This window comes from Tetrao urogallus, assembly GCF_951394365.1.
Source record: "Tetrao urogallus genome assembly, chromosome: 4".
NCBI classification, from domain to species: Eukaryota; Metazoa; Chordata; class Aves; order Galliformes; family Phasianidae; genus Tetrao; species Tetrao urogallus.
The window spans coordinates 44,473,298-44,761,655 of record NC_136817.1 but is presented as its reverse complement, the minus strand read 5'-3'; the positions used below and the strand labels follow the sequence as shown (position 1 = coordinate 44,761,655).

The 288,358-nt window shown below is 37.4% G+C and overlaps 2 protein-coding genes across 2 annotated transcripts; one reads left to right on the top strand and one right to left on the bottom strand.

Moving 5' to 3' along the window:
- Positions 1-21,651: 21,651 nt before the first annotated feature.
- TRMT9B (tRNA methyltransferase 9B (putative)) lies at positions 21,652-38,999 on the top strand (the record flags this gene model as incomplete). The annotated part of the gene is made up of 4 exons (XM_079534294.1): positions 21,652-21,680; positions 31,901-32,055; positions 34,863-35,036; positions 37,963-38,999. The coding sequence occupies 4 exons, from the start codon at positions 21,652-21,654 to the stop codon at positions 38,997-38,999; spliced, it is 1,395 nt and encodes a 464-aa protein (XP_079390420.1).
- Positions 39,000-62,607: 23,608 nt separating this feature from the next.
- On the bottom strand, positions 62,608-262,462 carry DLC1 (DLC1 Rho GTPase activating protein; the record flags this gene model as incomplete). The annotated part of the gene is made up of 17 exons (XM_079534612.1): positions 62,608-62,728; positions 63,233-63,406; positions 63,561-63,778; positions 64,461-64,682; positions 65,743-65,857; positions 66,209-66,422; positions 68,761-68,959; positions 69,198-69,357; positions 71,103-71,279; positions 72,300-73,729; positions 76,597-76,660; positions 82,601-82,682; positions 86,051-86,122; positions 188,658-188,691; positions 226,850-226,981; positions 229,159-229,308; positions 261,419-262,462. 17 exons carry the CDS (start codon positions 262,460-262,462, stop codon positions 62,608-62,610), a joined length of 4,608 nt encoding a protein of 1,535 aa, XP_079390738.1.
- Between the last annotated feature and the right edge of the window lie 25,896 nt (positions 262,463-288,358).

The following is a 288,358-nucleotide window of genomic DNA, read 5'->3' as shown; positions in this document are numbered from 1 at the left end:
CTCTGCATTACAATCCAGTAGAATCAGTGTGAAGTTTTTAACAATTTATTTTTCAAGTAGAAAAACAGGGAAAGTACTTACAGTATTTCCACTGGCCTTAGTTCAAGATGGAAATAAAGAGAATTAGCATTACCTACTCTGTCAGGTCACTGCAGAAGGCTCTTTGGCACTCTAGCGAAGTGCAGTTTGGTTGCCAGGAAACGATAAGTTAATTTTGGAAGGTAATGCCCTCTGAGCAAGTAATGCCATCGTTCTAGATCAGAGTAAAATCTAATGCTCCATAGCCACATGCTTATCTTTTAAAAGGATTTGCCCCTCTACCTCACTGGAATAAACAAAGCATGCTGCTGAGTTGTCTATTGCTGACAAAATCCAAAAGAGTAAAGTTTTAGGGCATTGTTAAAAACAGCATAGAAATAATTTTCCAGCAGGCTCTTTCAGGTTAGACCATCTGCTAGTTATGCTGGTACATATGTCAAAAGGCAGATTGCCAAAACAGTTTTCCCTGATCTTAAAATTAGTGATACTAGTGAAATATTATAAGGACATATTCAAGACAAGTCTTCAACTGTGCACCATTTATTTCACAATTAATATCACAACTGAAGCACAGAATAGTTTTCATAAGTTGACAAGTTACCTAGCTTCCTTTGCGAAGTATGAAGCCAGTGTTTCTACTGATATTTTCTCTAGATACTACATACGTAAAAAACAAGATGTGGAAGGATTTCTGAAATTAAAATATTCCCAGCCCTAAGAAAACTGCAGAGTCCAACACGCAGGCAATGAATCTGGAACATTTTGCAGTAAAGCAGCTGAGAATCACACAGCTTCCATTCACCATTTCAGATAAGCCTGGAAAGGCTTTTGCTGAGTTAAACCCTAACTCTAAGCAAGCAGAGACAATCACAAGAGTTCAAGTTCTTCAGAAACTGACCTTTGAGGAGGCAGTGGGGAAAGGCAATAATAGGAGGATGTAATCAGATGCTTGGTTGATGGGTATTGGTGACTGTTTTTTGGTATCTTTCCAGTTGTCTTGCCATGTAATGTGTAAGTCAAGCCTCGCCATTGTCATGAATTAGAAAGGAAGGGAAGGATGATGTTCAGTCCCTGCTTGCTTTGCTATATGGAACTGTACAATATAGGAGAAGGACATGGAAGAATCAAAGAGTGTGAGGATAATGGGAGAAGAAGAGAGCTTCAGAAAATAAAAAGGAAATAGAAACATGAAAAGTGTTTAAAAAGCAGGAAGGAAAAGATAATGAATGTGGAGGTTAGTGGAACAAGGAAAAACTATCTTTTGAAATGGAATTTTAAGTCCAAAAACATTACTTTCCTCAATTACCTATGCGCATTGCAGGAAGACAAGGCTAACTTCTTCCTCCTGCTTATCTGCACTCCATATTTTCCATTTTGCATACTGATACTCTTTGCGAAGAAACAACACCTTGTACTTTAGCCTTATTTTCTGCTTACCTCATTTTATTAAGGTTACTAAAAGCCTAGGGGAACGAAATGTATATCACAGTCTGCCTTTCATGTGTTTTCTGCTTTTGTACAATGAGGCAAAGCTGTACATTTGAAAAATAGCGCTCAGAATACATTTTCAAAGCTACTTTACCCAACCTTATTAGTCAATCTTGATACAATTTTTGTTCAAAATAGAAGGGTTTTGGATTTCATTGTCAGCATATAATTTCAGATAATTTCATACTGTCTTTTCAGTCTGATGTGTAGGACCGAAATGGATCCACTGTGACTTGTAAATCAACACATTCTCAGCTGTGACAAGTTCATAAATTGGTAGAAAAGACTGAAATGTAATTCCATAGGATGGAGAAGCATCTTATTTATTTTCATAAGTTCCAGTTATTGCTGTGTTTTTCTGATGGGACCAGTTTGACAGGAAATCAGTAACCTGGGAGGTCACTGATTGGATAAAAAAAGTACAGGCATTTCCTAGAGCATGGCAGCGTGAGAAATAGCAACTCTTAAAAAGATATAGTAGAAAAGCAATGCAATGTATGCTTTTGTTCTGACACTGTATAAAAGGACTACTGATAGTTTTGGAGTGTTAAACTAGTGGGTAGGAATAGGAAGTTGATCTGGCTTCTGTATGTGACATTTGTTACCTTCCACAAAGGAAAGAGGGATTTGAATTCTGTGTAAGCGCTGTTGGTCATGAATGCTTCTTCCTGAAGAGTATTCATAATGAAGAACTTCTGTCCAGCCTAACTTCCACCAACTCAGTGTTACTGAGTTATGTTATCTTAATATTCCTTTGGATTTGATCAGTTGCACGTATATTGTTTTGTTTATTTGCAACACATTTTTATTATTTCAGAGTAGTTCATTACAGTTGCTCAGTCAGAGATTCATGCAGTAGCTGAGAAAATTCACGTAGAAAAGTCTGCCTGTCAGGCAAAACAATTATAAACTGATAACGGAATTACTGTGTTTCCATGGAAAAAATAGTGAAGCCCTAGGGAAGATCTACGAAAGTTATTTGAAAATTAGAGAAAATGCCTTATAATGGAGTAATTAAAGAACTTAAGATAATGGAAAGGTGACTTGATTATGGCATGTAAGTGCCAGGAAAACATCATCAGTTAGTTATGCTCTTTCAGCCTAAAAAAACAGCATCCAAAAAAACATTTGGGAATGAAAAGTAAGCAAAACTGCAATCAGATGTAAAAGCACATTTTTATTTTTTACAGTGTGGTTAATTAACTGTTGGAACAAGAGCTGGATGCTTTATGAAGTGTGAGTTTTGTGAAACACAAGAAAATGAGCTTCTGAGAAAGACAGAGTCAGAATTATTTAGCCTGTGATGGATACAAGAGTAAGATCAGATTATTTCTAGTGATGTCTAAACATTATGTCACAAAAGATTTCTGAAGGTTTTCATGCTTCAGATGAAACACTGTAAGGATCCATACACCCAGGGAGGATGAAAACTGTCTGTCAGGATGTTGAAGGGAGACAAGTTCATAGTGAGTTAATATCTTTTATTAAAAATAGGAAAGTGTTGTGTTTATTTATCATAATTTTACTGTATAGTGTAAAATATTTGTTTTACCTTCAAAATCTCAAAGTCTGAGTAACTAAATTTTCCCACTTAAAAATTGATAGAAATTTTCATTAAAATTACCATATCTTGGCAGGTTATGACAGGTGACAACTTTAGGCATTAAGCCTTACACAATTACTCAAAATTCTTCTGAGGTGGATCTGTATTTCAAAAACATTAAAATAAGCAAGAAAACATCAAATCTAATGTTTTTCATTGTTTCATGGTTTTTCTGCTTGTGATTTTTAAGCCAACATAACCACGATGATTATTCCTAAATGAAAAAGGACAAGTTTGTGATTCTGGCTATTAAAATGTTCTCCTCTAGCTGAGGTTTTTTGCCTAGAAATATCCCATTCAAGAGGAAGCTTATTTCAGCAGCTAAACTGAGAACTTCAAAAGAATAGATAGATATGGGCATGAAACTATTGTAACGATGTCATTTGGTTGGTTGGATAAAACGGAATTTAGGACTAAATTATTTCCTTTTTGAATAGAGGATACTTCCATATCCTGAAAGGTGGAAAAAAATCCAGTTATGTAGATGGACTGGAACCCAAAGTGTTATGTGATTACTATACTGCATTCCTTTATGGTGAAAAGAATCTGAGAGCATTTCCACTAGTGGACCTGGACAGATGTTTTACCTCAACCACCCAAGCAGAGTGTCACCATGTTAGTCCCAGGGCATAACAACAAGCATTGCTAAGATACTCTGTTTTAGTCGAATGTACGTTTTGTGTGGTCTCTTACACAAGAGCTGCAAACCCAGGAGATTTTTTGAAGACATAAGGAGTTTTACATCTGTTATTCTCCAAATCAAATTAAAAACCATCAATTTCAGAGTCTTCCCATAATAAAGCTTACAGAAAAATCACTGCTGAATATACAAGCATCTGTTTGTCCCTGTTCTTCCAGAATGGAGAGAAATTGTTTAGGAGAGGTGATAGGAGAACTAAGATTATATGAAAGTCCAACAAGAGTTCGTGATGGACATAAATGTAGCTTGCAGTGGATTTTGTTTTAAAATTGAGTGTGTCTCTTTCTTGCTGGAGTGCTTTTAAGTTGAGAAGGGGCAATCATATGATAAATGGTGTTACAGACCGTGCTTTTTGTGAATCAGTGTAATCCTAGGTTGCTGGTACATTCTCAGCTAATGCAGATATCATCAGTTCTCACACTTAAACACGCTCTCACACTTGACTTGTGATACTACAGCAAAATGCCCATGATGTTCTGACGTCTAAAGGATTTTGGCTAAATCTCTCTCTCTCTGTCTCTCCAGTTTTTCAGCTCTTTACTTTCAACATTTGTATCTTAATTATTCCTTCAACTGTTATGGCAACTGTTATGGTTCTTAAAGGCTGAACATGTCTTGCAATTTCAATGCCAAAGGCAAGTCCCCCTATGTTTTTAATCACCTTTTCATAATGTTAAATAGAACCAATCATGCATAATTTCATCTTCATTTTGAATTCACTCTAAGGTATGTAAATGTGATATTTATTTGGTCTTCTCTTTTTTGATTGTCATGCCCACAGTAATTTGAGGTATCTCTTTCTCACTTCTTACAAGCTGCTGCAGAGCAGAAAAAAATAGTTGAATGTTCAGAATATATTATTTGTGATCTGTGAATATTTTAAATGATAAATTGATGTATAAAACCGTATAAGTCAAAGGCCAAAGTGATTTTGAGTGTAAGCATTCTCTAGTATGTAGGTGTGTAATTATATTAGAGAGGAATTACTATGATTTTACTTGCCATGCCCTGCATGTTGGGCTAAGGTCAGCGGACTTTAAAATCAAATTACAGTTTACTCCAATGCAGGCAGGAACTCAACCATTATTTACAGAAAATTTAATATTAAATGTAAGATTTTCCATAGGCATCTGGGGCACCTCAAAAATCTGCAATGGACAGGAATTGACAGAATTATTTCAGAATTTAAATGAGTTGCTGGTACTAGCATTTGGAAGCCCAAATTATCTCCTCGACTTAGGTATGACATTATCTAAACTAAAAGGAGAAATTAAATTCTTCTTGGCAGCATGTGCATTTCTCATGAAAAGCTATGTTAAATAATTAGAAGATATGTAGAATCTTGAATATATAAAGCAGCTTCCTTTTTGGTAGTCATCCCACATGATTTGCGACATGAAAGTAGTTTTGTGATGGAAAAGGATAGTTTCAGGAATTTTTTGATCAGCAGAATTTTCCAGTAGAACAGTAAAGTTAGAAGGTATTATTTCATTATGATTTGCTTGATCTTCATTCTTCAACTTGCCTGTATTTAAGTATATTTAAGTGAATGTAAACTGAAGCCTATCAGAAGAAAATAAATGCCATTAGGTACAGTCACTAAGAGCCTCGCTGTTTAAGGAGGAAGGAGCTTTCCTCAGCCAGAATGAAATAATGCTAGATTAGCACTGCCGTGAGCTCATTCTTTAAGCTCTTTGCAAAAACTGTATGTTATTCTGAGTTCTACTTGACTATTACTGTATTTACAGATACGTCAATATTATCACATATAAAAACTAAAAACAGAAGCACCTTGAGGGTTTCAAGTATTTGTAACGATTATCAAAAATTCTTAGATACATCAATAAAAATAATCGAATAATATACCAGAAGAAGAACTGAAAGCAGCTTTCTTTCTGTCAGCTTCAGTATAGAAATTGCTGTGCACTGGGTGCCTCTTGACATTTTCTTCTTTTGGATTTCAGGGCATTTTAAGTTGACAGTGGCTGATAAATAGAAGCATTTACTCATCTACCATTCAAAAAATATATTTGTGCAAATCTTATTAGGTAGTTTGACAAAGGCAAAATACCTGGGGAGCAAATATTGGTTTTTTTTTTTTGTTTGTCTTCTGTATTTTTTGTTTTGTTTTGTTTTTTGTTGTTGTTTTTTCCAGAAGGTAAATTCTTACTTACCCTTACAGTTATGGAAATTCTTATTCTTATTCTAGCCCCACTGGTCTCAGTGCAGTTCCCTCCGGTTTACAGTGAGATGGGTAGAGATTCAGGTGCTATACACACAGGAGCAATTTACAGGAATATGAGACATTAGTCTTTATTTCGGAGTATTTGGAGACCTAAGGTAATGATGAGGGTATAATGAGATCAAAGACCCCAGATGATTTTGAGGTGCTTGAATACTTCCATTCCAAAATGTTTATTTGTCTTTATTAAAGGAGATGCAACATACAGTTTTGTTGATAATAACAGCACTGAGCCCTGTGAGAAATTAAGCATCGTGGCTAAGGCAAAACATTTTTCAGGCCTGTAAGTAGACATTGGAAACTCCCTCTTACCTTGAAATCTCGTAAGTATTGCCATCTAAATTGAAATCTTGTATAACTGAGTAGAATACTGTGTATTTTCAAAACTTGCGTGGGAGAATTGCTGTAATTTAAGAACTAGTAACTTCAAGATACTTGTAGTTATTGTGCAAGACTCACCTTTTCCCCTGTGCAAGCAGAGTAATCATCATGCAGCCCTTAGAAACATATTAAAATGTTTCTTAGCAAATATCACCTGCAGCTCTTGGTCTCATGACTCATTTTTATAATACTTTTACTATCTTCCTGTAATATCATTTATGTTTTCCAGAACACTGAAGATAAAGTCATGGAGGAATAGTCTGCTAATCATGCGAATAACCATTCACACAGCTGCTTAACAAAGATTTTAACAGGAGATACTTCTTCAATATGGTGTCTCAGTAAATTGGAATTTTGCAAAATGTACAGACATGAAAATCTTTATGCACATCATTTGCTTCACTGGAACAGTAATTATTATTCAACAGTTAGCTCTATTTCTTTAAAGTTGGTAGTTATTTCTCCCGCTTTGGTAGTTACGACTTCAGGGGCTTTTGAAGAGGAACAGAGAGTATGTGTAGACTTTCAAAGTTTAATTGTACTTCTTAAATACTTTCAAATACAAAAACAGTGAAGTTTCTGTTGATGTATTTTGACTTTGGAATGTTCCTCTTATCTCTAAATGTGGCTTTCAATCCATACTGTAGGACTGCAATATACGTATCAGGAGCACAGGCTAATGTCTCAGAGAAGTAGTGGGAAGGAAGTTGATGCCTCCTGCCCACTTTTGAATGAAGGCATTCTGAAGCCTGAAATAGTATTTCATTTCAGTTTGTGAGTTTCCTCTTTTTGACTGGGAAGCTTTTCTTAGATCAGTGGGAGGAAGCAGTACTCTGTGATATGCACATTTCTGAGAGGTCATAAGAGTCTACTGTATGTATATGAGTGAGTCTAGATACAATCCCTGAAATCCCTGAATCCTATAAGGTAGCCTGAGGCCAATTTTTTTTTTTTTTTTTTTTTTTTTGGTAAAGAACATATAGGTCAGAAGCACGTGACAGTAAGTAATCAAGGTGGCATGATTCATTACAGTTGAATCTGTTATTCACTGGCTTTCTGTATATCTGTGCAAGTGGTTTAGCTAAGATGCCTGTCACAGGAGTCCAGCTGTTCTTCAAAGCACAGCTCATCTTCAGGAGAGTAGACTAATTCCACTTGCAAGAGTGGCTGAGCAGTGAGGTGTGGCTCTATGGTTTTCAAATACCTATTCAAAGACAGATAAACTGGGAGATACAGCACAGAGACACAAAGATGCTTTTGAACAAAAGAAGCCTAGCTTCAGCTTAGCTTATTGTTAGAGCTGGTCTTCACAAGCATGCCTATATGGTTTTGGACAGTGACAGCCTGGAAGATGAGAGAGGGACAGGGCCAAAATTGTGGTTCTTCCCACACCTTCAGAGAGAAAGAAAATGGCAATCTATTTTTTCTGTTCTTTGTGTTTTAGCTTAAAATGTGACACACAGAGCAGGCTTGAAGAAGCACTGTGGTCCAGTCAGGGAGCATGCTGGGAAATGCAATGGTTGCACAGTGACTCTACAGCTCTGACTTCGTATGTCACTCATGCACATCTTTCCCATATCCCGAGCTCCAGAAAGCACTGAGGCACTTTCCTACATAGATAAGGAATAGAAGGTGATTTAAGAGGCAATAATACTACAGCAACTAGGAAAAACTGTTTGCTGGTTATGTTGTTTGTGGAACAGGATAAAACATAAATTTCATTCTTTTTAAGCACAGTATACTCGGTTTGAGAAAGTAAAACTTTCTTCTGTGTAATGGTTGTGTGGGAGAACTTTTCTTCTCGTGGATCTAGCTACCAAAATTGATGGCATTAGAAAGCATGGTAAGAACATTGTTCTTGAGTTTCCTTACATTTTCAGGGTCTGGAAAAGTACAAATGACCACGGAAGATCTAACACATAGCTGTTACGTGTTCTTCTTGCTACTTAGCTTGGGCACTGCCAAAGTTTCCTTCAGGACTTCCACTAAACCTCTAGGGCATGTTATAAAAAAAAGCAAAAAAAATTATAAAAACCCATTAGTAATTTTCGGCCAACTTCCAAAGAGAACCATAGGATTTCTTAAAATCAAAGTAGTGCACAGAGGATGAAATACTGTAAAATGTCTTTGAAATACCACCAAGAACATTAAGATTTAAAAAAATCTAACATCTGAGCCAAACTGACCTCCTTCTTTCTTTGTGTGACATATTTTCATACAAGAATTGACTTGTAGTCTTCACTGCTAGCAAGACTACGCAGATCATCAGTTGCCAAGAAACAGGAATGTATAACTCATACCCGAGATATGACATAGATACTAGACCTTGCTCCTCTTTTCCTGCTAAATTTATAGCCTTCTTTACATCCTTGCTCTCTAACTCATATTCAGAGGACTTCAGGGACATAGCCTCTGAGTCTCTGCCCCTCCATTTCAGAAGCAGCTGCTGCATTTATTTAGTAAACGTCATACTTGTTATCAAGAAGTTTTTGAATGTCTATAAAGGAAGCTGTTCTCATTGCTGGTATACAAAAGCATAGTGTATTGCTATTAACATTTTCCTCACTGCTTCTCTTGTATGAAAAATGTTGTGTATGCAGTAGGTAAATTATAAACAAAAATTAGTCAGATTAAGAATTCTATCTGCTTTGGTTAAGACTAAGCAAAGAAAATTCTGGCTTGAGTGATGGATGATGAATAAGATATGATTTTTTTCTTTTGTTTAAGGAAAATAAATCACAGTCCCATTAGCCAATCCATTCCAGATAGTCTCATAAAAAATCTAAAGGATTTAAATTCTTTTGCAGTGAATTACATATTTAAGTTAAAATCTGTTGGAAATTAAGAAAAACAAAACAAAAAAGCAAGAGGATCTATCAAGAATGTTGAATTCTGTTCAAAACTTCATCACAGTAGTAACAATTAGATTACTCTCTTGCATGCCAAATCAATCAGAAAAGCCTGAAAAACAATGAAACGCATTTTAAAAAAGATTTTTCTTTGCTGAATTTAGAAAGATTCTTTAAATAGAAAACTCTACATAAGAGTTTTTCTAAACTTCTTTTCATACAGCCTAGCTACATTAAATAGACAACATACAATAGCTATTTATTTTTGTAAAGTACTACCAGAGCACTCAGTGCCAGATGATATAATTATCATTTCTTATTCCCTGGACACTTAGTAAGGCTGTTTCTAACTTTGATAATATAATGAAGAATGAGTCAGGTACACTGTCAGATAATTTTCCATTGTAATTATATGCCTAATTTCTAGCATAAAATAAGGCAGATAATAAATGCTTCCTATTCTATTTAAAATATTTTAATCTTATTATCCCTTTCAATACTTTTACAGAAATGACTAAATGAGACTGAAATATACAACTGATTTCTGGATATAAATTATAGAAAGATGTATCTTTATCTAAGAAACTGAAGTAAGCTTTAAGTCAGAGGAAGCTTATATAACAGGGAAAGACAGGAAATTTAGACTAATCCTCTTGCAAAGAGTGCTATGAAATCAAGACAGAAGGCAATGTCCCTTAACAAATTGACTTTGGCTAAGAATACAGATGGATCACTTCCTTGAGGCAGATGTAGGTGTTGCAGTACTCACCACTGAAAGTCCCGCTCCTTCAGACACTCATCTGTCTGTTGGCATTAACAGCGTGGCCTCTGCCAAAGCTCATCCATATGGTAAGATTTAAGCACATAAGGACGGTCTTTGTAGCATGTATATCTTGTCTTCAGCTAACTGTTAGGAAACTTGAGTTGTGTTTCAGAGAAACATTTACCTTTCCATAGGAGTTACTTCACTAAGTCTGAACTGTTTAGCTCTTTATCCATGTAAAATTCCTGGAATTGTAGCTTAGTCCCTTCGTTTCAAAACTTTAGCCTCATATTCAGTAAAGCTAATTTTCAGTGCTCTCCTTGGCCACTGAGAGCTGGAAAGAAACCATTGTGGCTATGTCTATAAAGCCATCTGAAGATTAGTGCAAAATTATCCAGACTAGGATTTGTCTGAACTAACCCAAGTGTTGACTGTGGTATACCTGTGAATGTGAATCTTTGGAAGGTAAATTAAGACCCTTGTGCTGAAATTCTGCTGAAGATGATTAACAAAGATATCAGAGCCATTAGGGAACTGCAAATGTATTTACAGGCAAGCAAAACAAAAATAAATATATCTCAACAGCAGTAAGTGATCCTGAAAATGCAACCTCATGCATTTGTGGTAGGAGGCAGGGGTTGAAGAAAGCAGCCTGAGAATATAGAACGAGATTGTCCCTCAGTAGCCAGGAAAGAGAGGGGAAGTTAGAACAGAGCTGTCCGAGTCTAAACTGAGATGTTTTTACCTACAACTGCAATTGTTCCTGTTTCTAGAAACACTGCTGAAAACTCCTAGAAAACTCCTAGAGAATTTTGAGAAACTGATAAAAGATGAAAACTCACAGTTTTCTTGTTGTCTATCACTGGTTGCTTTTATACTTAATGAACATGGCTGTCTAGATTGAAATTGCTCTTGTATTTTTATATAGCTTTACAGGTAACATCTTTCTCTCTCACTAAGCTGCTTTGAATAATGATGACCAAATAAAGTGAAACTTCTGCATATACTTTTTCTTTATAAACAGAAAAATCTGTTGGTTGCATTCTTTCCTTTCCAGCAAAGGAATGTGGTAAACTTGCGTGCAGACAGCAAGGACAGCAAAGACTGGTATTTGAGTCAGGCAACAGCATTATTCTTACTGTGTATAGAAAGAACCTCTGTCTAGCTGATATGGTTGGTAGATTTTCTGTTTTAAAATTATCCTTCCTAAAAAGTGTGCATGTAAAACCATAAGTTTTTTTGAAAGAGCAGAGCCAGCTTTCCGGATCTTTAAAGAGACTTAGTTTACAAAGGCACACAGTTTAGCTTATCTCAAGGTTCTGAAAATTTCTTATTGATCTTAAGGACAAATCAGTCAGAGATGACAGAACTCCTGTCATGTGTTATTGTAAATGGTGAACAAACCCCAGGTTTTAATGGCACATTAAAAATTCATTTGAACATTACATTTAAATTACATAAAATTAAAACTAGTTGAAACACTTGTTAAGGCTTTCAAACAGGCGTCTATATAGCTCTGTATAGAGCAAGGAAGACTGGGGACTTGTGTCCAGATAATCAGATGTTATACATTGCCAACTCAGAGTCTAAATTTGGTCCTTGGATAAATACTTTTATCTCTCCCCTTAATCATCCAAAGACAAAGAATGCCAGTAATTTATGTTCACTCTCAAACAGCTTGATTTTGCTTAACTTACACTGAATTTCTTCAGGCAGGTTTGAGCTGGTAACCAATAACTAGTTAGTCAACAGAAAGCGCTGCTGAATAGTAGTGGTAGTGAAATCAGGCTGCATTTGCTCTTTGCTGTCTTTCATGTTCAGGAAGAAGTATAACGCAGTAGTCTTGCTCTTCATAATTTCTTTTAGTTGAATCACACTGCTTTATTGGGGCTGTATTCCTCTTAGATGATCAAAGCTGCCAAGCATCATATATGTACTCCAATTTAGTCTGATAAATTAGTCTATTAGCAGTAGGCAATTATGAAATGCAAATCATTCCAGCTTTTTTAGAACAGGACACATTTCCCCGTGGAATTAGCTGTCTATCTCTCTGTCTCTTTTCTCTATGTATTGTGAGGCTGGGGTTCTAGGTAGGAAACACTACCCAGTCTGACAAGTAGCTTTAGGTACCAAGTGAATGCAGCCAGAACCATCAGAGACACTAGCATTTTCTCTGAGAAATAAAATAGGAATGAATAGATCCTACTGATATAATAATAATATATTTTGACAAATAAACAGCTAAGGAAATAATTTGCTGGTATTCAGTTAAAATCATAGTAAGTTAAAATTATTGACAGAATAAACAGAAGATGCTATTAATCAATTAAAAATTATCAAGATGTCAAATCAAATATCTTTTGATGTGTTCTTGTTGGATTTAATTTGCTGAAATCACTTCTCTGAGTTTCCTGGAATGAGAAGGCTAAGAAACATTATGTTTTGATGTTGCTGAAAGGAATGGTCTTTTAATATTAGGCTTGAAAATTGGTGTGGTATGGATAGAGAAAAACATGAAGGGTTACGTTTTCTTCATTATTTTTAATTTGGGATTCTAAGGAGCGAGTCTTCAAATGTAGAGATGTTATAGTTTCGAAAAACTGAGAAAGAAAAAATTATTTGCAAACAAGGCTTTCTTACAAATGAGAGAGAAAGCAGTGTGTAATGTATGTGTAATGTATATGTGCATATATATATATATATTTTGCCAGACTTCGTACAAAATGTGAAATATTCAGAGATTTTTAAATTAATTGTTTAGCTGATTTCAGGTGGTAAGGAGTTGCTCCTTGTTGTAGAAGTGAACATAATCATCACAAGTATATGCGTTACAAGTAGAAAGGAATGAACTCAGTTCTGTAGTATAATTTTATACTTCACTTGTCCTTGACTGCATGCTGATTTAAGGCATCCCATGCTAAAAAGTGGCTGTTTCTGTAAGATGAAGATGCATACAGATGCAGGTGTCAGAAATTGCATCTTGGAGAAGATGCTGTGGATATTTTGGGAACAGTAGTTGTCCTCCTAGCTGATGATCTCGTGCTTTTCTTCTGTCATCTTCCTCTCTGTGGAGTCCAGTTATCTCCGACAGGAGGCTTAGCACTTTCACCTGGATTTCCTTTATGGAAGCAAAGGTAATCAGTAAAGGCAAGCAGCACAGCAGTGATATACTGATAGCTAAAGAATGACTAGATGGATAAAACTTCCCAATGTCTAGAATTAAAATTTGTTAACTGCAGCATCCTTTATGAGGATATTATAAAGGCTACAGTGTTGATTAGAAGGGTTGCTCTGTGATTCAGATGGTTAATCAATAAGTACAGGTTGAAAATCTGCTGAATAGAAAAACAAAGTGAAATGAACAAGGAAGCCACACATAAAAATCAAAAATATTTATTTGCAACAAAACCAAACAGAAACTAGGCAAAATGCCATGATGTGGGGAGAAAAGCACTGAAAATTTCTGATGAGTGTGTGTTCCTATTATAAATTAACAAATGGTATAAAGCAAACTGTGCAGTAACACAACTGAAATAATAATGCTGTAGTAGAGATGGCTACGATTGTACTCATACCCAACAAATTACATGCTTCCACAAGTATTTAAATTTAATCTATATGTAGTACAGTGAAGAAAGCAAGTCAAGTTTCTAGCTGGGATTCTTATGTTTGTTACAGCAGTGTAAAAATCTCAGTGAATACCTCACATTAGTAACATGTGCAAACTTGGGGACTGTGTCTAGTCTTGAGATTCTTAGCATACCTATGTTTTTCATTTGATCTGCACTCTGAACTCCAGTTGAATAGGTCTGAATAGATCTCTTACTGATTAAGAAGATTCTAAAATACTCAAATGAAGACCTTAGGGCTCAGCTGAAAGGTCTAAATTTAGTGTCATAAAGTTAATGCCATGTGCAGTGATCATGGGGAACCTGCTGGACCTCCACAGGCTGCTACAGGTGGACAAAAATCTTGTATGGTTCCTGCACTGTATTTTACAGTGTTCTGGGGATACTTCAGGTGTAGAGGCTTTTGGGGACTGCATTCTAACCACTTACTTTTACCTCTAATTTTAGGCGCTTTTCATGCTAGTGATTGCTCTGTCAAGGCCTAAATGCTCCAAGCGTGACCCACAGAGAATAATGTCGACTTCTCCTGTGTGATGACATTGAGCAGAACAACATTTTGCTTCAAAAGAGATGTCTGAAAGTCTTCAGAAAGTGAGTTGCATGGGTAAGTTTCAAATGGCTGACAACTTCAAAGTCGAAATTTTGTTATGCATTTTGGGAGGTCATGCTGGTATTATGATCTAACTTCAGACATGTAAGGGAAGTGAAACTGCAGGTTTAGTAAACTAATGAATGTAAATTTTCAAGATCCCTATCTGAAACCGAGACTATCACAGTGCTTCCACTCAGAATATACACATATGCAATTAACACAAGACTCATTTCCTACTTGTCATGCAGTTGGGATAGGAGGGTCTAACTGGGGTGTGTTGCATATATTTTCTACTTCTTGATGGCCAGGAGGAATTCAGTGAGACTATCCCCACTCCCATCACTAAAATATGCTGATGGCTGGAAATCAGAGCCCATGTTTTGGGTTAGGATCAGCATTTTTGTTTTTATTTCTGATAGCTGCAAGGTGTGGGTACATACGGGAAGGAGTCCCAGGGAGTAAGAAGAAAAGAAGGAAGACAACGCTCCTAGGAAAATGGTTTCACTGGGAGCTCAGGGCACCAGAAGTAGCTAAGGAGTCTGTCACGTTTACAATACTTCTGGTGGATAGTTCAGCCCAGCATGTATATTCTGAACTTCCTCTCCCACAGAATTTTTCAGTCTATATGAAAAATCCTTCAGAATTTAGAAAAAGTCTCATATTCATATATGGAAATCCACTCTCAAAATATATGTACAGTATAGGAAAAGACATCTAAGTTTAAGAAGAAAAGTAGCATAAATTATTGCTCTGTTCTTACTTTGTACCTTGTTTCCCCTGAACTAACATTAAGAAGGTTCACAGCTTCTTTCTATAAGAAAATTTAAATAGTTGGTAGCGAAAAGTTATCTGACTTCTATCAAGAATTTCTTATATTTTCCTGTTGGGGTGGTCCTGTGAAGATAGAATTACACCCTTAGCAATAAGAAGGCAAGTTTTTTTGGATGGGAATAGCAAGAGATGACTTGATGTACCAGGCTTGAATGTAGTGATCCATCATACCTAATTTTATTCTGATAATCACCACAATTTTCTAAATGAAGCAAGACTAGTAATGCAGCTACAGTAAGTGTGATTTCATAAACATTATAGAAAACCTGCTTTAGTTTAATCTTAGGAATTTGTTTACCTTTTCTGGTCAGTTGTTTACCTTTTCTGGGCAAAGATTTATTCATAATTTTCATTTAAAAACTCCAGTGTTTGCTAACAAATAGTTTTAAAAACAAGCATTCGTTTTTGTTTTTTTTTTTTTTTTTTTTTTTGGCTTAGTGGATGGTAAAATGAGAACAGACAAATTACTAAGCAGACAAAACACCATACTTATTCCTGTAGCATATCTGAACAGTAAAATTCTTCATAAATGCCAGCTTACCAGAAATGACTTCATTTCTGTATACTATGTACTATATACTATATACTATGTACTAGATATTAGATACTAAATACTAGATACTGGTTTTAAGCAGCATTCAAAATCACTTGTTTATGGTTCTGTTTTTGCAGTGTTTCAGTATTGCTCAGTATACTAAAATCACGTGAAAACTGCACTGTATATTAAATTGATAGCAGTCATTCTGTCTTTCAAACCCAGTAGCTCAGGCATCAAAAGACCCATCTGTATTTTGTTCTAATTCTAACTAGATTTGTAATGCACCTGGTAAATTCCTGCCCATTCAGAAACACACCAATTTCAATTCTGCCAAAATGAGCATTAAGAATACTAATATAGGTCAAGCAGTTTGCTATTAGTGTGAGCAACAGCATAAATAACCCATAATTTGCATCCAAAATGGCTGAATAGCTGCCATTGTATGATTTAAAACTCTATAAATAAAGGAGAAGGCAATAAGGAAATCCAAGGAAAAGGTTCTTGAGAGACAAAAGAAAGTACAGCTGAGTTGCTTATATTGCCTCAGGCGTGACAATGAGGTTGAAAAATAACTGTGGAAGTGAGTAGAGGACTGGAAAGAACAGGAAAGAAGGACATAGAGGACTGGAAAACTGAGTCTGAATCAGAACAAAGAACCCCTAAAACTCTTGGGATTCTTTTGAGTTTCAGGAGCTGAGTCTGAATAAGGTTTATAATCTCTGTTTTCCCTCATCACCTGGGATATCTGGACAAAGGACTGATAAGATCCTGGTAACAAAGCATGCAGAGTGAAATTTGCCATCCTACATAGCCAGTTTTTTCAGTGAACAATGTACACCTACACTTCAAGTCTACTCTAAGCTATTTCTAAATGGAATGTCTAAAGGGGGTCAGGACTGGTGTCTAGAAAGTTAAGATGATCTCTGGCTTTTTCATGGACTTTTTATGTGTTTGGGGACAAATAATTTAACTCCTGTGACACAAAGACTGTAAATATCTAAATACAGGTAGCAAAGTTTGTTTTTCAAAGAGAAGTAGATGCATTAGTGGCCTGCAACTTCCTCCACTCAGGAAAGGGCAAGAATCATAGAATCACCAAGGCTGGAAAAGACCTACATCCAGTCCAACTGTCCATCTATCACCAATAGTTCTCACTAAACCATATTCCTCAAGGATATGCATCTGCTTTAGTAGTACACTTTTCACTCTCTTTTTGTACCTTCTCACCTTTACTTCTCTCCGATACTGAATTTCAGTTAATACTTGAACATTCACTGAAATGAATTTTTATTATATGCCTCAATTCAGATCAAAATGTCAAAATGCTGCAGGAAAGTAATCTTTATTCTTAGCCACAGAGAGTAAATGCAAATGCTTGAAAATCATGTCCTTGTGGAATGCCTGCGTCATTTTTTGCAGAGGCAAGAAATTTAAGTAGTGAGGGCTTTGTCCTGCATGGAGACTGCCAATGAATAGTAATTAGTCTTTATAAGATAAATAAATCCAACTCTCCTTCCTCGCATGCCAAATAGGGTTTTATTGCTTCAGGATATTGGGACGCTGCTCAGGGGCTGACAATATGCCACCCTAACATCTACAGTGCATTGATGCCAGCAGTCCTGAAATAATTGTGTTCATCTGCGTTCAAGGTAGTTAGGTACCAAATTTGTTCGTGTTAATGCTTGACGTTATCTTATTAAGAAACGCTCTGTCCCTCTGATATGGCAAAAACAAAAGGAAACTCAACAAACAAACCAAACCTACCAACAAAACAAATGAAAAGAACCCTCCACAACAAGCAGACAACCAAGTAACAACCTTAAAATCCATCCAAGTATGTATTTCTTTAACTTCTGCCTTTGAAATCTGACACTGTAAAACAAGGAAGAGGAAAGATGACACGGAAAAAAAAGTTAACGAAAAAACTGTCAAAGAAGGTGTTCTCAACCTGATTGATAGACAAGTTTTTCTGTGTTCATCTTTCTTTCAAAACTTTTACTTAACTAGTTTTTACGTGATTAAGTCAAACCTAAAATATGCCTGAAGTACAACTTATCAGTGCATAGATTTTGCCCATTCTTACTGTCATTTGGAAACATTTCAGCTGATATCAGTGTTGTATTCGATCCATTTATGCATTTGGGGTCTGAATTGTGTTTCCTGGAAAACAGAGTCAGTAGGTTTACTTGGTTAAGACGTTATACAGAATAAGTAAGGAACTGGCACTTTAAGGAGTACTATATTCTTACGTGGATTTATATACTATTGCTTTTCACATTTATTTTTCAGTTAGTCTCTCTTTAACACCTTTAGAGTTGTGTTTCACATCAATCTCTGACAGTGAATTAAGAAAGAAATTTCTTTCTCCTGTGATCAGTTCTGCTTGCCTTACCTCTTGCAACATCCATACTGACCTCACAAAGACTTGTACTAGTAAGGTGAAGGCCTGTAAGGCTTGGTTCTAATATTTAAGTATTAAATAATAGTGCTTAGACTTACACAACTTGAAGTTTTATAATTTTCAAAGCACTTTACAAATTTTAACTAGTAAATCCCCACAGCAAATCTCTGAGGTAGGTTGTGAAGGCCACACACTGAATTTCTCCCACAAGATGAGCTTGCTTGCATACTAAGCATATGTGAAAAAATATCTGTGCAGTTATGTCACTGGAGTTATGAGTGTTTAATTTCACTGGACCATAGCACTGCCACTTGTTGTGCTTTTACTAAATTAGCTTTGATTTCTTATACTCTGTATTGTGACCCAACATGGAATATTAGCATGATTTTAAGGATATTTATTATTACTAAAACACCAGGAAACAAATAAGAAGCAGAGAATGTTATCTTTCATTCAAGAAATCAAGTTTCTAGTGCTAATGATTGCAAAGGAAACAAAGGAAGCCTCTCAATACTGAAGCTCTCAGGAGAGTAAGTACCAATTTTGAGAACACGAGTTTTATGTTATTGAGATGGACTATCAAGCCAAAGCATGATTATACTTAAGGGAACTTAAGGCTTCAGAGACTGCACTTCATTTAGGAAATTGTATACTTTCCTAGCTCATATTTTCTTTGAATTTTCATATCCCAGGAAAAAGAAAATTGGATCGTTACTGCTTTAATTGCTTTAAGGCTAAAAATTTCCTATGAAGTGAAAATACCACTTTAACTTCACAGTAATATTGTTAACTTTGTACTTCTGATAACGTCACAAATGCCATTGGTTCCTTTTTTTGTTAGCTCTACTGGAAAACTTTTAAAAACCATTATAATTTGAATGTAACATTACAATCACATGAAGACCTAATTACCAAGCAAAGGTGTAAGTTATTAACTCATGACTGCACCATTAAAAAGAATCTTCTGCAAACTGAAAAGTCTTTCTAATATCTGGCTCAGATAAGAAAGTGGTTCTGATTGGCAAGGCATAAATACAAGAGAACCAGAAAGCAACTACAGTTTTCATCACAAATTAGAACAAAAGTTCCTCAATTTTCCAGAATGTCTATAGAGTCAACGCAGAATTATTTATATTCCCTTCAAGACATCAGGGAAATGAATGCCTTCCTTTTGCTTTCATCTCCAACTGTCTTCTCTGTAAAGCTGGCAATTTGAGAGCTGGTCCTTTGTAAGAAAGCTCTATGACTTGTGAAGACTGACCTCAATTTCTTATTTCCTTTCTGCTTCAGTGTGGAAACTTTTATTTCCCTACTTTTTACTGTTTTCTCCTGTCTTTGTTTTCCTTCCTTTTGTCTTTTTCTTTTTCTTCTTCTTTTTTTTTTTCTTTTTTTTTTTTTTTTCCATCTTTGGAGGAAAATGACAACCTTGGAAGGAATAATTAGAATTCTCTGTGACCTTAAGGTAAAAATTGTTGCATGATTCACCATTAAATTTGTTATCGAAGGGTGCGAGTTTCAGGCAGATCTGGCAAAGAGGAGTTTCCACATGAGAAATGACAAGGGATAAGCAGAAAAGAGACCCTAGAAAGCAAAGGAATAAAGGGATGAAACACAGGAGGAGACCTAATTAGCCAGTCTCACATGCTTACCACTACATAATTTCAAATTCTCCAAGTGGAGCCTGGTATTCTGCAGACAAGCTCATAATTAAGTACAGAGTTGCAAAGCGCACACAAAAGAGGGCTGAATTAAGGTTTCATGGGTAGCCTTCTGGCTTTCCCAACCTTTGGCCACTTAATTTAGTGACCTAAATCTTTTTTAATACAGAAACACTGTTTTTGATAAGGTCTTTTAATTGTTTAGAGAGGATGAGTTGTTAAGGAGTGCAATTTATTATACAATTACAGATGCCTAGCACTTCAAAGGAAAAAGTATTCTATTTTTATTCTGCATAAATTTGTAAATCGTGTTCAGCCCATAATACCTGTGTGGATGAGGTTTTTTTTCTTTTTTTCTTTTTTCTTTTTTCTTCTTTCTTCCCCCCCCCCCCCCCCCCCCCCCGAAGCCCATTAGTAGATTATCATCTACTTCAAATGCATCCAAAGGACAAAGTTGCCAGAGTTTATAGGACTGTCAATCTTGGCTGTAGAGTGCCCAAAAAAGATTAGATTCTAAGGGAAAGACTGAGTGAATTCACTATGGAGTTTTAGGAGAGCCTACGTCAGAATCTTTTTCTAAGAGGCAGTGTTTTCAGGCTGAAGAGATTTTAAAACAAACCAATAATGGTGTCAATACATAAATTGGACCAGATGGTATTCACACTTTAGTGATTTTTTAGGAAACTTGGGTATGAAGTTCCTAGGGGGTGCTGCACTATGCAGCCTTTTCCTGGAATCAACTTTGGTACCTGAGGACAGAAATACAGCAGATTTAATGGCATCTTGCAAAAAAAAGAAAAAAAAAAAAGTTTCTGAGAGCACTGGGAAGTATCAGACCCTAGTTTGTACCAGACAATTACCTAACATTGCCTTACAGAACAAAATTAGCAGATGCATGTGGAAGAATGGAATAACAGGATACATGTCAATCTTTGTAAAGCTCAGTTGTGTCTTATAAATCAGTCAAAGCTCTTTGAGGAAGCTAAGAAGGTTAATTGTGAGTTAGCCAATAGCTCTGACTGTTGGATGTCTTCATAATAAAGATCAAGGGCTTCAGCTTTTCTCCAGGGCTTTGATATATTTAACAGGATATTAGCTTCATATGTCTCCAGTGTAGTTTTTCTCATCCTGTTCTTCTTCTCTTCCAGTATTACTGTTGTTTTTTGCTTTAGGTGGGCTTGTCAGACTAAAAGCAATGTATGTTTTTGAGTCACTTCAGCAATTTTGAAAACCTTATTGATACACATTCATGTTCCCACTATTCCCTTTTAATCCTGTCTCCAGGTACCTTTAAGGTTGATTTGAGGCCACACAGAACATTTAATACTTCAGCACCTCCAGAGCCATCAGTGCAATGCTGTGCTGAGTTCTGTGCCTGTAACATGAGCTTGTGTTGCTTTTTCATGCTTCTCTCTGTATTTATCGGTAACCTCATATGTAAACGATGAGCTCCTGGAACAGGACAAACTATGTTCTGTGTTTATGCAGCCCTAAAACTCTTGGGGTCCCCGCTCACTATTCTGACAAATATGGCTAAACATGTGAAAGTATACAAACAACCTGCCATTTTCCAGCTCCCATTGCAAGCACTGGGAGGACGCTCGTGCTGCAAAACCTGGCAGGCACCCACAAAGGTCAGTGCGAGCTTAACCTTTACATGAGGGCTAATCCCCCCTCCTCCCTGGAAGCTTCCCCCTCTTCCCATCAGCAGCTCCAGCAGCGTTCATCCTTCCCTTTTTCCTTTGCAGGATGCGACGGGGGTAAGGAAAAGAGTTACATTTGGCATTCCGGGGGGCGGTGAAGGGGAGATCGGGGCCGTGCCAAGGGGGGGGGGGGTGCCCTCAGCAGAGGGCCAAGCCCTCCTCTCTCCCCTCCGCCAAGGGCCCCCCCTTGGCACGGCCCGGCACGGCACGGCCAAGCGCCGCCTCCGCGCCGGGATGCAGCCGCCGCCGCCCCGCTGGTGCAGGTAAGGAGCGGGGCGGGCCGCCGGGTGGGATGCTCGGAGCACGGAAATCCCCGCTGCCATCCCCCCCGCAGCCCTCCGCCCCGAGGGCTGGCTTTTGGGGGAAGGGAAGGGAGGATGGAGGAAAAAAATAATAATAATAGAAAAGCCGAAAAATTAGAAATGAAAAATAGCAAAATAGCGTCCTGATTGCTGGCAGCTTGATGTCAGAGAACGGAGGTGACCCTCTGCCGCCGAGCTGCTGACCCTCCCCGGGACGAAAGGATTTCGAGATTTCGAGATCTAACTTCTCCCCCACCCTCCATGCTCCCCGTGTAACGGAGCGGGGCCGCGGTGCAGGCAGCCCTAGCATCAAGCAGCGTTGCTGGCGCTGGGCTTGGCAGCAGCGCTTGGCAAGGGTAGTTTTTAGGAGACGTGCGGGGAATTTACAACAGAAATAACAAGTTTCTCTGTGATGGCATGGCTAATTAAAAATGAAGTATGCACTCTGAATTGGCAAACGGTCCTAAGCAATGATCTCGACAAATTCTGAGTCTTAATAGTTTAACATATTTTACTCTCCCAGAATATTCAAAATACCTAAACGTTGCCTTTGTGAATGCACGCAGAGGTCTACTGTTACTGAGTGTTCCCTGTTCACTGAATGTTTGTAAAGGGATTTCATTCCCACTGAGTGCTGGTGGGAGCAGCGGGTGCTCAGAGAGTCGGGGTCATCCACTCCTGCTCTTTGGGAAAGACATAAGGAGCCCAATTCTTACAGCAATACTGCTGTGTGGTTGTGGTGCACAGGATGACATTCGCTGCTGATGGAACTGCTTGGGTGATGTGTGCTTCTGGAGTTTGTGATTTTGAGCATAAAACTTGAGAAAGAGATAAGGAAAATATGCATCAATCTCTGCATGACCAACCAACAGGGTCCTTTCAGGACTTTTTAATGCCCTGTAATAGAGCCAGTGGGGGGATTGGGTTTCATTTTGGTAGTTTATTTTCAATCCAGTGTATTACTATATTTATGTCTGTCTATATGCTATTTATAAAGTGCCTGCCTCTCTGAAGGAGTGCGTTTTTGTTTACTGTGTTCTCTCTCACACTGTGTTCTTGTAATGGACTGTGCACTGAGATGTTTCTGTGGTGCTGCTATTGTGTAGCTTACAGAGATGTGTGTTTTGGGAAAAACAGACACATGCAGGTAGCTGTGGCTCTGCATTTTAATACTGCCTTTGGCAAGGAGATGTTCAAAGGGGTAAAACATTGTTAAACGTACATATAATGCTAAACTGAATTTTGTGTGAAGAAAAGTCACTCTTCAGCATTTTCTGAGATAAAACAAACATAAATCCATACCTGAAGTTATAAAGTCTGTCCAAAGATTGAAATCAGCCCTGAGCCAAGAGACAGATGACAAACACTTCCCATACAAACATTCTGGTATGTGGGTATTCTGCCATCCATTCTGGATGGATGACCCAGAAGAATAATATGGGACGGCACAAACAGCATGAGGCTCAGTTCTGCAGAAAGTTATTTGCACATTCTTACCTTCAGCCATTGTTAATAACATACCTGAGGCCAGCGAGATGACTGTGGTGCACAAAGTTAAGCAGTTATCTGTGTCTTTGTAGTACTAGGATCTGTGTTGGCATGTTTATAGCTTATAAACTGAAGCTACTATAGCTACTAGTAGTTACAAAATAATCCCATGTGGCAGAAAACCATGGCTGGAGGTCTGCATGGCTCCCTAATTTGTAGAGATTTAAGACATTGAAAAAATACTTGTGACTTTTATATGCTTACCTAGTTAATTTTAATCATTTTTTAAAATGAAAAATGAACTTCTTTTGTTTAAAAATACTTAGGAGTGAAGACACTAGCTTTTCATAAAACTTATGTATGTGCCTTCATAAGAGGAGACAAAAGTATTAAGTGAATTACTGGGAGAAAAGAAGTCTAATTACTGCAAAACTGAGTAAATATTCATGTCATAGCTAGGCCTTATGTAACTGACTGAAATGAATGGACAGAATCCTGCATGTTTGTTTTTTTTCCCCTGGAAAACTTCAGACATAATTTATTTGGGCCAGGCATTGTACATTTTGGTTTGTGCTTTGTTCCTGAAAAGTATTTATTTTTGAATATTTGTATATTAATATACACATGTAGTCATTTCAGAAGAATAATTTATTTGAAGACTGAAGTTCTTATAGGAAAATATTTCTAATGGTGTTACACTGTTTTTTGTAGATATTAAAACTCTTGTTCTCCACCATAGAATAGTTTCCTAAAAAAATATTAAAAAAAAAAATCATCTGCATCTATAAACACAATGGTATTCAAATATTTTCCTAATGGAAAACTTTACAGTCTGTGTAGGGAATTGCAGCTCCCTCAGGGTCACCACAGCATTTCCTTTCCTTGCTGAATAGGAAAAAATTCTCAGTGTAAAGGCCTTTCCTTGCATTCGAATAGTAGGCTTAGAAACACCAAGCTGGGTAAAACAGTACCATTACAACATAAAGCCTTTAAAATGGAAAAATACTGCAGAAGAAACTCTGGGGAGTTATGAAAAGGAAGGCTCTTGTCTAGGGAATTTGGTGGTGGGACGCTAAGCCTTCACACTGCCCAGCCCACTATGGCTATTAGTGGAAGAGCCCGTGTCTGCAACAGTGTGCAGGCACATTGTGGGAGGGTGCACAAAGCAATCATCAGTTGGATTTTTGAGCATTATGGTAAAAAAAAAAGAAGTGTGGTGCTGTCTTTGCTCTCATTCTGATGGTCATGAACTAGGAATAACTTAAAAACTAAAACTCTTTCTGCCACAAGACCTGTTCTTTTGAAGCTTTATTTAGACAGCATAGTGAACACTGAATGCATGTATGTGGTGAATATGAACATTCAAAAATATGAAATCATATTTTCAGCTGTAATAAACTAGCAATTATCAGGAGTAGTTTATACAAAAAATAGTGAAAGAATCCACATAGCAATTCTGTAATTACTGTAATTGATTTTGCAATATTTTATGTTTAATTTTAGGATCAAAGGTAACCATTACTGGCCTTAGCTGGGGATCCAGTTTGGCAGTGTGCTGCTTATCTTTCTGTCACTAAGATATTAAGATTCAGCAAAAGATGTATCTCCAAGTAACTGAATGTCTTACTTAAATTGGTTTGTAAAATTGTTTTAATTGAGAGGCTTTGTATGTAGCACCAAGAACAATTTAAATACCAACAGTGATGAGCATTATGAATGGGAGAAAAAGGAGAATTATACTGAATAAATTAAAACTAATCTATCTGGAAATAGTACTCTAAATACCAACCCAAATCCCGTGGAAGCATAAGGAATTTAAAAAGCTACAATTCTAGAACTATAGGATGACATTAGGGAATCTATTGTTATAAATATAGCTTGGCATGAAGAATAGGGATGTATGGATAGGAGGAGACAGAGGATGACAACAGTACTCATAAAAGACCACTGAGATTGATTCATCACAAAGGGTGAAAAGTATTAAATATTTAACACTTGTTTAATTGCTGGTAAATAAGGGACAGAAGACAAGATAATTTTAGAAATACACGAGGTGTTACACTGACCAAGAAGAAAATTTAACTACACTTAGAAGCTTGTAAGTAGTGTAGTACAAGGACCTTGAGGTATTGATGCAGAGCTCTTAAAAAACAAACAAACCACCTGTAACTGTAGCTGTTCTCAAGGGGAAATTAATTCATCATCTTCAGTAATTTAGCTTCAAAATTAACCTCCATGTTAAAGAGCAGTAAATACAGGTGAAACATACTTTCAGCTTTTAATTATTGTTGTTTTTTTTTGTTTGTTTGTTTCTATATCAGTTAACTGAAATCTTGCTTATAAAGTGAAAAATTCAAGTTTTATTCTTACACTCATAGACAGACTCACAAATCTTAATGTTGGGGCATCTATGTGTCTCCTCCAAAGCTGCATCTACTACATCAATATGTTTCCTGACAGATGTCTGGGTAACTTATATTTTTCAGAATTTGTTGATGGACCCACTTACTCCAGAATAATTTTCAGTGCTTTTTTATCCTTCTCATTGCTTTTTAAATGTCTCTATTGTATCTTCCTTGCTGTAGTTTAAGGCTACTATTTTTTGTCTGCTCTTTGCTGTGGAAAACAGCTTTTTTTTTACTGCTTTCCTAGTCCTTTTTTATTGATGAATCAGTATGAAAAGGCTAAGGAGCAATAGAAGATTTGCCTAGAAAAGTCCACTGGCACCTAGCTTTTGCAACCTATGTGTTTTGCAGTTCATTAATGTAAACAGCGATCAACAGACTTAACAAGTGTGGATCATGCAGATTATTGTATTAGTTATTTGTAAAAATGTTCTTCGGTCCATAGTATTTGTTACTACAGGAGAGATAGCTGATGTACTTCTGTTTCATAGCTAATTGTGGACAGAGATACATCCATAGGCAAAGAAAGTTTGCAAGGAGATTGGCGCTCAACCTCACGGTAAAATAGTACAGGCTTGGTACATCATACACTCTTCTGCACAATTACAATTCTGTGAACTGAAAATGATTCCAAGATTCACTTTCCAAGCTACAATTCTTTTATCAGCTGTTTTCCCTCCAATTTAACCCTTTTCTTCATACTATTCTCATTACTTTGGTCTGTGGCTGTTGAAAAGCTGGATTGACATAGGCAAGAGGGACTATGCTCTCCAGATGGGGAGCATGTTGTGCATTGATGTGCCCTGGAAGGTCTGAAGATTACATCAGTACAAGTCTAGCATCAGGGATTTTTGACTTTCGAGAACTTTGTAGGAAGGTACCTTCTTTGCCTGGAGATGGGTTGTGTATTTTCCTGTAGTAGGAAAGATGAACTGGCATTTAGTAGGACTTCTACATGGTTATGCACCTTCTTTCACTGTTATAAATAGCAAAGGATTTGTGTTTGTGCATTCTGTCTTTGCTGTATGTTACTTATCTACAGAACAGCATTTGTACTTAATAAAATAAATCTGCTTGCAATACAACCTTTCAGCTGTCTACATTATGACCCTAGATGCAAAAGTTCAAGGGAAATATTAAATGATTGACTCGTCAAAGAATAGGATGTGAACAGTACTAGTTGTTGACTGGTGAATAAAACTAACAGAAAATAAATGTGATGGTGAATGGTTGCCACTTGGAATAATGGGAATTTGAGTCATAAACTTTATCGTTAGTTCAGGACCTTGAAAGAACAGTCTCTCTGCTTTCAGTCTTCCATGAGAGCAAGATTCTATTTATCAGTAAAAAAAAAAAAAAGTATGATTATAGTGATTTTATTTCAATTAATGAAGTTATTTTAAATTTCTAGCTTCACACTGAACGTTTTGAGTAACAGTGATTCTAAACTTGTCTCAAATCTTTGTTTTTCACTTCAGTTTGCCAAATTTTACTGGAACAATGCTACTGAATCAGGAGTTCAGTTCAGTAAGGTTTTAAACACACTGCATGGCCTTCCTCTTGCTCTGATTTCACACTGTGCATTTTCATGGAATTGTTGCTGTTCATGCGTGGGTGAACTTAATTACCAGAGTTGTTAGCCTTAAGAAAACTGTCTTCTCCTGTAACCTTTTGCTTAACATGGATTGCATCTCGTTTAACAATTCACAGTAGGATTCCTTTTATTCTGTTTCATTATCCTTTATTTACTTGTAAGCCTGTTTTATGCAATGATTCATATCTAAAATCACACTCGTATTTGTCGCCTTTATTAATGAAATAAAACACTGTAAATCAGAATGGACATTATTACTGTGCTTTATAAAATCAGTCAGTCTTAAGCATGGGCAAAGCTCTGACAAAGAAAACTGGTCAGGTTTTGAGAAGAAGTGTTATGATGTTTTGCAGTTGCTTCTTACCATTGGCTGTGCATGTAGCTTTTCCACCGGTACATATATTTGAATGAAAAGACTGGTAAGTTGTAAGCAACTTACTTGGTGGTTAACTGGAAGCACTGCTCACCATTATAGACAGTTCTCCCTGTCCTGTAGGTGGGGGGACAGAATCAGTAGGACTTTCTCACTCTTTATCCAGTTAGTATTGGCTATAGCTGCTCTTGTTATTGCTGGAGAGCAGAGTAGTGTGGGAAATAGATCTGCCCTTGTGGTTATATTGTTCTATATTTAAAGTTATTTAAATTATTACATCCATAGCTGCAGTTGCATGCGTAACCAAGATTTGTGTTGCTGTAGCAACACGAAGAGACAACTGTGCTGAATTTCACAGATCTTTGAAGTAGGAGGTCTCATAATCCAAAATGGGATTGAGAATTCCCATCAGTGTGTGAAGAGCTTAGATAAGAGAAGCCCTCATTAAGAGATGAAATATTTCATATCTGACACTCAGGCTGAATTGAGTAAGTTCCTGCTGTTCATCAAAGGAATAGAGAAAACAGGCAGCTACAAGAGAGAGAAGTAAGGGAAAGCCTGTGGATCAAATTAATCAAGAGCAATTGATTTGAAGTGAAATAGAAGGGATACAGGATTTGATGTCTAGCATGAAAATCACAGGGTGTTTCCTTGAGGCCACTGACAAGAAGTCTGTAGCACGTTCTGGATATTGTGACTGGCCTGGCCAAAGAGGCAGTCACAGGGAGAACTGAGCATGAGCCAGTTGAAGACATCAAGTGTTATGCATCAATTTTAAACAGTGGTGGTGAAATAATATGTGGGAAGGTAGACAGAGGATGATGTGAAAATCTTTGGCTTAAATGGAACTTGAAGTGAATGGCGGAGTTTTTGGACTGAACACTACTGCCTGCATTTTAATGTTAGGGCACCCCTTGTGTTTGAGGGGCAACAGCTGTTTTGACCTCTTGAGGCAAAGGTATTTAATACAATTAGCCAAATCACTTCCAAATTCCCTCACCCCCCAAAAAAAGAAAAAAAAAAAAAGGCTAGGAAAAGAAAATCCTGACTTTTTAAAATGTTGTAAACTGGGATTATTAATTTTCTCTGTTTTCATTTCAAGGTCACGTAGTTAAATGCTTCAGCAGTGATAGAATAAGACCGAGCAACATGACTTTCCTTAAAGGCATACCCTTGAAAAGTCAATTGTTTAAACAGTTTCAAAATGTTAATGGGAAAGGAAGAAAGTAGATTCCCTTGGACTCAGAAAACTTTTAGAGAGATGTGTAGCTATAAAATATATATGGAATGTTAGTACAATTATTTCTACACCTTGTGAAGCTGTCATTTTTAGGTGTTTTTTTTTTTTTTTTTTTTTTTTTTTTTTTAAACTTATTTTGCTTTTACTTGTTTTAATAAAGAAAAACAAACCAGCTCTGTAGGACAGTCAAAGAACCTGTTTAATTTCTGTCATTTTTATTCATATGCCACAGTTTCATGTGATGGACTGATGATCCATTTACCCACAAGATCAACAAGGACTACACTGCAGCTTCCATCTATTATTTTCATTTCATAGATCATGCACAACAAGGGCCTGTTGTAGTCTTGTGAGTGAACATAGATGAACCAGGAGGCACTGGCAGAGGAGAAAATCCTATTCTTCATCTGTTATGCAAACAGTTTGTTGGAGTCCCATGTTTCTAGAGCTGCCTCCCTATTTTGGGGACTTCCTGCAGTCACTAAGCAACTGGCTGCCAGTTCGTAGTGCCCTTCATGCTCTTGCACCTAGTCTCTTGGCAGCTGTATGAGCTACCACACAAGAAAATAAAGAATTGAGAGGGTGAGGAAAGCATACACATTAATCGCCACCTTCTGCTCTTCTTTTCTCTGGCTAATTGGATAGCTTCCATGTAACCTGAGCAGAGCAGATGCTGAAGCAGTGGGATTTCTGGAAATCTTACATTTTCATTACCTCCTATGCAAAACAGACGTTCCCATCATCCTGGAAGTCACAAGATAGGATTTGGATGAACTGAACACTTTCTACAGTTTAGGTGCAGCAGAGACTTTGTCTGATATTTTTAAGGCAAAAGGGTTGCAATGATTGGTTTTGTTTACAAAGAAAAATTGAGGTACTGTCTCTGGCTTGCATAATTAGATAGTTCTAAGCTTTACGTCTTCACTGACATCAGGCTTGTGTAGTACTGATACAGCTGTAGGTCAAGTCTGTCTCCACAGGTTTCTTGCCTTCTGTAAACAGTGAAATGAAGAGGTTTGTTGCTAGGGCATTTCCCTGCCGTGCTGCAAAACGAAGCCTGACAGAGTTAAGGCCTTTGACTGGAAAGTCAAACTGGCAAGTCTGATTTCATCATGTGACTTAATTGCCTGCAAAATATATGTAATCAGCAGGAACGGAAGTCGTAATAAAATGGTACATGAAATTATTTGCATTTTGGTAGAATATTGTTATTCTAACATTATAGCCAAGTCGTTATCTTGATAGTGTTTATAAAATGTATCCAAAAATAATAACCTCTAAAATAGTGCTGTGGTACTCTCCCACATGTCCAGTATAGAAGAATCAGTAGCAGCCTCAGTGAATGAAAAAGTTAAGGCAAAAATTTAATGGGCTTGTGATTCATTAGAAAACAAATCTGATTTTCAGCCTATATTTAGATTAAATAAAGACATTTCATGAAAAATGTAGTAGAATATTGCATCAATAGGGAACTTAACATCTTCTGTGTCATGTCCAAGTTGGCTTTTGTGTTTAACAAATTAATTTGTGTTAACCAAATTAAGCTTCGGTTCAGGAAGCTATTTCTGTAGTTGTCATAAACTGAAATTTCTGTAGCATGTGGAAATTACTATGAATTGTTGAAAATATTCTCCATTTCTTTCTTTTTTTTTTTTTTTAAAGAACTGCGAAGATTGAGCAAACAACTTCAAGTAGAAAGACAAAAACACTTGTAAACACTGAACCACATAGTAACCAAACATGAAATAGAAACTAGAACAAGAAACCTACAAAATGACAAAAGAAGATAAATAACTGTTAGTCTTTGGAATTTCTACGTATAAATAGAAGATTTCTGGGCAACTGAGCAACGAAATAGAGTATGTTTCAAGGTAGAGAAGAAAGATAATTGCAAACATGAAACACAATCTGTTCTATTTAAGAGTCAAATAAAAAAAAAAAAAAAGAGCTTTAGATTTTTATTTGAAATTGCTGCAACTAACCCATTCTATTTGACAACATAGCTTGAAATAGAACTCTGAGAAAAATTCTGAGTTACTTCTGTCATGTGATATCATTTCAAGTCTGTATTTCCAATAGTATCTGCTTTTGTTGTTCAGTCTGTTATAGTTTTATGCTCCTCAGGGTAACACTGAAGTTTTGGATACTGGGAATTTGCTAGTCTGTTACTGATTTTTTTCTCACATGTATTTATATATACATATATAAAAACAAACACATACATATATATATTTAGCTAGTAAAACCTCAGCTAACGTATCATAAAAGAAAACTGTAGATCAGGCCAGAAAAATGAAAATAGGTGTTGTAAAGACATTGGCATAAATGTTTTGAAGAGAACTATTAAATAGGTATGATTTATAGGTACAGTCTGAATAGACCACTGGGACAATTTGGTCTGACGTAGCAGAGCACATAAAACCAGCAAGATGGATAAATACTATTCTTATAAGTGTTCACATACACTTAATGTAAAGCACATAAATACTTTCTTTGTGGTCACTGGAATTAATTCCCATTTTAAAAATTAAGAAGATAGTGTTTGTACAATAGGGGTTTTGAATGAAATGAAAATGGTTAAGCAAAGGTAGAGAAATCCTGATTTTTTTTTTCCTGTGTAAGTCTCAGCCATTTCATCACTGAAGCCAAAGTCTATGGACCCTCTTTCAGGGTCCAGGCTATATTTGAAAAACACCATAATAAGAGCTTGCCTATCTACTTGCTGGAGAGTCTATTCTTAACTTCCTGGTTCTCTTCTCCTGCTGAATACATGCTCTGTTTTGGCAGCAGATAAGCCTTTACTGCACTGGTCAAATTACTGAAGAATATGCATATTGTTGAACAGTACATGCAGCTATATAATGCTTCTGAAGGAAGATGATAAATTCAAAATTTTTCTTAAAGTTTCTGGAAAAAAACCAGATCCCTTGGTTAAAAAACATATTATAAGTATGATGGATATTAGATCTTTGCAATGATTTTATAAAAATAAGCTTACAAGTTCAGGAATTATACATGTCTATAAAATATAGTCTACAACAGTTCATGCGTCATTGCATATAATCTTCATTATGTTTTCAGGATGGAACATGAGGCTACCCAGCTAGAAAAGCAGCATGTGCATAGTGTGTATGAAAATACAGCTGCCTACTTTAATGATCTGCAGAGCAAAGCATGGCCTCGTGTGAGAAACTTTCTGTTGGAGCAAAAGCCTGGCAGTCTCGTTGCTGACATAGGTAAGCCATTCCCTGGGACAGCATGAAATATTGTTCATAAACTTTAGCAGTTTATACATTAATCACATATATTTGCTAGAGAAAAAAAAAAAAACTTTTAAATTTATTTAGAGATTGCTTTAAAAATTTTTTAAAACCATATTAGATGCCATATGCCATTTATTTTATTTCTTTGATGGTGTACCAGGCAGCAAGTAAGTACAGTTTTTACCTTATTTTGATGGACCTAAGCTTGAATCTACTGGTTTCCTCACTTAGTGGTCAGTCACTTCCCTTTTTTTATTATTATTTTTTTAATTGTATCAATATAGCTCAATTATTTCGTGTTTCAGTTTCTTTCAGACTCTTTGTTTAAATACTGCTGGTCTGCAATTTGTTACTTTTCATTTGTTCCAAAACTCCTCCTATCATGTCTTCATATTTATATTTTGACATGTTCATTGTTAAAAAACAACAACTACAAAAAGTCATGAGAATCCCCCTATGCTCCTAAATATGGATATTGAAATCTCAATTCTCTCCTATGGCCTTGTCTTTCTTACTTGTTTAGTTTGTATCTTCATTTTCTGTTGCACCTACAGATATTGTAAGGTTTACCAGGTCCTCAAGTTTGCTTTGTGTTTGTGTTATAAATTCAGTCCTATACACCACATCACTGCAAACTAGTTGCTCCTTTGTATCATTGGATTTTTCTCATTTCTTAGACTGTAAAATGCATTTACACTGCACGGTGCAATAATTGTACAGAATAAATTCTATATCTGCCTGATCCTGTCAGAGAAAAATATCTTTGAAGATTTTGTCTACCATAATCAAAAGATCAGTTCTGCTGATGTCAAGCAGTCCTCTGGAAAAAAAAAAAAAAAAAAAAAAAAAAAAGCTAGGCTTGTAACATTTTGGATATGTATATTTGTATCTTTTATACATCTGCACCATTTTCTCTAATCATCTCAGGAAATATCGTATGGCATCCACCCATTTGACAGTTGGCTAAACATGGTATTTCTTAGCCAAAATTTTTTGTCATGTCAGTAAAAGTCATTGAAACCTTTGCTGAAGTTCTTTGAGGCTTTATCAGCAAGTGTCACAACTGCAGCTGAAACCTTAATATCACCCTATTACAGTTTCAGCTGAAATAATTTAAATGCAGGTGAAGCATCTGGTCAGAAGGCAAATGCTTACAGTTGCCAATGGAAGTATTCCCATCAAGGCACACAAGGTACCTCCTCTTAAGGGATTTAATAAGACCTATGGAAATCTGACAGCAGTGTTTATTTTTAGCATGCATTTTGAGAGGAGGGCTATACAGTAGCACCAACATTTTCAAAATAAGGTGTTCAACTGTTATTTTTTTTTTCTGTTTAGCACCACCTTTTATTAAAATATTTTTGTTTGCCATGAAGAATGATAACAGTAGCAGAATGAAATATCATTTTGTATAATTGCCTTATTATTGTTCATTCATCAGAATAAATGGCAATAGCGTGGATGTTGTTAACAGCTTCATGAAGGAATCCACCCTCCTGATGACTCATTTAAAAGTGAATCTCCTGCAAATGTAGATTTTGAGAGTACTGGCAGTGTTACCACTCTATGGCTTCATTCCAGAGCAGACCTTGTACTTCAGAAAACACTGTGATTAGAAAGCACTCCACCAAAAAGCATGTATGTGACAACTGAATCTTCGAAATGAATACAAATTTGACTTAATGTGTTCCTTCTACAAAAACGCTTGATTTTGCTCTTTTTTGGGATGGAAGCATTGTGCTCTTCTCCAGCAGTTTCTGTGCTGTCTCTCCAGATAATGGTGCACATTAACATCAATGACAGCAGCAGTGCTGCAAGAAGCAGTGACGTTTCTAAAGATAGCTCCAGGCCTTTAAATTGAATTACCAGTACAGAGATAGGTCTCTTTGCCAAGCTGCTACCCTGTTGCTTGGCTGTCAACTTCCAGAAATTATTTTTCACTACTGACCTGTAACTGCAGTGAATGTTTTCTAATCTAATTTTGAAAAATGCCTGTTATGCATATGGTAGTGGAGAACACTCTGAAAAATTTCAACTTAGTATAGCACAGTCTTTTAGTTGACACACTTGTATGTGGAAAATATTCTAGGACTGTTCATTACATTTACATGTATTACCAATACAACAGAACAAAGACAGAAAGAACATGCCCTCAGCTTGTCAAGAATTGTTAAGAATCAAGTATTGTCAAGACTTTATCTCAAGTTGACATGCTTCTCCCTGCCTTGTGCTAGTTACAGATATGGTTTCAGATTTCTTGCAAATAAATCCTTTCTTCTGCCATGCAGTCAGAGACCTTTCTGGCTGAGTCTGGGCCAATGAGTTCCTCCTTCTGCCTGGCTCCCTTTGAGTGAGACGTGCTGGAGAGGTACTGGGTGGGATTTAGCAGAGTCTATGGAAGTATTTGGCAGAGAGATTTATTGTAGGTCACTGAAAAGACATTGCTCTGAGATACGCAGCAGTGGCTGCAGAGGTGGCTGTACTCTCCAGGCATGCATTGCCTCATGTAGCGTAGTATAGCACAGGGCTATGCAATGAGTATTTTTATTTGTGATACTTGTACCGTTACATTCCTAATGATGTGAACAAATAATTTCAAACAGTCCAAATGAATCTTGCAGGAGTTAGGCTAGTAGAAGCAAACATGCATTTTCAGGAAATCTTAGAACAGAAGATAAAACAGAGAAGGAAACTCACCCCCAGCCTCACTCCCCATTATTTTCACTGTTTTGGGAGGAACAGACAGCTTCTGATCTACTAAAGAGTATTCTTTTCTTTAGGTTGTGGAACTGGAAAATATCTCAGTGTCAACAGTCAGGTGTACAATCTTGGCTGTGATTACTGTGGACCATTGGTAGAAATCGCAAGGAAGAGAGGTGAAGAAGTTCTGGTTTGTGACAACCTTAACCTTCCCTTTAGGGACCAGTGCTTCAATGCAGTCATTTCCATTGGAGGTAAGACAGCATACAGTCATTCTGTCTCACTGCAAATACATATTTCTTTTGGTCATTTTCTTTCCGAGTGTCTTTACTTCAGTTAAATGTCTTTTCATAAAGTTCCCTAAGAATCACAGCATGTATCACTGAAATAAATGCAGTAAAAGTTAAACAAAGTTTGGTCCATTAGAAAGATGTGCTGTTGACCAGGGAAATATGTAAATCATTTTTTTTAATATTCGGTCTTGGTGACTCTGAAGAAAAGATTTCCTTCCATCATGCACTTTAAGCAAGTAAAAATTAATATAGAATCATAGAATGAATCATACAATGGCTTGGATTGGAAGAACCTTTATGATCATCTAGTTCCAACACCCCTGCTATAGGCAGGGACACCTCACTCTAGACCAGGTTGCTCAAAGTTCCAGTTTTCCTGCAGGTACCCTTGAGGTACTGGAAGGCAACATATAAACATGGCTATTTGTAGTTTAAATACATTACATGGTCAAGATACACTTTTGTTTCTTCCTTAAGATCCATTTTAACTGGCAAACACATTGAAATGGAAAAAACTTGTAAGAAAGCAAGAACTTGACACTTATATTAACTACTATGTATTAGGAATACAGATTTCTCTTTGAATAGACACAAAATTAAAATTCAGAACTATTCAAACACCTGTTGTCTGAAGAATCTTAACATCTTATCTCCTCTGACTTCTATTTTCGGAAATATTGCTTGTAATTTGAGAAACAAAACCTGGAAAAGGATGGATGAAGAGGAATAGTCAGAGTACCCAGTTACAGTCTAGGTTTTTCAGTTCAGTGCTAGCTTGAACTTCCTTCAGGCTGTTTCACAGCATGAGCAAAAATATAAAATGGGAAAATTATTATTGGTAGTAATCAACAGTACTTGGTCTATTAATGAAAAGTATTTTTAAATATATAGTATATGTAAGCATGACATTTTAAAGGGAAGAAACGTTTGACTGATATGTATATTTATTTGGTTTTGTATTAACTATTCAGTACAGTTGTCAGGTCTATCCAAATATCAGGTCTTGTGGCATAATTTCAAGCTACCAGATCAGCTGACTTTGTAGGGTAGCCTATCTATTTAATATTTATACCAGTAAAAGGCCTGACAATATTAAAAGTTCATGTGGTATTTTTGTACTTTCAGCAGTAATGGATTTTAATCCCTCCTGAACAGAGACATGATATGTCTGTGTCCACCTAATTATAAATAAAGTGTTTTTTTATCCCATTCCAGATAATGGAAAGTGTTTGTGTGCAGAATCAAATACTCTACTTCGCTTTGCTGGAATTCTCCTCTTTATAGGATTTCTATTTCTGCAGAAGTACCAGAATGATTATGTAATTCTAACCACAAAGAATATTTAATCTGTTGAATGAATTGCTTAGATAGAACTTGCTGATTAGCCCTTTATTCTGGTGAACTATGCTCACATGCTTATGCTGTCAGTTTGATACCATTTTACATGAGGTTCAGTGGTGATGTATAACTTAACCTCCATTATGAGAGAAAATATCAGTTTCTTTCTCCCCATCTTATTTAATAGTGTTCTTTTTTTTTTTTTTCCAGTTAGGAGGAGCTGGAAAAAAACATTGACCATATGGAAAACTCTTCTCAGAGTTTTCTGACAGATGCTTCTGAGGGCCTAGTTAATATCAACTGCCAAGAAAGTTTTCTTTGGCCTATGGTAAAAAAAGTTCATTTTTCCCCTTGGTAACGTAATCATCGTTTAGAATTAAATCAGGGCTATCTGGACACAGTTTTCATAACTGCAATATTGAAATAATCTTTCTACAAGAATTGGCTGTGTCAAGCAGCACACAATCTAATTTTTCTGAAGATATGAAAATGACTTAAGCTGAGAACATACATATTTTGATATATGGGTAGAACATATATATTTTGATATATGGGTAGATTGAATGGTTGTGTGAAGTAGCTGCTTACAGGCCCATCTGAACTGAACTGTGGAATCAGTCCATATGTCGTTGATTTGAATCACATATTGCAATCTGATGATATAAAGAAAAACCTCACCAACACGACTGATCTCAGTCCAAGTTAATGTTTTTGGGCGTTTATAGAGCTGACTTAGCTATTCTCTGGCTGTTAAAATGGTTCCTTCAGGTGAGCCGGAATCTATAAACAATGCAGAAATCTTGAAACACAGTTCATTTCATGTTATAGTGAAATTTGGAAATTATCCTGGAAAGAAAATTCAACCATAGTGATCAGAAGTTTTATTTTGACTTTGATTTTTTTTTTTTTTTCAATACCTTTCTCAGGAATGAAAATGGAGACTGAGACACTTCTCATCTTTCTTCCTCCAAAATAAACATTCAAAAAGGAAATACTTTGTTACAGAATTAATGCACTGGAAAATATTTCTGTTTAATTTTTCTGACTAGCTCTCTTGAAAGCACACTGACGTGAAAAACTTTTTCTTTTCACCAATATTACTTTTCGCTGTATTTGTTTCATGATAGAAAGAATTTGTGTTTCCTATTAAGATAAATCTCAAGTGTGTCCCAAACCCTAAAGCTGAACTTAATATTACTTAGCTGAACCAATGGCCAGGTATTTTAGTGAAAGCTAGTCATACTGTTTTCTTTTATGGGCGATGCAGAGAAACAGAAACTCTGTCTTATGTGCCTGACTTATCTCAAAACTCTATTTTGTGATCGGATGAATGTCCTCCTTTGTGATTTGCCTATTTTTATCCATTGAATGTGAACATAAAAGAGGTAAACTTGTGCTGCAGTACCAATAAATTCTGCAGCATTGCTGACTTGCATGAGTGATGATTGTGATATGGCAACAAAAATGATTTAACACATAGAACAAGTTGAAAAAGAAAATGTTCTGCCCTTACTCATATTCAATACATAATGTCTTTCCTTTTTCATAGTGATCCATCATTTCTCAACTAAACAAAGAAGAATCAAAGCAATAAAGGAAATGGCGAGAGTACTGATGCCTGGGGGCCAGATGATGGTTTATGTTTGGGCTATGGAACAAAAGAATCGCCACTTTGAGAAACAAGATGTATTTGTTCCCTGGAACAAGGCCTTGTGCTCACGGCATTTTTCAGAATCGAATCAATCTGGAGATAAGGGAGAGTTTGTGCATGCAGTAAAAAGCCAAGATATATACCCTGCAGAGGTACTGAGCTCTGATTACAGCTACCAAACCAATCTACAACCAGAAACTGATTCAAAACATCCCCACAGTACGGACCATTGCTTATCCAGAGCCTGCTGCATGAAAATTTCTGAAGAGGAAAATAGATTTTACAGTGCTCTTGGAAGATCTTTCCGCTCATGGTTTTTCTCCAGATCCCTTGATGAATCAGCCCTCAGAAAGCAAACTGAAAAGTTGAAGCCTCTGAAGAATGAAGGAGAATGGACAAACAGTACCGTGCCTATTCAGCAGTCACGACACTGCAGTTTGGATTTAGGTCATCACAGGGCACTGCTAAAAGAACAATGTGTAGATGATGATGATGTGTTTGTAGAAAGCTCACCTGTCAAAAAACTGCCATGGTCACAAGCCATACATGCACTGAAGGATTTGAGTTTAAATGGAGGACACCAAAGTGCAGCTCGGAGCAAAGATGAAGAAGCTACATTTATAAATGGCCCAGTGGAAGAAAAGGACCACAGCTGCAGCTGTAATAAAGATGATGCTGTTAAGTCTAATGCCAGCAAGTTTTTCAAAAGAACTTCAACAACTGACTCCACTGACTCTGCTTTGGATTCAGCAGTGTCTGTTGGGGACCAAAGTGATGACACACTGGATACAAAAGCCTTCATGCGCTATTATCATGTTTTTCGGGAAGGGGAGCTTTGCTCTCTGATAGAAGAGAATGTGCCTGAGCTTCTGATACTTTCTTCCTGCTATGACCATGGAAACTGGTGCATTATTGCAGAGAAAAGAGGACAATAGCTGTAAACAGGACAAAACAATGTAGTGACTGAGGATTTTAAGCTGCTCCTTGTGTTCCTGTGACTGTACAGTGTGACGTGGAATTTCAATCCCTTGTAGTCATGTGCCATTCATTCCCGAGTTTATGACATATGTAAATATTTAATGCAAAGCCTGTATATAGGAATGTAAGTGGCAAACAATATTTATGTTTTGTTAAACTTTTATGGAGTTAAAAATGAAGAGTTTTATATTGCTTTTAGCAAACAATTGTGTTTTTAAATATACTTTTCTATTGAAAAATAAAACTTTTTTATAAGACAAGGAAAGGATCAGGACATCTTTTATGAGAAATATAATCTCAGTAGTACATTCAGGTTTTGTTCTTGAAAATGCTGAAAGTAGATTATTCCCTGTTCTTGAAATCATATGAATAGAGACAGACACATTTTGAAAAACACTTGAGTATATGCTGCTTGAGTGCATGCTGCAGAACTGGGAGCAAGCATGGTCCTATTGCTACATAGTTTGGAGTAGAGTTGTTAGTGGGCAATACTATGTACAGAACAAGCTCGGCAGCTTCTGTCATTTGTGACTGATATTTCAGAATAAATGGCAGAATGAATTTTGAACATTAGTTTGGATTTTTGTTTTGAAAATAATTTAATTTGTGCCTCAGTCGTAAGTTTGGTTCTGCATGTTGGCTCTCACTAATTTCCTGTGCTGCAGGTTTTCACTGATTTTATGTATATACAAGTCAGAGGGATTAGTGAGAGTATCAGTACTAGGTAAACGTTACCAAATCTCAAATATTTGAGCTGCATATCTCTATTTTATAAACTTGAGTAGCTAAGATAAATAACACTTGGTATAATTAATATCAGTGCACATCCAGTCAGCTCTCATATTAACTCTTGTCATTCACTTATATGAGAAAATATACTAAATGGTGTGTTAAACAATGTAGATAGGAAGAGGATACAAGTCAAATTTTGTATCTAAAATACAACTTTTCCAGTCCATGTTAAGTAAGTAGATGAGTTTTGGATTGGATTTTGACTTGGATGGATTTTGAACTGGGCGGATTTTGAGTTGATCAATAGAAATCCCTGGTGGTACCCTGGTGGTCCCTGGCTATTTTTAGGTGTAGCTGCCCAGGACTAATTACTGCATGGTAATGTATTTTATATATATCTATTTACTGAAGTAATGCCTGTAGAAGAATCATCTTTGTCTTCCTCTTAGTTTAGGATCCTCGTACTTTATATTTCCCAGGTCTGTACCAAGTGCCAGAGGCAAATCCCTTACATTCCCTACTGCTTTTTGAAAATAAAAACTATCCATCTGAAATTTCTGAAACATTATTCCACTGCGTCTGAGCCTTACCTCTATGCATAGGCAATATTCCCTATGTGACTGGGTCCAGGTGCTCTCTGCTCAGGGGCTGCTCCAACTGCATCTTCCATCTCCAGTTTCTGAAGCACAGTGCATAGAAGCCTATAGTGGTAAATTTCAAAGTCGATGGGGGGTCATGGTCAGCTCCACACCTCATCTGCAATGTTGTCATGTCTGACCAGAAAGGCTTACCTCATTTCCTGAGAATTTCTGGAGAAGCCTGTGGAGTTAGAACCAAACTCAGTTTCTTCCAGACAAATATGTTAGGGTATATTCACCACCCTTAGGATTTGGGCCCTGTGTAGGAATGAGATTGTTTATCTATCATCCTATATCCAGTCTTGAAAATGTGTTCCTAAAGTCCAGCCTGCAGCAACTCCATTGTGCATACATTAAAATATTCATTAACAGGACGAATCTCTTGAAAACTTTATAACAAATAATGAAAAAAAAAAATCAATTTTCTCACTCATGCTCAGTCTACAGGATCTGGTTGCTGTAAGGTTAAAGGCAAATATGTTGTACTCTTGTCTGACTTAGAGGCAAAATTGTCACCTTGGTTTTGCCAGTATCAAATTTGATACTGACCTCAGTACATCTGCTCATAAGTGGCACATGGAGATGTCTTGATTGCGCAAGAAAACATGCCTCGTTTTTAACAATTTAATTTACTGGAATCGTTGTTCTGAACTGGATGAACAAATGCTGCTACTGTGTTAACTCTTACTAACTGTAATCAGAAGGCAAAACTGTGATAAAATGGATGCAATTGAACAGATCTATTTCTGAAAGACTAATACAATTGTAACCTTTGATAAATGGCATTTTGTCTTTTTATTTTTTTAACACAAAGAATATTTCTATTAGAAGTGCAGAAAAATCTTTTTTTTCTGCTAATGGTGACTAATTTATCTTCTTCCAAACTCGTGCAGGAACTTGAAAGCACAGGTGAGGTATGAAAGCTGTAAGTAAGCCAACAAATCTTTTTCTGGCACATATTTATATATGAGTTACTTATGTGTGCGCTATGAAATCATGCTGAATAGAGAGCTGTGTATTCCACACCAACAGAACTTTTTAAGCAAACTACCTTGATGGACTATGAAGAGAGATGGTGGCTCTAAGCCTGTAACATTCCTGCTATATCAAGCTGCATTCGTGCCTCTGTGGGGCTCTGTTGGTGTTGACACTGTGCTGAACCCATTGGCCTACCCTTTTCCTTGCTCAGCTTTGTGACAGGAGTTGTGGCTATTTTAGCACTCCATGAAAATGAAGTGTGTCAATGTTAAATACATACAGTTTTGTATCTATCCTGTGCGTTCAGCATTTTCTATTCTTATAATATTTTAATTCTGGCAGCTATCCATGATTTTATCTTCCATTCTGCTGATCACAGCCATGCTTAGGTACTGCTCTGTAATCAGTTCTTCGTCTGTACGTAGAATCTATTATCTAGTATTTGACAGAAAATAAATCTTACTTGGATAAAACATGATTTCACACAGAACTTCTGTGCTTTAGGATTAGTTAATAAATACATTAGCCACTGGAAACTGTGTATGGGTAAGTTCTTGATGAGTGTTTTTGAGAAGACTGTTAGTGCTATTTGCTCAGTGTGACCACATAGCACAATGCAGAGCAGGTGAGCAGCCTGATTTTCTATGAAGCCAGAAAGTCTATCTTTACTTTAGACTCGCTATAAATGTGTTCATTTGAACTAGGTAAATAAAGGTGATGACAAGTGATTTTCAACCACATCAGTACTATGTGTCACGCTGATGATAGGAAAGGGTGTAGCTGATGGTCCAGCAGGATTATCTGCTACTGAGCTTCATTTCTGGGCCCCTTCTGGATTATTTACTATGTTCCAGGATTGAATGAAATTTGATGCAGAGTTGAGAAGGGCTAAGGATAAATAGCAAAGACAGGAAGTATACAGGGAAATGAAGGGGAATTGCAAAGGTGAGAGCAATCACATATTTATAATTTCCAGAGGATCTAATTGATGTCGTCCTGCTCTCTTCATTGCACATGCAGAGGGAGGAATGCACCTTTTTAAGTTTGTACTTTCCTGTGCACTTCCAAGGCCTAGGCATATACAGATGAAGATTGATAGGATTAACTATTTTTCCTTCCTTTTTACTTCATTGTATCTTGTTGTGTTTTGATTCCTTTTATTCTTGTTGAGTACTTCAGTTTATCCTGGTCAACATGACCTTACACAGAGGAGCTTCCTCTTTTACCAGTATAGTGAAACTGGTACAAGGTTTGCTTGTAGAAAGGGTTTTGGGAACAGATTAAGAGTATTAAGGCACAAAAAGGTGCATATTTTCAGCTGTGAAGAGATACTATTTCTTGCTCTTACTTTCTGTATAGTTACAGAATGTTATCCAGAGTGGAGAAAATACTGCTCTGAGACGCTCCCTTAGTGCAATGTGTATGAGTGTGCTGTAGAAAAGTATACCAAACATGTGGGCAACTTGGACACTTAGTTTTTGAAATGTGCTATGAATGAATGTGGGGCTGTTCAGCTGGAGAAGAGAAGGCACCAGGGAGATCTGATGGAGGTCTTTCAATATCTTAAGGGGGACAGTAAGAAAGAAGGGGACAGACTCCTCAGCAGGGTCTGTTGTGACAGGACAAGGGGAAATGGTTTCAAACGGAAAGAGGGAAAATTAGAATGGATATAAGGAAGAAGTTTTTTCAATCAGGGTGGTAAAGCACTGAAACAGGCTGCCTACAGAGGTGGTGGATGTCCCATCCCTGAAAACATCCAAAGTCAGGCTGGACTGGGCTCTGAGCAACCTGTTCTAGCTGCAGGTGTCCCTGTTCATTGCAGGGCAGTTGGACTAGATGACCTTTAAGGGCCTTTTTCAACTCCAAAGATTCTATGATGATTCTACAATGAATTCCTAGATGCTTGGTTTGCTACTACAGTTGTAAATATATTTAGTGTTTTGCATTCAGATGCAAGTGATTGTGTAGCCCCCCTTGACAGAATAATTATGAAAGACTCCATTACTTCTAATAATTTCATTTCTATTTCTTTCTAACCTCATTCGTTTTCTTCTTTCTGAGCATTTCCTTCCATGTATTTCTCATTGTTTACCCTTTAACCTGCATTTATCATGACACTTTCAGGGTATTCCATAATTCTACCTCTAAGAGTTGAAGATCAAACTGAGACAGTAACTTCTTAAGTCCTGAAAGCAGCGTAGCAAACCTTACTGCAATGACTAACTTACAGAATTAAGGACATTTAACATCTGCAGTAGTGCAACAAATAATGGTATCACCTATACATCAGTCTCTCTCTTTGTTGTTTTGTTTTTTTTTTTGTCAGTTGTTTTTTATTCATCATTGTCTATTTTTGGGTGCTTTTTGAGCCCATTAGGTCTTCCTAGAGCTTGGCATCTCTGAAGACAGCAGGTGTCTACAATACTGTGTGTCAATTCTAGGCAAACAAGCAGCACCTGCACCCATCCTGGCTGTCTCCTTTAAACTCATCAGCTCTCCTCCAGAGAAAGGTTATCTTAAATCAAAGTCAAATCATCTGATGAAACAACAGCAAAGCTAGTAGGAGGGACCTCAGCAGTTATGATCAAACTGAACTAGAAACACTGAAGAAAAAACGGGTAAGGAGGACTCCTGACTTTAGAAATATTTTTAGATATAATTTCTTTGCCCTATTTGTCTCTGTTGATGGGATGCAATGCTCAGTTTTGCAAATAGATGGATAAGGAGTATGAGAATAGTGAGATGGTGTTAGGTTGCCCTCTTCTGTTACAATGAAGTATGTTGATTTCTGTACAACATTGCTTTTTACTGCTTTTTACTGTTTATTTAACATCTGAAATGCTATTTTCTAAATGAAGAAAAGAGTGCTCCATGACTCTCAATTACTTCGAATTTTTCATGAGTAAAAGAAAGAAGTAAGAAGGGACAGAAGCAAGCAGATACTTCCTATCTAGCTGAAAACATCACCTTGATATCAATATGCTAAAAAACTATATGTGTGCAGTCAGGTTAAAAACTGATGTCTTCTCCCATAAGATAACAAGTCTCCCATTCATGGGAATCTTTACAGTAAAGCAGCAGCAAGTCTTTTCTCTGTCTCTTCCCACATCTTTATGGAAGAGACTATACCATGTCAGAACTACAGGGAACACAATGAGCCATTACTGGTCTGTTTCCTTACCATAATGCTGACAGGAACAGACAGATTTAATTATGAACATCTGGGGAGGGCAAATCAATGTTTCCTCTGAAAGGAGGAGTTAGCCTCCTGATCAGAACGAATGCTTTACTGCAGAAAAAGTACAGTCTTTCAATATTGCATTAAACTTTTCTATTTAGAAGGCAAAGCAGAGTGTTTTCTGAATCACTGGTCAAAATCACTTTCCAACATACATAAGAGAATGCTAGAAGTGAGGTGGTGATAACATTAATAGAGGTCAGGTCTTACAGCGTCCCTAGGCTGTTTTAAATTGATGCTCTAGTCAGTGACATGGCCTTGAGAAGGCACTGCCTGTACTGAGCAGTAGCAGATCTTATCAATATTAATAATGGTCAGAGTGCTCACAGCACTCTGGCAATTCCTGGGAATTGCCCTATCCATTTTAAGAAGATCAGCTGTCTCACCAGTGACTTTTGGACTACTTAAAAAGTCACTCTAACTCCTGATGACACGCCTAATACTTCCATGTATTCTCTTTTTTTTGGGGGGTGTAGGGGAGATTTAATGCTAATGGGGATGTGGAAATGTTTTGCCTACACTACAGTGAAACTAGTGTGTGGTGCAGTTTCTGAGAGCTAAACAAACCATTTGAAAACAAGGAAGAAAGAACTATACACCATGGTGTATGGGAACTGCTCAATCAAGGCCTGAACCTCTGATTGATCACCTGAGGCAAGCAATGAGTCAGTCAAGGGAGCACAGGTGAAGGCAATTCACCTGTGCTGCCTCCTAGACCTATTTAAGAGCTGGCTACCAGTGGGGAAGGATCACTTCTGGAGATCTGCTCTGCTGCACTTTTGTAAGTGAGCCCAGGATAGAGGTAAGCTTTCTATCTATTCTCTTTTTGTTATCATAATCTGCTTTGCTGAAATCTCTTGTTTATTTTGTAATTATAGCATCTAAATATTCATTGATTTTACACATGGGCACAGATGAGTGCTCAGCCAGGTCTCTTTAGATGGAAGTAGAAGGAAAGAGGGCCCTGGGAAAGCCACATGAATAAAAAAGAAGATTGCTTGAGCCTGAAAAGTCTGATCTGGGAGTAATTGTACTAAAATCTGGCTCAGATGCTTCTGGTGGCTTCCCTGATCTGGAACAACCTTGGCTGTTCTCAGAAGTAACTATTTACCCTGGAACTTTTCTTTCATTGAATTTGGAGGTTTAATTAATGCTTAAATATCTGGTCAGCCTAAGACAAGAGCAAACATCTGAATGAGGTTGTGCAGGTGTCATTGGCTATAGCTGGAAGATCCAGGTGGTGTGTCCAAGGGTGTTCAAGGTTGTGCAGCTTGCACCCAGCTCCTGGGTCCCCTTGAGAAGGGAGCCACTGGCTCTCCCAGCTCTGTTTCTCCTTGCAGCCTTTGTATGAGACCAACCATGCTGGGGCTGTGACATATTCTGGTTTTCTTTCATTTTGTTTGTTTCATTTCGTCTGTTTGAAAGACAAGCACCTTGCATTCATAGTTTAGTTACCATGAAAAGTTTCAAAGTTCAGCCGGAGATGCCAAATCAAAGAATTTCTTTTTCTTTTTTTTTTTTTTTTTTTTTTTGTGTGTGTGTGTGTGTGTGTGTGTGTGTGTGTGTGTGTGTCTGAATTTGCTTTAAGTTACATCCATTGGCTTTGCTGATGTTGGGTAAAGTCCTAAATGGGGAATTCTGAGACAGAGATCATGTGGCTGTTGTTGAGGTCCAGGGATTTTTCTGGCCAGTACAGGGTAAGTTATGTATGCAACTCTGTGTCCCAGATTCACATTTTGCTTTTCAGTTCACATAGAGACTTCACTGGAAACATGAAGTGATTTAGTCCTTTGTGAAGAAATCTTTCAAATATGAACTGAATTTATAATTCATGTCTTCATGAAATATTAAACAAAGCACTAGTCTGTCTGGGCAGTTCACCCACATGAGCACACAAATCTGTGTTGGCTCATGTCTCTGTGATAACTTATTAGGCTTTTGCTTATTGAAAGAAAAGAAGCATAAATGAGAGCTCACTGAAGACGGGCTATGAAAAAAATATTTAAGCGAAAAAATTTCCAGAAAGAAATCTAATAATGAAGTTGCATAAACAGTTCTAACGCTCCTACAATGAAGTTTGAAAAAAGATGAAGTCATGTGCAGCAATACCCACCTGATATAGTTAACATTGAGATGTCAAAGGGGATTGCAGATCACTGGTAGGTAGAATAGTTGTATGGGGAGGTTGTGCCTCTATGCATGGGTCAGAAGAGTTGTTCCCCATTTGGAACAGGCTACAGGAGATATGAGATGGAAGGAGGGTCAAGCATGGGGAGGGAAGACATGTACCTTCCCAAACACAAGCAATTGCAAGGGACGCTGTTCAGGAGCTGTGTGACAGCCTCAAAGACCAACAGATGTTCTCTCTGAAACAAGGAAGTAGTTCATGAAAAAACTTCACGAAAAAGATAAAGAGGTGTCAATGACTTTTACTATATATTTTCTCTGTAATTATTGTTTTAAATAACCAGTAGTATACTCAGGAAAAATGTCTTTGAGTTGTGGTTAATTTTGCTGTTGTCCTTAGCAGAAGATCAACCTGTGGGTTTTGGTTTCAATGCAGCACTGTGGGATGTTGGCAGTGAATTGTAGCAGGGCAGCAGCCTGGAGTCCTGGGCAGGTTGTGTGGGCATTCACTGTGAGATGCTTGGCCTCTGGCTCTCAGACTATGGCACTGCATGAAGTAAGCTCTGCTGCTGGGCACTTTGGGGGACTGCTCTTCTTAGGTGCCTGAGCTGGGCTGCCCACTGGTCAGCCCTCCCTATGCCTTATGACAGTTAAGACTCATTTCCAATGTAAGTGAACCAAAAAACCCCAAGTAAACAATGGCCTCTCCCAAGCATGGCTCACTAGGCGTACCTAGAGAGATGTCACTCTCTAGATGGCATGGATCTGAGGCACTTGCAGTCCCCTTCTTGTTTCCAGAGGAATTAAGTAGTTAATGATGATGTCTGTGCTCAATCATTGGCATGGTCCAAAGCTGAGTTGCGTCCTTGCAAGTGATATTTGGTAATCTGGGCTTTTTCAGGGTGTTAGCTCACTGAAGGACCACGTTGGCTAGCTTTGGTTCACTGTAAAAGCCATTCTTGTGGCCTCTATTATCTGCAGACCTGTGTGGTTGATTGTTGTTTTTCTTTTCCTAAATACAAGCAGATTATAAAGCTTACATTCAGTGAATGAATTCAGCACACAGTCTGGGATAAGTTTCAGCTGGTGTGATCCCTTCAGTTTGCATGGACCAAAGCTGGCTTTCCCTGTGCTGGCTGGATGTGCATAGAGAACCGCATGATGTTACATTTTCTTGCTGATGCTGAAGTCATTGTGAGCAACTTCCTGGAGAGCAAATGCAAAAGGTTGAATGAATGTGTCAGAAGAATTCAGAAACTGAAAACTGAGTGAGAAGAGATAGCAAAACAACAAATAGCAATATTTGTAACAGTTCTGGAAAACCTCACAACTGAGGGAAAAAAACATAAAATGGAGCCAGTTTTTAAAAAGGAGTTAAGGGAGAGGAATAAAAAGTATGAATATGGAATATAAGACAGTGTGCTTCCAGTATGAACTGGCCAAAAGGCTGTACAAGGGACCACAGGAAGTTTTTCAAGATTCTTTTTTTCTTAAATTGAGAACTAAAAGCTCAACAAATAGATGTAGTTTTACTGAAGCCTGGACTAAAGACACTATGCTGCCTAAGGGGATCAAGTGGATAATCAAAAACATTCTGTGGTCTCTGCTGTTCCCAGAGAACAAAACTAGGGACAGAGGAAAATCAGTTCATAAATGAGCCAAACTGAAAAAATCCCATAATCCTGTAGAAAAAGATGACTTTCCCATATCCAGCTAGAAGCCAACTTAAAAGTAGCTAAGTATTATGAAAAACAGAATACAAACACAGGATCTACAGCTATGTTCTAAAGTCCTTGGTTTCATTTGTAGGAGCAGAGATATTTGGAAATGCTTAATGCTTATTAAAAATGTAAGTTACTTAATACATTCAAAGACATGTAGAGTTATATTTATCTCAAATTGGAATGAGAATGTAAAATTGATTCTGTAATGTGATTAATTATTTTAACAGGCAAAATTAGAAGATCTAGGTCACTGTTGTTGTAGAGCAGAAGGTTTTGAGGATCTGTAGGACTTTTTTGAGGGGGTTAGGTAGCAAATCAGCTTTTTTGGGTAGTAGTGGCATAAAAAGGATTGGCTTGTAAATCAGATCTCAGAACTTAACTATATATTAATATATGATTATTCAAATCAGTTTGTATAGTTTCGTGTGTTGGTTCCCTCAAGATCACTGTACCAAACCTAATATTCACACCTCTGGGATTTGAGTGGCATTACTGGTAGTTATCAAGCTGTATTCTCAGCTACTTACAGTAAGGTCTGGGCTTCTTCAACAATTGCATGGAAGATTATGTCTAAACACACTCATCCCCCTTGGCTGAGACAGAGGGATCAAGTCATAGGAATGTGGATTTTCTATGCCAGGAGCTGACAGTTTAGATAAGTTTGAATCGTGCGGGCAGAGGTGCTAGAAGAATGAAAGTGCTGTTCTAAGGAAGTGAATACAGAAGTCTCCCAGTACCGTGGAATTATATTTAGAGATCTTGTCTGTGAAAGAATCCCCACTATTTAATTCTAGTCCAGCTGGACCTTGTAAAGAATTGCTCAGCAGGGCTTGTAGAGCACAGCACTGCACCAATCAAATCTATTAGTCACGAGAACATAGGGGTGATGCTACCTACATCAGCCTGTGGGAACTCTGCAGTCAGCTCAGCTGCATTTGGCATTTGTCTTCTATTGCAAAATCCCTTCACAGATGCTGAACATTAAGCAACTACTGAGATGGAATTCTGAAGCATGTATAAACCTAAGGACAAGGCAAAATCATCTTTGCATATTTATCATTAGTTGTAATAAATGATACCATATGGTGAACTTAAAACAAAACAAAAGCTTCCAAAATTTTGGAAGAAAACGCTTCTCAGTTCTTAAATATTTACATATAAGACATTAACTGGGGAATCAATAATTCTGGTTTACTAGGAGCAACAACTCCAGAAGATCGACTGTTTTAAGGATAAATTTGTTTGTAAGCACTTCAGGGGCTCCCAGATCTCCCATTTCCATAATAATAGTAATGTGGATGCAGTCTATGTAAATACTGCCTTAAAAAGTGCTGCTCAACAGAATATAGGGAAGGAAAGCCTCAATTTTCCACTAGGTGTCAGTTAATCTCTGTCTTTGGTAAAGTCGGATCTGTCTGCAAACAAAAACTGAGAGCAAAATGCAGAAGCGATCCAAAAATAGTTATTTCTGTGTGCGCCAACAAGAAGTATTTTGAAAGACAGACTGAATAAACAGTTTTGTATTCAACTTTGGCCTCTGTTTTCTTATTTGCTTTACATTTTCCATTTACCAGACGTTGAGCAGAAACTCCACGCGCTCCAAGCCTGGTACAGTCCATCCATGAGCAAGTAGTTCTGGAGAAAGCTGGGAGCAAGGGCAGGCAGGGCTGGTCTGCTGAGCCACCATTTTGTAATTTAATGTCAGTCCTGGGCCAGTGTTTCAGATCAGTAAGGGGAAGGTACCTCAGCTACTGTTTGCTGCAATGGAAAGCTGAATCCAGCATGTTTCAAACAAGCTTGAAGCGTGGAGCCTTTGAATTGCTATCCTATTTAAAATAAAGTGATGCTTTTTCACTCAGTGAAAGGCAGGGAGAGGTCCTTGGGAAAAAATGAGAGTGCAGCAGCATAAACCAGGAAATTATTGCCAAAAGGAGGAGAGAAGAAAAGATGGATGCAGAGAGAGGAGTGTATCAATATGGATTTGAAAAGGCACAGCTTTCCCTGATGGTGTCCTTGGCTCTGTGTCACTGCATGTAATGGTTGTTGTATGTGATCAATCTGCTACTCTGTGCACCAGATCTCCCAGTTCAATGGCCTGACAAAATCTGGTGAAGGGACACAATGCAAAACCAGAGGTGTCTTTTAAGAGAGAGGTTATATAGATGTATTTTACTATAAACCCTCTGAAACCCTGAATAATTAACTTATTATATTTGTTACTACATTGCATATTGCTGATGTCATCAAGTGTTGTTGTCCGGCCTGCCTATGTACGACAGAGAAATAACAATATTTTTTTTGGTGGGTCTGTTGGCATGGCTTTGCAAGATGCACAGAACAGACAAACTCAAGAGCAGCTGATCTCCCCAAAACACCTGCAGAATTCTTGCTTTGATCTTTCTTCTGAAATACCTCCAGCTGTATCTCCCTCACACAGTGTGTGTGATACTGTCTTCACTAATCTTCATTCTCAGTTTTCCAACCTGTAAAATGAGACTAAAACTAGCTCCTATCTTTGCAGTGGGCTTTCAACCCCTGAAACTAGGAGCCTCGCAAAGTAACTTCAAGGAGCTGATGATGGTATCACTGATGCGTTGGAGGCCACTGGGAACTGGCTTCTGCCAGTTAAGTCTCAGGTAGTGATGTGAATAGCTCAGCTGTGAACTGCTCTCTGGAACCGAGTGGTGTGTGCTAGGGAAAACTCTTCTGTATGTGCCATAGACTCTAGTTCAGCGCTACCTTTCCATACAGCCCCCAGTAATTTAGTTATGTGGAGCTGAACTACTTAGTTAAACACCTCTCATTCAAGTCTTAGGATTCTCTTCCTGCAGTCTGATGTGTTTAAAAGCACACCCAGACAGGTATTTCACCGGAAAGTTCCTAGAGCTCATTTATATAGGGAAGTTGCTTTGTGGCTGGAGGACTGGAGGATGTGGTTGATGTTCTCAGTTTGAGCCAGGAGAGCTCACGGGGGCATCATGACTACCTTCTCACATGCAGCTTTAATCTATGGCAAACCAATGTGAACCAAAACTCAACAAAACTGGTGGTGCTAAAACTTGAGTTCCAATCAAGACCGATATCTTTGGTGCTGGATTCTGCACTGTTCTTAGGTTTTGCTCTCCTTCCACTGTTCGCAAACATCCATGGTTTCTAGTTAAGCTATTTTCTTTCTAGCTGACAGAAACCTTGATTGTTTTATATGTGAATAAAACTTAGGAACTACTGAAGTCAGTTTTGATTTGCTGTTTAAATTCCTACCCCTTTGTAATAATTTCAGAAAAATGCTTGTATTTATGATATTTTAGTTATTTGGTATTTCTATAACATACTTCAGAGATTCAAAAACCCTCCTTTGTTTTCTTGCGTGTATCCAGCTTGTTATCAAGAAATGGAGTGTACTCCTCTGAAATGGAGGCATGAGGGAAGTGATGGTTCCTGCTGCATGCCCTTGTTTTAAGCAGATGGAATCAGTGTCTTTCTATTAGTGAATTAGTGACTGTGGAGCTGTGTAAGTAAAACTATTTCCTATCGAGATCTTCAGGGCAACCACTTTCCCCTGTTGAGATGCTGAAATGGAATTGCTTGCTGGCTGTTCTCCTTTGACAGCTTTCTAGTAGCTGATTTCCAGTGGGCATCTGAAATGCCAAGTGGCTGAAAACCAACCCCATGTCTCATTCTGTAGGGAGTATTGGCCACAGAACTGAATTCCCAATCCTTAATTACTATGTCTGTATAGATGATGACCTGCCTAGAGCTATAAACAGGTAGAAAAAGGCTCTAAAACAGATCTGTAGAGCAAGTTCTATATATATGTATAGCCCTGATGATTATTCAGACGTATTAGTACAAGTTGTTAATACCACCATACTTTTATCGTATGAATATGACTGTGTTAGTGATTATTGGGTTTTCTGGATATGGCCTTAGAGCTTCAGAAACAAGAAGTTATTTCAGCTGGCTGGTTGCATTTAACAGTGAATTTTAGACTTGCAGTTCTGTGGTGAAAAGAACTCGGTGTACTTAAAGAGAAAGAAGGTTTTGGTTTGCTTGTTTGTTTGTTTTAAAAAAAAACTGCAGTGATTTAGAATCTGTAATCCCCTGAGGAATCATGTGTCAGCTATAAATACCCTCTGAGGCAGCACAGTGGGTTATCTGCACTGGGATTATCTTATAGGTGTTGCATTTGATTCTCTTGGGGACATTTTTATTATTTTCTGTGGAATAACAATGAGGAAAAATGACCAAAGGGGAGAGTTTGAGATATCTTTAATGAGAAATTTCCTTCATGGCTAATTCTGCTCTCCAGGGTGAGCCTGGAGCTGGCAGCCCAAGGACAGCTGGCCTTGTGGGGCAAAGTATCACCTGGGAGCTGCAGGGAGAGCTGGAGTGAAAGCAACACCTAAGCTTATCTCATAGAATCTTCTTTTGAGTTGAAAGGGATTGTTAAAGATCTAGCTCAAATCTTCTGCAATGATCAGGGGCTCCTACAGCTAGATCAGGTTGCTCGAAGCCTGGTCCAGCCTGATCCTGAATGCCTCCAAGGATGTGGGGTATCCAGCACATCTCTGGGCAAGCTATGCCAGGACTTCACCACTCTGATTGTATTAAAAATAAATAAATCGTGCATGTGTGTGTGTGTGTGTATACATGTATATATAATTTCCCCTCTTTTAGTTTGAAACCATTTCCCTTAGTCCATCACAACAGACTCTGCTCAGGAATACGATTTAGAGGAGGGTTGTTAGAGTTAGGGTAGTATGGTTAGGTTGCAGATGGACTTGATGATCTTTAAGGTCTTTTCCAACTGTGCAATTCTATGATTCCATGAAAGAATGTGCTCTAACAGGTCCACATCTCTTTTGTACCAAGGACTCCACACCTTGATGCAATACTCAAGGTGAGGCTTCACTAGTGCAGGGGAAGGATCACCTCCCTTACCTGCTGGTCATGCTTCTTTTGATGCAACCCAAGATAAGGTTGGCTCTCTGTACCGTGAGGGACGTTGCTGGCTCATATCCAGCTTGCCATCCACCAGTACCTCCAAGTCCTTTCCACCTGGGCCATGCTCTATCCTTGTATCCCTCAGTCTGTATTAGTGGGGGTTTCCCTCAATCCAGGTGTAAGACTTTGCACTTGAATTTATTGAGCCTCATGGTGTTCATATGAGCCCATTGCTTGAGCCTGTGTAGGTCTCTCTGGATGGCATCCTGTCCCTTGGGCATGTCTACCACATCACACAGTCTGGTGTCATCTGCAAACTTCCCAAGGAATGACAGTGCTTTGCCTGAGTGGGTCTCAGTTAACTAGGAGCAGCTGAGACTTGGTGTAGGGCACATCAGCTAAAAGTTTTATTTGCTTTTGGACAAAAATAGTCAAACACTTTTGATGATCCTGAGCTTGTGGGTGCCTTGTTTGGTGATTTAAATGTCTGTGTTTAAAAACAACTAGCAAGGCTAAGTTACTTCTGATCTTGTCACGGAAAGGAAAATTGCTGGACAATCCTCCCTTCATAGAAACACATGCATTTCTTGAGAAAGATGGTTATTCAGAATTCAGCTTTCCAAGAGGCTGATGACAAGCCCCTTACCTCTAAGTACTACTAAAGATGATGTAATCTATAAGCAAATGAGGCCACCTAGCCTGTGCTGCCTGTGGAAGGTTTTTCTTCCAATCAATGCAGAAGAAGGCAGTAAGGTGTCAGGGCTGAGCCTGGAGTAGCTGCAGTTCTGGCCCTGTGAGGATGGAGTGACCACTGTCATCAGGTAGAGCACAAAAGCAGTGGGAAAGTGCCCTACAAGACAGCCTGCTGGCTCTAATGGGGGGTTTGCAGAACAAAAAGTGTAAGAGACAGCAGGGCTACAGCAGGAAATGATTCCTAGAACTGCTGCTTCTCAGCCTCCTGTCTGCTGCTACAGTGTTTCAGAGAGTAACCAGAGAATCTTTCTCGCACTTGAAAAGCATTTATGGAGTTTTGGTGCTTTAGTGAAGCATTCATGTCTAAATCACACTAAATATGCTTGATCAATAATTGACCGAAGAAAGAGAATAGTATTTATAGGCTGGTGAGCTGTAAGGAATGGCAGCCTAGGAAATATTTCCTTACAAAGGTTATCTTGTAGTCATGAAACCAACAGACTTGAAGCAGTTGTGAGCTGTCTGTATCTTCATTTTATGCCAGTTGATGAACTCCTGGAACATAATGATAGGTATAAAACAAAAACAAAAGAAAATCTGATTTGCTTAAAAACATTTTTTTTCTTTTTTTTCCCCCCCCCCCAGTAATACTGATTGGGGAACAACTGATAACAAATTACTGAGTGTTATCTCCTCCAGGAGCTGGCTGGATGTGGTGCTATCCATCAGCTGTGGTTGATGGATGCTGCTCAGGCAGAAGCACAAATAGTGCTGTCGGTCGTGACACCCAGCAGGCTCCATCCTGCATTCTGTCTGCTGTGCTGTGCAGTGCTATCAGAGTGATGAGCAGAACAGGGCAAGGCTCTCAAAAAAATCCTTGTAAATGCTTGGGCTGCTTTTCTGTGTGTTCCTTCAACAAACTTTAAGAAAAGTTGAGAAGTCTGTGAGACTGCAGGCAGGACAGCGCTTTTGCAGAAAGGCGTTTGCAGTGAGGTTTCCCTTCCTTTGTCCAGGCTGGGGCCAAAGGCTGTTGATGAGCAGCTTTGATGGTCAATGTGCTGTTGGTGAGCAGGGGGAACCCAATAGTGCTGGACACCCTGGTTCTGCTTCTGCTGTGGCCTCAGGATAGTAACTACACTGAGGTTACTCTCATTGCTGGGGTTTCAGCAAGCTGAGACTACAGTCAATGGAATTTACCAGAGAAATGTAGAAATATTTCAAAAATAATTCTTGTAATCTTTTAAATTACTGTTATTTTTATGTGTTTGTTTTCTTCTTTGCCCCAGTTAAAGCATTATTTAAGCAAAGCTTGTCAGTTCTGATGTGTTACAACCCGTTCCCATGATCACCTTGCAGTACTGAGTCTGGTTTTCAAACACTGTAGTAGCATCCCTGGTTCCGAAATCTTTATCTTTATGCTCTCTTCCATAAAGTGGGGTTAGTAACACATCTGTTTCATCTCTTGTCTATCAAAAGTAATTTGATTTGGAATTCCTTTGGAGCTGTGGGTAAAAAAGAAGCAGCTCAAACAGGAACTTGTTCTCAGCTTGGCTTTAAAACCTTTATATATCTATAGGAGAAACTTGGGGAATGGGCTTAGCCAGGCTGTTGGGCATGGTTTCTGAAGGAATCGGGCAGCAGAGCAGGATAGAGGAGAGTGAGCCTGTTTGTTTAGCCACACAGTGTTGGCCTTTATTTCCCTGCATCTTTTCTAAGGGCCATGACAACACTTCCTTCCTAGTGCATTTGTGTCACTGCCTGAAAGGGATGTGCCTAAATACAGGTCAGAGCGGCTGCGGGCGGGTTTCTTGTTTGTTAAACAATATGGGAAGAAAACAGAGGCCATGAAGGATACTTCCCGCCCCTCTGTGCCCCGGGGAACATTCTTTATAAAACTTGGCAGCAGCTCTTTCATCAGAAGTCAGTAAATGGCTGCACAGAGCTGCTGGGTTTGGAAAATGTTTTGACCATTTAGCAGTGGAGGAAGAGGAGGCACAGGAAAAGAACTTAAAGGAGATAGTGCAAAGTCTCATATAAAAACTCCAAATAGGTGGTTAACTCTAAAAACAAAAAATAAAAACCAAAACACCACACACAACTTATATATATAAAATATATATTTATGTATGAATATAATATTATATATATGTTGTTAGCAAGTGATTACAAGGATAAGTGCATTACACATCAAGCAGGAGCACCGCTGCAGAGATCTTTGGAGCACAGCTCAGGGAACATCCTGTGGCCTCTTTTGAAAAATATATTCACAGTTAAGCCCAGCAAATCAGTGACTTGTGTAGAAATCAAAGCACGCAAAAATAGTAGTTCTGTAAGCATGCTTCTCTCCAAGCTCATAAAGAAAAAAGACACAATAAAAAACACTTCTGAAGACTTAAATAATGAATTGCAAGTGTTAATGATATACTGAAAACAGTTACTACTTTTATAGAGCTGATGGCTGACCTTTCCAGAAGTCACGGTGTGTTGTCTTTGTTCCTGAGGCATCTTTGTGCAGCTCTCTGCGCTGCTCTGCTCCAAGCACTAACCCAGATGCAGCTCTATCCAAACCTGGAACTCTAGCTCCCTAAGGCCTCCCTGTGTCTGGAGTTTCTAGCAGAGAAACACCTAAAAGCCTGGTAGCCATTGCTGGCCTGCTGAGATCTCTGTAAACCTAAGCTGTGGGGCCTCTAAACCCAATTGCCATCAATGGATCATTCATTCCTTCTTTGGGTGCCTTGCCTTACCAGGGGAGATATTTGGGGCACAGCACTTCCCCTATCCCCAGTCCAATAACTGAACTTACTTTAGTCTGGTAACTCCTCTGCCTGGTCTGGTCTGTAACTAATGCTGGGAGGTCTGTGTTCTGCCTCAATGTTTGGATGCTATTACTATATAGAAGTATTAGTTCTTGATGCAGGTTGGAAGGGGGAAGAGATCAAGCTCAATTTTATTTATTTAGTCTATGACTCAGTCATTCAGCTAGAAGCTAGAAAATCTCTACTTTATTTGCTTGCTTAATGTCATTCTTAAAAGGCCTTTAGGTACAGTTCTTTGTGTTTGCTGAGGCCTCCAAACCCAAATCAGGGAGACAGAAGAGCAAGCAGAGTGTAACATCAATGCTGCTGAGCGCTGTGACAGTTCTGGAATCCATGCATAAGTGGTTATGTTCCCCTCTAAATGTAGTTTATTTCCATTTTAATCAAATGCTATGCCAAAGTTAATAGGACTACGTTTCTATGCTGCATGTGGCATTTGATCTGATAAGGAGCATGGAACAGAAAAGGAATGCCCTTGAGGATGATAATTGCAGTTCTTGCTGTGTATGACTGAGCATCCTCAGCTTTGGTTTGCTTCTCTCCTTTCTGGAAGGTGGATACCTCACCACTGCTGTAGTCACAGAACTAGAATTCTGCATTTTTGGCACCTGCTATCTGTTCTTCCCAGGCTTCAGGTACTAGAACACAGTGCCTATGTAGAGGAAGAGCAAGTGCTGTCTTCCAGACAGGGTAACATAATGGAGCACCTTTTCTTTTTAAAAAGACTAACAAGGAAGGCCTTCAAAACTGTTTTTCTGTTTATCCTTTTTGACAATAAGGACAGAGACTGCAAAATTGTTCTGACGGAAAAAAAAAACAACCCACCAACATTTTTACACACCAGTGAAATCCTCATGGGTGCTCTGTAGAGATTCAGTTGTACTGCTGTGGTGCTGGCAAATACTTGGAGAAATGAAATGAGAAAAGTAAATACTGCTGGAGATGACTGACATAAAATGAGGATTTTTTGGTGTCTCTGTTCCTTTTCAAATGTGTAAATGGAGTACTTAAAATATGCTCAATCATACAGATGTCTCAAGTAGGGAATAAGGTGGCCTACAAGGGACATTGCTAGCTGTGCAGTGAGGGTTAGTTAAACTATATTTTAGGTGAAGATTATATGTTTAATCAGATGACAACTGTACCCTGACCTTAATATATTTTCTTTGAACTGTTTACTTGACACAATAGAGAATTCTGAAGAAGTGACCTTTTGGTTTGTTGTGAATAAATATTCCAGAACGCTCTGAAGCTTACTGGGATACTAGAAGTGTCAGAAATGTTTGGCCAGCTGGCTCTTCGTCGTCTTTCCAGAAGAACCCCTCTGCAGTTGCTGACACCCTGCACTCCATCTTATTCTAAGCTGTGCTGTGAACACAATCTATTTCTGCTTCTAGCTGGTGTATTTAAAAGATAACAGTTGTCTAAAGTGACATTCAAATGATTTAACTGGAACCAAGCTTTTTTGAATTTACCCTTTCATTTACTGGAAGCCTTCCAGCAGTTCTAATGATGAGGCACAAGACCCCCAAACCTTGTCCCTCACTTCTATGCTGTCCTGAATTTATGCTTAAAATGGGCTTATCTCAACAAATTGTGGTCAGTCATACTGTGGAAAATGTTATTTAATCTAGCTCCCTGGAATGTGTGTAATGTAATTCAATTGCACTAGCACTTCTAGCATTCTACTTTTTGATATTCTATATATATTCTATATATATATATATATATATAGAATATATTTGAATAGTAATATTCTTTCACCACAGGCATTGCACGAACAAAACATGCTAACAGATCTTCCTAATTGGGATAGGCTTTGAGTGAATGTTAGAAAACCAAAAGATAGTCCCACTGCTCAGGTAATGTGCCTATAGAATAATCTAGGATGAAAAAGACCTTGAAAAAGTCATCAAGTCCAACCATCAACCTGACTGACTGAGTCCTGCGGTGATCGTTATGTTCCTGGCATGTAGAACGGAGGCACTCTATCTTCATTCTTAAACAAAAATCCACTTCTGCAAAACATAAGCTGCAAGAAAGATGTGCTCATTAGCAACTTCCAGAATAAATGTTACATCAAAGTGACTTTATTATTGACACTGTTATTTCTTACTTGGGGAATAGTGTTACTCAACGCTTACAGATGAAAACTGGTGGTCTGCAAATCCTGTAATCGTGTCAAATAATGGTCAGATGATCTCTCTTAGGCCTTCATAATACTTTATGGAAGTCAGTAAAGGAATGATTCCAGAGTTTTAGACTGCACAGTTTTAGATGACTTATGCTCTTGCCTCTCAGGGAGAGATTGTCCCACAGCCTCAAAGACCTCTTGCTGTGTGGAAAATGTCTTTTCCTTTTCTCCTGCTTCAGATTTTCCATTAACAATTTTTTTTTTATCCCAACTTATACACCCACTCAGGCAGTCTGAACTCTTCTTCTGTGTTTTTTATGACCTTCCAGTGCTAGTAGACATTTACTACCTCTTGTCTAGTGGCTGGATTATGTATATTGAATCTTTCTGCGTAAACGTACCCTTTCAGTGTCCTAATTTCTTTTCATGGGATCTTTTTCTGCTTAGATTTCTTTCCCACCCTACATTGCATTTTAGAGTTCCTGGCCTCAGCTTGGAAATTCATTTCTTACAAGAACTCAGGAAGCCTCCGGCAATCAGGGTAATGGGGAGGGGGAAGTGAGCAAGCCTCCAGGCTTGGATAGTGCACTTATGCAAAAGAAGAATAGTTGCAAGTTTTCTATTATCATCAGTAATAACAGTACTTCACTTTCAGTGCTATACTAGTTAGGATTTTGGATGTTTATTAATACTTTTTCTTCTCCTAGAGAAATGAAATAATTCTGCACTGACAGATGAGAAACGAGTATTTTGTCTTTGCAAATTAAATGCATTGGTAAATTAAACCATTATCTTTATTTCATTCTCAATGATTGGGAACCTGTGCTTCTGGCACTGAGGAAGAACATCTATGTATAACATTTAATTTTCAGATATATTAAGCAGAAAGTATCTTAGCCTGAGCTATGGATACTACATGCAGGCTAACAATCCCCTTGCATAAACTGGTGTGAAGGTATAGCAGGTCCTGCTCTACCCAGGGATTGGTTGGTACTGTTCTGTATCATCTACCAGTCTTACTTTGGTGCCCTGACTATGTGTCAGTGACATGGCTTTCTGTATGTAAGATGAAGGCCAGTGATTATTTATGTAATTGAAGAATGATAGTTTAAAAACAAAACAAAACAAAAACCTTCTACTCTCCTACTTAAATTTTTTAGAAGGCAGTACTGAATTTCAACATTGTGAAGCACATCAAACTGGCTCTATGCAGCATGGGGTTGCCATTAACAAGGGATGGAGATGGCTATTGTGTACCTCAAATTGATTTGATGTTGAATGAACATAGACAATAATTTGAATTGTATGATGTCAATTACTACACAGTACTGCATGTCATCATCACTATGGTCATTAGATGCCTTGGTCGCAGCATTACAGTAAGATCCATTCAGCTTAAAAAAACAAACAAACAAAAAAAAAAACAACCAACAACACAATGTTCTGATACTAGAATTAGCTTCAGCATGCAGTAAACCAACACTGAATCATCCCTCCCATACCGAATGGTAATAGTGCATGTATTTGTAGACAAGAAAGATAGGTGATGGTGATTAGTTGGGACTTTGAAAGCTGGGGAACTGGAAGGAGGAAAGGAGGACTTCCAGCTGATCCCATACCCCATAAAGCAGGAATTCAAAGGGCTGGAGAAATCAGTGAGGGTATTGATTCAGCTTGCAGAAATAGGCTCAAGGCAGGAGGAGAAAAAAGGATGTGGAAAAAAATATAAATGTTACAACGATCTTTTTTCAAACATTTAATAGTGCACTTATTGGATATATTCTGTACAGACATCTATAGCAAGTTAAACATCTTCCTTTCTCTCACTTACATCATAGTTGTGTAAAGCACATTTACAATAGAAAACATATTGAGGTACAAAAACCCAAAAAGAATATCTGAGGTATAAATACAGGTATATTTTAAATAATCTTTACCATGCTTTATCTATGTTTGACAGTACGCTGTGGGCAAGTATACATGTTTACAATAGAATGGTATGTACAACATACAATTTTACAAATTCAGAAGTGTTTGTTGTAGAAGAATATACAAGGTTTTCCTACTCATGAGGAACACTATTACTGGAAGTACTACATTATTTGCCATAATTAATTAAAAAAATCTTCATCAGAAAGCTTAAAATAATACTGACAATGGTAACAAAGTCTCAGTCAAAATTCCATCTTTCCACTCATTCATACTCTTGCCACAAAATACATGTGTCACTTAATACTGCACCTCACCTTTACAGTAGCACCTACTGAACAACATCTTTCTGTAGGACCTCAATACTTCTTACAGTTCATATACTTTGTTAGGGCTGTGGGGGGGGGATATCCCAAAGGAATTAAAAGCAAATAAAACCCAAGACAAAATCCCCCCCCTTCCCTCTGCCCCCAACCGAACCCCTCTAAATTGCTCACGTTCAGGTTCTGTTCATGTTAGTGTGCAGCTTTTAAGAAAACAGGCAAAGGAGAGAGAGAGAGAGAAAGGGAGCAAACTCTTACAAGTCTTCTACCCAACTCACTCCATCTGCTGCTGCAAGAGTCCTGTGACTCCAGTGTTTAATTTTTCCTCTTGAGCTATTAGAAGATGGTAAAATATTTAACGGCTCATTAAAACGCATACATATACTTAATGAGGGTAAAAATCTACAAATATTTTTTGGCAATATAACAATTGACACTACCAGCTCTCTTGCTTGTTAAGTAGGCATTTCATTTCTAAGCTGCTATGTTGTTTCAAAGTATATTTATTTACTTAAAGTTAATATAGAATTGCCTTCACTCCCAAAAGATCATTTGGATAAGGAGTGAACAGTAGCCAGAGCAAGCCTACTGTAACATCTGTATAAGGGTTTTAACAGTGTTAGAGCTCAGCAGAATGCAGAATGGACAAATGGGAAGGATGGCTACTCCTGGTCCACAGGAGAGGCAACTGTATCCAGTATACTAAAATCCATCCTGGCTGCCTATCAGTGTACCAGACACATTTCAAGTTCAACTTCTACTGTCCTTTCAACCATCAATACACTCATTCACTCTTTAATCTCTGTGCAGACCTTTCTCTGCTTATCTCAGTGAGAACACATTGAAGAGTACCAACTATTCCAGTGGATACATAAGTCCCTCAACACACTAGAAATAAAATGACATGGGTATGTACATAAAGCCAAGCATTTCACATGGGAATGATGAGCCTTCACCATATTTCATAATATATTTTGCATCTAAAGAATTTTGCTTCTCAGAAGCAATTCAAACCACCTAATAGTACAATACTTTTTTTTTTTTTTTTTTTTTTTTTTTTTTTTGTACAGTCCTCCTATGTATTCCAGTCAAGGCCTACACTATAGACCTTAAACAGACAGGAAGCAGCTTTAAAGTGTATGGTATGGCCACAGTCAATGCTCACAGTCTCATGCTGTCATCCCTTCATGACATGACTTACAGATGATCTGCAGCAGATGAGCCTCTGTTTTGTGTAACATCTATGTTGCTGAGGTCTGGAGTGCACAGCCGTTCCTCTTCTTCAGTAGTCACCTGCATTTTATTTCCCTGTTCTCAAGACTCTGATGAGTGAAAGAGTCTCGTATCTTAACTACTTCAGATGCACACAAGTGTCCAAAACACTTGGTGTACCAGTCTGGCACGTGACCCCTAATGGATGGGGAAAAAAACAATGAAGAAAGTATCAGCAACACTGCACACATTTTTCTTTTCAAATACCGAAGGAGCTGGTTTAACACCTGACTGTGAAATCTCTATATTACTGCTTACTTGCTCAGCTCAGCCTTGCTAATACACAGATTTGCTCTAAAATGAATTTGCTGCAGTGAGCAAAAAGTTAATTGAAGTTTTGTGAGAATTTGGTCTGCTTCATTAATTGACTTAACATTAACATGTACTTGCATTCAAATAAATACAACCGGCAGATAAAGTGGTGGGATTATATACCAACAGCTATGTTGGAACACAGACTGGGGGTTTGTAATGTAACAAACCCTCCTTGCTATTAGACATGTACAAAGGATAATCTTCTGTGACCTCTCAGAGTTCTACGTGCATGCACTATAGACTAAGCTGCAGCCTGCTGCACTGCCTAAATTTGGCACTATACAATACACGTTAGCAGCACAAAAGGACAAAAATAGAAATCCATACCTTAAATCAATTCTGCACATGTAGGTAAGTTTAGATTTTCCTGACCCGCAGGGCTCAATCAGATACCTAGACAGGAGCACATTGACTCTGACACCCGCCACTGGAGCACGGTCATGATCCACTGAAGTTGCTAAAAGCACACAAGCTCCTTTGGGAAAGTTTGTCCTCCACGTTCTATGAAAAAGGAAGAAAAAACATCTTGTCTTTGACAGACATTTAACAAACATACTTCAAACTGAACATAAACAGGTTTTTTTTAATTACATAACATGCTTTCTACAGAGATTCTGTTGACACGGTTTGTGGCTACAGCATAAAAATCTCTTACCTTAAGATGACAAAGTCCCTGGCTGGGTGAGGAGCCATGCTGTTCTGGACATATTGGTATATATCTGTCTGACTATCCAAAGGTTCAATTACTTTTGAGTCTATAAGATCTTCATCCCAAAGATGCTGCTCTTTAAGTAAACGATTTAAAACTTCTTCTGGTGTAGCAGCAATTTCAATGGTAGTTTTCCATAATCGGAGTGGGGGACCTTCACATGCCTAGGGAAAATGAGCATAGTCCTCAGTTTTACATTTTCTTTTTATTTTATACTGTTGGATAAATACAGCAAATTAAATATACACACACAAATGCACACATATACTGTACTAAGGTTGTTGGAATTTCAGACTGAGGTTGTTTTCCTACGAGCAAAAGGCATTTGCAAGCTGACTTCCAAAGTATTTTTAAGTTATAGTTATGTCCTCTCCTATGAACTACTGTTCAATTGTGGTACTACAAAAAAAAAATACCCTAACTTTCCCAGTTCATTTTTCTTAAAATATCCTAGTTCAAATCTGATTGAAACATATCTCCATCTGCTAGTTCTGAGCTGTGCAAGATCAGAGCAGAGAAACTTTGTTCCCACTGCCTGCATAACAAAAGTTGGCCTGTCAAGGCTTTGCGCAAGTGAGTGAGGGTGTGTAAATGCAATGCAGTGAACATTCCTGGGCTATATAAACACAAGAACTCCATTCAATGCATGTTCGCTGACTGCTGCTGAAAGACAAGTTGTTTATAGATGGTGTGCAATTGTGTCAAAAGATTATTATTTTTTCTCAAATCTATCCCCACTAAATAAAGATGTGCACTGAACCGAGTGTTATATCTACACCAAAAGCTAGCTTATATTAGAGATGATGCACTAAAAAGCAGAGTGGTGGAGCGAGTTAGTGTGCGTACCTTCTTGTAGGCCAGGTCTGCTTGCTCTGAGGTGGAACAGCTGACCCAGCCCTTAAACTTCTCCTTCATTTCCTTCAGCAAGTCATCCATGCAGTCCTGGAGGTAGCAGTGGTAGTCAGAGGGCTCCATGGTGCTGCTGCTGCCCCGGAGCTCTTCCAGGCTGAGGGGACGGAGGTCCTGCTCTGTGTACGAATTCCGGCCCTGGCTCATTTCTTCAGGTATCTGAAGGATGAGAAGGACAAATCATCTTCTTGCAGCTCTCTCCATAAATCCCAGAGTTAGTATTGCAGTTTCACAGTCACCAAAGGATGGCTATGCATCATGTTCTGTTGATAAGATGCTCACTGTTCCCTTCACTCTAAAGTTGGCAGTAGTCACACACTGTGGTTGAGAATGAGATGCCTAGAGAGGTTTTTGTGTAAGTATGTGTACGTAATTATATCTGCTAATTACCTGAGCTAGCATACCAACTGTATTCTAAAAGATATATTTGTCAGGTCTAGAACTCAATGTGAAGCAATACTGAAGTTAAGTTTGTGTCTCTGTGACCTTGATTTGATGCAAATTAGTCTCTCAATTACAGGATGCCTCTTCCCCCTCTCCCCCCCATGGAGTATCCCTTCTTTGCTACACAACTCAGACTCAATCCCACAGCAAAGTTTACCCTGCAGACTGGCTGAAGGAGGGGCAATAGTCAGCTATAAGAGGAGAGACAGGCATGCCTTCAGTTGTGGGCTTTGAAAAGGTTTGATGACAGTGAGGAAAACCAGAACGCAGACTTGTCTAGTTCTCCATGCTGGGCCCCAGAGGGAGCATGCCTTAGTTGTTACAGACCTTCCAACCGGTGGTCTGAGAGTATTACAGTTTAGAATGCTTTTGTGGCCTAGACTTGCTCTCTCTTGGGAATTTAAATATAAAGCAAACACTGGAACTCTTGGAAACAGCTTTGTGCTTTGTAATTAGAGCCGAAGCTCACAGATCCTCATGGCCACACAATAAAAACTGGAAGACCTGGTTCAAACGAAGCCTTCATGTAACAAAAATGTCCTGGACCCCAAAACTGTCTTGAGTTTATTAAGCACCCATGTCAGCAAAACAACCTTCTTGGCACTCCTTCAGATTCACGTGTGCGCTCAGACCAGGATGCAAAGTTTTTTAAAAGGTTATTTATCACATACTAATCCTTATTAAAATAAAGAGACATTTGAAACTTTCTATTATATTTCAGACCTAAGCCATATTGCCCAATATTGCACCCATTGATTTTGCAGATGTATTTTACCTGGAAGAGCTTCTTGCATTCAGCAATCATATGGGCTAGCCCTTGGGTTGCAGCCAAATTTTCATTTAGGTCTTTCTGGTCAGGTTTTCCCAGACTTGGTTTTCTTTGCATCACCCTTCACAGGAAGAAGAATACACACACACACAAATCCAGTTATTTAATGCAGAGCAAGAGAGATATTTGGTAAGAAAACAGCCACATTCCAGAATGTCCTGGTAGTGTAGAGCAGTGCTGCTTGGGACCAGATTTTGGCATGCTGTTATCGACTTCTCTTGCTATTCCCATTAAACTTTGCTTTTGGCATTCCCCAGTTACTACCCTTTTGTGAAATTGCTAGTATTTCACCACACCTGTAAAAAAGTAGGGTCACAGGACTGTTCTACATTTGATGCCTTCTGAGGCGTTCAAGGTGATCAAAAGGGTCAACAGGACTGGAAGCAACAAGCTGTGCTCTCCAGAGACATACCTTGGGGAAGAATTCTCTCTTTTGAGGGTGTTTAAATGGAAGAGGGAAGGTGCTAAGCACACCGCCAGGTTTGTTGGTGTCATCTGGTTCTCCTTCACAGCAGCTGTGACATCACTCAGGAAATAGAGAAGAATCTGTAGGACCTCCCTGTTCTCGTCAGGTAAAAGCATAATGGCAGCCTTGATAGCCTGGAGACGCTGATCCTTTGGCACATCTGCAGAATATTAGTATTTCTCTCATCAGCCCATTGATTTTCCACACACACAGCATGAATATATCCCAAAGCAAACTCCAGCTTCAAATATTTAACTCAAGTTTGAAGCGATTTCCTTCAGGATGCATACCATTCATAGGAAACACGAAGGAATTTTTTTTAACCCACTAGTTTAACTACCCTCAGTAATTTCCTGCCTCACAAGAAATGCAAGCAAGAAGAAGTTGTGCCTAGGCCAGAGTTAATTTTAGATTTAATTTCCACAGCTACTTGCTCCCACAGATGCACTAAAATGACAGAATCCTGGACTCGGGCAGTGAACAAGCAAACAGTCCAGCCGATTTAGAAATTCTTTGGCTTTTAAAGAAATTAAAAACATTAATGCATTTTAGAAAAAGTGAATTAATTGAATAAATTGGCTAGCAAACCTTTCTAACAATGATGTCATGAAATAGACAGAAAGTGCTTTACCAAACACACTGTGTTGCTTTATCAGGCAAATCATTCAAAGTCATGCAGTGGAAAAAGAAAGTCAATGCTGTGGAGCCCCATACCATTAAACAGCTCCTTGGTTACTAAAAACAAACACCCATTGGAAAAATTTGATGTGTGTCTTTATATAAGGCCTTCTCCTCCAAACTTGAAGGGAACAAATAATGAAATAACCCAGACAAGATCTGCTTCTTATAAAGGGATTTCCAACAAGCCATCCATTCCCGAAGACAACATGAGAGTCTAAGTCCTGAAGCACTTGTATCATTAGCTCCACACTGCCCTGACTGCACGCCCCATAATACATGCATTGCTAACCAGATATTTAATTGAAAATTTGCTTTGGGCTTCAGCAATTTCATAAGGCCAGCACTGAGTTTAGAAAGCAATTGACTGTTCTTCATGCTGTCTCCTAAATCAGCTCAAAACACATTTAAGCCATGTATGGGCAATTCCAGAGTGCAGCCTGGTGCGTAACTCTAAAGCAAAGAGAAAATTTGTCCTTTGTAGGGAAGCAAAATTTACAGTTGCTTTAAGGCTTTTTGCTCAGAGAGAATACTTCCCGACCACCTCTGGGGATTGCTCAGACATACTGTGAAAGGAAAGGAACAGATACTTCTGTGATTCTGTGTCAAGCTTTTTCTGGCACTAACCAGAAAGAGTTGCTGCTTAATATGCAAGGAAGTGGAGAGTCTGATTCGATTTTTCCATAAGCTTTCCTGGGAATTGAAACAACACCAACACAAAAGTGTGCTCTGAAATAACAGTATGTATGTGTATGTTTTTATTTTAAACTGTCACCTCCACCTCCGGAGGTCTGAGGGAAGTTCCTGGATGATATAAACCATTTGCACCATAATCATAGGGGAAGGCACAAAATACTGTAGTGGCTCAAGGAAAGTGTTTTTGCAGTGAGCTGTGTTGTAGCTAGGCTACCATGGGAAGAATACATGAGGAGAGAGCTGGATTGGCCTTAGAAAAAGAAACAGGATCAGCAAAGTGCCTGCATTGCATCAGTTTGGATCTCCATGAATAATTCAAGAAGCTTTGGGGTCCTGGTCACCAAACATTAATTCATCTTTGGCCATTTTATAAAATGCTTTTTAAAAAGCATTTAAAGTATTCCTATAATGTAACAACTTTGAAATAGCATTTGAAGGGCAATATGTTGTTTGGAAAGCACAAAACAGTCATCTATGCAGAACTTGATTTATTTCACTCACAATAAAGAATGTCTCCCTTGCTGGAAGTGGATCTGTCACCCCAGAAAGATAATAATTTCAGGTGTGTTGATAAATACATGTTTTGATGCCATTTATTCTAAGAACATTCTGGTTTTGGTACCCATTGGTAAGGTAGCTAAAAATTAGTAATGGAAAAGCTTTCAACTTAAAAGATTGTTTTAAAAAATGATGGTGAAGAACAAATACGAATTAAAAGAAAGCAGACTATTATGGCAATCTTGCTTTTAGAAAAATAACAAAAAACAACTCAAAAGCTCCAGATTGTTAATGTACTCTTTGCACATCTCCTCTACTTAGACACATCAGATCTAACTTGAAAATATACTGTAATATGAAGGAAACTCAAAAAAGAAAGGAAACTCTACAGCAAGCAATGGAGAATTTATTTGTTCACCAGAGAAAGGTGAAATGAAAAGAACTTCTCCAGTAAATCATTACGCAAACAGAATATGAAATTAGTTCCTTATGTGGTAGCCTGTAATACAATAGCTACTACAAAAAGACAAAGATCAGCATACACAACATGTGTAGTGCCCAGAAATTTCTGCCTTTTCTACACAAATGACAATTTGTCATCTAGCTTTAGAAATCTCAGTACTTACACTGATATATCTGTAAGAAGGTCTCAGAGAGCTTGTTGGTCATGAGAGGCTCGGGCAGGTCACGGAAGAATTGCTTTAACATGTCTGCTACATCGTAGGCAGACTGGCCTTCATAGTTGACACTGTCCGTTGAACTCTCATTCATCTGACGCAAAGCCTGAATTCTTGATTTTACTCCAGATTTCCTAAATAGTCCAACCTAAACATATTTGTATATGGAAAAGTAAATACATTTACATTGAGTCTAGCAAATTTGAAATTTAAGTATGTTCTTCAACCTCTTACGTATGCATTGTCATTTCATGGAAAGCTTTTTCTTGAATTGCTCATTTTATTCTGAGTCTACTTTTTCAGTCTAACCAAAGAACAAGAAAAAACTAACAGAACACTAGGAATAGGTGCTGAATGTATAGAGGAGAGAGCAGAGCAAAACCCACCTGATCCAGGCAGTGGTTACGGAGGTACCGCATGGCTTGCTGAATGCTCTGTGGAAGGGGCTGCCCGGTGCGCTGGACGTTGACTTGCAGTGGTACTCCAAATACATTTCGGTCCCTATAGTCTGGCACCTTTATCCTTTTCATAAATTTTGGTACTGCCCTATTAAGTAAAAGAAATTACAAAATTGAATTAAACCTCTGTCAACCATTTATCTCATGGATTTCCGGTAATGCAAAAAGTAAGTGAAATAAATGAAACATTTTAGTATGATGAATAATATGAAAAGTATTGAGAATATAAACAAGCTAATTCATTCAGGTACTGGAATAGGGAAAGAACAGTTTCTCTAAGAGAAAAGCTTGAAATTCAGGGCAATATTCTGCCTGTAAGTATTAATGTGGTTCTATTCTACCAATATTAGTAGGACAAAAGCTACAGGGTAAAACTGCAGGGGCCAGACTGAACTGCAAAGGAGTCAAAATAAATCCTGTGGTCAGTGACCCCTTATAACACTGCTTCTTTAGGTTTCAAGAAAGATGGACATTTGTACAATGAGCTTTTGTATGTCAACTACTTGTTCTGCAAAGTCCTCTAACTGGGTCCATCACCCACCAGAGTGCATAACAGCAGAAACTGATGTAATATATTTGAGTTCATTAGCTAAAAACTTCAGCTCTATAAACAACCCCTTTGAGGGACCTCTCTCCTTGTCAGGGAGTAGTAACTGTTGTTACTCCTACTTCCTACTCCAGTTTCAATGACAGGTCTTTCCATTTGCTTTTGACTCCAAGGAAAAAGTTACTAAGTACAAAAGAATGATTTATCCCTAAGTTCCCAAGTGTTATTTTCATGAAGGAAAAAACCCCAAAACTATTAAAACGTGAGAATATTGAGTTCATTTTCCTAAACAAGAAGAAAACTTAATATATGGTACAACACCTAATAGGACATGGTAGCCATAGTGAACAGGGAGACCTATTTAATATTTCAAAACACAGTACAGCTATACAAACACTGCATTATATTTACAGCTGACTAATCTGTTAAATAGGAAAATAGAACCAATTTGTATTGCCATACAGTTAAGTTTAGGGCATTATTGATATATGTATGAATAATACTTGCTTTGTCAAAAAACATGCCAAAGGAATGTGAAAAAACACATTGCGATCTCCACTGAGAATCTGAAGCATGCAGGGATAACTGGTCAATACTTATTTCTGTCTTTCAGAACAAACAACTTCTGTATTTAGAAAGGCTGACATAATAACAGCCTTTGAACAGGAGGTACTTTGATGCTGAAGCTAAATACTCTCTATGACTCCTGGGGAAGGGAGGAGGCTGGCCTGTGGTAGGGAGAAGAAAAATTTTATTGCGTCTTTTGCAGCCTGAAGGTTACACGGGCTACACTACAGATAGAATAATAAAAGAGCTTTCTATTTCATTCTTTCAACACACAAAAACCAAAAACCCACACTCAACTTGGTTACAAACACCTGGACACAGCAGAAATGGCTTGCTACAAAAAAAAATAGATAGTTGTTGGATAATAAGATAACAAGGCACTCAATAAGTGTCTCTATATGCCATCAGGCCTTCTTTTGCTATGGAAAGCAGACATCTTCCTGCATAGAAAGCTGGCCTCTGCCTCACTGCTATTATTCTTCTATATGTTCTTATGAGCATGCTTCTCAATCCTAACGAGATTTGCCCTACCTAAAGGGTTAATGATGTTAGCACTGTCTAAGGAAACCAGAAATACTGTCAGCATAGGCTGAAGGAAGACAGGCAAATATGGAAAAAGTGGGACAGAGGGACTTGTATGTTTCCAGAAGTTGCCTAGGACTAGTGAAACTGTTGTGCTCAGACAGATGGCCTGTCTACACATGGCACTGTGCCCTTACCAGCTGAAGCCGTGCTTGTTGGAAGGCGTGTATTTCTCCAGGAGAGCAGTTAACTTCAGCAGTGAGTACTTCTGCAGCAGGTTCATCTGTGCCACAGACTGGCAATTGATCTGCAGTGAGGCTGAACTGAGGCTGGGCCGATGAGAGCTCTGGAAGCTGTGCCACCTCAGCCTGTGCCTGTGGAGATGATGGAGAACAGAGTAAGGACTAGTCATCAGGATGTCTGCCTCACCCACTGCAACGTCTGTGGATGGGAACACGTTAAGCTATCCTACATAAACTGATATCCTGATATCAGATATCCTTAAAGGCCTCAAATAATATTGATTTTTTTTTCCCCTCAGAAGACCTTTCAGCAGTAAGAAAGTCAGAATCAAACAACTCTGTAAGAATAAAAGGCTCCAGATTTCAAGACACGTCAAATGGAAAACTAAAAGCTCTTCTGAAAGTCTCATTAAATTTATACGTGCAACTGTAGGCGACTAAATGACAGCAGAAACCATGACCTAAATTATTTGCACCAGTTTTAAAGAAAAACTGGAAACAAAGCTAGAAAGAGTTCAGCCCCTTGCTCTATTCACAATACAGACTTCCATGCCATGGTGAAAATCCCAACGTGAGCTTGGGGGCCTCTGGAGCTTCCTCAAACCCCCACAGTGCTGCAGCAATCAAAGGAAACTAAACACTCTCCATCTTCCTCACAAATTTAATGCCCAGACATGTTATTAGGAAACAGTCTGCTACTGAAAAGTGCAATTTTTTAGTCAGTCTAAAGGTTTTTACTACATGCTGACAAGAAACAGATCATACTTCCACTGGTTCTCCTACCCCATTTAAAAAGCGAATAATCCTACTTGAGATCCCTCACCTTCCCACACACCATTTCAGCTTGAAGAATTACCATTCCCCCCAAGTGCCTTAACACTGACTTGCTGAGCAAGCCGTTTTTCAAGGACGACTCAAGTTGAACATATAAACATACAGCTATGAAGTGTCAGAATCACTTTTCTAGAAGTGTTGTACAAATAATTTCCATGGTTCTAATTGTTTTTGGAGGCAATGGGATGAGCATGTGTATGTTTCAGTGGCCTCAGATGGTATTGCATGAAGGCCTTAAATAAGCACAGTACAGCTACTACAAAGGCATCTGGTCCAACAGGGACCTCACTGGGGCCACCCTAAGTCCCACAAGCTCACCTGCTGGACCGTGTCAGTGATGCGCCCACTCCAGAGTCCCTTCTGTCCTGCATCCCTGAGGGCTCTTCTGTTTCATTAAGTGAATTCCCTGTGCTGTCAAGGTCACTTGGTGTTGTTCGATCATTATCTACATCAAGATGGATCTGCTTTGGGGAGGAAGGACATGGGGAGATGGAGTCGAGCGCTGAGTCAGAGTCCCCTTCATCCGAGAACTTCTCGGACCACTGATTTACTATTCTTTGCATCCCTTTTACATGGTACAAGATGTCATCTAGTTCTGGGAATATGTCTTCATTTTCCAGATCAGCCAGGTCACTCGTACTGGAATACAGGATTGAGCCTGGCACATTGTCGTAAATGCTCAGGCGGCTGCTCAGTGAGCTAGCAGAGTTGCGCCTTTTCCCCATGCTCAGCTCTTTAGAGCTATCTCCACTGTTTTCCCTCTGAAGAGTGAGATGGCCATGCCCATGGAAACTCCCTGTCCTCCAGTTCACAGAAGCATTGCTTTCTGTTGGGGAGAAGTTGCCATTGGAGAGCGCTTTGGGAAAAGTGCCAGGCTTATGATCTTCTGGAATAAAAAAAACAGTGTCTTCTGCAAAGTTTCCCCTATTCTTGAAATTCTGCTCCATCACATCGCTGAATGTTGACTGGTTGAAGGGATCAAAGCCTTCCAGGTACATGCCCACCCTTTTATTGTATGCGCTGAGGCTGCGTGTGCGCGTGACAGGGCTGGGTGTGCTGACAGCGCTGCTCGTCTCCGACTGACTGCTGCTGCTACTTGTCTGGGTAGAATTGGAGACGCTCCTTTTTCGTACCATGGGAAGGCTGATGTGATTGCCATTGAGGGCAGAAATCTCCACGCAGTTAAGTTGTTTCAGTTTATCTTCATCCATGCCCTCCTGCAGGATGGGCCCACTAATAATAAGGCCAAGCTTTGAAGGAGCTTTGTTCTTGCCATGGTGAGAGCTCTTGATTTTCAGACTCTCCATCCTCTTGAGCAGGCTCTTAGTTTTAGATTTAGTGTTCTTCTCATTTGCTTTTGTGTTGAAGCTGAAGCTATTCAACTCCCTGGGCAAAGGCAGGCTGCTGAATGAATCATCATTTGCTACGAAATTGCTGGATGAACAAATGCTCACAACTGAGTTTGTTCTGGTGCTAGAGGCCTCACTCTGCAGGGTTGGATGGTGGCTGCTGGTGCTGCTGGTGCTCAGAATAGAGGCCACCTCCTGCCGCTCGCTGAGATCGGTGAGCACGCTCTCACAGCTGGCCGCATTTGGGAGGAGAGGAGCCTCTGGGGAGGAGGAGGTGTTAACATCCGGCTTTGGAGGGAACACATCAAACTCTTCAAGCCTTGACCACCTCTTGCTGTCCCTCTGAAAAGTCCATTTGCCGCTTATTGCACATGGTTCGTCTTCATCTGAATCTTCACTCTGCAAAGAAGAACAGCCCTGAAAGTGCTGCTTGCAAACTTACAAACAGAGAATTGCATTTAAATACAGTGCACACTAAACTGATTTAAGCATGACCTTGTTCTCACCAAATTTAAAGCAAAAACAGTCTCTTGCTTCAGGGAGAAGAAGATTAAACCATAAAGCCCATTACAGGAAAAAATTGCATGAGACAGACAATTTATTTTAACAGTTTTTAAAATACAAAGGATTTATGCTTTGTAAAAAGAAACAAACAAGGCAATCTGCTTTAACTTGCTCTTTTCTTAAAACTTTAGTATCCACAGGCTTTTAATTAATTGGTCACAGTGGATAGCCTTCAGATCAGTGGAAATTCCTGGCATGCATAAAATTTTAAACTGGAGTCAGTCCGGGGTTGGGGTCCCCCTGGACTCTCTCCAGTTACACTCTGTTGATAGCGGCTCTATGTTTATACTCCTTTTTGCAATTAAGAGATGTTTCTCATATGTTGTGAATTGTAGCAGCTTAATTCTTTACCTATTCGGGAAGTTTAAAGCCTCCACACTGTGACTGATGAGACAGCAAAAGAAACTCTTGCTCTGCTACAGTTTGATGCCTCCAGGCTCCTACCTGGTCCACTCTTCCTCCCACAGGCTAGCGGCTAACATTTTAAGAATGTCTTGCAAAGTTTCTTTCTACTTCAGTCTTGCTCCGGGCAGACTTTAACACTCACAGATAGCAAGCAGCAAAAGCTTGCTTGCTGCATAGCACGTAAGTAAATTGTAAATAGCATCTCCACTGATTATGTTTGATGTACGAGTAATGCCTGAGGGCACACTTACACGCACATCACTTATGCCTCAATCTTTTCATCTAAATCCTGAAAGGGAGTGATCCTGGGATTGACATATTTGGTCTTCCAAGTGCCTGGAAAATTTTAAGTTGCATGCAGTCAGGAGAATAAAACCAATGTGAGATATTTTAATGTGACACCATGAAACCACAAAATAACCTTTGGTGTAAAGAGTAGGCACAACTAATTGCCACACAGCTCCACGACTGCTGAAGCTTCACATCATTTGTTTAGACTGTTTTAATTTAAAAACAAATATTCAAGCATGGCCCAAACTGTAACTATTTGTGTATCAGGAATGTAAACATTTATAGTCTGACAAACAAGTAAATTATTCATATTTCTAGTATTTTACTTCTGAATACTTCAGCTCCTGATTCTCTCCTGTTGTTTTTTTTTTATTATTATTTATTTCCTTTCATTGCACATTTCATCAGCTCAGGAAAGTAAGTGAAACACCATTTTTATTTCTTTATAACCAAAAACATAAGGAAACAGAGAAGTGTCATTCTCTTTGCTTCCCAAGTACTACAACCAGTGTTTCTGTCCATGACTCAAGACAAAAACCAAAGAAGACTGGATTGCTTATTTAAAGTTTTCAAGAGGAAAAATGTCACCAAAAACAGTCAATGGATAATTATTTAGATACAAACAGAATCACAGAATCGTATTTATTTGACAGGAGTTAAAATCATTAGAAATCCTAGTGTATAATTATGATGGTTTGATGGTGAATGTGGTTTGGCTGGAAAAAAGGAACAGTAAAGCAATCATAATTTTCAAAGAGGCCAGTGCAAACATAAGGAATCATGTATTTTTGTTGACACAATTTTTCCCTTAGTTTTAAAAAGTTTTAATGAAAGCAACAAGAGGGAAGAGAATCTAAGACCATCTGCCAGAACACAAGAGGTGAATGAAAATCAGGAGCACTCAGACTCCGGAAGATCTGGGGTCTGGACCTGAATCAGGTCTGGTCTGACCTCTAACAGCAATACTGATCATTCCATAGTTAACGACATTCAGAAAGAAGAATTCTTCTGGTGGTTATGAAGAGCAAGCCAGTGGCCTACCCCTTCTTTTGAGGAGTTCCTATATATGCTGCCTCAGAGTGTTATCTTCTGGAGCTTGGGTGCTGTTTCCAGCATACCACAGATAGGGAAAGAGGGGATTAATTCCTGGTAAACAATCCCAGAGCATTTGTATGCATTCTTGTTAAGGGCAGGGCAGCATTGTATAGCCTTAGTTTAGTCATCTTTATCTGCAGTCTGAATATCCCAGGGAATGGTATCAACTACTGATTCATCCTAGGAACACACAGTTTTAAGACAGCTCTCAAGTGGTACCTTACTAACAAAATCTGGCAACTCAGCTTTCTGTCAGCACTGACTTGCTCAAGTTACAGGAGGTGCTCCCTTCTTTCTCATGCTCCAAAGGATCATGAAGATCCACGAAACCCTTTAAACTCCTGCTAAACTCCCTGGAGATGTGCAAACTTCTAAAATAGGTATTCAATGCATTTTGTAAAAAAATTGCTTTAATTCTGAGCTATAATTCTGTGCAGCCCAAGCACAGTCAAACTGATTCTGTCTGTAAGAAAAGAATACAATTCCAATGTGATGGCAAAGAACCAGAACTGTGAAGATTACATCAAGGACGATGTTCTAACATTCAGGCCAGCTCATTGTGGCTGATCAGGATCCCATCCATCATGCCTACTCCACAATCCTGCCTGGTAATAAGCTACAACACAGCCTTGCTGGCAGGCAGAGAAGCCCAGTGCTTTACAGAGTGAGAACAGCATCTCATGGAAGAGCTAGCTAGACCTTTATCTGTGGCCAAGCCCTTCAGTTCTCACTAAGTAACAACACAAAATGAAATGTAAGCAGAGTTTTGACAACGTGTTATTGGCAGGTTCTACTCAGTTATCATTCTACACTACAGCTAAACAATCCTCTAGCTTTTGTTGTTGTTTTTTAAAAAAAATTAAGTTTTATTAATACACAATAATGTAACAGAAAATGTCAAAGGTACTTACCCTTTTCCTGTGAGGACTGATTTCTAGCTTCATCACTGCACATTTGTTTAAAGTATTCAAGCGCCTGCAAAGCAAAGGAAACCATATTAAGAGAAAACTCCAGAGTTTTGGCACAAGCTATTGCAGTTCAAAAGCTTTTGTGAAGGCTATCCCTAAACTGCTTTGCATACAAATAGCCAACAGCAGGATTTCACTTAGAGCCCTAATTATACTTAACCATTAACCCATTACATTTGGCTGTATTCTAACTTCAGAGGGAGGGAGGAACTGATGACTATTTGTCACTATTACCTCAATCAAAGTCAATGGAATTAAACAGAAACTTAGAGTACTTCGAAGTGCACTGTGACTGATGAATTGTAATAATTACATTTATGTAAATATGAAAGATTCAAACCCTGAAACAATCAATCTCGACAGACTGCAAATACAGGAAAAGGCTTCTTACTGACCCTGCACATACGTGACTATGTGAAACAGTGTGTCATTTTAAAATTGCACTGAAAGCCCACACAGGAAAACTTAATTTTCCACTTACCAGGGGTCCATTTTGATTGTGAGAAGTGTGTAATTATTTTCACTATAGTCCTGGGACCACAGTTTTTAAAAAGCTTTGTACCTGACTTTTCTTTCCTAAACTGAAAGTTTATTTTATATGTAAGAATATTTTACTCTAAGTCTAAAATTAAATCAACAAAAATAAACTGCTGCAGCAGCAAGAGTTAACCACCCTCCCTGTGAGCAGTCTGCATGCACATCTTAAAGTGCTGCATGAATGTACATAGCATCCCTTTATTCTCTGTTGAGCTAACAATCCAACATCCCCCAAACAAAATAAGCTCTCTTTCTTATCCAGTCCCCCAGAACACCAGTGTGGCTTGGCAGTCGTGAGAGGCATCACGTCCTCCTTGCCCTCCTCCTGCCTCCCTCATGGTAAGCCTCTGCTTGCAAAGCTGCACCATGAATTAGGAGAGCTGCAAACTCATCTTTCACTCCTCAGTGGGTTGAATTTCACCCATAATAGCATGTGAAGAAGGGAGGCAGAGGAGCAGAACTGCCTCATTCATGCCACTTCAACAGGGGTAAGGCTGAGCTTTAAAAAGCCTGCTTCATTCTGAAGGAAGTGGTAGAATTTACACCTAATTCCTTCCAGCAAAATGTAAAGAAGAACCTTTATTGGAAGCTTTGCAAAATTTGAAAAAAAAAATTTAAAATGCTGACTTGTCTTGTTGCTTCAGATGAGTCTTTTCAGATTCCTGAAACTTGTAACTTGAATCTAGAAAATGTGTGCACAGGAAGGATTACTAGTTTCCTCTTTCCTCTCCCCTTTTATGCGCAGGATTGGTTGCAGATGGTATTTACACAGGGCTTGATCCTGAGGCCATCAAAGAAAATGGAAAAGCTCCTACTGGTGCTTTTGCTGCAGTCATGGGGTAAAAAAGGACAGTTTGATCTATAATTAGACCCAGCCACAACACAGCAGAAAAGAAGAGAAACAGGAAGAATTGCCACGGGTCAGATGCTAGGCCAGTGGCAGATTAGGAAAGTTGTCCAGATCTCTCAATTTCCATCTTCGCTCTGACCTAACCCAGCAGGCACAGCTCTTCCCACTGTGGAGTGGGTATGTGACCTTACAGCAGTTGTGTTTATGGTATGGATGCCTGTCCCACCTACACGTGCGCATGGATTTTGTTTCTCTTCTCTTGCTTTATAATTGTTTTCTTTCCAAACTCCAGGACCTCAATGCCAGGGAGTACTAAGTTGGTTTCAGTCCTATACTGTGTAATAATTTACAAATTTCACAGTGTGACAACCATTGCCTTCGGTGGGAAGAGACTACTACTGAATCCACACATCAGGCTTTATCTAATTCTAGCCTGTCTAATAGCTGATAAAGACTATCTTCGATTTCACAAAGATTACATCCACAGATTTCTCTCCTACTCAAATTAAAATCCTGAAATAGGTTAAAATAAATAAATAAATAAATAAATAAATAATTAAAAAAAAAGAGGATAGATCTCCGTTTCCAGAGGAGTATTTAAAAAAATATATAAAATACCCCAGTGCACACCTCACAAAAATGACTATGGGGGCAAGATAAGGTAACCCCCAGTGAGCAGAGTTAAACACAAAAGCAGTTGAGGCAAACAAAGGCTCTGTTACACACCTGACATGATTTTATCACAAAAACACTTTCCCTTTTAAAACCTAAATGATCTGCAGTGATTGCCTCAGGTCTGTGAGTTTCGTTATATACATCCCACAAACTACTTTAGCCGGAATCACAGAACCACAGAATCAGAATCACAGAATTGGAAGGGACCTCAAAGATCATCCAGTTCTAGCATGTCTGCTACTGGCAACAAGCCACTGAGCAGGCAAGGTCCAGGCTTTGTCTGGATGAGAGTTATCTATAACTTCTATTAACATTCACTGTGCATACTGAAATACTTCTTACGCCCATAAGAGCACACATTCATTTTCTGCAGATTTTCTCATCAAATTGTTGCTGGATAATGAACCTCAATTTTTTCTCTTCTGACTCTGGACACTCTCTCTCACTAAGTCCACTCCTGGGTATAAATCTTATCACTTCTTCATTGACAGGCAACAGGTCATGTTTCATTCTTTAGATCCATCTTATTTTGCCCTAATCTATCTCAGTGGCATCTTCATATGGACTCTGTGGAGACAGCGGGACAGAGCAGGACTGATGCAGACAGTGGCTGCAGCCAGTTACACCATCTTGCTATCTCAACCTCAATCACTACAAGGCCTCCTACCCCCAACTTCTGTCTCTCTGGATGACAAGATAATATTCTTTCCCATTCTTTAGGTAATTGCCTTTGGGTCAGCCTTTTCTCTGCAGGACTTCATTTCCAGAGAGACTTCACTACAGGAGACAGCTCCGTATCTACCTGGTCCCTTCTCATCCAACAGAATTCAGAACCCTTACCTGGGCTTGCAGCCTCCTTCACCTTTGCTTTGTAAAGCCCTTCTTCCTAACCAAGACCATTGTAACAGTATCTGCCTTTCAGTCCCAGTCCTTGTACTGGCTGGCCCCAAAACACAAGGTATTGGAGCTTCTCTAGGAAATGATACACGCAATCTACTCTTCCCAGTCATCCTATCAAAAATAGCCAAACTAGCTTAGCTTGAACTTCTTTTAAGAAAGGCATCCCAAATCAGGCACACACTATCAAAAACGTCAACTTGCATGACTAACTTCAGCTAACTTATACATTAAAATACGGCCTCATGATACAAAGTCTTTGTTAATCTAAATACCAGTTAGTTCTACATCAGCCCTAATCACTGCCACTTCATTCTGCTTTTCTCAAAAGGAGAAAATTCTCATCCCACAAAGTCAAGAAAAGTGAAAGCAACACACTGTAGGAGATACAAGCATTTTAAACTAGAATTTTCCATCTCAATAAATGTACGATCTAACTGTAAGCTTCAGTTTAAAATATTTTCTTAATAGATTTAAATACTTTGTTCCTCATTGCAGGGCAAATTCCAGCTCCATTATACCTGCAGCTAACTGATGACACAGGAGCTTCATTGGACAGTCCATACCTTGTTCCCAGAGCTCATCTGCATGTTATAACCTGCAGTAGATGCCAGCTCTCCACCAATCAGACTGCACAAGCAGCAAATGCTGTTCACTTTAATCCATTGCAATCAATTTCTTGGATGAGAAATCGGGGTGGTAAAAGATTTACAAAACCTCTTGCGCAGATAGTGTGGCAGTTTTCTGGTTACGTGTAAGGAGATTAAATAGGATTTTCATCACAGCTTGCTATGTAATTCGTGCTTAGCAACCACAGCCTTTAGGACAAGCGCGTTTCAGTGCTTAGTTTCATGAGTGCATTATGTGGGCAGTTACCCTCTGAAGATAAATTCCTGATCATTAATCTTAGAGTCTTATAAAACCACGGCCAGCAGCACAATCACTACATAAAGCAACCTAGCAAATTAAAGCAGAATCATGACTCCTAGGTTTTTAACCCTACATTTCATGAAGTACCATATACTATCTCTGAAATTCAAATCTCAACTCACTTTTCACTTAGAGATTTTCAAGAAAATCATTAATGGAGTGTGGCTATTGAAACCTTTCCCATTTATAAAGGAATTTTACAAAATATTAGGAAAACTGTTATTGAAGTTATATTATTTTTCATGCTTAAATTAATAAGGTTATTAAACAGCAATTGACAGTACAGTTTAGATGTAAACTATAATTTAAAATGCTTCAAGCTTAAAAAGTATACAGCATTTATTTATCTCTGTGCTGAAAATGCAAATAATTCCAGAACTACTCTGATTTTCAGTAAAGAAACAACGATGGCTTATGGCTATAAAACAAGTCTGAATTCTTTACTGAGTAAGATCCTTTACTTTTTATACACCGACCATGGCATGAGTCAAAATAAAACTGGGTTTGAGGAAGAAACAGCATTCCAAATGATGTACCCTCTCCATGCTTTACAAAATTAAGCAGGGAGATGTCAAAAAAAAAAAAAAAAAAAAAAGAAAAGAAAAAAAAGAACAACACACAGACACACACAAAAAAAACCCCAAAATCTAAAGGTAGAAATGCTGTGATAATGTACTGCTTTTGTCTAACACACATTACAAAGGGTCAAATTCAGTTGTCCAATATGTTTAACTGAATTACTTCTGTTTTATTTTAAATTGGGATTTGAAAGTTTCAGTTTTAAAGCTATTTTGTAAGAGATAACTGTGGCTTCAGAGGCTTCAGAATGATGTAGCTCAGCCTTTAAAATCAGGCTCAAGCTGCAGAAACACCTGTAGTCTCTTATGCCCATTATACAGAAAACAGTTTGAAGATGGAAGCAAACAGACTACTTTACAAGTAGCAGATTTGTGAAAGACTGCCTAGTTTCACAAGATATATGTTTAGTCACATCATTCTGGCTCAAAAAATAAGATTTCATTCATAAGACAGTGAACTTCTGCTGGTCTCTAAATTCGGAAAAAGTGGCAATTGCTTTTATCGCTTACATTTGCAGCAAGTCTCAAAGAGATAAAGAAGATACATTCTTACTTTTAACAGTGAGAAACAACCTGCTGCCTTTTCCTTTCCATCTAAATAAATAAGTCCAGGTTTAAAAGTATTCTTGCAGGAGAACTGTAGATCCAAAATATGCTGGCTTGACTATATTTTGTTTTCCTGGCAAGGGAAGACCATGCTTCTGGGAAACAGCATTTATTCACATTGCTGTACTTTCTGTTCAATCATTTCGAAAGTTTCAGAGCATACAAATAAACAGACTGATGTATCACATTTTAATTTTGATAAATTTGGTGCCTTCCCCTGCATCCACAGTGTGAATTTAACATTAGTGAAATTTTTCCCTTCCCGATGACTGGACAAATCTGTTTTCTCAGTTGGAAAATCCTGCAGATATTTCTGAGCAACTTCAAAACTCCAGTTTCTCTTCCCCTTCTAAGTATGGCACTGATGGCAAAAGAACACTATAAATGAAACCCTTTCTTAAAAGGGTTTTGTAATTCATTAGAGTTACTGACATTTAGAGCTGTGGCCATCATGCATGCAGAATCAAAAAGTATTCATTCTGAAGACAATTTGGAAAGCTGCCAGAAGCAATGCAATAGCTGCACTCACAGATGGCTGTTGCCTGCACAGTTCTGCTTCCCACCGGCTTGCTAACTTGAGAATAATAAGAGCAAGTAAAGAATAACAGTAAAAGATACACCTATGAAATAGGTACAAAGACTCTTATCACAAATACTCCTGCCATATTTCTCCCCACTTGGTTTTAAACAAGATCCCCAAGCATTTCTTAGCCCAATATACTATTTCAACTAAAAATGCATACAGATATTTGATAACAAAAAATGGCTGTGCCAATAATAAATATTTGTGGTTATGCGTTTTCCAGATTATACCTCTTCCTGTTATACAGGAAGAGTTTAGTTTCAAGATGCAGTGTGATTTCTTTCCACTTACCTGCATAGGGCCTCAATGGCATCTCTGTCCAGGAAGTCATGCTCTCGCTTGACAAGAGCAATGTCAATCGGAAAGAGGAGATCTGTAGGAATAGAGACAGATGAAGAACCACAAAATCTCTTTTTTTCTAGTGGTATTTCAAGCCCACCAGCTGCCTCCAGATGAGCTAACCAAGATGCGATTGATTCTCAGATAAAGAAAAATCAGCTCAAATGCCAGAGACATTCACTGTCCATATACTAACTTTTATGTGCAGCTTTGATAACTGAAAGCTGATAATTACAGAAGGAAAAAATGAGCAAAGCAAAGATGAAACAACAGGAAAAGAAAGGAGGCAAACATGAGCTCCCTATCTGATACCAGAAGCTGAAACTAGTTCAGGCTAGATTCATTTAAAATAAATATACAAGTGATGCTCCAAAAGTAATGCCTCCTATTTTGTTATCTTGGCCCATAACATCAGAGGTGGATGGTATGTAGAGGTTGTATGGCAGTAGAGGCTGACTGTTCTGGCTAATATTCCATTACATTTTGTTGCCATATGGCAGGTGGCAGCAAAGGGACAGTGACAAAATTGCATCTGACATGGAAGTGCATATGAAGCAGAGATGTACCACTGAATTCCTCCCTGGAAAAAAAATTTGCACCAATGTTCATCAACACTTGTTGAACACTTATGAGATCAACCAGTGGATGCAAGCTGAGTGAGGTGGTGGGTGGTGTGTTTCAGCAGTGGCAACAGCGACATGAACGACAAGCCATGTTCTGGATGGTCATGCATATGCAGAGCTAAATAACATCTTCAGTGCACTGGGAATGACGGTAGCAACACTGAAATATTGCAAAGTTTGTGTCAGATGCGTTCCACAGGGTCACACAGGAGCCAGGTCCAGATGGCTCAAACAGGAACAGAAAGAGAACATATGCAAGCTTGTCAGGGCCTGTAGAACCAAAAAGAGGTTGAGAGTGACAGTTTCCTGGATTGTATTATTATGGGTGATGAGATGTGGCATCACTATTATGAGCCACAGCCAAAATAGCAGTCCATAGAGTGGTATTGTGAATTTCCTATTAAAAAAATATATTTAAGATGCAGCCCTCAGCAGGTAAAGCAATATGTACTGTCTTTTGGGATAGGAAAGGGGTGATTCTTCTGAATTTTCTGGAACCTGGAGGAACTATCAACTCTCACCACTACAATGTGATGCTGACTAAGCTGAAGGCTCAAACTTCCAATATTATGCTGGAGAAGAAAGAAAACAGTCTTTCTCTTGCAACACAATAACACCAAATCCAATAACAGTCTGAAGATTGCGGAGCACACTGCTAATCTTGGCTGGAGTGTCCTACCACATCCACCACATAGTCCAGATTTGGCACCTTCTGACTTCCATTTGTTCAGGTCGACGAAAGATGGACTGTATGGGAAATGTTTTCCTAGAAGTAATGCTGTCACAGTGGGTTGCTTCCACTGGTGCAGATTTTGAGAAGTGTGGTGTGCAGGCTCTCATTCATCACTGGTGAAAATGCAGTTAATGGTGGTGATAATGTTGAGAAATAGTTTTCTAGCTGAGAACATGCTCTGTGAAACAGTGTTACTGTGCTCTTTGTATGTGTTGTAGTTTCCATGGAAATAAAGAGGAGGCATTGCTTTTGGAGCAACCTCCATCTAAGTACTAGTATCTCAGAATATAGGAAAAAGATCAGTAAAAACCAAATCGCTGGAATGAAAAACAGAATCTCCTTGGCTGTACATCAAGCAGTTTAAGTGCTTGTTACATTAATGAGATAGAGGCTAAAAAGAAAGAATGCCAAGCTTCTAGAGCCCACACTATCCTTTCCTTACAAGATTATTTAGGTAAATAACTGGGACAGTGAGGGGGAGGAGACAGTGCTGTCAGAAAGCTGTAAATTTACTACAGCTCTGAAGCAACAAGAAGATATATATTATTTACTGTCCTCCACAGATTCCTGACTGTCATTTAGGTCCTGATTCAGCATTCTTTGCACAGCCATACCTTCCACCAAAACCACTCAGTGTTAAATACATGCAATAATACAAGGACTATGCGATAATACAAAGACTAAGGTACTGCTGCAGTTGCATACAACTTTGTGTGCCCACACGAAAATATATGGCAGAACAAAAGATAGAGGGGGGACTAGAAGTTGATGGTCTTCACAAGTCCTTTTTTTGTTACACTTAACTTTGCTGATGCTGTTTTTGTTGGTGTTGCTCCTACCAAAGAGGCCTGCAAAGGACAATGGCATATTGTTTTCACATATCCTTTCAACGGGTATTGTTGGCCTTGCTTTCACATCTCGATCTCACTCTCTGCAGTCCCTTTGATGTTGGACAAGAAACTGATCCTCAACTGGAAACTGCATATAAGCTTGAAGTCTCTAAATTTGACAACTGCAGCCATGGGTAAGTCATGTTTTCCAAATGCTAGTAATTTTTTAGATTTACAGCTTATTACAGCATGAAACCCACAAGACCGTATATTCAGCTTGGAGTCCCGTCCCCACTTTTAACAAAGATTGGAATTAAAATCTCAGGTCTGCATCCCAAGAAAATCCTGGTATCACCAACAATAAATAAATAAATAGATAGATAGATAGATAGATAGATAGATAGATAGATAGATAGATAAATGGAAGAGTAGTAACAAAAGGAAATTTAACTTCTGAAGTAGCAAAGGAAATTTTTGGTACGCGCTGCTTTTGAAAGTACTATTATCATCTCATATTGCTAATACAACTGCAAATGAAAGTTCAGCCAGATCATTTTTCAAGGTCAGCTCAGCTTTTGCTGTAATTTCCAAGTTATCTGCTATATATCTGCTATGAATAATGGGCTTTCTAAGGTCATTCTTACAAGCTGGAATTTTCTTCATAAAATGGAGATGGATAAGAAAGTGCAGAACAGTTCTGCAACAATGCAAGCAATTTCATGGGATGGGGCAGGGAAGGAAACAACTCTGATCAATAATACACATTAAGAAGGATATTTAGGATGTCCCTCTTTAAATCAGACTTCTGTAAGTCATTCTGCATCAGAGCAGGAGAGGTTAAACAGTTGGGTAAATCTGCAAGTTTCTACCATGTCAGCACGTCAGAGAGAGAATAAAGACATGAGAGCTCTACTTGAGAAAAACCTTTGCAAAAATGGTAAATAACAATAATAATAAGGAGAAGATAAAAGCAGAAATTTGAAGCATTCAATTTAAAACTCCAAGAGCGTTTCAGAGTCACACCAGTTTTGGCATGCCTGTGTGCGTGGAGTGCAGCAGAAAGCAACCTGGTCTTTAAGATTTCTACAGATTAGCATTTCAGTCGTACACATGACCCTTCTGTAATGGATATTACAATACACTGTCCCAAAACAAAGCTACATGCTTGCTCTATATCAGTGCCACAAAGAGTTACCCTGCAAGCCTAGCTTCCTACCTTCATAAAGCTGTGCATATTGAGGGAAGCCAGCAGCTCGCAGCCAGTCACAAGCTTCCTTGGCTTCAATTTCTGAAAGAGGACAGAAACAGAGCACACTCGCATTAGTTACAGAATCACAGAGCCATTAAAGTTGGAAAAGACCATTAAGATAATCTAGTCCAACCATCAATCCATCGTCACCACACCCACTAAACCATGTCATCTGCAGAGCAAAAACCTCCTCCCTAGCACTTTCGTTGCTCCTGTCATGAAGTAAGCGTAAAGATGCATTCACCATTCAGTAACTTTGAACTGAAACTCAAGTCTGCTTATATGAGCTTCCTTCTCTTCACAATACCAAACATATTCCAGAATTCACCTCTGATTTATCAAAAGGTCATCATTTTAGCAATTAGAGAAACAGGAACAGATGAAAACTACAGGAATCACAGATTATTCTGCACAGGTTTTGTAAACACTAGAGACAGCAGCATTACAGTGAACATGTGGTTTTATTCCACAAATCTTATGATCCTCTTGGTGTAATTATTCTGTCTTGATAGAAATTCCTCATAGAGCCTTGTGCTTTAACATCCTATAGATAGTACTGGCAGTCCAGGAACAACTGACTCACTGTATTGCAGCAGGCATTTACTGCTCAACAAGAACTCAGTTTCACTGGAGGTCTTCAAGGTATTTATGAGTGCCTTGGTCTATTATAGGAAATTCAGTGAAAGTTTCCCTCTCACTTCCCAAAACAGCATGCTTCAAAATGAAACTATTCACATACATAACACCAAAAGAAACATTCTGAATATAGGCTATATAAGGCTACAAACAAATTGTACATGAATTTGTTACCTAATAGACACATAAATAAAGAAAATATTATCTCATTAGCTCACAAACCAGGAAAACATACAGGGCATTTAGGGTATCTGCCATATGTTGAGGAAAGTGCTTGGGTTAATTCTGTTCTAAAAATTCAAGAAAGTGCTCCTGGGAATTTAGTTCCCTGCTTAGATCTAGCAGACAGCGAACAATCAGAAACTCTTTATGTTCATCTGGCTTTGATTATATTCACTCTTCCTGATGAGCCAAGAAAGAAAAGCTTCATTATGTCCAACTGAGTAGACAATTTTGCCACCTACTTGGAGAGGTTATCATCGCTACCTGCTGCAGAAACTTTGCAGAGTTCAGTACAATTACTCAGAATATGAGCTACTGCATATAGGTAAAGAGCCAAACACAACATAAGCAAAACAACTTAACTTCTTGGCACATTATGAAATATTCCCTGTGAGATACAGGTATACAAAATTAAAATCAGATGAAAGAACAAACACATTTAAGGGTCTTCAAAAATACTGCCATGCCCCCCTGAGTTTTCAAACAGCTACAACAGGATTAAAATATTTGTGCTTTGCCAGATTGCTTTGCTAAAACACATATCCAAATCAAGGGGTTAAAGTGAGCCAAGGCATCACATTCCATATAAATAAACAGTTAAAAACCTACTCTCGCTGGAGTCAGGACAAGCAGGTATTTGTGTAACTTGTTTTTGCTTCAACTTTGGGTTATGGAACCACACGAGAACAAGCACGTACAGACATATTGACTTAGCTACTCATTAAGAAAAGGCATTCTTCAACTCCAGTTGCAAGGAATTGTAAAGCTTTGCTTGGAGTTGTATTTTAATTTTAGTGTCTTTGGGAAGTACATGGGAAATATAGCAAAGGTAAAAAAAAAATCTAAAATGTATTTAAAACGTACACCAAGTGCAGGTAACAGAATATTGCTGTATCAGATGAAATGAAAACATTAAAGTAAAAAAAAGATTAATTTTTAAGACTGTCTAGAATAAAACATAGTATTTTACAGGTCACATCTTGCAGAAGTGACTAGATTGAAAGAGAATTTCACTTGATTAAAAATGCAGCTATATGTTCATAGCACAAATGAAAGAAGTGTCAGATTCCTTACTACTACAGCAGCTCTTTCATGTGTTTAAATATTTGTTCATAGGTCATTTAACAAGCACTCACAAATATGATTTGGAAAGTATGTTTAAAGTTAAAAAGTTAAGAATATGCATTTATCAGACTTTTTTTTTTTTTTTTTTTTTTTTTTTAAACTTATCTTTGTAGAAACTCATCTTTTCTCCAAATACAAATGCAAGTTAGGTGGAAGTCATATTTAATGGCTGCCCGGGTATCAGGTGTCTTTAGAATTTTCAAGGTATATTTGCATCCAAATGCCTTTGAGAACGCCTCAAGAAGTCCATCTAGGCAACACAGGTTCCCCCTATCTGGCCAAAAGAGTTGCAAAGTAATAAAGCACCAGTGCGTCTGTCCGTTAGCTAGGCTAAGTAAACATAATTTCCCATGACAAGCATATTTCTTGAGCACCTATCACTGTCTGATAGTGATAGGACAAAGGGGAATGTTCTTAAACTAAAAGACGGGAGAATCTGCTTAGATGTTAGGAGGAAAATCTTCACGCAGAAGCTGGTGTGGCATAGGCTTCCCAGAGATGATGTGGAGTCCCATTCCTGGAGCTGCTCAAGGCCAGGTTGGAAGGGGCCCTGGGCAGCCCAATCTAAGTGGACATCAACCCTAACCATGCCAGGGGAGTTGGAATTAGTCTGTCGTGAACCTAAGCCATTCTATGATTCAGATGAAGACATGAAAGTTTTCATCTGAAGGTGCAAGATGATATAGCTTGCTTTGGGCAAGGGCCTGGTCTCACTCCCTCCTCTCCAGCCCAGCAGGGCCACTTCCCATCTACTGCTGGCCATGACAATAAAATCAAACACCCACATCATTTAAAACCTTTACAATAACCAACAATTCAGTATACAATCCACACAAGAAATGTCCACGCAGCTTTTCAGACGTATGTCCTGTCCTGCCTCCTGTCTTCAACAAGAGGTTCTTGTACAAAGAAATGCTGTCAAGAAAGAAACTGCACTATTTCTAAACGTTCTGATACACAAGAAATTCTCTTAGAAAGTAAAACAAAACAACAAAAAGAGGAATACAATGAAGTCTTTATTCTCGGTGTTGTGTAAGCAAACAGCAGCCAAACGTGTTAAAGAGGAAACAGGAAATTTTTATTGGAAACAGCTTTATTTGCTAGTCCACTTCACAAAGCTGACCTCCATGTTCAAATCAAGGGACGGAGTTCCTTTTGTGTGTGCTTGGGAACCATCAGTCCTTATTTACCCACTTCCTGGGTATTTAAGATGATCCAATTCTTCCCCAAAGAGTGAAAATGGGAACATCAAGCTTATTTTGGTTAATTTTGGTTTCTGACACTGCAAATGTGCAGATTCAAAGTTTTATAGCAAAAGTAACTCAATTCACAGCTGGTTTTACACAGCAACAGTAGAAGAGAAAAATCTAAGATGTGTATCATCTTATTGGATGATATCTCCCTTGTCACTGAAAACAAAAAAAGCATAGTTTGATGGTATCATGTCCTTTCGGGAGAAAAAACAAAACAAAACAAAAAAATCACAACAGTATAACTTGCACTAGGAAGATCGAGACAAGTTAGAAGGGTGTTTTATTTTCCTGTTCTTACTTGTTTTTTTGCTTCCATGAAACAACATGCAACTTAAGCAACAGTTCTTTCAGGGTCTTGAAGAAAAGGTGCAAACCAGATGCACCTTTGTACAGTCGTGAAGGGGCTTTCATTTTCACCCAGGTGCTAAACATCACATGAACAGTTCTTTCAAGCAGATGGTTTCCTCTTGCCTCAACCCAGACACCTTTATGGCTATACTGACACTTCCACAAATCAGTTCTACTCATCTCACCTTTTGGCTCTTTTAAGAGAGTGGATTGTAAAAGTCTGTAGTTAGATTGGTCAAATCAATACTGTTAAAATAAAATCTAAGCTAAAATGGACTTCCACTGCTGAAGGTCCCTCTCCAATGCCATACCTAAGAACCAGTTTGTCTGGGATTCTTCTTGGTCTTAAATTTTGACCAGGCTATTCTAACTGATATTAACTTCTTAATATTTTCTTCAGAAGGAAATAAAAAAGAAGGCAAAATTTGAATACAAAAACATTTTCTTGTACTATCTTGCATGAGTGATTCTCTCCTATGCAGTGCAGACAGTTTGATTTCTTACTACAAATGATAGAGATGAAACCACTTGTCCTTGCAATGCAAAAATCTCCAACTGCACGCTTGTTTCCCAGTGCTCCCATTTAATGGCTGCAAAAAGGCTTGTACTCTTTTTTCTGTTCATATCAGAAATTGTCCCTGCATATTGTGTCCCTCTGAAATTTCTGGTGATACACAAAATTGATGGTCAACTCTGAAACACTACCTTGAGTGAGCTATCAAGAAGCCCAAGGCTACCCAGTATCATATTTAAGGCCAGCTGTAGCTCAGATATGAGAAATTTTCTTATTTGGGTAGAACTCACTCTACTGCTCAAGTACAAGCAATCATTTTTCTAAGTGCTTGAATTGCATCCCTGACATGCAAACTAATTTCCAGCACCAGACTTGATCAAACTATTCCAATCACTCAGTTAACGTGACTGAGCGATACACGAAAACGAACTTGGATGCAAAATCTGAGACAAACCTGGAACAAACACTGTGTCAACTGTCCACAAACAAAAGCGGTTTAATTTGTCATATGCCTGCAGCTCTCTAAATGAGGACAGTACGACTTCTGAAGACTTAACCTGTTATGAATCCATGACCCCAGATGACTTTCATTTTGAAGATGCACTACTGTAGCTTGATAATAGTTAAATGCCTTTTCACAAGAGATTCTTCTCAGAGCTATGCAGTTAAATATTCCTTAGGCAGTATTATTAAGTTTTTGCTCCACATCTATCAAGAAACCAGCACTTCACTGAAGAAAGCAAACATTTAATTAAAGAAAGACAGCATTTTATAAGGATAATGCCCTCAAACACTGTAATTTGGTAAGTTATTCAATAAATATTCCACATCTGAAAGGTAGAGAATTCTGAGAATCGCATTAAAAGTTTTTGCCAAGTTTCTAACACATTTGGAATCTCCTTATTCTACGTGATTACTTACATCACTATTCTAAAATATTATTCAGACACATTCAATCCGTGAAGGACTAATCTCTTGAAGAACCAGCGAGTCATAGAAAATATATGAGGCATGCATTTTGGAGTGATGACGACCTTGCAGGTTTTGAATTACAAGCTAACCACCGTCCTAAGAGGGTGTCTTTCTTCTTTTCACCTTTAAAGCTCAAAAGGCCCCTTTGCAGTAGTGGCCAACTATTGTGGTATGCTCCTGTACATCTTCATGCTTCAGTTTATCTTCTATAGCCGAATGACATGTGCTGTACTCTCCACTTTACCTCAATAATCAATTCAAGTGAATATGGACGCACGCAATTTAAATAAAATATTTCTTACCAAGAAGTTTCTGGGAGGAAAAAAAAAAACTTCTTGAAAGAAACCATACATGTCACCAAGTGTATGTACTGCTTTCCAGTCACAGAAGCCCTGGAAAGAAGTGGTGGTGGGGAATGTTACTCAAATATCTCTCAGCTATGTGATGATCATCGAAGAAACACTCTCCTTGTGCTACTGCTGGCTTTGGGTTAAACATGGGAATTACTTTTTCAAGTTAGAGAGCCTTGCAGCAAAACAGTAACTATGCTGCTGATGTTATGTATAAACCACAGGACACTGGGAGAAGAAACAGAATATGTTTGGAATTTGTGTGGGAACAGATGAAGAAGGAGTAAGGAAACAGATGTTTAAGATCATATATTGATATTTGCTTTGAAAAAAAATCAGGAAGCTTGAACAATTTTTTTCAGCTAAGCCTTCTGAAAGAGCAAATATCTTAACTCTACTTATGGAGTTTAAAGTTTGTTTACTCTCTTAAACTAACTTAAAAATTTTTTTTTTTTTTGTATATCTGTGTGACTGGTTTACAAAATATCTGCATAGGTGTCTGTTGGCTGCATTTAATTTTCCTTCCTACCAACTGCAGCAGTTTACATAACATAGTAGCTTTTATTGCGCATCAATCTTCTCAGCAAGCCCAGGATACACAATGCTGCTTTTGTGAGTCAAAACCTAATTAACATGAATCTCCTTTTCATAGTCTTCAGCATACTGAAATCAGGTTCACGGTCCTTTTAATTATTTTCAACAATAACTAAATATCTAAAATGAGACTTCTTTCTCAAAGTCTCATCAGTTACACCCCCAGGCCAAGGAGGTCTTTATTGCAATCAGAGGAATTGCAGTGCCTCATGGCACTTACCATCAAGTACACTATAAACCAGGATCACCATTTATTTTTAATATTTCTTTATATGCCAAAATCATTTAAAATTAACTTTGTTTAACAAAACAAAAGCTTTCCTGCCAAAGAACAATTCTTTTTATAAATTAAAGGTGGTCCTTCTTCATTCATCTTTAAAAGATTCAGAAATGAAGAGGAATAAGATGTTAAGTGACTTAAAAAAATCTCCTAAGAAATAATTAGGCACGTGGGTTATTTATCTGGCCTGATTAACACAGGGTGGTCTTGGAGGAGGATTATTTGGGGCAGAGAAAGCATTTAGCCAAATCCTCCAAAGGAGGTCATGTTGACAGATTCCAGAGTGAGAAAAGAATCCTCCTCCAAAGATTGGGAAACAGTAGATGACTTTAACCTCCCATTCCCTCAGAGATGACTTGGTGAGAATGGCCTTTGAACAGGGATAGAAGGGTAGACATTAACCACTGTGACTCCCAAGCACAGCACCTGCACCCTCCTGGAGTCTGGGCCACCTCTCCAGATCTAAGAAAAAATAGTCGATACGAGAGCAGATACGAGCTGCCCGATGGCTCACAGTAGGCTTTCTTCAGTTATTTTTGGATTGATAAGGCTCAATCTCAAAATCATCAGCATGCATAAGAAGGACAGTCTGAGAAAAGGACATCTTTTGCACCATAAGCATTCAGTGCTCATTCCAACGAGGACCCCTTATGAGCTCTGTGTGGATGGTACTGTATTAGATATAAAGGTCAGAAGCTACAGTGGCAGTGATACAGACAAGCTTAAAGCTCGTAGGACCCCAGCTGAACACTCATACACCTTAATCAACACAAAAGGTGCAAAACTGGATTTTCCCAAAACAATTGTAACTGTTACAATTATAATCTGACACTTACAAGCACCTAGACCTGTTGGTTCACAGGGTCACAGAAAGAACTTTCCCAAAACACAGGAATGCGGAGAATATATTTTTCTTAACTTCTAGTCTTCCAAAAGGAACAAGAATGGGTTTGGGAAGGTCAAACCATGCCCATCTCTGGCTTAAGTGAATATCCTTCATGCATCTCCTCAGGAAGTTCTTTGCACAGACTGAGAAGTGCATGTGAATTGAGAGGTTTTTATATATATATATAATATATATAATATAATATATATAATATAATATATAATATAATAATATAATGAATATATAATATATATATGACAGATATATATATATATAATATATAATTTATATATAAATATATATAAATATATTTAAATATAAATTAAAATAAATTAATTTATATTTAAAATTAAATATATTAAATATATATTAAATATAAATATATTTAAAACCAAGCTTAAGGAATTCTGTACCATTTTGGACTTAAAAAAAAAAAAATCACCACCAGGAATAAGTGGGCCATCACATTATGTCATTATTAAGAGAAAGGCTGGATAATATCATTCCTGATCCTGTCCAATCTAGCACAGCACTTCTCAAGGGTAAACAAATGCCGGTATTTGAAAAAATTTCCCCCTCAGCATGCTCTCTCAAAGAAGAAAAGAAGAAAAGCTGCTTCAGAACAGTGCATAGTATTATCAGTAACTGCCAGATAATGAAAACCAGAGAATTACAGCTAACTGGTCAACTCAAGAATGGCTTTACTGCTGCCAGTTATGTCAAGTAGCATCATACTGTGTTAACAAACCTATGGATTTCAAAGGTTTGCTCTGCAGGAAAGGGTATCACTCAGTATCAGCAAGCATGACCAAGTAAGAGAACTGTGAAAAGAACCAGAAAGTTCCAACCATGCTCCTTTAATGGACTTACTTATGGTGGCTATTTTTTTCCTTTAAACCAGGAGAAAGGGGAGGAGGGAAACAAAAGAAAAAGTAAAAAGGAAAGAAAGAAAAATTTAGAAATACACCTGGAATTGCTGAAATTATCAGAATTACTGAAGATCGGCACACACTGAACAGCAAGAGATGATGCAGTGTTCTGTAATTCATGAAACACTGAGAACTGTAAAATATGCCTAACAGTATGATACCCAGTAAAGGTGTATGAATTATATGGGGATATCATCTCCTAACTTAGTGGAGATCAAACCAGCAAGTTTTCCACAGACTGCAGATCATTAGATTGCTGTATTTCTGTAATATGCACAGGAAGGAAAGGGAAACATCTGAAGTTATTTTTATTTCCCCAAGTCTTCTGGTTATACTGTATGAATGTGAGGGTGGGTCTGGCATTGTCTGAAACATGTCAGGGTCCTTTTGCATAGCCTCATTTCCTTCTTCCTGTTGCTAGGAAGGATAGTTAAGCATGAAAAGTGCTTGTTTACAGTACAGGACCATCCTGTTAAGCACATGAGCTCTCCTCCTCCATCTCCTTTTCACCAGACAAGGGTGCAGTTGTGTTTATACTGAAACCAATAGCAAAATTCCAAACTAAGGGGATTTATAAAAGTAATTTGAATCTCTGAAGAAACCCAAATATAACACACTGGGGTATTCTGACTAGAAAAGGAAAAAAAAAAACAAAAAACAACCAAACCACCAGAACAACAAAAAATGTTATCATGCAAACTGCATCTCTAAATATTTGCAAAACTCAAATTCTCACGCCTGAAACAAATCATTGCCTAGAATGTAATGGATTAGAAAAACCAGAACAGTAAAACCAAATCACCTCTCATCCCCTAAGAACCCCAACATAAACAGACAAGATTAGTCCATAAGGACAACCTCCGGTTTTTTCTTCCCACCCTCACAAAGCACACAAGGTCCTTGGGGGGGCTCTGTGCCCAGCATTTGCCCTTCCTTGGACCCAGCAGCATGGGCTGGGGAGATCCTGGCTTGAGAATTAACAAGTCCTAGACTGGATCTACACAACAAATTCAGAAAAACAAAGGATGGCAAGATATTCTTGCTTTTAACTACTATTTAGAAATTGAATTTAACAAAAACTCCATTCAGTTAAAAAAAAAAAAAGTAGCTGCATTTCCCTTTCATAATAACTTGATTAACAAACCAAGTAACTTTAAAGGAAGATAAAGAGATCAGAGGTCCCAGAGGTTACAAAGGTAGTGCCAAATGCTTTGATTCCTTGACCTTGTAGATGAAAGGAGTTCTCCCAAACAGCATCTACATCTTCCTTTGACTCTGCTCTGCTCCACAATCAAAGAGCCTCAGCCCTAATCAGGATTTCACAGGCAAACTGGAGCAGTAACACGAACCTATAAGTTACAGACACACAGCCCTGCTTCCCAGCCACTTGGATCACTTTGGGCACAGCAGGATGCTGCCAAGGGTACATGGAGGGGAGGCAGTGTGGCAGAAACACCATGTGCCCAATGGGTGCTTCATCATCTGACACAGACCTGATCCATACTCAAGGGCTCATGGGGACTGTGCCTGGACATTGCCTGCCTCCCTGCAGATCACTAGGAAAACCATTAAAATATAACCTGACCAGAGTAGTGCCATTGGTCTGATCCTGAGACCTTCTTCAAACATATCACACTTAATCCTGGAAAAACTAAAAGCATCTTTGACTGATGAGTAAGAGAAATACATTCCTTGGTCTTTTAATTCACATTTCCTATGACACATCAGACAGACACTTCAGACCCAGCCACAGACATCGCTCCCATGCAATTATTTCTTCAATACTTGTATTTTCCCAAGGAGAACCGAGGGGAGGGGGAATGGCAGGGAGGGAATTAACTGTAGTACCATGTACACATCTATAGGTAAGTGCCCTTGACTGGAGAAAGCGCTTAGTGGCCTAATGGCAACCCATCACTCAACAGCTTCACAGCGGCAGTGAAAATCAAATGCCAGCTGAAATGGGGGTGAGGCTGCAGCCGCCCCCGGCTAGGGCCTTCTGCTGCCCGGGTGGCCTGGGGTGATGCTCCCCGTGGTTCGAAGACCCAGCTGACCGTGGGACGGGCTGTGGGCGGCCACCGGGCTCCAGCGGCCAGGAGACCCGTGTGACGCACGGCTTCAAAGGCAGTGCAGCGCTTGCCGGCTCGTAAGCAAGTCCGGAAAGAAAAGTTAAAAAAAAAAAAAAATGTAAAGAAAAAAAAAAAAGAGAGAAAGAAAGAAAAGAAAAAGAAAATAAAAGGAAAGGAAAAGAAAAAGCATCAAAGGGGAGAGAGAAGCATGGAAAGCGAGACTTCGGTACCGCTCTGCTGCCTCGAGAGGGGACGCCCCTCACCTTCAAACCCCACCGCATTGCCCCAGCCCAGCCCCATCGCGACAGCACCCCATCACCCCTCCGAGCTTACGAGTGAGGATCATGGTGTCCCGCCCGCCGCAGAACCTCCACGGGCACCAAGCTCCCTCGCTGCTGCCTCCGCGGCGGCTGGCAGCTGGCACCGCCGCCCGGCCCAGCACCGCCCCCGCCCCCGCCCCGCTCCGCCCCGTCCCGTCCCTCTCCTCGGAGGCTGCTCCACCGCTTCTGTCGTGATCGGTGCTTGCGGCAGAAAGAAAAAGCAAACGTGCACGGCGATTCTGAGCGTCTGCGAAACGATCAGCGTGGAGAAGAGATTTTTGGGAATAGCGGAGTCCCTTTGAAGATTACGGCTGGTTCATTTTCCCCCAAGACAACTGCATATTTTACACTCTGCTGTTAATCCAAGTTTCAGTTATTGTTTCTGTGCTATAATCTGTCAGATACAGAGTATGTATGGTGTGGTGCCTTAGCAGACAATTTTCCTGAGAATAACCATCTCCCCCTCCTATGGGTTGCTAGCAGCGGCCAGTCGGCCATAGCAGTGTTGTTTCTGGAAACCCCTACGTGGCTCCAGGTCATTAATTTACTTCAATAACCCTGAAGAAGATGGAGCTGCACTATATCTTCAGGTCTGACTTGACATACTTTACCCACTCAATCCATCACCTCTTCATATCTGAGCTTCAGCTCCTTTTGGCACTGCCAGGCTTACCTGAGTGCCTGTTGTAGGCAACGGTTATGTGCTGACAAGGTTGGTGGGGTCCGTGCAACGGGAGTTCTTGGCTAACAGGGAGGGCGGGCACGTGCTGAGCTCCAGCTGTCTAACAGACAGGGTAATCCCACCTAATTGGCTTTGAGGCTGCACTCATTGTATCTGCTCTTAGGCACTCGGTAGACTGGGAAGTGACAGAATAGTAATGCGAGGGATGGAGAAGGCTGGTTGTGGATTGTGTGTGGAGTCTGAACTTCAGGAAAGAGAGAAATTCACATTCCTCCTATAATCATCCTCAAAAGGAAGAAAAACCAGAACACCACCAAACTGCCCAGAACATGGGAAAGCAATGCAGGTGCAGAGGTGCTTCCATCACAGTGATGGTGCTAGATGCAGAAGCCCACAACACATCGACTTAATACCCATGGTAAAAAGCTGAGCTGTTGCTGTAAACACTGCTTCCTGGCCCAAGTCTGCATCCCTGCACAGGACCCACAGGAAGCTTCTGCAGGAGAAAATGGACATTTACTCTGCAGCAAAAACAATGGGAAGGGTTTAAAGGACTTGGCAGTGTGCAAGAGACCTGAAAACTGAAAGCAGGAGAGTGTGAGGATGAGCACACAGATTGTGAGTACAGGCAAATGTGGTGCAGGCACTGGGAGAAGGGAAGCTGTGAAGAGTTCAGCCCAGGGTTATCAGCCTCAACTCCACCATTTTGTGAAGTTGCAAATGAATGGTGATGATGCCAGAACACCATGTGCTCTCCTGCTCTGCATGTAGAGCTAAGCAGCTCCCCCAGCCAAAGGGGAACATACATCCTTGTGTGGAGTCTGTGGATGTTCTCAGCACTGCTGGAGCTGGGGAGCCCTCTGATGGAGTGGTGTCTGTGGGATATGGCTCGATAGACGCCGGAGGATTATCACTGACCTGGATTAGATTCTTGCTGCTAATCTGAAAGAGAAATGCTTTGATTCTAGTTCGTTATCAACCCCTGAAGACATGCAGTCTCTCTGGCTTGCATTTTAACTCGGAATTCTATGGGGCTGCTTAAGCAGGCATGTTCTCAACTGAGAAGCAAGGCACCACTCTGGCATTCACTGTAAAATGTACTCAGAGTAGCATTCCACCTGAGGCATGGGTGTCAGCGGGTGGCAGCCACCCCAATCACTCACTGGACTGCAAGGAGCGTTGTGAAATCAACACGGCTTTGGTCTGTAATTTCTTTAGTTCTTAAACTCTTCAGTCAGCAGGCAGCTTCCTGACAGAGACGGACCCCGTAGGCAGCCTGCCTAGGAGGACTGTTTCTGTGCAGCATTGTTATCCTTAATACAGTCAATGAGCTTGTGCTGGATGCTAAAGCAATTGTAAAGGCTTGCCCAACAGGCGCAATTATTCACTGTAAAAGGTGGAATTCTCCTTCTGTTGTAACGGTGTAAGGGAATGATTGGTAGGACAGCATCTCATAAGAAGGGCCTGATTGTCCGTTTTTTCCCTTCAAGGCCCAGATGCCTCAATAGCTGACTGTGCCCTCCTCCCAGTGCTCCCCAGCAGCTGGCACACAGCGGGCAGCCCTGGTACAAGTGTGGGATTGTCAGACAAGCGGTGGCCATTCCGAGCTGCTGTGAATGTCCTCTGAGCAGCAGCGTGATGGATTACAGCACGTTCTGGTTTCCAGGCCCCTGGCTCTGGACTGGGACTCACTAGGGTGTTTGTGTGCAGCGTTTCCACAGCCCCAAGGATGTCCCTGTTTCAGCTATTGTCTAGGAAATAATTAAGTTTGCATTTTGTAGCACATGACTTTACTGAAAAGTAATTATTTAAAGGAGTCTTTAATTGTTTAGACCTCTTGACAAAGAGTGTTTACACTTATCACTTCTTAGAGATAAGCAGTGTTACTGCTCCTTGCTCTTCATGGAAGAAAGCTATTGTTTCACACAGGAGTGAATCACAAATGAAAGAAAGCATCTTCCCAAAGTACTTGTTAACAAAGTACTCAGGAAACTGCACATTACATACATGGGGCTTAAACATAGGTGCAGCTCTACTGCCTGCAACAGGTGGGCTCTCTGTTCCAGAAATCTTTCTCTAGAAATAACCAGAATTAGAATTATTTCCAGTTCATCATGTATGGGGAGCTGTTACTTGTACTGATCCCAGAAAACACTTCTTTTTTTCTTTATTTTACCAGTAAATAATAAAGAAATAACCTTTTCCTACCCTCTGTAATACATGTAACTGACCATTTAAAGGGAGTGATCAGTGAGCTCTGTAGTTTTATCTCTTCTGAATGCTCTAGAATAACGCAAGCTCAACAATTCAGGCTGAAAATGAAATCGGCAGGTTCACACTTTACTGAAGAAAGGCTCTATTATATGGATGCACAAAAGGATAAGAAATAAAAATTACACCAATTATGTAGTTCAACAAAGAACTACAATTTGGTAAAGTATAAATACAGAGAAAGTGAAAAATGAGGAATAGCAAAAATAAATACTTTTATTTCATTTAAAATATGGAGGGTAAGCTCCTGAGCTTACATGGAATACTGCTGGTTTACGGGAATTAGTAGAGATAAGGGATATCTTTTCTATATTGTTTTCAAGACATGTTAGTGATTATTTTTTGAAGTCTAAAGGATTTTCTAGTGCTGAAGAGTCTGCCTTCAATTAAAGATTAGTTTAAAAGTATAAGACTGTTATGAAAACAATGATGTATGATGCAAGCTTCCCACTAAAATAGATGAAAACAGAAAGACCATTGCCTTAAATATGTCAAATTTTTTAAAAAATTTGTTTATAAAGCAGCTGTGTTGTTACAATACAAGTGAGATGTCTGACTTTTCAGCAGAACCCCCTGAACAGGTCATGTCAGCCACTCAGTGCCCAACGGGGGCTGCAAGGAGCAGAAGGAATGAATTTTTTCTTTTTTTGTTTTTTCTTCCCCCCTCCCCTCCCTCCCCCCCTCCCCTCCCTCCCCCCCTCCCCCCCCTCCCCCCTCCCCCCCCTCCCCCCCTCCCCCCCTCCCCCCCTCCCCCCCTCCCCTCCCTCCCCCCCTCCCCCCCCTCCCTCCCCCCCTCCCCCCCCCTCCCTCCCCCCCCCCCCTCCCTCCCTCCCTTCCTTCCTTCCTTCCTTCCTTCCTTCCTTCCTTCCTTCCTTCCTTCCTTCCTTCCTTCCTTCCTTCCTTCCTTCCTTCCTTCCTTCCTTCCACACAGTAACTAAAAACATTATCCAAGGCTTTTTAGCTAAATGAACTTAATATTAATTAAACTTGTTTCCTTTGGAGGAAATAGTCACATGCATCCACCTGGACCAGTTGACCCATTATGTGGAAGACTGCTGCTGTTTTAGCCTGGGGGAATCTCCAGGAGTCAGGAAATCATTTTAAACCCATGACTCAATAAAGCACGATAACTATGGCAACTGGAACACATACACTGTGATGCCTAATTGCTCCTTGGTGTTCATCAGGGGAGGTACTGGGTTGATACTATAGCCTAGAGAGTGGCTATTGTTAATGTAATGTGAAGCTACTGAGACAGGGAAGAGAGAAAAAACGTGTTACAAAGACCAATAAACAACCTCGTGCCTGGTGTAAGTCAGGGCAGATCATAATCCTTCTCAGTCCTGCTTGTGAGAGCATGCTAGACTGCAGTCTTGTCCTGTTTCAACTTCTGGGGCAAGCTTGATCTCTCCATTTGCTTTCTCATACTCAATTTTTCCTGTAGACAAATTGGGAGAATAATACGTACTTCTTTTACAAAGTCCTTGAGTTGCACTGTGGAAACTGCTGTATGAAATTATTATGCTGATACTGTGCTTAATAAAAATTGTCTTGCAGATTGCCAGTTTGATGGCTTCTTTTACTGCATGCACTCAAGTTCTTGCTTATTGTAACTGAAAAACAGCTTACAGCAGCAATTACCTTGAGTTTTACTGGGAGTGAGGTGGATGCACACATGCAGCCAGTTATTTAAGGGCACCTTAAGTAACTCACTGGAGTGTCAACACCCATAATGATATCTGAGGAAAGACGAGAGAAGTGGAGGGGGAAGCTAGCTGTCTTGCCAGTAAGAACAAACTGAGTTGGACAAGATTTATTAGGTGTATATTACCCAGATGAATGTGATCCTGACTTGAATAAGAGCCAGCAATAGCAAGGGGAGAGGGTCAGACAGAAAGAAGTGGCTGTTTGGCCTTCATCAACAGATTGGAGACCTGGCAGGGATTAGGAGGAGGAGTAGAATTGGGTGCTCATTCTTCACTCAAAAATTTAGCATTATGAACTCTAAATGGATGGCCAGGTCAGCTGAAAAATGCTTCTTCCCTCTCCATGCTATATTTCTCTTTCTATGCTGATGTGTTACAGAGACTGAGAATATGATATTATTTGTGCACGTTATATGATGCATAAAAGTGACAGGCTAATAGGAGCTTGCATGTTTCAAAAAATAAAGAGACATTCTGTTACATGACCACAAGAAAAAGAAACATGGAAGGCAGTTAGTTTGCTTTAAAATTTCAGCAATATCAAGGTACAAAGGGCTACATTTTTTAGCTTGCTTATTTTTGAGGTTTTAGTTTTGCCTTCATATCATTTTATAAAGAGACATGGTAAATGAGTTTGTTCCTGAGAGAGCAATCTCTTTATATCTAACCCTACGAAGAACAAATTTGAGATATCTGATGTCCAAAAGAGTCTTAAAAAAAAAAAAAGATTTTTACCAGGAAGATACTGCAGAGCTTAATTTTTACTAAAACAAAACAAAACAAAAGTTAGTCCTCTAGTACTCTGAAATGCTGTATTTTTTCCATCGGTCTTCAAATTGCAAAAAGAGGTAGTAGTGACTGGGGGATGCTTTCACTCTTTGCCCAGTACATCTGACAATTTGAGTTCACCTGTTTTGTTTTGGTTTTTAAACTTTACAGCAGTTATGTCACTAAAGCAACAATGAACTTCCTATTATTTTAAACTCAAAATGCAATGAAGAACATTCTCTGCTGCTGCTGTAGGTGGACATTTTTAAAACTCGTGTTTGCACAGCAATATGGAAGAGCCAAGAATCTGATTTGCAACTCTTTGAAACACAATTTATTCCAGACTGCAGGCTTACTCATACTGTGGCAAGCTATTCAGCTTCATATACAACCTTCAAGAAATGCTCTCTAAAGAAAAGAAAGAAACTTCTCTTTCCATCACTAAGTGTCCAGCTGCCCTGTGAATGGGAAGTGACCCCTTGGGATCTGACACCTGGCACACAGGGAAGAGATACAGCTCTGATGTTTTCCAAACCAATATGCAATTGGATTCTTTGAATCTTTTGTTTCTGACAGTTTGACTGAAGTTTTATTAACATATATGATGCATAGTATAAAACAGAGTGTGCCTTATGGTCAGCATTAAATTGATATAGAACTTCATTATTTCTTCATGAATCCCACCTAAGTGTATGAACAGCTTTATTTATATGATGTGGTGCCAACAAGGGTATGAATCCTTTCTGGTCATGTGCTTTTCTAACATGACAAAGTTCTCAAATTAACACAAGAAAAAAAATCAGTCTGATTCAGCTAACCTGCTTTTTGTTTGATCACAGCTTCAGAGAGGTCAAGGCAGCTGGGGCATACCTGCACTACGATCAATGAGGCAAGTGATTAACAGTGAAAGGACACTGCACCTTTCATGCTTAAACCAGGACTTTCTCTCCTTTGAAACAAGAACCTTTACATCACTCAGTAGAATTACAGTTCATGTCTGCCGCACTAGAGTATGGAAATATTGAAGTTCTTTGTGACAAATCTTTATTTTGACAAATCTTTTTTTCCAGATACAGAAGTTCTATTAAATCTCAAGATTAACAGTGCTGTTTGTGTCTGATTTTTAATAAGGAAGTATAAACAATGACTTGAAAGGTGTATGTGCAGAATTTTCCATCTGATTTACCAGTAGCTCATTAGAACCTGTCATGCATGTCATATTGACCTTATAAACTTAATTACCTAAGCTCTAAGAATCTATACGCTTGCCTCTCAGCTCCTTAATGTAAATCAGTAACAGCACTAAGAAGAAACCCTACAAGATAACACAAAACATCCAGAAAACTTAGGTTCCAACAGGTCAGAATGTGGAACTTTTCTGCTGATGAAACGTCTAGGATTAATTGCAAACAGTTTAGAAGTAAAAGCCTTATTCCACTTGACCCAGGATGCAAATAACATCTGGATATTGTGAATCTCATGTTGAAAACTATAAGCCAGGTACTCCAAACGCATATGGGCTATACCTTGAAAACAATAAGTTCTGAGCATTTTTTATTCCTTAGTTTTGAATCAAATTCATGAATTTTATGTGATTGCCAATATGAAAAAACTGAGTGAAACCCAAAAACTGCTGTTCTTAGACAGGTATCTGAGGAGTTCAGTTGCTCTTACTGCTATTTCCACCACTTTTCAGGAAGTTACCTGACATTATTATTGGATTTGGGCCACACGGGAAACTTCCCACCTACTGTCCAGATTGAGAGCAAGGATAATTCAGCTGCAACCTTGTTCCGGAGGAAGGAAGATATTGCCCACTAAGGCAGGCTTTTAGTTAACCAGGGTTCTAGGGTGCTCCCTCTGTTCCTTCTGATAACTCCTATTTTTCCTGTAAGCCATGTAAAGAGCCATGCACATGTAATAATTGGAGCTTCTAATCTTCGTAGCACCTGTGTTGGGTATTTATTTCAGTTTCTTCCATTCATTTTTCCTTCTTTCTTTTCCATGTAACTGGGTGCTACCATTAGCAATTACAAGGGATAGAAATGCCCTCCTTAATTTCTTTTTCTCATCTTCTCTTCCTTTGCCCAGTGTATGTAAAGAACAGGTGGAACATTAGATCAAGAGTGGTTGAACAGTGATCTCCAAAGAAAGAAGGAAAAGCGCACAGACCAGAAGAAAACCATAGGTAGTTCTTAGGGGGAGCTGGAAATATATGACTTAAAAGAGAAATACCAGAAAATACTGAGAGATGTGAGGTCAGTGGTAGACTAAGTGAACTGGGACTCAGTCATTCGTGTCTGCATTTGTACAGCTAAGAAGAACTTAACAATTAATTTAATTGTTCCGTGGAGCTAGTTGATACCCAGAACTCAGAATCTTTGGATATGAGCAGACATTGAAACAGGAAAGAGAGTGGGCTGCTAGCATCCTGCTGAATCTCTGCAAGAACTGCTTTATAAAACAATTAGTTGTTTTAGTGGAAATTGTCACATGGAGCACACTATAAAGAAATTTGAGAGCCATTTTGTAGCTAGTACATAATATAATGCAGAGCATAATGGAAAGGTCAGGCAATTAAGGTGCTTACTTGTCTTAAAATAGTATTTCTCATCTTGCATGATCTTGTTTCTAGATTAGAAAGGGTTTTGTTTACTTCAGGATAAAATGGAATGTAACCCTTGTTCCTATGAATTAACATATGCAATTCTTTTAGGGTTGAAGGGTACACAGAAATTTGAGTACATAAATGCTTTCAGGAACATGGTCTTATTTTCTTGATGATGGAATTTCAGGCTCTTTCACAGATCATTTTTATGTCCTCAACCACACTCCATTTGAAACTTTTATACCTATTCCATTAAGAATAGCTTCCCAAGAATGAAAAACTGGTACTTCATCCTCTGCCCACTTGTACCTACTATTTCTGATGCGGCTGACAATGCCAGAAATCAAAGTACAGATTCTCAGAACAGCAAGGCTTTTCATTATAGTCTCTGCATGAAAAGTCCATGTGTCAGCTAAGAAAATTAATTTCTAATAATACTTGGCACTGAATGACTGGCTTGTCTCAAAGGAGTACACCAAGCACTGTTTACTTGATCGTTGTAAGACTGAAATAGGCTTAACCTATTTGTATTATCTTTGTCTTAGCCATCCTCATATCAAGAAGCTTATACTGGATACAGTAATCTGAAAAATTATTCTTTTTAATTAAAGAAATAAAAACACTAGTGAAATTGGAATTGGTGTTCTAAATAGTTTCTCTTTGTTATACAGTGAACAGAATCTTCAAACTTATTTTCAACATTTTCAAAATTAAGAATTGCTCTCTTTAAACAGGTAAATATTACTGAACTTTGCACAAAGTTAGTGTATGTTTGTAAAGATATTATCTAAATGCATGATTTCCATTCCAATCTAAATTTAATTACCTGGTATCATTTTCTGAACATGCTACTATGCAAACTGTATGTGATCTTACAAATTCAGTGTGAATATTGCTTTGCAATTTGCAATATTAACAAATAAAGGGTCTCAGATTTCATTGTAGTAGTAAGACATAGAGTGTAAAGAAACAAATATATACAATAAGATCAATTTAGAAATGAGTATCTGTGTTTTGTTTTAGATTTGAAATTATAATCTTAAAAAATACATGCATGCATTGAAAGGCTAATTCATTTTTCTTGGTTCATATGGCAGCAGTTTTAGAAGTCAAGCATTCCTTTACAGGCTGAAGATGAATCAAAGTTCCCTGATTCCTGTAAAAATGTGTGCCTCTACGCTCATAGTTTGTTCTGGATCAAATCCAGTGCATTGTGACTGTGGGAGCTAGAAAGGAAAACTCAAGGGAGTATTTTTAATCACTTTTACCTCTATTAACAATGTGATGCTATTTCCATTGTTCCTGTTATAAAAATAAGTAGCTGACATGTTCCCCAGAATTGATTACTGTATTTCAGTCAACAGATCACCCGGCAAGAAATTGTAGCCTATCAGGAAAGGGAGTGGAAAGGAGCAGACAGAGAAACCTCAAAGGAAAGGACAAGACACTGTGTCTTTTGTCCTTTGTTCCAAGATAGAAATAAACTGTCTCCACTTTTGATAAGCTTGTCTTTTGATCTTTGCTTGCAATAATTAGGGTTAGACACTAAGCTATTTTTTGAACTCTTTAAGATTTAGGCCTTTCTAAGTTAACATGAATATAGAATCATAGTTATGAGTTATTTGTCCTCTGCAAACAATTTAAGAGGATTATAACTAATATGCAAATGAACTAAATATGGATGGACTTGGAGATGAGAGGTAATTTCTTCCTGTAGAATTCATTTTGCTTCATTTTATAAATATGTGAATACATAAAAATAAATACATACAAAAATATATAGGTTAATACATCTGTGACCATGTCAGAAACAGACCATGTCACTCTGTGCAACAGCTACCCTTTTCTTAAAAGGCCCACCCCCACCTTGCTACAACCCCTATCTAGATCCCTCTGGAGGGCCTTTATATCCTCAAGTAGATCAACACTTCCTCCCAACTTGGTGCCATCTGCAAAGTTACTGAGGATGCACTCAATCCCCTCATTCATGTCATGAACAAAGATATTGAAATGGGACAGGCCCTAATACCAACCCTTGGGTAATATCATCCATGACCAGTTGCTAGCTGGATTTAACTCCATTCACCACCAATTCCTGGGACCAGCCATCCAACCTGTTCTTTACCCAGCAAAGAGTACCTGTCCAAGCCACAGGCTGCTAGCTTCCCCAGGAAGATGTTGTGGGAGACAGTGCCAAAGGCTTTGCTGAAGTGTAGTTAGACTACATCAACAGCCTTTCCCTCATCTATCAGTAAGGTCACTAGATCATAGAAGGAGATCAGATTGGTCAATCAGGACCTGCCTTTAATGAACCCATGCTGGTTGGGCCTGATGCCCTGGATGGCCTATGTATACTATACGATCTCATTCAAGATGATCTGTCCCATAGCCTTTCCTGGTACTGAGGTCAGGCTGACTGGCCTCTAGTTCCCTGGATCCTCCTTAAAACCATTCCTTTAGATGGGAATCACTGAATCATACATTCACAGAATTACTGAATGGCTTAGGTTGGAAAGGACTTTAAAGACCATCTAGTCCCAGCTAGATCAACTGTTCCAACTAGTTCAAGCTGTGACCCAGCTTGAAAGAGCAGGAGCTGATGTCAGTTCTCCAGTTTTATCATACTTGGTAGCCACTTCCTGATGTCCTGAATGCAGGTCCCAACCAGGCAGCAAAAAATCTCTCTCGTGAGAGATTATCTGGGCAGCAAAAGTGTGCCTCAGTGCCCCTTTTGATATTTTCATGCTATTGTCTGACAACTCAGTATCCTTAAGATCACAATGAAACTGGCATTGTAATAAGAATTACAAGATTTAGAGCTTCAACAGACATCCTACTGCAAGGACAAGATATTACCTTTGATTTGTTGAGATGTATCTTTGTAGTGGCTTTTTTTTTTTTTTTTTTACCTGTAGATTTGAAAAACTTAGTAACTTCCTGAAGAATGTAAACAGAAGTTTACATTTTTTTTTTTTTAAACTTCTGTTTACATTCTGTTTACATTCTGTTAAATTCTGTTTACATTCTGAATGTAACTTCTTAGTAAGTTCCTGAAGAATGTAAAGGTATAATCATTTATTTGAAAACACAGAATTCTCTTTAAGTGATCTAATTGCAGAATTCTTGTATCTCCAATGGAATATATTCTGCTCTTATCAGCTGAATAAGTGATGCAGTCTAAACAGAGGGTAATAATGTTCAACTGGAATTCCAGGAAAGGAAGCTTAATGAGAACTTCCTGATTTAATCTTACAAAAATAGAAAGGTTGATAGGATAAATGAATCACTCAGAAGAACAGATTTTGCTTCAGTTAATTAAAACAGAACATAAAAATGTCAAAGTAACCCTTTGTTATATTTAACAGCAAAACACACAAAACTATTTAGAGCATCATTTTCACACATAAGATTGAGAAGGATCTAAGAAACAACTCAATTTTCTGAAAACTTATATGAAGCTTCTTCTCATTTTCTGGCCTAGAAATCACAGTGATACCTACATGGACATTTCTCATGCAATTTCCTGTAGCTTCTGCTTTTGGTGGACCAGGAAAAGAGTATTTTCAGAAGTAAATTTGGAACTTCTGCTCCTGGAAGATATCAGCAAGTCAGAGATGCATGGAAATTAAAGAAAACAAAACAAATGAACTATTTTGAGTACTAAGAAAACATTTGGTTCAATTTAAGTTCACTTTGACTTCCTGACAGGCATAGTCACTTAAGCGTGAATAAAACCATGGAAAAAGTGGAACTTCTTGTGTAAGGTACCTGGTAAGTTAGTTGTAAGTGAGCAAGAGAGATGGCCCTGTGCCACTGAGAGAATGGAAAGGAAAACATCAGAAGTCTTTCCTATATCTAGTTTCCACAAATTTGTCACCCATAAACACTTTTGCATTTAGGGTACTTTTCATATTGGCTATATTCAGGTCAGGCAAGTGACACATTGTGACTGCCTCCTTCTTGCCTCCTAATAAGAGAGAAGAAAAATAAGTTAAAAAACGTGCGTGTGCTACCATAGCCCTCATAGCAGCAGCAAGCAGAATATCCAAAGGGCTGCCAGAGGCCATCCACCAGAAGAACAACTGCTATGCATTTTCCAAAGGCCTAGCCTATGCTCCATCCATTAGCTATTGTTGCCTTGAGTACAATATGTTTATTTTGCATTTGAACATAGACATTTCATCTTCAAATCAACTTTTTCGCACCATCTGATAATGGTGATAATAAACTTTTTTTTTGCATCTGATAATTTGCATCTTCTGATTATTTCCAGAATAGAGCTCTGATCCATGATAAACTGGTGGATGGGAGCCTTTTTGCTCTCATGCTATGGTTTGGCATAATTGCTGGTATTTTTTTCCTGATTTTTTTTATCCCAGGGTTTTGGTTTTAGCTTTTAGTTTTTTAGTTTATTTTTACCAGTTTTTACTATCTTCTGGTTTTTTAGTTTCTTTTATTTTGTTTGTGCAGCTGCAGGTTTTTCAACTTTTCTTTATGAGGATGTGAAGCTGCTAACAATGGGAGAGAAGATAGACACTTCAGGGAATAGGACTGCTTTGTGCTTTTATGATTGAACTGAGTGATGCCAGAGGAAAATAAGAGGCAGAGCTGGTGAAGTATTGCATCTGTACATGTAAAAGCTTCAGTTATGAAACTGTCTAGGAGTGGTTACAAATAATTGATAGCATCTGCAGCTAGAATACAATCAGCTCCAGATAATATTTAATTAACTAACTTTCACCTCTATTTTATTCATTGCTGATTCTACAGACAATTCCAAGACAGAATTAACCAGCTTATTGTAAAAATTTGATTTTTCACAATACCAAGAATTAATGCATAATGTAGTGATGATGGAAGAAATGAAAAGTAGCACAAAAATTCCAAACCATGTGGATGATCTTCCCTTGTTTGGGTACGGATTCTGAGATAGTAAATGTGAGAGATTTCCTCTCACATTTAAAAGGCAATAATCCTGAATAACACTAGAAATCGGGTCAGTACAAGTGAAGATAGGAAACAGACATCAACAGAAGTAAACTTATAGTGATCAGCAAAGAACGTGATGTTATCACTCCCCAGTGTGCCTGAAATATCTGGGTGTTTTTTACAGCTGTAAGAGATGAAGCACTTGTCTGTGATGAGCTAAGGATGAGATGAGAGCCTTACAGTTGAAATGGAATTGCCTACTTTGGACCAAAAGTGTACTTTATGGGAGGGTGTGCTTTGACTGCCAACTATCTGTTTTGTTTTGGTACTTGAAATTGTTCTCAGATAACTCCCTTTGGAGGTTTAGCTACAACTACAGATACGTTTCAGAAGATTCTTCCATTTCAGAAAAAAATAAAAATAAAAGGAACGTGTTCATTATGTACAGCTTTGCAAGATATATTTATATATTTTATATTTATATAAATATATATTATTTATATATAAATTATTATATAAATATTTATATTTTTATTATATAAATATTTATATATTTATTATATAAATATTTATAATTTTTATTATATAAATATTTATAATTTTTATTATATAAATATTTATAATTTTTATTATATATTTATATATAAATATATATTATTTATATATTTATATATTTATATTTTTTGCAAGATATATTTTTCCTACATAGTAGTTTGGGTAACTATTTTCCTAATGAAGAGACTTGTTACATTATACATTATACATTATGTTGTTTCCACATCACCTCTGTTTTTCCCAGAAGTTTTTGATTACTGATTAAAAGTGAATGTTTTCCAACATCTTATAATTATTGTAAGTAATTTCTCAAAGGTCATTAACTGTCAAACCACTATAGTCTACCTAAGTATTTTACAGCTTTCCTAGGAAAAAGAAAAATTCAAACCAAAAACCTATTTTGGTTTATAGCTATAATTTGAGATTAAAAAAAAAAAAAAAAAAAAAGTAGCTCTGTATTTGAGTGTAAATTATGAATTCAAAGCTAAACAATAAAAAAGGCCATGTCTATCTGTGCAATTACTAAATTACAGAGCCTATGAATCTGCTATGAAGAAACACATTTGGTTGCATTACTGTGATACCTTTCAGTGGAGGTTTGCAAAGCATGCCACAAACAATGTATTTAGTCTCCAAGTAATGTTAATGCGTAGGCTTTCACTTCACAGTAAGAGAAACTGAAGCAAAACGGAGAGAATAGGCATTTCCACAGCTACATTCTGAACTGGTTGAGAAAACCATGAACAAAACCCGGAAACCATTTTCCCTGTCTTGGAATTTACCGTTAGGCACCACTCACAGGGACCTATAACTCCAAGACATACCTGGTTCATACCTTTTTTCATTCAATTGTCACAGAAGGAAAAATAACAAAAAGCCTCAGCACATATTGCATTTGATTTTGTATTTGGTGTATGGTACGTACTCAGGTATGCATCCCATGTAGTTTACTTTTGCCTGATCAGTTATCACCTTATTCATAGTCTTATTATCTGAAAATAACTTCTGCAGTTATGTTATTTGAAGGTCTTGGTGCAGGATGTAATCTTGCCAGTGTAGGTATACCATTCTGTACCACCTTACCAAAGTAATTAAGTATTGAAGGATGCTTATTTCTTTGTCATTCTAATACTATAGTTATCTGCAGCTTGCATGCACTGCTAACAGATGTTTTGTTCCTCGTGTCCAACATTATGCAATAAGACAGTGAGTCCCCAGAACTCCACGTGTTAGGAACAGAAAGAACTCTAAGATAGTTCACTTTCATATTTTCTGGCATTTAGTGATGAGTAAACTTCCAAATGGTTTATAGGTCCATTTAGATTAGGCTAACTATCCAAAAATCTGATTCCTAGAACTCAGTTTGCTCAAACTACAAAACCAGGCTAGTTACATAATTAGAGTAGTTGGTACCACTGATCAAGTGAGAGAGACAAAAGTTCTTCATCTTTTCCAGAGCCATCTTGGTTCAGTTTGAAATCAACAGAAAATTTCCTTTATTTTTCCTTGCCCTTTCTCTAACTAGTATTTCACCCCTCGTATTTGCTACTGTCTTCATATTTGGGATGAAGTTTTTATCTCAGCTAATTCCACATAATTATTCTGACTACAGCTGAAAGATGCTTCTTTTATTTATATATACTTGCTTGAGTACTTCCATGTAAAAGCTTGTTTGGAAATAAAATAAGGATTGTCTGAGACATACAGATTTCAAATTCACCCTGATCATAATATTTCTTGAGATGGCAATTGAATAGGAGGGACTTCATTTGAAATCTGCTTAAAGAACCATTTGAAGTCACAAAAAAACTTCCTGTGATGTACTGTTTACTGATATCAGTTGAGAGAAACACAGGCTGCAAAAGCAGATTTTTTTGTCACAACTCCAGCAGTATCAAATATTAGGAAAATTCAGTTTTGCAAGAGTGGGACAACAAAACAATTTAATCTGTTTTAAATGACGATCTCCTTTGCACATTATAATGCACCTTTTTGAAGGACTAAGCATAGATAAGTTGGTACTTCAGCACAGGTGTATGAATGTACAATTAACATTTTGATGCTCAGAAAAAATCCTTATTGAGGCAATTATATTTGAAATGCTGCATAGCAGATTTTTTTCCCTCCTAATGGGATATAATTGAACACTATTAAATCACTATTTCTTCATAATTTTGCAATGGTAATATTTTGCAGCCAGAGTCATTTGCTTTTTGCAGCTGTTATTTTGTTCAGGAAGTCTATGTATGACTCGATTTTCTGTAAGGTTTCCAGAGAGAACTACTTTTATTTCCTTCGGTGTTCCAAGATTTGGCAGAGCCAGACTCATGAGAATAAATCAGTGAAGAAATTGCATAAACTTCAGTGAAGTCACAAATAATTATTTTTTCTTGGACCTGAACTCATACAAAAAAAAAGCATCAAGAAGCACAGAAAAACAAATGAAAGTAACAGCCTAACATGGTGATGAAACAAATACGCGAATCAGAGCAAAAACTGCAGAAACTCTGCAGGCTAAAGACATGATGGAAACAACACGGGTTTTTAGATGGGTGTTCATAGGATGTTAGGAAGCTCACATAGCACTTCCTGTAGCATGAGCAGAGGCTTTCAATCTCAGCTGCACTGCCTGTGGAGACTGCTTATGAGGGGCATCCATGAGATCAGTCACACACATCGCCTGCACAGTACTTTCTTGGGGCAGATGCCTGCACCAAAAACCTTTAGGTAGTTTGTAGAAGAAAAAGCCACTAGGGAGGTTACAAGCAGTGTCCGTTTTCACTTGTTATTGTTAGGTGTACCACAGACACACGTAGGGTAAGCTCAGATAGAGAGGAGTTTCTTCGCTAACGCTTCCACTCTACCTTCAGATTCTGGAATGGCCACGCTTGCCATCTGCTTAGAAAATTTTCTCTCTTTCTTTCTTTCTTTCTTGACTTCTCCTTAGTCAGAGGAAGAGTGACTAACTCACACTTTCCCAAGCAGGTTTATTGACAACCTACAGTTCCCACAGAGGGGCCTCTAACATTGCTGTGAGTTCTGTGAGCCATACAGCTGGCTAAGTGCTCCAGTAACAACACTGTGGCCAAAAGTCTGCAGACCGAGGGAGAGATGCTGCACAGCTGACTGATTTACTAAGCCTGGCATTAATAATATCTTGGAGCCATACCTTCTAACCTTCTGTTACAGTTGGTGTTACAGCTGGAAAGATTATCATGGTGAAAGCAGGAAAAGAAACAAACAGGGAAGGAATGCTCACCTGTATCTGAAGATCTAGGTTTACAGGAAAGAGGCCACAGAGGAGGGATCTCCAGAAAGAGATCCTTCCCCAGGGGCAGTCAGCCCCCTTAAATGGAGTGAATTGCCTTCACCTGTGCTCCCACAGCTGATTCAGTCCTTTCCTCAAGTGATCAATCAGTGGTTCAGACCCTGACTCAACAGTTCCTATACACCTTCACTCTCCATCCTCCCAAAACTTGGTTTGTAGAAAGAATACTTTTCTTCCCTGCTGTGTCTGTGCTCAAGGTTATATTTGAGGCCATGCAGTTTCCATGAAGTCATTTCATGGAATGTAGCTAAATGCTTTTTTAAAATGCTGCCTTCTGCTTAAGGAGAGAACAAAATTAACAACTCTCTCCCGGGACTGGTGCACAGCTGGGCTTGTGTGGAAGCTGATCCATGAAAATCAATACATCTGCATCTGTTCTCCAATTGGATTTAGCAGGAGAGGGCATATGCATAACAGCTAGAAAAGGCAGAGTGAATATAATACATGCTGCTATTATTCAGCTGTTCAGTGCAGCACTACTTGTTCTGCCTCTGAATGTTTCTATTCCACTCGCTCCTAAGCACAATTGAAATTAGAGGGGAGCGAGGAAGGGCTACTGAACCCTTGTCACAGGGAGGGAGATGGCCAAAAGCTAGGAACTGAATGGCAATGGATTAGGGAAGGAGAAAAAATCCCCTGCAACCAGTTTTGTTGCTGAATCACGCTGCTGTGGGTGTCTGGTGGCTAAAGCAAAATGCATGTGGGCTTGTTAATAGTTGTAATTTATCTTAATAAATCCAGAAGTAAGGGATTTAGATTTACTTCCCTTTATTTTTCATTGATTTGGAAGAGGATCGAGCCCATGCTGTTTTTACTTGCCTCAGAAAGAGAAATTCATGATTGCTAATGGAAAAGGTTGACCTTAATATTATGCTGTAGCCTATGCTCAGTTTTACTATTTTTACAAGACCAAACTGAAATATTTAGCAAGAACAGACAAACAAACATGAATTTATTTTTCTGGAATAAAGATTCCAGAGAGAAAACAAGGAACTGTTGTAATGAAGAACTGAGATGGGAAGTGCTTCAGCACATATCCTTTTTCCACAGCACTGCTTTCTTATCTTATGAAATAGACAGACGCTGGAAAAAGTGAAATGAAAATGAGTTACTGAAGAGATGTGCCAGCCTATTCCTTGCTGATGTATTGGCAAGCACTCCAGAGAAAAGCAGAGCCCAATTCTCCTGTTTTTACAGCCAAATTATTACAGAAAATCCAACGACTCTCTCCTTTTATTTACTGGGAAAAATAAGTAGGCCATGAGTATTTTCCAGACAAGCTTTCTCCATGAACACATATAATTTAGAGAAGCTGAAAAGAGGACGCTTGCAAATGAATATGCAAGTTGTCAATATACCCTCTGGAAAATCTGCTGCAGCTGGCTGATATTCTTACAAATAAGTGTGGGCTTATTATTTCACTGTGTTTAAGTCACTTTTGGACACAACGTACTGAAGAGGCAAACATTAGCCATATTATATTAAGCAATGAACTTTCCATGTGTTGGAAATAGTGTCATGAAAAGAAAGAGGGAGTGCATAGATCATCACCAGTGATCCTGCCCAGCAGAGATTCTCAGACTCAGCCTGTTACCATGCTGCTTGATCTCAAAATGGAGAGAGATGTTATTTCTCTCAAAGAAATAAAAAATAAAAATAGACCATCCATCAACTAAAACCAAGACAAGTATTTCTTTCTCACTGTTGAAATGGGATATTATTATTCCCATGGGGATTAATCAGCGTAGCTGAAGGAGACTGGCCCTTTGGGAGGTCAACTGAAGAATGCTTATGATTAATATTTTGGTCCATGGTCTATCTCTATGCCAAGTTAATAAGGCTGTGTCATCTTTTACTTTCTTTTATTAACATAACATTAAAATTCTACTAACATTGATGTTGCAGATTGCCCTTGGCTCTGATAAGTAAAATAATACTTTATGGAAAAGATTTTACTACAGATAAGCAGATTTAACATCCCAGTTCATTCCCAGCTCTCAGATGTCAGCGTTGCCTGTAATTAGCTGTGAGCTGGAATGTGTGTTGCCATGCAGTAACCACACCAAGCATCTTCCTTCATATCATGATTTCCTATTTCAAATATCCCTGTGAAGTTTAGAAAATGAGTTGTTGAAGCAAAAGAGAGCAAAAGAGAGGAGAGCCTGGACCAGCGCTTAAGGTTAGCCCAGCATAGAATCAGCCTGTTAAATAAATACTTAAAAAATTAAAAAAAAAAAAAAGTACCTTTACAAAAAATAGAAAACTCTGTAGGAAAGCATTTCTTAAACAAATAGATGCCTTGAAAAAAATAACCACAGGTATTCAGCAGTTAAAATTATATTTCAAAGTACAGTTTCCATTATGAAATTCAAAGTTCTCAAAATGAATGACTAGAGATTACAGTGGCACATTTGCAGATGCTTTGATTTTTTATAATCAAGATTAGAGGTCTGTGAAGAGCAAATGCCTACAAAAAGCCATTTCCACACAAAGCCATTTCCTCCCAGCAGGTATGGGGAGGATGTGTAAACCTCCCCAGAAAACCCAGTCCTAACCAGTCATTATCATGGGCTGCCAGAAATAGATTCTGCTATTTGGAGCAAATGTAGGCTGCCATCACTCTACTGGCTTCTACTGAGGTGCTCCATATTGGCTTTTGAGCAGAGCCAGCCTCCCTTTAACATTTTGATGCTAGCAACAAAAATGTCAGCTACTAAGGTCTGTAAACATGAGAGATCTGCTGTTTTATGTCCCAGTTTTATTCTGCCACAGTTTTATTTGCTGCACAAATAAATGCATTTGCTACCTATAGAGAACTGTGAACAGTACTTTGTTGTGTCTTTCATTAGTTTCTGATTTTGTTTTCCAAGTGGCAGAAATAATTCCACAAATTTCAACTAGCCTGGAGAGCAGCTCTGTGGTTTCCACATGATTTCTGTGTGAACTGGAAGTGTACATTTAACCTCTGTGGTTTTAATTGCTGTGACACTGGATAACCCAAACACTAGCACTTCTGTTAGATGGAACTGTTACTTTTTACAGAAATTAAGAGAGAGACAGTAATAGCCATTGCATTTAGTCATATGGAAGTAGGGAAAGAGCTTTCCATAAAGGTGTCTTCCTTTCCTGGCTGTCAAGAGCTTGGACACTTTTTGAGATATTTCTGCAAAACCCTTAGGTTCCTCCAAACTTTGATGGGAGATTTAAAGAAAAGGTGAAGGGGAGGGAAGAAAGAGATGCACATATATTTTCTCCAAACTCTCTGGAGTTGGACCAATACATCCTCAGATTGCTAAAAAGTATGTATTTACTTACTTAGAAATACATCATGAAGTAAAATCATTAATGTTGCATCCTAATATACTCCTCTAAATGTCCAATAATGCAAATCATTTAGGAGAAAAAAAAAATGGTGACCAAGAAGCAACTAGTAAGATTACAAATGCCATGATGTTATATACTAAAGCAAGCAACTCTGGGATAAAAGTTGCAAAAGTGTTCAAAATGTACGGGGAAAGACATGTCTTTTCCATAATGAGTTAGGGGTTGCAAGCCAAGCATCCAATGACTTTCTCAGGAAAAATCACTGTTCCTGCTTTTGCAATCTCAAAAACCGTCCCCCCACAAAAGCTGCATTAGACACGACTAAACATGGGATACAAATATATGGTTATGAATTATCCACTTGCTTTCAGACAGCTCTCCCTTGATTGTGATGTGAAAGCAACACTTTGCATTCCCGTGCAGATTGCTCTGCCTGACAGCAGTGCTCAGTCCCAGGACAGCCATGGAGCTGTTTCACCCTGTGTTACAGGGCTGGAGTGAGGCCAACATTTCTCCTCATGCTTCTCAGAGACTGAATCAACACACCTGCTTCTGAGAATCTGGTGCAGCCAGCAGCTAGCAATGTCATCTTTGGCTTGTGTGCTAGAACTTGATCTGAATTATGTTCTTTAATTCAGGTTTTAACACTTTTAATGCAAGATACTAGAGGAATTTTCATGACCTAAACCTTTTTCTTTTCCCAAGAGATGTGCAGAAAGAAAGTAAAACTCTTACTGATTTAACTAAAACTTTAATCTTTTTTGTGAAAAATATAATGAATGTTACTTTTAAATACAAATAAACTCTTCTACTTTGAGAGGCAAGAAACATACTTCTAATTATTATTTTTTTAAATTATCAGTATTTTCTCAACAATAGTATAGCCATATTCTGTGAATGAGTTCACATGGCTAATTCAATTAAGGTAAGGAAGGAACTCACGTGAATAATGGCTTGATGGGCTAAGCTCGTGGGATTTTTTGGAATGATTTCTAATAGACACAAAGCAAAAAGAGAGTTTTAATTGAGGAACTTACTTTTACTCTACAACAAGGAATCAAAATGGCCACAACATTGTGTAGGTTTTCTGACTTTAAAATAAAATTGCTGCCAATCTCTACAGAAGTAGGATGGTGCAGTAACACTAGCAAAATTAGCATACAGTTAATATAAACTCATCTGAAATCTTTGTTGCAGTATCTAGGAATGGGGAGCATCATACATGTGCAAATCATCACAGCCCACTGCAGAGCTATGATCTAGTTATTACCAGCAGATATTTCACTTGCAGGCTGGTTTGGAATTGGTGAGCTCCATGGGCTTTCACAGCCAACCAAAATAAACTTTAGTTTATTGGCATACTTTTTCCAAGATTTTCCAACTTTCTCCTCATTCAAAGAGTGCCAAATAAGCTTTGCCCAGTGCCTGAAGGAAACTGCTCAAGGACTCTGCATATCTTCCTGCTGTGTGTCCTCCCACTTATTTGGTCACAACAGGAACTAGACCAATATGCTGATGGAGTTCTCCATATTGCAAAGCCAATAGAGAATTTGGAGATTTTCATAGAGTCATAGAATGGTTTGAGTTGGAAGGGACCTTTAAGATCATCTAGTTCTAGAGCCCCTGCTATAGGCAGGGACAGCTCCTTCTAGACTAGGTTGCTGAAAGCTCCAGCCAGTCTGGCCTTGAATGCATCAAAAGAGGGTGCATCTACAACCTCTCTGGGTAACCTGTTCCAATGTCTCACCATCCTCACAGTAAAGAATTTCTTCCCAAAAAGAAATTCTATCTAAATCTACCCTCTTCCTGTTCAAAGACATTGTCCCTCATCCTGTCATGACATCACAGAATCACAGAATCACAGAACTGTAGGGGTTGGAAGGGACCTCCTGAGATCATCGAGTCCAACCCCCCTGCCAAAGCAGGTTCCCTACACCAGGTCGCACAGGTAGGCATCCAGGCAGGTCTTGAACATCTCCAGAGAAGGAGACTCCACCACCTCCCTGGGCAGCCTGTTCCAGTGCTCCGTCACCCTCACTGTAAAGAAGTTCTTGCGCATGTTTGTGCAGAACTTCCTATGCTCCAGTTTCTGGCCATTTCCCCTTGTCCTGTCTCCACTCACCACTGAAAAGAGTCCGGCCTCGCCATTCTGCCCCCCACACCTTAGATATTTATAGACCTGGATCAGGTCCCCTCTCAGTCTCCTTTTCTCAAGGCTGAACAGACCCAGTTCACTCAGCCTTTCCTCATAGGGGAGATGCTCCAGGCCCTTCACCATCTTCGTGGCCCTCCGCTGGACTCTTTCCAAGAGATCCCTGTCTTTTTTGTACTGGGGAGCCCAGAACTGGACGCAGTACTCCAGATGAGGTCTTACCAGGGCAGAGTAGAGGGGGAGGATCACCTCCTTTGACCTGCTGGACACGCTCTTTTTAATGCACCCCAGTAAGCCATTGGCCTTTTTGGCCACAAGGGCACACTGCTGGCTCATGGCCAACCTGTCATCCACCAGGACACCCAGGTCCCTTTCCGCAGAGCTCCACTCCAGCAGCTCATCCCCCAACCTGTACTGGTGCATGGAATTATTCCTCCCCAGATGCAAGACTCTACACTTGCTTTTGTTAAACCTCATCTGGTTTTTTTCTGCCCAGCTCTCCAGCCTATCCAGGTCTTGCTGAATGGCAACACAGCCTTCAGGCGTGTCAGCCAATCCTCCCAACTTCGTATCATCGGCAAACTTGCTGAGGGTGGCCATTTTCCCCTCATCAAGGTCGTTGATGAAGATGTTGAACAAGACCGGACCCAGCACAGACCCCTGAGGAACACCGCTAGTTACAGGCCTCCAACCGGACTCTGCACCACCAACAACGACCCTCTGTGCTCTGCCAGTCAGCCAGTTCTCAACCCACCTCACTGTCCACTCATCTATCCCACACTTCCTCAGCTTTGTTATAAGGACGTCATGGGGGACAGTATCAAATGCCTTGCTGAAATCAAGGTAGACTACATCCACTGCTCTCCCCCTATCCACCCAGCCAGAGACAACATCATAGAAGGCTACCAGGTTGGTCAAGCACGACCTCCCCCTTGTGAACCCGTGCTGACTACTCCTGATAACCTCCTCTTCTTCCAGTTGTCTGGAGATTACATCCAGTACAAGCTGTTCCATCACCTTTCCAGGGACAGAGGTGAGGCTGACTGGCCTATAATTGCCTGGGTCTTCCTTCTTGCCTTTTTTGAAGACTGGGGTGACGTTGGCTATCTTCCAGTCTTCAGGCACCTTCCCCGTCTTCCAAGACTTCTCAAAGATGACCGAAAGCGGTTCAGCAATCACCTCTGCCAGCTCCTTCAGCACCCGTGGATGAATCCCATCGGGTCCCATGGATTTCTGAACATTGATGTTGCCTAGGCGCTCCCGGACCACCTCTTCCCTGACAGAAGGGGGGTCTTCCATTCCCCAGATCCTCTCACTAATCTTCAGGGTCTCAGATTCCCGAGGGGGAGCTTTTTCACTGAAGACAGAAGCAAAGAAGGCATTCAGTATCTCCGCCTTCTCAGCATCCCCCGTTACCAGCACACCCCCGTCACTTAGCAGGGGAGCCACATTCTCCCTAGTCTTCCTTTTACTGTTAATGTACTTGAAAAAACCTTTTTTATTATCCTTTATCCCCTTTGCCAGATTTAATTCCAGGCGGGCTTTAGCCTTCCTTGTCGCATCCCTGCAGACCCTGACAACATTCCTGTATTCTTCCCAAGTAGTCAGACCCTTTTTCCACATTTCATGGGCCTTCTTCTTTCCTTTGAGTTTGTGCACGAGCTCCTTGCTCATCCACACAGGTCTCCTGCCACCCTTTCCCGATTTCTTCCTCACAGGGACGCACTGATCCTGAGCTTGGAAGAAGAGCTGCTTAAATGCTGACCAGCTCTCACAGGCCCCCTTGCCTTCCAACACCCTAGCCCATGAGACAGCTCCAAGCAGGCCCCGAAAGAGATCGAAGTTGGCTCTCCTAAAGTCCAGGATAGCAATCCTACTTTTTGCTTTACTTCTTCCACTCAGGATCTTGAACTCCACCATCTCGTGGTCACTACAACCCAAGCTGCCCCCGACCTTTACTTCCCTGACAAGCCCTTCTCTATTAGTGAGAATAAGGTCCAGCAGTACCCCTCTCCTCGTCGATTCCTCAACCACCTGCATCAGAAAGTTGTCTTCAACACATTGCAGGAACCGTCTGGACCGCGCATGCCTGGCCACATTGCTTTTCCAGCAAATATCTGGATGATTGAAGTCCCCCATAAGCACCAGCGCCTGGGATCGTGACGCTGCTTCCAACTGTTTGTGGAAGGCCTCATCAACCTCCTCCTCCTGATCAGGGGGCCTGTAGCACACACCCACAACGGTGTCAGCCATACCAGCCCGCCCCTTGATTCTTACCCACAAGCTCTCCACTGCTACACCACTCTCCCCCAGGTGGAGTTCAATACATTCAAGCTGCTCTCTTACATAAAGAGCAACTCCACCACCCCGCCTTGCCGGCCGGTCTTTCCTAAAAAGCACATAGCCCTCCATGACAACATTCCAGTCATGCGAGCTGTCCCACCACGTCTCAGTGATCGCAATGAGATCATAGCCATGTGACCGCACGCAGATCTCTAACTCTTCCTGTTTATTTCCCATACTGTGCGCATTAGTGTATAGACACTTCAGGGAGGCAGCATTCCCCTGCCACACTCCATCCCTTCGAACTCCACCCTCGTCACCCATCAAATTCACTTTTGAGCCTTGAACTACCTGAACCTCAGCAGTGCTCATTTTGTCCCCTTCCCCCTTCTTACCTAGTTTAAAGATCTTTCAATGAGGCCTGCCAGCTCCTGGGCTAGGATCCTTTTACCCCTTGTAGACAGTTGAGCTCCATCTGCAGCCGTCATGCCAGGAGCCGAGTAAATTGCCCCATGATCAAAAAAAAAAAAAAAAAAAAAAAAAAAAAAAATGTCCTCATAAGAAATCCCTCCTTTCCTGTAGGTCCCCTTCAGGTACTGGAAGGCCGCTGTAACGTCCTCCCGGAGCCTTCTCTTCTCTAGGCTGAAAATCCCCAACTCTTTCAGCTTGTCCCCTCTGGATAGGTAGTCTAGACCCCTGATCCTCTTTGTGGCCCTCCTCTGGACCCACTCCAACAGCTCAATGTCCTTCCTGTGCAGGGAGACCCAGAACTAGACATAGGTGTTGTTTCGTGACAGCAGAGTAGAGAAGCAGAATCACTTTCCTTGACCTGCTAGCCACGCTTCTCTTGATGCAATCCAGGATATGGTTGGTCTTCTGGGCTGCAAGTGCAAATTGCTGGCTCATGTTGAGATTTTCATCAGTCAACAATCCCAAATTCTTGTCCACGGGACTGCTTTCAAACCATTCTCCACCCAACCTATATTTATCTTTGGGATTGCCCTGACCCAGATGCAGGACCTTGCATTTAGTCTTCTTGAATTTCATGAGATTGGCATGGGACCACCTCTCTAGCCTGTTTAGGTCCCTCTGGATAGCATCCCTTCCCTCTAGCATGTCAGCTGCACCACTCAGCTTGGTGTCATCTGCAAACTTGCTGAGGGTACACTCAATTCCACTCTCCATGTCACCTACAAAGAGGTTATATAACATTGGTCCTAGCACCAATCCCTGAAGAATGCTACTCATCACTGGTCTCTACTTGAACATTGAGCCATTGACCACAACTCTCTTAGTGCAACTCTCTTCATGAATGCCATCTACTATTTAACGCTACAAAACATAAATAATTTAAAAATAGAGCAAACTGATATCACAGATACAGAAAAGAATCACTTATTTATCCAAAATAATAGAGTGCAGCTCTTTAAAAATAGAAGTCTAACTTTGCTTTAGATTTCCAGAGAAACTTCCCACAGCTTCTATGGGGTTTATTCAAAGGCAGTATTGGCCATGCTATTTCCTATGAAACATTTTAAACAAGCTGATAAAGATTTCTAATTCTCTAGGACTATTACATATCTGATATGTCATCATACAAAATACCCCCAGAAAACTGCACTGTGGAAGTCCTCTAGCATTCTATCAGTTAGGCTTGAATTCAATATATCATTGAGAAATATGGATTCCCTGGTTCTATAGGGATGGTTTTATCTAGAACAATATTTAAATATCTTACATGCCAGCATAGATATGTTTAAATTGAAGTCACTATAGTAACTGTGACTCATGTGGGCATTCTTAAGTAAGCTTTAAAGTAGCGAACTCAGGCATTTCAAACTATGTAATCATGAAGTACCAAAGGGAGAATGAAAATTCCCAGAAGAGAAGTTGGATTCAGAGGGAAGCCAAAGATATTTTCCTTTATTACTGTTTTTGGACACAGCAAAAGATTGAGAGAAAACGAGGAAGGGAGAAAAACTGAGTAGGAGGATGAAGGAAGGTAGAAATTGAAAAAGAGAGAGACTAAATGACAGCAATGTCCACAGCACTGTGATGTTGGCTTCCCTTTCTATCTCACCCCAGGAATAATGTGTAACTTTGAGAGAGTCATGGCATTGCATCATTTCTCCATTGTCTTGCCCAGCATAAGCTCTTTGGAACAGGAAACATTTCTTAATGTTTGTAAATAACCTGCCAAAATAGACTATAATTTTCAATAGATGCCACAACAAAGAGTAGAAGGCTAATATAGAGAGAAGTCTGAAAATAAAAGTCAAACACTGTCTTCTTAAATATAGAAAACAATGGATGTACAAAATGAATGTAAGTTGTGAGCTTAATATCCTACAAGTTAAAATATAGTTGTATGCCTCCTAATCACTATGTCAAGATTTTTTTCATATCTTGCTTAAAACTTCCCTAAGATCTTGTCTTATCTTTGGTTCATTATGCACTAAACCCACATACTCCTTGTAGAATAGTTCATGTATGCTCTGGAAGCCTTTCATCCAAGTGCTGGCCTTAAACCTGACCGGATACCTGAATGAATGTGCATGGTGAATGCAAACAGATAATTCAGAGATATCATGTGCCCCTGACAGTTGAAAAAATCTTTGGCAATGTTGCTCCCAGACTGGCCAAGGAAGAGGTCCAGAATTCCTAACTCAGCCTAGAGTACTTACTTAGCCAAATTCCTCATTTAGCCCTTCTAATCCTGTAGGGAGACATCAGTAAAGATATTGCATGCATGTATACAATAAAGAGGGAGAAAAGGAAAGGATGGGATATAAAGGAGCACCAGTTTCTGCAACCTCAACTTTGAAAGCATTTTGTTCTTTTGTTTAACCAATCCTCAAGCTCGATACCAACACTAATGTACCTGCATATAAAGACCTGTCCTTGATATACAAATGCAACTAGAGCAAACTAGTTGACAGCTGTGGAAATAGGCATCTTTAGAGAACTATGTATTTCATGTCAACTAACACAAATCCACTGAACATCTGCTTCCTCTCTACTTCCATTTACCTCAGTTTGCTCCTAACCACCCAGGGAATAGATAGCACCCATTTTGGCCAGCGGTGAAGCCAAGGCTGCTGCTCAACTCATGCTATAGATTTTTCATTTGTGGATACTTGTTGGAGACTACTCTATAAAACTGTTTTCTTCTTTTTTTCTTTTTTTTTTTTCGTAAGGATGAAAGAGTCTCCTTTAGTATTTCAGAAATGTCTGCCCCATAATCAAGTTCTGTTAAAGATGGGAGGAAAGGACACAGATGAATAAATTAAGGGACAATATTAAGTCATTAGCTTCATTCCTTTAGAGAATTGGATTAAAAAATTATATGCCTAGTATTTCCATTTGCAATCACAACCTTCTGTCCAAATAACAGGTTGACTAAATCTTAATGGTGCTTTTGCTGCAATGACATACCACAAAATTCCTACTCATTTTTGCAGCCAGATTAACTGGTTTCATTTAGTATATTTTGTATAAGTAGCATGTAAAATAAGCGTGAGAACATTTCATGATTGCTATTATTATTTGAAAGGAATATATCTAGCATTAAAAGCCATGTAATTGAGACAAAACCTTTCAAAATTTCATCGCAGACTTTCAAGCCACATCATAAGCTAACAAATAAACTGAACACAGATCTCAACCACTCATCTTTTCTTTATTTAATACTGATTAGCAGCTGGTTTGGGCTTTTGTCAAGACTGTGGGAATGAGTTAACAAGCTTAAAACAAGCATTTCCACTGCTGATTTGCAGTGTAAGTTGTCCTCTGTAATTTAACAACCGCATCAACAAAATGAACACTAGCAAAATAGCATCAGAAAATGCATTCCTTCTCAGACTGCTGGTGCAGGGAATCTTCAGGTTAAGGAGAAATAGGAGAAATTCCTAGGAGAAATCCGGGACAAATTAATAGTGCTTCCAAGTGAATCACAAGCATGTTCTTCACTGAACAGAGAATCAATCTTTTTCAGAGGAAAAGTAAGCCTCACACAGTTTTCTTTGTTTCACAAATAATTATATCATTATGTATCAGTAGGAATTGAAACAGAAAATGCTGTTAAATAAAATAAGTGTAGTGAGGCTGTTTAGAAATTTCAAATTTTCCTCCACAGCATCAAAGATTTCCCCAGGTATCAAACCTCCTTTGCCTTCACCATTTCTGAGTCAGCCGCTTCTTGTTACTGCCAGAAGACAACATGACTCTTACGTGTATGAGAAGCACAGAGATGTCATCATACATTATGCGCTATCATCAGCAGCTAATGCTAACTGAGTGAGGTTTATAGGATGTTATGGATGATTAGAAACAGGACATTGTACTCGTAAACTAGGCCTAATGTGTGCAGAAAAGTTTATGCTGCGCTGAGAGGCTTATGAAAATGATAGTAGGGCTCTGAAAAAGAAATGAAAACTCCAAAAATATTCAATTTGTCACTAATTTGTGTTGAGTTTATTGTATACTAAGATGAACCACGACTAATGAGAAATTTTTATTTTATTCTGCCTCTGATAGATTTTGCTTCCTTTAAAGAAAAGTTAGTTTTCCTCCCTCTCTCTGTTTTTTTCTTTATTAATTCTAGGGCTTTTAAATTTTGCAAGTAGTTAAGTGTATTATATAGGTGCTGACTTGTTAGAAAAGTACTCACCACAAAGAATCACTACATTCTATGTAAAGAATTCTCAAGTAAGAATCAGTCTTACTAATTTGTAATCACTAATTTGTACTAACTCTAAAACCCTTGCCCTTAATCTTTCATCCAGTTGCATAATGCCTGGATACTAACTCATTCTTTATCAAGATAATCACAATTTTGGAGGATTTCATTCTACTGGTCATTCCTGGACTTTGATATCAAATTTACAATGAATGTAATGACCAACAAGACTGGGACCAAAGAGAGATCTGTACGATTGAGACTGCTAGATTGAGTGTTCTGTACTTTTCCCCATAGCTCAATTCAAAATAAAGAGCTCACAAGTCTAGTCAATAAATCAGCAAGAGAAGCAGAGGGACAACATATCTGACATTTAGACTTTAAGCAGCAAATGACTCCAGGATGTTTGCTCATTGTGTACATTTCCCCCTTTTTTTTTTTTTTTTTTTAATGTGTAATTGTCACGAAAAAAACTGCCACGGAAACTAATATGATGCAAAGCTCATTGCTAAATGAGTGGTCTATTAATTAGATATCTTTAGAAAAAAAGGCTGCTCTATGATCATGAGATTAAGCTGAGCCCTTGAGATATTTGAAGTTTGTTCTGTCACTATCAGATAAATACAACAGAACATGCTGACCTGCAGAGGTTCATGACTAAACTGTTTGCAAGGTTAAAAAGAAAGGGAGAGGAAAAGCCTTGTTAATCTTCTTCATTCCTAATTTTAATAAAAAGTAAATATTTTTGTAAAAACATTTCAAAGGTTTCCACTTTCAGCTATGCGGCAGGTCAAGATTAGGGAAAACCCAAGCAGCTCTTAAGGTTAAATACACTATTTGTCTCTGTCTTTCAAATTACATCTGAGTATATTTTGCAGATAAGTTTAGATAGGGTAGAGCTCAAACTCCTTTCCTTTGACTTTTTACCCAGTAAGTTCAGAGAAATACTTTCCTCTCATTGCAGGTACTCAGCTCAGTTCTCAGAAGCAATAAAATATTTTATTACAAAAAAGGTGTAATGATTCAAAGGTCCTATTCCATTATTGATACAATATTTTGCAACTAAAATAACTGCTTTAAATGGCATTTCAGAAAATTAAGAAGACTTCAAAGCGCTATTAGGTATGCTTTGTGGATTCTATACTGTTTACCACATGAAATAATTCAGATATTAACTCATTTATCAGCCTCAGTGAAAAGTGGGACATTTTACTTGACATCTGGTAGATCATTTGCTTAATGTACTTTTATTCTGAGATATTTTAGCTACTATGATGATTTGCATTATGTTATGAAAATTCAACTTTTTAACTATGATTGGGAACACAACACTGTAATGAAGGCAAAATTCATCTATTCAAAGACTGAAGATAACTTTTCTCTTTTCAGTCTTGTGCTTGAATGGTTCCCCTAAGGTAGATATGGTGACAGTGGAATTAAATTTCATTTTCCTTAATATCACTGTATTTATTCATCAGGAAGGAAGAATCTATAACATCACACAAGAAAAATAGTATTTACAACTTCTACAGATAAATATTTTCTAGACAACAGAGGACTAACTCCCTCCCACTTGATTTTTATCATATTCAGAATTCATAATTTTGTATTTTAAAATCTCAGCCTGGGAAAAGACTGTGTAAACATTTGAATTTATCTTGAGTAGTAGATTCACATCTCAGCTGCTGTGAGCTGACAGAATGCCAACATCATTAAAAAAAAAAAGAATTATTTATAATGATTGACTTTCTGAGTCAGAAAATCTTTGATTTTCTTCACCAGCAAAAGAAATAATAGAGGTGAGGGTGGGCAGGTAAGTAGGTTTTCATCTTAAAAATATAGAAAGATGTGGTGGGGAGAAAAGATCCCAACAAAGGCTTCTTCCATTAAAAGTTGCAAGGCTGATGGCCAGCTGTCCTCTCTTCCTGGGGGCCCCCAAGAACCACCCAGCCAGAGACTCTCCTGGTATGGTCATTGCCACCACATCAAAGTGGATTTCAGATGACAAAATAGAAAACAACACCAACTACCAAAGACAGTGTTTCCCTCTGATGTGATGTGAAGGGAATAAATATCTCCTGCTGCCTCCCAGCTCCAAAACGACCAGCAGCATTTGCTGTCCCTTCTTTCTGCAAGGAAAGGCAGCACAGCTGACTGGTGGACCTCAGGAAATTATCTGGCCATACAACCCAGGAATGTGGTTAGCAGATGTCGGGGAGTCGAGCGCCCCACAGATGGCTCACACATGTTTTCCACTTCCATGCCCTAGTGCTGTGCTGTAGTTGGCTTGCCACTGCATTGTCTAAGCAAAGTGAGCAAGCAGGGGTTTAAAAAGAAGAAAAAAGAAGGAAATATTGTACTCCACAGGTGCAAACTCTACAGCAAGGGTAATATTTGAGGAGATTACCAGAGAAATTGTGTCAGTTCATTTGGGCAGGGTATAAGCTGCCACAAAGACTGCTCTCTGCAAGGATTGTTGTCTGGCCCTGCAGTCAATACATGGCTTGAAAAAGTGATTCCATCCCTTTATCCAGAGAACTGTTTCCACTGACACTATTTAAGCCTGGACTTCAGAAGAAAGTGTTTGCTACTAGCCCCTGGCAAGAAGACTTACAACTTATTTCCAGTCTTTGCAGAATTTTTTTTTTCTTTCTTTCCTATTGTACCACCATCCTTCTGGGAAATGGGAAGTGGGAAGTGCAGTTAATCCTAACTGTAGGAGAAAGCAGATTCCATGGTTTGGTTTTTTTTTTTTTGGTAAGCTTAATTTAGGAATAGTTCTATCCTGTAGCAGTTGGCAAAATGTTACATTCAGTAGGTAACTGATAGTGTATGTGGTTCTCAACTGGTAGGATGTAGTTATATCCTGCCACAGTGTGGTCAGGAAAGATGTCTATTCCTTTTATCCAAAAGTTTAAAATTAAAAGCTATTTGTCACCAACATGACAGCTATGTCTCTTTCTGAATGGAAAATAAAAGTTGAGTCTGCATTTTATAAAAGTTCATATAAATCTATATGAACTCCTGGCAGGGAAAATAATCCTGTATGTATGTCAGCATTCCACAGCAGGGTTTTAACAAAGATCATATGTTGCACACTGGAAAGCCAAAACACAGAAATGCTGCAGTTAAAAACAAAAAGCCCTGCACATCTGAAGAATGCAGCCTAAAAATTATTGATCTAAACAGCTGTCCTGTGCATGATAGGCAGTAAGGATCTAGTTCACACAAATAAAACATAAAATACAAAACCTGCTACAAGAATATGTTTAACTAAACAGGTCTTTGTTTTTGCACAGTGTACATTGTTCCTAATCACAGCATATAGATTATTCCATAACTTCAACTTTTTTACATTGCTAAAGTGGTTAATACAGTGCGCCCCCAACACTCAACTGCAAAATTAGTATTAGCATCAATGATAAAATTACCTATGAAACTTGACTATGGATAATTTTAGTCTAGTCATTATTTGACTATCTTGTACCAGATTTATAGAATACACTTGCCAGAGCATATCACTATGTTCCCATTATCACTCGTGTAAGAAATGCTATTATTGATTCACAGAATGACAGTATTTTAATTCACAGTGATAAGGAACTTTTTGAAAGATCAGATGATGTTCTAGGGTGATGCATGAAGAGAACAATAATTAAACCCATGTTGTCCTTTTTTAAAATTTTTTTTTACTGATTGTGAAATTTCTAGAGAGCTTTGGTATCTGAATTTCTGTATTTGTTGACAGGAGAGGAAAAGCAGAGACAATAGCTATGCATGTTTGTTCAAAATGCCCTGCAAATACCATCTTTTTGATGAGTTTGGCAGTAATTCAGTTTACTGATTCATGCCTTTTCAGCCAATTAGTGCCTGTTCTGGCAGTAGGTAGATGTTGCAATGTGCATGCCAAACTCTTAGAATGGAATCTGACAGCACAGATATTAATTCGCAGCCATGATTGAAATCTAATTCATTCTGTATTTCAGTTTTTCATTATAACACATTTGCCCATAAAACACAAAAAGCTGAAAGCAGTCAAAATACTTGATCTCCTCCCTCCTTAGGATAAAAGATACAAGTCCACTAATAGACTGGACGATCTGACAAAGCAAGTGACTCACATACTGCAATCTGGCACAATTGTGCCTTGTGGCTGCGAACTTCAAGTTTGTGAAAAGATCTTGGCTTTAATATCACTGCTTTTAGGAGATGGTTTATATTTTGTGTCTTTTCTGGTATAATTCTATATAGAAGTACAAGAATTTATAAAGTTTGATTTTTAGAAAAATGCAGTTATGTAAATAGTTAAATTCTGAAAGCTTTACTCATTACTTAACCTCAATTAATTGAGAGTTGTGACTGAATAAAATCTTCATAAGGATTTGGGGATTTAGATTCTTAGTATTTTCCCTCAAATTTCTCTGAATATCTTTTGTTCATGTTTGGATATTTAGTGAACATCTGTGTTTGGAGGTTTGTTTTGGTGAAGAGTTTTTTTTTTTTTTAAACACAGTTAAACGTAAGTAGCATAGAGATAAATAACATTCCTGCTCAGTGAAAATACTCCTCTATTGCTTCTGTACGTGACTTGGCCCAGGGCTGATAATTATTCCCTCTGCATCACAGAAGTGTGTAGCAGATATTTTATGGATGCTTAGAAATAGCAAAAAAAAAAAAAGGAAAAGGGTGGGGAAGGAAGGACAACAACATCTTTTTGTGACTTGGCCCTTGAGGGTTTGCCCTGACTTGGATACCCTTTGAGGGGATCCACGCAGCACATTCATGTGAAGAATCCCTGTGCCAGTTAGTCATTTAGTGAAGTTAGAGCCACACTTAAGCCAACAATGAAAGTAATGCCACTCAAAGGAACAGAGGCTTTATAAGGAGCTAAGTGTGGGAGCAACAGATTGGGAACTGGGGAATAAGCCAGTAAGTAAATGACCAAGTTCTAGGTGGAGCTTTATTTTAGATTTGTCTGTTCATGAGACACAGAACAAACCTAGAGATTGCTACTTGCCCAATATCCATTTTGAAAGAAAAATAACCAGCCTTAACATAAAAGAGTGAAGTTACAGCACAGAAGTTACAGCTGCTATGCAGACTCCCTGCAAACAAAAGTCACAGACCCCCTGAAGTTACAGAGTTGAAAAAAAAAAAAAAAAAAAGGAGCTGAGTTTTAGTCCTCCACATTTCAGGAGAGATATTTAATCCATATTTTGCTGAGGTGCTTTAAGAAACTGCAACTCAGCTATACTCATCTGCAACCATCTGCACTTACAATGGATGTGGCCTGACCATGTATCAGCTTGCTTATTCATACCTTCCTCTCTGCCACCTCAAGGGGTTTGAACCTGTGCCTTTCAGGATTAACACTGATTGAGCTTGAGTTTTCCCACTAGAGATTTCCCATACGAATACTAAGCTTGCATTAAACATGTAAAAGCTTGTGAGCTGTGAAGTGCCATCACCCATCTGTGTGCTATCCAATAGGTTGTGAGTCCAGTGAAGTGCAACTGCAACAGAGGTGACAGAGAGTTGTGAGCAATGTGTCCTGAGCTGCTTTATATATGTGGTACAGTGCAAGAAACAGTATGCTTGTCTGAATTATCTTGGATTAATACCATAACTGCTTGGCTACTCTGGAGTAACATCACTGCTGTCTCCTATTCTGCTTTCTCCTTAGGACTGATGACTAAAAAGAAGGCTTACTAGCTTTGTTAAAAAAGTCTACACCAGAAGAAAAAATATTTCCTAATTCAAAGTGAATAAAGATTTTCTGTTTTAGTGTAAAGTATATATTTCTCCCCAGTCTCTTACTTTGCTTCATTCAAAATCCATTCCCTTGCTGATTTGCTTTGATGGTTAAAAATTATAGTCTTCAAAGTCTTCAAGGTTGTGGGAAACTCTGAAAAAATCGTTGTGGGATGATTTTAGGTCAGGCATGAGAAGAACAGTGTGGGGAGAAAGATTTCACAATAGCATATGCTACTTTTTAGCAGTTATCCGGGGGTAAAACAAAATACTGCATTGATACAGGACGAGTTCCACCCCAGTGTCATTCCCATACATACAAGAAACGAATTTGAGAAATTTTGATTATCATATCTTTTCTACCCCTCTGAGTCAGAGCTTCATTCCTAGCCAGAGCACACAGCTGACATTCCCATGTGAAATCAATTTAAATCCTAAATGTTTTCTAGTATCCAGTGAATGAAACCAAATGCTGACATTTTATTTTGGCTAATCTTTTCACGTATTTCAGAACTCAGTGTAGCAGCAGAGATGAAAACAGGCAAATTGTTTATGTAATCAATAAACATTACTTATTGGAATCAAAAATAAAAGCTGAAACATTTCCTATTCACTTCTCTTGGAAACATGTACAAATAGATGAGAAATAAGTGGAGTTAGACTTTGCTAACAAAAATCATGGTTTAGTTTTTATCTAACTAAATAAGCCTTTAAGAATAAAAAGACAAACTCTGCAAGCTAAATGAAGCTAACTCTCATTTTCCAGAAGTCTGCAGTGCAACTCTGTGGCTTGGTTGTATCTTTTAGCCAAAAATATCCAAGATAATTAATAGAATGTCTTTCCATAGTGCAACAGGCCAATACATATTCAAGATGCATATGAAAGCAGAGATTAACTAGCCATTAACTAGTATTTTATACTGCAGTTTCTGGAATAAATCCTGTTTTTGATATTCATTGCTTTATTCACTGAGCTTTAAAGTGGGATATGTTCCCTTTGAATGAGATCCTCAATCATCATCTTTATGGTCATTTTCTTATTTCATGCTTGATTCTTCCTAGCCACAAAGCTGAAGTCATTTTTTCACAGAGAACAGAAGATGTGGGACAAAATTCTTTCCTAACTTCAAAACAGTCAACTATGGTTTTGAGGGCTACAAACCTGGACAGAATTCTGGTCAGACCTCTTCAGAGCAGGGAAACAAAGCAGCCATTCATGCCCCAGAAAGCCTTTTGTCCCACCACCAGGACGAGACAGACAGACCATACGGACAAATGATGGAGGCATGATTTGGGCTTGCATGCCAGCAGTAAAACTGTGAAAGTCAGTCAGGAAACCAGAAGCCTGCAGAAGGGAAATGGTTTGCACTGGTGTTACAGTAATTAGTGGAAACCCTGCGCTGCTCAGATGATCGGTGCAGATGATCTCTTCTGGCTTCTCTACTACAGCCAGAAAGGCAGTGCTTATAGGGAAGCAGTATTTGGCCACCAAACCTCAAACCAGTGCTACAAGGAGGGGAACACCAACTCAGGAGTTTGTTTCTGGGTTCTTTTCTCACTAGTGTGGAAGACAGCTCAGACAGGACTTGCTATTGCGTTGGTGAACTGACCCTCTGCTAGCTGAGTCTGTCCCTCAGTACATGCCTGTGGCACGCTGAGCTGCAGGAGCAGAGAAGAATAAATCATTTCAGAGGCAGTCTCTGTGGCCTGATGAGAGGCTGATAAACAAATCCTGTTCCGTTCAGCAGTTTAGTGTGCAGACATACTTTTTGTATGCCTCAGGCTATGGGATGCATTGTTAATAATAACTTCAAAGTCCTCTATGGACATTTCAAACCGTTGTCTGTTTGCATCCATTTCTTTGGTCATTTGGACACTTTTGAAGTGCTGGCCAGTGGTATGCCAGCAGTGCCAGCAATACAATCTATGCTATTGTTTCATGGCACTGCCACCATGTCCCAAATACTCCTGCCTCCTGTCTTGGCATATCAAATGCATTTGTTTGTGTGTGTTTACTGAATCAAAAGTTCCCTCTGCTGCTTGGTGTGCCTTGGAAGAACATCTTTGGCAATAGTTTCTCTAATATAAGCACAGAATGCTTGCGTGCTAGACAACTGATTAATGGCTACTTTTGGGAGGTGGGGATTGTAATTATTAGTACTTTGTTTTGTATCTAATTACATCATCCTTTTTGCCTGGCAAATTATCTTTAAAATGGCTTATGAGGAGTCTCAAAGGGAGAGGAGTTATTTGTTTTGCTTATTTAAGAAAGAACATTTTTAAGCATAGACCATATAAAAAAAATCCTAGGTTCATCTGACCGGGCTTATAGCTGCCTGTCTTATATTACATTACAAAATCCATTGTGAAGAGCTTGCAATAGAACTACCAACATATACTTCAAATATTTTAACTGCGAGGCAGAGTAATTGTGGATCAGCTTGCAGTGTAAACTTTACTTTGTATAACAGAGGTGCTAAGCAATGTATTTACACAGACAACAATTAGAATGAAGAAAATGACATGGAGAACAGAAAATGACATGGAGCTCCCTCATTACAACAAATACTGATCCTGACCCACTGGCAGCAGTAAGCCAGGGAAGGGAGGAGATATTTCCTTTGTACTTCTGACCAGATGCTTTAACATCTCAGTGGTGTTCATGTCCTGAGCATTTTTTTCCTACCTGTGTAGAGACGGATGTGGTTTCTTGGCCATTTAAAGCTGATATAAATGAGATCTGGGACCAAAATGTTGCCTCCTTCCTCTGCTTTCCATCCCCACCTATGTACTCCCATTCCTGCCTTTGTTCTTCCACAGAAGTTCACAAGGCCACACAATGACTTGGATCAGGAATCACCAGGGCTGAAAACTAATCTGCTAACAAACAAATAAACAAAAAACCAAATCAACTCTGTCTCCAAAAACCTGTACCATTTTTCAGTGAACTCATTTTCCTGCTCCAGCTCAGCACTTGGCAGCACAAACACTGCAGCAGCACAAAGGCAGGGATGGGAAGGATGCAGACTTGATTTACCACTCTTACTAATCTTCCAAGTCAGTGACTCTAAAGAAGCACAACACGTCGACTTTGGGGTGAGTTATAGGCCATTTCTTCACTTTCCTGCTCCTCCAGCTAATATTAGCCAAGAAAGCATGTGAATTTGCAACAGTAAAACTGCCCTGGATTATGTTTATCGGCTAAGATCTTTAACAACTTCTGCATATCTGTTCTGGTAAAGCGATCTACTTAACCCCTCCACACTTAGATTTTACGCTGTTTTAGAAACACATCTTTTCTCTTTCTGTCATGAAAAGTTTCTTGATGGACATAGAGATGTAAGATTCTCCTTTCTCTCCTCTCCTTATCTAACATCTCCACTCCTTTTGTTACAAAAGCTATCTCCATAGGACAATGGCATTAGAAAATAGTAGGATGTAATTCAAGAGACTGTTGTTGTGCTCCCCTTTTGCTTAAACATGCTTGATTAATATTTTTAATTAATCCGCATATCTATTCTTTTCTAGTTCATTTTATGTCCTCATACAAAAGTAGTCATTAAATTGTGCCATTCCCTCAAAAACCTGTAATTTTGTAATCTAATAGATTTCTCAAAAGAGCCATACTCAAATAAAGCATATAATCCTGTACCTTACAGGAATGCCCACCATCATTACAATATTTATTGTAGGTCTAACAAAATAAGTATCTGTTGATAATGTGAAAGCCTCTGTCTTAAAATACATAAATATAAGCCTCTTTGTTTCAGTCAGCATCTTTCAAGATTAAGCAGCCTGATTTCATACCAGCTGCTTCTACTAGTATCTTCTCTCACCCGCAGAAAGGACCAGGAAGTGTCTTGGCTGCAGGTCAGGAGGATAGTGACTTACCTACACAACAACATATGTGCACTGGTGTGCCATTTTCAGCTGCCAGATCTGGCCTTATCATCAAAGTTCATTCAGCAGAAATAACAATTTCTAATCTGTGCTGAAGAGAGGAGTATACAAATACCCAGGCAGGCTGTTAGGAAGGGAAGTCTGAGGAAACATTAGGCAAGACTGGGTATTCTGACCAGTGGGCTGAAGTAGTTGGTACTTACTAAAGGAAATATTTTAAAGGAAAAGTCAAAATCTGGCTACGTGAAACAAAACAAGAGTAGCAGGAGTAATAAACGGGGGAAAATGCACAGCTGCATTTGCTGGATTATTTTTGAGCACACATTTGACAATCTGATAGAATTTTTAGTAACGTTTGGTGTGAAGTGTTCTAATTCTTCCTGGAATTATGAGGTACAACTCAACAGAGAATTAATAGTAGCATGATAGTAAAGATAAAAATATATATTAAGAAAAGAGTTCTTGAGACCAGAAATTGCACATCACTGAGGAAAATAGATGAATAAGACAGCCATAGTTGCAACAGGAAGAGTGGGTGGGTTTGAGAACAGGCATTTGGTAACTCAGAGATGTTGGATGCAAATGAAGAGAGACATCTCCACATTCTAGGGGGCAAACCTCATAAAGGGGAAACAGATGAGCCTTTGGAGAAGTGTCTCTGCCTCTCCACTGGGTAAGGGGCACTGAGAGTACCAGCTTTGTAAGTTAACTGATTGAACAGCCTAAAGATTTGTGAGATGTAATATTATGCTGAAACTTATAACCTCTTATTTCTTCTGTTTGTACAAAAATTATCAAATATAGTAAATGTTCAGATTTGCAGCTGTGCATTGGCCATTTCTAGGCACCTCCAAAATCAGAAACATCTCTCAGTACCATTGTATAGATTTTTTGAAGTTTCAATATTCTTCACTTTTTTCTCCCCATAGCAATGGTACAGGAAAGGCATCCTGCATTCTTTAAATAAGCTATTTAATTTATGGGTAATTCAATATGAACACTGTATGTAGGTATGAGTTTTCTGATCAACTTCCAATTGATTATGTTATTAAATGTCTTTCAAAAATGCAGAAAGGCTTGAAGTAATAATAGAAAAAAGGACAGACAGTGGTGTCTGCTAGTACTTCTCAAGCTGATCAGTGAGGCTGGGTGTGTGAGAGAATGCAGCTGCTAACTGACATTCAAGTGACTGCAAGAAAGGTGTGCCGGAGAGTGTCAGCAAGACCAAAAGGAAGTTGAGTGATGAAATGCAGAAACATGAGGGAAGGTGATAGCTGATTACAGTGTAAGCCTAATAGGGAGCTCTGTATCAGGGCAGAAATGTCACAGAAGAAACTGCAGTGAGTGTCTTCTGTTTTTTCAGTCCCACGCATGAAGAATACAAACAGAAGATGTTTCAAAACAGCTTAAATGTTCAGCAACCTGACATAAAGAAATTCCCCTAAAGCACAGGTCTTAGTAAGGCTTTTAATTCTTCTCATAAAGCATTGTGAAAAATAAAATTATATTTTGTATATCCTATGATGGTGTAGGTAGGGTGAGATCTGGTCAAAATAAGAGTGTGGTGGAAAGAGGATCTCCTCTTCATGAGGAGTGGCTAAAAGAGCTGGGATTGTTTAGTCTGGAGAAGAGGAAGATCGGTGGTGACATTATTGTTCTTTACAACTACCTAAAGAGACGTTGTGGTGAGTGGGGTTGACCTTTTCTCCCGTGTAACTAGCAATAGGACTAGAGGAAATGGCTTCAAGTTGCACCAGGGGAGATTAAGCTTAGATATTAGGAAGTACTTCTCCCAGAGAGTGGTCAGGTACTGGAATGGGCTGTCCAGGGAGGTAATGGAGTCATCAGCTCTGGGGGTGTTCAAGAAACATTCAGATGTTGTACTGAGGGACACGGTTTAGTGGAAGATAGTGGTGCTATGTGGACGGTTGGACTAGATGATCTTGAAGGTCTTTTCCAACCTTGTTGTTTCTATGATTCTGTGATTCCATTTTATGATTCATACAGTTACAGCAGAGGAGTGTGCTGGCATTTCTTTCACATTAAGCAAACCTCAGCCTACACTACAGAAAACAATGGTATGACAGCTAAACACATGATCAGTATATGTTATGTTTAGGATCAGCTTGTTTTCAGAGAAATGTATTAAAAACTCTGGAAAACATTCAGATTTTCCAAGCAATAGTCTCTAGAAAACCACACATGAAGCACCTGTTCTATCTACAGAAGGAGAATGCAGCTTTCTTTGAAAAAAAAAAAAAAAAGAAATCAAGAATCAGGAATTATAAAGGGACTTATTAGCCTCTGTAGTCGGACCTTTTATGAAATATAGACCAAAACCTTATCCAGTGATTTCTGTGTCAAGCCTACATTCCAGTAACTTGTTTAGACAGTAATTATGCACTCCTTTAGCAGATGGTGTGCTGCTGTGGAAAGCTTACTCATGTTCATCACTGGATATTCTGCTGACCCAAGGAAAAGATCTCTACCACATCGAAAAGGAGTTCTTAAGACTAGCTTTTTCCTGACTGTTTACTATCTGGGACATCTATGATATAGATTTAAACCTGGTTCTCACTTTTCTAACCAAAACTGGAGTATGTTTGACTCTTAGCTGAAATACTAAGGGCACAATGGCATAGGCTGTTTTCATATCAGTTCATCTTGAGCATTCATTCTGTCCTTTTAAAATCTTTCAAAAGTGTTTGATAAATCACTTTGAAAAGACCTTTTTTTGAGTTGTTCTTTTCATAAGAATCCAAAATATTGAAAATTATGTCAGGCACTTGTAGTTTCTGTAACAAATAAAGATATTGAATATTTGCTGTAGTTAAAAGGTTGATACTCATGCAAAATCTGTAATTTTTTAAATTTTTCTGACCATTTCAGAATATTTCAGACTACATTTGTTCTTTCTGTAGTCATAGCCTGTTCTTTATTATATAGTACAATAGACAGAAAATGGAAAGAACTCCCATAAAATGTTGAGACTGTCTGAAGAAATCAACCCTTCTAGGAAGATGCTCTTCATGCAGTATGATCAAGAAGAAATTTTCTTTTATTTTCACTGCTTTATCTTGAATTTCCATTATCTGAGTAGGCATGGCTGCAGGCTCTGAAGGCTATGAATTCTTTGATACATAAAAACTACATTACGTTACAAACGTATTGGGAAGGGTGAAGGCTGGCCATTTCACAAAGACCCAGGAAAATGTTACTTTCAGAAATTGTTTAAATCTACTAAAGCACAATTTTTATAAAAATATCATGTTTTTATACAGGAAAGATTTAAAATGCAGAAGTGTTTTTGTCTTAGAAAATAAGAAGCTAACTAATTAAATCAGTTTTGCTCCCCATGCTTTAGTGTTTGTGCCTAGATCTCTTCCTTGTGTTTAGAAAAAACTGTCCATGAAACAGTCATTTACAATCCCAGAGGTATGGAATTTTTTTTTTCTTGTTGAGGAATGTGACATTCTTTGCAAAGTAGAAACAAATGGTGCAGATTCATCTGCTTAATAAGGACTGCTTAATGAAGGGAGTCTGAGAATGTTGCAAATGCCCGTGCATTTTAGAAATACATTTTTAGAGCAAGCTGAGAGGTGCTTGATTTGTTTTGTTGTGCGATATTGGTAGTGTGATGGTATCATGATGTGGTCTAGGTTAATTCTAAACTTGGAATTCTTTTGGTTTGTTTTCCGCATTCATTTTCTTCCTTCCTCAGCGAAGCTATTTCCTTCCAAATGGTGTTTAAATTGGTATAGACTAGCCAGAGCACAGTCTGGGCTGGTTATCAGCAGGCCTCACAACTGGAACGAGTGTCTCTAGATTTCCTTATCCACCCCCCAGCAGTTACTGTCATCAAAGCAACTGATCCTAGGACACAGATGAATAGTTGCTCTTAGAATAGAAGTCTGCAGCAAGGTCAATGGTGTTCAAAACAATCTGACCAACAGCAGGAAATTCCCTCCAAGATCGCTAAATCTTGTTTACAAGAGATGTCTTTCTGCAGGATATACCCAACCCAACACTCTGCTAAGAATGTCATGTGACATAGCACATTTTCATGGGGAGTCTCAGAAAGCAGATAGGATGAAGTCCTGGCAAAATTCCCACTTCCTTCAATGCAACAGGGTTTCACACAAACTTTCATTAGAGAAAGGGAAAAAAAAAATCACTATTGAAAATCAGTCCTGTCAGGTGTTGTCAAGGCTGGCAGATGTACAGGAGCAGAAGTTGGCTTACAGAGCTTCCTTTCATGAGAATGGGTTGTAGTTAAACCATACTGGACAGACAGATATAAAATAATCCTGAACGAAACTATCTGGGAATAATATTCCCTGGAGAAGTGTGGTTTAGAGTGAGTGAGGGCTAGAGCACTGGAACAGCCACATGCTTTCGTAGGAAGCCCAGCACAATAGTTCACAGAATCACAGAATCACAGAATTGTAGGGGTTGGAAGGGACCTCCAGAGATCATCGAGTCCAACCCCCCTGCCAAAGCAGGTTCCCTACACCAGGTCGCACAGGTAGGCATCCAGGCAGGTCTTGAACATCTCCAGAGAAGGAGACTCCACCACCTCCCTGGGCAGCCTGTTCCAGTGCTCCGTCACCCTCACTGTAAAGAAGTTCTTGCGCATGTTTGTGCGGAACTTCCTATGCTGCAGTTTCTGGCCGTTTCCCCTTGTCCTGTCTCCACTCACCACTGAAAAGAGTCCGGCCTCGCCATTCTGCCCCCCACACCTTAGATATTTATAGACCTGGATCAGGTCCCCTCTCAGTCTTCTCTTCCCAAGGCTGAACAGACCCAGTTCACTCAGCCTTTCCTCATAGGAGAGATGCTCCAGGCCCAGTTAATCACTTGTTTCTTGTTGGAAAGAAATTACTTATTCACAAGTTATGAGATCAAGAAACCTGGAGGACATCTCTGTTAAAAACCTTCTAGAAATAATTATGTTTCAGAAAATCGTTATTTGGTCATGACTATTTTGCAAATAAAAACAAAGGCAAAAATCAACAGATGATTTATCATTTATACATATCCACTCTATACTATGTACTGGCAATAATTTTCATCTACTAAAAAAATTAATTATGTTTCAAGAAACAATGAATAAAGCCTTCTATTTTTTATGCATTCCATATGTACAATCATATTTTATCTCTCCAAAATCCAATCAATAATTCTGAATTCCCACGGCTCAGTTAAGTCACCAACACTTTTCATGTTCTCAAGAGTCATTGAAATGCCTAGCAGAAAGCACTGACGAGTACGCTCTGTTTATAACCACCAACATACACTTTAGCAAGTCATAAATGCTTGACACAATTTACTCATTGCCTGAACTTTTAAAGGTCTAGCTATTCGCATCCATTTAGTGGAGGTGTAATAGCTCTGGATGTTAGTGTGACAGTGTGGGTAAGAAGTTATATAATGTCTGAAAGTCTATTAAATGAAACATAATCAAATTCTTCTCTGCCATAACCACAGCATATTCTCAATGTTTGTTTTATGTCCTCAGCAAAAATCTGTAAGAATTATCCTTTATCTTAAGGGATAAGCACAATGAATCAAATGGAAAGAGGACCACAGGTAATGGACTGCTAAACTAAAATTTTTTCTCGACTCTCTCAAAACATACATGCAATCAGCAAATTCATAAGTACATGGCTTAGGATTCTCCTTAGATTTGATTCTTGTTTTGCAACTACATCAGTAACATAAGAAGAAAGGAAATCTCCAAAACAGGAGTTACCAAGCTGCGCCATAAATACAAACACTGGAACGCAAACTCTTTAGAGTAATATTCAAGTTCTACCCCAGACATCTTGCACATGCACACATCTTTTTGCATAAGTGGCTCTGCAGTATGGTTTTAGGAAAAATCAACTTGGTGGCATTTGAAAAGTCATACTCTATCATGAACATGTGGCTTTCTTTTTATTTGGAATAACAAGAGACATAAGATAGTATTTATACATTACAGACTGCATCTAATAGAGGAGTTGTGACTTGCCAAAGGTCAATCTGATTTCACCCTTTTTGTTTCTAATTTCTGATTACATTGCTCTCCAGCACACACTGCTAATGTGTCATGGAGACTAAATTGCATAAAAAACGATGATATCAAAAGCCTCATGACAAGAATGTCTTCCTATTTGTTAGTCTAAGGACAAAATGTCCATTAGTGCCATTTTATAAGTTTAAATAAGAATGATCATTTTTGAAAAAAATTGTAGATTACAGATTGTAGATTATGGATTTAATGAAGTATTCATTATATATCTGAAAAGAAACAGCTTGGGTGAAACAGATTGTTAAGTGCGTAGTTTCAACATATACATGACCAACTGACTTCATCTCATGCCTTCTGTTTCTGGCCTGATTCTGCCAACAAACTTAATTTCACTGTTTGTGATCAGCGCTTATGTGTAGGGCATGCTCAAATTTATTTGTAGGACAAGTTTTGTGCTTGTAAGGAATTACTCTAGATTCTGTATTCAGATGCACATAGTCCAGCCCCTTCTGTACTCATTAAAAGACAGACATAAAATGAGCTGCAGTTAGAGTCACTGCTTGCAAAATGTAAGCTTTCATACTTGTAGTTTCAATTCTTGAATTGTATTGTGAAGAATAAATACTGTAAGAGTTACAGTTTTCCTTTAGGAAGGTCTTTGGCTGTTATTTCTGTCTTCTTTCTGGAAGGAAAATTCAACTTGATGTATACACAATCATTCTGCTAACCAAAGTCAGCACTAATCGAATGATTGTAACTTCCTTGAATGTGTGAAACAATGCATATATATGAACAAAAAAGAGCAAAATAAAGAAATGAGCATTCTTCATGCATCTATTTCCCTTGAACATTTTAATAAGTGTTTATGCTGTTTCTAGACTGTTCCCAGGTTGTACTAATGGCATACAATATATAACATTTGCTATTGGTCAAAAGCCCTTAGCTTGTCTTGTGACTTTGTAACTGAATTGGATGACCCGACCTTCATAAATAAGAAGGAATAAGGATATCTTTCAAACAAGGATAGGGTGGAGAACACTTTAGGGAATGATATGGATGAGAGGAAACAAGGAGACCTATTTAAAGTCACTGCTTGTCCTCTTTAGCTGAAGAAATATATTAGGTTACAAATAGAAACACTAGAATTAAAATTATCTGTTTTCCTTCCTGAGTAGAAAGAAAGGTTTCTTGATGTGTTTTACATAGAGATTTATTTTTCTCAAGATATGGAGATTTCTCCTGTATTGTCAGAAATAAGTGCCTTTTTTTTTTTTTTTTTTTTTTTTTTTGTGAGTGCTGCAATTATTCAGAAATAAATACACTGCAAAACCTGTCTGTGAGTTCCTGGAGCAGTGCTGACTCAGAGATGGGCAGCATTTTGCCATCCTGTACATACTGCTGAATCCACCAGTTGGACTGCAGTGGGCACTGGGTGATACCAACATCAGGAACATATGTACAGTGCTATGTAAAAATATGTAGCACTTTTCACTGCATTTACTTTACTGCCTCAGTTCTGCATACCAGATGGGAGGTGAGGAAGGAGTTCAAAGGACTCTTGTTATTGTCCTCTCAGGCACAGTTATGCTTGATGCATTGCAATCTGAGCTACTCTCTCATTTCCCATTACTGCTCATTACAAACAGAAGTGGTCTTGCAGTTCTGATGGGCTGCTCAGTCACAGGTGTGCAGCCACTTTCATTACTAAGAGATTTGCCCACAGAATATCTTCTGGTATCTTGCTTACTAATCAGCCTACTACCTTGTGTCAGTCTGTGTTAATGGCATATGGGCAGTAAGTGCTGAGGCAAAGATTCCTCCTGTGCTTGAAACATCTGCCCGCTCTTGTTCCTTCCTATTGATACCCACGGGACTGTTGTATCTATCTAGGCAGATACACGAGACTCTGATTTCTTAGCTTTTCAAAACTTCTTTCTCCTTGCATCTGGGTGCACATGCACAGAAGCCATCTTAATGCAAGTAATGTATTAACATAGGAGTTGTCTTGAGTAAAGACCAAAATACCACATTTAAGGGGAAAAAAAATATATTGCAAAATACAATGCAGAAAAATATACATACAAGAGTAGGAAAGAGTAGGAATCATGCTAGATAGGCACATTAGAGTTTTAATTCAGTACCACAGTGTTTTTCCCATCTGAAAAAAAAAAACAAAAACAAAAACAAAACTAGGAAAAAAAGCACTTTTTTAAAGTTTTTTTTTTTTTTTTTTTTTTTTAAGAACACTATTTTTTGAAAAAAAAAATATCAGTATTTAAATTGGATGTCTTGACCCCAGACAGCAGAAATCAATTATTTGGTCCCAGCTAACGATGATCTCACAAAATGATGATTTTATTTATTTTTTTTTAACTGCACAAAAATTATGACCTTCTTTATAATTTAGTTTTCTTTTTTAAAAGTAAGAGAAAAGCTACTGTTGTAATAGCAGATCCACTCCTGGTCTTGTTTGCAGTTGGGCATAGTTGTGAAACACACCAGCTTTTGGTGTTATTTCGAAGAAAAGTTAACCCTAGCACGGTGCTATCTGATCTTTTTATTTACATCTACTATAGACAGATAAGGAGCATTCCATCTCTCAACATCCTGGTTAAACTTAAACACAGTTTATATCAATCAGACTGGTAACTGCATATTAAAAAACCTTTAAATGTTTTTAGATAAAGGTTGAAACTGAAGTCAGTGTGTATTGGAAAAATAATAGTAGCAAAAAGCTTTGTTGTTGTTAACCAGAAAGTTTAATCGCACATTCGATATAAAGAAAACAGATGTGCAGACACTGCTCAAGGAAACAGGGCACCTTTGATCTGCTGCTTTCTGCTGCTCACTTACAAAGGACAGTTGCTTCCATTAATGAGGCTTTTCTACTTTATTAGGTTCACTGATTTCATGTGCCCAGAGCAGGAGGGAAATAGCACTACTCTGTAAGAAACCACTTTGATATCTTGTAAATAGAGCCGTAAAGCACTCATGTCGCTTAATGCTATAAGTACAACACATTTGTAAATAGCTGTTATGAATGCCAGTGGTATTTAAAGCCTGTGAATGGTGAGAAGGAACAAAGGTAATGAGTTGTTTGATGAGCTGATATTTGTTTATCTGTAAGGAATGAACTCAGGTGAAATAAGAAAGAAAGAATTCTTCTGAATGAGTCCAGGTTCATCAGAACCACTCTGCAGAAAACTAAGCATAATTGTACCTAAGTGAGAATGATTTCTGGTATACATTTAAATAATCATAAAAAATCAGAAAACATGGTTAAAGAAGTCAGGAGGTGCCTATATACTCCTACTACACTTACGAGATCAGCGTAGCATGTATTTAGCTCATCTGGTTATACAATTCAAGAACTATACTGTTTGCACATAGTGTCTCATAATTGTGACAGTCCATAAAAAATGTTTTTTGGAGAAAAAGTGCCTAACTCCTGATAATTTTAAAATCCAGAAAGATGCTTGTAGAGTTTTAAAGGCCAGTTTCTCATGTGTGTTATTTACTGTAGCATCTGGTAAGAATCTATGAATAGGTGCACCAAAAACAAGTAGAATAAAATTAATTTGCATTTCTGTTTGCCTAATTTCTTAGCTACAGCCGAAATACTGTATTTAGATTCTCAGTTTTATTGTTAATTCAGAACTGTTAATTGTTATTTTTAATTGGTAATTGTTACTGTTAAGAATTTAAAAAGTGAGCTCTTTTCATTGTCCTCCAATAAATGCCACACTTTACCACTTTGTTAAAGTGCCTTGCATACCTGTGCATACAATTTTCAGTTTCTCCCTTTAATTTCTCTCTATATTCCCATGTAGCTGTCTGTTAAATACGTATACAGTTAGTGCATTTCTTTATTTACCTGCAGTGACATTTCAATTTGCTATAATTTCTCTAACACAGCAGAAATGTCTAAAGCATGCCTTCAGTTGAAATTAATTCACAAATGGCAAAGAGGATATATAACTCAAAAAACTGATCTTGAATCTCCAGGAAGTTTATTGTATTGCTACATAACAGAATTCAGACCTGATCTTTAATGCTGCTCCACCTTTTTATGTAAGGTTGTTTCCCATCCTTAATTTCTCATCTTTACTCATACCCATTAGAACGTGAGTGTACACGTTTGGGTCTAAGACATTCAGTGCTCTGCTCATGTTGAGTTTGTGGGGTAACCTGGAAAACCCCACCTTCAAAAAGATGTAGGCCAAAAAATCAGAGCTAAGTTTGTTGTGGTGCTTGCTGCTAGCTTGGCTAGGGCAGGCTTTGCAGTTGCTCTCTCTTCTTGAAAGCAGACACCCTGTCCAAAAAGTGGTGGTTAGCAGCATGTCCTTGCCCACTGTTACCACTGCAGAACTTGACACCACCTTGGGCAAGGTGGTTTCTAGAACAGCGTGGAGTTTTACTGCTGTTTATACCATTCCACTGAATTTAAAGGGACTTCAAATGAGCTGAATCTTACCAAGGCACTGTTAAAAGACTCAACTGCAAGTGAGAATAATGTCAGAAACCTTTTATTATCATGTACTCACACATATATATGTAGATATAAAATGAAAAATTTCTCAGAATCAGCTTGTGAGCTGCCACTGACTAAGGACTGAGTTAGAGAGAGGTGTTAAGAAAATTTCCTCTACCCCCATCCGAGACCATGCTCAGATACTGTGTGCCTTCACTGGGACCTGGAAGAACTTTCCTGGGACAACATTACTGCACATGCATGTTACTGAAAAGCAGGAAGAAAGAAGATCCTGCTTTTCTGGAAAGGTCAGCTTGATGTTAGCTTTAGGAGGTCAAAACTGCTGGCTGCAGAGATTTTTCTTCTCTGCCTTTTCATGGACAGTTGCATATCAAAGTTGAGATTGTTTTTTCTGTGCACATACACAGAGTACTGGAACAGCAGCAGAAAAACACATGGAGCTTCAAACATGAAAGAACTTTCTATTTTTTATTCTGAAACAGAGACGAGGAGAACTTCTCATGTATTTCCTAATGTTATCGGATCTCTACTTATGAATATTTGGTGCAACTCCACTAAAATGAATGATGTTCTCTTTGCTGAAAATTTCAGTTTGTTCAGTACAGCCTATGGCATGTGCCAGACTGCGTGTGAGAGAAAATGAAAAATATTTTGGAGTAAGACTCTCTTCAATACCGAATACAATATATTAGGATACTTGGTGTTCTCACCCTCAGTTCAATTGTGAATTATACTAATATCTCCTTATTTTTGAAGAAAATTCTAATATGATTGAAATTTTTGTCTTGTTTATGAAAAAGCTGTTTTAAATCATATTTTCTGCCTACTATAATTCTGCACTTTCAGGCACTCATTGTCCTATATCCATAAAATCGCTGCCTTGATGTAATGTATCAGGCCTTTGGATAGAAAAAAATGCATCTTGTAAACAAAATTAACACTGAAAAGAGAGGGAAAAAGAAGTGGGAATACTTTCTGGATAAAAATTAGTTTCAGAACACTGCTTTAGTTTAGTCAGAAGTAAGGTTTACAGGATTACTTCTATCTCTCTAAGACCATAGTTTTTTGAGAGGTTGTAAACACTTCATGAGAGTTGTTTTGAAAAGTTTTGGTTAAATGCAAGAGTTTATCTTACTCAGGCAGATGAGAACCAGTTTCAGTGTAGGAATTTTATTTCCTTTATCCTTCTTCTGAGAGAGTTCTTGGTCTTATGTTATTCATCTGGCTTCCTTCACAAAGCTGTGCTGGGGCACCTTCCCACTAAAGCATCAAGGTTGTGCCACAGCCCAGCATTTTTTCATGCTGTCAGAGGACTTTTAATGCACAGTAAGAGACAGCTGATGGCAGTTAACAACCTGAAATTTGCAAATACAGTTTTATGGGATTTCCTGTAGGAGTGATCACAAGACTTCTTGCTTTCTACTTCAATAGCAAGTGCTCTAAAGTGTGTTTTCATTCTGCTTTTGAATTAATTACATGCCAGTGTTCACACAAATGCACAGAGAATGACAACAAATCCACATGGACACATTGTTTCTGCTGCCTAATGCATGGGGAAAGCCAAAAACCAGCTCTGATGGTGATTTACAAATGCAGAAAGAATTGAAACAGAAGATAAAAATACTCACTTATTGAGTGCAAAATGTAGGTTGTTCTTCAAGAACTGAAGTAAATTTGTTCTGGTTTCATGAAATAATTCCTGGTTGTTTTTCATTTGTTTGATTGCTTGCTTTCCTATTTTCCTGAATAATATATTATTATGGTACTCCATGCTTCTTACTAAGCATTTAAGATGAAATCAGCAGATACACATTCTATCCTAATCTGCTTTGAAAATGCAGGAAAATATCAGTGGAAACTCTGGTATATTCCCATAGGCAGTTAGACAGATATTCCTCCTTCCCTTTGTTCCTATCCAAGCCTTTTTAATTCAATGAACTGTGACCAGTAAAAAGGTAAGAGAAAAATAAATAGTAGAGAAGTATAAGATGTACAGTATACCCATGGAAATACAACACATTAAATACCATTCTTGCTAGCATTTTTACAAAGATAATTTGCTTAAAAATACTTTTTTTCAATATAGATTTTCCTGCTGATAATTCCTATGTCTTGCTTATAACACATTGTACAGTGTAAAATATTTCTCCTATTTAGGAAAAAAGTGATCTTCACTCATTGCTGTGAATCCTCTTTCCTCAAATAAGTCCTCATCCACAGCACTGTCACTGCATTAGAGACGCATTAGAGGGTGCTCAGCACCTGTTCCAGGCACTGCATGAACACATGGCTATTGCCAGTCCTTGTCTTGAATAAATTTGTGCCAAATACTGTGAATAGACTGCTGGCAGAAAACAAAAATGATAGGAATGAAATGGTGTGAAGCACTGAGAACAAAAGGAGCAATGGAGTGAGTGATCTTAAATGCAAGGGGCAGAGAAGAGTTAAATCCCTGTGGAGATTTCCCCAGGTGGTGGATACTGAAACCTCATGTTTGAAATTACATCTTGCTGTGGTAGCTCCAAAGAAATGGAACCAGATGTGATCATCATTACCCATCAGGCCACCATGGCAAGCTAATTTTGCCAAATAGCCCAAATATACACAAAGCTGTAATGAGCTTTAATTCCTAACAGCTTCAGTAGGTCTTATTAAAAGCAGTCATGGGCTCAGGGATCAGAAACTACCAGTTTCAACTTTCAAATGGGCTGTCTAAGGATGCTAACCCTGGTGACATTAAAATATAAGATAAATAGGTATTATGAATAATACTAATTAAAATATGGAAGAAGACTACAAACTTATGAAAAGAGAATTAAAGCTTCTTGTTAATCTTTTTTACTTTTTAAGTCCAAGGAACAAATGATAAAAGGAGATTGTTGTTATTTCTGTTTTTAAACACACAGATCTGATGGAGTGATAGTGAGAACAATATAGGAATTCAGATGATGGGATACCAGGAAAAGAATTCGATTTTATGGTCACCCATAAACTTCACAGTGACAGTTCAGTGCAAGGATACAAGTTACAAGCTTCTTATGTAGGCTTGTTGAATTATTTCTATTTGTGGTTGTTGCACAGACTGAGAAATGTGGACTATCTTTTTATCGACCTCTAAAATCTCATGAAAATGCCTGTCTTGTTCATATTATGCTGGACAACATTCTTTCCTTAGTGAAGTTATTACTGCATTCACATCAGCAAAATTCTTTGCTTCTAGTAGGACATGAGCTATTTAAATTTGCTGCAATTAAAAACTATTTCCATTTGAGATCATCTAACTATATTACTTCATGTCCAGTAGACGTTACAAAATAATTAGAACATTTTCTATGCTAATTTCAAGTTAACAATATCTATCATTAAAGGAAAAAAGTCAAGATGGTTAATTTCTAATCTCTCTTTTTTTCTCAGTTTCGCTGGCTGTCCACCATTTCAGCTGTTTTGCCCATCTGTTTGTCAAAGAAAAAAGATCTTCAGATGATTATATCATCCATGGTTAGCTTCAATAAGGTTAAAACATCATGAAACAGAACCATGCATATACTTTGAGACACTTCTAAATTTCTTACAGGTACTGAAGACATTTACTTTTGTAATGAGAGAGAGAAGATATTTAATGTTTGACTATGTCAGACCAAGTGTTTAAAGCGCATAGATGACAAAATATGGCAATAAGAAATGGAACAAATTTTACCAAGTACTTTCAAAGAAATCAAATTGGAAAGTGACTTCAAGTTCTCTTTAAACTGCCATGAGTGGGAAATAAGCCAAGGAGTCTGTGTTTCTATAATACTTGTGCTGATGCCAATGATAAATATTTGTGCAGTCCTGCTTGAAATAGCTGAGTGCTTGCTTGAGGGTCCCATCTGACCACAGAAAATTTTATCTTCAAAATACTTGAAAAAATCACATTAAAGAAGCTATTACTGGTGTATGAAGATTCAGAAAACAAACATCTGAACTCTATAAATAAAAATCAAATATACAGATTTCTCAAAAAATGTGCAAGTCATTGAGTGAGTTTTTAGGACATTTAAAATGCAAAAGGCTACAGTTGATTATAATAATCTTTCTGGCATTAGAAAAGGAACCATGGTTGTTCCATTAAATCTCAGATGCAAAAAGATGAACTTGCAGTCCACCAATGAAGAGCTCTCAGTGGACTCTGGACTGACCTCCAAACTAAATCTAAAGGTAAAGGAAGAAGCATCAGTAGAGATCCTTAAAAATTCCAACAACAGGATTACTTTTGCTTAATAATGCTTCTTATCGCATTCACTTCAACTCATTTTTGAAACCAGAAGTATGATCAATAGTGCATACATATACTTGTGTAAGATTATTGTATGTAATATATATTATATATGACAACATATATTACACTGAGAAAAAAAATCACACAGAAAAATCATCTTCCATTTCTTAACTGATACAACTTTAAGAAAAATCTCTGATGCTAGCTACAAGACTGAATGTCAGGATCTTATCAATAGTGTAAATCTCATTAGGTTCTTAGGTTTCTAAAATATGTGGTGTATAGCTGTATGTCACCAGCACTTTCATATTAAAGAACTAGAATGTGTGATTCTGTGATTCTGTGTGAATGTCAATCCGAACATTCAGCAAATTTTTAAAGCACAAAAACAAACAAGTTCATCAATGTAAATGCCTGATTGCAATCTAGTTCCTTCTGGTTCTGCAGAAAAAGAGATTTTTAGGAACAAGTTTACAGTTTTTCCTCTTCAGCTCTGTTGGACGAATCTCAATTACTGCTTTACTGGTCAAAAGCAGCAGGAGATAAAATAGTGTTCTGCCTGACATCTGCAACTGCCTCAGAATCTCTGTCAGAGGCTTCTTTACTGGAAGCAGAATACTTTCAGTTGAGTCTGTCCTCTATTCCTTTCCACAAGATCACTTAAAATTCTTCTTCTTTTTTTTTTTTTTTTTTTCAACTTACTGATTACTCTTCAACAACTTAGTTGAGGATAAAATAAACCACTCCCTGTCACCATGCTCAGGGAAAAAAGATGTTTTTATTTGTGCTGAAAAACATCATGCTACCTAATCACTTTAGTACATGGTGATGTATGCCAGGACTCACTGGGGTGCAACTCTGGTGCTCAACAGAAACCAGAAATATTTACTGAACTACTGATCAGCAGCAACATTGTGGCAGATGAATCTCACATGTTTGAAGCTTTAATTTATCATCTTTTAATGAAAAAATTCAGGATGAACAGAAGGAGGCATGGCTTGAGCTGTTACATCATGGCAAACACAATGTACCAGGAAGCTGTGTGCATGTCTGAGGGCAAAATGTTTGACAAATTATAGATATTCAGAGTAAACAAAGACTGAGGCCAGGCTTCATTTGTAAATATTTCACACTTATGTCTCTGTCCCCTCTGAACAATGACTGCAAAGATGTGCAAATAGCACTGCATGGCACAGGTGTGTATAAGAAAACATGTCAAGTAAAAATGATGACTGGAGCAAAACTCCTTGACCTAGCCTTTCAAAGTGAAACTTTCTTTTACAAATATCAAGGATTCAGTTGCCCTGAAGAACATCAGATTAATGAAGCAGGTAAAAGCCAACAGGAGTATATCCTACATTTAATGTTATACAAAGTATACACTGGATTACAGAAATTTCCACTTTCCTCCATCCTACAGACCAGAGCTGATTCAATGCCTGCAGATTTTCTGCTGTGATTGGCAGCAACATGCAATGGTATGTGCCAAACCCTTCTTGTCCGTGGCTTACCAAGGCAGGCCGGTTGTTACTTCAGCTTGGGTGGCAGGTACTTTGCCTTCTTAGGGTGGCTGCCAATGTTCAGCTTCAGAGCATCAAGTAGCAAGAATAATATGTCACAAACTGTGAAAGGGTGCTGTGACGTTTTGACATGAGCTTCTCAGATACAGACTAGAAGGCTTTTGAAGCACTCTCTGAATGAAAGAGATAACTTAAGCTAAACATATGGAGTATCATGTTGGTTCTCTTACCTCCTCTGCCAAATGAAGCTGCCTTGGTACCCGATAGAGACTTTAAAAAGTGAAAACACAGGAGAAACACAGAATGCAGACTTTCCTTAGTCTCTATACATTTTCACTGGGTAAGTTCCCTCAAAGGAATGTGCGAAACTCTCATCCCTTCCTGTCAGAAACTACAAAATATAAAATGCTCTAGTTTATATTACATTTCCATTCAAAAGCTTCAACTGTGAATAGGCTCTATTCGATTATCATGCAGGAGAACATGAGATGCAACTAAAGTTAAAGTTAAGGAGTGAGGAAGTAGGACGAACTCAGAAAAGTCAAATCTTGCAGCCTCTATGCACATTTGGTGGCAACTTTGTAACACATTACGTTGCAAATTCCTTCTCAGATCTTACTACCAAACAGTGCTACACTAGTATTTTTTTCTAACTAACTGACTGGCTAGCTGCTTTCCATTACTTACTTTGTTCATTCCTTCTTGGATGTTTGATTTAACATTTGGAAGCAGAATCTGCCTAAACATTCCTCTCCCATTATTTTTACTAGAGGCCTTTGTGTAAGACTGACACAAATATGTGCACACTGAGCATGCTCAAACACAGCCATAATTCAAAAATAAGCTATGCTTGCTAAATTAACTTTTCACACTCTGGAGATACTGACAACAACAAGCAGCCTCTAGGAGATGTTTGCTGCGTAAGGAGAATTTGGCCCATTTTGTCCCTCCGCTATTCCTACCAGAGCCCAGGTCAAAATAACTTGGGTACTGCTGGAGGAACTTGAGGTCTCACAAGTTCTCTGCCTATGCTGATCTGAGTAACCATGGCATGTTTAATGCAAATAGTAAATACTTTTGTATAGGTTCTGAATTTATCTCCTCCAGCTGAGCCCTAGCACTGATTGTTTTACAGTTATAATTCCTTCAAAACGGGACTTTCTTCATCTCATTTTCTCACACACTGCTGAACATGCTGCAAAGTTCAATGCATAATAGTGTCAACCAATGTACTTTGATATGTCTCTCCCTTTCACCCCTTCCACCAGACTTGAACCATGCAGCTACATAAAATGCAAAATGCATGTTGAGACACAGGCTTAAAAATCTGACTCAGCCTCTTAATGAGATGAGAACTATCAGGGAAACTGTTCTGCCAGCAAGAAGATTGTTTTCAGTCGGAAACTTTCAACTGAAAATTGTTGAAATTCTTAAAGATGGAATTCTATCATATAAAATTAGCAAACATCTAAAACATTTATTGCCACAGAGATGCTATACAGATGGCTGGATGTGTACTTTTTTTTTGTACTCTGTTTATTGCCAACATTTCCTTAAAAGAAGTATTCAGCTATTTTCTACTATGCAACCTACACTGTAACTGGGCTCCCCCCTGTGTCTACTGCAATAGTGGCATTCCTTCAGAGTAATAAATATTCTCTACATGGCAATTAAGTCCAGGCATGATTGTAAATGTAAAGTTCAGGAGCTTGTTGTTAATATTATCTTATGTTCTTATTTCCTGTTGTCTTTAGCTTAATATGTTTACTGCTAAAATGGAACATAATTAGCAAATCATATAGCTCATTTTTTACTGAAAATAGCAACTCGGCAAAATGTTTCCTAATGCCTGGGGCTGACCTTCCCACAGGCTGCATATCCTGGAACAGCACATGGTAATAAGAGAAATCAGTTACCTTGGGTCTCTGCCAAGCACTAATTTCATTTCTCTGGCTGCTCCCCTCCTTTCTAGCTCTTCTCCCTGCTCTCCCCCCAGTAACGCTCACATATGTGAGTTGGAGTCAAGAAGTTGCAGTTGGTAAACAAAACAAAGACAAAGCTGCTAAGAAGTTAATGAAAACATCAGTAAGTCATAGCATCTGGATCTCATCATCCCCCTCTGACGTCAGAAAGATGTCCAGATGCTAACAGAACTGGAGCAGTTGAAATATTTTTTGAGCAAGGCTCTTCCAAACAGTCAGATGCAAAGCAGTTCAGCACTTTCAGCAGTTTTTAAGGAACGTTTAAAGTATAATGATCTTTCAGATGTGTGAAACGTCTGCTTTGTGCTGAAATAAGATAGAGTTTGGGGTGCTGTGTCTGGGACTCAGAAGCCTCCACTTCTGGGAGTTGGAGAGCAGGCGGCTGCTTGGTCATCTGTCACCAGAAGATACTTCTAGCAGGGACACAGTACTCGTCACACAGCACACAACGTTTAACAGAAGAGCTTAAACTATCCACAGTGATGAATTATGGAACTGGACCCTGAGAGAGCAGGTCATAATTTTCATCTTTCTCACTCATTTTTAATCCCTGTCCGACAATCTATACCTCATGCAAGCCTTGCACGCTGAAAGTTATAAATGACGAGCTTGGTCACCTAACAGGTGGCTGCCAGGTGTATTGCTTTTTGCTTTCCCCTCATGTTCAAGCAGACTGCTGACATTTTCCACATTTGGATACTCCTCTGCTTACAGAGAAATATTGCTGCTCAGTTCCTCTCAGACATGTTTTGTGGGCTGCTAAGGCTGTGTTCCCTGTTCCTTGGTCAGTGCTTATAGAGAAACCACTTGGAGTTCCTGAGAAAGTAGTAAGGTTATTTCTAAAAATTTCTAATTGCTGAAGTATTCTGGGACTGAATTCCTCCCTTACACATCCCTAACATCTCAGGCACAGGACACGATACAGAGTTGCTGGCTGTTCACAGCAGTCCTACAAATGGCAAAGATGACTGTGGAAAAACAGAATGTTGAGAAAGGCTGTATTTCCACAATCCCCTCCAGCTGTTGCAACTTGAATGCATGAGGATTTTGTAGCAACCACTTTCACAATAAGCTTAGGGTACTGTATACTTCTAATTGTAAACTTGGACAAAATAGTGCCATTGTTGCATTCTGATTCCAGAAATGACAGTGGAACTCCATGAAATAAATGTTTTAAGTGTCACTAATGGAAATGAAATGTGGAAGTAAAAAAAAATCTTTCTGATTTCCCGGTCCACCACTATTGTAACTGAGTGCTGCCATAAGGAAATGTCCATTAAAAATACAAAACAATAGACAAATGTATGAAGGTTATTATTTCAGATTATATATCCATGTCTTCATTTGAAAGATGTGAAGAATCTTAAATCACCTCAATGGAATTGATATTTTCTCGGAAACTTGCTTATACTATAAGCTTGTTAAATAATTCCACAAATAACAACAAAGCTTTTGAGTACAATCAAAATGAGGAAATTTTACCATGATAAAAATTATTTAACCATTTAATCAGAATAAATGATTGCTGTTTTGCACCGTATATGTTATGCCTGCTTTATTATACAAATGACTTGTTATAACTGCTGTATGTTTACTTTCTGTAAATTACAGCTTATTTACAAGAAATCACATCAGCATTCAATCATAGCCTATTTCATGGTGAGTGGCTGGTTTGAATATTTATATAATAGCCTGAAAGAAACATCAGACCTACAGGTAGTTATCTCAGATTAGGCATCAGTCTTTTCCTAAAAATGTTCGCATAGCCAAAATATCTTATCTAAGGCTATATATCAAGTGGTCTCAGGTTTTGCAATGTATAAATCTTCTACAAATTTATTTCACCTACACACATTGTAAATCAGTTTCTCCATTCTTAGAAGAAAACAAACACTTAAGGCAGTAATTTGTCTTCTCTATGAGTATCAATTTTACGGATACATGAAATTTTTCTTCAGTTTGGGGCTTTAATAGCTTCCCTCAGATGAAGTCTCCTTTATTTATTTCCTTTACATCCTACATACACCTGTACATCTATATATCTATTTCTATATAGCTGTGAACATGTATATATAAATATGTATATAATCCTGGAAGTATAAGCCATAGCTGGGAGTTGTTTAAGAATGAGGAATTTCTATTCTCATAGATTTTGCAACCCAGAAAAGGGCATATTTTAAGGTATCATAGCTAGCATGAAAGTATAAATGAAAGCAGTAAGTACAGAAATACTCTTAATGAAGAACAAATTATGCAATCGAGAGAAACAGAAGATAGTGTTTTAGGTGATCCCAATGAAAGTAAACAAGATGTGCAAAGAATGCCATGGCCAGTAACAGGAAAAACTATATGATGATATAATGCTAAGCAATTATCATAAACTAAAAAATAAAAGGTCTGCTCTAAGGAGCCTGCCAACAAGATCTTCATAAGTAGATTCGAAAGTAAACCAGTCTTTATTAGAAGCATGAAGCTTAGATGAAAGCTGTCCGATTGCCTTCTGACAGGAATTTAAATGGAACATAATTTAATGGAATTACTTTTCTGCAGTCCCAGAGTTCTCTTTATTTCTATATCTTAAGCAAGAATTTGAAAGGACATATATAATCCTTCCAGATGATTGAAACTCTGTTAAAGTAGGGCATAATGAGAAGCAGTCTGTAACAGACTTTTGCAAATGATTGATTTTTCATTCTTCTGGCATTTAACACAAAACAAAACAAAGAAAAAGAAGAATGACAAAACCTCACTTCATATTTACTTTAGTCTAAAATGAAAATATTCAAGAGAAGGAATAGTTGAAAAAATTAATTCTGAGGTTAATGACATACTGTGAGCTTTCATTGAACTTTAAGAAAAGAATGACATAAAAGCATAAATGGTAAGTAGCTAAATAAATAATTTCAAATAGAAAAGTTGCAGGCTTACTTTTTAAAATGTCGAATAAGTGATTTTGAGGGGGGGGGGACTTTGATTGACTAAACTAATACAGCAAAACTGGCAATAATTCACGAAACGCTAGACTATCAATACATTATTTTTGTCTGTAACGCTAGATGTTTCAGAAGACGGTTTAGCTTTCTCATCAAGAAAAGTTGTACTCAGCAGCTGATTGTGATTGCTAAAAAATGCCGGTGAAAATGCAGAAAAACCCAGTATCATGTCATGTGATAGACATAATAGGTCTTAGTAAAGAGCAGAGAAATGCTATACCAGGTGACCTACAATCTATCATGCAGATAATTCAGCCAACAGTGGAGGCACTAGGAGAAGTCTGGCTACAGCATTTTGAAGCTATGTGTGATTCTGAGGTGAGAGCTCTGGGGAAGCTCACCCAATGCTGCTTTCCTTCTTGTACATCCAGCCCTGGTCTGTACTGGGAGGTCTGTCCATTAAATGAACCAGTGTGCTTCTCTTCCTTGCTGAGAATGTGCTCTGACATCAGTAAGTGGAATAAGCTGCATTTGGAATTCCCAAGGACATGTTTCTATTTCTCACACATATAGTAACAGGAAACGCTATGATCTTTGTATCATTCATTTGGAGAGCCTAGCAACTTGAGTCTCATTCTGTCCTCTTATTCATTGTTGCTCATTCCTTTGCCCCAAATTATACCCCATCTCTATTTGGCATTTTTGATGTCCATGCAATTGAAATGCTTCCATTGTGTTTAGTGATTTATTTAATATTCATTTTCCATATTTTAAGATCACCAGACATGACTGTAAAAATGTGTCTAGATACTTGTTTGCACAAACTAAGAGAAAGAACAAAAGACACTGAGTAGGAAACCATGAGCTGCCACTAAAAGCCTGACCATGATATGACCACACTGAACTGCAACTCACTGCTGATCAGGAGAGGCATTTTGCATGCTACTCCACTACAACACCTTACATTTATACAAGTGTTCCTGGTTGGCCATGTGCTGCTGAGCCAGGGGCCATTTTGCCACACGAAGAGTGGAACATGCAGCTTCTCAGCCTTTATATGATGGTTCAGAACCAATGTGAGGGTGTTGCACTGTATTACTCCACCATGGCCATGGTGGGACAGCATGCAGAGAGACCTGAGAAGACCGTCCCTGTTCATTTGCATTCCTTTACCACACCAGCTCAAAACCAAGAGGTCTTCAGCTACAGTCTTCTGGTTTCATGCAACATTAATAGCCTTTTGAATACTTTTTGTCCAAGAATAATCTTTAATTTTGTTGTTCAGACTACATGATCTAATGCAAAAGACATATTAGAAAAATTTTGATGATGTTTTCCCAGAGTACTTATGGAGGCTAGATGCCTCTATATAGATCACCAAACTGCCTGTTTGATGATTATATCAGATTATATTGCATTATTTGCTATCCTTCTGTGCAGACTACCAGATTGTCTTTAAAGGCAAAACACTTTCTGAATTACTTTTACTTGAATACTCTACAAAGAATGCATACTTCACATTTTCTCATTTCTTCTGCTCATATTGAGTTCTTTATTTAAAGGTGTGTCCTGATAACACAAATTGCTGATCTAAGTGGATTTCTTAATTCAGAGTCATGACACTTTGCCATTTTTCGGTTGTCAGCAGTTTAAACTGCTGATATTCTGGAGAGTAAACAGAACAGCAACATGGTTTATTGCTGTTTTGTTTCTCTTCCTGAATCTGTTGTTTATGAAGTACTTTCAGGAATACACCCTGATATCTGCACTCTAATTGCCTACTGTGCTGCTTATTGGGTGTTCAGCATGATTTTCTGACTTTCTGACTAACAGCAGCCCAAATATACAAAGGGCCTGACAACCCTACATCACTGGCAGAGTCTGGAAAATGGAACTGTCACTACTCTAAGAGTCCTCTAACATCTAAGCCTTGTTTGATAAAAACTGTTATGGCTTATAACCATCTGCCAAGCAGAATAAAAACATGCCAACTCTTATCAGCACAGTTAAAGAGGCTAAAGGGTTCATGTTCACTCCTCATTTCTAGGAATGTGACAGTCTCAAGAAATATAATTAGCCGTTGTCTATCCCCCAAATACTGAAGGTTAAATATATATGTTTATCAAGGACTTTTTATACCATGATAAAACCTATGTATTTCCATATATGGGTCATGTATAGTGGGTATAAGTTACATATCACTGTATGCTTTTGTATGTGAGCCAGTGAAAGGAAAACAACTTTGCAGAAGACAGTTGCCGGTAATAGCTCTCCTCTATGGACACAGGCCAGAGGCATGGGGAATCTGTTGATGTCAATGCCACCCTGAGCTTAACTATAAATTTTAAAAGTTTATTTCAAAGCACCCATATAAATATCTCAAGCAGGTGGAATGGAAGCTCATACCAGGGCAAACAAGTGTCCAGCTGACCAGGCAACGCACAGATTGAACAAGGGCTCAAGTGGCCCCACCAGCTTCCCTTTTATAGATTTCTGCAACGTCCATGCCTTCTTACAAAGACTTTCTTCTCACTGCTCCTTCCATTGAAGGTTCAGCAACATCCCAAATATCAGAGCGTGTGCTATGACTGTGGCTCCATGTCATGCAGTCTTTGAACTACCAAAGAACCCCATTTTAAGGGCTCCATTTTTTAACTTTAACACACCTCTGAGATACAAAACATCTGCTCAGTCCAGTTTTTCATGGAAGAGGTTAACATCTGGAACTTTCAAAGCACTGGCACCTTGGTGATGAACTGCGAGCACTGAAGTAAATGTGTTGTCCTCATCTCTGACACATGAGGTCTTACTGTAAGATTACGAGGCCTTACTGTCAGAACAGCAAAGCTGAGGTACTCAGTCCAGAAAAGTCATTTTCCCTGATCGGGAACAAAAAGCGTCTTGCTACTAGCACACCGCAGAGCAAATTCCACTGTTTCAAAGCACGTTTCTGACACTGTTTCTGTTTATTGTTTATGGTCACTAACTCAAACTACCTCCTGTAACCGGTTCTGTAATCAGCACACTATCACCAGCGCCTGTGACATACCTAGCTGCTCTCATTCCTCCGAAACATAAAGTGCAAGAGGATGACGTAAAAGTTGAGTTTACATTTGTGAGCCACAAAATCTGCTCTCAGTCATCTCATCCTGATCCTATCACTGCTCACATATCTCCTCCCTCCTCCCCCGCTGTAAGTACACAAACAAACCACAGCAGTCCCTCTGGCAGGTCACACCCATTGTGCAGCTCCACTGCCCTGCTCTGAATCCTTCCAAAGCCACGATAATAAAAGTAACAGCTCCAGCAGAGTAAATGAGAAGCACTCGATTTAACAGACAGGCAACAACAGCAAAGGAAAATGAAATGAGTTAAAATAGCCTCTCCTCCAGCCCTCTGCTGTGGTTTGCCTTGGGCTTTTGGGTCAAAATAAAAATGTGAACTGTGACCATGTAGTTGGTGCTTAATTTTCTGTCTCAGCAGCTTGTCTCTGGCATATCTGAGGCTCACTTGGAGCTTGCAGCACTAGCAGCCCTGCCAGAGGAAATACCAGCCATGGCTCAGTGCATGGCCCCGCTACTCTGACTGACACAATGCTTGGCTCTGGAATGGAACGCGCTGAGGTACAGCACAGCCTCAGAGTGCTAGCTCTGACTTAGCAGCAAAATAAAATGCTTCGGCATTCTTCAGGTCTGGGGACCGCAACGGTAGACCCATATTCTTTTCTTTTAGCTGCTCTTTATCTTGCCTCATTAGAGCAGTGCAAACAGCTCCTGCTGTAGGCGTAACACCGAAGTAACATGACACAGAAGCAAAACACTGAAGAAATACTTAGAAGCGACACCAATTCATTATGCAAATGATACAGCTAATTACCATTATTGATTACAGTCCCTTGTGAATCTTAAAGCATGCTTATTTCAATGCCCTTCTCACCTGCCAGACGTCTGTCTCGCGTGTTCTTCCAGATAACATCCAAGGCTCTAGCAGTGGAGTCCCTGATATGATCACTGAACGATCTTCTCAGAGGGGCTTTTGCAGGGTGATTCATAATGCAGATCGATCACTCATCTGCAGGTGAACAGCTGCAGCTTGGCCCCAGGAGAAAGGGCATCCTTTGCTCTGGGCTCTGTCTGAATTTCTCTCCAGCAGGCAGGCAGGTTACTTCATGGAATTTTTTGTCAGCCCTACGCAGCTTTCCCTTGAAGAGTCAGGCATTGCAGTTCTCACTGCGGATGCAGGAAAGCTTAGACTGCAGCCAGCCTACTGGAAAGCTGCCAAAATCTTACATCTGGAACAGTTTACAAATGAGCTAACGATACAGTCATTTAGATTTGGAGCTTTATTTGTGGATATCTATAGGATTCTAGCTTCCTGTTTAATCAAATAACTTACTGGACACATACTTGCGTGCTCATTTATTAGGATAATATTTCTCTGCTTAACTGATATTTCAGGTAATCTTTCGTGTTTTGACAGGAAAAAGGTAAATTATAGGAAAGAGCTATAGTTATGTTAAATATCTGTGGTTCTGGCATTTTATATTTTAATCACATTTTTCCAGCATATCACCCTATTTGTGGCACAAAATTGGGCCTGATTCTCATTATGTAGTACTTTATGCAGTAATGAAGGGATAGAAATGCAAAATCCGGAGGAAAAGTAGGAAGGCAAAAAAAGGGAACTGGGCATCTGCATCTCTGTCAAAGATAAGATTCTGTTTGTAAGTTTATGCATGTAGATCAGATGAATAGTCACCATAAAAAGCCATTTGCCCTTGCTTATTTTGACCTTTTTAATTGATTACTGTCCTGTGACTTCCCTGAGGGAAGAAGAAAGGAAAAAGAGGGTAGACGAGATTCTTCTTTCCTTCCTAATATGTATGAGATGCCTGTCCTAACGTGTGAAGAGGTGAGAGATCCCACCCTGAAAACCTAATTCCATTTGACATCAATGAGAGAAAGGACTGTAGAATAAAGTTGTCTTCCTGTTAATTCAAGGTGAAGTCCTTTATTTTTACAGCAGCAACTGCAGCTTAAAGTTAGACACCATTATTTTCTTGTGAAGGGTTATGTTTTCATTAAACTGATTGATTAACTTCTCACAAGGTTGGCAAACACTGATTAAAGTTCAGAATAGCGAGTTCCAGCCTGTGGATTTACATTCCCTATCAACTCATTCTTAATAACAAAAATGTTTTTTTCTTTTAATTCTGTAATAGGTAATTTATTTCACATTTTCTTACTTATTGCAGCTTTTTTGTGCCTTCTTAGTTACCTGTGTTTTTGCTAGTCCTCATTTCCTCTAAGACAAATCATGATCTTATTTTGCAAGTGTAAAGAATGTACATGATCTGAAACTGTAACTAAGAACCCTCTTATCAGCTGCTTAGTGCAGATCACAGTTTCTTCCCATCTAGACCTTTGTCTTTCATCTTTGCAGAGTATCTGCCAATACTAATATCATAAGCACATCTTTGAACAAAACTAATAGCGTCAAGGGATCTCCAGAGTTTGCAATTACTTTCTCCATTATACCCCTCCTACTTTTTGAGGCCTGATGGGGAAAGAAGCAGCCAACTCTCTGGAGAAATTACACACTTGAAATACATTTTTATTTTATATTTTCTATTCTGGCAAAATTTCCTTGTACAGTGTGACAATTCTTGCATAAGCAAATAAAGATATTATGGCCACAATGTAATCTGTCTACTTGGAAACTTAGAAAGCAAAGACAACATGCTCAGGTGACACCTGTTATTGTTTCTGTTAGTGACTAGCTCGGAAGAGTACTTGGTTCATTTTTAAATGAGGATGCAATAAACTGGAAGAAAAGCATGATCTAAATCTGAAACTCAATAGGTATAACTGTATTTCAGTTGAATACCACTGTCAGAGGACAACAGAAGGCAATGAGGAGCAACTAAAAGCCTGCTAAGAAGCCCTTCTTCATCTACATAAGCAGGAATGCATCCCACAAAGAGTGAATTTATACAGTTAAAAAAAATGGTACTCAGTTTCTGACACATCTCAAGGGGGTTACTTGAAAAAAGTCTGTGTCTCATGGAATGAGTGAATCCTCATTATGAGCTCACTGGTGAATTAGCAGGTTACATCTTCTGACTCAGCTTCAAATAAAAGCAGCTAAGCTCCCCATGCTCTGAGACTGCTTGGAGATATGAACCAAAGGGAAGTGTTGGAAGACTCTTGTCAAAACATACTCCTGATCCAGATTAAAATGCCAGTAAAAACACCTTCAAGAGTATTCATTTTAGTAGCTAGTAGTGGTGACTAAGCTACCTCTCTGGGGAGCCTATTCCAGTGCTTAACAACTCTTTCTGTAAAGAAGTTTTTCCTGATATCCAAACTAAACTTACCCTGGCATAACTTAAGGCAATTTCCCCTTGTCCTGTCACCTATCACCAGTGAGAAGAGAACAACCCTGCTCTTGTCGTAAGCACTTTTCAGAAATTGGAGGAGAGCAATAAGATCTCCCCACAGCCTCCTTTTCCCCAGACTAAACAGCCCCAGTCCCTTTAGTCTCTCCTCATAGGGCACATTCTCCAAGCCCCTCACAAGCCTTGTTGCCCTTCTTTGGGCCTGCTCCGGCACCTCAGTGTCTCTTCTGTACTGAGATGCCCAAAACTCAACACAGTACTCGAGGTGAGGCCTCACCAGTGCCGAGTACAGGGGCAGGATGACTTCCCTAGTCCTCACCACACCATTCCTGATACAAGCCAGGATGCCATTGGCCACCTGCACACGCTGCTGGCTTATATTCAGCTGACTGTCCATCCATACACCAAGGTCCCTTTCCATCAGGCAGCTTTCCAGCCGTTCTTTCCCAAGTGTGCAGGGTTGCCTGGGGTTGTTGTGACCAAAATACAGGACCTGACACTTGGCCCTATTGAAACTCGTACAGTTAACCTTGGATAACAGTCCTAAATGGACTGGAAAAATGTCAAAATAACCCAAAAAAAGGGAAAAGAGCAGTGAAGATAAACTGTAACAAGTCAGAGGAAGATGACTAAGGGAATCTGAGAAGTTTGTTGCTACTTCACATGGATAACCTAGGAATTTAATTATATGTCAGAAAATTCTTAATGAACCATATACCTGAAAACAATTAGATATAAATAGGCTAAAGGTATAGGTAGAAAATAAAAGGCCATTCATTTTAGAAAAGATTGACAGATATAGCAGGGAAGATAGCTGAAATGATATTTGTACAGTCAAAGAAGGAAATTTGAGATGCATGATATTCAATATGTTCATAAAATAAGCTGAGAGATTGCTGTACAATATGAAAGCCTAAAACAACTTTTAAATCCTGTTAGAAGGATGCATCAAAGTAGAGCTGCATCTCAGTCTGTATTGTCACATTATTTAAGGAACACCCCTCGTGGAACAATACACTCAGTTTTGGTCTGGACCTCTTGATATCGAAAGATGCTGAAATGAAATCCACAAAACTATATACTCTTGGGTACCAGCAGTTGGTGGCAGAATGGCCATGAGGGCAGGGAGTCTTAGTTCTACACTGGAAAACACGTACACATAGAGGAAAGCTGACAAGCTGCCCCCGCTGCTGTGCAGTTATCCAACAATACCTTCCAGACTGCATTCCCAAATGTGACTCTGTCTTTGGAGAAAAGCTACTGAAACTGCTCAATGCCAGATTCTGTTCAAATAATAACTGCCTATCTAGAGATATTTTTCCCTTCAGCTCAGAAATATTCCCTCTCTCCTCACAAATACAGCTGTTTGTAGGGAGATATCTGCCCAAATCACATGCCTGTAATAAACTTAGGCCTGTTTGGGTGGAAAAGCTTACCCCATTACTCTTGTGATCTTATGCTAACAGCCTGAACTGAGAGAGGATGTCACTGGTGCCAAGTATACATGTACAGATCTTGGCTAGTGAATCTCTGATGGAGGTCAACATGAAGGTATTAGATTAATTTACGATGAAAACTGTTAATCCAAGCAGTTAAACTGAAGCACTGGGAATGACATGAAAGAAGAAAGGTTTTAATGGTGAAGTTGACAGAGTGGCAAAGAAAAAGTATTCACAGGAAATGGCTAGAAGTCTGGCTGTTATATTCCAGAAAGTACAGGGGAATATCTGGAAAACAAATATCCTCATTTAGCTGAGAAATGTCTTATGCACCCTGCTGCATGTCACATCCAAAATTCAGTTATCTGTACACAAGTACAACAACAAAATACATGTAGAAATAAGCAAGGTTCTAATCCCACAACTAGCATCTATGTAAAATGTATGATACAGCTCTATCTTTTTGTCTGGAAATTCAAGACCAACAGCAGTCACAGATTTTTTAATTGAGTAGTGCTTATGGTGATCATAGTACAGTCAGTACTCCAACTATCCTACTGAATTACTTTTTACTTGATGAAATAAAATGTAAAATATAAAGAAATATTAACAGTCAAAAGGTAAACTGGATGGGCCAGAAAAGATATGTGCTGGATTGAAAATAATATGAAGGGAATCTGAAGGATAGTGATCTGTTGCTGACAAGAGAGGAATGTGTTAGCCAGTGTTTGGGGGACGAGGGCCTGGTGGAGGAAGATGGCACAACACATAAGCAGAGAAGCATGTGTGCCTGAGAACAGCTTCTGTGGAATTTCAGAGGCAAATATTTATACAGTCAGAATCCTACCTGCTTTCTGGCTCTCCAGCCAGTATGGCTGCACCACTGCTTACAGTACAGCATCCTCTTCTCACTCAGCCCAGTTTGCCTCTAGACTGCAGCCGCCAGGCTGCTTCCACTTTTCAGGAATCTCTTTGGAAATGGTTTTCATAATAAAGACAAAGTTGTGCCTCTCTAATTTTGTTCTTGAGGCTGGATCTAAGTTGTAAAAAGCTGTTCATCGTTCTTAAACACATCATCCACAGACCAACTGAGGCCACAAGACACAACTGAAGCCAAAATATCTTACAACTTAACAGTTCAATCTAGAAGATCTTAGCTTGCCAAACATACTTCTCTGTCTTTGCTCTTTTAGTGGTTCTGACATTACTTTAGTCTGCAAAAATAATATTAAAAATCCTTTCTCCTTCATAGGGCAAAGAGCAGATGAAGATGCATCAGCTACTGGCGGGTGAACTGGGATGGTGACCTCATCTTTGAGTTGCCAAAACATCCAGTTTCTAGGAAGTAAGCAGTTGTGCAAGCCTTACACTCCTCAGATTTGTTCAGAGTGTATCAAATTCTCCTTCTATGTGTTTATGAATGGGCAGATTCTTACGTTTATCTCTGGTTCATCTATGAAATTCTGGCCTCTTGAGTCTGGAAGGATGTATGCTTCCAAAATATGCATAGCCAGAGTCATGCCATTTTTTAAGCATGTTACCAGTTTGAGCGTTTCTGTAACTTCAGTGCTGCCTGTAACAAATGATATGGCAAATTCAGACCATCTTTCTTGGGTGGTCTGTACAGCTTCCCTGAACTGAACCATGAAACCAGCTTTTCCCATGCTACAGAATCAAAAATATAAAGCCACAACTCTCTGAAAATATCATAAAACAAAAGAGTGATCAAGAATCCAAATTTTGGGTCTAACAAAAACTCCTGCTGGGCACGTGGCATTGTTTTATTTCTCAGCAGATGTTTCCAAATGCTATCTAGGAGACCAAACTGGGAAAGAAGCCCTCTGAATTTGGGCTTTTACATATATTGCTTTTCAAAAGAAAATCTAGTACAGCAACATATACAATATCTAGGAGATCTGATACACATTAGATCTTTGTACAAGCAGCAGTTACCCACCAGAGCAGACTATAAAGATTTAGAAAAATTTCTACAGAAAGATATGCAAATAAAATATATTTTCTTGAAACAGAAAAGTTTCTTTCAAGAGAAGTTTGATAAATCTCAGTAAAATGCTCCATATGACAAAGACACATCTTTGCTCAGTTTCCCCTATTTTTTTCTTTAGATTTTTTTCTTCCATCAGAGAAGGCAAAAATATTTAGAAGTTTCATTTAGCATATAGACATCTTTTTGTAAGGATGGAAACTGCTGGGCAACTTATCTGTCTCATGTGCAGCTTGTCTGTGCTCAGCTTTCCGCATGCCTTCTTAGGGAGCAGACAAGGCAACAGGACGCATGTGGGAGCCTGTCATCCTAATTTTCTCCCCCCATCATTGGTAGGAGGGGGGAGGTATGCAATACTATGGTATTTCCAAACAGAAATTTTAATGAAATGAAGCATTAAAATGTCAGAAGTATTTTCATCATTTCTTATGCTAGGAGTGAAAATCAGCATGTTATGGAAGCCCAGGCCTCTGGACACAGAAGAAAGGACAGAAGGGGAGAAGAAAGAAAGACAGCAAGGAAATGAGGTTAGGGATTATAGTGGAGAACATTCTTCTGTCCTCCCATGCTTCAGCTTTCTACTTGGTGCTGATGGAAAACTCTAGGATTCTTTCTTGCATCAAGAGACACTGCATGTTACAAATGAAAGTTAAAATGAAATTTAGTTGCTGAAGGAAGAAAGAGTTGAACAGACTGCATGCCTTTCTACTCAACATATTTGATTTTTCTGCTGATTTGAGCATGATGTTCTCTTCTTTGCACCTTTTACATTTCTTTTCCTCCTTTCCAAGCACCCATACAAGATACTTCTCACTGCTGTTTTTCTCTTTTGCCTTCTAAATCCTGCTCTGCCATTATTAGTACAGTGTCCTCCCCATCCCAGTCCTGGCAGAGCCCCTCTCCATCATTTGGTCCATCATGACCTCTAGTTCCTATTAATGGCTGCTCTGCTCTGTGTTGCTCCCTCCACTCTTGTTGAGGTGGGTGAGTGTTTCCTACCAGTGGGAGCATTGCTGCGCTGGATGTGACAGGTGGGAGTGCCCTGAGCTCACTTAGAGCTGAGATAAAAGCAAATGTTTGGGTGGTGCTTACTGCAAAGGTTCTGACAATGGGAGAACACAGCTCACACTCCTATTGCATGTGCAACCAAGATATTTGGCTCTCAGAACAGTGCTCTGTGCCATGTGTCAACACCCTGTAGTTAACCTTTGAGCAGCCTAAGAGCTAAATGGATGTTGTCTGGAGACAAGATAATAAACCATACAACTGTTAGTTTCCTGAGCTGCCTCCCTGGACAGGACCGCACACTACTTGCTTCTCCAGGGCAGCAGAGTCATGAGGAAGCCCTTAGACAACTTGCTCTTCTCCAGGTGGCAGTCATCTGTATGCACTGCTTTTGTAAGCCATACAGGTTTTGTCCCCTCATACCATGGTCCAGACCTGTATTTTTGAACAACAGGTATGTTTGAGTAGTTGGGAAGGAAATGCCCCAAATCCACCTACACCAGCAACAGTCCATGATGCTGACCACGACTATCATCAGTCTTGCCATCATGGATTTTTCAGTGTCTAATCAATTAGACTTATTTTGTTGAAACACTGAGATCTTGTCAAAATATCCACCATAATTATCTTTTGTTGTCCTACAAGTACATACTGGTAGTTCTATGAAAACTTGGTAGAGTAGCTTAAGTCTTCCATTATACTTCTATGAGTTTAAAATTGAACATGATCCCAAATAAACACTGTTTAAAAGTGCTGTTCTATTAAACAGTCTTATTGTGATTTTTGTTGTAGTTTCCACGGAAACAAATATAAGGAATTACTTTTGGAGTGAAATTATATAATGAACTTAACAGTGTGATTAGGGCCCTGCTTTACAAACAATCCTATGAGCTTAATTGAACTCTTCTGCACTTCAAAGTGTACGCTTATCTGGCCATTTCTGGACTGTGATTTCACTATTACTGTATGCTCCAAAAATAGTAAATATTCCAATGCAGGAAAACAGAAAACATTTCTAACCACAGCAATAAATACAAAATAATATGAAATTACTGAATAACATGAAAGAAAATACACATATGCATTGTACATAGTTCCATATAAATATCACTTTTTTAAATGTAACTAGTTATAACCTACCCTTATGTTATCAGAAAATCCAGCCCTGTTCCTGGTGCCAACTGTTTTTTTAAATACTGTATATTATTGAGATAAAATAGTACATTTAATAACCACTGTGCCACAGTTTAAGATTCAGATCAGAAAGGAAGTATTAAAACCTCATTGTATTTAGCCATATGTGAGGCATCTGCCCTGGGAGATTCATGTAAGTATTACTCTATAGGGGTGTTCAAATACCTCCAGTTACCTGACTAAGGTGCCAATATGGAATAGCAGATGTCAATAGGCTGTGAACAAGGACAAGTTTTCAGCATTAGCCATCTGTTACACCTTATCAAAGCAAAATAGTATCAAATAGCATTGTTTCTTCCTCCATCACAGTGATCTGAGATGCAAATGGGCCATACCGCGATATCTTTTTGCCAGCTGAGTAACGCATTACAGCTTGAGTGGTCCCATAGCGGGTTTAGAACAGGATGATAAAGTCTCACGGAACAAGATACATGAGCTAAGGTACTTCTTTCTTTCCCTTGAAAATGAAAATGTATCAGTATGCATAATACTGATAATACTGATAATGCAATAATAATAGCAAATCATGGATTCCACAAAAAGAAAAAAAAAATAAGAGCCCAGACAGCTCAGTACTTCCCAAACAAATCCTTATTGCTATTCCCTATTATAATTGGTCTCTGTAGTCCTCCTTCACAATTAGCTGTTTTTATTGCTGATCTTATGTTTTTGTTTCTTTTTTCTGTTCACATCTACTGCGTCATATGAAGTTAGCGAGCTTCCTGGGTTAAATGACTTCCTATTTAGAGATCCCTTGCACAAAATAATACAATATAAAAAAGATGTAAAAGCAATAGAAATCAATCAGCTGGTCTGCAGTTACCAACACAAATACTGATTGTGAATAAAGCCAATTATCTTGTAAAACACAGTTCAATAAGTTTAAAGTTCTGTAGCAGCAGCAGCTGGCTGGTGTCTGGGTGCATAGCACAGGGAGCGTTATGTGAGCCAGATTCATCTCAGCCAGGGGGTAAGTGGGGAGGTGTTTCAGGCTGCAGATGGAGATCATCCCAAGCAGAGTGATCAGAGATGCAAGAAACTTTAAATCAAAGAAAAAGTCCCAGTGCTTGCAGGGTAAGATGGAAAAGTCTCATTCTTGAGAAGATTTAGTGAGATTTAGGGGACTCAGGTAAGACTTCTTCCTTAGTGCTGCCCTGTGTAACATGCTTTGTTAAGTGATGGAAAGAGACTGAGCTGTTCTCACTTCTCATTCCTGCTGCTGCCACTGCGGCACTGTGAAACATGATCTCTGCAGAAGCTGTTTATCATGTGGAGACAGGCAGAACGTAACCTTGCTTGAACATTTACGGCTTCTAGGATAGAGAAAATGGGAGAAAGATCAGAGAACTTAGGAAGTGAGGAAGTAGGATCCCAACTGAATCTAAGCTTTCTGATACGCACTCTCAGTAGATTTTGAGATTTCACTACTTGAGCATTGAGTTTGCACAGTTTGGGAATGGTAATTTTGCTCAAATTTTTATGGAAGATAGGAAATTTATTTTTGACACTGTCTCAGTTCCTCAGACTTCTTAGTTCAGCTACTTCTATGCCATGCTTTGTTTGTGACATAAGTTCTTTGACATACTTTGTGTGTTTATTTTAAATCCAGTTCTTAGAGGAAAGTGAAAATATGCTAGTTTCCCAATAACTATCATATTATGATTTGGTACAGGAATTTGCTCTTTTGCAGAGGTAGACCTTTTTCCTTCTATCTGAAAGTCTATTTGGCATAACAATTGACAAGCCACTGAGAAACTATTTCACAGTGCTCAGCAGCATTGGATGCTGGCTGCCAACAAAGCAGAAGATTTTCTCACCTGGGATACGTACAGCCTGGGAACTCTTTGCAAGCACAGTCCTGGGCTGCTGCCAGCCCTCCGCAGGGTTACAAGCAAAAGAACTCATCTCATCTGGGCTTTTACCACCACTAGTGTTTCATCTCACTGCAGGGTGGAAAATTATCTCTCATCAAATTTAATACAGCCTGAGAAAGTTGTGCTGGGGTTGGTATGCACAGATTTGTGAAACAGAAGCAGGAAGGTAGAGAGAGAGGCAATGGAAGGAGAGGGCAAATGTATATGTTAGCTACTGTAGTTCTACTTGCATGACTCCATTTCACAATTAAAATTCTGCTGCTACATAGATGATGAGAGCTTTTCTCTCTCTGCTCTGCTGGATATGAACTGCTCTGGTGGATGTGAACAAGCTATTTTAAACGGCTGTCCTCTTTGCTCTGAACAGATCACACATTCTTGGGGTCTTTTTTTACTGTAGATTTTCTTTTCAGGGCATTGGCTGCAATTCTATTATTATTTAAAAAATGAATAGATACTTCTGTATCTATACCAAAATGAAGTGTTGCATGTTACTTTGGTGGACATTTTTCTTCTGGGGTTTGTTATTTCAACTGATGCCTTGCAGTAATTGCTGATTGCAAGTTCTAATGCCTAATCTTTCAGAGATAAAGAATCTAATGTTTCACTTCACCTTTTGTAAGCTTAATGTATCAGACACAAGTTAAAGCTTTGTGGGTAGTGTCAAACATAGTTATCCTGAAGATTAAAGCAGTCATCATATTGACAGAAAGATACATTTTGTTATCCATAACAAAGCTTTTGTGAATAATGAATGTACTCAGTATACGTCAAACACTTACGGAGGAAATACAAAACTGCAGCTAATATTCTTATTAGATATGAATGTTTCCTACTTAGTCCATGAGGTTAACGGCACTATTAAATGAGGCTTTAATGACACAGTCTGATTTGCTATTCTAGGAGTTGGATTTCTTTCCAACTTTCCTTAATTTACTTCACAGCTAATCAGATAAATTTGCTTCTGCATACACTTTGTTGTTCCTGCTGGCATCTGGTTTCAGACAAGGCATATCTACACTCTGCAGCATCACATGGAAGTTTTAAGTTACTGCATTGGCACTGTGGGCTGTCTAAGGAAGAATAGCAAGCCATGTAACATTTCTTCTTTACTATTCCTGATATTTTAATCATAATACTAATTAATTTTTTTGTTCATTTATTAATAGAAATAACAACAATTTGCTTTCTCATTATGTTCATAATGAACAAGCAAATATATTCCATTTGGAGCAAATGAATCCCTTCACAAATGCAGCATGTAGTTTTAGCTTTTCCAGTACCACAGAGATGTCAACAAGCTTTGAAGGAATTCAGATAACAGCAACATAAATGATTAAGGGGCTGGAGAATTTGATTTATGAAGAAAGATTAAAACATGCTCTGCTTAGCCAAATGACAGCTTGTAACGCAAGGGGAGAGTAACGATAACAGCCTAAAGTATTTGAAGCATGAACACACCAAGAAAAAGGTGGAAGTGTTAAAGTTTCAAAATACTGAACTTACAATGAAGAGTGCTGTGTTTTCTTATACAGAGCTTCACAAAATAAAATACATGACTACAAAATCAAGGGGAAAAAAAAGGGGCAAAAGGGAAACAGAGGGATGCACTTATCAGCTATGCCACAAATCTTCAACACAGGAAGTATTTAAACATTCAAGTTATCAAAATTAAAATTGAAAGAGGAAGATATAATATGCTAAACAAACAGAAAATAGTACTATAGAAAGCACGTATCAGTATAACAGTTCATTCTACCTTTAGAAAGAACTGACCCTGAAAGTAAGCTTGCTTTGTTCAGTAAGTTTCACAACTTCTTGATGACCTTCTACCCCTTTACATAGTATTCCAGCCGGTGGAAAGTGACCTGTTATTCAGATGACAAATTTGTCATATTGAAACTTCAGGTGAACACCTGAAATAGCGTTAGATAGGGTACCCTCTAACCCTAGATCTCAGTACTCACATAGTAGTGTGTGTTTATGGGCCAGCGTGTTTATGGTTAAATGCAGATATTCCTTGTGCAGAATAAACCACAGAAAAACAAAACAGATACCCACTGCATGCTTTTTCATGGATTGAATGAGCTCAGCTCTAATGGCACATATTGGTAGCTTTCTGAAAGCACTGCTATGGAATGAATGTGTCTTCAGGTGGCATCTGTAGGGAAAGCCAGGAGATTTTTTCTTAGTCAGAGATGCACTTCAACAGTGTTTGTGTAAGGAATGAAATTAAAGGGAAATATTAAAGTCCTTCTAAATCAATGGTATTTTTACAAGGATAATAACAAGTTTTTCAAACCAAGTATATTTTTAGTCAAATACTAGAAAAGATTACATGCACAAGCCAAAATAAAATACTTCTTTAAGTACAATGAATATTTACACCATAGTTTATGAGAAAATGTACTCTCATACAGGTATACTTCTGTACTCTTGTACAAACTGCTACAAACTACAAATTGCTTGTTTGATGATAATGAATCAGATAATGAAGCAGAGCTTGGCTAACGGGACATAAAATTCGTAAATGAAATGGAAATAAATTTTTAAAGGTCAAAACTTAAATTTACATTTTTTAAGAAAGCACATATGGAAATCTAGGATTTAACATAAGGTCTTTGACATTAAAAATGATTTGAAAGGCTCTGTTCCCACAGAGTCATGACAGCTCTGAGTTTCAATTAATGGGATTAGAGTCAGCTACATAATTAACCTCATTTCAGCTGGAATAACCTAATTCTTTGTTGTTAAAAACTTAAAAAACAAATAGCAAGACTATTCCTCTCTGAAAAATTTCAGTATCTGGAATATAACATGAATAAATACCAAATTTGTGCAGATAGAATTGATAGTGATCTTGAATTTTAATTGAACTTTCAAAGAAAATACCAGTTATGGTCTTATCAGATACTGAAGACTAACTTTGAAACACATGAGTTAGATCAAGGGTTTTCATTAGTCTCCACCTAGGGATTACCCCCCCTCTACTCTGCTCTTCTCCCTCTACTCTGCTCTTGTGAAGCCCTATCTGGAGTACTGTGACCAGGTCTGGAGCCCCCAGTACAAGAAGAACAGGGAGCTGTTGGAGAGGTTCCAGAGGACAGCCACGAAGATGATCAGGTGACAGGAGCACTTTCCCTATAAGGACAGACTGAGGGAGCTGGGCTTGCTCAGCCTGGAGAAAAGAAGGCTGCAGGTTGACTTCACTGCAGCCTTTCAATACCTAAAGAGAGCCTACAGACAGGAGGGGAATCAACTCTTTGAAAGGGTTGATAACTGCAGGAGAAGGGAAAATGGCTTCAAGTTGAGGGAGGGAAGATTTAGGTTGGATGTCAAGGAGAAATTCTTTACAGAGAGAGTGGTGAGGTGCTAGAACAGGCTGCCCAGAGAAGTTGTGGATTCCCTGTCCCTGGAGGTGTTCAAGGCCAGATTGGACAGGGCCTTGTCTAGTATCAAATGGGGAGGTTGGTGGCCCTACATGTGGCAGGGGAGCTGGAGACTCATGATCCTTGGGGTCCCTTCCAACCCAGGCCATTCTGTGATTCTGTGAATACAAACCCCTTTTTAAAGCTTACCAAGTTTTGGAGGTAAGAAGACTACTGAAAAAGTCTTTATGCTTTCAGCCTGAGATCTTTATGGGCATCTATGCACATGTTCTTGCTACACTTTCTTCAGTAAAGTACTACAAATGACCAACCAAAACACAGAATATATATTGTTCTCATATATATATCACAAAAATTATCTATATATTTTGACCCTGAGCAGCCACGTCCTTTTTTTCTAGGAGGCAATGCAAAGTAAACTTAAATATATGTCATACTATATCTTTACTATTTTAACAAGAAATTCTGGGTTATCTCCTGCTTTCTGTCATAATTCCTTAAAATCCTTCCATACAATGTCCTATTCACTTGTTATGTCTATACTCATGTTTGTTGCAATGTTTTATGTTCCACAGAAAATTAGATGGTTTTGTGTCATTTTATGGAGAAGGGACTTTTTCTAGCTTTCATACTGTTGCCCATGTGTAAAGGTAAGAATGAATGTGTGTAATGCAGTGAGAATCGTGGACACATTTGAAGTTGCGCTATTCCATTTATCAATGAAAATCATTCCATAAAAGAAGCTCTCTCAGAAAAAATAGTGGGAATAGAATGTGCAGGAAGACGCTGGAATTGTGTATGCCCACAAAATCTAGCAAGCTTGTAATGACTTTAGGTGAATTCTGCTGGCCCTTGCCTAAAAACCAACATGCTGGATTCCTCTTTGACAAAAAAAAGATAACTGAAAATGGTGTTCTGCATTACTGTATACATGTGCTACCCTTATAGTTATAAGCAGGGCTCCTTCTTCACTGAGGTTACATGATCTTGATACTCCTAGCAGGAAAAAAAAGATGGTAGCAATGGGGGCTTCTGTTAGGAACAGAGAGCCTTAGCAAGAAGAGGAAGGACTAGATCGTGGTAATGTATCAACAGTCTATGTGAATATATGATTTGCATAGAGCTTATGTGACATATTTTTGAAAATGCTAACTGCTCTAAAGAAAATTTAGTCCAGTCAGGAAAGTTCAGGGTACTCGTGCAATGGACTTTGCACAGCTGAGAGAGTCCCAAATAGAGGCAGAAATGAGGTGAGTCATGTGCCTTGTATCAGGGAAGTCCAGATAGGGATGGCTACGTGGAGGATATCTCATGAGTGTGCAACCACAGCAAACACAGAGGTGGAAAAGTTAGCTGCTTAGTCTGTAAATGGATGGTCTGTAACAGTCTCAATCTCTGTAGAGAGTCCATAGTTGCTCTTAAATATCAAAACCTGTTGTAGCAGCTTTTGACTAACTATATGGCTATCTTAAGACTTAATTCTAGGTCAGTTAGAATTACACCTTCTTAGCATTTAAGTGCATTTTTCTATGCCAAATTCTCTATGCCTTTTTGCACGTTGTGCAGCCTTCATAAGAGATTTATTTCTTAAGACACTAGGAGCAGAAAGCTGTTGCAAGTTGTGTCTCACTTCTTTCATTGTAGTTTTTTTTTTTTTTGCCATGTCCGTTATTGTACTTCGCTCTCTCACTTTGCAATGAGGCAACCATTTGCAGAGTTCAGTGAAAGCCAGAACACTAAAACAGCATAGTTTAAAAAATAGATAGACTTGGTGTGAATGATTTCAGTGATCCAGTTTGCAGCAAACCCTTAGATTTTGGAAGGCAGAGAACAACAACTTAGGAGGCTTGATGCAGCAACAAAGGCTCACCTCCAATACAAGGCAATTCCAGCCTTCAATCTAATTTTGCAACTATGGATCACAAGCTGGCCAACAGAATACATAACAAAAGAGATAATTTTTGCAAGCATAGCAGATTCGTACGTAATGAAACACAGGAATTTTTTATTACCTGTAAGCCGGGCTATAAATCACCTTTAAAAACTGACATAATGTATTTGAACATAAATCCACCCAAGGTCTGCAGCTAAACAACCTCTAAAATTTCTAGGGATTCACACTGCTCTCTCAATATTTCAGGCAGGTAGATATCATGCAGATGGCTGAGCATGACAGCTGACTGTTGAAATTCTAGGAAATAAAATTGATGTATAAACACAATAAGAATATGGTGAAAGTACTCAATTCCCATTGAAGGCCTGCTTTGTTCTGCACTTGGATAGCTTTTCTTTACAAAATATGAGACAATTGATCACATTCACCTGGTTGTTTGGGAACAAACTCTTTAAAAGAATAAGGAAAGAACACCCTAAAAGCACGCAAACAAGAAAGATGAGGGATGCAAGTATGTAGCACTAAGACATGCAGTTTACAAGAAACAGTATAATTTACTAGCTAATATATATGCTAACAGAGGAATATGCACATGGCTTGTTGGTGCTGTAGGTGCTACTGAATAAGGCAGTTTGATGACAGATTGTAACTGGTTTTTGGTCAGCTCCTGTGGTGTGGATAGTTTGAGAAATAGCTTTGCAAGAATGATATTTCCTTCCTATTTATGAGGAAAAGGCTTAAGAAATGAAATTTATCTAAAAGGAACAATGAAGGAAATTAATTACTGAAGAAGAGTCAAGGAAGTTTTAGGAGGAGCAGGTAGCAAAATAGACTTGCTTTGACATCTTGTGGATTGAGTCATCACATTTTGCTGATCATGCTAGTGAATAGGAAAACGCTGGACAGACTCCCCCATTCAAGTAACGTAAAATGGCCCACAGTAAGAACTTATGGCATCCAAGACAAAAAATGACAAGACTTGAGGCAGAACTACATACCAGAACAGTGAGAAAATCAATGCATGAAAAAGAGTGTTGTATTAGTTAATTATATGACAAACACAAAAATAAGAAAAAAGAAATACTATTTTAAAAATCCACACACTATGTAAAACTGCTCAGCTTTTTAAAAAAATTTGAAAAGTTCCTTAGGAGAATTAAACTGTATCTTGGAACGAAGGCAAGATTTGGTGGTCAGTTTCTTTAGCATGAAGACCGGAATACACCTTTCTAAACACTGTAATTCCTTAAAACGCTGAAATATTTTAAAAATTGTAAAGGAAGATTTACATAGGAAAGAGTACATCCCATATTTCTATGCTAAAAGTGTACTCTGAAATTCGTTTTACACCATAAAACAGAGTTGCTCAATATCACACTTTCCTCATTTCTTCAAGTGCTTTTTTTACTGATCAGCAAGTGTCTAATGGCTGCAGGCTCAGGAAAGTATTAGGCAAGTATTGAGTTCACTTGACTGAATCAATGAAATCTGTTGCTCCCTATCAGCCCAATATGCTGTTCAAAGTCTATTAGGAACGAAAGCAAATCCCGTCTCCTGATGTGTGAGTACATCAGTAGGGCAATGCTTGCTCACCTTGGATAGGTTTGTGATGTTAATTCAAGAGAAAACCAGTCCTGCTTACTGTGGAACCTAGCTTCTGAGGTTCTTTGTACTGTCACATAGGTGTGAGGTTTCCTTCAGTTCCATTAGTTTGTATCTAGGTTGCCTATAAAGTGAGCACGTGTATAGATAACTTGATGTTCATGCTACAGTTATAGCTACAGTGACTTCCATTTACCCTTACTAACAACTTGGCAGACCATACAAAGTATATTTGTTCTTGATACATTAGCAGCAAAAGGTTAGTAGTGGCTTGGCATAGTTCTGCCTACACCAAAGGCTGGACCAAGAGAAGGAGCTCTGAAGAAGCAACACCTGGTACAAAAAGCTGCTATGCAAAGCATAAAGAACAGCTCCTCAGGGAGAACAGTCTGGGCCTAGCCCTTCTTGTCTAACAGAGCATGGTCTGCCACACCTCTGCTCTACGGCTATGCCCAGAGGTTGCCTAGCTGTGGAATTTAAGGAAGCATCAAAGCATCTGAAAGTCATTAATATCTCATGCCTCAGCTATATTCATAATGGAGTAGCTGGACAGCTAATTTTTTTGTCTGTCTTTCCATTTTTCTCCTGCATTAATTACTGTTGGATGATGTCTAAATAACTAAGTGGAAAAAGTGCAGAGTCGCTGGGCGCATTTGTAACCAAAATAATTAATTACCAGAATCTCCTTATTAGTAAAACTTGAAATAAACTGGGAGATTATTAGTCATAAAGAAGGAAAGCGGAGGAAAAAAATAGGTGAAAGCAGTACAAATAGTTGTGGTAAATGCTTAGTGGGCCAATTAACCATGTAAGACAGGGAATATTGCTTTTCCCCAACCTTATCCAGAAGAAACTAGGCTAAGGTTGTTACTTTAACAACTGAGAAAGTGATTTGCTTCATAATTTCATATTTGAGTCCTTCCAGCAAGGACAAACACTGAAGAAACCAGTGAGAGACAAAGGATTTCAGAATAAATTAATGTGATTGATCCTTTCGATCAAGATTATGCAACGATAGCAAATCATTCTAACTCCTTCCACTGCTGGTTTCAAATGGTCCCTGGTCCATGCTGTCTCCCAGAGCATTCAGAGGGTTTGTCTTCAAAAGTACTGGATGATCAGGGATAAAACTAGAACAGCATGTCTTAAGCCCACATCCTGCCTTGTTCAGATCCTGCTGTGTGGCATGAGGGCATTTCTGTCTTTTTTGTCAATTTTATGTTAAGAAAATAAGACAGAGGTTTAAGTTAGAGTCATGGGAACTAGTGAATAAAGCACCAAAAAGCATGAAACCCCAACACAGATGTAGCAAAGGCTTTCCAGATGTGAAACTCTTTCTATGGATCAGTAGTTAGCTTAATTTGCATAAACTATAAGGATTATTCCAGGAAAAAAAAGAACTAAGTTTCATTTTTTTTAAAATCCATCAGTCTTTTAATATAACTAAATACAATTTACTCTGCTGAAGATTTTAATCTAGGTTTGCTTTATGGAAAAAGTAACTGTTTCTAATTCCTCTTACTTTATGTGTGGTGTCATACATTCTCTGGAAATGCCTTTGAAATGTACTGCAAAAGTTACGTAGCAGCTTCTGAGACTGGAACTTTTTCTTAGCTAGTTTTTCTAACTATCAGCTATACTTCCACATTAAAAACAAAACCTGCTGCCAAAATAAGCCCCTGCCATTCTGAACATTTTGGAATTTCGTTACTTTGAGACCCTCCCGTGGTAACTACAAGAGCAATATCTTTTTAATGTAGACATTATCTTTGTTCAATAAACAGTGCTCTGCTTAAATAAATTCACAGATAAAGTCTTGACAAAAATCTTAGTCTTTTTGCAACATGAAAAGACACTTATTTCAGGATGACACTGTAAATTAGGCAACCTAACTTGAGAAAAGAGTGGTCTGTTTATTTCTTTCCTTTCCTTTTAACAGATGATTTGACTACTGTTCTCAAATTCTGGGCCTGTATTTTGGTATGCATTGAAATCCCTGGTTACTTTCCATTTTACCTTTCAATTCTGTTTACACGTGGCCACTGAGGGATGGTGTACCTCACTAGAACTTCGGTGTTTTTTTGTTTTTTTTTTTTTAATGAAATATCTTCTCTTAGGCATAATTGCAGCAGCAGGTGCAATTGAATACACTTTAAATTGGACTTGAAATTAATACCAGGTAATGGAACTAAAAGAGGCTAGTTAGAGAGCCTTTCACATAAATCCTTTTAGAGCTGGATTTAACAAACTTAAATTTACAAAGTTAGCATAAGTATGTGACTGCAATGGTAACCTGCAGGAATAACTCCTTGTAGATTTATAGTGTGTTTGGAAATTATATCTATCACTTCAGTGGTAGAGAGAACTGGTTTTAAATTCTCTGTTTAATTGCAATACTCACTAATTAAGCAACAATTTTATGCAGCTTAGAAACTTAAAAATTATTAAAATGATGTGGTGAAAAATTTCCTGAAGCTAAAACTTATTTTACAGTAATATAATCTGATTCGTTAAATGTGTTTTATTATTCTTATCATGTAATTTCAATTAATTTCAAAAAATACAACTGAGATAAAGCTTCAGGTGAGTTAATCCTTGCACTGACATCACCTGATTCTTTCCTAAAACATCATGAAGAGAAGATTTACTAATAGACATAATTAACACAAAATTAAATTGAAGATGGTGATACAGCAATCATGTGAAACAAGTGATTATACATCAGTTCTGTGGTATCTACCATATGCCAAAGAATCACCATTTGATTTATTACCACTTCTTGATATTTGCAAAAAAAAAAAAAATTAAAAAAAATATACGTTTACATGAGTATTTGCAAAAATGATGAGAATACCTAAATGTGATGACTAGATGCCATAAAATATTTCAAAATCTACAAAATAATGGAAATACTTTTAATGAGATGTATGGTGTCTTTGAGTTTACAGACAATAAATGATCTAGTTTCTTAGGCTGGCCATACTACTACATCTGTATAGAGTAATTCCCACAGGCATCACTTGCTATTCTAGAAGCCATTCAGTTCATGAATCAACAACTCTTAAGAAGAAAAAAAAAAGCCTGTGCTGCTGCAGCCATATACCACTGCACTACTCAGGACAATTTCACATCAGGAAAACACTTCATCCCCAGGCATGACTAATCCAAGGTGTGCTTTTTGGTGTTTCTCACCTGAGTTTTCAGCATGTCAGAGGAATGTAATTAAGCACAACTTCTCATCCAGCATCAAAGAGCCCTTTCTTTTCCCTAAGGACTTGTGAAATTGACCTTTTATTCTAATAAGACAAGAGTTTTAAGTGTGGATGTAAATCCCAAAAATATAAACAGCATAATTCAGTACTGGCTTTGTGGAGTAAACAAAGTTCATGTTCCAGGTGATCTGGGTCTGAAAGCATTTCTTGATCTTTAGCTTTAACTGATGCTAGAAGGGAAAAGTTATTTTGTTGAACTTTCTTAAATGCTTTAAGATCTTCATATTAAAGATGATCTAAAATTGTCCAGCTCCACATTCATCTTCAACAACTCTAAAACAACTCAGAATCTCAAGTCCTATTTTCAAATGGGAGCACAATATGATCTGAAGGATGTTTTGAATGTTGTCTAGTAACTCAGAGAGCTAAATAAAAGCTTATCAATTTTTCAGACATTACTAGCTATCTTCCATAACTCTGTGTTTTGTACAGATTTTATTACCCACAGATAACCTCTACAGCAGATCATTGTCCAATAACAGGTGTCATAACAGAAAGCTTGTTTTTCATCTTCATGTGCCTAAATAACTACAAAAATGTAGCCAACGGTTAATCTTAAAATTTGCTTCTGGGCATCTGTTCAGTACAGTGTTTTCAGACACTGAAAAATCAAGCTGGTCATTTGATTCCCAAATCACCGGTCACATCCATGTTTTGGAAACAGTGACCTAATGATTACTTGTCAGTATCAGTTAGGTTGCAGTGAACTAGCTTATGTTTCATATGAATCAACACAACCCAGTCAGAACAAAATTAAGGCCAGAAATAACTTGATTAATTAGCTATCACCTTTCTCTGTTATTCTTACCGTAGTCAAAAAAAAAAAAAAAAAAAAAAAAAAAAAAAAAAAAAAAGAAAGAGAAGGAAGAGCAAATTATTCCTGTTTTGTTTGATTTAAAAGCTGTTTTTAGCCAAGGACTCTCTCAGTGTTCAATACAATAAGAAACCACAATTTGAGCTGGATAACATAAAATTAAAGTACTGTGTAATGGATAACTAACTCTATACAGAAGCAACTTAATTAGGATCAAACACACTATACTAACCAAAATACAGTATATGTCAGTTTGCAGTCTGCATGATGGTGCCCAAATTGTAATGTGCTCATGTTTTAGTTTAAAATAAAATTCAAGTGAATTTGCTGAAGGTAGAAAATTCATAATTCTTCTGTTGTATTTTATACTGCGACAAGAGATCTCAATCATGAAACACTGTTTCTCCCAGTATTTTTGCTTGCAAGTTGGGATTTTACAGTCTGGAAGGATGAAAAAGTGATAAAAAACTGCTGGAGAACAGCCCTGTGGAAAAAGCCCTGGGGTCTTGGCAGACTGTAAGTTGAATGTGAACCAGCAGTATGCTCTGGCAGCAGAGAGAGGTGGCAGCATCCTGAGCTGTATCAAAAGGAATAGGGCCAGCAAATTGAGGAAGAGATCATCCCCATCAGTGCTTGTTAAAACATATCTGCAATCCTGAGTCCAGTTTGGGGATCTCCCTAAAATAAGAAAGTCATCATTAAAAGGGAACAAGTTCAGGGCCAAAATGCTGGTCAGCATCTGAGTGTCTTAACTAGTGAACTGAGGCTATATGAGTCCAGACTGAGGAGAGCTACAGGGACCTCTCAGCAACCCCAGAACCTTGCAGGAAGGTACAAAGTTGGAACCAGCTCTCTGTGCATATAAAGAGGACCAGAGACAACAGGCACAAACTGAAACCAGAAAGGATCACATCAGACTTAAAGTAAACCTTCATGTCAGCAATGGAGCAGGCTCTGTCCTTGGAGGTTTTCAATACCAGATTGGACAAGGTCCTGAGCAGCCTGATTCCCACCTCACAACTGGTCCTGTGGTCAGGTTGGATGATGGACATCCAAAGGTCCCTTTCAAAAGATTTGCCCTGAGTTGTCCCTTGTTCATCTGTATTTAAGTAATAGGTAATGAAGTGTTATGACATTCTTACAGGCTATCGATGTAATGAAACTTGTATTCATGAATAAACATGAATAAGTCTTCAACATCATTACTGCGGTTGTTTTTCTTTTTTCTAATTACATAATTTCTAGGAAAAATAACTCACCATGACAAGGAATGTGTGCATTCAGTGTATACACTGATTGGGCAGCGAAAGGACAGCTAAAAGATTTAGCACAGTGGCTGACTGCAGTAATCGCTCAGCTTGTGATCACTCACTACCTTTCTTTATTCTTAGTGGGGAAACATCTTGATTAGAATAAGATAGTTATATGATTGATCTTTAAAAAAAAAAACACATGCAAAAAACCTGGGAAAATGATAAAGAAATCAACAGGAATATAAGGCCACTGCTGGTTCCCCCTTGAAGTACCATAACGCCACCTGAGCCTACACTGCAGCCCTTATGATTCAAGAAAATAATATGTAGCAGACATCCCTGAGGAGTTTTAGGGCCCACACTGTTTCCATTGCCTTTAGCGTGGTTTAAAATTACTTTTATAGAGAAGACCTGTTCCCAGATCTACAATTACCTCCAAAACATGATAGAAATTGCCATGACACCTTTAGATTAATGAGTTTTTGGTTTCTTGGACACTTGGTACACGCATTTTAAAGTTCATGTGCTTATATCCACATGCACACCCTACGCATGATTTAAAAGTAAAGTAATTGATTCAGCATAATAACTATAGTAGCAGGCAACTAATAAACCACTAAAAATCAGCTTCAAAAGTTCGTGACACCTGCTATTTTGCTATAAATAGAAAAATTAAGAAAATCCAACAACTAAACTTGAAGAATCTGAGAAGGAAATGCCAACTTTCTGTATACATTAGTATCATTAACCTTTTTCTAGTAATGAAATAAGGGACAGTGGAGTAGAAATATATCTATTGGCATTTGGCATTTAGAGTTTGGCAGACATCCATGCATATTCTGGCAGGATTTCTGTGGCTGTTTTTCAGTATGACAGATTGAAGCGTGAAAGCTCACCTGACATTTTTATTTAGAAACCAAACATTCAGCTAGAACAATTCATATAACTGTTTCAACATCAACAGTAAAAGAATAATCACAGAATCATAGAATAGAATCATAAAGTGGAATCATAGAATCACTTAGCTGAGAACAGGTACTTTATATTAAGGTCTCAGAAAAACAGTAATTAATAAAAAATTGTTCTACTAAAACCAGATACAATACTTACAAAAAGGAAAAACATCCTTTTGCACATTTTATTCTAAGAATATTGGCTGGAGATATTGTAAATTAGCCAGAAGACTAATAACTATGACAGCTGACTTGTGTTTCTCTCCTCTTTATATGAAAACTGGTATCCCATGGCCAATAAGTTTGATCTGGGTTTGAAATAAGTTATGTAAAGATGGACCTTAATGAATTTGTGAAAACAGCATCCAGTGGGTGCTGCTGATAACAGAATTTTGTGCACCTTAGGAAAAAAATAACACAACAATGCTGTTAAAAACTTCATCTGTGTATAGGAGGAGGCAGAAATATAAAATAAAATTGTGCTCTTAATCACAGCCAGCTGTGAGTAAAATCAGTCTCATAGTTTATAAACTAGTTTATATAATAGTCTCATAGTTTATAAAGTAGTTTATAAAATCTAGTTGAGATTTTAGCTTTTTCCTTTTTCATTAGAGCTTTAGTTAAATTAAATATCTCTACTAGTGTGCCAAACAGTTGGTCCTTTATGCACTTTGTTTACTGACAGTGAACGTGTTGCTACTGAATTTCCCTGGTCTTCCTGCTGTGAGTTCTCACAGACAGGCCTGAGCTGTCTTGTCATCACTCCATCACGCTATGCTCTGCAGCTCCGCTCACTATGTGGTCAACACCAAGTGTCCTCTGCTGCCTGACACCAGCAGTTAGAGTCTGCCAGAGGAAACACCCCGCAGTTAAAGGCCCTTTTATCGTCTGTGTATTTTTCTTCCTTGCAAATCAAAGGGAAATGAGCACCAAAAGACACCGGATCTATATTAAAGAGGATCGTTACCAGAAATTTAAAGGGGATGCAGAAAAATAAATGAACCTTGTTCACTGCTAGGCCCGTATTAAAACACTAGTGCCAATAAACTTCCAAACTCTTCATATCGGACAGAGATTTCATGTGGCTGCCATCTTTGGTGATGATTAATACTTTGTCCTCTTGCTTACTTGTTGACCATGGAATGGGCTGTCAAATCTGTTCTAACTAACCTCAAAGATCGATACTTTTATTTTTGTCAAGGTAGGCCTCCCTGTACTAGAAGTGCAGAGGTGAAGGATCCACATGGTGATTTTTACCTGAACAATCTGTGCACTTTTTCCAGAATACATCTTAAAAGAAAGAGTGAGTACATTGGTAGGATCAGTTAAACCCCTAATAGTGTCTTGCTGTTCTGCTACAAACTTTTTACTGCTAGAAATGAGTAGCGTCAATTGCACTTTTATGAAATTTACATATTCTGCATTCTTACACTGATCCGATTTTATATTTAAGAGCTAAAACTCAATGACTTTAAAGAGCTTATTTTGTTTTAATATGCTAAAAATCTAGTCCACCAGAATACCGCAGGGCACTTGTTTTATTCGCAGGAAAAATTTGTTATAATACTGAATATTATGAACCTATGGTGTTAATGTTTATGTAGGGCTAGACTAAACCTTCTGCCTTGTTTATGTGATAGCACATAGCTTTACCACCTCAAGAGAAATAAGCTGTGTTCAGTCTTTAACCAGATGTGTATATTCACCCTTTTCCTCCTGCTGGCTCTGTTAGAACAGTAATGTTTGTAAGTCACAACAGAGTTCATTATTCTCTTCAAATATTTGAGGATAAATTGGGAAATCATGAAGTAGATCCACAAAGAGACACAGACAAGGCAATACGTATAGTCAGTTCATGTATAGTCAGTTCACCTTTGGTAACATGGCTCCAGAAAATGAATTTAGCCTTGAATAGGCTCACAATGGTAATTTGTTGTAAATGAATATTGATATCTGTTGCAGGATCCATCCTGACTATCCAGCTACTGTAGAACCAACAGACACCATTCATATGGTTTAAAGTGTGAGTCACATCAGTGACACAAATGCTGATATTCAGCCAGGTGAACCAAGGGTTTCTATAATGATTATTTTTATAGGCTACAAATCAAGCCAAGACCACTACCACTGACACAGACACTCTAACTATAAACAGATGCAATGAAACCTCCCTCTCTCAAATTTCATCATAGCTCATGAACAGAATTTGAGAATAAAAATTACAACAGTGATTTGTAAACAAGGTAAGCAAAGGTAGGAATACATAAATTATCCAAAATAAAGAGATGCATCAGAAGGAAACAGTGTTTTGAACCTCATTGCTGGCCCACAACTTTGGTTTAGGTGCTAATAGTCCTAGCCCTGAGTCATCTTTTGGCTTGAGCCATCATTTTCCCTGACTGTGCTTGTTGCTTGATCTTCTACTTTAACAGAGTTGTTTTGAAAGATTGATTTTTTTCCACCATTGCCAGAGTTGTTATAACGTTGATGCTTTTTTAAGAAGTCTTTCTGAAAAATATCTGATGTACATCATTTGCAATGCCCTAATTCACACAACTTGAGCAATAACATCAGGCATGACTGATGTTCTGCTCAATACTCTAGTCATTTATAGATTTTCGCCAAGGGGATTCTGCAATTGCAGATTTTACTGCACTTTTCATGGGGGAAAAAAATGCCAGTGAAGTCATGCAACTCTTGAATTACTAATTGACAAAAGTAGCAAAGTTGTTGGTTTTTGAGGTTTGGTGGTTTTTTTTTTCCACCTGAAAATTTGCATTTGATGTAGTCTAAATTTAGTGTAGGGTGAAAAATGCATAGTATTGAGGAAATATTTTATTTCAAGGATTAAAAATTACTATAAAACAGTCAATAATGTGTGAAGTAAGTTGCTTAAGCAGCTTGGTCCACTTAAGGGTCTAAGATTGGCTGCCTATTAGAAAAGCATTCAACACAATCTGAAATTGATAGAATAGGAAGCCTTGTGAAAACAGGTATTCATTTGTATATCTAGAATTTCGGAACCAGAAACACTGAGATAGCAGCATTTTACTTCTTTGAATTTCTCATTCCAGTCCTAGATGAAACCAAACCATATTAGGTAGGAAAGAGGAAACAAATAATTTCTAACTACATTAAATCCTCAAAATCAGAGATGATGTTCAACTTGACATTTTGGATGCACTTTAAAACCAATAATAATAAAACACAATCCAATTTCGTTACCTTTGAGGTCTTTGCATTGTCAATAGTGAAATAAACCAGCCTTTTTGTTCTGCAATTTCCTTTAGTTAGTTTGTAATAATATAAACTAAAAAGAGTTCAAGTGCTCATGTTTTCAAATATCAAAAAAAGTACTTGTTTTGTTCTCTTACAGGAGAAATGCAAATACGTCACTATTTTGTGAATGTCTTCATACCTTACTTATGGCTTGGTCTTTTGTGAGTTCTGTGTAATGTCATTTATCTGGTGAACTACAAGCAGCAGTGATCAAAGACTATTTAGATCACAAAACATGAGAAATGAACATTTGAGTCTTGATCCAATTACATTTGACAAAAATAGTATAAGAGCTACCACTAGACATGTGATTTCAGTCGATAAATCTGATCTAAATAATTACTTCTCTAATGCATGCTCAATATTTCCAAAAAACATCATAACCTCATAACTCCTGAGCTGCAAAGGGTCAGGGGGGAAAATCCAAAACTGATTTAAAAAAAAAAACAAAAACACACAGTTACATTTCCATTCAAAGTCCAGTTTGTGCTCAAGTACAGGGAAATGTCAGCAAGCTGATTCCATATGACATTATGTTCTATTTGTTTGCAATGTTCAGTATAACAAAAACATTTTATCAGTGAGGTAAAAATATAATACCATCTGTGAAATCTACATAGAAAATGATTCCTAAACATTGATCATGGTTTCAGAACTATTTATGAAATTCAACAGCTAAATCAGCAGCTTCCCAATCAGACAGCTCCATAGCTTTCACAGTGAAATTGTCTCCAAAACTTTTTTTAACCTATTCCTTCCATTTTATAAGCCAAATAAAATAAATTACATGAACCAGGATAACACAAGAAAACATAATCAACAAAAATAATAGATAACCCCAGAATGTTGGGTGGTATTTGAATATTTTGAGGTAGTGCTGAGACTCCAACTGCAAATCTTCAATTAAAACGCATGGTGAAGAAACCAACAGAAGCTACAGAGGTCCATAGAAGCTGGAGCATTCTTGAGTGTCCATCACAACACCACATCCATTCAAAAATGCCAGCTTTTATTTTTCACTAAGCTCGCTAATATATTTCACATATCAAGTACAGTGTTCGCAGAATAAATATAACATACAAGAATAGAAAACTGGCCTTTTGATACTGTGAAAAATTTTGCCAAAATAAAAATTCCTATCTCCAGTGAAGTACTTCAGAAAAACAGAATTTCATGCCATACTTACAGACAGATAGCAAAGTTCAAACTAAATCATCCAATCCCACTAACTTGAACCAACACATTGGCATCTGTGTTTGCTAATCAAGACACCAAATAAGTCAGAATAGCATCTATAATATGAATGACATGTAAGGTATAGCTGCAATTCAATAAGGTGCTTTGCAAGATAACATCAAACACAGATGATATCTCTGTGATATTTCACAGAAGTCTGAACACTTTTCAGAAAGAGAAATGCCCCACTCAGGAAACAATAAATAACACACATCTAACAGATCTCTAAACCTGTACATTCAAAATCCCATGGATAAAGACATTATTTTCCCAGCTAGTTAAAAAATGATATATTTCAGAAAGCAAATACAAGGATATTAAGAAATAATTTACTCACCAGCCTTCTCCTTTTCTGAGATAACTGGCATAGCCTGGAGAGAAAAAAGAAGAAAAAAAAGAAAAAAAAATGCCACTGTTAAAAAAAAATAAGGAATTTAGGGAAAACATTATAAAATATTAATGTAGAATTTATGTGTCCAGAAAGTCTGAAAAGAAGCTTCAATGTGAGAAACATTTAGAAACATACGGTTGCCATTTGAATGACTTTCCATTATTAAACTAATAACTGCTTACAAAATAAATAAATAAAGGATGAGGACAGAAGGGAGGAGATGGAGTTAACACAATATTCCAGGGATTTCATTGTGAAATAATCATCCTAGCAAACATGCCCACAAAATTCCAGAATACTGAATAGACCTGAAGGAGTGAAGATAGAAAACTGTAGCTGAAGATGAGATAAAATACACCTTTCTACTTAAGAAGTCTAGAATAATTCTACCATTGAATTCATGAAATCAGGGCTTGGGCTCAAACTTACTTGCAAAGCATGCTGATTTCTTTTATTTATCTTTTATTCCTTCTTCTTTATTAATTTATCTTTTGTTTTCTATATCTTTCCAAAGGAAAGTAATAGAAATATTCTCACATTGCTGTAATTGTTTTTGACATTATACTTTTTTCATGTTAAAAGAAAAGCATACCATATTTTTCTTAAATTAAATAGCTTGTAGGCTGAATTAATAGCACAGTGGAATTTATATGGTACACATACAAACAACTAAAGAATGCACAACTGTGATTAAAGTAAGAAAGGCCAGATGAAGTATGGGATTGGGTGTGCAATGTATACAGAACTGCCATGGGAATCAAGGTATTATGAACATTGCTGTGAAAGTAATGCCTCCTAATTTGCTATGTTGGCCCACGATGTCAGAAGTGGGTGCCAGTGATACAGCAGTAGAGGTTGAATCTTTCTCCAATATTCTGTTACGTTCTGTAGCTGTGTGACAGATGGCAGCTGAGGGGCAGCCTGTAAAATGGAGCCTGACATGGAAGTGCATATGGAGTAAAGATGTATCATGCAATTCCTACATATGGAAAAAATGGCACCCGTTGACATTCACTGATGCTTATTGAATGGTTATGGAGCCCAAACTGTGGACGTCAGCATAGTGAGGTTGAGAGCTTCAGCAGAGATGACAATGATGTGAAAGACAAGCTACATTCCAGACGGCCATGCAGATTTTTACGGGTATGACACACAGGCTCTTTCATTGCTGGTGAAAATGCATAGCTAGTGGTGGTATCTATGTTAAAAAGTAATGCTTTGTAACTGAGAATTTGCTGTATCAAATAATGTTATTGTGATCTTCGTTGAATTTTCTATGGAAATAAATACAAGGCATTACTTTCAAGGAGACCTATGCATTTTTACAACACTTTTGCTCATGGCATTTTATTCAGTAAAATTTTTCTACTCCCGACACCAGAGGAAAAAAAAGGGGGAGTGATGGACAGAAATCACAAGACAGTTAACTTCAGACTTCTTGAAACAGTTTTTGAAAAAATTTGTTTTAAGATCTGTTCTGTCCTGCTCTATAGAATGTTTTATAACATTTAGAAAAATAAAATCATTAACAATATACAGTAATAAATACTTCACAGAGACATGATGTGACAATAAGAAGTGTCAGCTCTGAAATCATAAGCTGTATCATGGAGAAAGGCAACAGATTGATTGGGGAGGCCTTTCAAAGGTCAAATGTTCAAGGTCAGGATGAAAGGATGAAAGGTAAGTAGTAGCTGGAAATATGCAGAACTATCACACCTCAGGACAATTGTGTCTGTCACAAAATTAGTGTTTCTGTTACTTAGAATGAAGAAACACAAAGTTGCAGGTAATGTAAAAATTGATTGAGGTTTGCACATGAAAGTGATTCCTATGTTAACTACAGTAAACTTGTAGCAATCTATTAAGACTGATGGTATGGAGACCAATATGGAACACAACCTAACAAAAGCAAGAATTTTAAAATGGAGTCATATGGATGGATAGAAAAAAAATACTAGGACTAGAACACTGGAATATAAAGAAATATATTCAAAATGGTAGCATTGCAAACTGTGTTTCCAGAAAATAATTATGAGAAGGACCTCATACAGTGGCCCAGTGGTACAGTACAGTATACAGCACAGTATAGTACAGTATTTATAACTTCAATTTTTCACTATTCCAGGTCCACAACAATGCATTACATACATAAAAATGTATTATTGCCTCATTTTTCTTCTTGATATCAGATTTGTCCCTCTTTTTTTCCCCCCCAGCCAAACATGGTTCCAAGTCCTCTATGTGCTTTTATAGTCAGAACTCAGAATGGTTTGAGTTGGAAGGTTGGGTGATCTTGAGGATCATCAAGTTCCAACCTCTTTGTCACAGGCAGTGTTGCCATGCACTAGATGCATACTAGATCAGATTGCCCAGCCTGGAATTTTAACGATTCCAGGGATGGTGCATCCACAACATCTCTGGACAGCCTGTTTCAGCACCATACCATATTTTCAGTGAAAAATTTTCCCCTAACATTTATTCTAAGTGTTTCCACCTTTAGTTTAAAACCATTGCCCCTTCTATCACTATCTACAATTGAAAAAGTTGATTTCCTTCCTGTTTACCATCTCTCTTGAATACTGGAAAGTCAGCAAAACTTTTTTTCTCTGATTTGGTCTTACTGACCAAAGAAGTGAGTTACTTATTTGTACACAGCACATAATACAATATTTTCCAGGATCCAAATATATTCTCAAATTCTTGTGAATACAAATAAAAAAACGAACCAAGAAAACCACCACCACTAACGAAAAAAGCCTCTAAAAATTTACTGCAGCAGCAAAATTAGTGAAAGTAAAATGTTTTCCTTACAACAAAATAGAAAGCAATTTTTTTTCAAAGAAATATATATCATTATCCTTTCAATCATAAAGACTGCAAGTAACAGGATTGTTTGTCTTAGAACATGGTATAATGGTAAACTTATAAATTCTGAATCCATTAAAATAGTTATGAAAGATGAAAAATTTTCTTCTTAAGTCAAGACTATAAATAAGCAAGTTTTGCTCAGTAATTCTTTAGAATTTAAGAATTCGTGTCATTGTTTTAGTCAAAGATTTAGATTTAAGGCTTTTTTTAGTCAAAGATTTAGATTTGCTTAGCTTAGAGAAAAATGGTAAATCTTCCTTTATTAAAAAATTCAGTAAAAATAAAGGTCCAGATTTTTATAAATCTTTATCCACAAGTACTTTCAATTATGTGTGTTTTCTAAACAGAGTGTAAATCTACTGAATCAAGATGCTTTGCTTTTTTTATTCTTGGCAAAGAAATAAAATGAGCTAAAAATTGTCAGAACACTCTTTTGTTACTTAAAAGCTGAGAACAAAACCATAAATGAACATAGCATTTCTTGTAACTTTTAAATAATGTAAACAGTAAGGCTTGCTCAACATCATCACAGGCAGTAATGTTATTGGTTCAATTTTTTTGTTAGTACAGCTACATATACTTGCTTACATGCTGTCCAGTGGGAAAACATGGTTGTTACTTATGAGAAGTACTCTCATCTCCAGTACACTTTTGAATTCACTTGGGACCTCCTTCCAACGAGTTCCATATGGTCCAAATGAATTGCATTCCCAGGAAGTGATTTAACATTTCTGGCAATAGAACAACTAAGCCAGATTTTCTTGCTTGGCCAGATGGGTTCACTGTAACTTCACACTATTTCTCACTTCTCACAAGCTGTAGAACTTGACTAACAATTTCTACAAGGTTGGGTCATTTAAAAACAAACAAAAAAAAACAAACAAACAAACAAAAAAAAAAAACAGAAAGAAAGAAAAGAAGAAAGAAACAAACAAACCATAAAGCCCTTTCCCACCCAAAACCAAAAGCCCTGGCATATAATCTTTTTACATCCCCTCACTGATATCAATACTCCCTTAATGTCAAACTTTTTTTTTTTTTTTTTTTTTTTTTTTTTTTTTTTTTTTTTTAAATGTGCCCTTAGCAGCTGGGGGAGGAAATCCCTCTGGAAAAGTAACCAGGCACGACTTGCCTATCAGCTCATTGCTGAAACATACCATAGACTTTTATATATAGATATATTTATACTAAAAAGCAGGATTTTACCCTAAGAAGAGATTACCTCAAATGTCATACCTAATATTTCTGTATGCACTCTTGCTGTTTTGCAACTGATCCCATTTAAATACGCTGTCTGCAAATATGAATGTAAAGTACACATAAACGACTGTATTGATGGGATATTTTTATTTCAATTTGCAGTTGCTCTGCACAAATGTAAGTAATTACATGCAGCACTGGATTAGATAACAATTTCCTTTGATTTTTATTAGAAGTTAGGTGGAGGACTGTCTTCTGATTAGAAACAAAATAGCAGAAATCAAAACTTAAAGTTTATGATCAAATGAAAAGTTTTATTTGATTGAAGCCAGAATATCTAAATTTTTCAAACTTTTAAGAGTATTTTAACAGGAAAGAGATGTAAATATATAAAAAGGCCCAGAATTTCAAGTGACAACCATGAGAGATTCATTATGGGCATGTTGACACAAAATACCCTCTTTGTATGCTTTCAAAGTGTGGGAGGGAAGACCAAGGATACTGGATACTTGAGCAAATAGTTCTGTGTAGTAACACAGACTACATCTAACATTCATTTACTGAAAAAGGAAAGAAAAAATCCCTGCCACATTAGCTTCCTTATATAACATAGTCAAAGTTCAGATATTTTGTCTCTGAGTAGGGCAGAATAATTAGCACTGTAGCTTTTCTGAACAGGAGCAGTACAGCTAGATACTAAATGAGTACAGTGCCTTAGTTATTAATGAGGAATACATTATCAACAAAGAGTGAGCATATTTAGGAGCAACTTGTCTCTTCTGTAGTACAAAAATATATTTTTTCATACTGATCCCAAACCTGGGGATTAAACCATTATGAATTAAGATAGCTATCTTTTTGTTCCATGCACTCACAAAACATAAAAAGTTCTATCATGGCTGACTCTTTTGCAATGGGCTGTAATAGAAAGGAAACTTCTGTATAAGCTGGAAAACTTACTGTAGAGGAGCATGCAACATACAATTTCTGAAAAAAGTATCTATTGATATCTCTCTGGTTTTGGTACTATCTGACAAACCAATTGGAGTGAGTCTATATGTCAGTTTTCCAAACACAAAACAGCTCATCTTTATTTTCAAGACAATAAATCACTTTTCCCCTCATCCACATATTTTCCCCCAGAACAATATTTCTGAAGCTTTTTTTAATTCTTATTTTTATTTTTTATTGCAGAAGATAAAGTACATCTGGCACCATATGAATCACGTTTTCAGTTCTGCCAAACATTCACGATGAATATTTGACAAGGCCTTTCAGAACACTGTCAGCTCTCCAGCCGTTCAGGTATGCATTTGAATAGGCATGCTGAGAAGATCTGATAAATCTTGATCTAAAACCGTTTTTCTATTTTTAATGCTGAATTAATTATTTTTCAGTTTTTGGTGTTTTTTTGGGGGGGGGCGGGGTGGATTTTGGTTTTGTGGGTTTTTTTTTTTGTTTGTTTGTTTGTTTTTCTTATGAGCAAACTGCTGCCGTGCTCACACATTTTTCCATTATTTTCTGATACTCTTACTCTTCCCCCCCCCCTCCTTTGGAAATATATCTAAATTGAGAAAAGCTACAATTAAGTAGAACTTAATAATCTGTTTTCTGACAACTTATCAACAGTCAGTGAAAAGCTTAGGTCCAAAAACAGTCTCAAAGATTTATAGATTCCCTCAAATAAAATACAGGTAGACAATGATTACAAACAGTGGAAGAAATATTTCTACTGCTCAGAGTGAAAAGAAGGGTCCAGGGTAACCGTTAGTATACTAGGATGGGAAAACTCAGACTTCATATAACTGGGGACCAGTGTCTTTTCCTGAGCTCAGGATCTTGATAAGATAAGCCTTCATCTTATCTTTTAGAAGCACTTCTACATCAATCACCTTTTAGTGCTCCAATTAAAAATCACTGTCTAAATTTTCACTTTACTGAAAGTTCCAGTTGCAAAAAAGCTCTTTATGCAAAAGTTTTACATAGAACTATATTTTTCACTGAAATGATTTACTTTAAAATCAAATCAGTATTTCAATTTCTAGAAAATCCGTAATTGTATATTAAGGAGCAGAAAAGATCAGTTTTCAAATTTTGTAAGCAAAAATGACTACTATTTAGTAGTCATTTAAATAGGATAGTTGATTCTGAGACCAGAAACCAGTATGTACATTTAATTATATATATTGCCTTCCTTCTGCATAAACAACCACTCAAAAGAATGAAAACCTCTGAAGAAGAATGATCTACTTAGTTTCTGACAAGAGAGAATACAGATACAACCTCCAAGGAAGTATTAATGCACCAAGTGACAAAACTCTGTATTTTGTTAAACAACGGCCATAGTAAAAACTGATGTCATCACTACTCTTTGTCACTTTGCCTAGAGACTTAAGGAATTTTAAAATTTCTCAAATTGTATATTCTATACCCTCAGGAGTACCTAAATAAGCATTTTCTGTTATTTAGAAGGTATGCACTAGTTTCCTTAATTTGCTTAAGTTAATATTAACTGGTTATTTTATGGAATAAAAATCAATGATCACTCAGATGGCTTGAAATTAGGGAAATACTGCAGTTCATAATCTGGAATTTCCTCACTGATAACCTCATTACCTGGTTCTGACTTAATATCTCCATTGGAAAAGTTTGAAACTAAATCCTTTGTTACTAATGAATCAGATCTAGAAAGTAAACATCTAAAAAAAAAGCAAACATCTAAAAAAAAAGCAAACATCTAAAAAAAAAGCAAACATCTAAAAAAAACCTTTTTAAAAACTGATCACTTAAGAAGGCATCTTTTGGTACTGAACAGAATCAGTATTTGATATTGAACTGAAATCATAGCAATAAGATAAGAGAAAAGCCAAGGAAGATTGATATAATTATTTTGAATTATTTACAAAAAATATTTTATTAAACTCAAATTTTTAATTTTGTAAACTCGCCATAGTGGATTTTTTTTTTCTTATAGGTTAAGGAACAAGGAAAAACAACAAATTTCTGGATAGGTAAACTTTAGAAGTGGAATTCGTCTACGTCTTTTTTGTAGTCATTCATTTTACTGCAGATTGCAATTGCTAATAGTAGAGCAGAAAATAATTAAAATCCATCCAACAATAAAGTTTCATCAATTAATTAACTCCATTTAAAAATTAACCAACACCAGATTCAGAGGCCTCTAGTTAGACTTTGACTAGACTACAAATTTCTGTTCTGGTGAAAGTACAAATTTGTACGCTTGCCTGCATATGTTCTCCTTCAAGCTGTTATATGCTTCTCTCCAACCACTTTGTTTGCTGGCCAGATATTTCTGTTTGTTCGAGCCTCTTCATGCAACTGAGGTCATGCACAGAGACCCCATCTAGCCAGTGTAAAATGATTGGCACTCCTCTCCCCTTGGGTCTTTTGCCAACAGCGTGCACTAAGACTGGTCTGGTAACTTCCTACACCTTCATCAGTCAGCTGTCATATTGCTATCCTTATGAGACTGGAAGTACAAAAACAAAGATTTGGGATCATTCTCTTGTACCACATTCGTGTTACTATGGACTTGCCATAGATCAGGATAAGCTTCCAGTGCTCTGAATTCTGTCAGCATCACATCAACTTATATGACAGATAATGGGAACGGTTTATTCGCAACTTCTTCTCCATTAAGGAAAATTTAGCTGTAGTACAGAATTAAGTCTTTATCCTTTAAGGGTATTTCTAGAGATTTTAGTTTTCAGAACAGCAGCTGTAGCAGCTCAAAAACTGAGAGTTACCATCACACTTTTTGGAAAGTGTATTTAGTAATGACTATGATTCTTTTCAACCAGCAGTTGTCAGACTCACATTATTTGCATATCATGACTTGGAATAAAAACAAACATGTAAAATAACCTTGGTTAGGAACTATGTTCGAGTAGTTCCCAGGATAAATAATTCTGTTTCCACTTGACCTACTTTTTAATCGCTAGACAGGACTTACAGCTTCAAAAGAGAGGTCAGATAAATTTTGATGTTAAGAAACATTTATACAGCTTATGATAGTAACATAACATGCGCTTCATCCAGTTCCACTAGTCTCTTTCCTAAAGGAAGATTTAGCAGAGGGTTGTTGGAGTTAGGGTAATATGTTTAGGTCACAGTTGGACTCGATGATCTTTTAGGTCTTTTCCAACCTGAGCAATTCTATGATTCTATGATAACTTGAGTGTTATCACCAAACCAGAGATATGACACTACCTAGAACTGAAACAGCTCCAAGAGTGCTCATGCTTTTCATCAATTAGCAGAGGTTCTATTAGGGTTCATTTACACATACAGAGCTTTTTCCCAAGCTTAGAAGTCATTTATTTAGCTAATGTTTATCTTATAAAACCTCTTACAATAATAAACACATCAATAAACCCTGAGACATAGGCAAATGTGAACTATTGAGGAACTAAAGGACACCCAGCTCTAGAGCAACAGTAAAAGATAATTAAAATCTTATGTTTCTTATTTGTTCCCACATCATGTAATGTGGACAAATGTGATTTTGCCTTAAAGCTCTTAAATCTGGGGACTGCTTCTGTATGGCTGACAGAAATGCCAGGTGATCTCAGTCTTCTCATCTCTTTATATGCAAAACTTGCAACCTTAGAATCACTCCAGGTTTCATGTAAATAAAAAAATTCTTTCAATCACGTGATGATAGAAAAATCAAATATTACATGACAACTATAAGTTACCTAATTCCTTTGAGCATCTTCTCCCAGAGTAAAAGGGGAAATTAAAAGAAAACACTATCATTTCTGGCCCCCTCCAAGAAAACAAAGAAGCAATTCCTACCCTTTATCCCAAGAAAAGCAAGTCATTCTTACTAATTTTGAAGGCGGTAGATGTGAAAATCGGGAAGCTTGTCTCATTCCCATGTGCCAGCCTACTAGAATGCAGAAGTTCAGAAAGATTAGCTATATAAATCATCATATATGTAAATGAGCCATCTGATTCTAATGCTCTTTCCATGACGTCAGCCCAAATCCACTAATTGATTGCTATCTACAGTTTTAAATTTTACTGGTATTCGTCTCCTGGATCTCTCTGGGGTCAGAAGAAATAAAACCATATTCAAATTTCTTAATTATTAAATATACAGGATTGGTATTTATACTACTTGAGGAAGATGTTATTGAGTCCAGCTTTATATCATGAAAAAACAAACTGGACGTAGAGCATTGCAATAACTGACTGATACCAAGAGAGAAGTGACACCTGCTCACACTCCTATGTTAATCCTGATCTTGAACTTTATCAAGGCATAGAAGAACAGATTACTATAAATGCTGCATGTCTTCTGTAACAGCTAAACCCTTACTTTCTAGGGAAGATTGCAATTCATCACTCAAGGAGACGAGTCACATAATAACTATGGTAATAAAAGAGTGATGGAAAAAAGAGTGGGATAGCATGCCAGACAGAATCAGTGGTAGGTCTAGAAGAGTCACTTTAATGTCAAGTAAAGAGTGTCTTATTTTTACAGGTGTCAGAGGAGATCAGAAGATTGTAAGTGTAAAATTAATACATTGCAGTTAATTATCACCGAGTCAGCTTAATGTGATAGTTATCATATGTCTTTCTGGTTTACTAAAGCAAAACAGATCAATATAAATTATCCTATTTGCTTTGACAGCGTGAAAACAAATGGCCAGAAGCATAAGCACTCAAGACAGTAGCTTGGGAAACAGGAGGAAGTTGTAAGAAGAGAGCAAATACTGAAATGCGCTGTCTGGATCTTGTTTGTCTATTTGACCATATCCTTGGTATCTGTTTCTTTGTGCTTCAACTCATAGCAAATGTGACTTTAAAAAAATTTTAAAAAAAAAAAAAAAATCACCAAACAACACTATTGTAACTTTGTAGTATTTCTCTAGTTCATACAAGAGAAGAGATGAAATGGATGTTTTCTTGGGCACTGCATAGGTAGCGTACAATCTTTTAAGCGCTTGTAAAAGTTGTAGGTCACAGAGAGTAATTAAAAAAAAGGTGAGAAAAAAATTTTTTAATTATTTTTAGTCCATCCAATAACTTCTTTCTTTCAAAAGAATTTATTTATTTATTTAAAGTAGGAAACAAATTGTTTATATGACAAAACTCCACCCCTTTTTCCACGAAGGAAGGAGCCAAAAAAAAAAAAAAAAAAAAAAAAAGACTTAGAAATACACAACAAGGAAAGATGAGATGTTTCTTACCACTGAGAAAAGAAATGGGAGCTTTGCCTCCTAAAAGATCCTAAGGAGACGACATGCAGAAGTATTTTTAATCCAAATATAACAATCTAAGTTCTAAGAAGTACCCTTGAAAAACCTCTTTGGAAAACAAAACATTAATCCGCACAGCTGTTTTATGGTAAAATGTTTATAACCAGTTTATCCTTTTTTTTTTTTTGTTCCAGAAAAAAATAAAAATTGCTACTTTAATACCTAAATTCTGGTCAAACTGAGTGTCAAACCTTTTTTGCTCATGTAGCCAAAAGCTTGGTTCCTTCAACTAATAAACCAGATAAATATTTCATCTGCCATATAGTTTCTTCATCTGGAATTACTGCCGGTATGAACACTACTCCAGGCCTGGTGTACATTTCCTCTCCTGTTACACTTCTTTACAATCTTTTAGCTTCTTAACTTGGTATTGCCCAGATTAAATTTTTGTAGTATATACCACATGAATTGACACACACACGATTCCCATCTCTGTGCAGTAATGCCATCTTACTCCCATGTACTATATGTCAAGCTAGCATCTTTTATGTCATAAAAATCCAGAAACAACCAGAAATACTCATATATCTGTCAAGTTTCTCATGCTGCTGACATATTTTACACCTGGGAGGTGTTTTGCAGTTGACTTCAGCGAACTCAAGGTTCCACTCACCACCTTAAGCTTCAACTATAAAGATGACACTGTATTTTTTTTCCTAATTACCAGGTACAATCTTATATTCAGACAATAGTTAACGACAGCCTGTGAAGGACATATTCTCTGTGTAAATCTTTTCTCTTATAAATTTTTATAAGACACTTAAAAGTTGGGGTATTCAATATTGGAATTCACTTATATAAGTTCTGAACATCATCATTTTCTATAGAATTCTCATTTTGATGGTATATTTCTAATTGATGGGAGGGAAAAAAAAGGTACTTTTATAGAGCAGAATTCTGGTGAGATCAGTTGGATGTTTGCCGAGTACTCCAGTAAGGAAAGGCTCAATTTGACACTGTCTGACTCAGAGCCTTCCCATTTATACTGTGCCCATTTCCTTCTAAGAGACATAGTTCTGCATGTGTGTATTCTATGTGCTACCATTAAAATCCAGAAATTTCAAATCTTTTACTAATTGCTACTTTTACTATTAATACGGTCTTTTTAAGATCACTCCTTTCCCAGAAATTTCAAAATTGGTCCTCTTTCAAGATCATTTTTTTTGTTTTGAATTTTATTTTTGTTTTCTTCAGGCATTCAGCAAAGAAATATTTCCTCAACATTTGAGTTCCCACGCTATTTCCATAAAAATCTCATCTAGGCTTGCGAACAGATGCGCTGCAGATCCTGAGAGGAGCAAGTAGGTCCAGTTATGTGAATTGCTGGGCATTTGTTGCATTTCCCCAGGATCATGCCCTAATAGAACAGTTTCTTTCTGAATTGTTACATCCTTCACAAACTTTGTGTTTTACAAAGGTTTTTTTTTTTTTTTTTTTTAAACAAAAAAAAAAATTCTGGTTTCTAAGCTTTCAAAAGTTTCCTGCAGGAAACAGCACGCAAGAGTCCAAGTACACTCTTTGCTTTCAGACCAATACCAGTCCCCCAGGGAAGACTTTGACTTATTCCATATTTTAGTTAAGAGAGACTCATTACAAGTATGAAACATTTTCTGCAACAGCCCTTTTGACTGAACCTTATGTTCGCACTCTACTCTCCTAGAACCAATATTTCACAAGCATTTAAAAATATTCCTCTCCATGAAGAACTGTGCGAAGTAATCTAAAAAGAGCCTACAAAAGTAGGCTTTTTCTTCTCTCTCTCTCTTTTTTTTTTTTTTTTTTTTTTTTTGAAAGCAGGTAGTTTGCAGACTGGAAAAGCAGATTTCTGACAAAATAGCTGCAGTTTGAATTTTAAAAAAGGATTTGGGGATATAATTACATGAGTATGATAAAGTTTGAATTCATCCACGTTACTCCCTAGTTTTATTTAGTTTGAATTACAAAGTTGCCACAGGAAGGGTAGACTTATTTATTTATTGGATTAGTTTCTTGTGTCTTGGAAGCTGAGCAAACAGAAATAGGGCTTAGTGAAAATCAACAAACAAAATAACAACACTGTAGCAATCCTTCTGCCACAGAGCTGGTGCCTGTTTTTCATTGGAAAGAATACAACTTTGTTTTTCATTGGATACAACACAACAACCCTTGACCACCCATGCATTTCAACTTCCTAAATGAAGTCTGTAGCTGAACTTGATGAGCAAAGAATATGTTGTGTTAGCAGAAAGCTACAAAAAAAGTCTCTCATGACAGAAGTTTAGAATTAAAATTGTATTTTACATTTGCCTGAGTTTTGATTGGAGAATAAAAGTGATGATAGGAGTAGAGGATAGTCATTACCTTGTGGCCACTGAAAGAGAAAACATTTATTAGCTGGTGCCAAGGAGAGCAAAGGAAAGAAATAAGTCAAATTACAAATAGATTGGATCAAGACTTTTCATGCCTTTTCATGTTCATTTCTTTATTAGTTTGCACTTCTAGTCTGGTCAAAAATTGAGAATTGAGAAAATCATCTGATTCACTTTTGATAGGCAAATCCTACTCCCCACCATCTGAGTTTAGCATGATTTAGAAAGAGAGGGAATGGAGAAGTGGGGGCTCAACAGGCTAGAGACTATTAATAGAAGCTGGACGTCTTCCAACCTGTGAGACTAAATGAAATCTGCCCAACCACGCTGTATGAGATGACTCATGTGACAGCAAGGCTACTAATATCTGTGAAAAATCAGAATACTGATGGCTGGCAAAAGACATACCCCATGTCCAAAAGAGGAAAAGATGAGAAGACTTTTAATATTTCCATCTCACCTCTGTCCAAAAAAGATCACGGAGCACACCTTGGAATCAGTTTCCAAACACAAGTAACAGGAAGGCAATACTTACTGTTTTTTAGCTTATATGAACCTATATAAAAATCTGTTGAAATAACAATTTCAAGCTGCTGTTGAAAATCTCAATGTTATAACCACTAATCACAGAGTTCTGAAAATTATTTCTTGCTCTTGTTCCTATTGCAAGTTGCCTAACATACTTAAATTCTCTACATTAAAATATTCACTAATGTAGTTATATTTCATATTGTCATTTTCTTTTTAGCTTTTTTTTTTTAAAAGAAAATGTTGAAAATCATTATTTCCACCTGAGTATTTTTCATCTTTTATGTGAATGAATCAAATACTACAGAAATTTCCTACAACAGAGTAAAACTGAGCAGCTAGTCTGATTTCTGTGTTTTGTAGGCAACTACCTTTCATCTACTTCAAATAAATAATCTTCAGGAGACTAAAGTATTCAGGAGAGAATCAAGCTACAGGTCATAGGTATTCTGGAAGTAATTTAAGTTAACTTATTAACTGAAATAACCCAGATAGGGAAAAAAAAAGTATATTTTGTTGGGCACCTTGTGAGGAAGGGAAAAAATATCAGTATCTTGCTCTAGAGATTTTTTCTGAAAATTGGTTTAGCATGGGAATATACATAAACAGGACAGGAAAAAAGGTGCCACGCCACCACTGATCATCTCTACTCTGCATGTTATCTCCATTTGACATTAATGTTTCAGAAAGGTACACAGCAGGTCCTTGGTTCTCAGCCTATCCATTGCCAGTCAGGGAACATCACTCTGTTATGATGCTAGGGGTGATAAAATTAAATGTTGGGTGATATTTTACTATATTTTATTTCTTGTTTTGTTGAAGAACTAAACCAGGAAAGTTTCAGGCTGTCTGAAACTGAGGGCAAATTATCTTCCCATAATCCAGTAAAGAAATGATTGTGCATGGAGGCTACTGGAGTGAGAGAGACCTCTGTAATAACCATGTCACATTTCCAAGGAGAAGCAGGAGGAATGGATTCAATCTTGTTAACTAGGCATTAAGTTAATTTGTTTTAAAGATTTAATTCAAATCAATGTCATCTAGTGAAACATATCAACAACTATCAGCTACCCTTTTACCATGAAAATTAAAGTTCTTAATGTTAATTTCAGTCATATTTTGTTGCAAATGAATCCTCTTCTGCCTTTGCTGGCAAGACTTAAAAGCCACCCGCTCTTTGATATCTTTTCCACGTTCCTATTTAGAGCCATCAAACCACTCATTACCCTTTGGGCTGATTCCTAAGGAATTGAAGATAAGATATGCTATCAAGTACTCACTTCTAGCCAAGTCTGACACTTCAGGAGAAGTGACAAAATTAACCCTAATTCCACATGTTTGCATATTTAATTTGAATTACGTGCAGACAAATGATGTTTTGCTGGAGTAAGCACCAAGCATGATCCCTGACAACTGTTACAGCTCTGCTGCAAGAAATTTGGTAAAAATAAACACCAATTAAACATGTGAGAAATCAATGGAAAGCCTTCCTTGACACTGGCAAGCACTGAATTGCATTCCACATCAAACAAGACTATACTTTCACCTGACCTCTTCTGAGTTCAAACACTAAGACACTTGATATTGCTTTGGTCAATTCAATCTCATCTTCGTGAGATATTTTAGTTGCCTTCTCAGCTTTGGAATTTACAGCTGAGACAATGCTTGAGAGAGTTGCTACCTAGGACCCAACTGAGCACACCACCTTAAAGGTTTTACCATTGTAGATATGCCATGTGGTACTGTCCGTAAGAAGGAGAGCTGTTGAGTTATCTCATGCTCAGAAGGTTTTCTTTAGGTCACCTAGTTCATAAATCAACATGATAACACAAAGCCCGTGCCTTGCTACCAACTATAAAAAGGACTCTGGAAAACAATTACTCTTCACTACTCTTGAGGTAGTAAATGTAAAATACTAGGGGTCAAGACTTCTGATTTATCCAGTAGTGTTTTTTTTTGTTAGAGAAGCCATATAAAAGGGAATATTGAAATTTTGTTTAAAATACTATGATAGCTAAGTGTTTTGTTATTCAACTCTGTACCGTTATTCTTGAAAATAATTTTTCTCGAAGTTACTTAAGATATTGTTACAGGAAATTACTTTATCACTTACCCAGACTTCAAGATTAACAACTTAATTATTACCCACTTTAAAGACAATAAAAATATTTTAAAATTACTTAGGATGTAGGGCAAGGTTGCTACAAAGAAATACTCCGTTAGTCTGTCTCATTTGGATTAGTTCATCACATAAGTGAAGAGCAGCTCTTTAATGCAGTTGGAACAGCTTTAATGAAAAGCAGATCATGAAAAGACTTAGAAGAGTCACAGATGGAACTAGCACAATTTTCCTTATGAACTGTCTTTTAGCGGAAGGACAGCTACATGCCACATTTGAGTTGAAGTCAGTTCCAGAGCACCCAGAAACCGATGGTCAGAACAGATCTACTTGATGCAGTGATAGAAATACAAATGCTATATAAACACCAGAGCTCCCAGTGATAAATGAGATGGTTGAACTGCACTGATGCTTGCAACAGCGGAAACTTCATACATTCATGGACAGAGCTCATAAGACACAAACATATATAAACAGCATAACTGCTAGTTTGAGGAGCTGAGCTACTAGAAATTCAGTGAAAATAAGGAGAGATCTAACAGCTAGAACTGCTTCTGTGGGAACTTCAGATAACCACATGGAATTCAGCAGGAAACGGGAAAGAATTTCCCATGCATTTTATGGAAAAAGTTACATACTCCACGTGGGTTCAAACAGTATGGTAACTAACTGCTTGGAAGAACTGAGTTCCTTTCTTATTTTGGAGGATGATACTGATGGTGATTTTTTGGGGGTAGAATTGGCTAATAATACTGTCAGATTACAAGACAGGAGGAAATATAAAAACAGCCAATATTTTGCAGCAAATCTTAAAGATTATCTGCTAGTGCATGACTGTGATGTGAAATAGAAGTAGAACACAAGAATAACAAACAAAAAAGTACAACAGTAAAAATCTATTATTTAGGAAAGAGAAAAATCCTTACAGAGAAAGATCAAATTAGACAAAAATATATATATACATGCAAACTTTTTTTTTTTTTTTTAAATTCCCTCAGCCTGTTTTGTATCAACAGTAATGGCTTTTATTTGCATTCCCTACTCGATTCCTCGTTGAAGCTTCCTTTCTACAGTGTCCTCTATATTTTCCTGGCCTAGAATAACACTTCTGCAAGACATTTCTTCCTTATTTCATCTTAATCATGGCATTTGCTGTCTGAAACTCTTTTCATCTTTATCTGTAAAGACAGTCAAGACTCATGAATTTCAGATCATTTATTATCATCAGATTCTACATAGTGTTTTCCAAAGCAGTATTTTCATTTTTATTCCTTCATTCCTAACTTCTGATCTATCCTCTGACAGGGATTTTGATCTTACCAATTTGTTACTTTCCAGTATGATTTTTTTTCCCGGATATGAATGGCAAGCGTAGGAATGACAGGGTAGCAGACAATTCCTAGGCTACAGCAGGTGATAGGAAACTCAAATGAGGCAACCGTGGACACAGAAATAAAGGAACAATCTGCTTACCCTCAGAAGACCTCAAGTACAAAGGAGCATCCAGAAAAATACTCTTGCCTTCATTGCCAGCTCTTAAATGGTTGGGAAGGGGTGGATCCTGGCTCCACCCCTTCCAGTCACTCAGGTTTATTGCATGCACCTGAGCTCCCCTGGGTTGGCCCTGCCTTCACACCAGGTGCTCAATCACTATTTCAGGCTGTGACTTAGCATTTCCACTACAGTAACAAAAATGCTTCCAGTACTTTGTTTACGAGCTTTTTCGTATCTCCCTCTATTGGTACAGAATCAAGCAGAATCCTGGTTTGTCAATTATTCAGTTTTCTCTGAATTGTTCTGATTCCCCCAACACTTACAAGTTTCCCTTAAAATTCTGTCCCTAGTTTGTTGTTGTTTGAAGTAAGACAATAAAAAATGTTTTACTTGTTAATCATTCTTTAAAATAATAATGGTGATAAGGTAAATTGTTAGTATCTTTGCTTTCATTCTCATAAGGTTAGCCAGCTTACACTTCACAAACCTATTTTTAAGTGGTGACAACAGTATTTGCATTACTAAAGCGCTCAAAACCCACAGACTTGGACCACAACCTCATTGTGCAAGATCCTGTACAAACAGGGCAAAGGAATTACCCATACACCAAAAAGAATGCAACTAGTCTTAAGCAAGAATCCTTATGCAGACTGATGTGGAAGTATGAGTGTTTTGAATAGTCTGAGAACACTCTGGTCTTGACTGATTTCAAACTTTCTCAGAAACCCTAGAAAGCATTGGACTAGTCAAGATAGCTTTGTTGATGTATGTGGGAAGAGTCCTAGGAGTAAAAAATTTGAAGGTATCCAGTCTCCTGTAGTCCAAGCTTTTCTGAATTTTATCCTATAAGTATTTTTCTGAAGCACTTAAAATCACAGAATCACAGAATGGCAGGGTTGGAAGGGACCTCAAGAATCATGAATCTTCGACCCCCCTGCCACATGCAGGGCCACCAACCTCCCCATTTAATACTAGACCAGGTTGCCCAGGGTCCCATTCAACCTTGCCTTGAACACCTCCAGGGATGGGGCATCCACAACCTCTCTGGGCAGCGTGTTCCAGCACCTCACCACTCTCAAAATCCTAAATATCTATGGAATTTAGAATATTTTTAATCTAGAATATTTTTAGAGAAAAAAATATTACCATAGTTTTCTAAAGAAATATTTCATTTTTAAATCTAAAAATTGCTACAGTGACCACATTATTTTCTTTGTGAACAATTTTCCCATTCGCCACGAAGCATGAGCTGTCTTGATCCTTTCCATTCCTTCTACTTCTGGTTTCCTGTCAAGAAGACCATCCAGTTTTGAAGGTTCCCAAATGCTCAGCCCCTGTGGCACACAGCTGCTCCCCAGGCAGCTCTTATGAATCCTGTCCCCTTTGCCTCCCTCATAGCTAAGAGGATTACAAGAAACAGCGATCATTCTGGAACTTCCGAAGACTGTTCAAGAATTCACAAAACACATTAATGTATTTCATGTGCTGCAAGGTCTATATTCAAACGCCTCTATAGTATGTAAGGATAAGGTAATTGCTAAATCTCTGTCATAGTCATAAACTGGCATATCAGAATTTGTGAGCTGCCCAGATCTGTGACACAGCTCATAAATTATGCATTAAAGATTTTATTACACCATGAATAGCATCACCTCTAAATTAATGTTCCTTAATAGCTATTACTCTTTATGAGTCATGGATCACGTGACTGAAGCATGTTTATGTCAATGCATGCTTACATTTTGAATTTGCTGCCAGATTACTGTCTGAAATGCCATTTGTACAGAGAGTCACTGCTATTTATTTCCCAACCAACCTTTCTCACTACAACTTTACAGAAGTCTAGAATACTCATAGCAACTAGGTCATTAAAGATAATATTAATGTTCAAAGGTGACTTCACAAGAAAAAGGGATTTCTTGAAAAGTTTATCACAGTGACAACAGAAACAACAAAAATTATTTAAAATTTAAACCACAAAAACAATTGCTTACGCTTATATCAAATAATGACATAACACTGAACTGAAAGTGTAAAAGGGGTGCTAACTTGAAGGAGTCTTCTTTATATGTTGTGATAAACTCCACCTTCTTCATTTACGAGGCATTAAGGAAGCCTGGAGTTAGCAAACACAGGCATTACACAAGTACAGCAGCCAAAAGAGCATGTTGATGGGCAGGCACCCCTGAAACACTGCTCTGGAATCCTTGCTTCCCTGCTCACACTGCTGTTGGCAGCCTGAGAGCAGCAGGGGAGATCTGATCAGACTCACGTTCTTCAAGGCCCTGTAGCAGAACCACTGATGACCCCAAGTGATTAGAGGTCAGCAAACTTCAGCCTGAAGCAACCATGCTCTGAACTTTGGCACATTCTGAGTTGACTCCTGCTGGTTTGTTGCCTTTGGCTCTTATCTTGTAGTTTAGCAAGGATTGTGAAATTCTGAATAGAGTTACAAGACAGATTGGTTCTGTTTCTATGACTCAAGGTCTCCCTTTTCAAATGTCCTCAGTCTTCAAAATTCCTTTGGCAAATCATCTCATCTATCAGCTAACATTTTCCAATAGGTGTGTCAGAGGTCCAACAACAAAAACATCCTATAAATGTTAAATGCCATACAGAAACATTATCGGAGATTCTTTAAGGTAGCACTTGGACAAAGCTACCTGCATTCTAACAGTCTGTGCAAGTATACGCTTTAACCTGTAACTGAGAAAACTCTGCTTTGAATTTAGTACTCTGTGATGCTTTCAGGTGAGAAGAAGAGAAGAAATATTTCAGAAAAGTGCGTCTTTGAAAGGAACAAATGTAAGAGAGGAACTTTTTGCAAAAGGTACTAAGATTTATAAGTTTAACTTCACTGACTCCCAAATATCCAAGTTTCCCATGAAATAGGGCTTTATTTACTTAGACTTCTGAAAACTTTCTGTGAATTTTACTTTTGAGGCCAAACTTAGAACGTTGACAGGAGTAATAATTTCTTTGCCCTTGAAAGTACAATTGAAGAATATATTAACTCATTGGACTCCATTTTTCTTGCCAGTTTTTTTCTGTCACTGAGGTGATCTCAGAGTGCTGTAAAGGAATACTTAATGAAAGAAAAAGATCTTCAGTGATAAAGTGGCAGGTGGACATAGGAAGATATGTAAATAATAATTAAAGTATTTTAACATCCATTCTCCCCTCCCTTACTACCCCTTTTCTGAGCTCTCAGAATCAAGTAAGAAAATGATTACAGAAATTTCATTCTTTTGCCTTCTTGCTTCCTTAGTTGAAGCAGTTACTGGAGAACTTCGTATTCTAGAAAGGAGCTTTGAACTGCTCTCAGGCTAAGGTTTTCAGCATCTACAGTCTGATTATGGATACATACACAAGACATAATCAAGGCATTTTCAAATGTAATTCGGAAACAGAAAGCCACAGCTCAGCTACAGAGGTAGCAGAAGCAGAGACAGCAAAAGTTTCCCTTCCTGAAAATCAGCATAGTTCCTGGGGTCACATAAGATGCAATTTACAATGGCACGTAGGTCTCTCATTTTTGTTCTGCTCAGCAGATGTCTACTTGTAACTTCGGCCACCTAAATGTTTTAAAAATATCTGCACTTCAGGTAGTTTTCAGAAATTGTAAAATAATTAAGAAAAAAAATTCTGAATAATTCAGGACCTCCTGAATATCTTCTTCAGCATGAAGGAAGAAGGATGGCTTTTTGGTAACCAGAATTTCTGACTTTTAAAAATATTTCTTCTCACTTTTTTTTTTTTTTTTTTCCTTTAAACATGCAGTCTAACAGATCACATGCTCTGATTTTTCTTTCTTACAATTTCTGTAATTCCAAAGGCCTATTTGCAGGATATTCTAAACATTATGAGATACTGTTTTTTCTCCTAAGAATAGAGAGGTCTCAAAATACTATGAAATGTTGAAACATCACTCAGTGTTGGCAACTGCAACCTGGATCTTTTTTGTACAAGTACAGTGTTGGCAAAGTAGCAAAAGAAGAATTAGAAAGAAAAATTGCATGTGACTGTGTAGCAAAGCTTCACAAACATCCTGCATAGTTCAGTTTTAACAACTTGTAAGCTGGAAATAAAGTCAGCTGTGTTACTCTTTGTCACATTTTTGGTATTTGCTTTATTGCTATCACACCATTAATTTGCCCTGGAGATAATGAATTCCTGATTTTTTGTTCATGCTGCATACTAACTATGTAAGTCTGTGAAAATAAATTCATTGCTCCTGTTCAGATGAAAGCCTTATATTTAATTTTATTTCTCTAGACAAACCCGTGTCATTTCCAAAAAATACTGAATTTCAAATATTGTTAGCTTCAGGTTTTCAAGATATACCTTTGCCAATTGTTTGAAGTTCTTTGAAACTCAAACATTTTAAAGAAGCAGACTATTAATCTCACATTTATCTAATTTTGTGTCTACTCATCAATATTGATAAGGTGTCTTGAACACTCCTAAGAACATCCATTTACAATATAGAATATTGTTTGAGAGCTAAAGCTTTATAAAGACAGTGCTAGCATTCTGCACTCTGGGTTTCTGGGATATTGTCATCTCCTCCTCCCCTCCTCTCCTTTCTCTTAAATTGAATCCTACTTCAGTCTCAGTGGCTTGAAAATCCTCACTGGCTGTTTCTCAGTGCAGTTTTTGTTCACCTAACAAATACTACGGAGCAATAAGCTTAGTCCAGTAATAAATATTGTCTACTCAGAGCAGGAATTTCAGAATCACTCTGGGAGACTGGAGAATCTCTTCTCTTTCACTTCTGAGCAGCATCTGGCATTCTGTATTGCAACAGAAGATATTCCATGCATTAATCTGTATGTAATGCATGCAATTTTATTTAATTTAATCAAATTATTTCAGTATTTAATGCAAGGTAGCATACAGGAGATTCCTATGCAGATATTGGTTATGTTTTATTTTTCTTTTAAAATGATGATAACAAAACCACATATAGACTTCTTAGTAAATGAAGGAAAATAGAATAAAAGTTCAGAGTGTAAGCTATACTTCAGGTGAAAAAAAAACTCCAAACCTTTGCTAATCTCAATATTAGAACAGGGAAAGGTTTAAAACATGGTAGTAAATCTACAAAAAAAAAAAAAAAAAGTGGCAACAGACTGGAACGTATAATTTCAATATACAGAAAGCACAACAAAATAGAAGCCCATGCCATTCAATTAACAATGTACAACACCTTCCTTGTATAGAGCACTGCAGAAAATGGCATGCTGTTTCATTTCTGTATTTCCAGACGCGTGTCATTTCCAACCCCATATTTAATAGTGTGTAACTGCCTGAAGGGGAGAGATCAGAATGTGTGGCATGTCTCACTAAGAGGAATTTTGTGCATTAAAAAACCCCAAACCAAACTCTTTCAACTATTAAACAGAGACGCTAACCAACTCCCTTGCTTCCACCCTGGCTTTGAAGAAAAAAAAGAAAAAAAAAACAGAGAGAGAGAGAGAGAAGAAAGAAAAAGAGACAGAAAGCACAGAGCAAGACATAGAAGAGGGAGAGACAGAAAGAAAAAAGACAAAGAGAGCACAGGAGTAAGTGAATTCCTTATGAGAAAGGCGTATGTAAAGGGCAGAAAGAAATGGTTTTCCATGATGTCACTCACAGCATTTCTGTGTCTGGAAAAGTGCTTGAAAAGGCAGACATGGATTTCTTCCATTCCAGTAATGCAAACTATTCCTGCCACGTTTTCAAACCATGTTCCAGGAGTAAAGAATACCGTGTGCGCAGCATGAAAGAAGATAACCTAGATATTTATTCACTACCACCAACCAGATTTGAGCAAGCTGACAGCCTGTGCCCTACCATTTCCTCTTTACCTTTTAAAACCCATTTTTTTTTCAATTTCCTCCCACTTCATAATTTTCTCCTCCCCTTACTTCTTTCACCCTACATTTCTCATCCCCTTCAAGAAGTCAGTGCAAAGATCTTTTCCTACTTCTTCACTAACATGCTTCTACTTTCCTGCACTCTCCCTCTACCCCTGAGAGATCAAACTGTTGTCGCTACTGTTTCAGCTCAAATTCTGTGTCTTTGTCCCCTCATTCTGTGTCCTTTGCTTGTCTTGGATCTGAGCCTGAAATTCTTTCTTAGATAAAACTCACAGGAAATTCTCACCAAAGATTATTTACATATGACATTGTTTCTTTCCCCTTTCATACTGTTTTTCTTTCTTGGGATTTTGCATATTCTGTCTTTGGCTCAATGCATATTATTTCAGAAATCACAAATAAAAAACAAAAAAACAAAACAACAACAACAACAAAAAAAAACCCAAATCCAAAACAAATCCAAAACAACACTAAACTGATAGTGCAGTTAAATGGTCACAGCTGCAAGTGGAGAAACAGACTCGTGGGGGCTGAATTCAGTCTTAACAAGACTTTATCACTTATTTACTTTGCCATAAAAGCCACACAAGTCTTTGGTACGTGGCCTGGAAAACATCAAATATCTACATTTACTATAAATGCAGACAATTTTTCCACCTTGTTTAAGTCATAAGCAACCATGTTATACAGAGGAAGAGAAATAATTTGAAAGCTTAGAGGGAAAGGCAAAACTGTGTCTGCACAACCATGCCAGTCATGTTGCTAGGACTTCTGAAAGAGCTACAAATCATGGGGAAAGCATAATGTACTGGAGGGCAGTATGTGCATGATTTGGTGTTAATAACTCTACAGACTTGAACACAAAACACGGCTTCACAATAAAAGAAGGGTGGGCAAGTCAAAGAAAAAAAAAGAGAGAAGAAAAAAGAAAAGGATATTAAAAAAAAAGACACAAAAAGTAGGAAAAGATTGAACAAAAAAGAAACCGAACATGAAAAAAAGATAAAAGAATAGAAAAAAAAGCAACAAAAAAAGAGAAAGGAAAAGAAAAAAACCTGAAAGAAAGACCATTCAAAGATTCATAGCTAAGCTAAAGCAAAGCATCATTTTAAAAGTCATGCTGTTCTTTCCTGTTTTTATATACACAGTTCTACCAAAGGCATTCAATTCTCATAACATCCCAACATGGGTCATATCTCATCAACCATTGAACTTTTGCATATGTATACAAGGAGATTAGTTGAAAACAGTTTTACATTAAGTAACACCACTATATAATAAATAGAGCGCTCCCAATTGTGTGACTTACTATAGAGAAACTGCTTTAGAGGCAGGGTGATTTCTAGAGGCCCCTTCCAACTCCTAAGTTCTATGATTCTGCAAAATGGTAACGGTCTCACAGCTCTCAGTCCACAGGATGATTTTCAGCTTGTGTATTTAGTTCAACTTTTGCAGATCCATGACACTTATCTCTTGCGAGATATAATAAGAACACACAGTTGATTCTAGCTACAGGTCTTATGCTGCACTGTTGGAATGAATAAAATTGCAGCCTTTATCACATATTGGTCTTCTACTAGCAAAAATTACAAGTTCTTTCACAGCTTAGAAGCTCTTTAGTCTCCATTCCTAGAAAATCTGAAACTCAACTTTCTGCATCAAGCCTTCAAGTAGCTCTCTCCCTTTCCACTGCGTCATACAGTCTAGGAATTATGACCTACTCACTCACAACTCTCTCTTCTTTTCTGGACATTTTGAAATATATTCTTACTACTGGACAGAATGGAAACAGTCATCAGTCCATGAATATTTGTACTTTAATGCAACCTGTCTTGCAACCCTATGTATTACATTTGAAAATTCAAAGGTAATGTACTTGTCTCTTGAAAATGGAGTTGCAAATATACCAGAAAACTGATGATTTTTTTTTTTTTTTTTTTTTAAGAAATCTTGAAACCTATTCTCACATCTCTTTATCAAAGTGGAAATGGCTGCATATTTTTCACGGTTCACAGGACTGTGTTCAGCCACTGTATCAAAATGCATGCAATAGCTTGCCTTAACTCCAGCTGCCATAATTTAAGTTTCATTTTAAATACTGTTATTGTCTGAAACTAAGCACAGATAAGTCGATTTTCACATTGAAGATGCATGTTTAATTTATTTAAGTGAGAAGTTGAATCCCTTAAAAAAATGTATGAGGCATTTTTAATCTTCACGTTCTGACACAAATTTCTTTTGGATTCTTCTTTTGGAACTTGATTTCACTTTACATAGTCTATTTAGCATTTTATCCGAACTGAGCAACCTTCCTTCAGAAAGTAAATGACAAGTCCTTAAACAGCATTCATACTTTCAAGGTACTCCTAGAACTGCATATGATTCCATCCCCTAAATTTTGTGAAATTCACAGCTCTGATGATGATTTGCATGACATCATCCATTTTTAAAACTTTCACACATGGATCTTCTTGATGTCCAATTCAGTGATATTTAATAAAATGTGAGTTGTGATTTTTTTTTTCTTTATATTGTCTTTACAAAGCATTCCTTGATATGCATTAAATTTGGCAGCAAGTTTTTGCACATAATGTCTTCTCAAATTGTAATCTCTGAAAACTGACGCAATTTCTTTGCAAATTAAGCATAGAGCCATTTTATTTGTCAGCACTGCACTGTGCCCTTCCAGTGTCTTGAGGCCAGGCTGTTATGCTTGGCGTGGCAGCAGAGAACAGAGACCACAGAGCAAGCTGTACCAGGTTGCAGGCTGGGTGTGCCTGTGCTAGGCCATGTAGAAGGGGCCAGTAACCTGTGGCCCCTGTGTCAAATGTACCTCCCATGATTTCATTCTATGAATTACAGAAAGACTGTGAAGGAAACAGGCAGAAGCTTCTATCTGTTGCTGAACTTATTTTGATGGGTTATAAATGCTTCCATAAAGATATCCAAGCACTTTTTGAGACCAATTCACTTTTACCTTTGAAAATATCAGCAAGTTCCATAAAAACAACCTTTAAAGAAGATTTGCCCATTGTTTTATGAAGTGCTAAGTAGTTGCATCGTACTCTAACTCACCTATAGCAAATCTCATGCCACACCATTCAAATGTATAAACTATAGCAATTGAAACAAATTAAGCTGTGTTTAATTCCTTGTATTGAAGTGCATTTTTTTGTGTGAAGGGAATCATAGAATGGCTTGGGTTGGAAGGGATTTCAAAGATCATCTAGTTCCATTGCCTCTGCCACCTACAAAATTGCAAACCACTAAATCAAGCACTAGATGATGTTGGCCAGAGCTCCATACAATCTGGAACTTGTTCTTGTCACCAAAGTTATCATTACTAGTTTTTACATGGTACAAAAAATTTTACTGCTTTTTCCACTCACAAGCTTCTGACAGTGATTTTGAATCATTTCCCATATTTTATCATGTATGCAACAGTAATTCTGAGCTGAATTATGAGACATATTCTTTAATGCAGAGATGCATTGCATGAATGACATGCTGACATAATTTATGCTTGCTTTTTTTTTTAAAATGCTACTAAATGTCATAAAAGATTTTCTTAGCTAATTCTGAAGAGTTAAAATTTCATACTGACATACAACTAAACATACTCAAGCAACTTCAAGAATTAAAACTTGGCAAGGATTCAACTCCAATCTCAGTGGAAGAGCACAGAACAGAGACTCGCGCTAAAGCTTATCAAGGTACAAAACTGAAGAACAAATGGAAAACATTTCACAGTGTCTGACATTCACAACACAATGCCACTAAAACTAAAGCCCAGCAAGTTCTCAGAAGTTCTCAACCAGTTCTACAGTAATATTATATAAGTTAAAAAAAGACATTAATATTCTGACATTCTATTAAAGCTAACATTTCTGAATGGTTAGAGAATGTGGGACTACTCCTTCTGATTTCATGTAAAAGATGCACTTCTGAAGAACAACATTTTAACATTTTTAGATAAGCTTAACAAGACTTTTATTCTTTCAGTTGTAAACCTATGAAGTTTATACAAAACGTACTTTTACTTGCTTCCTTCACAAGCAGACTGAATATTTGCTAGTCTGGAAAGTCAGCTCATAACAGATAAAACAATATTCAACATAGTGTCAGTGCAAGCCTAAAATCTGTCCTTTACTATGTTTGAAATTCCCTTTGTCTCTTTGTCCCTATCTATGAGAGTTTCAGCTCTTCTGCAAATGACCACCCATTTCTGCATTAATTATCCACACTGACAATATCCACCCCATATCCACCATGTTTAAGCCAACTCCTAGACATAATTGTGACAAATAGCTTTAAGAAGAAATAAGTCATTCATTTATAATGTTCACCTGTAAGGTGCTAGCAAATTAGAGAGCATGTGCATATTCACAATCCACCACAGGAAGAGATAGGATATGGCACTATCTCATGACTTTGTGAGAGGCTTCTATTTTATTGAAAGGGTTGTAAATAAATAAACGAGATGATTTATGAATAATGGGTAGACCAACTCTTTTTCCTCAATGATAATCACTTGCAAATTTATATCTGCATATTTCTTCCCTTTCACAATATAAACAACAGTTTAGGAAAAGCATATATTAATCAGCAGGTAACATAAGCGTTCATTTACACTTTTTTCTACTCAGAACATCTGGCAATCAAAGTCTCACTGTGCTACTTTCATATATCAACTAAGAAAAAGAGAACAACTAATTAAAGGTGATTTATGCACACTAATCATTTTATTAAATATTTTATAGAACAGACATTCCCCTAGTCAGTAATCTGTTATGTGAATCTTCATTGATACCAACTTTTGAATAACTAGGACTGAATTGTTATTCAGAATATAAACGTATAGTCACAAATGCTTTTTGCAATAATTATCTTAAATACTTAATTTTGCATCAAAATGTATAATCCTCATTAAAAAGAGTTGTGAATTTATCAGAAAGTGATATTAAATTGTCAATTTTTTTCCTAATTCTCATTTTTTCTAAATTCTCTGTTGCTAACATTTACCTGTTCCAGTAATGAGCCTCAGCTGTTTCCTATGCACTCCTGGGAGGCATAGCAGGAAGTTAGATGCAGAATGTTAAGTTGGGGAATTTTTATTTATTTATTTATTTATTTTGCCTTCATAATTACTAGTTTTGAAAAAATACTGAATTAAAAAAGAAATTTTTCTGAGTAATTTATTCTTTATTACTTATATATTTTTTCCAGGACATCTCTATTCATCAGGTAAACAGAGACTGCCCTTTTCCACATCAGTTTCAAAGTAATTTAGAGCATCAATCCAAACACTTGTATTTCACATTCCAGCTTTAATGATATCCCTGTATTCCAGACATGCCCTTTTCTGAAATTCAACATATCTTTCTTTTTATGCAGAAACCTGACACATTTTTGGGTCACGGTACTTGGCAGTACTGAAGTCATCTTACAGGAACATTATGGAATTCAAATAATTGAAGCACAGAACTGACTTTCAGATTCTGTAAGATAGGATACCAGTAATGCTTTTGGGCATAAGGTATTCATTTGGAACTGAAGGACATACAACTGACGTTTACATCAGGAGCCTGAAAGCAAACTCAGGCTGTGCTGTGTTAAATATCTGCGTAATAATGCTATCAATCAATGGGCATGAGTTAATGTTTTGAAAATATTTACAGCAGGCATGAGATAAACTTCCCTGTGCATGGGAGAAGTGACATAGGACAGTACATGACATCTAAAAGGAGTATTCTTTGTCCTTGTGTTAGTTTGTTCTAATCAGTAAACATTTGAGCTCTGTCACAGGCCTTAATTATGCAAAAATGTATTCACACATACATTTGTATGTCATTTCTGACATACACGGTTTTGTTGATTTAAACAAGCTTAATCCTCTGAGAAAACACACAACTGATTGTAGAATAAGATTTAAAGACACAAACTGAGTCTGAAATTTTGAATTGTATGACTTTGTGTGATTCACATGACTGAAGTTCAAATTATTTTCTCTTAGAGAACCTGGAAAGCTTTTCTCTTCATCTGCTTATAGATCATCTAAGAACATACATGAATTCCTGATTTAAATCTTGAATATTGAAGTTTAAGCTACATAGATATTGGTCCTGAGAGCAACACAGTAACATTCATTCCATTACAGATTTCAGTTTCCATTTGTCAAACTTAGGCACAGCAGAACTAATAAACAAAACGCTGATGTGCAGAAACATATTTGGTTCCAAGCTTCAGTAAGCCAGGCTTGCACTGAAGAAATAGAAGTGCAAAACATGAGTCACCGTCATTTCTGAAGGTCTTGGGAATTCTCTTTCCCAGACCCAAATGCAAATAGTATGTCAGAGAGCCCAGACTGCAATTTCTACATTCCCTACCACAGCAACATTTCCATACACGACCAGAAATAATAATACACATATTTTTCTCTGCTCAAGTAAAAAAGATGTATGCTATGATCATAGGTCTGAGAAGCTCTCGTGTTTAGCCTCTTTGCTGGTTACATTACAGACTGACATAACAATGATACACTGACTGTAAAACATTTAGGCATGATATCTTCCTGTGAAAACATACCATTGCTCATCCTCTTATCCTGAGCTACTTCAATATTGAAAGCTTCAGGGATGATCAGTTTTTACCTGAGCGTAAATTTTTCTTAGAGAAAAGTAAGTTTCCTTTTCTCAAACACATGAGGTTTGAATAAAGTGAGAAAAATGAAAAACATTCAGGATTTTGCAAAACAAATAGAGACTATTTTCTGGGAAGGCTGTGCAATGTTCAGTATTTTTTCCTCACAGTTGGGTGTGCTTTAAGCAATAAGCAACATGCCAAAGAGCTATAGCACTCTAGCATAATAGGTTTAATGCTCTCAAACCCACATGCCTCCTATGGTGAGACACATGCAGATATGATATTACATTGTGTCAGTTATTATGCAGCAGGCTTAAAATAGGACATGATTTTTATGGATAACCAGCACTTAATGTACATATAAATGACAGCATGTGTGAATATAAAATGAAGAATTCCTAACTTGAAACTTAGAATTCATCTAAAAATCTCCCCCAATATCTTATGCCCATTAAAATATGATGTTTTCCTCTTTAATTGTAAATTCAATTCTAATTAGAACAGAGTGGAATTTAAAATATATATATATATTTCTAAAAGTATCTCTACACACCATAACATCTGTTAAAATTTCCCTCCCACGGGAAAGCATCCACCTTTAGTTTATTATGTCTCATATATAGTTAGATTATTTCTGTACAAGATGAAAAGCTTATGAAACACGACACAGTCGACACACTCAGTCGTGCACTATTCTATTCAGTCTGATTGCCTGTAACGGGGTTAGCGTCTGATATTCGTATCCCCATTGTAGTGCATTTACAAGATGTAGGCAGCAGATGGCAGCACACAGTGAAAAAAAATTTAAGAGTTATAAGAAAAATACAATTAACAAAATTACTGCTTTCGTCATAAACTTTTCCTTCGGTTTATAGGAAAAAAAAAAAAAAACAACCAAAAAACAAAAAACAAACCAACCCAAACAGTTATTGTATGTAACCAGACAGGTACACTGTTGAAAATGGTGTCAGCAGCACTTAAGAAAGGAGGAAGAATAAAAATAGTTTCTACAATCAGGTTGCAATGAAAGACAAATGCAAACACTCATCCCGATATCATGGGAAGAACTCAGAAGTAATAAAGCTTAGCAACTCACAAGATGGGTATTTAGTTAAGATTCTCAATGTTGTGCTGGGACTGAACTTGGAAACAAAAGCAGACAGCCTAATATATATCTGGGTCATACTGTAACTACATAAAAAACCCCAAATGTTTCACTGCAAAAACAAATTCTCATACACTTTGGTCGTGCAGGAATCACAACTGAGGAATGGTGAGAGAAACTGTCCTTGACCAGTGCAACACTATAGAGGATATCATAACTGGAATCAGTATTTTTGGTTTAAATTCTGGGAGCATCTAAATCTCATTGCAAAAAGTGTTAACACAGCTTTTAAGAGCTGCAGTTTTTAGAAAAGTTCCTTGGGGGAAAAAAAATAGCACCTCTGCCATTCACAATTTACTTCTTTCATTAGAAAAAGTAAAATACGTTTGGAGTCAACATTGGAAGTTCTACAGATATGGAATACAGATAGTCAGGATCAACCTGGAGTCAAAGTAAAATGTTGTGAGAGAAATAATGGAGTCAAATCCAGCTGGCGACCGGTCGTGAGTGGTGTTCCGCAGGGGTCGGTGCTGGGGCCTGTCCTCTTCAATATCTTTATAGATGACCTCGATGAGGGCATCGAGTGCACCCTCAGTAAATTCGCAGATGACACCAAATTGGCTGGAAGCGTGGATCTGCCTGGGGGTAGCGACGCCCTGCAGAGGGATCTGGACAGGCTGGAGAGCTGGGCTGGAGCCAATGGGATGAGTTTCAACAAGGCCAAATGCCGGGTCCTGCACTTCGGCTACAACAACCCCAGGCGACGCTACAGGCTTGGGGCGGTGTGGCTGGAGGACTGCGTAGAGGAAATGGACCTGGGGGTATTGATTGATGCTCGGCTGAACATGAGCCGACAGTGTGCCCAGGTGGCCAAGAAGGCCAATGGCATCCTGGCTTGCATCAGAAACAGTGTTGCAAGCAGGAGCAGAGAGGTGATTGTTCCCCTATATTCAGCACTCGTCAGGCCGCACCTCGAGTACTGTGTCCAGTTTTGGGCCCCTCACTGCAAGAAAGATATTGAGGCCCTGGAGCGTGTTCAAAGAAGGGCAACGAAGCTGGTGAGGGGTCTGGAACACAGGCCAATGAGGAGAGGCTGAAGGAGCTGGGAATGTTCAGCCTGGAGAAGAGGAGGCTCAGGGGAGACCTTATTGCTCTCTATAACTTCCTGAAGGGAGGTTGTAGTGAGCTGGGGGTCGGCCTCTTCTCTCGTGTCATTAGTGATAGGACCAGGGGGAATGGTTTCAAGCTACGCCAGGGGAAATTCAGGCTGGACATGAGGAAGTATTACTTTTCAGAAAGGGTGGTCAGGCACTGGAATGGACTGCCCAGGGAGGTGGTGGAATCACCGACCCTGGGGGTGTTCAAGGAAAGACTGGATGTTGCGTTGAGGGACATGGTTTAGTAGGAGCTATTGGGAATAGGTGAACAGTTGGACTGGGTGATCTTTTAGGTCTTTTCCAACCTTAGTGATTCTATGATTCTATGATTCTATGAAATAAAAGCTGACAAGCAATGCTAACTTAACGGGATCAGATCCTGAAACATTTTTCTTAATCTGTTCATGAAAATTCACAATTTTAAAAGGAATAATATTTTAATTAATGTCTCAGAGTATGAGTCTATCTCCCAAACATCTTCAAGAGTGAATTCCAATTTTGTCTTACGGATTAAAAGAAAAACATAAGAAGCACCATAGTTAGAAGTTCAGTATATAAAAAAACAAATGCATGATTCAGTGGGGCAAAAATCTATCACCTTTCTTGCAGCATGACCCACTGAGAAAAGATTCCATGCATGAGTTCGCTGAAATGTTCTAGATGTTGTTACTTAACTATAGTCCACTGAATGTAGTTAAAAAAAACAAACAAACAAAAAAAAAAAACGCATAAAAGATGTACACATTTCAAGCAGTGGCTTCCCTAATAATCCTTCTTTAAGAATATTTAATTATGAAATCAAGATTTCCTAGTACTCATCATAAATTTTAGCTTAACTTCCTAAGTTGTAAAGCAATGCAGTAAATTAGCAAGGAACTTTAACTCTATTTTTTAAATTTATAAAACTATAAAATATCATTCACAGAATGAAAGGTCTTTCCCTAAATATCTGAGGTTTTAAAATATAATAAAAATCAAAAGCATATGTGTAAGGCAAAAATTATTTATATACATATAAATGATTCAGTTTGCAATACTGTCACCTAAACAACAGAAGCTTCCCTTTCAGTCTAGTAATAATGCTTGTGAGAGTGGATTTACAAGCTCATCCAAGCCTCCAGTGAAATCAGTAGCTGCAACTGAATCCCATTCTAGTACTTAAGCCAGACCAGGTCATTTTGTACTTGTGGCTACAACTAATGCCTAAAATAATTTTGAGAAATGAACGCATTTTGTGTGAGCCATTACAGCTAACCTGAAAAACCATCTCTGACCAGTTATTCTGGGAATAATAGATTTCTGATTACCATCGCATGGTGTGATTAAGGCTAGGTTGAAAAATATTGAAGTAAGAGAGATAGGACAGCTAAGAAAAGCAGCAGGAAATAATCACAGCTGTTTGTTGTTTTTTGTTGTTGTTGTTCCCTCCCCCTTCAGCCCCCCCCCCCCACACACACGAAGAGAAAAACAAATAGACTTTGAAGAGCAGATGTTCAAGGGCAAAAAATTGACTACAACTTCTAGGCTTTTGTAGCTATTGACCTTTGTTTTATACTTAGGAAACAAAGCGAGACAACTATGATTGACTCAAGCTTTCCCTCACTAGTTAACTTTTAAATGCGTGCTGGAAAAGGCTGTTGTAAATATTTTAATAACAAGAGATTAATTAAGTTTCCTAGCTACATATTTTTTTCATAATAATCAAGATAGATTTAAAATTCAATTATTTCTAATCTTAATTGCTGAACAGTGTTATTAAGTATCCAGATGTGTGCATTAGTTACAGAAGGCAATAACGTATTTGCATTCCCTGCTCTCCAAATCCAGACCAGACACTCAGTGTTTTTCAGTGTTTCTCATGACCGCTGGGGCAAAAGCATGTTGATATCCCCTTTTTGTTTTTTTTTTTTAAAAGGTGATTTACAACTACTATGTGACACATGCTTGCTGAATCTAAAGTTAATATTCAAAACTCATTGTTTATTTTGGAGTCTGATAAAAAAAACCCAGAACATAGTGATGTGCTAATTACAGAAACATTAACATTCTTTATTGTGTAAATATAAGTAACATAAAGACGGCACTAATGTTTCTTAATGCCCTAAATTATGTGGCTATGAACCTGTACTCCATCACATGGATCCATGTTTCACAAGGCTGCCCACTCATGCACCCAGACACAGCTTTTACATTGTCAATAGAGAGTGGTCAATTGTATCAAACCCGTATAATAAAAATATAATAGTTCCAGATTCTTAAAATTAGGGTGAATGACATTCAAACATACTTCTCATATATATAGCAATGGTGTTCATGCTGCATCCTGCAGAATCCTTTCCATATAAATAACATTTCTAAAATGCTTTGTAGATAATCCTGTTCTTCCTTGTCACGCCTCTGTATAAGGAGTAAGGAACACTGTGTATGCACACATATGTATGCTTATATGTTTGTGTTATGTACACACATAATCCAGTGACAAGCATGGATTTGACTAGTTGTCAGTGCATTTTTATGAAGTGCCAAATAACTTGTGCATGTATATACATACACAGACATGTTTTGTTAAAAATAATATTTACTAATTTACTAATTAATTTGCAAATAAATTTTAAATTCATACTGAATTTTAAGTACTGGAAAAGTTGCTGAATATTTCATATAATAAAAATTTAAAGTGACAATAAGAATTTAAATTGTCCTGGTTTTCCATTAATCAGTGAGTCAATTTCCACCAAGATTATCACATCAAAGTCCAGAACAGCAGGGCATTATAAGATTTCTTTTATTTTTAAATACATATCACAGAATCACAGAATTGTAGGGGTTGGAAGGGACCTCCAGAGATCATCGAGTCCAACCCCCCTGCCAAAGCAGGTTCCCTACAGCAGGTCGCACAGGTAGGCATCCAGGCAGGTCTTGAACATCTCCAGAGAAGGAGACTCCACCACCTCCCTGGGCAGCCTGTTCCAGTGCTCCGTCACCTCACTGTAAAGAAGTTCTTGCGCACATTTGTGCGGAACTTCCTATGCTGCAGTTTCCGGCCGTTTCCCCTTGTCCTGTCTCCATTCACCACTGAAAAGAATCCGGCCTCGCCATTCTGCCCCCCACACCTTAGATATTTATAGACCTGGAACAGGTCCCCTCTCAGTCTTCTCTTCTCAAGGCTGAACAGACCCAGTTCACTCAGCCTTTCCTCATAGGAGAGATGCTCCAGGCCCTTCACCATCTTCGTGGCCCTCCGCTGGACTCTTTCCAAGAGATCGCTGTCTTTTTTGTACTGGGGAGCCCAGAACTGGACGCAGTATCCAGATGAGGCCTCACCAGGGCAGAGTAGAGGGGGAGGATCACCTGCCTTGACCTGCTGGCCCTGTTCTTTTTAATGCATCCCAGGATGCCATTGGCCCTCTTGGCCACAAGGGCACACTGATACGAATTTTAATCTTGAATTTATATAGTCTTTAAACAATTTTCCTATATATTAAAGTCCTTAAAGTGAGGTTAATATCTTCTGAGTTCTTCAGGAACTAAACTTGAATCCCAACCTGTCTTATAATGCCCATCCTCACCACCCTCAGTCTGTACAAGATGCCTTGCTTTAATTGCGCATTGTTTCTGATGCATCATGAGTTTGATACAGTTTGTTCAAAAATACTGCACGTTATTACATAATATAACTAATTGCAGTTGTACTCTTGTTTACATATTAATACACACAAACTAAGTTGTCATTGGAGACTGAGCATCTGGGATCCTTGAAGATCTGCATTTGCACACAGCAAAAAGGAAGTGAAAATCATCAAAACAGTCCCTCAGGATTATAAAATAGATTGCTGAGTTTCCTGTGTAGAATAAACCTATTACTACACCAGCTACTCCAATAAAAAACCAAAATTATGACAAGAATCTCCCTTACAGAGAGAACACCACATCTGAGGATTTTCATGGGTGATCTCTACATGGAAATCAACAGGTATCAGAGGCAACCCTGACTTCTTTTCCAGGCAGTGTTCCCCAGTGATGCTATTTACCCTTTTTAAAATACCATCCTGAGTAGAGTCCAATGCTAAACAAGACCAGAAGAGTAAGAGAGCCCCTTTTCTACCAGCATGAGATGGCAGTCTAGTACCAAACAGCAAGCTGTCTAGCTGCACAGACCAGATAGTAATACCCAAGGTTAAGGACTGAGAATTGTTTTCACCTAGTGCATTAAAAAAAACATATGCTTTCAAACATAGCTCGCAGGTAGAGAGGCAGCTAATATTTTGCACACTTTGATCTACAATACATACTAGCACTCAGTTTGTGGATTTGTAGAGTACAGAGACAAGAAATCCAAAAGGAATAGAAGATAGCTGAACCCAGTCTTTACTCAGTTTTCAGGAGAGCTACACTCAAGTAAAAACTACATGAATTTTTACACTCAATTTTGTTGTGGTAAAAATGAGAATATGGTCTTTTTCTGAATACATTTGGTAAATAAATTCCAAAAAAAAAGATCAGGAAATATTAATGCTTTTTCAAAAAATCCCCAAATTCCACTATAGAATATGATAAACTGCAGCAAGCAAAACTTTAGGAAAGGAAGTTGCTTGGAGAAAGTTTAGATTCACTTATAAATGTTAACAAAACGGGACTCTGAATTGTAGCTCTACAACCCACACAATGTTTAGAGTTACTCTACAAAGTAAAAAATAAACATTTATTTACAATCACATACTTTAAAATATATATCATAAAATAATAGTCCTGTATACGTTCAGCAAAATATATTCAGCACAGTGGAAAAAAAAAATCAAAAAATAAATAGTTATTTAAAGAGAATTAACACATACTGTCCAACTTCAAGGAAAATAATCCACACCTCTGCAAAGCCAGGAGATAAGAGTTTCCCAAATATCCACAGAGACACCCAAATTTAAAAAGTGATGTTTAATACCTCAGAGTGTGTCTTCTCTCTTCTCAGGATCTGGAAAATGGGATATTACCTTCCAGCATGACATATGTACTTATTTGAGAATTTGTGCTGCATTGTGTGCAGTGACGGAGTGCAGAGCACTGTATTTGCTACAGTTATGCACTGATGATGAATTACAAGTGAATTTATTTTTGTACAAGTGAACAATCCTAAATGTAAATGTTTATTAGAACTTTTGTTACTGCCTCAGTCAAAGGCATTCATTAACTTGCTATTACTGCAATGTAGTAAGTGACAGTTTGCCTTTATTTTACTTTCTATAAACATATATATTTATGCAAATCACACTTCATATTTAAATTTTTTATCCTAGAGTTTCTGCTGGTCCAGTTACCAGCAGTGGTAGTACTGATGATAGAGCATCCTCAAATGTGGTGTTCTCTCTGTAAGGGAGACTTTTCAGCTGAAGTTCTCTCTGCTTTGTAAGATAGTGGAAGGAGTAAGCACAATTGGGAGCAGAAGTATGCCAGGAGTTTCTGCAATATTCAAGTTTTTCTGCACAAGTGAGTGCTATGAAGAAGGATTCTTCAGTAGATGGACAATGGCAAAAGATAGAACCATTCTTCTGAGAGCTATGAATGGATACAGAAGGCTGAGAACTTGATTACCTACAATCTGAGTAAACTATACAGCAGAGTGCCTGAGAAATCAGCAAATCCTCCCTTATGTGAGTGGTAAAATACAGAAAAGCACATTAAATATATAGAGGAAGAGCGTATGCAAGCAACCCCACTTGCTGCTTACAAGAATTTATTTTAAAAGGTGGAAATAGTGCCTGGATACCTGCTTGTGTACTGTATAACAGGAATACCTCAATTTGAGTATGTTGCTCAAGGCTGGCACAAGTCCTTACAGAAGAGTGCTCTAGCATTTTTGAAACTGCTTGACAAAAGTTCTTTGCCATCTAAACTCCCAGATTTGTACCTCAGGAATTATAATTCCAGCTCGTGCACACCGACACCTGCAGGAAAGCTTCTCCCTGCTCAGAGGCTTCTCTCCAATCCCAAGTGTATGCAACTGCTCACCAAATTTGCCCTTGGAATGACATTTTCCCTACAACAGGGCAATACCTCTTCTTGTAGTACACAACAATTTAGCCTTTCAAGAGGACTATGAGGACAGAGTTTGGGCATCATAAATCAAGCTAAGTGATTCAACTATCTTCCCTCCCCCCCTGCCCCCCCCCCCTCCCCCCCCAGTCTCCATACTTCAAGAGATTTAGGAACTATTCCAAGTGACTCCACTACAGGAAACATTATCTTCCAAAGTAAAATAGAATAGCTCTATTAAGCTAGTTTCTCAAAGAAATATTCAGCTTATCATAATCAACACCCAATAATAGCATGTTCTTACACGTCAAACTTTCAATTTGCTTAAGGATTCTCTGCCACTCAGAAAGCACCTTGAAACAGCTGGCATTAGTAGTCCTTTCTCTTCAGAGTCACATGCACAACTCTGTATGACCAATGTAGGGAATAGTATAAAATTACTCTATTTCATTTCCAGATTAAGACTGTGTGTAATGTCAAAAACAATCTTTGTACTCACCCCAGCCTTTGGTTTAGCTCCAGAAGTGGCTGCTGAACAGAAGGATGTTTGATCAGGAGTATGGATGTTAGGAGACAAGCTTGTTTGAGAATGTCCTACATCTGCTCCAATTTCAGAACCAGATTCACCATCCTGGTAAAAGTTACAACTCTCTTTAGTAATGTGAATATGAAATAAAAGTTTGTCTTTTAAATAATATGTATATTTACATAGAATCACTCAAGATGATATGCTTAATTCCCAGTATAACTGTAATTCCACCTATTCTTTTCTATCACCTAGACATTCTCTTGCTTTCCTATTCAACGTGGTAGTTTGCATTAACTGCTGTTATGAAATTATAAATCAACACCAACATCAAAGCTAAAACTCCCCTAAACAGTAGAATGCAGAGTAAGAAAAATCAGACTTCTGCAGCCCTGAACTGACATTTTTCTCTAATGTTCAGCGTTTCCTGTGTGCTCCCACCTTGTCTCCCACTACACTGCAAGCTCAGTAAACATCTGTAAGCTATTACACAGCTGAGATGACATCATTGTACCACAGTTCATACTATTCAGAGGTACAGCTCCCTAGCTTTTTGGGCTCAGTAAGCACTTATAAGCTACTTGTAAGAGCATTTTAACTAGAAATAACTTTCAATGACACTGGTTACTTTTTTTTTTTTTTTTTGAGAATAAAAAGAAGAAATAATGTTTTATTTTTGAGGAAGTAAAAAGAAGAGAATGTTTGATTTAGTGTACAGAATAAAGACCGGCGCTTGTATTGCTTGCAGATACATTGCAACATTTAACCAGCACTGAGCAGGCCATGTCAAGGAACTGCCCTATGCTGGCCAGATAATTAGCTGAAATGCAGCCTGTGAATGTAGCGCTTGCAAAAGAGCCTGAGCTATTAACCCCAGCCAACACTATGCGGATAAAACCTCAGTTTCCTAATATCATGTTCCTAGAGTAGCTGAAATAAGGAGCAGAAATATCTCAGGAGCTCCTGAACTGGAAATAAGTGGCGGTCCTTTGATTCATTAATTCCAGTTAAGCGCCTGTCAAAAAGAAGCTGCCGATTAGACAGATGTCTCTGTACCTTTTTCTGGTGGGCTTCTTTGCAGCTTGGAAGCAGGCACCACCTCCGATTGTCTTACAAGCTTACTTACATGGATTGTCCCAACCCCCTATTTTGTTGTATGAAGTTACCTAAAATGCTGACGTTCATTAGCAAGATGAGTCATATTTGAGCTTTCCTCTTCCATCAGTGCACAAGGAGACGATGTGAATACATTGAAATCCAAAGGGAAAATTCTAACTATCAGAGGTATATTTATGTAATATTCTATAAAAATGATTATTTCTATCTTCCAAAACCACTGAAACCTAAATACTGCTTTCCTCATCTATAGACCACTCACTAGACTATACTGCAATAATGAAATCTGACTTTAATGGGAAAAACCTCTCATATTTTAGAAGAAAATATCACCAGTAAAAACAAACAATCTGAATATAAGCCTACATATTTTGAGGTAGTATTTCTCAGGTTTCTTAAATTGAAAAACAGCTGCTACGCATGTGAATAAAATTAACAGGAAGCCTGCATGAGAACACCTTGGGTCAGTCATTTCAGGTTCTTTACAGCTACGTGTAAACATTTTTCAGGAAAAAAGAACACATCCATCACATTTGTGTCCTACATAGTCTCTTCTGTCTACTCTTAGCAAGGAATTTTATTTATTTAAAAACATCATTTAAACAAAGAAAATAATTTTAAAAATTAAGATAACTTGTACGATTTTCACCAGAATCTTATTTTAAGTGATGGGGGATTTCATACATACATACATTTCTGCCAAAAATTTCCAGGACCATCCAGTGAACAGAAAAGATAGACCTGTAGCTCGTAATTACTTTCAAATCAAACTATTTAATGTCAAGTGACACATAAACATGTGCTCTGAGACTAGGGGTGATCCTGTCTCTCTGTTGCATTTATAGTAAGTTATAAAAAAAGAGAGCTAGACATTTTCTGAGTGTGTGGTCCTTATTTTTCATCTGGGGAACTTTCACAATGTCCTTTAATGAAAACATGCTGAAAGAAAATTCCAGATGCCACTTCTACTTCCTTCAAAACACACAAAAAAACAACAAAACAAGACAAATTATTTACAAACACAGCTTTTTTTTTTTTTTTTTTTTTTAGTTAAGAAACCAACAAGCTGATAAATGTGAGGAGTATTAAATTTTATTATTATTATTTTTTTAAAGATTAAGTTAGGAAAGATTTTAATTAGAAAAATAATGAAGATATCCACTTACAGGTATATGCCTCCGTTTGTATGTTGGAGTGCTGGATGGGGAAGAACCTGCACTGAGAGCATTTTCAATATCCTGATCCAGCTGGTCCAGTTTCATAATTAACAGCACCATTGAATCTAGCTGTGACCGATCCCGATCTCCTGTTATTTCCTAAGGAACAGAACATAAAATCACTAAATTTGAAATAGTTTTTTATAAAAGTTAATATTAAAATTTATAATAGTTTTAATGTATTTTCACATCAAATTAAGAAATAGCTTTAAGTAATGAATGTTTATTCTTTTCAGTTGATACTAATTTATTTATTTACTGCTGGGAAAACAATTTATACTATTTTTAATATGTATTCAGCAAATAAATTTGACAGATGTGCACACTTAATACAAATCCATTGTTGCTATTTCTGTAGTGCACCTACTCTTTAAAGACCTATTGATTCTAAACACTACTCCAAAAATCCACCCAAGTTAATTAATTTGATTGTACAAATTCAAATGTTAAAAGCTAGTGTACGATTGAAATTTGAGGAGAAGGAAGTTAAAAGAAGCCATTCTATAGCTGAGGATAGCTGCAAGTATTCCTTGTGAAGATCATTAGCATAACAATGTTTCAGCTCTTGCTGTTTTCTGTCTTGGTTGGAAATGTTTGATACAGATGAGATACATTAACAGTACGATAAACACAGCATAGCAGATGCTCTGTTTGGAAAGAAAGTTGAAGGATGTTAAATTCCACCAACTTACTTGAAATAATATTTTTACAATTTTTTTTTCTCCTCAAGAAATGGGAAACAACAACAACAAAAAAGTGTTATAATTGCTTCACTGTGGCTAAGCAATAGGGAATGTAAATGCCCAGATTAGCCAATTCTGATAGTCACCCAACTGTTTTTCAGCCAACCATATTTCTCCATTCAGTTAGGATTCTGTTAGTTTTATTACAGACTGCTTCAGAGATTTTGTTAAACATGAATTAAATGACCTCCATTCAAATTAGAGGAACTGTAGGAATAAGATGTTCATATAAGATATAGCCTATACAGTATATATGTGAAGACAGAGCTGATCTTATTTAAAAATAAAATCTTAGAACAGCAGATACACAAATATATCAAATCCACAGTAGAGTTTTGTACAGTATTTGTAGCAAAATTCCCTAATGAAGGCAGCTGTATTTTATTTTATATTTCATATTAGAGCATTATATTTTGGACTGGCTTTTTGAAAAAGCTTATGAATTTGCAGGACCTCCTGATGAATCTAAACTGAGGTTAGAATGATCCTATGATAATATAACCTCAAAACAATGTAGCAATCAGTGACTTGGATTAAGTTTCATCTTCAAAAGGAAAGGAAGTTCCCAAGCAATTCAAATTTATTGAAACTACGCACCATTATTCTAACTCATTCAGCCCACTGCCTACAGGCCGCACTCTATCCAGTCCAGTCCACCCTGCAGCTGCCCCCTGCTCCATGTCATCATGGCATCAGCTCTTCCCACCAAGCAGCCTTGCCCCAGGCACAAAGCCATAGCTCAGCAACAGCTAAACATTGTGATGCTATTAACACTGATCATTTTTTTTGTATATTTGTGACTCCATTTTCAGTTGGCATACATACATTACCTGCATGTTTTCAAATGGAATGTATAGAGTTAGATAGTCAAATATCCAATTGTCTTTTCACTACACTTCTCTATACCCTCTCTTATTAGAGAAGGATATCCCTCACTTCACGGCCATGCTTTATTCACATCACCCCTTCTTGGCAGTATGTACAATTATTGTTGAGGATGAAACACAAGGAGAGTAAAATTTCATCAAAAAATCTCTAACATTAAGAGAGGTCATTGAGAACTGAAACCACTTCCATCAAACCAGGCCTTGTTTTTGTGAAACAAGGCCAAATATCCCACTAGATTTATGTTTTTGCTGCTCTTTCTTTTTTTTAAATTATTAAAACTTAAGAAGTTGTAATATTGCTAATATACATAAATAACATTTTCCATATATTGGTCCAAGACAATTTATCCTAAATGGGGCCCAGGCAAGGCAAAAGTTTGGACACCCATTCTCTAACTGATTTTAAACTGTTGTTCAAAGTCTGTAAAATAAGGTCAGTTATTTCATCTGACCTGCATGATTTCAGAAAGCAGAGCAGAGGAAGAACCTGCCAGTAAAACAGACATGCCTTCTTTATACTGTGAAGTTATGTTCACTGTTCTGGTGATGTGGTTGCCAGTTTACTCATGTTGTAAAGAATGCACAGCAAAATCTTCATCTATAGGGAACTTGTGCTTCTGTTAACATGAGCCTTAAACATAGCTCCCCAACACAACTTAGACATTTATTTCTGTTAAATTTACTGGAAAATATCTCATGGTAGAGGCTAGTCAGCATAAAATTTATAACTGAATGATAGAAAAAACTAAAGCGTGTTGCCCTAGTACAACAAAATGAGGGCTAGTGAATGGGTGGGATTATTTCTTTTCTTTTTCTTTTTTTTTTTTTTCCTAACTTGGAGAAAAAATAGACATTTTACATGAAGAAAATAACAAACAAACATTAATAAAATAATAGAAAAGTTTTTATTATCTGTATAAAAGTTTAAAAAGTGAAGATTTTCTTAAGACTTCAATTTCCATAGAATTATAAATTAATTTCTTCAGTTTGTCCTTTTTTTCACAAACTATGAATTAAGATTAATTAACTCTCACAAATATTTCAAGGAAAAAGTGCAAAAGTTTACAGGGTAAACTGTCAACTCAATCTTTAAAGATAAGATATTTGTTCATTAATATGAGTGCAATTTCAGTGAATGAAAAAAGCTAATTAAAACAAATGAACATACATAACACAATCTCCTTGCTAACAGTAGGCAGAAAAAATAAGGTATCATTTGTGTGTGTGGAGGAAAAGTTTCCACTCAGTGTACACAACCCTAGCAACATAACAGGTTGCAGAATATTTTCCATATTTGCTTTTATTTCTTGATCAAAATGCTCTAGAAGGTACTATGGAAGAAATGTGCTGTTATACTAAAAACAATAACAAATTATCATATAAGAGGAGCAGGTTTAACTAGTTACTTAATCTTGTAAAGTTTGCCACAAGGTCTTGCTTGAAGAAATCCATGTTATCATTCATTTTTTGGGGGGGGGGGGGAGGGGCAGTGGAGCAATAAAAATATTTAACTGCTTCCGTCTTTTATTTTAGTTTCTTGTTACTCATCTATTTATGTATCTTTTTATACAGTCATATATAGATAAGCACACACACATGCACTCATGCATACTCTCTGATTTGCACAGCAAAGAAACTTCATGCATTGATAATAGATTTAAATTTGGAATTCACTTCTAAATATAGAAGAAAATAGTATAAATATTTACCTGGAGAAGCTATTAAGAACCATAGATTACATTAGCTTATTATATTAAATTTGCCACAGAATTTTTATAACTTGAATTGCAAAATGTAGGAATATTTTGTAATAACCTGCAGCTCACTGAAACAAACCCAGTACTTATGGCATCTGAGTATCCAGTCATCTATTTAGAAATCTAGAGACAAAAGAGCCCACATTTATCATTCTCTTTTCTGTAATTTTTCTCATGTTAGCAATTTACATGGGAAATTCATTAGTCCTGTCCACCAAATACAGATTACAATCCTTCTTGTTTCTGTAGGACACTAGGAAAGAAACAATTGACTAAAACTAAGATAAGGTGTGTCCAGCATCAAATACTTTCTTCCCTTGAACCCAGGGGCATGACTAGATTGGGGAGACCTCTGAAGATCTTGGAAAGACTGAGGTGAGGGAACCACTGTGGAGAGACCAGCTCAGCCTATTGCACAGAAAGATACATGATGTAGACAGGTGTGGATCGACCACAGAGTTCAGGAAACCCTGTGTCTGAAAGGACACCCAGGAGCAAGGCACAGAAAATGTGAAACTAAAAGCATGAATTAGACTTTAAATGGATCACTTATATTATCACGAATCACGATCACGAATATTATACATATTCGATATTCTGCTGTTCTGCAGAATGGACTTTATTTATGCAACAGTATCACAGCATCACAAAGCAATCAAATCCTGTAAGCCACATTCTACTATCTTCATTCAGGTGAAAAATAAAAAAGTCTTAAACAATTAAAACGCTAAGGTATCAAAACAAGAATTTTAAGGATGCCAATTGAACGGGGTGATGTAACTTGGGATATTCTGCCTTAAGGAGACCAGCTTACAGTCCTATTGCCAAGACAGACAAAACCAAAAACATTAAATGTTTCTCCATCTGATTGCTATTTGGTAGTAGTAAAGATCACCTGCAGAAAAAAAAATGAGGGAACAAATTAGTACCATTAGAGTGAGAAAAGTATCAAAATGTAATGCAGTTAGTAAAAGACCAGGAAATATTTATGCTTTTTCAAAAAGGATACTTGTGGTACAGAAAATTAAAAGAACGTTAAGGTATTTTCTGCAAACATAGAAGAGCAAACATCTTAGAAGTTTTGCCATATACAAAACTTTTCCTGTGCTGTTCATATTTCATCTTTATTAATATCTCTTCTATGCAAAGTCTTTTTTTTTTAAATGTGCAGTCTGTAAAAGAATATGATAGCATGAGAAAATCCATTGCTAATTATTTTTATACTCATTGAAAGGATTTTAAGTGTTTTGTTTCCTTGGAAAAGATCTCATTCTTTCCCACGTGAAAATTAAACTGACTTGATAACAATTACTTTCTTATTAAATTACTTCTGCATAATAAAATTTGAATTTTGGGTATTTCTGTGTCACAACCTGCTGCACATTTTTAAGAGCAATGGTTAGTGACTGAAGAGCTGTAGATAGAAATCTTGATCTTTAAGACAGGTAAATTTTGTGAATAAAACAGAACATAGAGTTCAGGTTTGGTTAATACCCAACATTTCTGAATATTCAGAACTTCAGCAAAACCATTTCAATGAAAAAAAATACAAGATCAGGTGTTGATACCAAATTTCATGTCTTAACCATATGAAACTCTAGTCATACGTAAATCAAGCCCCCTAAAACCATCACTGGGACCAAATACTTGGGGAGAGGAAACTTCATCAAAAGAACAGTTATTCCTTGTCAGTCACATCAAGAAAAATTCTAGGTGGCTCTAAAAGACTTTATCTAGCATACTTTCTCTTAAAGTTTGAGTTATTGGAAAACAGTAATAAATAGCAATCGGAGGTTTTGAAAAGTTACAGAATTAAGGGAAGCTGGGCCAACCATATCTTACAACTAAGGTATCTCCTGCATTATATAGCCAAGTTGCTGCAGTCAAGTTTCTCCAAAATTCTACAGCAATTAGAAGATTCCTTCTGCAGGGCTCCTGATTGAGTTAAAGCAACCTAAAAAAAATACCTTTGTTTACCTCAGACATCACTGAATAACATCTGCCTTCTGCAGATTGTCATCTGAAATTCATCAAAGCTAAATGTCTGATCATGTGGTAAGTGGTTGACTGGAATTTTGTAGAAGTCTGTGGTTCAGACAAGTTATTCAGCTTTTCTTTATAACTTATTCAGCTATTTCATGTATGCCTTTGAAATATGTTTATGCACACTAGAATTATTATAGCTGTAAAATGTTTCTTAATGGGATTGATGTGTGGACAGTGCAAGGCATTGAAAACTTCTTAGGCACGCACACTGGCCTTTAAAGCAGCCCCTGGGGTGGGATGTCCATTCACATCAAAGGACATAAGCCATGTAACACAACCAGAAGACAAAGTTACCCCGAACAGTCTTACTCTTCTTTATTTTCTTTTATTTGCTGCTTAGAAGTTTCTTAGATTTTTCTCTGCCATCCACTTTAAGTACTTGTTTTCTCTCAGAACTTCTATCCAAAATTGTAAAATGCACACCCAAAGATGAAGTTCATAACAGCTGCTAAAGCAATTCTCCATAAGCATTTAAATGAATAAGTTCTGTTCTAAGTAAACGAATACTTAGACTTAAACATTTACTGCTTTTTCAACACTAATTTCGGCATTCCAATTCTAGTGATTATTTTTATCTGGAGCCATCAACAAAATAGATTCCAAATGCATTAAATATTACACAATATTAAACATTACACATTCACATACACTATTAATGAGCTAACAATAGAAAGTCACAAATTCATAATAAAAAAAACAAAAACCTGGAAAAGATCTTGAAATGTCATGTCATCCGTCTGCCTCTCAGTGACAGCACTGTCATACCTGACAGATGGCTATCCAGTTCCTCTTACAAATCACCACAACTGCCCCCAAGCAAAAAAGGTTTTATTACTGTTACCTTCCTCAGCATTAAAAAAAGCAAAAAAAAAAAATAGTTCTAACACAGAATCACAATCTTTTTTAGGTTGAACTCATTAATTCTTTTTTTTTTGCCAATTTTCACTCTTCATGACAGTTTTTTTTTTTTTTTTCTTGGAGATGGTATGACATTCTCCCTGGTCTCTTGTTTATGCTGATTACTCACCTGCCACTCAGCAATGACAGAAGCTGCTTCTCCCATTTCTTACCACTCTGACATCTACCCTCAACCTCTCTGGGACCCTGCTCCTGATGAGTAACTTGCAAAACTATCAGCCTTCTAGATACATTTCACCTGCAGTGAAAATTCATCACTGGGAATGGAAAAGACCAATATGCTTAAGGGCACTGTATTCATGGCATTGTTCTGTAGTTGCAAATAAATGTCATTTGGAGCCATTTCAACTACCCAGCTCTTGTGAGGTGAAAGAATATTGGCAGCAGACTGAGATCTCCAGGCAACAAGAAGCAGGTGAGATGAATGCTTGTCAAGAACAGCTGAAATACAGCTAATCTCCTAGGCTATGGGCCTTGCAGGAAACTATCAACTCCCAGAGTGTTGCTAGTCCTCAGACCACCCTCACAGCAGCCCCTGAAATGAAAAAGGCAGAGACAATGCCTTTGTAAAGGTGCATGAGATCAGGACAAGGAGCAAAGGACTGAAGTTCAAGGAAGAGAAGATGCACGAAAGGAAAAAACATTTTCTCTGGGACAGGCTGGCAGTAGAGCAGGTCACCCAGAGATACTACATGTCCTCAGGTTTCAAGACCCTGATTCTGAGTGACCTGGTCTGATCTCAGATCTGGCCCTACTTTGGCAGGAGGTTGGACTAGAGACCTCCTAAGGTCCCTTCTAACCAATTATTAAGGCTGCCCCTATTTCTTCCATTACTGTATGGGAACTAATTAAAAAATGTCACTGGTAGTGCAAGACTGCATTTCACTTACTCTTCATACTGCTATTTGATACGTATTCCCACTGTTCTGTATAGCCCCATGTAAAATGCTTGCTAGTAATATCCCTGAATCTTGTCCATCCCCAAGCTAATTACTATCATATGATAACTGTTCTTTTTTAGGAAGTAAGGCAAATAGCTTTGAAACTAAATAGCCCTCTTTTTAGAAACACTTGTAATTTACTGCAGCTGAAGAGAAAATTCAGCTCCAATAGTATTCTGCTGGGTATTGTAGGACCTATACCATGTCTGGCTCAGGACTCTTGCTTCCACTTTATTCCTAAATTACAAGCAAAGGTACTAGATGGAAAACCAGATCTAGATTTTATTCTTCTGTGGTTCTTATTTATCTACTTCAGATGTGCTTTTACAGTAAGACACTGAAGAAGTAAGCTGCTCAAAACACCTAAGTCTTTTTTACTACGAAATGTGAAAACATAATACTAAAAGAAAGGAGACTCCTTAGAAACACTGATTTGTCTGTATACTATACCAGTATCATATTTGAATTCTCAATACATTTACCTAAAAAATACAGGCTGTGTTTATACTGAAAATCAATACAGTAATAAGCAGTAAACAAGCTAAAACCTGAACCTCTTAACACCCAATGAAGAGGTAACAAGCAATGCATTAGCAGGACTTGAGCTCAGTTGGGCCAGACTGAATGGAAGTAGCCGCTTTTTTTGTTTCTCAGAGTTTCAGCTAGGCTGCAGCAGGTAACAACGTCAATGTACAGATCTGACAATCAGGATCAAGAGGAAGGAAAAGCATGATGCTCTGTAATGGTCCCAGCGGAAAGACAAGCTGTTACCTCTCAGCTCAGCCTGCAGTGTGATTACATGTCTGTACATCTCTGTTTTGGGAAGCTGATGACTGACAGCTTTCCTTTGCAGCTGCTGTCTCCCAGGAAGAGAAGGAGAGAAGAACTTATCTCTCAGAAAAAACTGATGATGCTCAAATCAAGTTCAGTTGGTCAGTCAGTGTCAGCATATACATCTACAAAATGTCCAGGTAGACGACAGTCAGGAACCTGGCAGTCTGAATCCAGGGGAACTCAGTTTTAACTGGGTCTCAATGTATCTACATTGTAAATATGATCATAGTGATGCATGCAAAGGGACCTGGACAGGCTTGAGAGGTGGGCCCATGCCAACCTCATGAATTTCAATAAAGCCGAGTACAAGGTCCTACACCTGAGTCAGAGCAATCCCAAACACACATACAGGTTGGGTGGAGAATGGCTTGAAAGCAGACCTGAGGAGAAGGATTTGGGAGTGTCAACAGATACAAGATTCATCGTGAGCCAGCAATGTGTGCTTGCAGCCCCAAAGGCCAACCATATCCTGAATTGAATCCAGGGAGGTCGAGGGAGGTGATTCTGCCCCTCTGCTCTGCTCTCATGAGACCTCCACATGGAGTGTTGCATCCAGTTCCAGAGCCTCTGACACACAGGAACGACATGGAATTATTAGAGAAAGTCCAGAAGAGGGCCATGAAGATGATCAGAGAGCTAGAGCACCTCCTGTGTGGGGACAGCCTGAGATAGCTGGGACTCTTCAGCATGGAGAAGAGAAGGCTCCGTGGAGACATTATAGTAGTCTTCCAGTACCTAAAAAGGGCCTACAGGAAAGCTGGAGAGGAACTTTTTAGAAGAGCCTGTAGTGACAGGACAAGGGGAAATGGTTTTAAACTGAAAGAGGGTAGATTTAGACTAGGTATTAGGAAGAAATTATTTACTGTGAGAGTGATATAACACTGGAACAGGTTGCACAGTGAGGCTGTGTGAATACCCCCTCCCTGGAAGCAGTCAAGGCCAGGCTGGATGGGGCTCTGAGGAACTTGGTCTAGATGGAAGTGTCCCTGTCTATAGCAGGCGGGTTGGAACTAGATGACCTTAAGGGTCCCTTACAACCCAAACCATTATATGATTCTATCATATGTACAATTTACATGTATACATACATATATACACACAGGGAAAACAATGGATTCAAATTTAACATTAGTCCACATGTGGCTCTACCAAATCACAGGTTTAAGTTAGAGTTCTCTTAAAGAGGAGGCAGAATAAAATTTACAAAAATTACAGGTCTAGGGAAAAAAAATTAAATGCTTTATCTAAAGTTCAACAAACTCATTGGGGTAAATACAATGTTACTTTTAAAAAATTCTGAAAATACTTCAAATGATTTAATTGTAAAGTTTTAATTTCTTTTCATTTTTTCCCCTCACCTAAATACATACTTCTTGCCAGTAGACAAAAGTTAATTACCTGGAGAATTACAATAATTACAACTAGAAATCTCAGAAAACAATAGAAAATTTTGAAACTAAATGTAACATTTGTAACTATGCCATATTTGCAGTAAAAACTTATGTTGAAAAGACTATTTTTGAATGAAAATGTGAAACAAACTCTGGCAAACCAGAGAAAGGGAAGAAAAAAATTCACAGTTTCTCACATCAAAAAAAGCAACAGTGTTGTCAAGGAGCACCTTTCTATGACCTTGGTACCAGGTTCCTGGTAGATTTTAACTGGACAGAAACACAACTACAAACACTCAAGGAGGATGTTACAAGCACTGAAAAAAACTGCACTGTAAAAAAAGAAAAAAAAAAAAAAAAAAAAGATGGAATAAAACTGAAGCAGGCCAAGAAAATAGGATGCAAATGGCATCGAAGAAAGTGGTGTTTTGGACAGGAAAAACAGAAAACTGCAACAATAAAAAAACCAAGAAACACACAATTGAGATTCTTGTGCTTTCTGTTCTTCACAAGTTGCCTGAAGTTTCATGTTGTTAATGGAGTGTAAGAAGTTCAGATATAAATAGCACATAGTAAGGAATATTTAAAAAGTGTTGAACATTACCATTTTGAGAAGGTATTTGAAAAGGTTGTTAGCTTGTATATGTGATGTAGAAACTTATTCATCCAGATTCAATTGGATCTCTTCAGGAAACTCAGCCATTCATTCATGCTATGAGAGTCATATCAACAGTCCAGCTTCAAAAGAATCACACAAATCAAATTACCTAATTTTTAAAGTATTTTTTAAAAAGTTGGCTTGCACATTGCTTAATTCACCCTGCCAGGTCACTAGAAAAATCAGAACCAGTGTTTGTGGCTATGAAATGGGCTTACCTGACATAAGCCACTTCTGTTAATTCTCTTGACTTTGGGTCACAAAATGGGTCATTAATAATCCACACAATTTTACAGTAACATAAATTCTAAGTTCTAAGGTTGAGGCAGTGATCACAAATCATAGTTCTCTAATTCAACATACCTACACTTAACTGAATTTTTAAGAAAGAGATAAGGACTGAGAATAGCATAATAAAGTTTCCTTTAATGTCTTCAGCTTGAAATATTAAAGTTATTTTCTGGAAAATAAATGTTTATCTAAGCATATTTTTATCTCTTCAAATTTGGAGACAACAGTTTTCAGGAGCGTTGGATTTTTTTCTACACTTTTTTTTGTCTGTCTCCTTGAGCCACAGGCACCTAATTTTTCTGCTGCACTATGTGGTGTGTTAGTATGTATTTTGTCAATGAAAAACACAATTTTGACATTTGTGGTTTATTAATGATTGAGTTTAAAAAAAAAAATCAGCATTGTAAGCACATTTGCAATGAACAGTAAGTAAATACTGAGGAAGGACGGAAATAGAATAGCGCCCTTCAACATATTGAGTATGGCTCTGCATATCTGATAAAAAAAAAAAATAGGCATAAGGAAATCAAGAACATAAGCTATTAAAACCATAAAAATACTAACAATCAAGCAGTATAGAACACCTGTTTATAACCACTAAGCCACAGTAAGAACAGAGAACAAAGTCAGTGTTCTTCATGACACACCTGTGGCTGTAGATGATACATAGTTCATCATAGTACATAGAAATAATTGGAAGTGACATAACTGCCTAAAATAAATATATAAATGTGTCTTTTCAATTATGCCACCCCCATCATGATGTAGAATTTCTGTTAAAAAAAAAAAAAACAAAAAAACTCAGATTTCCCAAGATTTGCTAGTGCAGGAGGGAGCTATCTGATTAACATCTCATGCTAATGAAGAATCTCTTCTCATTCAATGGCAAATTAATGTAAGGATGCTTAAAGGAGGTCTAAAAAAAAATTGTAATGAAATGGTAGAAAACAGTGAGATTAGAAAAGCTCATTCAGGTAATAATTTTGGTAATCACAATAGTTATCTAATAACAGTAAGCCTAAGATCAGTAGTGGCCTCACAGTTTTGAGAACCAAGGAGCAAGAAGAGCTTGGAATGATCAGAGAGGAGCTACCAGTGTGTGAAGACAACTGCAAAACTGAGAGAAGCATGGGGACAATTAGCAGGACTGTTTAAAATTATCCACAGGTGAGATGAGTGGACTTTACCAGGAAATAAATGTGGTCACTGGAGGCACAGAATGAAAATTCTTGCCAAGTCCTATCAGCCTTATTCAGACCTGTTGAATAAGTCATAGCTGTAATGCATCTAAAAGTTAGTTTCTGATTTAAGCCTCACTCAAAAGATTGAGCGGAAGATTAGTACGTAGAGCTGTGGTAAGGGCTATAGTATAGTTGTCCAGCAAATAGGATATTTAGCAAAATAGTTATAGTCTGTTACAGAACAACTTCAGTTTCAAATAATGAAAAAGTTACTGCAATCTTTAACGATAAAGGAACAGATTATAGTAAGTGATACATAGGTTACCCTGAAAATAATGATCCTGTTTATTTCCATAGAAACTACAGCAGATATAAAGAGCACAACAACACTTTCAGAGCAAATTCTCAGCTACAAAACACTTTTTCAATGCAATTACCACCATTAGCTACGCATTTTTGCCAGCAATGAAAAGGAGCCTGAGTGCTGCTGTTGTAAAAACCGGCACCAGAGGAGATGACCCACTGTCACTGTCACCACTGCTGAAATGTGCCGTCCACCACCACACTGTGCTCACATCCACTGTTTGGTAAACGTTTATGGAGACCAAGTGTTGGTGAATGTCAGTGGTTGACATTTTTTCCTCAAGAAGTAATTCAATTCCACACCTTTGCTTCATATTCACTTCCATGTCAGATGCCATTTTGTCAGACTTCCCCTCCACTGCCACATGGCAATAAAATGGAATGGAATATTGGTGAAAAAGTTCAACCTGGAAAAACAGGAACCAGGTAAAGGTCTGGTAGTGGTTTTCTGCCTGGTGATCTTGTCTACCCTCTAGGTGCATAACCTGCAGCAATTGTGTTTCTGGGAGTAGTTCAAGCTTTCAAGTTAAAGTAAAATAATTAGCTTTCCCTTTCTACTCAATTGGTGTTACTGAATCTCTGAATATAGTGTGGTAAATTAAGATTGGTGAAATCAATCAGTTAAGAAGCAAGATGATAGGAACCAAGATGTTCTGAATAAATATAGAGTAACGGAATGGTTTGGGCTGGGAGGGACTGCAAAGACTTTCTAGTTCTATCCCATCCTGTCGTGGACAGGGACAGCTTCCTCTAGATCAGGCTGCCAAAGCCCCATCCAAGCTGGCCTTGAACAATTGCAGGGATTGGGCATTCACAACTTTTCTGGGCAACCTGTTCCAGGGCCTCACTGACTTCACAAGAGGTTCTTTACAATGCCTAATATAAATCTACCTTTTAGTTTAAAGCCATAATCACTCCTTGTCCTATTGCTACAATTCCTGATAGAGTCCCTCCCCATCTTTCTTGTACGCGCCCCCATATTTTGATATATTATGATATATTTTGATATAACACTTATTTATAGGCCTGTGAAAAAAACAGAAAAAGAAAAAAAGGCAAAAATGTCAAGATTTAGTGAGTGCTGGTAAATTGGATAACCAATGAATAATTAAGAATTAGGAAGAAACAGAAAACAGACGGTACGTGTTAATGTTTCCCATGCAGACATCTGCATATTTCAGTTTATCTGGATTCCTGTAAAGCACAATTTAAATGCTAAATCTTTTAAGCAAAATTTACTCAGGTTACTCATATAATAATTGAATCCCAAATTCTAGTTGTTCTTTTGTATGAAAATGTCTAATAAGCCTAAGTTTTTCAGTTTCTTAAGATGTATAAGTACATGCCATTATAATTATTGACATTTTTTTTTATAATAGTAATGATAATAATGATAACAACAACAAAAACAACAACAACAACAATAATAATAATTTTTTCACACTTTCATTTCATCTGGACTGCCTCCACAGTTTCCAGCTGGGCAGGCTTCTTTTCCAGGTGACTCATTCCCCTTTGCGACTATGCAATACAAATCCTAATGTTATGTTACTAAGAATTGTTTGCTTACATATACAGAAAAAAAGCTTAATTAATCATGAAACAATAATGTAGTAACAACAGCATGTCCTCAAGCAAAAGGTATAAAACCACCGAAGAATCAAGTAAAAATGTTTCTTTCAAAATCTGCCCTAAATGGAAGCATTTTTTTTTTACCCTTATATTCCTCTTTTTTTTTGCTAGCAACAAAACAAATTACAAATTTTCATTTTAGGATCCTTCGCTTTTCAGGATTAAAATCGGACTAGTTTCACCATGATTCATATTTCAGATATTATTAATCATGGGAGATGCACCCAGTGCAACACAGTGATTTTTGGTAATGGGATATTTTTTGAAAATATATATATATATTTTTCAGACATAACTGTATGCATACATAACCCCATACTTAAAAATGTTGCCTTGCTCTCACACAACACAGTGTGAGCAATATGAATTATTAGCTAGAAATCCCAACACAAAGCTTCTAAAACTCAGGTTATTTACTCATGCAAAAGCACATTAAACAAACAAAAATAGTACTGCATTATATAATCTTTGGGAAACGTATAATATAATCTTTGGGAAAATAATGTCTGTTGAATTTATCAACAACTGTGTAAGGCAATAGGGCAACATGCTTCAATGCTTGTTACTTTTAGACACCTTCTAACAAAAACCATAGCTATCCTCTCCATTTAATAGGCAAAGATAGCAAGGAGTTAAATGAATGAAAACATTATTGATTGAAGCTTTACCGTGCTCTTTAAAAATAATAGTTCATCTTCTCTATGATGAAACAGTAATAACAGTAGAGCTTTCTCTTTATGTCCTAGAATGACCATACAACTATATAATTATTTAAATACATAAGGAAGTGAATAAGATGTTTTGCTACACTTTTAAAAAAAAACTTTTAGATGTTGGTTTTCCTAATATCAAAATAAATAAACACTGTCACCACATCTTGCGACAAAAGCCTAAACTGTCTTTAAAGGTCGGCATAGCTTTTGCATGAAATATGTCTGCAGAGGAAAAAAAAAATGCTTGAGGGGGGAGAATGAGACTTTTGGAATAGTTAACTACAGAGCAGCTGGCACAGATTAGCCTATGTCCTCATTCAATCAAAATGTTTCTATTAGAGAACTTGAGATAACTAGCTTGAGAGCATTTAAGTGTACTCCAGTATTTTTTTCAATTTAATCAAGCATTATCTCTTGAGATATGACTGCATTGTCCCCATAGAATTTAAGAATTACCAAGCCTACACAGTTACATACATGTTGGTTGTAGGTTGTTGAGCTTGATCTTTAATCAGAGGTGTATGCCAAATTCTATCAGTTAAATAGAAGACACAGCCATGATGGAATCAGGAAAGAAAGCAACATCGTATGAAAGCTTTAGCTACTGCTTAATGGGTGAGGCCAAAAGCATGAAACTACAGCCTCAAGCAAAGAATGTGGGGAAAGAACCCAATCCAATCTTTAGCCACTGCCAAGGAAAGCTGCAATGAATTTATTCTCAGCATCAACTGTCCTCCCCAAGGAGGAACAGCACCAAGAACACTTCAGAACTGAAGAGCATTTGGGCATGTTGTAGCAAGCAGCGCCGGGTTTGAAGAATAGGACATTTGGAATCTCAGTCCTTCTTACAGCGTTGAAATTTATGGTTAAAATGAACATTACTGATATCAAACATCTCTTTCTATGTGTGGAAGAAAGAGAAATGCATAGCTATTCTAAAAATTTTCTGTAAAATATTTATAAATTCTAGTCCTATTGTTACCGATTATTATTTGATTTGAATCCTGCTTCCTCTGAGTCATCAGTGGGACACAGAAATACCAATATGTCTGTTTCGCTAAGGGTGTTTATTAATGAGTAAAATACCATTTGGCTCTTTTTAATTAAAAAAAAAAAGTTAATACATTTACCATCAGGCCCAGATTACTAGATGACTGGTGATGAAATCTGAGGCCTTTTTAAGTAGCTGGGAATTTTCTAGCCACAAAACTAGGATTTCAGCAAACTGATTGCATTCTATCTGCTATGCATATCATCCATGGCAAGCATACCCAGGAGAGGCTTTTTCATTCTCAGAATTTCTGTTTTTCCAGGGCTCATTTTCCCATTCTAAAGGAATGTTTCTGACTCCATTGCCACTGGAAATGTTTATGCCTAGCAAGACAAATGCTTCTAAATAAGAGGTTCTGTTCAATCATCATATACGTACTTACACACCCTCAGAAATTGCTGGACTTTTAGGCAATTCCTGAAAAGAGATTGATAGGGATAAGAGAAACATTTACTTATGGAGAAGAATGACAGGAAAAGGCATTGGGAAAAGTGTCATGAATTTTCCTCAAACTGATGTTTGGAGACCTCAGGAAACATGTAGTAATGAGCAAGAGCACGCCTAAAAGCTTTGCATGGGGCTGTGCAAGCATCAGAAATTCATCTAAATACAATCTGATGCACAGCAGCTGGAACAACAACAACAACCAAAAAAAAAAAAACAACCACCACCAAAACAACCACCACCAAAACAACCACCACCAAAACAACCACCACCAAAACAACCACCACCAAAACAACAACAGCAAACAAACAGAGATAGGCAGGATGCTTCTCCCAAGGCTAAAGAAGGACTTGAAGCTAAGCAACAGTGCTGATCACCAGAATAAGCTCCTTCTGTTTTTAACTCAACTTCTCTGAGGCATCCCTGGAGTACTAACATTTGGAAGTGCATTGAATGCTCTGGTTAGTGGAGTAATGACCATGTTTGCTATGATTGTGTCTGCTGGGGTATGTTTCATTGCTGGTTCTCATGTTTCAGACTGAGTTCTGACAGCATAATCAAACTGGAAAAAATGTAAATCAGAGCGTTTGTGATATTTGTTGAATGCATACACTGTCTTGCTGCATTTAACAAGAGGATTTATTTATTTATTTTAAATGTTCCACCCCCACGTCCCTTCATCTCCAGAGATTTTCAAAGTAGCTCTGTGTAGTTTTATGTTTATCATAATTTCTTCTTCTTTTCCTCTCTGAGACAGGAAGCTGAGGGTTTTGACCTCATCTGGATCTTTCCCAGTGTCAGGAGGTGGTCTGTTCAAAAAGATTCCACAACACTGATCTCTTCCTGATTTATCAGATAGTTAGGTCAATTAATAAGGTCTCTACTGTTTTTTCCACAGCTGTAAAACAACCAGTGGACTCCTCTGAGAGCTAATTATCAAATCTTTTGAATTTTTCTTTCAAGGAACAAGCAGTATCTTTCCAGTTAGTAAATTCCACTGCAGCAAACTAAGCAAAGATTGTCTAATTGTAGGAGCCCTGGCTCACATAAAGCAGTTCATGTAAGTTAATGTCAGATACCTGTTTCTTGCTTATCATCTTCTCTGTCCTGCTACCAGTATATTTTCTCATAGTCACTTTGCTTATAAGAGGATGATATGTCAGTTGTTACACATAAAGAGTCCAGCAGGTGACAAAGAATAGGGTTCTTCTGTATAACTTCTGTGGGCGTAGATAGAGAGGGTACAGTAGTAACTGACAGATAAATAGGCAACATTCCTGATTTGTCATTTTCTCTGTCTGTATCATCCCTGTCAATACATCCAATCTTTGCGCTACTATTTCCTCCCTTTGGACTGGCCGTATCTTGTCCCAGGTAAGGCTGTTCATTTCACAGTAAGTGCAACTCAGCAAAAATGTCTCGTTCCTAGTGAGAAAGTAGAGAAAGTATATTTTCTGACATTCAGTGAAATCAAAGAAATGTGGGTGGCTCTGGTGACTACAAGATAATTCCCTTTAAGCATTTGTCAGAAGTAAAAGTAATCAGAGCATTCTTAAAAGATTGTACATCCCAATATGAACAGAGTATTTCTGTTTTATTCCAGAAGAAACATTTAATTTTTAAAAAAGTAATTAGATGGTTATTTCTTAACAGATTTCATTGAAATTTCAGAATTTCTGACTATCAGAGGTCAGTCAATAGGCTGAAGCTTGCAAAAAATCCCCAGATACTTTTTCTACTGTCTTTCTTTTTCTTAGATTCAGTACGTTATATTATTAAAACTAGGATATTCCTTCCTTTTGTAAGTTTTTTTTATTTAATAAGACTCAGTTACTGAAAACATTCATAAATGAAATGCTCATTTTGCCTGCATGGCACACCCTCACAATTTGATGATGTATTGGGATTCAAGGAACTCCCCAGCTGTAATACCAATCTGCCTTTGACTCAGAATAAATGACTTCTCCATTTTAATTTATTCACACTTGCTCTGATGTTGCTATCATTAACTCTTCTCACAACGTGCTAACTTTAAGTTAGAACCTCTAAACTCTAAAATAACTCAACAAGGCAAGATTTTTACTGTAAATTATGCAATAAATATTATATACTGTTTTTAACAGAAATTTTCAATAATGAATATTTCTAGAATTTCTCATACTGGCTTTTAAAGCACAAGAAATTCACAGATGGAGATCATTTCTAGAGGACAAACTGAACTAGAACAAATGAATGCTTATCTTATTTCCCTATAGAGCATGAAAAGTGATATAATCACAAAGCAACTGTTCCACACTCTGCCAAAAATTATCAAAACTACTGCCATGTAATACATCTGCACACAACACGAAGACTCCCAGAGAAAGTTAGAAGACTTTATGCTTTGGTCATGGTAGAGAAGAAAAATCTTACTATTTCTCACTGAGTAATGGAAACCATTCACGCACACAATGACCAACAATGTAACGAAGTAGATGCCACACATCCCTCCCTACACGGAGCTTCCTTGTGCATTACAGTCAACCTTTTCTGTGCTCACTGGTATAATAATCTGGGTGTAAGCCTATGACAGTGGTAAATAAAAGATAGCACCCAAGCTACATATATAACTCAAATTCAAAATATTCACTATAAATATACTTACTATACAATTCTATGCACAGAGGACTTTTCCCCCTAACTGTATAAAATTATATTTCAAACTGAAAACTACCACTGTATACCACTGAGTCAAATGTTGGAGTTCACAATAAACAGAAGAGTTTTAAAATGAACTGTAGACAAACACTTTCTTTGCATTTTTTATACCAAATGTAAAATAAAAGCCTATGGAGGACCATGAGAGAGTAATAATCTCTAGTGGCTGAATTTCTTGTTTGTCTTGAAAATCCTGGAATAACACCAGAGGAAAAGCCATCTCTATTTTCATCTCCCTTAATACTTGGTGTTCAATCACCCTTTTTTTTTTTTTTTTCTTTCCTTCTGTTTCCCTTATACAACCAAGCCTCACCTTTGTAGCACACAATTCTTTTCTTACCAAGGACTGGAGCTAGTCTTAATGGCAGTAGGGGGGGGTAGTAACTACTTTACTGCAGGGTCCTACCACCTCAGGCCAACAGAATAGTAATAGACAAGTAAATAGTTTCCTTCTGCTACAGTCAGTAATTAAGAAAGTAAAAGAAAGCTAATTATGTCAGAGATAAAAAATCCTAGTATAAAAGAGATAGCCTCACTTTTTCACAATTTCATTTCAGACGCACATTAAAAGTACTAGTCTTTAGAGTATGTAGTATCTGTTACTTGCCTCCTCACTTTTTCACTGAAGACTGAAGTTTGATTATGCTTTCATTATGTCTCCTGTCTAGTTCTCCACCATATATAGTTTAGTTTTCAAAAAAGTTTTAAGTTGAAGTGGAATAGCACAATGACTTGTAATGCTCTGGGAAACACACATGAGAAAGATGCATTCATGGAGAGCTGAACAGCTGGCCAACACAATGAACAAATTACCACAAAACTATTGGGAATTAGTGAGAAAACTAGAAAGCACAAATATGGGAGGAAAATGTTCTTCTCTAGTTTTACATTTTGATGTACATATAGTCTGATGTATCTCAGGCAGCTGAAACAAAAAAAGCAGTCTAAAAATTTCAAGAGACTGTCAAGTTTGTTTAGGAGCTAAATTTCAATCTTAAGACAGGAACCCATATTTTCCTATCAAGGAATATTTATCAAATACACCTAACTGGAAACTACAGCATTCTGACTTCTTTTAAAAATCTGTTCTGAGAAGATTTGTTGGTAGTTAACTTTGCCCAGTCATAACAGTTACGTGTCTTGCAGTCGGTTTTGCCAGGGTTAGACGAAAGTTTGGAAAGCCTTTCTGCGTCACATTGCAAATGACTGAATTGTACAATGCTATGACCTATGCTGAGAATGGAGCAGAGCTTTCATATTTTCTTCTTTTAATCCACAAGTTTTTGAAGTGTGCAGACATAAATCTGCTTCTTTTTGAAGCACTTCATTACAATCTATCAAATCAGCCATGATGTTAAAGAAAGATGCAGTGTGGACTACCAAAAAGAATCCAGTTCGCATGCTTTGTCTCTGCTCCACAGTGTCATTTTTCACCCTTAATATTATATTAATGAGAAAACTCACTTAAAAAAAAACAACACACTTCTTACCTAATGTAAAATACTACAATAGATATGTGTCTTAACCCATCAGCACAAACCTTGCAGAAAACAATGGAAAAAAATTCTGATTCTCTGGGAACTGCAAATCATGCTTGAAGATTGTAGTTCCTGAATAACACGTGCTATTGCATGATGAGAATATAGATTTTCATTTCCTCATTGTGGTATGGTAGGTTACTTATCAGCAACAAGAAAGAACACAGAATGGCTTACAATTCATGTATGTACATTTTCACAATTGAATGATGAATTTTCTCATATATAACATACCTTGCCATGTGCAGACAATTAGGAACGTAATACAAACATCCAAACATAGAATGCAGTTTAAAATGCAGATAAAAACTGTTAGATTATAGGGTTCCACAATACATGTCATAAAAACAACGTCACATCTCATACACTTTTACTAGTTCAAAGACTCAGAATAATAAGAGCAAAAGCATCTGTCATGGACCAGTATAGGATAAGCCCCTTCAGCCAGACATAATGAGCACTGAGGAAGGTAAAAATAGATAAGGGAGAAAAAAGTGTGCTGATAATAAGAATGGCAGATAGTTTATTCTTTAGCAAATCAGCATGCTGGACTTCAAAGAGAAAGGTTTGACACCTGCCTTTCACACCGAGTTTGTTCCACACACATGTATTATTTCAGCAGATGGGACCAAAAAACACATCTGAGCAGTCAATAAGAATCAGACACTGGTTCATGTGGATCCTCTGTGTGCATGAAAGCAAAAGTAAAGTGTATCCACAAGAATACACAAAAGGGGGGAAAAAAAAAAGAAAAAGAGCCCAACCTCAAAAAAATAAAAACCCAGGAACTACAAACAAAAGCAGCACTTACCTACTCTGACATTCTGAATAACTTCCTCTTTTTTCTCTCACAGGAATTGCTTGTGTTGTTTTCTGGCCTGTGTACTAATGTGATTACTTAGAAGTGATATGCTAAGTTAAAAACAGATAGGTTTCTCCCCATTTTAATGGATGGGTTACTTCTGGGTTCACTAATTATTTTTGTGTTAATCTTTTCTTTTTCCTCCTATAGTTGCAGAGCTATGAAATTAAGAAAGTGCATATGTACTTGTGAAAACATTTCACAAGTGACTTTTTTTTTTTTATTAGGAGTCAGTGTTGTAACTGAATAAAATAGCTGTAACAGTAATTAAAACAAGTACATACTTTCAGCTACTAGCTCTGTGAAATCCTCCTTTCCCACCTAGTGCCATGCTTCAGCAACAGTGAGGTGACATCATGAGATGTCACAAGCAGATGCAGAAGTTTAACAGAATTTAACAGAAGCAGAGTTTAACAGATTGATTATAATTGTGTTATCCCATTTTGGTCAAAACAAAATTTTCATAAGTTTTTAAAACAGCACTGTTATAGCAGAGGCTGGTAGAAAGCATAGAGATGGAAAATCTGTTTCTATTTCAGTTGTATATCTGGTAAGACGGAAAATTTTTCAAGTCTACACAGATGGTAAATAAATTTCTGCTACATGAGGCAGTTCCTGGAATAAAAAAATTTCTCAAATAATAAGTGCCAATTTTTTTTATTTTTATTTTTTTTTTTTAAGTTAAGGCTTATTTTTAACTTTCCCAGGGACATGTTGAGAGAACTGCAGAAGTGTCCTTTCACCTCCAGAATTCTGGTCTAAATCCAGAAATAGCCTCTAACACTGCTCTTAGCATAGCTGAGTTTTCTTTACACTTTAAAAGATGTTTCAAAGCAAAGATCAAAGCTTCACAATTACACTTTGCTGCTGGTAAACATTCCTGCTGAATGTCACAGTTAGAAAATAAAAAACATCTTTTTGAATCCTGAGACAATCATCAATGACTAACTCTGCTGACATTTAAGCTGTCATTATTATGCTCCACGAGGCAGTGCTTTTGCTTCACAGAGGATAGGCTTTCTTCATCATTTTCTCAGGGTTCAAGCTGTTAGAAAGTGAAATGGAAGGGACTAGGAGAGGAAGCACAGAACCAGGGAACAAGCCAGTGTACGCTACATCAGCTGACCAAGTTATGAGAAGTTATTTTATATATACACATATATACACACACACACGTATTTTGTCAGATAGACTTTTAAAAGGATTTGAGAAGATGTTTTTACCCAACTACAGAAATGAGAGCTGGGTTATGGGACTATGATTGTGTTGGTGTTTAGAACGCTCTTGCTACAAAAAAGTTTTAGAACAAGTCATGGAAATCTCATCCTTTCTCAAATAACTTCATATTCCCTTCATAAGCTGTTCATTGAGTGTATGACTCTGTGTGGCTCCTGTATGAAGCGATGATACTCACAAGCAAAGAAATGCACAACACTCTTAAATCACTGAGGGATCTTTCCCTTACACAATCATGAGAAAAAACAAGTCTAAGAAATTAAATACTGCCACACTGAGCTTAATGCATGAAACAAGGAAAAAATAATCAGATAATTTCTGGAAAGGCAGGAATGAAGGGGAAGAATTAGTAATTTTTAACAAGTTCACAAAAAGAATACGTATAAGATGAAGACATTTTTTGTCTGAGGGTGTGGCTGACACTAAACAAAAGAAAAAGAAAATACATTCTAATTTGAAGTTTCTGTTCCCAAGAGAGCAGAATTCAGGAACATAAGCTTTTCTTCTGAATCGGATTAAAGCTGCTTCACCCCCAGTTGTAAGAATTCATAGGCCTTAGTCTGCAAATGTTGCAATTGATTCACATAAAATACACATTGCAAAAGAACCTGCAGTAAGTAATGCAATATGATTTTTCCAAAAGCTTAATAGAATGCTTGGAAAATTTGCTAATTTACAAGTCCTGCAGAATAACATCCACAAGAATGTTAATCAAGGAACATCTATGGAGAAACATCTCCCAAAATTGTCCTTGAATTTTACCATCAGTAGTGAGGAATGCTTGGAAACAGTTCATTTAGGAGTTGTTTCTGTGAGCTGAGAAAGCTTTGTGCGATTTAGAGTGGAATAATCATGCTACATAGAAAATAAACAGATTTTCACCCACCTATGTGACAGTCTCTCAATATTTCTGTCCTGTTTGTCCTATTTCATTCTCTTATCTACTTTCTTGCTGTTTTTACCTACTATATAAGTATAAAGCCTAAACAGGGTACTGCTCATCTACCACATCAAATTATCATCTAGCAAATAGTAGAGAATTTTTGTAAACAGATAAGTTTACAGTGCAGGAATAAATTCAGTGGACATAGTGAAGTGTCATGCAAGGATACAGTCACTAATGAATTTCCACGTGACTAATATAGATCAGCATTTAACAGAATTTTAAAGGAGAGTATTTTAAAAAAATCTGGATGTAGGAAAGTAGCACAGTTTATGATCCCAAATTTTTGCTTGTGGTCACAATTTTTCATTTTCAGCACAGTAAAACATAACAGCTTATAACATATTTTGGAACAAAAAATTTGTGCTTCACAAGCCATAAGCTTTAATATCACTGAATTTTTTCATGCATTTCTTTTCTTCATTCCACCATGAATCACATTTCAATGATTATCAGTGCATGTAAACCATTTTTTTAAAAAGATAACAATAATAACACCCAAGATATGAAAACCTGTAGTACAAGAACAGAATCAGCTTCTTAAGAGGTTTTTGTTGTTGCTGTTATTAGTGGATATATTGAGAAATATATTTTAGGTTAAAAAAAACCTATCCAAGTGAGTAAGACACTCAAGATATCCAGATAACATCCTTTGTTTAATTGAATTTGTTTTGTGCAAATTGTTAGGGAAGGAGACATCCCACAGGAAAGGATAAACAAGTTTCCATTTAACATAAATATTTTACATATTGCATTTGCTATTTTTAGTCTTATGTAAGGTGAGACTGCAAAAACAACAGGAACATCAAGATACGAAAGTTATTACTGTAATAGGGCACATTATCAAAGGACATTCTTGGGTTACATAGAGCCAATTTTTCATTAACAGAGCATGCATAAGCCAAACTCCTTGTATTCTACTATTGTGGAAATGCGAGACATCAGCTACAACAGACTTATGAAGGAGACTAAGGTTCTGGTTTACATTTGTAATACATTTACCTCAGCGCGCGCGCGTGCACACACACGCACACACATACAGAGAGTTGCACTGTTGCTCAGACTTTTTTCCCTGGGGAAAGAATATCCTTCTAAATTTGAATTCATAACCATTTTAGGCCATATCCTCTGGAGATTGGAATGCTTTTTGGCAGCAGAAGCAGTATTACTTCATTTTGCAAAGCAATGTTCAATACACCCTATCTGTGACATAGACCATCTCGTCACCACAAATCTCTTACATTGCCATTACGAGAGAGAGAGAGCTGCACAAGGACATGAGCGTGAGCAACACATTTTTAGGTAGCTTTCAACAAGTACTGCCATGTTGGGAAGTAAGCATAAGAAAAGCTGTGAAAAACATTTTGCAGATTGCTCCCACCCTGCTACAGTTAAGCCCTTTGGGGTCTCATTTACTTTCTATACTTTTCATTGTTGGAATTGGTCAGATACCTGTGGACTTATCCACCAGTGTACTAGTATGGCCAAACACTCCTTAACAGCTGTGGTAAAGCTGTTACTACTGCAAAGTCTTAGCCACAAAAATGCAGTGCATTTACTATTATGCCATTTTAGGAAGTCAGTCACTGGTCCACTTACCATGACCTAGAAATAACAATTTACAGACTACAAACAGCAAAAAATTGTCCTTTTCCAATCAGAACTTCCTAAAGATTTGTTTTAAAAGCAACCAAAAATGTTTCACAAATTTCATTTTTATCAATTACTTCAAACTCAGGCAAAATCAGATATTTCTCAGTATTAACTGTGGGAAATGGATTGATTGTGGAAGTGTCTAATACCAGTTTGGTAGAATGATCTTGTGTGACTATGAACCATGTATAAATACAAATACTTTCATGACCATTTTAGGCAGCTGAAATCCAACTAATGCACAACTTGATGTGCAACAGTCTCTCGGTTTGTAGTCTAGACAACTCTGGCAGCCTCTAAAATTTATTGCAGAGCACTGTCACAAAAATGTGCCAAAGTAAAATTTGCATAAAGGTTATACTGTAATGGCCTGGCAATCATCCCATCCTGTTCTGAGCTTGTTTTAAATACTTTTCAGATTGTTTGAAATACATCATACTTCAGTCCAAACACAAAGGAAGTCTGTGGGAAAGCATTCTTTAGCTTCCCAGATGGAGACAATATTTATAATACATATTTTTGTGAGAGTGATAGAGAAAATTCATAGTCATCTAATCACATTAATAAGAATGTTTTATGATCACTACTTCCACTAATTACCATAGCTAATATGCATGATTTAAAAAAAAATAATTAAAACCAGTTGTTTTAGACAATTTAATTTTTTTTTTATTACATCTTCATTATTAAATGGTAAATTTAGGAAGTAAATTTTCAATGCAGAAAAGAGAAATATTCGTGACAACCTAGATGGTTTAAATTTTTCTTTTGTTTTCGTTTGTTTGTTTTCATTATTAAAGAAATCATACTACTCATTTTGCTTTACTTACAGCTATATCCAGATTCTTCCTGGTGCCTTTAAAATTACGACCATTTAGTAGCAATGTGCAAATGCAGCAAATTCTTTGTGGTGAAGCAACTGTTGATCTCTGTAGCCCACTGTACTAATACTACAGACTTGCTCTGAGACATGAGTTGCAACTAACTTTCCAAAAGCTGTTGTGGCTTCAGATCTCTCATCAGTTTTAGATAGTGTTCATATTAACATTATGAGTTTGGAAAAACAGATGAGTATTCTTTCCTAAAATGTTTAGAAACTGAGTCTGAAAATGAAGAGATGTAGATGCAGAACAAAAGCATGAGAAAACATTCAGACTGTTTGGATGGTCATCTTTAAAAAGAGATTATCAAATTACCAGTATTTATGTTAATCACTGTTGTCCTTCACAAAATCATTCCCTAGATGCCAAGATGATATTATTCATTCTTGTGTATAAAAACAAAGCGATTCTGGCATAAGAGCTGGACTGAATTATGCAGGAAAGAGAGTAAAAGAACCATATGATTCAATTGCAATTTTGCTGTGATGCGTGCTTCTACATTACTAGCTTCTGTCCCAAGGTTGTAACACCCAAGTTCAGCCAGGCTCTTAAACATATTAAAAAAAAACAAAACAGAGTCATTCCACTGACTGCATTAATTCTTTCCTAATGTCTGTATTTAAGCAATGAAGCCTTGGTCTCCTATGACCAGTGTTCATAGTTTTGGAATTTCTGATAGCCTTCATAATCTGAGAATGTAGGAGATCACATTCTGCTTGTTGAATTGCACTAGAATTTTTGCAAGATAATGTTTTTTTAGAAAATACATAATGGGAAAACAAACTACAAAATGCATACATTATTACTTTTTTTTTTTTTTCTTTGGTGGGGAAGGGGACAAATTAAATAAAATCACTAACTTTTGCAGCTATAGAATCATAGAATCCTTATAGTTGGAAAGGGTCTCTGGAGGCCATCCAGACCAAATCCCCGGCAACAAACAGTGACAGCACAACTAGATCAGGTCCACTGCCTCACCTTGAAAGTCTCCACAAATCCCTACACTACCTAGGGTTACATTCCCTTACTGTAAAAGATTGTTTCCTTATATCTGACCTAAATCTATGCTCCTGAATGAAGCTTGAAACCATTTCCCTTTTCTCTATCAACTCAGACTCCACTAAAGAGTCTGTCCCCTTCTTTCCTGTAGCTCCATTTTAAATCACAGTGCTCTAGCTGACCCACATTTGCAGGCTAAAGCTTAGGATAAAGTAAATTCAATTTCCTATAGCCAAATCATGATATAGCAAAATTAACATTCCAATTTTTAATTGTTTCTGCATTTTCTTGTTATTTATTTCTGTACTTTCATTTCTGTGCTGTCAAGTTTTTGAACCAGGACATGTGCTTAAGTTGACTTGAGTTTGTTAGAATGCAACTCCAGCTAGTTTGCAAGTCTGCGTCAGCCATTATTACTTATGTAGCAATAATTTAACTTAGAACATCAATAACACAATTTCCATACAGAAATACACTCTAATAGCTATGCTAAATTATAACTTAAAAACTGAAATGAAAAAGGAAGTACCATTAAATTATCCCAGTTCAACAAAGACAGGATTGTGACAAATGGAGATTAAGAATTCAGAAAGACATACTTTGTGACAATTCTAGAAACTCGTGTCGGGTATTTTTACAACAATACAATAAGAAATAACAATACAATAACAATATTTTTACAACAATACAATAAGAAATAGATCTAAAATGTTGGATACTATTGCTCACAACAGGTTGACACTACTTTTAAAAGAAGAATCTAATGCTTTCTAACTCACCATAAGAAGCAACATGTTAGTCTTATGAGTTTACTACAAATTATAGCAGAAGAAAGTCAGTCATCACACCTCACAAACTCAAATACCAAATATGGACAGAAAGGTCTGAATTCAACTAAAAAACTCTTCTTTTCAAATATTAATATAGTAGTAATTGATGAAATAATGAAACAAACTGTTTTGCATCAGTACAGAAAACACAAAACCACATTTCAGAGCTCACAATTTTAGCGTGGGGAAAAGGCACTGCTTTATAGAACTTGGTCACCCTTTTCTACCCAGGCTTCTTTCTTCATTTACTGCCATTCTTTTGATTATCTTTTTCCTTAATTAATTTGCATCTTATTGACATTGGTTTATATTGGTCATATCCTTAAGTATCCATTGCCCTGATTGTTATACTCTTTAATTTTGTAAGAATGTTTTAGAAATAACATTGACTACTTGCAACTGGAAAGCTTTTCAGTAGGCCACCACAGAGTTAGAAATAGTAAATATAAAATGGAAGTTTGATGAAGGAGCAGTGAGAAAATCATACTCTGAAATTGTTGCTAATTTTCAGAATCACATAAGCAAAATCTTTTAATGAAACTTAAATGCAGTCACATGAAGAGAAACTGATAAAAATTCACCAAATATACTCCAATTAGTTTTTCATTTCAATTAGTTCTTTCTAAAGTAATATCCTGCATACGTATTCTTGGAAGGAATAGAACTGACATAAACTCCCAATCACCAGGCACAATATATCAACTACCTTTCCTGAAACCAATCATATATTAATTTCTTATTTCCTTGCATTTCCTTTGCAATAAATACACCCATGCTCTTTCACTACTCATCTTACAAAATTTATTAATATTGTTTATCAAATATCTGCATAGCAAAACAATCTACAAACAGTACCTCTATCTTATAGGCCACAGAGAACACGCGTTCCATAGAGTCAATAAGTCCACATTCAAAATAGATAAGCTGCACAACAGATTTCACTGGCAAATCCTGAGAGAAAAATCCTATCTAACAAAGAGAACACGCAGGAGTGGCAACAAAAACAGGTACAGTCAGAGCTCAGCTGTACGTACTCAGACTCAGCCAACCTTACACCTCCAAGTAAAATCTCCCTCCACCTCATGCCACCAGGCTCAACACAGAGAGACCACAGATGAAAACCAAGACTGCTCTACTTCGTTCAGGACAGTCAGGATGCACAGGTGAGCAGCCGGGCTCTCTGAATGTTTCCCCAAATGGGCAGAGATGGGTGTGCCAATGAGTGCCAATGCCTGGTCTGGGTATGAAAAGCAGCACCTGGGAAAATACTACAGCTTGCAACACCACAACTGTCAGCAATTTTGATAGGAAGTGAAGATTTATTGTGAAACATTACTATTTTGTGTTGAAAAATGGTTTCAACTAATATGTTACAGTTCTGATGCACTTGTGCACCTACTCAGTAGTCCTCAGTGGGTATTTTGCTGGTTAGCTCTAAAACTGATTAAATGGGCAGCTTGGAGGGCATAAGAAAATATTCACAAGATTCTTTATAGAGTAATGGCCACTGTCCCCCACTTTTTTTTTTTTTTTTTTTTTCTGTAGTATTCACAGAGAATACTAGAATAAATAATAAAGAATAAAGAATGCTTTGTTCTCTAATACTTTCACTGCACTATGTGTGAACATACTGCACAGCATTGAGATTCCTGTGAATTAAAAACATTACAGAGCAGTCATTAGTTTCACAGATTATTCCAGTTTTTTGGAAAAAAAGAATTTACGAGTATAACTTTTCTAAATCTAAAATGTATTTAACCAAGGACAGTAGATACTAACTGCTGTTACCACATTCAACAAATTCATTTATGCTTTTGCTATTCTGCACTATTAATTACCATCGGTTTTATGTTGTGGATAAACAGAATTGATTTTCAGTCAAGAGAATAAGTGGAAAGCTTGATTAATGCAGTATCTTTCATTTAGACCTAACATCATTATCTTCTCACGATTATATTCATGCCCTTCCTACTTCAGAAACCTAGGAAGTCTTCTTCAGAAAGCAAAGGAGAAGAGGGTACTTTGCATAAACCATAAGAATGCTGGCATCTTGAAAGAATGCTGTACAGCTGGACCTGTTTGCAAAAAGCATCTGCAGTGTCAGCACATCCATCAAGACTAAAACAATCTACAGCAGTAGAGCTAGCGTTGGTCAAAGATACTAAACTTTAAGACCTTAAGCCCTCAAAATGACATTCATCTACAAAGCAAGCTCCACAGATCCATGCTATCTCACCTCAGCTTTAGTCTAAAAGCAGCAGATCTAAAGATAAGAGGAGAGGTCATGCTCTGTTTCCACAATTAAAAGCAGTTTAAAATATGTTAACGAGGAACAGGTTTTCAGAAGAATTTGTTACCAGGAAGAGCAGAATGATCTCTACTCAGAGGTCCTAAGATCTTAGCTGTCACTGAGGTACCTGACTTTCATCAATTTTCTATGATCCCGCAGGGCACAATCTCAAGGTGCAAATGCCCAAATATCTCTAGCAATTTATCTCCATATTCTTCTTCCAGTATTCTGACCCTTATGAATATATATTTAGGTGCAACAATAATTGATGCTGAGCATTAGTCAGACAGTGGTACGTTTTAGGCCTTGACCGTACTGTTTGAACTGCTGACCTTGAGAGAAAAGGTTTTATATATCACTCCCAATTCCGTAAGTCTTCCTGTCACTGCAAAGCAAATACTTGACTTTTATGGATGGATTCAGTTTCAAGTCAGTTGTTTTTCCAATGTCTTGTTAAAGTTACAAAAGTGGCTTTCAGGGAGCGTTTGTAAACTTATGCACATTTTTCATTACAGATCATTACCAGCACAGACAGGCCTTTTTGTAATATAATGTATGATTAGCTATAAGTCAAAATATCCCACAAGCAGGAACATTGTTTGTAGAAGTGTCCTGCAGACTTAGAGGTAAATAACAACAGAAGCAACAGCATATCACAGCTTTCCTCTTTTTGGTAGAGTTCTTTAACCACAGTGTTACTAGACAAATCTTCCAGATCTCCAGATTCTGTCCCCCTTGACCATGAGCACAGCTTTGCAGTTGCTGTAGCCATGCAACTCTCATCCTTCCCCCCCAAAAACAACTTATTTTGCTTCTTTCTATGATTAATTTACTTTCTTAGCTATTCTCATTGGAACCTTTACATTCTATATAAATAGTTAAAGGCACAAAGCACAAATATATTCTCAATTTTAAGATACATAGTAGCTACAATTTTCAAAGCTATTAAAAATACATTACAATGGAAGTTATTGTGGACAGAGTTGTGATGTATCTGTATATAATAAAAAGAAGTTAAACCCTTATTTTCAAATAAGAGTTTGAAACTATACTATAAAAATGAAACCAGCTAACAGGAGGAAAAGTATGCCTGAATATGAACAAATACACTTAGTAAAAAAGAAAAATAAATGCAGAAAGAGCAGTTGAGAATATAGTTACACAGTTAATTCATTATCAAATATGACATAAATTGGAACTGTTATCTACCCATTAGTTAAGTTCAGCATTTTTGGTCCTTCTACATGGTTCATCATGTTTTATAATTGTAACAGGCACAGCTGCTGCAGAGTCAGTTGAGGAGCCACTGCATTAACAGATTGCATGAACTACTAAAGGAAAACTGGAATTCTAAGCTTCTGAAATCTTTTGCAAATGTTCAGCTTTCAATCATGTAACTTGAGTGTTAATTTTACCACAGGAGAACAGTGGCCAGCAACTCAGGATACTGTGTTGGTGTACAGTACTCACAAACATGTGAGTTTGTGCTCTAAGATTTGCAGTTCTACTGAGATGCTACAGCTGATGGGAAAAAACAAGAAAACAAAAAACAAACAAACAAAAAAAACAATTAATAGAAACCTGATTTACAAAAAAAAACAGTCAAAAAAGGCTGAATGGTAACAAATTAAAAAAAAGAGAGAGAGGAGGGAGGAGTAAATAATTAGACACTGGTTATTAGCAAGAATTAGCAGCATAGCTGGGAAAGCCAGAATACAGGATGAATTCTGTAATGCCACAGCCAGCAAAACTCCTTCCACAAAAGCCATTACAAGTTTTATTACTGGAGAATCAGCCCATTAAAAGCTTTAGAATTATGCTCCTTTTTACTTTGCATGGAAAGGGAAACTCTCTGGTGCTGTAAAATTACAAAACATTGTTTTGTACTTTTTTTGTAAGAACATTTTCTCACAGGGCTTTGCTGAAAACCAAAGAATTTCAATTTTTTTTCCTTCCCCGCTCCCCTCCCCCTGCATTTCTTTTCTTCCTTTTAAAGTTTAGTTCCACTTTTCCATTGTACCTCCACTTCCTTTTTTAAAACAAGACTTCCATGCCACTGGACACAATTTCTTTTGTAAGACAACTAATTACATCTGATAGTAGCAGAAAAAAAACAAAAACAAAAACAAATCCATAGAAGGTGCTTATTCATTTAGCCATGATCAACACATATAAAACCACATATATATATATAATAAATTTGATACAAAGTACATTTCAAACTCACAGTTCAGCCATTTTTTAACATTAAAAAGAGTTCTTGAAACTAAGTTGTATAGTCACATTTTTCTCACTATTTCGAGAAAAAGCTGAGTAGATAATGAAAAAGGCTGGAAAAAAATATCTCCAAACAGTAAGACACAGAATTACCTTTGTAAGAAATTGAGAGAAAATGTTAGAAAGAATCTTTGTACTTTATGAGCATCCTACCTTTTTTTTGCGCAGTTTCACTTGACTGTCTGAATATTCTTGTGTGGTCAAATCAATCCTTAAATGTAAACACTGAGTGTCTTCTGCTGAACTGACATTTGAAAGGCATTTGTTTTCAGGGGCCACTTGAGGTTCAGTGAAACTACTTTCATCCAGACCATTTTCCACTGCTGGAACATGAGAGCAAGGAGAAGATTGCATAAGGCACTCACTGGGTTCCACTGCTGAGCATGGCTGTCTATCAATGCTGGGGCATGAATCAGAAGAAATCCCACTCTGTACCAAATTACATTCAGACTTTCCAAGGCTGTCTTTAAAAGCATCAGATTTCCTGCGCTGTTGTGCAATAACAGCAGTATGAAGCAGCTGTTTCCCAGGCATAATAATTTCTTTCACATTTGGAGAATTAAAAAGATTTTCTTTCTCTACTTGTACTACCTCGTTTAAGGCTTCATAACTACAAAGCTCCAGGCTTTGGCCAATACTGCCACAAATATCTTCTTCCATCTTCTCTTTTGGAACTGTGTCCCCATCTCCAATTATGCCAGATGTTTCAGCTTCCTCATTACACTCTGTTTTTTGTACCACCTGTCTTAAGGAGCCTGCTCCGTTTAAACTCTCTTCTTCATCTTTTAGTTCCCTTCCAACAGCAGTGATATGGTGATTAACGCCATTCAGGTTGAGTGCAGGATAGTCATCATCATCATCATCATCATCATCATCAGACACATGGACTAGAGTTTCTGTGCTGGCCTCCAGAAAATGCTCTTCATGGTTTTCATTTTCATCCAATTCCTTTGACACATTTCCAAGCTGCTTTGCAGGGAAGCCAGTTGGCTCTCCACCATGACAACACTCTGGAAATGAAGCACATTTTTCTTTCCGGTCCACATTCAAAATTTCATCTTTTTCCATACTTATCTGCAAGTTATCAGCTACGAGTCCATGACGACATGCTGTATTATACTCCACAGACTCCAAAGCCAATCCCATCCACTGGGTCACATGCTCTTCCCAGCTTTTCTTTCTGATTGCTAGAGACATGTCATAACAGTTCAGCAGCGGGATACAGCATACCTTCCACAGTGGAGCAGAGGTGTCATGGCTGCTCTGCACTGCTCCAGAGAGAGAGAGTGCTTCATCATTTTAACACCTGCAAGAATAAAAAAACAAAAACAAACAAAAAAAACCCCAACAAGGTTATTGAGTCAACTCCAAACATTAAAAAAAAAAAAAAAGAGAGAGAGAGAAAAGAAGAAACAGTTTAAACAAAAGTGTAAAAGCAAGATAAGGACGTGGGACCAGAAGGACAGGAATTCAGAAGACTGTTTTGTTTAAAGTTTTAATAGTTTTCATACAAAACTTGACAGTTCTCATAATTCAGTAGAAGTTTTTTTCTAGTTACTCTCCATTATCATGTAAACAAAAATGTTATAAACAAGCACATGGATAGGCAAGTAGCTCAAGAGCCAAAATTTGACAGTAAGTCTCTCTTCACTGTGTCTGTCATAAGATATTTATTTCAATGGATATAAATTCCATTATGACTTATGACTTCTTTTCACACTCAGTTATTTTGTATTTCTTCTTCATCCAGAGATACCCCTGAGCACAGCACTCTAGCAACTTCTCAACAAAGTTAACCAGAACTTGAGGGTTATTCTGAATCTTGCCAAAATTATAAACTATTTCTCTTACAAGTAGATTTGGTCTAGACTTTTTGCCATTCAGTGGCTCTTATTTCTCTGATTGCTTTCTTCTCATTAGGACTATTAGTTATAGTTATAAGCATCACATGAAAATGCAGGGAGAATCAGTCGTTGCGTGATATAAAAAAAATACACTAGTACAAAAATTAAGTTTTTGGTGTATTTCTTACAAAAATATCATAAAACTTGAAACCCAAAACCAAAGCAAGCAAACAAGCAAACAAGCAAACAAAAAAATCACACCCTGAGACTTTGGTGAATATAGTCAAGATCTAGTAACATAAAGAAGGGACAAAGCCTTTGCTTAGAGCTCGACAGAAGGTTAACTTGTCAGCAATAACTGCATGTGTCATCTGAATTGCCAGGATCTGCCCCATCCTGCTGTCACCCTCTACCTATCCATATAGGTATCTTTCACTGGCAATTGTTATTAGGCTTTCTTCATAACAACATTTGGGATACATTAATCTCCCCACATTGCTTGTATGGAATCAGCACAAAGAAAATATCTCATAAAGATTTACTCATTATAAAACAAAATCAACAGGTTCTTCATCAAATACCAAAACAGAACTTCTGGCCCGAAAAACATCAGAGTGTGAAGGAGCAGGTGCTTCAGTTTTCACTCCGTACATAAGAACTGTCAGTGCTTAGGATGGATCTACTTACTGATTTCAGCAGTAATAAAAATTAAGAACTAAGTTTCTTCTGGGTCACTTCAGTCCGACAAATTCACCAGGGCACAGAACTGCCCTGGCAAATCACATGCCCAAAGGTTAAAAAAAAAAAAAAAAAAAAAAAAGTATTAATCTTCAAGAAAATACAGAATTATGCCATGCAAGCAAACGTCAGTAAAATATGTCTTGATAAAGTGACTATTAGGATAGAGTTGTACATGCTCCTAGATCTTTAACCTTCTTAGTTGATGGCAAGCTTCATTTCACGTTCACATTTTCCACCTCCATGGAGACTGTGCTTCAAAAGAAAATATGTTCATAGAGTAAAAGAGTTCCATGCACAAGTCATTAGCGTGTGGGAGGCAGAGGAAAATGGAAAATAAGACATGCAGCCAGGCCAAAAAAAATGATCTGCTTTCAGAGGCAAAATTTGGTAGTAAGAAGTTAATTCAGCTTTAAGTTTCCCTTTTCTTTCCTGGTTGAATATGAGAGCAAGCTTAATTGTTAAAGTGTAAAGTCAAATTACTGCATAAATTTCCAGTGCATTTGCAATATTTTGCTGGCTTCATTCCAGATCCATAGATTCCTACTATTTCTGCACACCTCAACTAATTACAGTGGAATGGAGATCAATAAAGACAACGCTATTACTGTCTCTTGCATCTTTTAGATCCTGAAGTACTTTGTAAAAAAATGAATTAATATTACAACACCACATTTTGTTTTGACTTCTGAATAGGGGAAGTTTTACTGAGGGGCTCTTTTGTTTCTGCTGTCCTGAATTACTGCTAGAAGTTGCAGCATTACCCTCTGTCTTCCTTCTGTCCCCCGCTTAGAAAACTCTGTTTAAGCTCTATCTTCCTTACAAAAAGTTAAAATGGTTGCTGCAGCCATACAAGAGAATTCAAAAAAAAAAAAAAAAAAAAAAAAAAAAAAAAAAAAAAAAAGAAAGAAAGAAAAAAGAGCCAAATGAAAAGCTAAAAATATGCAGCTTCTAAATGGAATTCATGCATCCCCCCATCTCAGCTCTAGGCTGCTGGTGGTGAGCAGCATGCAAGCATTCAAGGAGTTAATGGGCGTGTGTTAAGCTTGCTGCTGTTAAATGGAGTTACACGTGTGCCGAAAGGGGAGAACAGATCCCTTACTGTTTTTCATTTTTTTGGATGTGGAGAGTTATATTTCATGGGGGATGAAAAACAAATAAATTTTACTTGAGGAACCCTTCTGTTTTACTGGCACTATCACTAGTTTTGGCTGCTTAGTAGACTGCAGGAAAAAAAAAAGATTAAACAGGTGAATACCAAATACTTTGTTTGAAATACAAGACAAAAAAAGTACATGACAATGGAGTTTTCATTGTTTTCTAAAATACAAGCTTGCATTAGCACTGAGAATGAAACATTTAACTTAGAGATTCTTGCTATCTAGGCAGCCCTAGTTCCCTGAAGTCCCTCTGGCATGTGATGTCTTCCATCAACCAGTCTGATGGAAGCCCACTTTCCTTCCTCTTCCTCTCCCCAAAGGCTGCATTATCTGCTACAATTCAGCTCAGAAATTATTTCCCTGCTCTAACTATATCAAGTAGTCATAGGCCAACAAGCAGCTGTCCTCTCTTTTCCACCTCCACGGCAGGGTCACCTGTTTACTTTGTACTCACGTCTGCTGTGCTTGGGAAAATCCCTTGCTCCAAGCCTCTGAATGGGATCCATAACCATACTCCTTTCTCCTCCAGAGATAAAAGTGTTCTGCTACTTTTTTTCTGCTATTGTTGCCTCCCTTTTTCTTGATGTGCAGCATCTTCTGCCATCTGAGAAATGCTGCTCTCAAGTCCATTTGTAGTCCATCAAGGGAAGACACGATCCCTTTCTCCCATTCATTACCATACCCCTAGATAACTTTAAATCAGTTTTTTTTTTTTGTTTTTTTTTTTTTTTAAGTCAAGCAGAGGAAGTCTAGCAGTCTAATTCACTTAATTTCTTTAAACAGATTTAGGTTTAACTAATTTTCAGTCACTGACCAGCTCTATGGCCTTTCCAGAGAGTGACAAGTGGCAGTGAATTTAGATTTTCTTTTGCTAGCAAGAGTCAGTGTTATTAAGTTTTCAAACAGATCAAAAGAATAAAAGAAACATCAGTAGGAAAATTCTGAATCCTGAAAAGACTGATTTTGTTAATTTTAATTTTATAGATCGTTAAGTATACACTCAATGCCTGTTTCATGAAGAATTTTGAAAAACTTGAAAATTTTCAATAGAACTGTTGTTCTGATCACTAAAAGGTACCAGCTTTTTCATTGTAATTCCAGTTTCCAAATTTTAATAAAAAGTACTCATTTTCTAATAAGTATTTATGTACACTTTTATAAGTATTTACTTGAGTATTTATAAAACTTAAAGTCTTTCTTGAAATATTTTATAGAGTGAAAATACCTTTTCTTCTGGTCAAAGCATACCATTGGGATACAGCTGCTGCAATAATTCATGTTCATGTTTGGCTTTTATTTTTCTGTTCCACTAAGTTTTATACTACTTAGTACTATTAACTTCCTGAAGAATAACCTTTGAAATAAAATATAAAAGATAAAGATTTCTCCTCGACAAAGTTTCTTGTTCTGTGCTATGATTTAAAGAGGATCCATAATATTGATGCAGTAGGCAATGCTTGACCAAAGAAAGTGGCAGGGGGTGGTGACACTGAAGCAGAATCTCCCTTGAGCACCCTTTGAGATGGTTTGCAGTGCTTAGAAAACAAGGTGCCAGATTTGACAGATTTTCTAATAAATTACTGCTGATCTATGTTCACTGTGAGCTACAATGGAAATGGAAAATAGGACGAGCCTTTATGCTTGTTTATGTTTGGAAGTTTTGCATAAGCTCTCATGGAAGAAATGGTTACTTTGCAACAGAAAACCTGTATGAGATGAATTGGCTGGCTATCCTATAGTTAGATTATCTAACACTCTCTTTAAAGGAGGATTCCTGTGATTTTTCCTCAGTAGCTCAAATTAAAGAGTTTTAAGGAGGCTTTCAAAATTCAGACAGAGAACTAAACTCTCTTTATCCCATGAAATACCACTTACATTCAGGTGTGTCATTTTTTGATCATTTTTTAAAATGCCTTTTCCTTTCCCTTTTTAAGGAAGCCTATAAGACTTGTCAGAGACTCAGCTCCCCTTCTTTGGACCACAATGGAACACTGAAACTTCCTGGTTTCAAGAGTGAGGCACAAAAACAGGGCTCTCTGGTCCACACAAGAGTGGAGCACACCATGTTTTTCCCATGGTGGATAAAGAGATAAGAGGAGAAGCATGGAATCCAGCAGCTGCAGCCACCTCGCAAGACGGGGCAGCACAACCAACAGAATCACAGGACATAGGGAGTGATACAGCGAGAGCAGGCACAGTGAGCAAGGCCATGCAGAGAGCACCTCGGCAGCATCCCCACCAGTACAACCATTACCATCCCAAGTGAAATTCAGTTTTTCCTGTTACTTTGCATGGGATGCAAATCTTATTTGGAAAAGAATAAGGCACAAGCATTTGCTTATAAAGTTACGCTGAGATGAAAGAATGTTTCATTAAATTTTTTACCTAGTGGGCATACGTAAGCAACTGAGATCAAGCAGAAATATTTGTTATCACTATTTTATCTTTGTTGGTCTCTGACCCTAGTCAGCAAGCTTTGTTTAAGGAAGTCTGGGCAAATGGGATCTGTTTCCTATAAACTCATCTCACATCTTCCTGTTCTGGATTACATTCAGCTCTTTCAGTAATTCCATACCAAGCTCTGAGACAGAATGTTGTTTACAAATAATTTGAGATAAAACATAAGCCTCTAGGTCTTTGCATAGCTAGTTATTTTAAATTGCCTGTTTTAGAATTTGCAGTCCTTCCTTCTCTTATTTCCTGGACATAAACCACTCTTTGGATTTAACTGAAGTGCGGTTCACCTTGTCTGCAGTTTTTATATAAACAGGTTTTTACAGTACATTTGTATGGATCATTCAAAACCCTGATGTTTAGGAACAGAAACATAAGGAATTTTTGCTGTAGGACTGAGTACGTTATGTGCTTCCCTAATTTCTTTTAAATGTAAAAGATCATCATATAGTGACATTTGCATCCATGAATTAGTGGACAATAATAGAAGTAGCTTTTGTGTACCAGTGAAAGGTGCTAAGGAAGTAATACTCAACTAAAATCCATAGCCTACGTCCTGTAGGCTAAAACAAAAAAATCTGGGCTTTTGAGAAAGTGTGTGATGCATACTCTTTTTTTTTTTTTTTTTTCTCTCCTAAAAAGTTGAAGATATCTTGCCTAGACTACAATAAACAAGGATATCAATACTAACTCAGGTACACTACCTATATATCTCCTCTTTAAAAACTAATTTTAGAAAACTGAAATCAATGCAATATACGTGAGTCTAGAGAAAGCATAGCTTATTAGACACTGTCCAACTAGTTGTTTTTCCTTCCTGCTTCATTCTGCAGATTTTTTAAAAATAAAAGCTATTAAAAGTGAAAATGCCAAAGAATAAAAATTTTAATTCTCCTCTTTCCTTTTTTTTAAATATATATTTTGAAGGAAATTAGTGCTAACAGCATTGTTGCAGACATAACATCTAGAACCACAGCATGTCTTACAAGCCTTAAAGAGGTTGCTGTCACTGCAAGATAACAGATATGAATTCTGCTAAGAATAAGTTGTTTGTCTTGACAAGAATAATCTGAATGGAAAATTTTCAGTGACTCTGATGCATATGAAGCCAGAAAGATTGGGAAAGATTGTGATGTATTCATAATACAGTGGTTGGCACATATGTACTGACTGATTGCATTCTTAAGCATTAGTGAAAGCCATAGGCTTTTAACCAAATAACAATAACATATTTTAATCTCATAACAAATGCCAATCCTAAAATATTTCTAAAACAGTGAGAATTTTTGTTCCCCAGTTTCTGACGAAATGCTTGAAGAGAACCACAGGTAATATTCAAAACAAAACAAAACAAAACAAAAAACCAATCTCAAACACTAATATTGGAACTGTATTGCATTGTATTTTTAATGTGCAGTGAAAAGATAGTTAGTGTCGTTTTAGTATTGATATTCATTACAGACAGATGATCCAAGTGCTAGACATGATTATTCCTACCAGACCATACCTTATAATATAGTGTTTTAGAAGTAGGCTGTTTCAATGCACCACCAAATTCTGGCCACCTTAAGATCGTTTAAAAAAAAAAAAAAAGAAAAAATATGAGAACAGATCACAACCTTAAGATCAAAAGATAACAAGACATCAGTGAGAACATTTTTCAGAACAAGAAATCAAAGTGATAAGGAATGAAATGGTTGGATTGAGTAACAACTCAAATGAGAAATTGTGGAATTTGTAACTTTCATAATTGCTCACTAGGTACATGGGATTTATAAGGGGACAGAAATGATGCCTGAAAGTCTCAAGGTGTTGAAGTGAGAAACTGATTCTTTCAAGCTAAAGACCAATGAGTTTGGAACAAGATACGTGTTTTATGTGAGAAAGGAGATGCACAGAGTCGGAAGGGATCCTGACTGGGGCTCAGGTATGAGAAGTACAGCCTTTCTGGGGCACTCTTGTTCCACTCCTTTTCTTGATGATCTTGGAGAGCAAGGGGAAGCAGAGGTAGGTTGGGCCCAGAAATCTCCATCTCCTCACTAAAAGTCCTGGGGTTGTCTCTTCAAAATAAGAAAATTGGAGGAACAGGAGGAATTTCAGCCTTCGGCTGCTGGGAAAAATTGTGGGGTATCCTAAACCTCTTTTCAAAATCCAATCAAATCCATTTGATCCTGAACTATATATTTATAACTCCTTTTATTTTTGTATGTAGTAAATTGGCTGAAAATCTAATGAAGAATGAAGAAGGAAAAGAAGAAAAAAACAAAAAACCCACAGAAATCTAAAAGTGAGAATAAATAGATGAGCTTTGTTTTGTTTTAAATAAGAAGGGAAATTATTAACAGATTTGCAAAGATTGCTATTAGAATATTTGCTACTTATTTTATTCAGAAGGAAAAAAGGTATGACAGTTCATTAATTTAACGTTTATTTGGAAATCTTACTGAAGAATTACAGAGAGACCTGATTACAGCGACCAACTAGGAGATAAAATTGTGTGTAAGTTTCCCTGTCAATAAATGCAAGTGAATGCAGATAGGAAAAAACAACTCCAACTATAAATGTGCAATAATAGTCTCCATTTTATCTGCTAGTAGTCAGAATAAAAGAAGAAAATATGGCTGTGGTTGGTAATCTAGAACAAATTTCAAGCTCAGTCAAAATTAGAAAGTACACAGCACAGTAGGAGGTTACATTTAAGGCTATTTAAATCCTTGATGTAAATGATATTTAGCATATTACAGAAATTGTTGTATTGTCCAGCAGCATAGTAAGAACTCAATACATTAAATGCCTCAGACTATAACATGAGATTGACAAGTTGCTCGTTCAGACACTTTCAAAGTCTTGCTTGTTTAGTGCAAATGTTACTGATTCATAAGATCTGAACCCAAGATTTGCCAATGTGTCTTAATTTGTTGTCAGAGAAGGTAAAACAGCATTAGCTACTTTTACTTTCTATTGCTCCTCTAAAAAGTGCTCATCATCATTACAAAGAAGGGTTTTTGCTTGTAGCCAGCATGTGATTACATTGAGATGGTTACATTTATATTTTATTTCCAACATTTAGCATCAGATCAGCTGATCCTCTTCCTCAAGGATGAGAAAGGGGAAATGAGAGGATCCAAACTGATCCACAATTATCCAGCTTACTTAAGATCTATATTATTTACACCCCATTTAATTATCAAATCAAAACCAATTTAAATAACAAACATATCCAACTTTGTATTTTTGTACTATTTGACACTGATGAATAGTTAAGGAAACAGAAATAATATTTTTAAAAGTATCATGGTGTAATTATTCTTCTTGAATGTAATCCTTGATGATATTTTATTATATTAATGATGTGCATTGAATTCTTATTAGCTGATACGATAATGGAATGTTCTCCATCACCTTCATCACAGCATCATTTCAGAATGACAACAGCCATCAAGTATATAACATCCGCTAGAGAAATAGGAGGCCTTAACACAGAAATTCCTTTTCCAAGAATAAGACCTTTTAAAAAGGAATTTTACTTTTGTGCTTTTGTGTCTGTCTCATCAATCCTGCCCCCAAATTCCTTCTGCTCTCCACTTTTGCAGAACAGAAAAAACACTTTCCTCCCTCTTCCCCTTGACTGGAAGCAACTCAACAAGCAGACACAAAAGTAAAAAAGGCTGTCCCATAGGACATGTCAAACCAGAAGACTGTGACTATTACTTTTAGTCCTAAATTAGAATAACTTCTTCTCAAATCTCTCTCTCTCTCTCTTTTTTTTTTTTTTTTTTCTAAATTTCTCATGATGGAAGAAATTCCATTTTCTAGCCAACCCTAGTAAAATACTAATTTTCTAGCTACAGGAAGCTCTTTGGAAAACAATATAAACTAACCAGATTGTTTTCCTGCTGCCTTTTATATTTAAGGTTCTAATAGAGTGTTTCCATTTAAAGATGAGTTGCTGGAGTTTGTTATAGACATGAACTGTGAAGCCCAAGGCACTATGGGCAATGACTGCTGGTAACCATTGCCCTTACTGAGTAAACCACAAGCACGTATTCATCACTGGTGAGCACAGAACTAAAAAGTAATTTTGATGCTATTATGTATATACTTCACACATAAGACATTGAAAATCATTTTACAGAGTGGCCTGAATTCCAGACTCATCAGCTGATCTCTCAGTTTTGTGATGCTTTTCTCCTATTCAGTGTCTGTAGCCTGTTTGAGAATACTCATTCAACTCTGCAAACTACTGTTTCTGTACACAAAAATTAAAACATATTACACTCCCTCAGTCTGAAAACTACTTGGATCAAATTTCTTTACCACCTATCAGTTTGTACGATATGAAAAAGCTTTTAAAAACCTTTACTTATATTTCTAGTGGAGTTGACACTGATTCTGGGTTTGGAAGTTGCCATGAAAGCACTGACATCTCCGACACAAAGGTGTTTAATCCAACACTACAACTTTCAGTGTGTTGAACCTCTTGAACCTCTCAGGCCTCTCAGGGCTGATCAGAAGTGGAGAGTTCACTGCTGTGGATTGAACCAGTGAATCCAAAGTAATTCCTCCCATGCCTGTTGTACATTTGTGTCTTGGAAGAGAAAATGTAAGAAAGTAGCTTTACATGTTCCTATTAAAGACTGTAATACAAACTTGAAGTTGTTTGATGTTTATTACACTGCAGTTATGCAACTTTACTAAAAATATGAAAGTAGTTAGAATAGGTGAGTATATTGCTGGTTTTTCTCGTCTCTTCCATTCTTATTTAGTTCTCTAAGCAGAATAATATTTTTTAATAATCTTCTCTTCTACTCTAGATCTCTCTCATCTCCTAGTATAATTACATTGTAATTTTGAATCTCCCTTACACAAAATAGAACTTTGGATCACAGTGGAAACTTTCCATAAGTATAAGTTACATTCAACTTTGAAAATTTATGCATTAAGGAACATTTGTCAGAGATGACGTAAAGTGAATCAGACTACAGAATTCTTAGCAATATGGCATAGTAACTACCCTGGAAAGCCTAGAACTGATAGAAAGACAGAGGGCAGGAGAAGAGCTTAGAATTCAGAGGTAACAGAATTTTCCTGAAAATGCCTTTTCAAAGGCATTTTAATTTAAGCCTACTGGAATTTGAGACAAGATATAAAAAAATACAAAACAGAAAATATCACAAATCAGAATGAAAAAAAAAGGAGAGCCCAGAGGAAAGTGAAGACTAGAAGATTACATTGCGTGCGTTAAATAAGTCTTCATGCAGATATGTAGAGCACAGGACAAACCTCTATGTTCAGTGGATAATGCACAATACATCAGAGATAAAAGTCCAGGCATTTGTAATTTCAACATATTTTCCCCATTCAACAGAAACAAGCAATTATGGTAACAATGGATTTCAAATTCTCTACCAAAAGACTTCACTTAAAATCTAGAAATATCAACAAATACCAGTGGGGAATGAAGAAATAGAAAAACATCTTGAAATGCAGCCAGGAGCCCAATGAAGTATTTAAATTCAATAGAGTTAATTATTTTAAAACATCATGGTCACAGTCTTATTAACATAGGGTTTGCATGCAAAAATGATTATGCATCTGGTTTGGGGAATACTTTTATACATACAGGTATATGTACAGGTATACGTTTGCCAGTACACACATACACGTTAAAAAAAAAAAAAAAAAAAAAAAAAAAAAAAGTGTATACCTGTGTAGATAGCCAAGTTTAAAATCCTTACTGAGTACTAAAACTGATAAACATGTTTGAAGATATTCAAAACTCAAGTAGACAAAGCCTTGAGCTGCCTGTTCTAGCCGACCTTGATTTGAGTGAGGAGTAGAATCAGAGACCGCCAGAATCTTCATCCAGTCTCCTGATTTTAGGAAGGAGATCAGGGTCTATGTCTTCTTGCTATGCTATTTCAATTTCTCTTTTTTTTTTTTAATTCTTTTTTTCCTCCCTTTTCCTTTTGTAGAAGGAATAGGACACCAAGATTAAAAAAAAAAAATCTCTTAAGAATTTTTTTTAATCCGAACAACAGAAAATGGAACCAGATGGCTACAAGAAAAAAGAATGTTCAGAAGTATACATATCCTTTCTAGAAAAAAAAAAAAAAAAAGATAAAATTATTCATAAGTTCTCTTCCTGCTTCTGCTACAGCCTTCCTCAGGGAAGCTTGGCATCAAAGCTGGTAATTTTCAGCAACAAAATTCATTTTAAGAACAACAGAAAAATATATTATAAAATTCAGCATTCAATTTCAGACAATTAAGAAAACAAAAAAGAATAAAATTTTGAGATTTATAAAAAAGGACAAAATGGACATCCTTCTATATTTCCACCACACTAAAGCAAAATGTGAAAATATATTTTTATAGAATATAATAGCTTTTATTACGTATTTTATTATATATTTTGTTATATATAATTAATATTATATTCAGCAGTTCATAAGAATTACTATAAGACTTGCCTACTCAAAAATTGCCTACCCAAACAGTTATTTTTGTTTTTCAATTTCTTTTCCAAGGAATTAAATTTTGCTTTGTGTCACAAAGATCTTCATGAATTAGTCCCAAATATTCCAATTTACTTTGTTTAGGTGTTCTGATTACAGAATTTAACATTGAAGTTGACAGATACAAGATACAAAAGTGTTTGCAAGGACATGAATTGATAACAAAGGAGAGCTCTTTGAATCTTTTCTGTTGTAAGAACTTGATCCCTTGCGTTAGTTTTGCTCAAGGCTAGAGATATTAATTAATTTGCTTTATTGTTCAAAGTAATCATCTCATGTATTGGCTTTATGCGTGTTTCAAGTTAAAAGGTATTAGCATTTTGGAGTGAACAGAACAGGTCAACAGCTATAGATGCTCAGTGTTAGATTGTATCCTATCTTTTCACTACTCCTTTTGCGGGTGTGTGTTTGTTTGTTTGTTTAATAACAATATCTAAGAAAGTAGTATAGTATAACACAAAAATTAGATTAAGCAGGATCAGGACTTGAATAGCAACGGGGATTTGTCTTCAGAACTATTCAATAAACAGTCTAAATGAGAGTGTAGCGCACTTATGTGTGCTATATTTTCTTATGGCCTGTGAGAAACTTAAATGAGAAAGTGAGTTAAATGAGAAAGTATTTTCTGGAGTTCATCCCATTGTCTACCCTATAACTCAACTATCTCAGGTACTTTAATTTGCAAGTGAGGTCAACTGAGGTCATTCATTATATCCTTTAAAAGACAGAAGAAGATGCTACAGAAGATGCCCCTTGATGTGGAATAGTTGTTTTAATCATTTTATCTCCTCTGTTTAAACACAGTCCTGACCGAGTACATACATCCACAATTGCAGGGGGCAAGTATAGTAACAGAATGGACTGAAAGGTACTAATATTAAATCCCTTGGCAAATCAAAGTTCCAGCATGAATTTCGTGGGAATGACACATAGACTCAGCTGAACAGATTCTTTTTTGAACTTTGTCTCACCACAGACCTACCACAGCTCTCCCAGCTCATGATTAAGAACTGTGGAAGTTGTGACTACTACTCTGACATTCACCTTAGAGTATATCCAGGAGCAACTTGCTGCCTACCAGATGTTTCCTTCCCCCTTCAGCTCCATGCTCTTCATGTCCCAGAGCTTCAAACAGCATGGAGAACATTCTTCTACAAAATGGGTTGGGCAGTAAAGCACAGTTCTCAGTCTATTATAACAGAGAAGATATTGGACACCATTCCAGAGTTCTTACTGCTCCTTTCCTTCGCTTCAAGCCATAAAATCATTTCTTTAGTCACCAATTATTTCAAAACAGTATTTAGTAAAAATACAAATAAAAAACTTCATAAAATTATCTTCAATGTATGTGAACAGATGACTCCTGTTACCAAACAAGCCAATAAATATATGAAGTCTTAATGATGCAAGAAAGAATTTCTTTCATTACTTAAAATAACAGCTGTCCTTTTGGATATTCAGGATGACAAAAGATACATAAAAAAACGTATATACAGATGTGAAAAATGCTTAAATCACCACTTTAATAGCTGCAGCTCTGTTCACACAGTCAAAAATGATATCCTGAGTTTCCCCCTAAACACTTAAGCAGCAGATTGTTTTCACTTTTAATAGTTAAACCTTAACTAGGTTGAAAAAAAGAATTCATACGTCTTCACCAGTTATCTAGCCAGCTGACATTCGCTGAATCCTGCTTTCCTTCTAAAAGTTAGCACAGCACACCCCAAACTGCATATCTAATTAAAGGTTACTAAAAATAACCTGCTTTAGTTAACAAGGAGAAGGATACCTAGAAATTGCATATTTAGAGTGTACACATTTAGGACTGTCTTGTCAGTTATACTGCAAACTTCATTTAGGACTAAGTAAAAGCTAGGCAACAAGACCATCAGAAGTATAACTGATATATCTACCTAAATGTCTTTTCATCGTCATTACTGCCGGAGGGGAAGGGAAGAGAAGGGAGGAGAAGGTGGGGAAAGAGAAAAAAACATAGCCCTAAATGCCCTCCCTGTTGGCAAATGAGGTAAAAAAAGATATCATTCACACTTTTAGCTTTCTTATTTCATGCCTATTAAAAACATGCAGGCAAGACCATGCAGTTCTATTTATACATGAATGCAAATAAACGAAGTTCAGCATATCAAGCATATTTTTAAAAGATTAAGCAAAACGAACAAGAAGATTTTGTTATAGCTCTGGCACATTTTGATTAACAGGATTAGCAGCATACAACTAAATTTACATTTTCAATAATACTTATTTATTTACCTCCAGTTTTAGTGCTGGGATCCTGAATGCTGAAAGCCCCAGTAGTGCTGGATGCTGCTTGTTTCTTTCCTGTTTTTTTCTTTTCTTTCACTTAAAAAAAAAAAAGAAAAAAGAAAAAAGAAAAAATATTTTGTCTTATTTTAAAGTATAGGAAGATTCTGAGACAGCTTTACGTAAGTGAAGAGAATGTCAGTCAAACTTGGACATGACCTTTTTAAAATCTTTGGTTTAAAAAAAAAAAAAGAAAAGAAAGAAAAATAAGAAAGAAAGGGAAAAAAAAAAGTCCTTAAAAAAAAGGGATAAAAAAAAAAAACCAACAAACAAAAGAACCCAGTCCCGGTTAGCTCCTGCTAGCATAAAAGTTCAGATTTCACTTCTGAGATCCTTGCTCTATTCTAAGCAGTTTTCCTCAATGTGTGATTCTAACAAAAACACCCTCTGCAGCTGGAGGGAGCCTTAGCTAAGCACGAGCCTGTCAAGCTTTTCCCAGTGACTTCTGTCTACTAAATTCAGACTGATGTTTTGTGAAAGGGGCCTCAACAACCAGGCCCAGATTGCCTGAAAAGTATTTCCTGCCTTTGAGAGAGGGAGAGAGAGACAGAGAGGGAGAGCGTGTGTGCGTGCGCGAGGCAGAGAGAAAAGGAGCGAGCGCGCAGAGAGGGGGAAAGGGAAAAAGACGCCCAGACTGAAAATTTCAAGACATTCAGCTTAACACACCGCTGAGGTATTTCTGTCAAACTGGAAGATCTCAGCTACAGTTACATAATGCAAACATGTTTTAAACCCCTCCTCAATGTTTTCTTTTCTTTAAAAATATACATACATTTTGCACATCTCCAGGGATCATGCAAAGATGACAATCAATCCGAACAAAGGGGGAATGTCTCCAAAATGTCTCATCTTGGTACCAGGTAGTAGGAAAAAGGAAGAGAACAACACAATTTAAATTTAGCTTACAAAGGCTCTTGTACTATTCTGATCAGCATGTACACACAGTTCAATAGATATGCATGCATATGCTACTAAAATTGCATTCCTACTCAAGAGAATTATCCAGATCTGAGAAAATGAATGCTATGGTTTAAATGCAGTCATATAACAGGCAATGGTATATGTTGCTTTACCTCTTCTGAGAATCCTCCAGAGTCACACAAATCCAGCCCTGCGAAAGCAAAAGGACAGACTCCATCTTGATCAAATTAATATTTTGCTGACATAAAACACTTGTAACTACTTCGTTCCAATTTGACAGAGTGCCTGAATCACGTCTTCAGAGTAACCCACAGCATCTACATCCTCTGCTCTGCACAAATTTAGTGAATATCATCTGTTTATCTTTTCTGCTTTCTTCTGCCTCCTCTGAATGACTTCCTCTTAGCCGTTCCAGACTGAGAACTTGGATTACCATTTGGTTTTGATTAAAACCAGACGGACAGCTCTGGAGAAGTTTGAGTAAGCTAATGGAAATGGCTAGTATGGCTTTAATTAGGGTATCAATTAATAATAAATGCTAGCTGTTCATGTAATATCAAAAGCTAATAATAAAAACACAAAAACTAACTATTTAATCACTGGTCTCATATTTAAATGAAATAATTTAACAAAATTTTATTTAATTTAATTCAGTGTGAATCATACTGATAATGACCATGCATAATTTCCAAACTTCTGGGTGAGGTCAACAATTTTTTGCCTCTTCTTTAATGAAAGAAGTGGTGTTGGTAAATTTGTCTTTCAGGGTGGATCAGTCATGCATGTACCTTTTGGCAATTGCTTCTGTTGTTGCAAAACCACTATAATAATTATCAATCTGATTAATTTTATTTACTCTTTCTGTTCAGATTATTGATTGGCAGCTTTAGTCTTTCTCTGACCTTAGAACAGAGCTTGAGATATAGTGGAAGACATCACACATACTTTCCACAAAATAGTACCTGAACATATTGACAGGAAGGTCTCCGCAGGTCTATCACAGCCAGAACAGGATAGTTATTCTGAAATGAGATAGGAAACCTTCATAATTACTAACTGCTGATATTTGAACTTATTACCAGCCTCCAGCAACTGCCTTTTAACTGTTTACATAATACCTTCATTAGCTGGAATGAGTCTTCTTGAGGGCATTTCTTTAGTTAAAAAGCCAGCTCTGTAAGGCTGTTTCCAGCTTTCTCTAACATGGTCATATCTGGAGCTAACTTGTTAAGATTCCTGTGAAACTTTGTGTTAAAGTCTGCTAAATTTGTCAAATGTGGTTTTCATTGTCATACATGTAATTTTATATATGCATTTTTCAGCATTAAAATTACAGTTTTAACTTTGAAAGTTAGTTGCAAAGTTATGCAGGCCCAAATGGAAGTGGGTTTGATTTTTTTCCCAGTAGCTTTTATGTGTATGGATAGTGAAGGTAGACAGCCCTAAGAGGAATAGATTACCAGTCTAACCTCTGCAACTTCAAAGAGAGAGGTCTTTGAAGCCCATGCAAGGAAATGGCATATGTGGTGGTTCTCAGTCATAAGTATAGCTAGAGGTAAATAACTCTGCAGAATGACTTTTTAGCTGTATTTAGCCAGAGATCCAAATATAAATCTTTTACTCCACTCCAAATTGTGATTTATATTATTTTCATGAAGGATTTTCAGATTGGAATTCAATTCCAGTTGGAATTACAGGCTATGAAGAGACACATTTTGTTTGTAATTATGCAGTTGCACAAATTGTGCAATTTTGAAATTTGTCTTCATGGGAATCAAAATGAAAACAAAAAACTGTTGGTTTCCTTACAGTTAAAATTTACTCAGAATGTTGTTTCAGATAATAGCAAATTAGGGATTAAAAACTGTAATGCAATATTCCAAAACAATGAACAGACACTTGAGGGCAAACTATTAATCAAAATGTTTATTTTCTAATTACTTTCCTTAGGCCAAATATCACTTGACATTCCATCAAGAAGCTCTGTTTTCAAAAATTTGCTTCTACATTTACAGGAGAAGAGTAATTGGACTATGAATATTTTCTTAATAAGTATAAGAAAAAAAAGTTTGCCTAAATTCAACCACATTCTGCCAAATGCATAAGACAGATGCAGCCAGTTCTATTATTAAACATTTTCAAAGTTTTAATATTTGTTTTTCCTTCACAGTAGAACCACCAGATTTCATAAAGTATTTCATACTTCTACATTTCATACTGAATGTACCAATATTCATGAATATGCTCCTTTCCTTGTGTTGGAGCATTAAGAAAAATTAATGACAAAAAATTTAAGTGTACATAAGTGTACAAATACCGCTGTGCCCCTGGAAATAAAAGTTGTCAGGATCTACAGTTTCTAGATTAGCAACAGTAAAAGTTCAGCAAGACACTGCAAAGCTAATAGCTTGATACAGTTACATGATTATGTAAACTGAAGGTAAGCCACAGTTTCAAGAAATAATCAAAGAATAAGTGGTTACAGTCTCGCTGGAATATCTTATCCAGATTTTGGCTTTGCTTCTACCTTTTATTAATCCATCATCACACATGTCATAACTTGGAAAGAAACTCAGAATGTTGGTATTGTTGTTTCCTGTTGTAAGAACTCTGACTTCTATTTTGGGGATGTCTTTCAAACGCTTATGAATTTCCAAATCAAGCCACAGTTCTTCTTTCATAGACTTTAAATTTCAAGTAAAGGTAAATCATAAAAATCTGTTTTCAAGTACTGTAGAAAGTTACTGTGGTCACAAAGCAAATTAAAATGATTGCATGGATGTGGGTGGCATATTTTATTTCTGTGGAACTTAGACACTGATATGGCAAGGTACAAGCCTACATATGGTAGATGTTAAAGGTAATACCATTAAATATTGCATATGAGTAGACAGTATACAGTCAGGTTCTCCAACAGTCTTCAACTGTGGGTGAAGACAATTCTTTCTTTAAATCTCTTTTATTAAATGAATGTTCTTGAAAGGACACTGAAGAACATCTACTAGAAAAGTCATATTTTGCGGCTGTCATGTTCTTGCAATACGATCTAAATAATTGCAATAAACTCAGAGGAGATACTTCAATTTGCAACCATTGAGAACGTGGTCCATTTTTTGTTCCAGACTTCTACAACTTACTTGTATTCAGCCTTCCTAATTACTTTCAGACCTGTGGAATGATGCAGCCTCACAATGGCCGAGTCTGTTCAGCATAACCTACACAAGATCTTCTTAAAACAGTATTTTCCTTGTTGTTTTGTCTGCGTTTTTATATTTAATGATTTATTTATTTTTTGTTCACTTATTTGAGGTGGAATCTAAGAACATAAAATCTGTTGATCCACTTTCTAAACCCTCTGTCTGAGGCTGGATCCACAGTGCCATTCAATAACAAGCTGGCAGCTTATCTTTTCTCAGTGTAGTAACGTGTAACAATGCATTGGATGGAGAAACTGCCCTAAACTTCTCAGAGCCCTTGCAGTGAGAAACTGTCAGTGGACTTCCTCCAATTCATGTAAAAAAATCAAACTCATAGACTTTTTGCAAATGAATTTCTAAATCAGGCAGAAATACAACTATCTCCAGAAATAGAAAAGTAAGGACCAGCAGTTTTACATGTGACTGTAGCTCTTGATCCTTGTACTGAAAATACAAGACATTCTTCTAGCTGTTGCCAGTGTAACACATGACTTAATGAAATATCAAGAAGTTGGGTCATGGTTGTAATTTCTAGATTATTCAGTTATTGCATGCCTATCTGTGTATATCCTAAAAATATCATGTCACATACAATGCACACAAGTTTAGCTTTGACGGTGGGCATGATATGTGGAGTTAGCACTGCTCTGTCCCCTCCCCTCCACATCTTTCTGCTGTTGCCTGTGCAGTTCACGTTCAAACTATGTGCAGTCAACTCATGGAAAATATCACTAAAAATCACATAAAAATGCTGAAACCTTATGATCTTGTGGGGCCACATTACTAACTGTTCATGTGGTTTGCAGGCTGGACACATGCTATATAGCTTAAAATGACAAGGCCCTGTTTGTTTTTCATGTGGTTATGTACACAGTGTTCAGCATTCCTACAGAATCTGTTAAAGTTTGTGCAAACTCTGCCTTTATCTTTAAAAGATACCCTAAAAATTTACTCTTTAGTATCATATTTCATACCATTACTAATCCATTTCATCTTCAGAATAAACAAGAAAATACTTACAGTGGAACTGTGTTTGTTCTTAAAACAAATTGAGAAAGGCTGTTTGTCTGTTTCCTGAGAAAATACTTGGGAAACATAAATATAATTATCACCGTTTTCTTGTAGAAATCAATGATTACTCAAACTAAATGCAACCTTCCAAAACAATAGGGAATTATTGGATTATCTCAGACAGATTCTTTCCTTGTGTCATTTTATTTAGTGTCATTAGTCTTAGCTGTGCAGTACTGACTTAAAGCAGTTTGTGTAATAATCATGAGAAGCACAGCATTTGATTAGTAGTCATTTGAATGCCACTATATATCATCATATATGATGACAGAACAGTCAATCTGTACAAAACACAGCATTCATTCAGCTCAAAACTGAGTACAGTAAGAATCATATGGGTACATTCAGCAAGAGACACAGTACTAGATAAACTTACATTCCGGAAATACATTCAATACAGGCTAAATACATTTATAGCTATAAAAGACAAAAAGTAGCTCTCAAGGTATCAGAAAAACAGATTTGCAGAGACATTAGCATCCAAAATAAATTTTGTGGAGTACATTCACATAACACCAATATTATGGTCTAGAAAGAGTCACAGAAATTTTCTGCCTAGTTTTAGAGTAGCTTAGAGCTAAGAGACAGAATATTTCTGGGAGGGTTTGCACATGCTGATGATCTTTTGCCATGACATGTAATTCTGCCATGGTACGTAAATCAGCCCCTGTTATATTTGACAGATTCTTTAAAGCACCTTCACTGCTATCAATTTCCTTCACAATTTTAGACAGCAGAAGAAGAGTAAAGAATAATTTGATCATCTAGACTGATTCTGTCTTGCCCTGTTCTTGTCCCCTCAGCATAAGGCTCCCCAGAGATCTCAGAAAAAAACAGCTTTCCATCCTTCAGAGACTTGATTTGATTTTGGGAAATTTGGTCTAGATCAGAATATAAAAGAAACTAGCCATTGAACTCAGAAAACAAAAATAACTTAGATGTTTCAGACATCAGTTTGGATAGCATTTTAGACTCCATAGTGTACGCTTTCTAATCTTTAAGTTATGCTCAATTAAGGCTCTGATGAGGGATGGTCACATCATTGGTAACATTGATTTTTTACATTTTATTTTATGTGGAGGTTTTTACTTCCATAAAAGAGGCAGAAAAATAATCTTGCTTTAGAATTTGCTTTAACATGAAACTTTGGTAAGCATACAAATATGGAAATTCCAAATGACATATACAATAGTCTCAGAAACGACATTTAATTCCCTACTGACAATTTCATTATTTATTTTTATGAGTATTTTTAGATTATTCCATAACTTACTACTTATATTTTCCAATAAAGAAAATCCAAATCAACAACCATGTAAATCAGCACAGGTTTGTTTCCAAGAATTGCTACTCTTTATAGATTGGAGTTTCCCAACAGGATATATAATTGCTCTCAGCACCATACTTAATGTTGAGACCATACCAATTACAAAACATAGAGAAAGATTGACATTCTACAAGACATGAGATAGATTCCTGACAGGAAATATGATCTGGTGTATTCAGAAAACTACTGAAAAAAATAAGCATGGTGTAGGTGCACGCTTTTCATTTCTACTAAGAATTCCATGGGTGCAGGTAAAATACCAAAAAATAAAATAAAATAAAATAAAAAAGGAAAAACAAACAAAACAAACAAAACCCCCCATGCCCCCATAGGAAATAGTAGCTAGAAAGATGTATATATATTTTTTGATAGAACCACTTTAGTATAATACATTATTAATATTATATATTAAAAAAAAAATTCCAGGATGTAAGCAAGATATAATGAAGACACTTAAGGAAAGTGGAGATCTAAAGCAAACTACCAGAGGAATCCTTCCTGTGGAATGGTCCTATTCTTAGGTTCTTTTCTGGCTTCCCACTTTCTGCTCCTATCCAATGAGACAGGATATTGAGACAAATGTGCTTGATCATTTGACCTTGTTTTGTTATACAGTACCACCATTCTAACATTATTTTTTCTTATGACTACCACCTTCCTATACACAGTATCTGTATATATGCATAGTTGAAGAAAAATCAACATTTTGACAGCATTTTCCACAGTGTTTTGTTGTTGTTGTTTCTTGGGGAGGTTGATTGGTTGGTTTTTGTACTCTTTGGAGAGAGAGGAGAAACACGATTTTTATTATAATTTCAGCTGAGCATCCATTTATTAACACTATGTAGTCATCTTTCTGAAAACATATACACAGGAACTCAAAGAGTAGATTGATTTACAGGCAAATGTGCACACTGCTATGAGCTGCAGAAAAGGCTCTGGGGACAGGAATGTGATTGGGCACTCCAGTGGCTCAGCTGTTATTAAAGAAATCTGTCCATTACTGTGTCCCAAACAGTATAGCCTGACCCATCATGGATGTAAGGAAGGTAATTTCTCCTGCCTCTTTCACTATGGGAAATTCAGATTGTTTTTACCTCCAAAGGACACATGACACTTTCTGGGGAAGGATTCCCCTAGATTTGTCTTGAGCTAGCCTGATCTGTTCAACAGACCGTGTGGATAAGCTGGATGATGCTGAAATAAAAATATCTGGTGTTTTTCTTCTTCTTCTCCTAACTTTAGCAGGTATTAAACTGCAGCTGACTAAAGAAACACCTCATATTCATGGAAATACTGTTAATACTGAAAACTGAGAGTGATGATCATACAAAACTGTTTGCCTCACATATCCCACCATCTCCCTACAGCACTGTGTGAGATAAACTGCCATAAAGACAGCTAAGAGCAATTTCAAAATCCAAGTTTGCAAATATTAAACCACAAGTACAGCATACAATGACTCAAATGTGAAAATATTTGTATGATAATCCTTCTAGTTGCCCGGATGGTAATTAGAAGGATGCTGTGATGAAAGCAAGGCCATCAATAACTGTAGCAGTTTTGTGTTTTGTTTTTTTTTTTCAAATGTGTCTTCCATCCTGGAATTGAATAGAGTCTATGGGGACTGAACAATCACTTAATGAAGACTTTGTTAGAGGATTAGGGTGTATGCTCACTGTTATAAATATGAACAAATCAGTAACATGAATGTTAAGTGAGTTAGGAGATTGCAACCATACATTGCATACGAGTACAATTACATCACATGCATCTCAGCATATGCTGAGATACGTATTTCTTAGACAAGCATTTTAAAAACAAGCAAACAAAAAAATTAAATTAAAATTGGAAAAATTGGTGGTTTCCACGTTAACCTGCCCCTAGAACTCTGAATGAAAATAAAATGCAGATAAGCCTTAATAAGCCAAAATGAAATATCTGAGATGTAACTGCTGAAGAAAGGGTTCTGATAATTTAGAATTAAATATTTCATTTCTGCATAGCTTTGAGCAAGTTCACCAATTCTCATAAATAGCAAGTTGTTCTATGAACAACAGGAATAATTAAGCCTGCATTCGTGCTCTCACCCCCTCCCCAGTCCTCAACTCTCCCTTTTTTCTAATAGTTAGACTTTCAATGTGAAGGATTTGAGCTGCCGTATTGTCCTCTCTCAATAGCATTTACTCTTCTTCAACTTACCTTGAGCATAGTATTTCCAAACTGATAGCTTTCAAAAGTTACAGTTACTTAAGAGTTAATCTTGTTAATTTAAGAAACAGACCTTAAAAAGAAAAGAGCTTGAAGAAAGATATTTCTAATAAAAACCAATAAAGATTAAACAACAGAAATGCACTGATAATTTTAACAAAACTGGAAAAAAACAGCTGAAAGAATGTTTCCTAAATGCTTTTCTAAACTCAATGTTTTAAGTTCCTTTACTACAAATGGCTTATTTTTAAGGCATCTTTCCTTATTACTTAACAATGTTTTTGTATTACTTAACAACAAAGCATTATGTGCAGACAAGTCCTCAACCCTTTTTTTTTAAATTTTTTTTAAATAAAAATTCTGCCACTGAGCTAAGACCTATTCACTGAGCTTTTCATGCAGCACTTCCTGTACCACTGTCTACTTGACCCTGTGGTCTATTTAGTCTGATCTTGGACCGCAGTACTTACGAATACATTGGTAAGTAGTGCCGACTAATAAAAGTAAACCTGTGAAGGAAAATAGCTGAGGAAGTGAGGTTTACATTACATGCATTTCGGAGGTTTGCTTCTAAGAACTAATGTTGTTCAAGTGCCCTAGACTGAATGAATTACTATGTTCCATGCAATGGTGTTTATTATCGCCCCCAAGACAGAGAAGCTCCTTGAGGCTGCTCTGTAATGCAACCCAAATTTAGTAAATAGGGATGACTGGAAGATTTGCATCAAATTACATTCCTGGTTTGCACTTACTTGCTAATGCAGAAGCTCTACAGGCATTAGATGCCTGGGAAGAAAGTTCAAGAACCTCAGTCAGGAAGTTTCTGAAACAAACTGTCTCAAGCGATCAACTGTTGTTGATCTTAATTCAGCATTATGGTGATTTGCTGATCTGACTTTCAAGATGCAACTTATTGAATCCATTATAATTACCAGTATTAAAGTTATTCCCCTAAAAGTGCAGTGCTGGTTTTGTGTAGAAAATGAGATCACATATTGCTTTCATCTTGAAGGGTTTCCGTTTCTCTTTTTGCAGAATAAATATTCTATTCATTCTTTGCTGATGCTTTCTTCCTCTTTCCATTCTTGATATTTTCATTGGCAATATTTGATTCTTGCATGGCATTTTAAAATAGAGTGCATTTCTCCAGATTTAGTTTAGTAAGACATTTATTTCCTCTCTCTCCGATTTGCTACTTTTCTTACTCTGACTACCATGATTGTTCAGAGCTTCCCAGCTGCTAGTCCTAGAAATGGCAAAACTGTCAATAATAAAGACTGTTTATACAGCTTTCATTCTTAAGAGCGTATGTTTAGCTTAAGCAAAACAAGGATAAGCACAATAGCCGCCTTTGAGTTTCAGTAATATTTGAGAAAAAAATGATTGTTTCTCAGACAGGATTGGTCTCAAAGTACAAGGGACAGAATAAATAAAACATATCACAGTAAATAATAACATTATCTCCAATTTGTTTCTTGTAATGAGAATCATAAAGTTACAGAATGACTTGGGTTGGACGAGACCCTAAGGATCATCAATTTTCAACCCTCTTGCCACAGGAAGGGCCACCAACCTCCATATCTGGTACTAGATCAGGTTGCCCAGGGTCCCATCCAACTCCACTTCCAGGGATGAAGCATGCACAATCTCTCTGGGCAGCCTGTCCCAGCACCTCAGCACTCTGTAAAGAGCTTCCCCCTGACATCCAATCTAAACCTTCTCTCCTTGTAGAAAGTTCTCCTTTTTCATGTACCAAAGGAGGTGCACTCTATTCGGCCTGCCTCTTCTAGTCAATGTATGTATAGATTACCTTCTTGTTGGTTTTACCATCCCTCATCAAGTTCAGTTTCATCTGTGCCTTGGCTTTCCTAATCCCCTCTCTGCAATTCTGGACAGCATCCCTGTATTCTCCCCAGGTGACACACCCGTGTTTCCACAGCTGGTACAATATCTTCTTTTCCTTCAGTCTGACCAGCAGGTCCTTGACAAGCCATGCTGGTTTCCTGCCTCCCCTCCCCCTTTTCTTTTTCTGAAAGAAATAGAAACCAGATAAATGGGAACAAAAACTGTTTTATTTGTATTTCATCATTTATAAGAGTAACTCCAATTTGTTTTTCTATAATAAACATAAATGTTTAACTTGCAAGAAACCTCCCAGCTGACCTAATCAAGTAATTGCAGAACATGGTCTTTCAGACAACAGTTTATGCTTATAAAACAGTTTAGATTCAGAATATTGGCACAAAATGCAACTCAAAATTGCTTGTAAAATCCTATTTTAAATAGCCTATAATTAGCAACAATAGTAATTAGATTTCTCTAATGGACAAAGTATCAAGACAACTACAGAAAAAGAAAAGGCATCATGCAGCCAAAGTGGGTAAATAGTAACAAAAGAATATTGTATTCTGTGGAGATGCCTGGGAAATGATAAAGAACTGCTGATAACTTGAAGGAAGATCAAAGACTAGAAACAAATTGTGGAAAAGATACACATTATATGTCTTTAAAAAGAAGCAAGACACTGGTTAGATGGAAAGAAAGGGAAAAAGTATATTCTGTACTAAGGTCTGATGTCCTTAGCAGGAGCTGTGCCCACCTAAAGCTGATCTGAAGCCAACCTGAAGATCTAACTGATGGCCTATTCAAGATAAAGCAAAGAAGCTGTTTTCATTCTGCCTCCCACTGAGAGGTAAAAAGAAACAGTAGCAATGTAATGCACTTTCTAATTAATTGCACTTTTGGTAAATCAAAAGTAGAATTTTAGATAACAGTTTTTGTCAACTAAGTAGTTAAAAAATAATGCAAGATCATCAGTTTGATAGGAGACCTACTTTCACACCCTTCACACTTAACTTTAATACCACACACTAAAATGCACACTGTATTTTAAAATAAAAAAAATTAAAATCTAACAGCCTAGCTCCTTACTGAAATGAAAAATTAGCTAAAATGCATCTAAAAATAAAAGTAAAGCACTCAGCATGGATAAGCTTGTATACAATTAATATAATTTTGATGTGATTTATAAGGTAATTTAAGTCTTGCAAATGACATAAATATTTTATCAACATAAAAGTGTAATAGTAATGAACTGCTCACTTCAGTTAACTCTAAGCTGTCGTGGATACTCTTTTTATATTTCCATGCTTCCATACTGAACTTCAAGAAAGAAAGGAAGAAAATTATAATTCTAAAGAACTAAAGGGAAGATGTGCAAACAATCACAGCGAAGTCTGACACAGAACTCTCTCACTATCCTAACAGTGCTCCTATTAGAGAACAACCAGAAAAAAAAAGGTCCGTTCTAACTTAAGAACTGAAATATTG